At 42.6% G+C, this 288,358-nt stretch overlaps 4 protein-coding genes and 2 long non-coding RNA genes across 6 annotated transcripts; 3 read left to right on the top strand and 3 right to left on the bottom strand.

Annotated features, from left to right (window-relative positions):
• Positions 1 to 85,282: 85,282 nt before the first annotated feature.
• TRIB1 (tribbles pseudokinase 1) lies at positions 85,283 to 90,897 on the bottom strand. Its single transcript, XM_065668945.1, has 3 exons — positions 90,265 to 90,897; positions 89,537 to 89,829; positions 85,283 to 87,524 (listed from the first exon to the last, which is right to left on the bottom strand). The coding sequence occupies exons 1-3, from the start codon at positions 90,880 to 90,882 to the stop codon at positions 87,056 to 87,058; spliced, it is 1,380 nt and encodes a 459-aa protein (XP_065525017.1). The 5' UTR covers positions 90,883 to 90,897; the 3' UTR covers positions 85,283 to 87,055.
• A 9,728-nt stretch (positions 90,898 to 100,625) lies between these two features.
• On the bottom strand, positions 100,626 to 231,709 carry NSMCE2 (NSE2 (MMS21) homolog, SMC5-SMC6 complex SUMO ligase). Its single transcript, XM_065668944.1, has 7 exons — positions 231,591 to 231,709; positions 228,740 to 228,887; positions 203,240 to 203,346; positions 170,453 to 170,606; positions 104,680 to 104,780; positions 104,260 to 104,366; positions 100,626 to 101,009 (listed from the first exon to the last, which is right to left on the bottom strand). Exons 2-7 carry the CDS (start codon positions 228,870 to 228,872, stop codon positions 100,883 to 100,885), a joined length of 729 nt encoding a protein of 242 aa, XP_065525016.1. The 5' UTR covers positions 228,873 to 228,887; positions 231,591 to 231,709; the 3' UTR covers positions 100,626 to 100,882.
• LOC136008957 (uncharacterized) lies at positions 103,253 to 105,741 on the top strand. Its single transcript, XR_010610292.1, has 3 exons — positions 103,253 to 103,441; positions 103,845 to 104,017; positions 105,049 to 105,741. It is a non-coding gene; the product is annotated as an uncharacterized LOC136008957 (long non-coding RNA).
• LOC136008956 (uncharacterized) lies at positions 120,159 to 130,256 on the top strand. Its single transcript, XR_010610291.1, has 3 exons — positions 120,159 to 120,298; positions 127,234 to 127,285; positions 129,051 to 130,256. It is a non-coding gene; the product is annotated as an uncharacterized LOC136008956 (long non-coding RNA).
• Positions 231,708 to 260,200, top strand: WASHC5 (WASH complex subunit 5). The gene is made up of 29 exons (XM_065668943.1): positions 231,708 to 231,849; positions 233,666 to 233,966; positions 236,232 to 236,377; positions 237,432 to 237,516; positions 237,770 to 237,870; positions 238,692 to 238,884; positions 240,104 to 240,256; positions 242,823 to 242,936; positions 244,005 to 244,176; positions 245,003 to 245,130; positions 246,163 to 246,292; positions 247,773 to 247,885; positions 248,463 to 248,629; positions 249,255 to 249,330; positions 250,006 to 250,116; positions 250,284 to 250,424; positions 251,091 to 251,171; positions 251,808 to 251,909; positions 252,528 to 252,707; positions 253,640 to 253,764; positions 254,983 to 255,145; positions 255,756 to 255,858; positions 255,964 to 256,043; positions 256,637 to 256,740; positions 257,181 to 257,310; positions 257,425 to 257,521; positions 258,185 to 258,338; positions 258,625 to 258,712; positions 259,774 to 260,200. The coding sequence occupies exons 2-29, from the start codon at positions 233,781 to 233,783 to the stop codon at positions 259,828 to 259,830; spliced, it is 3,480 nt and encodes a 1,159-aa protein (XP_065525015.1). The 5' UTR covers positions 231,708 to 231,849; positions 233,666 to 233,780; the 3' UTR covers positions 259,831 to 260,200.
• A 6,586-nt stretch (positions 260,201 to 266,786) lies between these two features.
• Positions 266,787 to 283,442, bottom strand: SQLE (squalene epoxidase). Its single transcript, XM_065668942.1, has 11 exons — positions 282,507 to 283,442; positions 280,242 to 280,494; positions 279,802 to 279,982; positions 276,674 to 276,770; positions 272,650 to 272,763; positions 270,974 to 271,145; positions 270,426 to 270,521; positions 269,764 to 269,906; positions 268,543 to 268,639; positions 267,941 to 268,028; positions 266,787 to 267,331 (listed from the first exon to the last, which is right to left on the bottom strand). The coding sequence occupies exons 1-11, from the start codon at positions 282,792 to 282,794 to the stop codon at positions 267,139 to 267,141; spliced, it is 1,722 nt and encodes a 573-aa protein (XP_065525014.1). The 5' UTR covers positions 282,795 to 283,442; the 3' UTR covers positions 266,787 to 267,138.
• Between the last annotated feature and the right edge of the window lie 4,916 nt (positions 283,443 to 288,358).

Here is a 288,358-nt window from a genome sequence, read left to right as displayed (position 1 = left end):
ATACAGCATACAGGCACGCAGCCTTAGCTGGGGCTAAAGGTGTTTCTACAGGGAGCTCGGCCTGCCATCTACTCGCACCACAGCAATAGCCAGTTTCTCATCATTACTGATGTGTGGAGCTGCATTTCCCAGGGTTCTTGGGAACAGGAATCACACTGACATGCAGCAGGATTTGTGCTCCCAGATAGTATTTAAAAATCCAACCCATAAATATTTACATTGAAAATATTGCCTGGAATACACCTCAATAAAGTCACTGTCCCACTTGCACAGAGTAATGACAGAGCAACTCAAACAGTAACAGCAAAAACATGGCACTGCACAAATGAGGCACTAAGGTAGGTCTCACTGAGAAGGAAGGCTGAGCCTGGTCCAGCACGGGATGACACAGTGAATCACCTCATTGTGATCCTGACAGACAAAGGCAAAGCAGAAATACCCAGCAACAACTGGTATTTCAGTGGCATTTCAGCACGACACTTAGCATCCTAATCACCAGCAAATAACACAGCCCTTCCTCCTAAAGCTAAATTGAGGCTATTGCTCTCCAAATAGGCCAAGCCCAAACTCACACTTGATTTGGCATTAAACATGTACCTGGGCATCACTGCTGCAGGCAGGGTTGGCCCCTTGGGGCAGCCCCCATCCCAACCAGGGAGGAGGGCTCCTATGGCTGCAGGGTGCTCTGCTCTGCTGGCTCACGTTTGTACTGTTGCACAGGATTCAGAGAGATGCTAAACCAGAAATACTCAGAGTTCTTTGTCCAGATATGGAGCACAGGGGAAAAAAGAGATTTTGTGAGGTTTCAGGGATGCACCTTCAGTGCTGCATGTTGGGGTGGAGTTTTGAAGATAGGACAGCCGGGAGATGGCAGCAGTGGAGGATGGGGTGAACCCTACTTCAGTATCCCTCCAGATGGCCCTTGAATGTCAAAGCAGAGATTCAGCTGTGGAATAGAAACTACCATAGGAAAGATTCTGTAGTGGAAAAGCAGTCTGGAGGAGATGTAAGCAAATCTATGTCAAATGAGTGCAAAAGCTGTGGAATTAGGGAAGCAGACGCAAGTACTGGAAACAGTAAATCTTTGGGTGAATTAGAATGGAGGTATCATAGTAATCTGGCAATACTTGCTTAAGATTTATATGGCTCCCAAAGTAAAGGGCAAAAGAGGAGAAGTAAATAGTGCAGAAGTATTTCTTACAGCTGGTCAGCATGAAAATTCTTAGGAGAAACCCTGGAGAGACCAAAGAGGTAACCCATAGGCTAAAACTGTGTAGAGCTTCGAAATCCCAACCGAAGACTGTTTATGAATACATAAAGTATCTCCAAAGCAGTGAAACCACTCCACTGGTTTGACTTTCAGTTAGCCACAGTAATGTAGAGCCAAGCAAAGACTTTGATAAGCATCTTTCCCACGTCAGAAAACAGCCATAGACTGCACACACTGCATATATGTATACACAGAAAGTACATGAGTGATGCGCTTATTTCCCTTGGCAAACGAAATTAAGAGAAACGATAATGCTCCGTAAGAACTGTGCACACACTTCTCATCTGGCCATTGCCTGTATCACATGCAACTGCAAATGGGTTTGCTTTATTAAAGTCCCACCTTCAATATCTCCTGCTCTAGGAAGAGCTGCTCTTTGCAAGATGGTTTGAAAAAATTAAACACATTTTTTTTCTATTCTAGTTGGCAGCTCTTCCTAACCTAAGTGACATCCACATTTTACACAACCCTTTCTCTTCCTACTCAAGTGTAAGAGCATTTCTCAGCATTAAAACACCTTTGTTTCACTCCTACCAACTATTATTAAGGGCAAGGTTTGTATGAATTCACCAGGCCAAGATGTCAGGCAGACCAGCTACAATCCCTAGCCGTACTTGAAACAGTGCTTCTAAAAGCGCTGAGAGGAAGACTGGACCAATGCCCGTATCTCAGTGCTATTTCTAGGGTGATGTGAACCATCTAGACTACACGTGATTCAGATACATGCTGCAACCACATCACCCTGTTGCAGTAGAAATAAACTTTCACAACAGCCATTTGATAGGGGAGGGAAAGAGTATGCTGAAAGGGCTGGGTGGGTCAGAGTTAAGATTATAGTAAATGGACTGCAATGCCACATGTGGCAATAGCAGCAATGAGATCAGTTGCATACAGTTCAGAGCAGTAGCTTTTCATTTCCTTGTTTTTTCTGGGTCTGCGACTAGCATGTGGCTGCCTGAACAAATCAACTTAATGGTGTTCCTCCATCTGTTGGGATATAGTGTGATAAGCTTGTATAATTTGTAAGTTAATTATTTACATATGTTCATGAAATTGGAGGAAAAAAGAACTGCATTCAGGGAACAAGCAGGGATGGAGGAGTTAAGGGACGCAATGACTGCGTCCACCCAGACCTCATTGCAGCTCATGGAAAGCTTGGGGGTTCCTACAGGTTTCCAGGAAAATGATATGACAGGGAAAGAAAGGAATCCAAAATGTAATCATCAGGTTTCCAGCTAAGAGAAGTTAACGCAAAAGGATCCTAATTTTGGTTACCGAGTCTGAAGTTAACTTGCTGAAGCACAAGGCTTTCCAGGCAGGCAGGAGGGAAGGAGGAGCCACCGGCATCCTGCATTCCTGCTCCCCTGCCACAGCTCAGCAGACATGGGGGTCCTGCTCAGGTAGACCCCATGAGCCAAAAGCTCCCTCTCCCTTTATGGTGTTTCTGGCAAAGAAGTGTTTCTCACTGGCAGTGGATGTGTTGAAATATCCATCTGTTTCATTTTACAGCATTTCCAAAAGCAGCGCATTCACAAGCCTGGTGGAGCAGACAAAGATTTGGGCCACAGCTGCTGTCCCCTGCAAACACCAAAAGTTTAAGAGCCTCATGTGTTCAAATGGATTTTAGGCATGGAGTTTACCTTTATCAACAACTTATGTCCCAAGATTAGGGAGAGGCAGGAAACTTATATTCTCCAGTTTTCGCCTTGACATCACTTGCCAGTAGACACCAGGGGGGTGACAAAACCGGCTTGTTCACTTCCTCACTCTACAGATTGCATCCAATGTGAAGGAAGATCTAAACAAGTTGTCAAAACTGTTAGAATTTTAGTTTATACCAAGAAAAGTTTTTTGTGAAAGAAATGGATTTCCATTGAAAAAATATTTTTCCCTAAACCTCCTATAATGTGTTATTAGCTGCTTTCCCATTGCCATACTATGCCATAAGTAGCAGCTTTCAAGACCACATTGTGGCCAAGACAAGATGCATCTGAATCAGGCTGCCCTGAGATGATGCTGTCCCTTGCCACAAGAAGGGATGCAGCGTATTATAGAAAACACATTCTCATAAGGGTCCTGGACTGCAGGAAGGAAATGTATATCGAATTAAAATATCCCCTACAATGGCATGTCCTCTTTTGAATTTTATTCCTAATGCAAATTTCCCACCAAAACTCCTAAAACACATCTTTAACCATTCAGCACAGATACATGTCGGTATCTGCTGCAATTCACTTTTCACATCTGGAGGGAATGAGGGTGCTGGCAGTCTTTGACAGACAGACTATGCTGAGGAGACAATGCCATGATACTAGAGAGATTTCCTGCAGTTCCTACTCAGACAAGAAATTCTTAACAAGACAAGTAGCACCATCCTCTGGACGTCAGTGGGAATCGAGCGTAAAACAAACAGGCTTCGTTCCCCAGGTAATGCCGTACACAGACTTCATCAGCCAGAGTTCCCTGCCCCTGCATCACTTGCTGGAGTTCAGCATGAGGTCTCCATCCATGCCATGCTGAACAGACTCATATATTTAATTCAGAATAAAAGAAAAGCCTCTGGAGCTATAGATTAAAGTTGGAAGGAGGAAGAAATCAGCTGAAGAGATAAAGCTAAGAAAAAGCAATATATATCAGGGTGTAGACAGAGCTCTTCTGAGAGCTATTTTCCATGCTGTTTTACAATCTTTAGATCACTATTATACTTTCCAGATTAAAACTGAGTCATTGAGTCAAAGCCTAGAACAGAATCTATTTATTCTGAGATTTACGTTGAAGAAAGTTTTGACTACACATTAATATAAAAGCAAATCTTGGTGTTCTATTCCCACATTCTTCATTCAGGAACTTAAGGACCTGGCAGAGAAAAAGAAATACAACACTTATAGTTGAACTTATGGTTCAAACCAGCTCCTCTGTCAATAGATTTTAAAAGATCAAATTTCTTTCTTATTTTGATGTTTCTGATTATGTCAAATTCATTTTCAAGTTTGCATGCAACTGCGTAAGAACAACGTAAAAAACTAACAGTTTGTTCTAAAAAAAGTGCTAGAAAAGGAAAATTAATTCTCGATCAGAAACAGATGGATTTTTAACTATGATGGAGCAAAAGAAAAGATTCATATCATCATCCTAATTGGAAAAATCAATGGGAAAATACTGGGAGTAGTTCATCAGAGAGTTGATAATTCCTTCTTGTCACAAGATGTCTCTAATGACATCTTTCTTAATTATATAGCCTACTTAAACAACAGACTTTGAGGCCAGACACCATTCATGTAAGGTACAGAAGCAGAATTCGTGGAAGAACATTGACATCAGTGGACACAAAAGATGTTCAGCTGGGTGTAATCAAAGAGAGAGCCCTTGGGTTTTGCCCATAATCAGTTCTCCCTATTGCTGATGAAATCTGCTCTTCCAGCCACAAGCAGATCAGGGTTTGGAGGTGTTTCCTTACAAACTTCCCAGATCTCTGTGTAATGGCAATAATTTCTTATAGTAACAGATACAACTGTTAGCACCAGGCTTGCAGTATCTTTATGCAGAAACACATATTGACTGTAGAAAAAAGCCAGAAGCTCATATTCAGAGACACAAAGGCATTTTGTCCAACTTTGAACTCACTCAAGACATTGCAATCGGGAACAGAGCTGAATGCACCACAATGCTGGCCTCTTGCCATCTCCCTGCCCGGTGCTGATAGCGCAGGCTGCTGCTGACAGAAACTCTGAGCTGGTTCAAGCCTGTGTTTCTTGGCTCAGGAAAGCACTTTTTGCAGCACAGGTTAGGAAAGCTAAAGGATCTGCAGATCTGGTTCTGGTTTTCTTGTTGGATGATTGTGACCTACCAGAAATTAAGCACATGTGCATGAGTATACATACCGTGATGTACTGCACCTTCCTCTCACCAAAGGAAAACACAGATGGCCTTATCAGCCTCCAGACACTCTCCAAGTGATGCTGCCCCTCTCTTGATACTAGATGAATATCTTACTTAACTTGCTGTGCTCCAATCCTATTCCCTGCTTTAGAGGTACACTCCTTATATATCTACCATTACATCAAAACAGAAATGCACGTCTTCCTCCATCTGCCATGTAACCTTCCTATAACAGCCATCCATTCCTTGAAGATAAATTCCTTAAATGGAAACCAACTCAGAGCATGATCATTTCTACATGCGGTGAGCCTAAAAATAGAAATCTAAAGGCAAGGGATTTTAAATGGTAAGTGGTGCAAGGATTGCAGTCATAAGATCTAAAGAATATGAAAACACAAGGACTTGAGCTGAGCAGTAGCTTCAGGAAGGATGAGTGTACTGATCACAAAGCTGAAAAAACAAGCACATACTTCTGTCTTACCCTCTGTGGTCGAGGCGCAGAAAGTGTGACAAGTGCCTTATTAATCATATAATGCTGGTGTGTTCTTGTTATTGATGTTGAGCTCCTGTTTACTGCTGAACTGCTTACAGCTGAATTTGTTTTGATGAAGTTAAAAAAGCAGCCTGCCCACCCTCCCATTTCTTGAATGCTAGTGTTGTTCAGCCTTCCTTTATGACTGTTTCCTAAACCCTCTCTGATGGTTTGGTGCTTGTTCAAAAATCACCATACTTATTTTAATCACATTTTTTTTTTCCTGGAATGCTTCAGCCAAGTGAAGTGGAGTCACAGCCACCAGAGCAGACAGGTTTGAGAGATAACCGTTCTTAGCTAGTGCTGGAAGCTCAAGCTTTATGGCTCATTACATACTGAGATGTGAGAAAATGTAATATTGCCCGAGGGATGAGTAGCTCCCTAGTTTTGCTCTTCAAATGATGCACCTTCCACTTGGGAAGAGGTGCACAGAGTTCTTTGGTGCTCAGTCCATATACAGCTCAAAGACCCAGCAGCTTTCTGATGGGATGCTGTAGGATGAAGACACACAAAATATCTCTCCCACAGCCCAATCAAACCAGACTTCTCCAGGTGATCTGTCACCCTGCTCTGGCCTCCTGTTGTGATGGGAGAATTGCACTGAAACAGAAAACCAGCTGGAAATCCAGTGGTGTCAGACATCCTAAAAATGTTCTCAGTAATTTCTGTTCTTGGCTCTGGCTGAAGTGAGCTGCAAATATTTCTGAGTACTTTTTAAATGCCTAGAATTTCAGTGTGTAGTAGTAAACATTATAGACTAGAGGGATGGTTCTTGAAATATTTGTACTGACTAACAAGAGAACAGAGAATGAAACAGAAGCTCATCTTGGTCCTGGAAAGGATTGCTGAGATAAACCTGCTTCTGCAGCGTCCCAGCATTCAGAATGTGCCATAGGCAAAAGCCATGATTCCCTTTACTTCAAAAAAGCAGTCTGTAGCACCTCTGACTCCACAGGTTCACTCTTGGTCCAGTGCTGACCTGAACGGAGCAGGCAGAAGGAGCCACAGGGTATGTGGTCCTGATGATGGACCATCAGGCTTTTGATCCAGCAGGCATTACCACTTCCCCAAGCAGAGCATTTTATGGTTTCTCTTCTTTCATCATGAACCTTGACTTAACATCTACCTGAGGAATTGTAGCATCTGAATTCCCCAAAGTGATCTCAGTACTCATTTCTTCCACTAGAATTCTGAGCCATTTAGAGTTGATTTCTTTTTCCCTCTTTAGAACAGCAGTTTGAATTTCTCTAGTTTCATTATATGTATTCTATTGTCCATGGGGCAGAAAGTTCAAAATATCATGAATCTTCCCTTGCATTTACTGCACAGTTATATTGACAGGAAGCATTACAGCCACAAAACTCTAGGTGATGCTAACAGAGTTGCTGTGGTTTAAGTAAAGGCTGACTTTTTTTCATCCTACAAAACTCCTGAAGCTTCATATTGTGACTTTCTGCAAATCCTCTGTCTATTGAAATAGATATGTTTCCAAGCTGCACAGCATTTGAAAACCAAGAACTCTACATATGCTATAATTATGCTTTGTCAAGGTCTGTGCTACTCTTTGAAACGCTTGCAGTAAGCCACAGTCTAGCATATCCTGTAAAGCCACAGCACTTTCTAAGGAAACAGGTTAATGTACTAAATATATTTGCTTACTACTCTGCACAGGCACGTTAGTGAAATATTCAGCAATGAACCATCCTAGTTTTTTCCATGAGCTATTCAAAGCAGAGTATTACTCCAGCTCCTACTGGATGTGTTTCAATGCATGCAATACATCAGTCTGACCCACCCAGTAAGGAGAAAGGGAGTCCCAAAGGGGACATTGGCCAAGAAACAGAATCCTTGTAATTTTGGCAGGCTAGTCCAACAAGTATTCTTCGCCCTTTCATAAACAACAAGATGAAAAGGATTTTTCTACCAACTACAGGTTAGAATTCCTTGAAATATTTAGGTCTACTCTAAGGAAGAAGAAAAAGTTAATACTTTCCTCAACTTCTTTGCATTTAACCTTCATGTTAACGTTCTGCTATTTTTTCCCAAGCCCCTTAAGGCTGTTTCTATATGCATCTAAGCACATCGCAGCTTAAACACAAAGGTTTCCGATTTACCCGTAATATTGCTAGTTCTCTTCTTATAAGTACTAGAAATACCGTGTCCTTTGACATTTCAGTGAGGCATTAACCTGTTGTCTGGAATATAAATGTGAGCTGTGAACTGATTTTGCAACAGAGAGTAGATTAATATTTTCTTGAAAAAGTAGTTCAACTTCTTCATGTTCTGTTTCCAGCTTTTTCACTGGGCAGGCAGAATTTGGCACAATTACACATGTTTGAATGAGGGCAGCACTTCAACATGATCATTACCTTACAGAAATGACTACTACAATGGCCAGGAAAGGGCTGTTTAAGTGAAATGGCTTCTATTAGGTACCCAGCCTTAAGGTAACTGTTGCTTCTGTTAAGCAGAAGGTGCTGAGCTAAACTGCACCCACCTCATTAAGCAGCCCCATTAAAACCAAAGACTGCTAGCTAGCGGGGTATATATTGCTTCACTTTGCATGAACACTACATGTTAAAAAGAAGAATGTAAAGAAAGTTGTAGGTTAAAAGCTTATTTACAGAAAAGGTAATGTAGGATTTTCAGACTAACATCAGAGCCCACTGAAGGAGGCTGCTCTCTCTAGGTGCATCCCATGGATGAACCTTTATGCTTCCAAAGAGACCAAATTCACATTCACTGAACTTCCCGCTGGAGGAATTTATTGCTTTCCACTGATTTCCTGGGCCTCCTGTCATAGAGACCCTTTAATTATACGCGGAAAGTTGGGCACTGTTTCCTCCACTGCCCCCTCAAAATCATGCTCCACTTTTTACTTTAAAAAATAACAGAAGAAGAACAAAACCCACAGATGTGGTTAAAGCGCTCGCAGCCCAGAAAGCTGACCGTATCCTGGGCTGCATCAAAAGGAGCGTGACCAGCAGGTCAAAGGAGGTGATCCTGCCCCTCTACTCTGCTCTTGTGAGACCTCACCTGGAGTATTGTGTGCAGTTCTGGTGTCCTCAACATAAAAAGGACATGGAACTGCTGGAACAAGTCCAGAGGAGGGCCACGAGGATGATCAGGGGACTGGAGCACCTCCCATATGAAGACAGGCTGAGGAAGTTGGGGCTTTTCAGCCTGGAGAAGAGAAGGCTGCGTGGGGACCTAATAGCAGCCTTCCAGTACCTGAAGGGGGCCTATAGGGATGCTGGGGAGGGACTCTTCGTCAGGGACTGTAGTGACAGGACAAGGGGTAATGGGTTAAAACTTAAACGGGGGAAGTTTAAATTGGATATAAGGAGGAAATTCTTTCCTGTTAGGGTGGTGAGGCACTGGAATGGGTTGCCCAGGGAGGTTGTGAGTGCTCCATCCCTGGTGGTGTTCAAGGCCAGGTTGGATGAAGCCTTGTGTGGGATGGTTTAGCGTTAGGTGTCCCTGTTCATGGCAGGGGGGTTGGAACTAGATGATCTTGAGGTCCTTTCCAGCCCTAACTATTCTATGATTCTATGATTCTATGTGGTACCTACATCAAACTTTCATCATTTGAACCTTTAACTTAAGCAAATAATAAGCAAGGTCTTCCAACACATCATAAGAAACTGTTCTTATGGATACGTTAAACTCTCCTCTGCTTGAATACTTCAACCCTTTAATAGTTCAGTTTATTAAAAAGTGAAGCATCAGGTTTGCTCTGTGACTGTAGCTATATGCTTTCCCCTAAATTAATGGCAAACCATTCTCCGTACTCACATATTTTCAAAGTGCTATTTCAATGATAGTGAGATGACTTGAGGGGGGTAGTTAATAGACCTGATGTATTTGAAGAAGTTCATGAACAGAAGTACATTACTTCATTTACAGCAGCAGCTCAGTAGCATCATTTGCTCTATAACCCCATATTGTCTGGCACGTGTGAGGCATGTAACTGCAAAGCAGTACTAAAGGAGGAGCGGTTTTGCCCAAATCTCAATTCACCACTACCATAAGCACGTCTCAAAAGCTTTCTAAATTTGGCTCTCAGTTATAAATTAAATAGTGCTATGGAAGGATGACGGGAGTTTGAAGCTTTCCATTTAAATAGCCTTTGCAGGTAAGATAATTCAGGCTCACTTTTCCCCAGCGCAGCTGTATGCAATTTCCAGTCAGTAAGCTGAGCAAAAGGCATCTGCTTGCAATAAAGCAACCAGCAACAGCCACAGCAACTGATAAAGAAGCAGAAACATGTCCTAGCAGGGACTGCCCTTTCCCACAAAAGCCTTCAGGGCCAGGCTTATGTAGGGGAGACCACACACACACAAGGGAGGTACCAAGTTCCCTGTGGCCCGAGGGTTCCTTCTCCTCCAGCAGCCAGCACCCACATGAGGTGCAAGAGGTGGCAGCAGCCTTGGCTCTCAGGGGAGTCAGGCAAGGGTGAAGGCACCAGGCTGCTCTCTCCACTGCTCCCTGGGGCCAACAGCCCTTTGCAGTCCTTTCCCACCCTAGACAAGATACCTTTCTTCAACTCATCAACTTGTCAATGACCACTAGTGTTTTCTTCATTCTTTTATTCAGTTTCTCTTATTTTATGTACTTATTACAGGATTCAACAGGCCTAAAACTCCCTCACCATTCAATGAAAAAAAAGACAACATGACTCTTTTCTCAGCTGGTTCCCACTCCTCCCCATCCTCCTCTGCTCTCTTGGTATGACACTGAAACTTGGCTGTCTCACTGCTTTGGCACAATAAGGGCCCAGATATTTGTCAGCAGCATTATGGAAATGAGCAAGATGCAACACAAGTATAGGGTTTCCCAGGTAAGGTTGCCTATGAGTAAGATGCAAACCAAGAATGGGGTTGCCCAGGTTCTGGTGCCCTGCGTCACTGGGCAATGACACACACAAACCTATGGTGAGACTGGTGTCTTCTTCTTGTGCCAACGCAACATCAGGTGCTGACTCTCCCATCGCGCTTTCTCAGCCACTTGTGCTTGCGGTTATGAGTCTTAATCAGCAGCGAGGATCCAGTCCAGTGCTTGGTTCCCAAGCAAAAGTCACAGCAAAGCTGGAAGAGGCAGGATCAGCCCCCAGGGAGTTTCAAAAACAGCGCCCTTCATTAACTTCTCAGTGGCTGTGGTTTTTAGAGGAGAAAAGTCATCTCTTTCAACATCACAGTGAAAAAAAAGTAGTGAAATATGGACTTTGAAGTGGTGGGGAAGCACCATTACCCCACAGACGGGAGCCTGGCATTCATTATGTTTGATAGGGAGGCTGCGTGCAGCAATGCGTGTAAGGACACATTTCTTACAGGGAGCAGGAAAGGGGCATGCTTCATGCTCGCATGGCATGCACGCGATTTCTCACACAAGCTGGCCAGCTGGCTCTTACTGTCCCCTGCACTGGGGAGCCATGGGGCTCGTCCCTTTTTGGCCTTTCTTCTTTCTGAGGCATCTTGAGGCTGGTCAAAAGTTTATCACGCAGGCATGTGGATTGTCATCCAGCTTTGGCTTGTTTTGTTCAGCCTCTTAGAGCAAAGTTTTGTTTTGGCTAACTTTCATCTCCCACTCAGTTGAAAGGCTGAAGTCCTTGATCCAGCTGCATTTTCTGTATCCCTAATGCCTGACAGCACAATTAATGGCTCTGTTTTTCACAGGGAGTACTGGGTTCATCATCGACATTGCATATCTTTTCTCTGCTTCTACAGCTGTCTTCTGTTCACCCATAGGTTTATTATAAATTCTGTAGTGCAGGTAGGACTCCTTAAAACACCAAGCTGCCCTTCAAAATTAAAAACTGGGCCAGCACTAACAACAAAAATAAAATAGATATTTAGATTACCTAAGAAATTCCAGTTCCTACTAACTTATAACAGAATATTGGTTGAGCAGATCATAGAATCATAGAACAGTTTGGGTTGGAAGGGACCTTCAAAGGTCATCTAGACCAACTGCCCTGCAATGAACAAGGACACCTTCAGCTAGCTCAGGTTGCCCAGAACCACATCCAGCCTGGCCTTCAATGTCTCCAGGGATGGGGCATCCACCAGGTCTCTGGGCATCGTGTGCCAGTGTTTTACCAACCTCATTACAAAGAATTTCTTCCTCACGTCCAGCCTGAATCTCCCTCTTTTAGTTTAAAACCATCTCCCCTCATTCTATTGCCACAGGCCCTGCTAAAAAGTCTTTCTCCATTTTCCTTATAAGCCCCTTTTAAGAACTGAAATCCCACTCAATCACACTGTATATGTTATTGATGAAGATATTATACAGTACTTGTCCCAGTACAGACCCTTGAGGGTGCCATTGACACTGAGTTTCATCCAGACATTGGGCCATGCAACCATCCAGCCAGTTCCTCATCCACCAAATCAAATCCATATTTCTCCAGTTTAGAGAGAAGGATGTTGTAGGGTACTGTGTCAAAGGCTTTACAGGAGTCCAGATAGACAACATCTGTAGGCCGCCCTTTGTCCACTGATGCAGTAATGCCATCATAGAAGATGACGAACAGTAATAGTAAAAGCAAAGGTTTTAGCTCTATCATTGCATTTCCTGGTTAGTCAGAGTTTATTTTCTCCCCTTGGAGACTGCAACAGCATTGTTTGCATTGGCTACCGTAGCTAGCCCGTACAGCCTGTTACCAAAGACATATGTCAATGATGTTGATACAGTCACTTAAAGTAATATCACAAGGATATTTCACAAAGAAATATCACAAAGAAAGATAAGACTATGTCTGGGGCTTGACATCTGGGACTATTCTGTCCTTTTCTTGGCTCTGTGGATTATTGGTTTGCCTGCTACATGCCTGATAGCAAAAACCTTGCCCACAGAGCCCTGAACAGCCATAATCTTGCAGAACTGGGGATCTCCCAGTTCACTTGAAAGTCTCCTAATCAGAAGGCATGCACTAGGTGTACGAGGGAATATCTTCTCTGTTACATCCAGTGGCACTGACAGCAAAATCACCACTTTCCCACAGGGTTCCTCGCTGGAGCAGATCCAGGGAGGAGGATTAACATGCTTCCTATCTTCCCCAAAACTGCACCCATCCAAAACCTGTTCAATCCCCCTGTCATCCTCTGCCAGCCCCCACTAAGCCTCCCCACCTGCCTGTGCAGAGATCTGAAGGACTGTGGGATGTCAGGGGCTTGTGGGGAAGCAATTACAAATGGATTTTGGATCCTGGATGAAAGAGCTTGACAACTGCTCCAGCTTTTCTGAGGGAAGCAGTGAGAAGCCAGATCCTTATCTCCCAGTCCTGTCCTGACAGTGTGATCTTGCGTCAGTCACTGCCATCCATGTGTTCAGATTTCTCAGGCACCAAACAAAGCCTGATAGTGCTCATTTACTTACAGAAGTGTGGGGATGCAGCAGGGATTAATTAGTACTTATGAACAAAGCAGCCTTTTACTACTAAATATGTGCCAGAGTCACCTCTGGACAGGTGTGTTCAAGGATAGATTTGGTCTATCACGCCCAAGTATTAATTGTCATCTAAATAATAGTGATTCCAGCTATTCTAAAATTCAAAACTTGTTGGGGACTGATTCCATGAAAGGGGTATTAAAATAGCTTTTGACCTTCTTCTGTGAAAGTAGAAAGATTAAACACATATTCACCAGTTCACAAGAACCATTCCAGCAATGCTCCTATTACAGAACTGCTCATGTTAGTTACTGTATTATCTGTTTAAATTCTCTAATTATCTCCCTGTGGCATACGGGGGGGTGAGGGGGGGTGAAGAACAGGAATCTTGCCAGAAATCCCCCAGAAGTAGGATTTTTCCCCCTGGTTACAGCAGAAACTCAGCGCACGGCACTGCTTCTGCTTCGCTGGGATTCAGGCAGAATCTGAGCTCCCCCTGCTGTTGGCAAAAGGTTGATGTACGGCTGAGCTAAACTAAGTCTTAATACCGAGTTTTTCAGCCAAGGGCAGGCCCTGGGGATCCCGCTATTCAGACTTTGGCTCAGGCTGCTGCATGGAAAGAAATAAGTGGCTAGATTTCAGTCAAAGCCTGTTCTTGCAGTCCCACCACTGAATACGGAAAGTATTACGCTCAGAAGATAGCTGTATGTAAAAACAGCTATTTGGTGTATGAGTCAGAAGACGAGAACATTTATATGAGCCCAAAAAGGTGTTGGCCTGAAACCATCCTGTAATCTGCAGCCAGAAGTAGATTCAGCCCTTTTATAGTAGGCAGCATTCCCAGCAACAGACCTAGGACCAGAGCCGAGGCTGTGTGATGCTGAAATTACTACGTCTTTCATGCAAACACTAAGTCTGCCCATGGAAAGATGTTTTATATATGTGAAACTATTCTGAGCTGAGGTTGTTGGAAGAAAGCCCAGTCCCCCTGCCAGAACAGGACTAAGTCAAGAGGGCGCAGGTTTACACTAGGGATATCAACCACTTGGGGATGCTCACCTTGACAGAAGTGAACAGAACCCGGTTATCATGAGCCAAGGGTTTCAAATCCCATTATTAAAGTGCCTCTAGCACCTTGGTGTGTGGTAAGAATTCCCCTTAGATTAACCAGTCATTGCCCTCAGTCTTTTAATTCGCTCATCAAAGAGGCAGACACCTCTGAACTGCTCTCCAGGGGAGGCTAAATTAGATGCTCTGAATCACCCTCTACAAGAGCCCCTCTTGCTGCCCAGACGGGGAGAGTGTGGCAGATCCTGAGCCAGATGAGACACACCAGTGCCTGCAACACCAGTCCTTGATCTCCCCACCTCCACTGGTGCGTTTGAAAAGTAATGTGTTTTACTGATGTTAACCCCAAGGGGGGGAAGAAAAAGAGAAAAAGAAAAATAAAGGAGAGTTTGTCTAATAAAGATTCCCCAATGTTAAAATATATTCCTGTTTTTCTGGTTGTATGTCAGGTCTCATTAGGCTGTGTTAATGAACTTGTTCCAGGCAAGTTTTGGCCTAGTTGTTGTTTGTGGTTTTGCCTAACACATGTGAAAGGGCAGGCTAAGCCTGGCTTGTTTTCAAGTTAGTTTAACAATCAGTAGAGTTGGGTGGACAAACAGCTTACAGTTTGAGATTCAACACTTGCTCTATAACAGTAAGAAAAAAACTAAAGCACTACTCTGCACTCCAGTTTGGGCACACAGATGCATGAATCTTAAGGGGGATTTGGTATGGTTTTGTCTACATTTGGGTTCCATTTTAAAGAGCAGCAATTAGAAGCTACCTCACCTAAGTCCTGCTGCTCTGTTGATGCAAAAAGTACTTACCAACACAGCCATCTTGGCAGAGCCCTGTCATTCCTAGAAAGTTTTAGTAGATTAGATAGGTCTTTGTGATACGGGCAGAAAGGTCGCACAGCACTTGTTTTCTTTGGAAGAATTCCCCAGCTTCCAAGTATATGGAGCAAAATAGGAGCTGGATACAAACAGCAAACGGAGATAACCAGACCAATGAGGGCTGCCAAAGCAAGAGTTTGGCACCATCAGTATTCTTGAGATTACCCCAGCTACCCCAGCCACTGCATTCCTGGAATTTCAGCACCAGTTTCTGGAGGGAACAGCTAGTGACACCAAGGGGAAGAAACCTCTAACTCCTATATTTTGTCTATTGCAACAGATACTGAAATCTGTAGTAGCATCTGGATGATAACAGAGGGGATGAGTCAGCCGCACATTACTACTGCTTGCTCTGTTTATGTTTCCCATACCACTTTGAGTCTTTCCATTTTCCATATTTTGCAGCATCGGGGTTGCAAAAACTGAGGGCTGTTACAAAAACAAGGTCAATGCCCCGCTGAGTACAGAGTTTACAAAACTATCTGTACAGCTGAACTCTTTTCTGCAATCCTTGTACTTAAATGAACTGTGAGAGCCCAAAACAACTGCCAGATCACAATATTCATGGGCAAGGTCTGCCAGATCTTCATGTCTTCCTAATGAATCATGCATCTTCTTCATCTTATGTGCACCATCAGAAATCTCAGTCTTTTAGAGATGCAAAGGTTTCCACTTCTCTTTAAGCAAATACACAACATTCACTATGTAGGACACCCTGCTAACACTGAAAAGCTAAACGAGAGCTGTACTACTCACGAGCCGTTTGTGACAAGCCTATACCAGTGTCACTGATAGCTAGCTATCTCTGATCCTAGAGAACCATCTCTGCAGGACAAGTTTCTTTGCCTCACCATTGTCCAGGTTTCAAACTCCTGGTAGAGTAAGAAGAGGTTCATCCCTACCACCCTGTTTCTCTCCACACTCTAACTCCCCTCTTATACACCACTACTGTCTCTTTAGCTCCAAGTGTTTTTCAAATCAGTTTGGAAGTATCACTGCATTAATAGCTATCAAAATCCTTTGGTTTTACCATCAGGCAGAGTATCTTCCCATGCCTATTTCTTCCTCGAGCACCACAGCAAACAGCATCCAGTAGTTCTCTCTTACCACATTTTAATTCTTAACTAATAGGCTCCCTTCACCATCTTTTCTACTCACCAACCTCAGCAGGCACAAGAAGTGCTTGCCCAAGACCTGAGCACTCTGGCTACATTGCAGCATTATCACACACCTTTAACAGACCAATAAACATGGCTACACCACACAGCGTATTGGCAGCACACAGAACCAGGGAAAGCCTGTAGCAGCCTTAACACAGAGTTGTTTAACCTGCCCCAGAGCAACACCAGTGTCTTTCCCTTACACCCTTTAGGCAGTTGCATTCAGGTTTCCTATAAACTGGCAGTATAAACACAGCTGTGGACTTGGGCTCTCCTGAAACCTCATTATTGCAGTTCAATTGTTGCTGGCTTTTTTTCCTTCAAGTTTCCAAATTACCTCCAGCCTCTGTGTTGTTATAAACTAATTAGGCTTTAATAAGTCAGAAAAGGAGGCAGATTAGGATAATTAGGCCCTATGATTGATTACTGAGGCTGTTGTGGAATACACCAGGTGAAAGGCAATGAAGGAGAGAGTGGGCATTTGCAGAGGGTGAACAGTGTTAGGAAAACAGAGAGCCAGGCTAGCCCTGGTAAGGGTTAATCTTGAGCTAAACTCAGTCAATTCACAGTTAAAAACCTCCAGCATAGAGGCATCGTTTTCTGGTTGCAAATGAAAATCCAAAAGCTTAAACATCCAAGGTGTGGGGTCTCAGCATTTCAGCAAACATGCTTGTCTCTCCCCCTTGCTGAGGTGGTTCTATGGGGAGCAGTGATGGCAGTGTTCTGTCCTCTGCATCAACCTGCTGCACAGGCAGCATAGGAACAAGGTAAATCACAAGCCCTCCTCATCTTTCCTTGCCTTGAGAGCTTCCAGCAAGGCTTTGAGTCAGCCAGAAATACCTGCCCCTGTGGCCCATCACACCAAGCGCTTGCAACCACCCAGCCAGAAGGTCTTGAGGCAAACACCCCAGAACAGAGCCAGCTCTGTGCTCGTGTACGGGCGAGCCGTGAGTCATGCCCTCTGAATCTAGGTGTGCGATTTTATTTCCCACATGATAATAAGAGGGTAGTAACGCTCAGGTAGTCGGCTCATCACATCAGCATAGCAAAGGCTTCATTTAATAACCTAATCCAGCTCTGAAATTCATCCAGATTTAAACCAGTTGAAAATAAGAAGTTCTCCAAGCGGTTTTGGGTGAGTCAGTTTATCGTGTAGCTTTAAGTGAATTTTGATAATGTTCAAAGAAAATTGCTGTCCCTGTGTGAGGCAATACTGAGTAATAGGGAAAGGTCTTAACAGAGACAGCCACAGTTTGAAAAACACCCAAAGAGAGCAGATAAAACCAAATAATACCAAACAATTTTTTCCATCCTTGCTTCTTCCTATGTATCCTTAACACACTTTAACACACTTTCTTCTTTCAGATACCTGTAGAAGTTAATCATATCTGGGCAGAAGATAATTATGGTGCACCAATGATGGTTTATCAAACCTTTGGGTGAGCCTGGGTGGCAAAATTAAGAGAGGGAAATTACAGCTCTGTCTGCTGGGACAAAAAGGAAGTTTTGTTCCAGAATTAGAAAGTTCCATTTGGCATCGTTAGGATTATGGTAGCTTAAATATGCCAAGTTATCAATCCTTTGACAAGCACATTAGCAAAAAACTGTTTTAAGATGCCAGCCCTATAAATGCACAGTTTTATTAAGAAGCAGGTGGGCACTGATGAAAAAAAAGCCTCTTATCCAAGAGCTTTCTCTGTAAAGCAGAGCAGTGAGGTGTGGCTGTTCGATAAGATGAACTGAGGACCCAGGATCCAGTCACCGAGCTTACACGTTGCAGTAAGCTACAGGACAAAGGTTTGCAATGGAATATAATTGCAATAGGCTTAGAAAACAGCTCTTAAGTAAAAGTCTCTGGGGTCATAGCACTCAGCTAAGGCACAGGAAAGCTGCTGCCTATCCCTCGCCAGCTGCATGGGTTTGGGCACATCATCAAATGCTACTTTTATTCTGGGTCCAGCACCCACATGAGAAATAATTGTAAGCTCAGTTCAAAGTTGTGAACATGAACATCCCTGCTCAGCTGCCACATGAGTATCTCAGGTCATGACCCAACACCTTCTGACAAAATGATGGCTTTTTGTGAGGCTGAGCAATTTCAGGCCTTGTTCAAACCTAAGCCCAGAATCCAGGTGTTCAGTCCCAGCTCATTCACAGACAGGATCAGGCCCCTCAGGGAAAACTGAGGGAAAACACGATGCTTTTCTTCCAAAGCAACAGACTTCAACACCCTCAGCCAGTAAGTGGGGAGCTGAAAGCTGAATTGTTTCTTCTGCTAGCAGAAATGAAAGCCCCCATTTCTCCCCTGCAGGGTTATACACTTGTTCTGAAACAGAGGTAAAGATGCGGTACTACCCAAACAGCTTGGGAGTTTGCCTGCAAAGAGCAGGCTGGGTTTCAGTCTGGGGTTGGTTTTGCAGAAATCATTGCTGCTTTACACCCTTTCTCAGCCATAAAGTATGATGTGATTTTCTGCACAGTGGCAAGGCTGTAAGAGAAAAGAGGGGTGCTGTGCCCATTCTTAGCAGCCTGTATTGCCATATTTAGGGCATTTTTCAAGGAATTACTATCTGCAGGTTTGAAAGACCTGAGCCTCAGGGGAGAACAGCTGCTCCATAGCTGCTGGACTGGTACAAGAGGATTAAGTGGTACCTTCCAAGTCCTTCAGAAAATGGGAATCCCACTCCCAAGTTAGAAGGGATGTGTATTTCCTAACCTTACTCTTTCCTGTCCCTGCTACTCCCCCCAGCACACTCCTTTGAGCCAAGGGTTTCTAAGAAGCACAGGGCTACAGGCTTAAATTAAGGCTTCTGGGGCTGGGATTTACCACCCACCCTGGTTCTCAGCCGCTCTGACTAATGAGCTGTAGGCAGCTGCATACTGAATACATTGACTCTGGGCAATTCCCTGCTTAATGCACCAGTTTTTGGGGTCATCAACTTTTCATTGCCTCGGTCCTCATCTAGACGGACAGCATAGCCATGAGGGGACTCTGTAAGAGGAAAGTGTCTCCAGGAAGGAGATACTGTGGGATCCCTCAGTAAGCCCCTTTCTACACAGCTTCTCATACACTGGTGACAGTGAGGGCTCTAAATTCTGCTCTAATCTCTCTTGTCACTTGACTTTTAGATGCCTAAAACCTTTCTTGGGTATCTTCTTTTAATCCCTTTCCCACAAGGAGTTATGGAGCGGTGGGGCTGGCTCGTGGCACTCCACGGCTGTTTCTGCAATGCCTGCTACAAAAGGGCCCATGTTTTCTCTGTGGGTTGCTGCGATGCAAGTGGTGTGCTTAGTACCAGGCAGATATGAAAAGGTTGTTTCAAGTTGTGAAGAATCAGGTTTGGCTGAGGTTCTGCTAAGTCAGTTCCCACACTTGAGCTGAAAAGCAAATGCAAATGTTTCACAGTGCCCTGAGCAAATTTCACTAAGTTCAAGCAGGGCCAGCAGGATGGCTCCCCCAGGGAGTCTTCCTCCCCAGCCTCTTCCTTCCCACCTCCTCTTTTGCTCTGGTGCAAGGGAGAGAGGCACCAAGAGCTTCCTTCTCCCAGTGGCCCGATGAAAATGTCTCCCCCCATGTGAGCCATGGAGAGGCAAGCGAAAGTGTGGACAAAAGCTCAAGCTTCTTTTCCGCGTGTGTAGGGATGTTTGTAATTATTAATCTCGCAACAGCAGGGGTAAATACGATAACTGCATGACTCAGGCTGTGCCTCAAAGGTCATTCTCTGTTCCTAGCCCAAGCCAAAGGGGAAGAAGGAAAAAAGCCTGTTATATTAATGCTCTTATTTCTCTCTGAGGTGAGTCACCCTACCAGTTAAACGCTATAAAATGACAAACATTGGTAAATAAGATAATATTAATGATACTGATGACTCAACTGAAATAAACAAACATCAGTCACAGCTCAGCAGCCTGAAAGAACCTTATGAGAAGAAAAAACCTGCTCAAATCAAAGACAAGATGATGATGGCAAATCTGCTATTAATAAATATTTTTCTATGACAAAGCATTCCACGCAGTATTTATATTTCATTATGCACAACACAAACCAAGCGACTGGAAACATTACTCATAGCAATTGTGGAAAAAAATCTGTGAGAACTCTTTTTCGTTTCTGCTGGGGCAATGTAATTGCCCGTTTCGAAAAGCAACAAGCTCGCCTTCATATAAAACCCTTTCGTCCTCTGCCCTGGAAGATTAGGCTGTGTTCCAGGATTTGCACCTTTCCTCTGACACTAAACATGGGATGTAGCCTGAGAGACTGGTCAGCAGACAGTCCCCAGCTCCCTAATCCACCAAGGAACTGCACTGCAGGTCTGATTTGAAGGTATATTCTGAAAGCATGGAGGCAAGCCATGGAGGCAGCTAAAGTTTGAAGCTCCTGGGAGAAGGCCTGGGGGTTTTCAGCTCCAGGAAGTCCCAGGTTTCAGAGCAGAGCAGCCATCACAGGGTTTGATTTCATGGCTCTCATGGTTACAGGTATGACAAACAGTGACACAGCACAGTGGCAGTATTTGATCACCAGTGTATTCTCAGGTTGCACTCACATATGTGCCTGTGACCTCCCCTCTTCCAGCAATGGACTGAATAGACCCTGTTCTTCCTACACTGCCCTTCCTCTTTATTTTGATTTTTCCTATATTAATGACTGTCATTCACCTGATAGTATTTTTGTCCCTCAGTAGTGTCTGCATCTGGGAGAGTCCAAATTAAAAACACTGAGCCAAAATGAAGCCTAGCTATTACAGGAATTGATGTGTGGGCTTTCATGCAGGAGGCAGTCCTTTTTTCTGCTCCTGCAGCAACCTCTCTTCATGATAAATTCTGGAGATATAAATCCTGCCTCCCAATATGTGGCTCCCACTGAAGTCATCAGGAGGTGTTTGCAGACAGAGGGTAGAATTTGCACATAGGGAAGGATCGTTTGCAGTTTGCTTTTCAGAGCAGTTAAGCCTGATCTGTTGGAGATACGTACGTGAGTCATCTCACACTCACTTTCCTCCCCTTCTGAATAGTGAGCAAACTTCAATCTAGTAACCACATATCTGTTCTGCAGCATCTTTCTGACTTCTTCCCTGAATGTCTCCTTCCCTCCAACTTAAAGAAGGAGAAAATTTGCTCCAGAATACTGAACAAGTTTAGGCCTGACCTTGCACACAGAAGTGATGGACTTCCCTTCCTGGTCACATACCCCAGAGTGTTTTCATTTACCAGGATATAAATATCGAGAAACTTTAATGGCTTTGGGTGTAAATTAGAATTAACTCAGAGGAAGGCACTAGAGGATTTTTTGTCATTACTGGCAGTATGTGCCATATATCACATAAACCACAAACTTCAAGGCAAAACTCTGTTCTCATCTAACATGGTATAAATCCAGAGGAACTCAGCTCAGCACACCCGCGTCTCTCCAGTACTAAATTCATCCAGCTGTATTTGTGATTTAGCAGCTATAATGCAAATGTCACAGCTCTGAAAAGGCACTGAGGACAATGAGCAGCTCTACAGTTAACCTTGAGGCCGGGCATGTGCATCAGGCTGCTGGCTCTATCACAGGCTCTGTATTCTAATTTCCTCAATCCCAGATCAGCTTTGCCTCTTGGAAACATAGGTTATTACTTTCCTCTCAAGTTCTCTCATTTATCAACTCTTCATTACAGGGACGGACCCTTAGTGGGTGTTAAAAATCTCTGACTAGGTTGAAAAATGTGCTGTTAAACATGCTTGTACACAGTAAATGCAAGTTAATCTCTGCATGGCATAACTGTGGCATTAAAAAATGTCAGTCTCCTTGCTTTGCTTGGCATTAATCAAGTTCCTCTACAGCGGTTTTTAAAAAGAAGTCTTTTAGGTGTTATTGGCTACGTGACCTTGTGAGAAAACTTTCCTTTGGAACTTCTGACTTCTTCCCCAGGCAATCGAAATCATTTCAATAGCTCTGTGTCCACCCCCCCCCCCCAAGTTCATATGAAAACAATTAGGTTCTGAGAAAGCATCTACACAGCTGAGCTTACAGTCCAGAGCAATGAGGAAATACCTCCTCCAGCAGCTATGAATTTCACATCGAACTATCAGTGAGCACAGTCCCAAATGCAGCAATTCCCCCTTAAAAATAGTTTTTCCATGTTAGGCTTTGGGACCAAACATTTGGCGATCATTTTTTTTAATTTGCCTTGATTAAATGATTCTTAATAAGAAGTCTGGTTTTCTGAATTCTCTGGATTTCCTAGGTAATCATTAACGGATACTGCCTGGAGTTACAGACAATAACCACAGTACAGGAAGATGATTAAGATGCCTGTCTCAGATGAAATATTATTTTTGGGGGGTGGAGGGAAGGAGAGGGCACATGTCTGTTTTTCCTTGTGAACACATAAGAATTTGCAACAAGAACTGAACACAGATAAAATGGGCTAACTTAGGTGTTTGGCATACTGGGCTGGTACAAATGTTACAAGGGACAAAGGCAGTCACCAGGCTAGCCAGGAATGCCATAATGTGAAATAAGTACACTCAAGCAAGGAGCTGCTGCTCCTTCTTCTGCTCCCTGGCCTCACCCACTGGTCTCCATCTCATCTGTGTTGATGTGCCTCTAAGGAGGCCTCTCCATCTCAGTAATCCTTACCCAAGAGGAACTGATCACCTCATTTGCAATAACTCAAAACTAGAATAGCTCCTTGCAATCTCAATCATTAGATTTAAAATACATTCTCTGAAGCTGGAAAAAAGCCTGGCAAAGGGGTGCAGGGGAGCAGATGGCACCATACCTGGGTTCATCCACCACCCTCTTAAACCAGAGCGATTCCTCACTGGCAAATGCTCATCATTCCCTATCCTGCAGTGGATTTATTTTCAAGAAGAGGTGTAGGGAACCACCTGCGCTGTTGAGAAGGGAATCTGAGGCATTACCAAGAGGACAGAGCTGCGCTGAGGAGTGTTGGTATTTTGCCTGGGCAGCTCTTCTCCTTGGAAGGAGTCATGAGGACATCTTAGTGCTGCTTATGTAATCTGTGAAGCAAACCTGGCTGCACACCGGAGCTGGTCAGGACATTTTCCACAAAGTGAGATTTCAAAACCAAAGTGTTCTTGTCAAGACATCGGGTTTTGAGAAAGTTGGGCTGGTTTTTGTCTTGCAAGAGACTCATGTAATTTACATCCTGGTGGTTAGGACAGCGGCCAGGAGATGAAAGAGCCAGGTGAAACTCCTCTCCCTGCACAGTTGAGAAAGAGCTGCAGTGAAATCGTTTGACCAGGAAGACAGATGGGACTTGAACAAGAGACTCTCACACTCCAGACACCCAGTGCCTTCAAGATAGGGAACAAAAAAACCAGTATGAAACCTTGAAAATTACTGCAAAACAGAGTAGTCATCTTCTAAGTCAGCTCTCCTGCATATGCAGCAGGCCTGAGTAAAGTGGTTTCATGCAGGGAACAGTAATTGAAAACAGTCATTGAAGTGGTAAACAAAACCAGAATGCTAAATATTAATGTGCAGTAAGTGAACTTGTAGGTTTTCCTTCAATATTAAGGATTCAAACCCTTGTATTTTATTTGCAATAACCCATTCTTGTTTTTAAAACATTTTGTTCCAGATAACTCAAAACCCTGCTCCCTCCTGGCAATGAGAACAATAGTTTTCTATTGAAAGCAAAGGCTAACTTGTTCTGGGGTGTCAAGTTCTGCAAAGTTCAACTAAGTGGCTACAGGCAAATGGGTTTTGTAGGAAGAATAGTGGGTCAGAACGTTGGGTTTTACTTCTCGTCTGAAAAAGAGCACCTCCAACAACACAGAGCCCCACAGCAACATGCTCAGGCATTGACTCTGCACTGAGTCAGAGGGAAGAATGCCATTTAATGACTCACCAGCACCACTTATGCTACATTGTATGGTGCTAAATAATCTAATCTGTCTATCTACTCGACAGCCTTTAAAGAGTGCTAGTATGCAATGTAAAGAGTTTTCATTGGCATACACAAAAGGCATTAAGGACTGGGTCGCACTCAATGGAAAGTTGCCATCGTTTCCACTGGGAGTTGGACCAGAGCTTATACATGCAATACATAGTGTTTGGGAAAGTTCTTCGGGGGGGGGAAAAAAAAGGAGGCTGTTAGAATCAAAAGGCAATAGCTATCAAAGCCAGTGGTTTCTGGACAAAGCTCTGTTCTCAGGTATTCTGCATTATCTGTGCATGCAGATCTCCCTTTGATGTCAATGGGAAACCTGCTCATCAGGGGAGACCTACACTGGCAGCGAAATCTCCTTTTACAGAGCAGGGAGAGGGCCAGTCAGCCCGGCAGCTCCCTGGACAGTCGCTGAGATTCCCGGCACTTTCCTGTAGGTGGCACTGCTAAATTTTTGAATAAATGAATTCTGTGAACTCCGACAAAGTTCTCAGTCATTCCCTAACCCTACCCGAATGGAAAACCTAAACCGCGCAAGTGGTTTCCCTGTCACAGCAGCATGCCACGCACTGGCGCAAAGGAGTCTATGCCTGATCCTGTACCCAGTGAAAGTCAAGGGGAAAAGGAAACGTAAGGTCAAGACTTGTATTTGTGTCATTCCTGCTAGGAATTCAGCCTAGGTGGAAGAATTCTGGATCTGATTTCCCCTCAGGATTACAATTTTAGGATATTGCTACCCATCACACAGGTTACACAGTGATACATGGATGTGTTGGAGCCGTTCCTTGCTTCCAGTATAAAACGTGCTCTTCTTTCAGTTCATGGCCTGGGTTAAACAGCCATTCAGCCTGCTGTTGGCTAGCAATTTCAGGCCCCCACAAACAGTGCTGTGGGAGTGCCACAGGTATTAAGATGCTCCTTTTCCAGCAGAAGAAACCTTTCACCTTTTCCAACCCTACTGACAAACCCTGGTGTTTGCAGCAAACTAAAACTGTCAATCCTGGGTGGAAAAATCAAAGTGGCAGTGGACAAACAAAGGCCATCTGGAGGGCAGAAGATAAATCTTTCTGAGGACTGCTTACTCCATACAGCCCTGGGCTTCACATCTCAAACCCCTACACAACAGAACCACAGTGCATCTGCACACAGCATGCAGTTAATGAGAATACAAGAATCACCCTTCAGTCACCATGCAAGAGCCAAAACCAAGTTGTCAATTGGCTGCTTAGCAATGGGCTGACACTGAAAGGACGGTCTTGTATAAATCTAAGCATGTATTACAATGTCAGCAATATACGCTGATTTTCTTGCTAACACTACCTAATATCTAATATGTAGCCTGTCCCATGAAAGTCAATACGCTTGTGTCCAAATGGTGCAGTTGAATTCATAAGCTTTCAGAGTGCCGAAAAAGTCTTTGTTTCAGAGCATCATGTGGAAAAAAGTCCCATGCCAGATATTACGTTACAAAAATACATGCAAAAAATTACATACAAAAATACAAAACATACAAAATTACAAAAATTACATGCAAAAATACATACAAAAAATACATACAAAAATTACCTCCTCTTACACCAATTATGGATCTGTTACGCTCAGTTTCACTGGATCCTTTTGTCATCAAATATAAGGAACATTAACTAGCAGGGACACATAAGCTTTTAGCACCCTACCCACAAATCCTTGTTCACGCTATCAGTACCAAGGAGCTTCAGGTTTCCCCCTCATATATGCTGCTTTCCTTACTATGGGAAAGGAAGTCAGGCAGGACTCTAAGCATGCCATAATTAAAGCTTCTCTGGTGGTCACATTCAAGGACACATGGATATAATCATGAGCCAGAGGGAAACTTGCCCTTTTTGTACCTCTTCTTTTGTTAACAGAGGATCTCTCAATCCAGCTTCTTCTGCCAGCACTGAAAGGAGAGAGCAAAAAGAATCCCTCTCTTCCTTTACCTCAATTGTACTCGTTTGACAGGCATTCAACCCAAGGACGCTGCCTGCCTGCCAAGGTGAAAGCTCTTAAAGAACTGATGTTGATGTATCTTGTAAACTCCCAGTTTTTACTATGATCATGGGATTCAAGTATCTGGAGAAGAGATTTGACTTATGAGAGATGGCAGCATTAGCAGCTCAAAAGTTCATTCATCCTCAAGAGCATATATATCAGCTGAAATGAGTTTCAAAGGACCGTTCACTTGAACTGATTTACAGGTACACCAGCAGACATAGAGACACTTGTTTCAATGACATAATTTTAACAGGCCAGGAGTATTTCTGCTACTGCAGCCAAGATCAGAATATTTTTATTTTGCTTCTCAGAAGGGAAGTTTTGCTTTGCATGCATTTATCTTCAGGAACAGAGTTTCCTGACAGCATTGCCAAGAGCACATCATTTTTGCAACAGAGGCAACACTGGGAGAATTATTTGCTTCATTGGTCTTGAATGGAGTTCATAAATGCTTTTGCAGCCATCACACAGAGGACCTGAGCCAAACTGCCCAGTGCAGGTGTGCAGAGAAGGGAGCCCAACACTGCCCTTCTCTGTCCCAAGGCAGGAGGCAGCAGTGTTGGGCTGCCTGTGCCTGCCAGCACCAGGGCAAACCAGCCCAGCTCCACTTCCAACAAGACAAAGGTAACTGCCTGCAAGACTGCATGCACTGTCATCACAGGGGACACTTTGAAACAGGCTCTGGAGAAGGTGGAAAAATGCTTTATTTGGGTATAATGCTTTTTTTCCACAGCCCCAGGGAACCACAAGCCACAGGCAGACCATGTAAGTGCTGCCCAGGCAGCCGGTAATGCAGTGCATCAGCTCAGCAGCAAATCCCAGTCCAAAAGCAGCGCTGTGAGTAATGCCCGTGCAGAGCAAAGCTGATGGTGACGTGATGGGAGAGAGTTTGTTGAGGAAAAGGGTAAATTGCATAATATTTCCCACCCAACACCCCCCCCCCCCCCAGCAAAGCCAGCACTTGATGGGGAAAAATGAGGTGGCATGGTTTTATTTTTCTCACATGACGTTTTTCCCCTCTGTTAGAAAGAGGAACTTTTCAGCCCCAGTATTTTCACCTCCAAACTGAGTCCTTGGAACAAACTGTCAGCTCCTGACTCAGTCAAACACCCAATCTGACTTTCAGTGGGAGTTTTGCCCAACCTATGACTGCAGGATTTGGTCACTGCTCCATATGAAGTCGTTTTAACTCACATGATGCCTTCTCCACTCTTCATGGAAGAGGCTGCCAAAGCCCATGTTACTCTGATGTTTCCTCAGAGTTCTTCCTTTAAATCTATTCAACTGTCTTTCTGTTTCAAGGGGCGAAGAGAGAACTGTGAGCATCTAAGTTAATTCCTCATTTAAATCTCTCAGAGAAGGGGGCTTTAGTACAGGAAACTAAGCACTGGTAGGCAGGGACCATTTTTGTGTGCTGCTTCTGTAACATTGAGCATTTTGCTGAAATTTCATAGACTCATAGAATAGTTAGGGTTGGAAATGACCTGAAGATCATCTAGTGCCAATCCCTCTGCCATGGGCAGGGACACCTCACACTAAACCATCCCACCCAAGGCTCTGTCCAACTTGGCCTTGAACACCACCAGGGATGGAGCACTCACAGCTTCCTTGGGCAACCCATTCCAGTGCCTCACCACCCTTACAGTGAAGAACTTCTTCGTTATATCCAATCTAAACTTCCCCTGTTTAAGTTTTAACCCGTTAGCCCTTGTCCTGTCACTACAGTCGCTAATGAAGAGTCACTCCCCAGCATCCTTATAAGCCCCCCTCAGATACTAGTTTAACTAATTGTAACTGTGGATCAAATCATTGCCCCTGTGGTGGCTCCCATACCGCACTGTCGTGTTAAACTCATGTTAAGCAAAATGCATTCATGCGATAAATATTGTAATAGCAGGCATAGACATAGTCAAACTCACTCCCACCTGCACTGAGCTCAGCCTGACCCAGCTGATCACAGAAATGCTTCACCCTGGAGCAGGGTGGGGGCTTGTGAAGATGAAAGAATATTTTTTACTCCATTTTGCCTCAGATGTTCCAGTGCGAGGGTTGTTGTACAGCAAGACATTGTCAGGTACTTGATGGCAGACAGCCACGGCCCTCATCAGTAGCACTGAGGTGAAAATTATCGTGCTATAATTCAAGTCCTGTCATGCCTCATTGCTTAATTATACAGTTCTGATTACAACGGAATCATTTTTGTATGGTATGTCCCAAGCTGACATCACTTTGATTAACAACTCATTTATCTGATTACATAGTAACTCAATAACATTTTGAATTGGAAGGAAACCAGGAAGTCCTTTCATGCCCATTCAGCTTCCTAGCTAGCGTGCATATAAGTACCCTGTAATTTCATCTCCTTTATTTATAGCTCGAACAATGCTTTAATGACCTGGAGAATGGAACAAGCAATAAGGTACAGAGATTTGAAGATAATAAAAAGCCTAAGAGAAGTGAGAGAAAGAGATAGACCCTACAGGGCCCTGTAGCAGTCCTGCAGTTGGTGCCATCTTCAAGCTTAAGTTCCTAATCATTTATTACAGAAGGGCTATGAGGCCCCAGCTATGTCATAGCCCTATTATGTTCAGCTCTGAGCAGGCCTCTAATTGAGGAGAGTCTGTTTGAAAGAACTCACAGTCTTAGGCTTTGATTCAGCAAAGAACTGAAGCATTATGTCTCTGACTTTAGGCTTCATTATCATACCTCCTCTTGCAACACCGACTCTTTCTTTTATGACTCCCAATGTTTCCCATAATATGGTGTAGTTCACATCTTCAAAGTGCTATAAAATATAAGTAAATTAAGCTTTAAAACTGCCCCAGTGAGATCAGCAGACAGTTGTTTCAGAGGCAGAAACTGAGTCATATAAATATGAAATGACTTACCCAAGGCCCCGTGGTAAATCATTGATAGCAAGTCAAACAGAGAAATGCTGGTTCCTAAATCTCTGTTAGCCCACCACACCTTGCTATTTTTCTTGATTCATCCATTTGTTTTACGTAACTTCCTACATATGACATGGACATAGGAACAGAAGACCACTCTCAAAGACAATATGGCCTTACCAATTATAGGATCCAGGGGAGAGAATTATGAGACACAGCAACTACATTTCAGCCAGAAGTCTGCTCATCAGAAAGGGCTGATTAAGTGAGATCAGTACTGAACAAAAGCGCACTTGTTCCATCAAAATCCCAGTGGCAGTCAGTAAAGGTGCTTGGTGTAGCCACTGCTTGGTTCATTCCTGCTACTCAACTTGAGCAGCACTCCAGGGAACAGGTATGCCCATGGGAGTGGGTGGCATCTACCTGCAACCCTGCAGGTTTTGCCCCATCTCTCCAGCAAACCCCTGGGGAAGCCAAGGCATTGGCACTGTTTTTTAAATAACATTTATTTTGGTTTATGTTGCAAAGCTGATTTTTTTTCAGCTTGTTTAGAACAGTTTTTCTACATTCCTCTCAACAGTTTTAACTGATTAAAATAGCACTCCAGATTGTAACATCCCCAGGAAAGGGATATGTCTGCTGCACGTGTAAGGTGATGTTAACAGCTGCCTCATATATTGTTCATTGTCAGCTCATGATTATTACTTCTATGATCCCTTAAATAACAGTTCTAGTGAATTTCCAAGGTATTTCCAAAGCCAGTGTGTGGCATACATGTTCTTGTCTACACTGCATATAAATGGGGTGTAGGTATTTCATTAGTTGCTATCTGCAGGTTGCTCTGAGTTTCCAAGACTTAGCTGTATAAACTGAACCTCAAATCAAGCCCTTTATCATGTCATGTGCTGCACAAATGCATATGAAATAAGCCACTTGCTGCCAAAGTTCACAGCCTGTGTGACAGATGCAATGCAGCAGGTATGGTTATCATGTCAAAAATTATCTTGGGAGCTCTCCAGTTGTTTCCTGGTCCAGCATCTGTTACTGACCTTGCTGCAGTTAATCTGTGAATACTTCCCATTTCTCTTCTTGACTACAAGGGCATGGTATGCAGCCTCCTGCAGGAGACAGATAAAGTTCATCATGGGGATACTCAGCTTCTCTGGAAATGTTTTGTTAAGTGCCAGTGGAAGCGAAATGCTGTGTATACATACATCTGTGGATGGACTGAACACAAAATGGCAGGCAGCTGGATGAAGCCTACAGCATCCCCTAGTAAATTTATAGAGTCAGCAGAAGGAAAATCATCAGCACTTTCAGAGTGCGTTCTGAAATGCAAAAGCCAGGACTTGAGTCATTTTACTAACAAGCATCAGGAAGAATCCAAAAGAACAATTTCCAACCTGTTTCAAACCTCCAAGAATGGATCCTTACCATACAGCCTATTGCAGTAACAGTTACTTAGCCATCCCTACCACACAAAGACATCTGGCTTTGGTTTTCATCCACAGCCCAGCATTCATTATTTAAAAGGCTGGCAAATGTCTGAGGCCAAGACTGATCCAGCTCTGAGCAACTCTGGGCAAATTAGGAGCATGGGGTGAGAACCATTATTTCAGATTTCTGAGTCCACAGGTCATGGGACAAATCCAAACCAGCCATTCATGAACACCCCCTCCCTCCCCAAATTCAAGCAAATCTTTAGTATCCTGAAGGACTGAAGCCACTGAGTTTGCCCTAGACATGCTCTGCTTTCTGATGGAGAATAAAAGACAAATCATGGCAAAAACATGATTGTAAAAACTTATTGCAGGACCCGTCCTGCTTCACTTCTAGCCCAAGGCATCAATGCCAGGGGAAGACAGCTATAAACAAACTGCACATAATTATTCCATTATTACAGTACATGCCTGCTGCGTGGGTGGGAATTCTTCTCTTCTATCTCTAGCATGTTTCCATGCATAGCTTCCTCCACCCCCTGTCATCTGTTCAATTAGGTAACACAACCAAAGGACATTACCTCAATGTATTAGCAGGGGATACCAAAGCACTAGCAGACAATGTATAAGGAGCTTTTAGACAGGTGTGTATTCCTCTGATTAAAAATAACAATAACAACACCACCACTCCCACAACCTCCAGGTCCTTCAATGCTTTTCTTTGCCTTTCCAGCTTTACCAGGTGCAAGTTATTTGCATTTTATTATTATTTTTAAAAGAGTGACGATTAGAGAGGGTGTGAATATAGGAGCACACTGCATCTGGCTACAACCTTTGCCAAACTTCAAGTGTCCCTTGCATTCCAGGGTTAGGATGAGGGTATTAAGGAGTCTTGCAATGTGGTGGTGTAGAAATACATATTTCTCAACCTGATTCTTTTGCTCACTCATACGGATGTAAATTGAGGGTAACTGCATCAAATCAGCAGAACGCTACAGTATTAGGATTGCAAGGAGCAGAAGATTTCTTGCTTTCTTTTTGTAGAAAAAGGGGAAATAGAATGAGAGCTTTCCTGTGGACAGATTGCATTTGCATATTTATTCTCACAAGTATAGAGGCTTTTTTGTGTGGTTAAGGAAAAGCTGTATTAATTGGACAAAAAGCTATGTATGAAATGATGACCAGCAATCAGCCTAGAATATCCAAGTGCTTCCATTAGCTGAAGGGCTTGGGTTATGAAACACAAGTTTAATAGGTCTTACTTTTTCAGTTAAAAAATGGGCTGGACTAAGACTTTGCAGTGAAAATGTTTCCAGCACCTCCATGACCCCAGCCTCAGTGGGCCAGGCTAGAGCAGATGTTGCAGCTTTTTCCCCCAAGAGTAGCACTATGGGGTACAGTCAATCTTAGTGAATAGTCCTAAATGATACTTAGATCAGTAGTGTTCCTTTATGTTTTGTTGCAGAGGTTGTGTTTTTCTTCCACCATTGTGGCTAGCTTCAGACCTACTGGGATTGGTACTTCACCCCACAGGGTAAGCCTGCAGTATATTTGCCAGCCTCTGGTGTAGCTCAGCAGTTTGACATTTCTTGTGTATTTATTGATCCATTAAAGACCCTGTCCAGTTTCCAAGCTCTTGAATTCACACTCAGCTTTCAGCTACCAGAGGACAACTGATGCTGTCCTACAATAGCAGGTGAGGCAACACCTTGACTGGAACATCACTCCCCTTTTCAGAACTGTTCACCTGTAAGGTAGGTGGGCCACTAACTTCTTCAAAGATTGCATTCTTCTACCAGCTCTCTTCCAATTGCAACCTATGTGTTATTCACACCTCCTTACAGAGTAAGTGTTCATTTCTTCAGCTCATTCCACATGGACTGTCCAGCTTGTCGTCGTCCTGGACATGGTGCTATCCTTTACAGCTGTGCACCACAGAGGTAGGATATCATGCTGTCACAAGTAAATGATTCCACCCTTTCCGCATTGCCCCAAAGGACTGTGAAAAGCAGAGGACAAAGAAAAGACAATTTCCTACTCCCGTGAAGGACAACAGTACACAACATACTTCTATAAGCACAAGTAAGCTTTCTTGCCCAAAAAAGGAAGAAAACAGGGCTCCTGTACTTGTTTTCCTGATCCCTCAAAATTTTTGCAGTCAGGTTTTGCCATAAACATCCATTACACTTCTGAAGTAAACAAAAAATTCAGGGTGCTTCTCACTTATCTGGTCCAGCACATTTCTGTTTTGTGAAAAGAAGTAGATCTCAGCACAGAGAAGACAGTTTTCCTCAACATGCAGAACTACTCTTCTCTATTAAAAGAGCAGCATGTTATAATTAGCCAGTCAGCCTTTGAAATACAGTTTTAGCCTTTAGCTAATGTTGCAGAGAGGAAAACATAATCTACAGCCTTTTAATCTTTAGTGAAGGGAATTATTTATGTCCACATTAGGACATTGACATTTTGTCCGTTGGAGTTTGCTGGTACCAAATGAAACTTGTATTTATTATTCACAAGGTGAACTAAAATACTGGCAAGACTGGACAAGGAGTGTGTGACTCAAAAAAGGACTACTTTCAGCAGGGCCTCAGAAGGCAACTTACTACCACTAGGATCTTCAAAACCCCTGCTCAGCTAACATCTAGAGCTACAGGCAACCAATTTCATGCAAGAAGAAACCACTTGACATGACTATGAATATTTTTGATAGCATCTTAACTAATGCCCAAATCCTGTCTGGGCAGGATTGAACCTAGATATTCTCCTACTTGTCTCCAAGGTCCAAAACCAATAGTTGTATTCTAGATATACTCTATACACAGGCACAACTTCATGGCCTGGTCTCATACAGAAGACCAGTGGTGAGATGATTTTACGATTATGTCCCATCTAAGCCATACCTAAGCAATTACCCTTAGAATGGGAGGTATCGACATTTATTCCCTTTTCCAACCACTCAAGAGGTGGAAGAATTAGAAAACAAGTGTCTTGTCTCCCAGATGGCAGACCTAGCACTGACTATCTCAGTACCAGTAAGAAGACATGTCCTCAATGAGAAAGGATTGTGCTGACAAGTTCTAACAACAGAAGAGGTCTTCATCATATACAGTCTATATCTATGTCCTGAATGAAGGCACCACATTAAGGGCCCGGGTTTTTCTACCAGGCAAATAAGAGTTAAACCCTGTGCTAGAGGTTTGATGCTCCCTCAGCTTTGCATGGAAAAGAAGTCTGAGTGCCTGGGGAATGCCAAGAGGTAGCAGGTTGCTTGCAAGTTAGGTGATACAAGGGCTATAATCACATAAAGAGTTAGGTCAAAGGGCCTTGGAGGTATCTCACAGGGAAATGAAACAGTCTCTGACCATTGCAACACTTGCCATCAGAAACTGCAAAGGCAGCTGATTTTGCGAGAAATTTGCTGTGAACACAAGCATTGACATCTTGTGCTTTATACTTACACATGCTTTGCATGTAACATCCTCAGCACAGGCTAAAAATGATGTAAATGTTTTATTTATCCCTTTTCCACTACTGTTAATGAAACTACTTTGCTTGTTAGAGAAAACCCTCTCCCAAGAACCTGTATTGGTAAAGTCAGTGAAGCAGGTAAATGTTCTTTTCTCCATTTGGTAGCCTCTTTCAAGCTCCTCTTTCCAGCCCACCAGCTGACAGGAGAAGCTTAGAGCAGCCTGATCTGGTATGCTATAAACTTGGTTCTGGTCCTGGCTCTGACATCGACTTACTGCCTGGCATTCATATCCATGGAAATCCACTTCCCTCCACCAGCTCTGTCATCCCTTGCTCTTGTTAGACTGAATTCTTCCAGAGACTGCTTCTTATTAGCATGAACTCTTTTCCTTAGAAGAAGCCTGATATAAACTGGAGAGTTTTAATGCTTAAATGATGCAACTGCCCACCTAGGGGAATTTAAAGAAGCCAACTCCTAATGATAGACTAAAACACGATCCTCAGGCTGAAACTTCTTTTTGGCTTTGGAGCAATATCAAGAGACTGCAAATGATTCCTACCATTTTGTTTGTATGTCCTGATTTTCCAGTTCTGGTACGAATGCAGCCAGCAGTAGCTGGATTTCAAGGAGGCCTGAACACTGCCAAGACAGATATTTTGTGAAGCTCTCATCATTCCATTTACAGAAGATGCCCAGAAAAGTAGAGAAGTTAATAAGCGCCTTTTAACACTCAGTGGCCTGCAAGAGAGGCTTTCTGGGTTCATGTGAAGTCTGCACTGTCTCAACCTTGAATACACTTTCTGTTGGAAGGGAATTGCACAAGCTCAGATTTCCTCAGAAAACAGCAGTTTGTTACTGTGGTCTGCAATAGTTATTACAGCTCTGAGAAACATTCCAGATAAGCAAAATCCTCAGAATGTAATACAGCATCTTTGCTTTCAGCAGATGGGACAGTGCTGACCCTGCTACATCTGTGAGTCAGGTTTGCAGGGCAGGCAGATACTCCCCATGGATGAGACACCTTCACCTTCACTCTCCAAAAGTTAAATACCAATGTCTGCTGTAATCACCTTAGGATTACTATATGGGGAGCCACAAGCATTTTCACTTCAATTTCTCCTTCCTATCCACTTAATACAAAAGATTCAGAGTTGATTAGGTCAGACTTAGATGTCTTCCCTGTGACACGTTTGTGTACCCTGTATCACACACCCATTGATGGCTTAGTCACACATCCTCAAGACTACACCTTGAAGTTGGAATAAAGGCCATCACACTTCTTTTCCCGTGCTGGTCCTTGTGTTCATAGTGCTTAACTCAAGTGCTTTCTCAAAGGGCTGTCAGTCTGAATAAACTGGGGTGCAGATCATCACACCTGCCTTTGTGCAATGTGGCTGATGCTTTCAAGAGTTAAATTTGAACAGGAGAATCTGATTGCCAAGGGACAACGATTTTGAATAACAAAAACCCTAAAGTATCCACACAAAACAAAACCCAAAGTTCTCTTCATTTGACTCCTTCTGAAGTAGCCATACTGCAGTGGAATGAGCATAACTGGAGAAAAAGAATCACATTTTAGGCATAAGTTAGATTTTCATGACCCATAAGCTGGGCAGTGATGAGGCAGATAACTGCAAGGTTAATTTAAAGGTTCAGCATTTAACATGTTTTTTAACACTAATGGAGGTCTCTGTGCTATCAGACCTGCAACACATTTGCTAATAAAATATCATCTTCTTTTACTGGCAAGTCCTGATTTTTAAGCCCACAGGAGAAGATTGGAAACATGCTGTGAATTTCAAGCGTTCAAGAAATATATCCCAGAAAATCCTGGGATATACATCTGCTTGTGATCACTGTTAGTACTGACAGAATTTGGGTGGCATCTAAATCCATGTGCATATTAACATCTTTGTTATGTCAGATTTCTGAGCCATGGGCCAGGTATGCTACATGAGATAACAAAAGTCACCAAAAAGGCATTAATTCTGCAACCAGGAGGAACAGATCTCACAACCCTGGAGGATTATTTTCCTCTGGTCTGCAGTGGACTGTCCTTGCAGTTTCATGGCAATGGTTCTGGTCCCAGTAGATCAGTTAGAAAACTGCAGAGACCCAGAATTTTAATAACAAGAAAGTAATTTTGGAACTATTATATAAGGTACATAGAGGCAACACTAAGAGCAGTAGCAGTCAGATCAACAGAGCTGCTGCTCCTTTGAACACAGGTATGCAAACAAACAGAAAAGGACCTGTGTTTCTGAAGGATTAAGTGTATGTTTTACCAACAAACAGTAGAAAACCCAGCCTATCATTCAACAAGCCTCTGTCCTTCCCCCCAAAAGTAACCTTCTAATCAAATATTGACTGAAGAAACCTTCCCTGTGGGCTTCTACTCCAACTGAACTTTCTAGTCCAATTACATTTGTTTCTCACAGCCATTTCCCAGTATGCTTTGGTCTGGTTTCAGTTAAGGCAAAGTCCAAGGATTGCCAACCTGTTGCGCTGATTTGCTTTACATGAGCTTTACAATAGGGAAAGAACACCAAGACCTGGGCATAGAGGTTGCAGGAAGCAAAGAGGTAAGAAAAGTTTGTATGAAGGACTTTTAGTCTAGAAACTAAAAAAGTATCTATCTTGTTAATAAAAGAGAACACAGTGAAGCTGAGCACTGCCTGTATGCACTGGAGAGGGAAACATCAGACATGATTTCCTTGCTTTTAATCTTACCATCAAGATAATCGCTCCTGTTGACTGTAGGTATCAAGGAACTGAAAGACTAGTATGTATTGTTTTGCTCTGCTGTATTTGCTTACACAAAGGAGAAGAATTCCTTCAGATGAAAGAATTACAAAGTTAAACGGAATGGCCCATCTCAAGTAGCCAGATGCCATCATCTGCCTGACCCCCTGACCTTAAAAATTACAAAACATGCCATATCATCCAGATACAACCGTTAGGATCAGTGTCTCTGAAACACAAGCCACTTACCACATCTTAAAATTCAAGCAGCTACTGTGAAAATATAGTCTTTAGAATCTTTAGGCGAAATATCACTTTCATTATAACACCACTGAAAGAGTACTGAAAGAATATATCTCTAGCGTTCCCACCTGGCTCTTCACCCACACTAATGTCAGGATGTTTCAGGATATAGTGTGGTTTTCTGCTTTTTCATCTTGCAAACTGGCTGAAATATCCAGACCACTGCAAAGTTTGATATTGGTTATTCATGTTTATTGGAAGACTTACTTTCATTTAAAACTATTTTCATTTAAAACTTTTTTCAATACTGGTTTTCTTCACTGAATCCAGAAATCGAAGATTTTTAAATGTGCATGTGGATGTGCTGGTTTTGGCTGAGACATTTTCTCCGTACCAGGTACTATAGGGCTGTGTTTTGGATCTGTGCTAGGAACGGTGTTGACAACACAGGGATGTTTTCTGCTGAGCAGTGCTTACACAGAGCCAAGGCCTTTTCTGCTCCTCACACCACCCCACAGTGAGAAGGCTGGGGGTGCACAAGGAGTTGGAAGCGGACACAGCCAGGACAGCTGACCCCAACTGACCCAAAGGATATCCCACACCATATAGCACCATGATCAGTATATAGAGCTGGAGGTGAAGAAGGAAGGGAGGATAGTCTCAGTGATGGCATTTGTCTTCCCAAGTAACCATTACACATGATGGAGTCCTGCTGGCCTGGATATGGCTGAATACCTGTCTGACTATGGGAACCAGTGAATTAATTCCTTGTGTTGCTTCACTTGTGTGGAGGGCTTATGCTTTACCTATTAAAATATCTTTATCTCAACCCATGATTTTTCTCACTTCTACTCTTCTGATTCCCTCCCCCATCCCACCAGGGCAGAGTGAGCAAGTTGCTGTGTGGGGCTGAGTTGCTGGTTGGGGTGAAACCATGACAGCGGAAGAAGCACCAGAAGCTGCCCAAGACTTGACTCTCAGCTATGTGTGCTGGCAATGACCCTGCAAAGCATTTAAGCACATGCTTAACTCAGTGCACAGGTATGTCTTCATTGACTTTGCTAGGACAGGTATGCCAGGTATGCAACATCTTACAGAGCAAAGCTCTTCACACAGCAGTTCTCAAACACTTCCCTGTTATAACTCAGTTTCTGACACCCTCATGACTAAATATTAATCCAAACACTTTAGTATCTGTTGAGTCAGGACGCCACTTGTAACCCACTTGGGGCATGACCTCTAGTCCCAGAAGAACTGTCCTAGAGCCCTGAGAGCACACAGTAAGTTTCTGTGGTGATTAGAAGTCAGTATGTGACCACTACACAAGTAAGGAAAACCTACCGTCTCTCATTACTGAGGTTGGTTTGGGCACTAGTCCAGTTCTGCCAAGTCCTTTATCTTCCCATGTAGTTAGTAATCAGTTTGTTTCTACCTCACCTATGTTTACTCTGGTAGCTGAGCATCATCTCAATAAAGAAGCAGCTCATTTTGTATTCACTTTCCTAATTAGATCCTTTAGGCATCAGATCATGTTTGTGCAAGACTTTGTAGAATAGCTCAAAGAATTCAGTTGTAGTTGATTCAAGCAGTAGAGAGACTTGATATCATCTGCTGCATCTAAGATGAATTTGTTGCTGCGACCCACCATTTCAGATGAAATTTGGGTACCATTTTAGATCACTGGAATAGAGCATTCCCATATGTGTGAAGTATTCGGTATAGCTCCAGTTTTAACCTATGACTGTAAGCACAGTATAACATTAACTAAGCAAAGAAGCCAGTAATCATTCATCCCATAGTAGGAGGCTAATAGCAGGAAATTAGCGCAACAAAAATGTCATTTTAGATGACCATATAACTGTCAGATAGTGGCAGAGGAAGACTGCTGGAACCAATAAAACACACTCAGTTCCAGCAGAAAAAGATGCTTGTTTGTCCACAAAGGAATTTTTTATCCTGCATTCATGAAGCCAGCAATTAGAAAAAGATATCTTTATGGTTTCAAACACATACCATCTCCTATTTTTACTCTCATTTTCCATGTAAACAAGTATTTCCTTATGAAAACCCGACACCGCGGGATTCATCAGCTGAAGTGCCTACAAGCTGGGCAGTCCTTGCAGCTCCATCATGCTCCTTGATGAGACAGACTCCTGAAATGCAATTTAATCCCATCCTAAGCAAAGAGGGTTTTGTCACCTGATACTTTTTGCTTCCCCTTTAATTGAACATTCCCTTGTTCTTTTATAGTTCAAGAGGGTAAACACGAACACACACCTCCCCCCTGACTTTCTCTCTTCCATTCATTAATTTGTATAGCTCTTAGTCATCTGCTGTCTAACAAAGTAGTCCTATTCTTTTCAGTTTCTTCCTGAGGGAAGTCTGTCCATGCTTAATTATCGCTGTTGCCTGTTCTCAACCCCCCTGTGTTTCTGCTGTCTCCTTTGTCAGGGCACTGCAGTTGGTAGTCCTGATTGTAGGGCTGACAATTCACACTGGCAATTCACACTATGCTGACTAGTTGTGCAAGACATTCAAGTTAGGGGAAGAGAAACTCCACATATCTTGTGTAACTAAACAAAACCATGTAAATTACTACTGAATATGCAACTAGGACTGTTCTGCTTCCTGCAGGGAAAAAAATAATGGGATGGGAACTCCTTGGTAGGCTTTTGTGTGCGTCCTGCTTCGAAGCCAAGAAGAGATGAAGCTGCGGAAGAACCAAAGGTACCCCATGCAAAATTTAAACATAGCCTAAGACAGGGTGCTTTACTTTCTAAGCCCCCTGCTTGACCTTTTCCAGTGTCGTGATTGTCACCTCACAGTCCCCATGATTTAGACCTCTCACTGTAGCCCCTGCATCCCCACCCCACTCTGTCTTTCAGCCTTGACACCAGAGCAGACCCTACCACTCTCAGCAACTAGCCCCAGAAAAGCCTTGATCTCTTATTCTTCAAGGTACCCTCTACTTCGCACATCCCCTCTCAGCCCATTCTATGACGTAAGCATCCCACTCCTGAATGTCCCTCTCCTCTCGCTTCTGATTCGCCCCTCCTCAAAAACAGGGGAGTTTCTGTAAAAGAGAGGTTTCACATCCACAGGAGGATGATGCTCCCCCTCCGACACACTTTGCCCTGGAGAGGGCAGCAACTGAGGCTCACAAGGCTGGTTACTACAGTCGAACATGAGCCTGGCCTGCCCTTCCCACATAAACAATTATCAGTCCTTGCTCTGGACACATTGAGGACATCAGCCACTTCTCAAAAACTCTCCCTCAATGGCACCTCAAAGAGATGAAAAGGACATGTCCAATGAAAAGCAGGAGCTGTTGAAGCCCTGAAAACTGGGATTCATTCCCCCCCTTTTGTTCTCCCTTTTTTCTTAAAGCAGCTGTGGTTATTGTCTGACTGGATGGCAAACATGATGCTCTGTCCTGCTGTTGAGACCAAACGCAGGCAGAAAGCACAAGCTGCTCACAAAGATCACCAGCCCATGAGTGACTTGCAGGGAAAAAATGTGAGTGATTTCCAGCAGCGAGGCAGTCTTGGGTGTTGATTACTGGCACCCACAGCGAGACAGCCACGGGAGGGGGAGGCTTTCCTGTGAACCAGTAACAGGCTGGTATGTCCCACATAAGCTGGTTAAATAACACAGTATTGACTCTGCCCCTTGGCTGGGCATCTTAGGTAAGAGTGAATTGTGAAATCCCCAACCCAATATTACCCTCTGACATCTGCTTTTGAAGAAGTTACCACAGAAACCTCAAAAGCAGGTTTCAGTGAGACACACATAGGGCTTTGGTCCTGCATCAGCCCTGTGCAAGAAAGCGTATTTCATCCTTCCCAAGGCCCCAGCACTCCACAGGGTCTTTGTCCCAAAGACAGAACTGTATCCTCCCCATGGAAACCCCTACGGGATGCAGCAAGACCCCCATGGTCTCTTCAAGGTGGGGAGTCAGTAAGAAAAAAGAGCTGATTGAATATACATAGGAACCACCACACATGTTTACAAATCCCAGCCCCAATCTGCGTATCCAGCTGATGAATAGGGATGGCAGTGGATGGCTCTAGGGGTTCCCATCTTCACCTCCAAGCCCTGCCCTTGCTTCAAGACAGCCCAGCTGCTGGTGTGGCAGTAATTGAACCATTGCAAATTACACCTTGGTGTGTTGAGAAGAGCGGGTGCCAGCTTTTCTGTTCATATTACTGGGTCTGTGAACCGTGCTGGTTCAACAGCTGCCTCCCAAACAGCTGAGCCACCTTCCCAGTGCGAATGAAAACTTCCGAAAGAGAGGTGGGGCAGACAGCCAGCGGCAGGAATCACTGCAGCCATCTCCGGGTAAGTCATCATTGCCCGTGAATCAGAGGCTTTACCAAGTGGATCTGAGGAGGGATGTAAGATATTACACATAGCTCTAATAACTCTGGGGTTTTTGGAGCCTCACGCTGTATGGCATTCCCCCATGGCACAGACTAAATCCATGACTGCATGCTTTCTAAGAAGCTTAGGAAGTGATTGTATAAAATTAGTATTAACTAGTTTCACTATTATTAAATGGAAAATTAAAGCTTTCAACACTAAGCTATTCAAGGTGGTTGCTACACAAATGTTCTGTAATGCCCTCATCAACAATAACCATCATTAAGGCTGCTCCTTAAAAGCTGGGGAAAAATGCATAATCCGTTGTATTATAATCCACTTTCCTAGAGCAGCCATGAATTTAAAAATCTATTAAGAATGGTGTGCACAGGAAGCAATTTCCTGTAAAATCACAGAACGGCTCAGCCACAAATAGAGCAAACCCTATCAGTTCAGCTGCAAAAGATAATCAGATATATCTTGTCCCAGATTCGTAACAACAATTTATCCATTTGGCTGACTTTGCTTCACTCTTCATATTATATTTTGTGGTTCCAATGTATCAGGATACTTAAAGAAACCAAAAACCATGAAGGATGTTTCCTTTGCACCACGTTTTGGTCATCTTAAAAATCATTTGTCTTGTTCTCCCCTTATTTTTTGAAGTCCTCAGCATTTACAGACTTCCATTGCATTACTTTTGGCCAGGCAAAGAAACACAAATTCCCCCTCCTGGGCCTGCTAAGACAAACCAAAGGAAAAAGCTAGTGTCATTGACAGCAGGGCAAGGTACTGCCATCAGAGCAAGGGGCAGCAGCTGCTGCTGTGTCAGAGCCTCAAGGAGTTGTCCACGTACAAGAGGAGAAAAAGAGGGTAGAAGTGTCCTAAGGCTACAATAAGGCAGCAAACTGCCAGCTGGAGCACAGTGCTTTGTCTGAATAGAGCACAGTGGAGAGGGTCATCTTGCATCAGACCTGCAAGGTCAGTAAATAATTAGTTTCCCTATTTTGCAGATGAGAATGTGGAGACCAAATTCTTTAAGGCCATCCAGTGGGTCAGAGGTAGGACCAGGACTGGTTCAGATTCTTGTAATTATTTAGGTGGGCAAAACTTTTGTTGGATAACCCCATGTTCACTCCCTGTAGCAGTAATTTCTGGAAGGCAAGGCAGAAATCAGGGCACCCAGGCAAGTTTTAATGGGTGAAGTTTAGTGTTCGGCAGAAATTAATCAAATGTGAGATGTTTTAAATGAGATGTTTCTGTCTCATCGATGAGACAGATGATTCCATGTCAGAAGGACACACCTATGTGCTCCCAGGATTGTCAGTTAGGAGTTGTTCCAGAGTGAAGATCCCAAAACAGCCTTTTCCTGTTAAAAAAACAAACAAACAAAAAACAATCACCAATAACAACAACAATAAAAATTAAAGAAAATCACTTAATCATACAGTTATTGTTCTTGGATTCAGGTTTCTGAGATTTCTGAGAGCCAGGAGGAATGGGATGGCCTTGAATTTAAAGCTGCCATGTGCTAAAGTAATGCTTCACCAGCATATGTTCAATATTCACCAGCCACCTTTTAGACAACCCCAACAGGCTTTCTCTAAACGTGTTTTACAGGAGGACTCGTCCTAGCTGTCTTTCAAAGATGCTGTGTAGTCAAATATACCCCGTGATGGCATATCTGAGACTCCTGTGAAGTGCCACCATGAGCAGAGGCTGTGACATATCCCATATGCAAGCACTTGGGCACTTCCACCTGCGTTTCTGAAGAAACTGAGGCATCAGGACTTTTCCCAGTCACCTTGGCACAGCCTTTTCCTCTCCCCCTACTCAGTGCAAAGCATTTTCCCCTGAATATCCTGGCCTAGATTTTGCCATCAAATATCTTAGTGCCAACTTACAGTTGATGGAACATGGCCTTTTCTTTCACAAAAAGAGCTTTAAATAAACCTCCTTTGTGAACACACAGGGTTCAGCAAACAGGGAAAATCGGATTTTCAAGAGATCTAGTTGTTGTTTTCATAAAATTAGAAGCAAAACTCCCATTAACGTCAAGGTGAACACCACAGCCAGTCCTAAGCTACTTTAAAAATCCTGTCTGTATTGACTAAAATCTACAGTCTTACTCCAAACAAAAATCAGTTCCATGCAAGAAGCTCAAAAGAACCAGACTATGAAAAATCCACAAGTTAGCTCACAGGCTAATCAGCTCTTCAAAGTCATTCCTATTTGTTTCCTTGGAAATGAAAAACAGCTAGAAGAAAAAGTCTTCAAGCTCATGAAAGTGTTCTCTCTATAGCTACATGAGAAAGATCTGAGGATTTAAGCAAATGCTGAGTGCTCAGTAATAACCTCTTCAAAGTGTGCCCTCTATGCTAATGTCCTTGATTGCAATAGAGGAATATTAAAATCACACAGACTAAAATTCATGCATTTAAGTGGTGCCTGCTTGAAGCTAATTCTCTGCATGGAAGTCAAGTTCGGGCCACTGTAAAACTGATAACCAGGTAGTGCTGTGGCTCGTGGAAAACCCTGCCACTGTGTTTTAAATGTATGGTTGATGCTTTTCTGGTTTTGGTTTTCATAGAGTTCTTTTTTTCCTGATCAGATTGTAAAACAAAGAGGATTAGGGAATTTTTAGGACTGGAGTTTAGTCTGCTAGATTTAATCCAAGCATAAATCCCTGCTTTCCCAAGGAGATCCTAATGGTGGTCAGCGGCTACTCTGAAATAAGTTGGTGGGAGCATTTTGGGGAAGTTTCTTGGGAGACCATTGTCTCCTAGGATTTGAAAAGTTAAACTATGACGGTTTTGTGTGAGGTGTCCCTGCCCATGGCAGGGGGGTTGGAACTAGATCATCTTAAGGTCCTTTCCAACCCTAACTATTCTATGATTCTATGATTCTTCTGCTGTAGACATCCCTAGGATTAATGCACTCTAGTTTAGATCTGTTTTTCCTTTCATATTTCCACATCTTAAAGAATTAACACTATCATGTCTCATCACAGCCATGCTGGCACAGAAACTTTCTATTCTGGTTTGGATTTTTCTACATGACAGGCAGAATTTGGGGCCCTTTAAAAAAAGCAACCCATCTTCCGTTATCTTACTCATGAGCTGTTTTCTCACATTCCCTGGTGGCTACAGAACCTGGTGGTTTTACTGGAGTAAGAGCTGTTTCCACTCAATGAACAAACAAGACTTTAAATATATTTAACTTTTCATATCTTCAGCCCACCGTCTCTATTCCTCCATCACACCAAAGTTCCCAAATAAACCTTCCTTTATACAAGCATTTATAAATGTCTACCTCCTGACATCCCTAACCAAAACCTGACCCCAAAAATGGACCTCACTACCACTCTACCAGACATTATATCAAGACATTCTGAAATTGCTTCTTCAGCAAATGGATCATCTTACTTATCCCCTTTGTCAGACAAAAGAGAGCATGAGTGCCCACTTGGATAACTGCATCTTCCCAGAAAGTCTAGCAGCAGCAAAATGTCCCAGCTTCCCTCTGGCAACTGCGGCTCCCAAGTGTCCCTAGCATGAAAAGGCCCTTAGCAGAAAGCCCTACATCACTTGTTCTCCAAAGGGACATTTACTGCCCACATCACAGAAGTGCTTTCACAGTTCGTCTCTCAGAGAAATTCTCTTTTTAGGACTTCTGATGCCTTTGCTCAGTCAGCTTGGAGGTCCTTGTGGGTAATTAAAACTGCAGGGTGAGCTCCCACCCATAGCAGCTCTAGGAAAGTAAAATTAATCTCCCTGGTCACCTTTGCCATCTTTCAAGAGGCTTTTGGGAATGTGGAGTCACACTTACTTTTCTGTTTGATAGGAATATAATAGCAAGACAACTGATAGTTTTCTGTATGCTTACAGAGAAGAAAATAAGCAAGCCTAATCTATGCATTGGGAATTTGGTCCACCCTCTTATTCAGTCCCTCTTACTAAAGAGTTGTCTTACGGAGCCCTGGCCATCGCCAGGGCGCTGGCACTCTCACTTCGGCTTCCCTCAGAGCCCGTTCTTCCCCGACGGCTCCTCCAGCTCCGAGAGCAGCACGCCAAGGCATCTTCCCGAGGAGCAGCGCTGCGGAACCCACCGCTGGGCGGGGGCTTCCTTTCCCCAGTCTTTCCCCCTGCTCAGAGCGGCACCGGCTCCGCATCGCCACCGTGTGTCGGCCCTGCCGGCAGCGCGTCCCCATCCTCCAGCCCAGCGGGGTTCCGGCCGTGCGGCGGTGCGGGAGCCTCGGCCTCCTTCCAGGCACTGCCCTGAGCGCTGCTGGAAGGGAAGAACTGTCTCTCTGCCCTGTTCTGCAGGGACCGTGCGCCGCCGAAGGATGGAGAATGTCCCACCCGGGGGACATCTTCCAACCTGCCGAATGGGACAGCTACATGTGAGGTGTGTGTTCCGGCCTCCGCTGGCAGAGAAAGAGGCAGAGGTTCTGGATAAATGAATCCACATTCTGGGTAAATGTCTTAACCACAACAATACCTGGATGCAACTTTTAGAGGGAATATCTGATTTTCCATGTGTGCTCACGGATGCCTTTTGGCTCAGGCCCTAGGTGACAAACAAGAGCAGGAGGGATTGTGGATCGTATAGGGGTATTGGCAGTCATCTATTCAAAGCAAAGCAGAAGCAGAAACAAAGCAGACATGCCTAGAAGAGATGTTAGGGACTACCACAACTTTGCTGGTGAAAACCTGATGCCTGCTAGCTTTACATACCTCCTAATTCATAGTTTGTTTAATGTCTAGGCTTGCTGTTCTCTAGAGGTGAGACTTCAATGCTGCAATCTTTCTGTGAATTCATCGTGACTATAATTAAATGGCTGGTGTACTATACCATCATCTGGGACAGTCACATTCCAGTCCCTACTCCAAATAATATTTTGCCCACCATCCAGAGGCATTCATAATAATTCACAGAGTCCCAGCTGACATGGAGTTGCATGCATACCCTGGTTCTCTACCAACAGCCAAAAGCAGATCTGAGCTTTGGCCTCCTACATGCCATAAGTGCTCCCCAGCGCTCTCATCCTCTCTAGACATGAGGGTGTTTGTTTTCATATGCTGTTTTCAGGGTCAGACTGGACCATCACAGCAAGACAGGAAGGGCACCTTCTTTGTGAATCCCATTAACAAAGAATCAAACTTCTTTCTCCACAGAGTTAGCCAGAGAGGTAAATGTAGAAGTAGTGGAGTTAATGGAGACATTCTTGTCAGAAATGACAGTGCCCAGAAACAAAAAATGAAAGAGATGTTTTGAGGGTCTAAGTTGGCAATCAGATATTTAAATCCTTCTTTTAAGCCTACCTCCATCCTTCTAGATCACAAGGACCCTAGGTGTACTTCTACTTACAGCAGCTCAGCACCATTCTGCACTACCTGTGTTTGTGTAGTAGAAGCAATATTGATACTGTTGTCTCCATACATCACCATTGCAAGCAATAGAGCTGACTACAAATGATGTCATTAGAAATGGGTAAATAAACTATTATATCCATTAAATGAGTGGATATAAATGCATGTAATCAGGCAGGACAATTAGGTTCAAGGCACCATTATATTATGTACTTCAGATACAAATGTAAGTGCTGGATCTTGCCTGGAAAAGGGAACAAGATGAAATGGAAAGTGGTTATTGGGTTGAGGGGTACTATTCTTTAACATATTACACAATTACCTTATTTCCTGGGGCATTATAATTAGCACCATAGTCCTGCCCACAGAGGTAAATACCTCCAGGACAAAGCTGAGGGCCATCACCACAGCAGCACAGGGAGCAGAACTTGTGCTATGCTCCCTCATGGACTTAAGGGAATCTTTTTCATGAGCATTAAACCTTGACCCATGTTTCCTGTCAAAATCCAGTCAATTTGGAAAAACAACACTGGGACTTGCCATGTGTTCAGCAGTGCCCAACAACATATTCAGAGCTGTTAATGCACTTCTATTCTTCTTAAAGTGACACAGTGCAGGAGAGAAAGGGGAAGTAGCAAAAAACCCAGTGTCTTCTCCCTGTGCCTGTTTGATCTCTCCTCAGCTCCTGCTTCGCTGTGGCAAATAAACCCTAGAGATAGAATCCCAGCAGAGGGGCAAACCAGCAAGCGAGCATGTGACATCTGGGTGAAAAGTTTCTTGCCCTGTGGGGTGGTAAGGAGCAGGCTATGTTTTGAAAGCAGACTCTTTGACACAGGGTCTTGCATTTCATCTTGCTGTCACGCTGTGTTACCACACCACAGCAACTGTGTGACATAACCAACAAACCCTGTTGTAACCTGCCTTAGTATGTGTCATGGGAAGGCAACCTTTCTGCTTGATGCTTGTACAGGCGCTTCAGGAAAAAGGCAGTCCTCCTACTTCCCCACACCCAGAAGTGTACCTGAAGCAAAGCTGAACATAAAGAGCTGCTGTCCTCCTGCTGTCCATAATCAGCTCCATGCAGTCATCACTTGTCCCCTAGAACATTTCAGAAATTCCAGAGTATGTAGCGATATAAAGCCACTGAAATGGAGTAACATCCCATGAAGAAAGAGGCTGCCTGTTGAAACCTACTATTTCATATTCAAGTAGGAGGTGGTATGAGAGAGCACACCACAGCAGAGTCCTGGCAGCACACGTCAGTAAGGACAAATGAACTTTCCAGGGCTGACTCAAGGCATTTCAGTGTTGTCTTCCACTGAAGTTTGCTCCACTAAACCTCTTTGTGCCTTGCTGCCTTTATGGTAGCTGTATCAGTTGGGAAGTGATACCAAGTAAATACTCAGAATCTGAGAAATTCATACTTTTCTTTTTGCTCTATTCCCCAGGAATTACCATTTACCTCACTTTGTGGATGTCCCCACAGATGACAGTAAAGCAAGCACTATCCTGATTTATCTTGTCCCCAGGGGATTTCTAACCTGTGTGGACTATGTCTGTGGATAATGAAATACATTGTCATACCACAAATTAAACGCATTAAACTAAATTACTGTCTCCTGCGCTCTTTCTCGCTTTGTGAACTTCTAACCATGTATCATTGTCCTTGACATCTTCAGTACCATGGGCTCACCTTAAATTCAGATAAATTAATTCTGTCCCGCAGCTCAATAAGCACTATTTTAGAAAGCTTCTTTTTATATTCCCCAAGCAGGTCATTCACCCCCGGGTGCCAGCTCAGCAAAATGGTGAGATGCTCTTTTGCACCTTGGCATAGAGGTGGATTTCATCTAGCAGGAAAAATTTGCTTCCCCAGCAAACAGGCTTTAACTGCGAGCCTTATAGGCAAAGAGTTATTTCTGTCCTCAGCATCTCCCAAAGCACTCTTCTGTCAACAAGAGGTATTAGAGAGAAAACATCACTCTATGCAATGTAATGTACAGACCCCCCAGTGCCCATCCCTCCTACCAAAGGTATTGTGATGCACAGACAGGAGCATCTGCTCTGTACCACATGCATCACAGAAGAACAAAATATTCACATCTTTAAGCATCTGTAGTTTGGGGTGAAAAAATAGAGCAAGGTACAGGTTGAATTGTCCCACCCAACCTGCATGGCAACGCACTGGGCTCTACCTCGCAAGATTCCATGTCCTTCAGTGCATCAAGGCAGGAGCAGCCCAGCATGACGTCAGTGCGAGTGGTATGGGGAGGAGAGCAGCTCACCCTCTGTGTACAAAGCACCCACTGAGGCGAATGGCTGTGAGCAGTGGGATTAATAAAAGCTGGGATGCGCATCTATCTTGATGAGAGAAGCAGATTGGGTTGCAGTATGGGTTACTGTTTGCAGGTTTTCAAGGGATAAAGGACGGTGCTGAATGTTCACAGGGACAGATGGACACGGGAGCAGCCCCAGCTGTGTGACCCAGCACCTTTGGGAGCCCCAGGACACTGAACCATAGACAGGCAATGCAGGAGAGGGGTACTGGGAGCTAAGGTTTGGAGAAAGCAGGGCTGATAGCACTGCAGGTCCAGAGGCCAGATGGAGGCAGTTGGATCCTATGGCCCCACTCTTCTCAGCTTCGGGGCTGTGATGTGGGCTCCCACATCCGCCACCATGAGCTGCAGACAGGAGGCAAGGGCCAGGATGGCGAACGGCGCTTGGCCCACAACAGACAGGCCTCACAGCCACTGGGGCCGAGCAGCCACTCGCTCTCAGGAGCAGGCCGGGGGCCAGCAGAAGAGCGGCCCGGCTCCTGGCGGGTGGCCTGCCCTCCTTGAGCTGGGATCTTGTCGGATCACCTCAGAGAAAATGGCTCGGTGCCTTGGCCGGCGCCCAGGCGGGACAACAAAGGGTGAGTGCGCGTGATTCACCTCATGCCAGACGCCCTCCCTCCCCACCGGCACCCACACAGCACCCTGCACAGCCCAGGCATGGGCACCGGCAGCCTTCACTCCCCAGTGACCCCCTGGCATCATCTTTAAGGTTTTAATGTTTCGATCCCAGCAAACTGACCCAGCTCCTGAACAAACCCTCCGGACAGGACCCCCTCGCAGCCCACAGGCTCCCACCTCCCTCCCAGTAGTGCCCAGCTTCATCCATGGACCGGCACCTCAGACACCCCCTGACTTGCACAGCCCCACTTTCCTTCCCAGACTAAGCCTTGGATGGGCTGTTTTGGAGGATGAGCAGGAGCAGACGCTTTTACTTACATTGGTTTCCACGGTTTTGTCCTTGTGTAGCTCCTAAAGCAAATCCCCAGTCCCCACAGGGCCCAGGCTGCTATAATTAGTGTTAGGTAGGATTAAGATAGATAAAGGGTAGCTAACTAGCTCATTTATTGGGGATCCAAGAAGAAATACACCCTGAGTGCTGATGCACGTTACAGTTAAGGTCTGTCATTCCTCACATCTTCACCATCTTCAGTATTTTGGGGATTTGCTGGAGCAGCAATTTCAACAAACTTGTTCACTGGGCATTTGAGACACTGATCTCTAAAAGCACTGAAACAACACTCGTTTTTCCATCTTATTTCTCATCATCCTTTATGTAACATATTGCTTTCAGAGGCAGCAAAGCACAGAGGGAAGGCTAAGAGAGGAAGTTTACAACCCTCTTTTTCATGGAATTCAAAATCTTGAGTTTTCTTCGAAATTACAGAAATGAACAATTTAAGCAAATGGTCAGAGGGGAGGCTCACAGCTGGACAAACTGTATTGAATGTACATATCATATCAGACACTACACCAATACATATCAATGACCAGATAGTCCCAGAGCCCCAGCCCTATAATCCAAAAGCCAATGTTTTATTCACTACATGTCCAATCCTTTAAGACTAGTACAGTTACATACTATACTAAACATACATGCACATCCCTATTGCATTGCTGTTATCATATTTCTACCTCATACATAGATAGATAATATTTTATGTCCCCTATGGCTATGCACGTACTTCTTAAAGGCAGAATATTTTACTTCGCTGTACAGTTTTCACAAATAAATGTGTTAGTAATAAAATATCCTCCTCCAATTTACAGCCAAGCATCTTCTGCTCCTGCCTGAGGAAGCCTGCTTGCAGTGACTTCACAACCTCTTAAAATCTATAAATACAGCTATATATCTTATGTAGGGGAAAAAAAACAATCTGTCACGATTTATGGGTAACTCTCTCTGTTAATCCTAATAAGAGGGTTAGGAGGAGCAATTTGCAACCTAGTTTAATGTTTCGATACAAGGTTCTTCAGAGCATGTCCTTCCATTGCTCTTCAGCACAGAGGCAAAGTGTAGCATAAGAGGAGCGGCCCACTTGGCCATCCAGAGCCAGAACTGTCACATTACAAACAGGAAACCGATCCAGTTTAAGAGCAACAGCAAACTGTAAATATACATCTCAATGGACACATGCTTTCAGTCTGCAATGTTCTGAGCATACACCCCGATGCTTCACAAACGCCTGGAGGAGGACAGTGACACTGTAAAACTGACTCCAAGCAATCTCATCTTCTGAGCTACAGCCTGACAGCCATATAAATGGTGCAAGAATAACATTCCTCTATCCCTCACCACTGAGTCACTGGTTCCCACCTTTTAGCTGGGGAATGGACACACAGTCTCTTATGACCCTGTACTTTAGGGTTCCCTGACCCCATTAATGCCTGCACAACCTTTACAGTAATATGGAAGCGACCAAGCATAGGCTTTGCATGAAAGTGAGTCTCTCATCCGTCCCCATAGCTCTCTGTCCCAGATAATGTCATTTCTGCTTTCCAGTCCCCATCATTTACTAGCCTCACACCTGCTTCTTGCTGCATGAGCTAGACTCCCTGGCTGGAATCCATCCCTGTAATGCACTGTAGTCATCAAATTGCCATGCTGCATCCTGTCAGTGTAGACAGCATGGAGACTATAGGACAGTAAGTAAGGGTAATGTAATGCGGCCACGGGGCCAAGAGGCACAAGAGGAGCTGAGACTGGAAGCACAGGAAGCCTTCTCCATGAGGCATTAGAGATACTCATGCAACCACACTGATTAATATTGCCTCTCCCAAAATGAAATATGCCATCTCAAGGTCAGTGGGAATGGAAAAGCACACCAGGGTAAAACTCCCAGTTGGCTCAGATTGAAAGAAGTTAAAAAAGAGTGCAGAGCAGAGGGAAGCAAGCGGTAATAGCAATAAAGATTATAGAGGAACTTAATAAGGATTACTGCTTGTCTTGTAGTAAAGAGGATAGCTTTTTCTCTCCCTTTTCCTCTTTTAATTCTTTCTAAAGGAACAGCCTAGGCTGATAGTTCTACCGACGGGCATTGACCAATGGGCTGATCTCGGTTCAGGAAGAAGTTCCCATTGCAGATGGCAAGGCACGCAGACAGAAGAAAGTTCAAATGCCTCCTCAGGAAAATTGGACAAGTGGTATGTGGAGTACAGAAGTTGCCTCAAATAAGGGCCTCTAAGGGTTCCAGCTGCCCTTGAAGACACTTAAACAATGTACAGACAAAGGAAGGAAAGGAGTAATACAGCATGTGAGGGTTTGGACATGTTTTTACCTCTAGAATTTTGGCAGGGACATTTTTAATGGTCTGTGGGAGTGAGGTCTTTTGCAGGAAGTCCAAGAAAGCTACAGGAATTGGTAATTGCTTGCCTGAGATTTGTTTCAATGAGTGCTGTGGTTTTGCTACACCTCTGCAGATCAGGCCCCATCATGTTTGTGAGGGACACCAGCTCACGGTGCTGTCTAAATGCAGGGGTTATTATTAGCACCCATGCTCTGCGGATGCACAAGCTTTAACCACTCAGACCCAGCCTTGGGAAGAAACAGCCTGTGTTTAGCTGTGTACATTTGCAATGATTCATGAGATTGTCTGCAATCACTGTAAAAATAGTACTTACGCAACTCAGGAGCTACTACTGAAATCCTGACATTATTTGGTCTTCCCCTCTTAGTCACACTCATTTCAATTAATTTCCATGCTAACAAGAGAACTTCATACAGAAAAGGCATAAACCTGAAAGAGGAACTGGGGGAGTTAGGAAATGCAGCGAAAGGGGATGATCATTTCTTTGCAATTGTGATGAGGAAAGATTGCAGCTGTTATTCCCCCTGTAGAAGTGAAATGTGCAAACTCAACGAAAAAGGGGAGACAAATCTGTAAAGCCCCTTTTTTTTTTTTTTTTTCCTTTTTTTTTTTTTTTTTTTATTTTGCCAAGCTGGTGTTTTTCTTGACTTTTAAACCCAGCACTAAGGCATGGCTGGAAGGTCTGAAGGAACACATTTTTCCATCCGTTATCTACCAGTGCTGTCCAATCCTTTCTCCATTACTATTTGGGGCCAGTTCTGTACTTTTTGCTGCATTCACAGTCTAACGTGTGTCAGCTCAGCAGCACCCTGATGAGGGTCGCTTGAAGGATGGCTCAGCGCACACAGAAGCACATGGGGTTTAGCCTTTTCACACATAGCAATCCGCCAGATCTCATCCACTGAGATATGGTTCACATATGCAGCCCTTGTCCTCCATGCCTTGGGGGTTTTCCTGGCCCAGACCTTACGCTTCCATGACACAACTGCCAACACAGATGAAGAAGAGACCTGGGGATCTGGATAAGGACAAGGGCTTCTTTCAGTATTCAAAACCACTGAAGAAGTTAAAAAACTGTATGGCCAAATTATGAGCTGCTTTCCTATACTGGCAAAAAGCCCTACAACTGCTGTGAGACACATTGAACCCATGGGTGCTGTTTGGTGCAAGATCTGCTCCTTAATGTGAGGAACACACAGGGTAGCCCGCAGACCCGGGCCATCAGGACAGGGGCACCTTTGTCACAAAAACTGTGTGGATTCCTATTTACTCCCATATTAAATTGAACCTGTGCTGTGGAGTTACACTGGTCTGAAAGTTCAATCTCAGTACTGCAGATTGGGCTGAATTTGTTCTTGGTTTCTTTTCAAGTCATCTACAATTCAACTGAAATTGGTAGAGCTCTGTGCATTTGACACACTGGAAAACAACGCTTTTGGACTGCACTCTCAAAACTTATTTGTCCATTTGCTGGGACTGGAATATCATTTATGTATGCGGCAGTACTAGAGGAAGGCCATCAGAATGTTCTTGCCATTAAGTTTGCTATGCACAGCAAAGGAAACACAAATGGCAAACTGTTTTATAGAATTCAAGCCTGAAGTAGCACTGCTCAACTTCCCATTTGTAACAAGGCAGTCTTGCAAAACTGAATTGAAAAACCAAAAGAGGTACCTGGGCCAACTTGTACAATAATATATGGTACAAAAGCCAAATTTGGGTCCCTTATTGCAGTAGGTGACAATGATCTAATGTCTGCTTGAATCTCACTGCAGTCCTGTTGAGGCTGCCAGGCCATTTCTTCACTTCATCTCTCTGGGATTCTTCCTAATTCTTCTTCCTGTCATGGAAATGGGATTTCAAAGCTCTAGGTGCTCAACGCAAGCAAAGCCATTGTTGCCTTCCCGGTAGGTTAAATACAACTTACACCTGACTGTGCCAACAGTTTCCTCTTCATGGCCATATGGTAGAGGATGCAAAGAGACACATTGGTTTTGTATTAAAAAAAATGAATGTAGCAGTCAAGTGCATAAACTTAACACACTGGAAGACCTTTTACCTGCAACCCTGAGATACCTGTTGCCCCGCCAGGCGTTATGAAAAGAAGCACTCGGAGAGACACAGTCAGGGCAGAGCATTGAGTTGAAATGCAAACACTGAAAAGAGATTCTTAAGGCCATCAAGTCAGGCTGAGCACCTTTTACATGAGCAGTGTTTCAGAGCAATTTACAAGATTAGATCACAACCTCTCAGCGTGCATGATCAGGCAGTAGTGTAAAAAGCATAGCCCATGGACCTGAGGAACCTCTCTGAAACAGTAAGCAACAGCAGAGAGCATTCAGGCATGAAAGAGGTAGGAAGGACATGAGGGAAAAAGCTTTTTGCCAGTGTTTCCTGTCCTTTCTAGCAATGTGATGTTAGTTAAGGACATGGGTGTAATTTAGCTCCAAAATGTGCATTTGCTTATGCTCCACAGAACAGAAACAAGAGATGTAGCAGGTCAACATTCTTCTTACTCAGCTCTCTGTGTCTCCTGACACAAACCGAGAGATGTCCTTCAGAGACATGTCCCCTGTACCCGTTCAATCTGGTCTCTAATGCCAACAGAAGTGGTGATTTGCATATAGACAGCTTTCTACTGGAAAACTGCCCTTTCTTCTAGAGCAGAAAGCAACCTTCAGGTGGTGATTAATGACCTGCTTTTTCTGTAGTCAGCCAGCGCTCACTGCAATGGTGCCGTACCACCACAACCATTCAACAGTCATGTTTTTCTGTCCCTCAGCTGGACTTCTGCAAGCAGGCCCCTCATCTGAACAAATCTTTTAAAGAAGAATGCCTCAGGATTGCAGAAGGAAAAACAAGAAGACCAAGAAGAACAGGAAGGATGACGGGGAGGGATACAGATTAAGAAACATCTGTACAGCTTAATGTGAAAATACTCCTACATGTGAGACAAAGTGACGGAAAGTATAAATCTCACTTGCTCCCCACCTGATTCTCAGTGTAATAGCCTGGCTGAGCTATCTCTTTTTACAGAATACAGTCATGGGCACTTAGTTCATGGCAATCAAAAAAGCCAAAAATATCCAGAAGTAATCAAAACCTTAAGTAGCTGAAGGAAGTACAAGATACTGTCTTTTCTCTGCAAACCAGGAAGCTTAAGTAAGGAACAGACATTCACTGAGGCATCCATTGCCCCAAATGCAGGGACTCATCTGAGTGTCAGAGTGCTTCCTTTCTAATCTGTTCCTGAGAAGAGTTCCCACTAATTCAACACTCAGAAGCAAGCCTGGAATTTCCATGTGGTTTGGGTCCCTGCTGCATGAGCTTCTTGCTTCAAATCTCACTGTCAGAAATCTTTCTCCCGAAATCCATCTTCATACTCCCTTTCCCTAACTGTCTGCCATCCTCCCATGCTGCACACTTTCTTTTGATCATGGGAACTAAATATTGTATTTGCCGACTAACCATATGGCCTTTCCTTTAAAGCTAGAGTTATCCCTCTCACCAAGCAACACAGGCATGGGGAGCTCAAGAGCAGTGGGAAAGAGCTGAGGTGTTCATGGCACAGCAGTGAGCTGTACCACTGGGAACCACATAGTACTGGAGGGCCCTAATGAAATACATTGGCACCAGTATAAACCATTGTCTCTTTGATTACAAAATGGCTGTGTTGAAATGACTACCAGACCCTGCTAAAACACCAAGTTCTTTCTTATATACCACTTGTCAGCCATTATTTTCAAAGCACTTTCAGAGGGTGGGAAATGATTTATGCAGGGTCACTGAATAGAAGAAAAATTAAACCCCTCTGTGCTTGAGTCCTCTGCCAGCAACCTAACCACTGAGATACTCCAGGAAACCCTGGCTTCTTTGTCATGTTAGCCATCCACAGAGCAGGGTATAGCAACAGCAGCAGCAACAGCTATAGAGCTGGGATTTCATTAGACAGAGTTATCAAGACTATTTTAAGTGGTGCAGCTCTGAAGCGCTACATGTGAGAAATAGATCTTGTTTCGTATGAAACACAGTGATGCAAATCACAGCATATTTTTTCTCTGGTATCTATGGGACAGAGGTGCTCAGGAAGGCCACGCTAATATCACATTCATGCTTAAAGTCGTCAAAGCAGGAAACGAATAATTTGTGAGGTAGGAGAAATACTGCAGACTCTGCAGTTCTGCGTGGTTAATGATCTTTCCATGACCTTTCAGTTTTGCACATCATCTTTTATTTAAACTGCCTATTTAGAGCTGCAGGGCTTTGTATGAAGCATATGTCTGGATGTATTTTTCTCACAGCATTTCAAGATTAAAGTGAGAGGTTTTGGTAAGGAAGCCAGAGGGAGAGGTGCTTAATGTTTGTCTCTAAGCAGTTTTACAGAGCTAAGCAAAGAGTCTACATAGTGAGGCATGGGGGATAATACTCCAGTCTTTGTACCAAGCCAAGTATCATCAGGTTAGCCACTTCATCACTGAGCTTTTGGTACACTGCTAAATTGCGAAAATGGTTACCTCAGCTCCCTGGACTGTCAGGGATAATAACACTGAATTACTACCTAAACTCAGGGGGTATGGAGAGCTTAGGATAATGTCTATATCAGCTGCAGGAACACTCATTGCTAAAGTTGGGTGGCCTGGCTTCATTCTTTCTGTGTCCAAGGTCACCCCCTCAGGTCCCTCCATTTGTTTCACAGACAGATTGGAAACCTTAAAATAGCTCCCAAGATATCAAAAAGTAATTTGTTAGAGGAAATAACAGTGGAGGACTGAATTGGACAGGGTAAAAAATATCAGCCAACTAAACCGAGTCAATCTGCACAGTTTTCAGAAGTGGGGAGCACTGGAAAGCAATCTTGAATCTGCAGGGTATTTGAAAATCATATCACTTAGCAGGATCCAGAAGCCCAGGCTGAGGACATCACTTTAAACATCTTCCTGGGAAACAGCTTGGGCCAGCATCCTAGCATGTTCACTCGCATTGCACATCCTGCACTGAAGTGCTGTGTGTCACTCCCTGGGTTTGCTGGAGCCATAAACTCATCCCATTCAGTCTTCTGGGAACTGTTTCACCATTAAAAAAAAGTAAATAATAGTAGCTAAAAAAGTAACCCATAAAAATCTTTGAAGTTTGCTTACAAACAAAATACCCTTATAAACCCTCCCAATAGTGTTTGTGCTAAAATATTGACTTTTCAGGGAGGTAAATATTTCTCCACTGCTCATTGCATAGAAGCTTGTTCCTGCTGTTTATTCACATGTCAAGGCCAGTAAGTACTGCTGCAGTGTATGTAATCCTAGTTTAGAGGCTGCAGTACAGCTCCCAGCCTTTTGCCAAGAAGTTAGCCAGTGGCAATACTTTCATTAACTCTGGGGAGAGCCAGATTTTATTTGCCTGCCTGTAGTGCTACTCTGTGCCTTAAAGTGTGCTTCAAAGGCTGTTGTGGTCTTTGGGAAGATGTCTTTTGCAAGCAGACTGTTCATCCCTCTTGTGCCCTGTTGCCAGGCTCCGGTGCCTTGCACATGCCCTTCCACAAAGTTTGAATCATTTGTTTTTCTGGGGTAACAATCAATGGCAGATGATATTTGCAGCTGAGTCATTTCTAGCAAGGGCAAAAGGTAACGCCTGTTTGTGCAAGCGTAAGCCATATCCCTTCTTGGGTCTGTGCCATTTGACTTATGGAGGGTGATAATTTTGCCCATCCTCCTCTCCCTTACATCCATTCATGTTTTATTTCTTATGTTTTATTTGCAGAACAAGGGAATTTGGTCTTTTTTTTTTCTTTTTAATTTTCATTCCTGTTACTGCACCTCAGAGCAGCCATCTCAAACACTGGACAAGGTCATGTAAAGTGCAGCTATCAATGCAGAGGAATAACCTCTCCTATCTGCCTCAGGAGAAAAGGAAATATTTCCCTGGAAACAGGAAAAATGAACCAACCTATTGTATATCCCTGACAAAGTCACCTCCATATCCTCCAACTCACCTCATTCATTTCCAGCCTCCCAAACATCCTTCCTCTCTGCTAAGCCAGGAAAAGAAGAGCCACTGCAGCACAGAACATAGGACATTCTCAAGCATAGAGAAGATGGGCCAAACCTGGCCTTTCTGCAGGAAATCCAATACTCAGTGAGAAGAATGCTGGGGCCTAAGGTCACAACCTTATTACAAGAATGAGGAAAAGCTCCTGCAGCAGACACGCTTACACATCTGATTGAGGCAGACAGGGAAGCAAGCTACACAGCCACATAACTGCTCACCTCACGTGATGGGAGACACGTGCCTACAGTGTGCAGGCTTAGATAGATTTCTCTTGCCAAATGTTTCCTCTTCCCTGTCCTGCCCTCAACACTTCTGCAGCTGGAGGGAAGGGACAGAACAACCCAAAGAAATGACAGGACTTAACTAAAGGTATATTGTGGGTCATTGCTGGAGGTACGACTTGAATCAGCCTTCTGAATCCCAGGGTCATATTTTGCAAACAGGGAGGTTTTGTTGTCCTGCTCTTTTCTTTTTACATTCATTCTGCATGTTACCCCTTAATCTTGCTCCTTCCAAACTACATCCTTGCAATTTCTCTAGACACCTTACCTCTTCTCACAGCCGCAGCAGAAGTTTCTGATAATTCCCTTTGCCTAGGCACAGATGAAGGGTTTGGGGAAATTTTGAGTCAGATTGACTGTAGTGGACCAGATTCAAAAGTCTAACACAGATACCTGCCCAACCCTGCCTGCTGAAATATTAATTCAGAGGTGGCTCCTATCCAAATACAGTGGCATATGTGTGGCTAGACAGATGGGCTGAATAAATAAGGAGATCCATACCCTAATTCTCAAATTTTTTCAGACAGCAGCAGGAAATAATCTGATTCCTGAGCTCCTCCACATGACAATTTCCCCCTTCCCCACACACTGACACACCTTTGTATAATAAGATGGTCAAGGGCAGACGACTGCAGTGATGGTGGTATACAGGATCGTGAGAGGAGGGAGCACAGCAAAAAGCAGGATCACAACCTGAACTTCAGGGTTTTTTCAAGTATGTCAGCAACAAAAGGAAGACTGGGGAAAATGCAGTCCTGATGCTGAATGAGGTAGGGGACCTGGTGAAAAGGACATGGAAAAGGCAAAGGTACTTGATGCCCTTTTCACCTAACTCTTTACTGGTTGTCGTGGTTTAAACCCAACCACAAACCTCCTTCACTCACTCCCCACCCCCCACCCCCCCTGGCTTCTTGCCCTCCCCCTGCTCCTGGAGGGATGGAGAGGAGAATCGAAAAGAATGCAACTCCCATGGGTTGAGATAAGAACAGTTTAGTAACTAAGATATAACACAAATCACTACTGCTACCACCAATAATAATAATGACAAAGGAAATAACAAGGGAAGAGAATACAACACCTCAACACCAGCCGACCGATAACTTGCCCCACTCCCCCCAGCCGAGCACCGACCAATACCTCGTCCAACCCTGCAGTCCCCCCAGCCCTTCCGGGTAACTCTCCGTTACATCCTGGGCATGACGTGCTGTGGTATGGAATACCTCTTTGGCTAGCTTGGGTCAGGTGTCCTGTCCCTGCTTCCTCCCAGCTTCCCCTCCTCCCTGGCAGAGCATGAGGCTCAGAAAGTCCTTGGCCAGACCAAACATTTGAGCAGCAACTAAAAACATCAGCTCTGTTCCCAGGCCAGAAAATGAAAACATAGCACTGCACTAGCTACTAAGAAGGAGAAAAATGACTGCTACTGCTGAACCCAGGACACTGGTAAGACCTGCCTTCAGGAATTCTAGGGCCCTGAGGTCAGAGGGAAAGTCTGGAGTTTGGAAGACTCACCATTGGTGGGTGAGGGCCAAGTTAGGGAATCTAAAGCAAACATGTCCCTGGGACCTAATGGCATGTACCTACACGTGCTGAGGGAGCTGGCTAATGTCATTGTGAGGCCACTTTCAGTTAACTTTGAAAAGTCATGACAACTGGGGAAGTTTCTGTGGACTGGAAGTAAGCAAATGTCACTACTGTCTTCAACAAGGGCAAGGAGGAGAAACTGGAGAGCTACAACCCAGTGAGTCTCACTTCAGTCCCTGGGAAGGTGATGGAGCAAATAATCCTGGATACCATATCTGTACATATGAAGGACAAGAAGGTGACTATAAACATTCAGCATCAATTTATGAAGGGGAAAATGTGTTTAACCAACCCAGTAGACTTGTATGATGAGGTTTCTGGCTTGATGGATGAAGGGAGAGCAGTGGATATTGTTCATGTTGACTTTAGTGAGTGTCTTGACACTGTCTCCCATAAAATCATCATAGAAGAAGTCATGAAATACAGACTAGGTAACTGGATGCTGAGGTGCACTGACAACTGGCTAAACTGCCAGGTTTAAAAGGTTGTGGCTACTGGCACAAACCAAGCTGGAGGCCACTCATTCATGGTCTACCCCAAGGGTCGATACTGGGAAAAACACTCCAACATCTTCATTGGTGACCTGGATGCATCATCAGGAACTGACCCTACCCTTCTGCTCTACCCTGGTGAGACACATCTGGAGTATTGTGTCTAGTGCTGGGTGCACTTGGCCACATCCAGAGAAAGATCATGAGGTTTATTAAGTGATTGGAGTATCTGTCATATGAAGAGAGGCTGAGAGAACTGGAACTGCTCAGCCTGGAGATTAGAAGGCTCAGGGGCAACTTATCCATGTGAACTAATACCTGGTGGGAGGAGTTAAGAAGATGAAGCTAAGCTCATCTCAGTGGCAGCCACTGGCAGCACAAGAAGCAATGGGCAAAAATTGAAATGCAGTAAATTTCATTAGATTAAAAAAATAATAATAATATGAGGATGTTTGAACACTAAGGCAGGTTGCACAGAGACACTGTGGAGTCTAAATCCCTGGAGATAGTCAAAACCTGACCGGACATGGAACGGGGCTACCATCTTTAGTTGCCCACACTTTGAGCAGCATGTTGGGCTAAAGTAGCTCTTGAGGCCCCTTCCAACCTCAGCCATGATGTGAGTCTGGGTCACCTAAAATGTGCTGTCCAACACAGGTAAACTGAAGAGGAAGGAACTCTAAGGACGATCCTTCTTGTTTTAAAACATGATCCTTTAAAAACAATAAACTGTACCTATGTAATTCCTGCCATGTTTGCCTCACTTGTCCTTCAAGCTCTACTATTTATTCTAGTGTTTCATTGTCTTTGATCATCAGGGTTTTTATCCCAGTAACTAATCTGAATATTTTCTAATTAAATTTAAGCCACTCCTATAATGCACTATACATCTCTTAAAGATTAAGTACTTTTTTTTTTGTATTTGGGGAGCCCTGTTGTGTTCCCCTTCAGTTTTCACTAAGCTGACCACAATTTCTTCAGTCTCAGCATGACAAAGTAATTCTCTTCAGATCTCTGCTCATTCCTATTTCTCTCTTCTGGGCTCTCCCCAGGTGACCCATATCTTTATTGAAGTGCCCCGAACTCAATATAACACCCCAGCCAATGATAAGTAAAGCAGAAGGATGACTTCATCTGTCTCGCAAGCTGCATTCCTCTCACGAGAACCCAATACAATGTCTGCCTTTTTTGCAATCCCATGACACAACTGATTCATGTTCAGCATGTGATTTACTATAACCCTAGAGTCTTCTCAAAAGGGAATTGCCAGCTAAACAATTGTTCCCTATCCCAAATTGATCTAGTTACTCTATTTCTGCTCACATGTAGCATTTTGCCCCTGCACTACTGAACTTTTCCTTTTTCAGCCCATTTCTGGAACTTGTGCCAAACATTCTGAATTCTGACCATGGCTTCTATAGCATACAAGCTTTGTCATCACCCAGGTTGTTATAGTAGAGGGTGACCCCAGGCAGACCCTTACAGAATTCCACTGTCTAACTTCCCATATCAGTGGTGAATAACTCATGGTTAAATTAATGGTGTGCTTTCCAAACCATTTTGCTAGCTACTGGTAGTGATTCATTCTAGAGAGTATTTACCTGTTGTGTGGGACTACACCAAGATAAAAATCAAGATGGAAGACCTTTAACTTCTTTCTATTCCCTAAACCTTTACCCTGATAAAAAAGGAAAGATCCATTTTACATTACTTGCTTTCAGCAAATCCATGTTGACTGCTGCCCATCTCTTGAGCTTGCAGTTTGTTTGGTGCTTTTTCCAGAGTTTTCCAGGTTTTGAAAAGTGGCCATCCTTCCACCTCTTCCCTCTCCTCTGTTCCATCTTAGACATATAACCAATCTTAATACTGCCAGAGGAATGCCTAATTCATGGAAGAGTCTAGAGGGAAATGATGCAGGAAGATGCGTCAGAGCTTCAAACTGGAACCTCAGGACTGGCCAGGCCTGTGAGACTCTTGACCCACCTCCAAGTCTCCTTGAGCTGGCTCTCCTGTCTGGAATAAGACAGAGGATATTGATGAATTTGAGTAACACTTTCAAAACAACCACCTTTAAATGTCAGCTTTTGGAGAATAATGTCTGACTAGCAGAACTTGATGGCTCCTGTGCCGAAACCTGGAAAGAACAAGATTTTTATTATGCAGAGATCTTAGACTTCCAGTACTGGAGAGAAATTGGTTTCAGAATAAGATATCTGTGTCCTGGCATTTTGTTATGAATCTTTTCCTGATTACTGCTCTGCTTTATGGCTTTCTTGAGATAAACTGGCACATTATATCATGCGTCCTATTTATCAGGTATAGCTTCAAAAGAAAGTAAGTCTTGCATGCTTTTGCAGCACATATGTACTTTCAGGCCAGACTGCCTTGAGCAGTCAAATCAAATCAAACTGCACCAGGCTCTGTGCTGGGAAGGATCTAATCAGTTGCAGAAAAGGGAAAAATTTCCACTAAATCTTTCCTCTCTCTCACCTTTCCCCTGACTGGCAGGTTTTCCTTCCAGTGCTATACTTGCTGGCTCCCTATCAGGCTTTATTTTCCAGCAGCCCACCTGTCACCAGCCCTGTTTTCCCAGAGATAACATTTCTGTATGTCAATGTTCGCTATCTATCCATGTCACATTCAGCTTTAATCCTTTCTTGGACTTTTATGCGAGGCCTTTGCAGTCAGTACCTGTTGCAATGGGGGTCTTGTAACATTTGCTTGCAAACTTCGTTAGGCAACCTGATTGTGTTTGATAGAAGTATCTTGAGTAAACAGCTTGGTATGTACATGGCCACTTGCTCAAGAGGTTGAACGTTGCATTACTCATTTACACATGGGATGTTTTGAAAATAAAACCCAAAACACTGCTTTCTTATCAGATAGTGTTTAACTCATTCATGTTTGCAAAGGATGACTCTGAAATTCCCTTTCTACAGTTCCTTTCCTCTTATGACTGTTTATAAAAGGTGACCAAGCTTATGACTACCTCAGGGAGGTAGCCATAATTAATCAAAGCACAATTGAGGTACTTACTTCCCGCCTATCTGACATCTCCCTCTAGTTTCAATTAAATGAGGCTTTCCTTTCCACTTCCTAGCCTAAATTGTTGCTCTGGAATGTTAAATATTTGCCACAGATCACTCCAAAACAGGCTGTACTTCAGCAAGAGATAAAGTGACCTCTGGAGACTATTTGTGACATTTTTAAGAGGTTCTGAAATCCTACAAGGAAAGAAATAAAAGAATGTATATACAGAATAGGATTTTTTTTCATGATTAATTGATTAGCATTATATTGATTTTGTGAACAGATAAACTGAATCAGAAAACCATCAACCTTACCTTCACATTTAGACTAGAGCCAACTGGAACTGAAGAATTTGACACCAAGACCATGATTCCCAATAAAAGGGCTTAAAAGCCCAACTGGAGGTTCTGCAACTGCAAGCAGGGTCATGAGTCTGAAACTCGCTCTAATCCTAGTCCTCATCTTGTGCTGAATGACCAGCACAGCAGGGAAGAGTCTGAGGAATGCAGTCACCAAGTAACCAGGCTGATCAAACAGAAATATGCTAAAACACACAAAGTTGCAGTTGAAATTTCCTTGTTATTAATCTAACATTAATTAAAGAGCAGTAGGTAATGTAATGTAAAGAAATAAAAAATTCCTATTTTGATAGTAGGAAACATGCCATTGTGATCCTCTGTGGAAAGAAAAGTAAGTTTATTGTTATAGCTCTAGTTAACACTATTTAAATAACCAGTTTAAATCACCTGCTTCCATGATTCTAGTGCTGTGGACCAGGTTTCCAGCAGCCAGAGCTTCACGTGTTCCAATAGCCTCAGGCTTCCATTTTTAACCATTCCTGTTATTTTTCCCTTCTGGACTCTTAAGGATTCCACTTTCTAGCTTAGCGTTTTTCTCTGGAAAATGCTGAGTGCCAATTTTCTTTACTCTCACATCCATCTGGGCAGCCACAATAAGCCACAAATTTCAGAAACTGCAATAAAGATAAAGCAAACAAACAAAAAACGCCAACCCAAACCACCATAGAAATAGCAAAGTCAAATACTATTCAATTCCGCCAGCCTTGCACGGACCCCTGGGGCCAGGTTTTCAAGTGTTTATTATGCAAAATTACGTCTGGTTTTTTGCAAAACAGTGCATATTGGGTGCTGAGCACCCACCCTCCTTTAAAGACCTGGCACACACAGTTAATGCAAGCAGCAATTGTGCAATCCTAATTACCTGTTCACACACACTGAAATAAGTGGTCACAACCAAACACTATGTCTGTAGTGGTAAAATAATGTGCTTGGGACCATTTCTGGCCCTGTGGCCAACTGGCATGGAACAGCGTGTCCATACAGTTAAATTCCCAATTCCCCTGCCCATCAAAACAGGGTAGCCATACCCAACCTGTCCACTGAGAGCTGAGTAGCCTGTACTGACTCCCAAACAACTGTGCCTGGGAATTGCTTGGAATCCTGCTAGTTAACACAGTCCAGCACTGCACAATGGAACATTTTAACTATTCCATTGCATGGATGACTGTGTATCAGGGCCCAGGAATGTGTGCTGCTTAATATACTAATATGGACATGGCCTGATTGTCAAATACAACCTGAAAACTTTTAGTTAGATGGCAATTAATTCTTTTATTCAGGACAAAAATAAACATCCTGCTGTAAAACCAGTGAAGGCTGTCTACGCCTCTCCATGGACTTCAGTCAGTTTTGGCTCAGCTGCTAGAAAATGCATATTTTTAGTGCATATTGTTAGTATTTATAGTGCAGTATTGCCAAGGAATGCCAGTCAAGGACACGGACCCTTGCATGAGCTGAAAGCACAAACCAAGATGTGTCTACTTCAAAGGTTTGGGGACATCATTGTTCCAGCAAATCCAGGATATTTTATCAGCATCCGCAGGACTGACCATGCTGACTGTTACAGAAAGATGGGTGCTTTCTCTGCCCATGATAATCCCGTGGTTGGAAGTGTGGGAAGCACGGTGTTGAGAGATTCATTCAGGCTGGCCAGGAGCCAGCTCAAGTCCAGATGTAGTCTAGACAAATCAGGCTGTAGCTGCCAAGAGCCAGGGTTTGGGAGCTCCTAGGGAATGCCATGTAAATACAGCCTGGCTTCTCCAATCCGGAGGTAGCCAGACCCTTGCTCTGCCCCCTTGGTGTGCCAAATGGGTCTCAGCTGCCTTCGGCAGCTCCACACTACAGTCTGTTTCATGGCATAGGCATTCTCTTACCTTGCACCAATCTTCTGGTGCAGCTCCTGGCCACCACAGTTTGGCCACATCCATGTTAAAGCAACTGGGTCAGTGTGAGACTACCTGCCTTCAGCTAGAGCTCAGCACAGGCTGCAAAACTCACCTGTGGAGCTCCCTCAGCTATTTCCGTGCTATAGGCAGTACCGCAGGACTGACCACAGCATAAAGACATGTGTCACTGTTTGGGGAGAGCCTGTGGTTAATGTATGTGGCTGAGGCAGTGAGTGTCAAGTTTGCAGCTGCACAAACCTAAATTAGTCTTGGCACTTGGGCATAACTGAGGTTGAATTGTGCTTGACCCAAGAATGAATGAGAATGATATTGCCATAAGCATTAGATTTCTTCTAATATTGCAAAATATGTTTCTTATACAAAAAGGAGAGGGTCTTTGACCTTTTCCATGCCCTTTGAAAATCACTGATTTATTTCTCTCTATGGTAAACAAAGAAAGAATCCCAAACAAGCTAAAAAAATTACAGCTTGGTCACAGCAGAAACAGAGCCTCTTGTGGTCAGCATCTCAGCCTTAGCTGCTGCTGGCCTATTCACAGCCTCACAAGGCACTGATTACATCCTCTGTATCGATCCATGGATTTCATTAATGTGCTGCTCCTGAGAAACTGACCTCATAGCTCAGCTGTGGAGGCCACGTCAATGTGAGCCTCTTCCTATGGCTGCAATGTTAGGGCTGCTGTCTGTCCCAGAGCACCCCGCAGCCTCCCTGGGAGCCTCCACTTCCCACTGCTTCACAAGAAAAAGCCTTTTCATCTTAACTCCTCAGCTAAGCTCAGAACTGAGCCTTTTGATGTCCTCCTCTACTGCTGAGGAGTTTTAGGGAGGTCTGAGTCCACATGAGGGCTGCACGGCTGCATTTCATCTTTGGGGCTTTGCAGCACCATGTGATGGACCCAGGCTTGAAGCACCTCAGAGGGCCAGCTTTGCTCATTATTCTCCTAATTCCAGTGCTTCTGAAGGAGCTCAGAGTAATTAGCACTATTTACAAATATGGCAGAAGATGTCTTAGCACGCAGCATGCTGGGGTGTCTGTGCACCAGATGGAGGCAGAAACGCCGCAGCTCCAGGACTTTCCCATGAATCTGGTACTGGAAATTTGCATTAAGCCCTGCCTAGAGGAAAACTATTGAAAACAGAACCCCCTACCCACTCCCGCAGTGAATGATCTCAATCAGGAGCCAGCACTGAGACACATACTGGTTGTGTTTAAGTTTAATCTTAGGTGCCATAACCTGCCAGGAGCTGTAGTGGACTGCTTCCAGGAAAGGGCAATTCCCACTCAGACAGGTAGAGAGGAGGAAGGTTCGCCATCGGTTTGTGAATGACGGTATGTGAGTGCTCATCTGACAGTGACAGAGCTGAACTGCAAGGAGGTGAACAGCGGCCTCATTCAGCCAGGAGCTATCTGCCCATCCCTGAAAAAGGAAGAAATCGGGTAATTTCTGGGAAACTGGGTGAATGCTGCCAGGCTCTCTGAGCAGATGGGCAGGAGCAGGCAGGCTCTGAAATTGCCCCAGTCTGCTAGGAAGGTAGATAGTCTGTCCAGAATGCTGCAGAGGTATAAGAGCCATGGAAGCATGGCAGTGCCTGCACCTTCACATCAGGACAGACAGCGCATGTTAGTGGCTACCAGGGCTACTTCTGCAGCTTCATCCTGGTGTGAGCAGATAAGGAAGGGGGGTCTGACCTCCTCCCTTTAGAACTGAGTCCTGCCTGGTTTTTTCCACTGTGCCCCAGTGCTTTTGTCAGTGTCTCATGTCATGTTGGCTGGCATTGTGGGCGATTTTGAGATAACTGGGGCTGGGAACAATGAGGCTTTCCTCACCCAGGGGTGTGGTGAGTGAACAAATGGGGCTATTTGGACACCCTGGTCCTTGCCAAGTCACCCCACCTTCACAGAGGTGTTGCCGATGACCAGGGAAAGAGCCCCCCAGCCCTGCCACGTCTCTTTTGGTTATTATCCTGACCATGCTCTCAGCATTCACTGACAGAATCTAAATGGGTGCATGCTGGGGTCTCCAGAAAAAGGTAACCATTGATGCAATAAGAAGGTGGCCGGGGGTTCAGCCCTGTGCTGGGACCTCAGGAAGCAGCAGTGGGGTGTGCTAGCTGCATACCTGGGGTTTGTTGCAGTCATACTGCTGGAGGGGTTGGAGTTTCTGCTGATTTTCACAGGTGATTGGCTGTTATTACAGAATGAAGAGTGCTGCTACTGATAAAACAAATGCCAGGTCGTACTGTTAAAGGGCTGCAGCCAGGTAGGGCTTTCCAGTTTCCATCCAAGTTTGGCACCTGAGCTGCTATGCAGGCAAGGGCTGAGTTTCAGCTCCGCTAACCCAGAGGGGATTTCTACCCACACCTTCATTGCCACTGCTGCTGCTGCTGTTCCCAGTGCCACCAGCAGCCACCCAGCCTTGGAGAGACCTGCTTTCCTCAGGGGTGGGAAATGGCCTGTTCACTGGGGCGGGCACAGGAGCCCAGCACTGCATGCTGCTCTTCTGGAGCATCCCCAATATGACGCTTTCTGCCCTGTGTTTGGTTATTAATCATAGTCTTATTTTGCTTTCATGAAAGGCCCAAACGGGTCCAGCTGTCGGTTATTCCTGCTCTCTGGGTTGTTGATCCTAGGGGAGATGTCATAGCTGGCAGCGCTCCTATGTCAAGCAGAGGAAATAAAATTAATCTTGCTGGTTTCCAGCAGATAATAAACTATTTGTAAGCCAGTTATTTTAGCTCATTTCCCACTTCTTTTTAATAAATACTATTTCACCCTCACCTTTAGAACATCTATTGCTTCTCTGCATGCCATGAACAAGCCTGGCAGGGAGCAAGTACTCGGAGGGAGGGTGCAGGACAGCTCTGCTGTAAGTGCCACATCCCAGAGGTGTTCGCATTTCTCCTCCAGCCTTCCCAGGACAGAACAGGGCTCTACATGCAGCCCCACAGCCAGCCCCCAGCATTAAATCAGGTACCAGCTGCTGCTGGTGGGGTAGTGGCAAAGCATGAGACACAAGCTCTTTGGTCTGCCAGCTGCAGCAACAAAAAATGAATGCACGTAGTAAAGTTTACCTTCACCTGGCTTCTTCTTACAACTGTGTTTAAGAGCCACATCAGCCTGTGCGGTATCCTGCAAGCTGACATTTCCTGCGAATAGTCAACTTGTCAGGAGAGGCAACAAAGCAAGTGAAGTGATAAATTAGGAGCAAATACTTGATGAGCACATTAGCATACACGAACTTGTTTCTTTAATCTTCTATCAAATATTTAGTGACAGAGGAGGGTGGTGGGTTTTTAAATGAAGTGCTGCTCCAGTTGTTTGGTGGTGGAAGTTGATGCATGTACTGGGAAGAGAGCAAACAGTCAGTGCTGGCCAGCGGGAGAAGTTCTTTTGGGCTCTGTTGATGTCAATGCCTGCTCCCTGCATGGAAAAGATGCAACATGTGTAAGATAAGTGAGTCATCTCAGGTCAGGCCCGGAGCCAGCCACTGCTGAGCTCTCTTCCCAGCTCTGCTACTGATTTGCTTGATGGCCTTGGTGGGTTTGTCAGGCTAGAAATCTGATATTCCCTGCTCAAACTGCCCCTTAAGAAAGCAGCTGGTTTCTCAGCATCCACCGTTTCGCACAGCTTCCTAAAATAGCAGCCGATCTCTGTTACCTCTTTGCTTTTCTACCTGGCTAATGGAGGTAATTGCTTAGATGAATCCTAGTGCTGTGCAAACAGACAAGGTCTTGCCAACACAAATATGCAATGTTAGGCCCTCTAACCCTTTACCGTAGGGTGGAGATGTTTGAGTTACCCAGAACGAAGCTACAGAAACACTGAGCTCCACATGGCTGACTTTGCCCCCTCAAACATCCCTGGCTCGCTGATTCCCCATTAATTCCCTATTAATAACTACTTTTTTGCATCTGTCACTCAACCAGCTTTTAACCCAGGTGGTGTGTGCCCTATTCATCCTGTGTAAGGCGGGTTCATTAATCAACCTGGCATGTGGTGGAGAAAGCCAAGAGTAGCGTGTCAACCAGATCTCTAATTTTGTCTGATGGAAAAGACAACAGGTTTATTTGACAAGACATATCTTCCACAAACCCTGCTGGTTAGCATCAGTTTTCATTTTAGCCACTAATGCCTTGTTGCTGGAGGGCTGAATTAAGTTTTTGGTGGTTGTGTCAGGGGATACTGTCCCACTAACCAGCCTATTGCTCCCTGGAGTATCCCTTTTTCTGCCTATTAGAGCCCTGGAGCTACCCTGGCAGTCTCCCACGTCTTTGGACTTTCCCCAAATTTGTAAATATAAAACTTCAGTGCACATTTTAGCTGGCTCCTTTAAGAAGCAAAGATAGCCAGGCCAGATGATGTGAAACACATTTAATTTTAGCAGATGCTGCCTCACATCCTCCGTTTTTCCAGATGGTAAATGCTGTGCTCCATCAGTAGCATCATATGGGAGGAATATCCCGCTCCTTTCCAAACGCAGTGCAGAAATAGCTGTTGAACATTTCTGCCTCTTTTTTTCTTGCACCACTGTTTATGATTTTACCATCTGCATTTAGTAATTGATCTATATTGCCATGGCAAGGGTTGGGGAGAGGAGGCAGCATTGATCCAGACACGATTTTTTGAGAGTTTTCTGCATTTCCTTCACTCCACTGGCTATTGATAGTCTATTAATCCTTTGATTTCCATTTATCAATAGCTTATATTGTTTTACCTTGTAATTTACAATCAATCATCACTGTTCTACTTCCGAGGGAGGGTTGCCTGCTTTATACATCATTTCTTTGTTATATTACTCTTTCTAGATCTCTTCTTAAACAGGCTGTTTCTTACCCCATATATCTATTTTCCATCTCTATGATATCATGGATTTTTGAACATCCAGTAGAATAGTCTTGGATAATTTCCAGTTTTCATTAACTCTTCACATTTTACATTTATGTTCCCAGGGAACTGTGCCAGCAACTGCTTTAAATACGTGCACACACGCACGCATGCACACACACATAAACACAGCACAACCTTGAAAACTCAGACGCAAGGGGACCACAGAAAAATGGTCTTGTTAGCGATAATTTGTATGAAGTGGGAACACCAAAGAACATACTTGGCAATGTGTTGTAATGACACTGAAGTGAGAGAGTGCATTTAACCCACACTTGGTATGGTGAGCAGGCCTTCAGTCATGTCATGACTAAAAAAAGTCAGTGATCTTTGTCTCCAGGATGGTGCTCTCTGCTGCTCCACAGAGGTCTCGGTTCCATCAGTCACAGTGAAGTAATGTGATGTACCAGCCTGTGTCTCCAAGAAGTGACAAAGTTTGTCAGCGCGTGCTTGGGTTTCTGACAATGATGCATGTTCTTCAGGTCTGCTGACTTCAGCAAGGGCACCAGCATCACTTGGATTTTCTTCTGAAGAGGCTGCAGCTAGAAATTTGACCACAAGGTCACAAGGGCTTCACTTGCCCCATGGCTACTAATGTTTCATTGGCAGAAACCCAATCTTTTATGCAATCTCTTCCAGCCTTACCAGGCCATACACTTGTCGATGGCTTAACTGTTCTTCCACCACCACCACAAGCTTTGCCAAATTCTCCACCTCCAAGATACCATCTTTATGGACAAGCCCAGATATCTGAAGCATCAAAAGCCATCGATGAAATGGAGATTGTCCAGCACCACAAATGTGGAGATCCTCCTCCCCACACCGGGCAGCAATAATCTCCACTTGGTGTTTGGATTCAACCTTGTGTGTATTTCTGAATATAGAACTGTATGGGTGTTTACATTCACAGACCTCTGTGTGCACACTGCATGCATAGGCTGACAATTAGTGCTCTGATCTACTTGCATGAGATAAATCTAATTTGATTATGGTCTGTGGTACAAAAAAAACAGTCTCTAATTTTCAGATTGAGTGATTAGTCCTTGTATTTCCATCAGAAAAAGGCTCTCTTTTGGGTTAGCCAGAGCTGCTGAAGCTCAAGAAATGAAACCCTCTTTTTTATAGCCCTGGGGAACTGTTGTTGGTTGGATAAAGTGACCCAACTAACAGTGAATTAAAACCCTGGTGGGGTTTCCTCCTCTGAGCTGTGAAGGGGTGACTGGAGGACTGAACACCCTGTTCTCTCGCACAGTGTGGTGGTCTTTCCACAGCCACCCATCAGTATCTCATTTCCAGTTTTATTAAGTAGAACTTCACTCCATAAATCACATCTCATTACTTGCAGTACCAGAAGGAAGACATTTCCTGCTGGTACTGGGCACGAATGCTGCACAGGCATTTAGAGCTTGGCAGCAGTACAGAGCCCAGTCCTGGTGCAGAAGCACAGAGGTCCTGGATTTCCCAGGGCATCAAAAGGGGTCTGACTCTGCACCTCTACAACTGATTTGAATAGAAAGCATGAGTCAGTGTGGACACCGTTCAGACAATTGAAAGTAAGAAGTAGGACAAGCTAATACCAGAGTGAGAGGAGGACAGCAGACAAGCTTCTCTGACATGCCCCAGCTATGCACTTGCCCCAGTGCCCAGAAGATTTATGTATAGTTTGGGGTTGAGTTTCTGTATGCTTTTCAGATTGAACATTAACCTGTGCTTAACAACCATATGACAGTAGCTGCTGCATTCCCAAGTACAGTGTTCCAAAGCAGCTCCCTCAATAGTACAGTAAACAGTTGCTTTGTCTTCTGTCTTTATTAGTCCCACAGGAGACAATATTGCCTTGCTTATGACCCTGTCTTCTTGCTGGTACAGCTGTCTTCCTGCCAGAGCACGTATTAGTTCCTGAGCTCAGGGTGCGTACAATGTGTTTTGTTATGTGTTGACACAGACACACACATGCTGGTTTACCCTCATGACGTGGGTCTCTCTGAAAACTGAGAGCTGAATTCCAGGTGGCCATGGAGGCTACGCAGGATGCAAAATATTACAGGATGTCTCCCTACATGTCAGAGCCGATTTCAGATGGGCGGGGAGAACAGGACGGGGAGGGAAAAAAGAAATAAAGAAGATGCTTTAGAGGCTGAAACACTCATCTGGCATCAGTGGTCATGATTGAGCTTTCTCTTGACAAAGGAGCTAATTGAGCTGCCCACCCTGAGAGCATGAGGGTATGTGAGCTGCCCTCGGGTCCTGCTCCAAATCCCAGGGTCAGGGCGACACAGTCCCTGCACTCCGCTAGCTTCAGTTTCGTCATTCCACGCATCTCCTGGCGCAGGCAGGCACGGGCAAGCAATTCTTGGCAGTCACCTCTGGAACCACATTAGTACTGTACTGTAGGGAGCTACTGCCATGGAGATGTCCTCATCTTCATCCAGCCCCACCAAAGGGCATCACTGCCCTTCCTGCAGGAGGGATTGCGGTAGTCAGCAGCGCAGCAGGTACAGAAAGTGAAGCCTAGCATCCAGAGGGGATATACATCTGCTTCAGCTGGGAAGCCTGGTTGTCTGCAAACCGGTTTAAAAGGTTATCCTAGGTGAAGGAAGGCAAACAAAGCAAACTTGTGGGCTTGTTTCTGTGGATACTGGCCTGGAAGTGGAGGCATCCTTTAGAAGTCTTCATAGCCTCAGTGCCACAGATTGTTATGAATCACTTGGGACAAATACATCCTCAAAGCAACAATGACTTTTTAGTCCATTGTAAGTAGCTCATGTGTTGATATTTTAGAGAATAACATTGCCTAATGTGTTTATACTTTCTGAAGGATGATGCAACAAGGTCTCTTTGTAAGGTAACCGGCTTCTGTGGAAAGACCCATATGGCAGGTAGAGCATCCATGGCGCTATTATCCAGAGCATCCTGTTGTCGTTTTCAAAGAGCTTTTCTTTTGGGTGTTTGGACATATGCTTCTCTCCCTGATGCTTTTCCACTCCAGCAGATACGTGCATGGCACCCGTTTATAGCCCATTCCAATTTTGCTTGCTGCAGGGGCAGAACTTTTTTCAGAACCTCCATAAAAGTTCAGTGAACTCCCTGATGTGTGTTTATGTAGCCTTTCATCAAAGACTATAGAAAGAGGCCATGTGGTCTTGTGGCTAGATCAAAGCTAGAAAGCTCCTGAGATCTAATCTGGGCTGAGCCAATGACTCACTGGGTGGTTTTGGCAAGTCACATGATCTCAGTTTGCTTAAGCCTATCCAGCTGAAAAAAAACAGGCGAGAAATACATGCCGAATCCAATCTGAGCTTTCCAGCACAGATGTATTTACAGGAAGGAATCTGAATTGATGTGCCACACATGCGGGCTACAGTTAATACTCCGCAATAAAGATGTCAGGCTCTACAGTAAAACGTATTGACTTTGGACCTGTGGCTCTTCCCTTCGCAGTTCTCAAACAACCTCGACGTATGCAGGGTTACCAGAACACAAGGGTGTCTATATGCATGAATCCTTGGGATCCTGCTCTGCAGTCACGCTTTTCACTCTATTCTTTAATCCACATCCAATAGCAGATATCATACATTGTCTGGTTCACTGGCAAAGGTTTGTGTTCAGTCCTTTTTGGCCATCATTGTATTATCATTTTGCCACAGTCTCTCAGGACGCGGCATGTGAGCACACAGGCAATTATCCTCATGCATGCATGCAATGGCATTTCTGCTTTGCACGGGCCTGCAGCCCGTAAAGCTGCTCTCAGACTACCTGAGTGGGAAAAGCCCAACTCAGCAGCTGCCTGATCCCAATCTCCGGTTAGTATTTATCCAACGATTCCTCCTGGAAAGAGTCTCCACTGGCAAATAATTTCCCTCTTGTGTTTTCCCCTTCCACCTGCTTTGAGGCTGAGAACATCAGGACGTCAATCCTGATCCTAATCTATATTGTAATCCTTTCAGCTGAACAGGGACAGAGTGAGTGATCTTTGCCTGACAGTTGTAATATCTGGAGGACGATTGTGTGCCCGGAGTTACACTGCTGTGCAGCAATGGTGTTGAGTCACAGGCAAGGGGGAAAGTAAAAAGTTCCTACACGAATCTGAGATTTTCACTATTACTGAAACCCTCCCACTCTCACACTTGCAAGCCCAGCGAGCGAGTCGAAAGGCACTTCTTGGCTTTCAGTAGGCTGGGTGCAACCTTGGAGTCATCCAAACCAGTGCCCCACCACCCCCTTTTCACCCTTCCCCAGTCTGAATAAGCCTGGAGGCTGAGCTACAGTTGCATATTGAGGCAAGGGGCATCAGAGGCAATGTGGCCAGTGGCTTGGTATTACCCCTACAATTAGAAAAGATGAGCAGCATCCCTGGCAACCCCAGAAAAATACCCACCCCAAGCTGCTCCAGTGCTAGAGCCCCCCTCCACATCCACACTCTTCCTCCCTGTAGCACTGGTGCGTTTGAGAGCATCTCTCGTGCCAACTTACACTCCAACACAATGTTTACAGTGCCAAAACACCTCATGGTGCTGATGATGGGTGTCCCCATGCCTCTTAAACCTCTGTGGGATGGTTCTACTTCCAAAAATCACCCTTAGTCTCTTACTTTCACAGTCCTTTGCAAGTGAAGCTGCAGCTGAAGAACCTAGAGGGATGTCTCATAGCTGGAAGTGTTAAAAACCTGAAGCCAAAGTTTGAAGCTGGTTTGGGGGCCAAAAGAAATTCAGGCCCTGAGTCTAAATCCCAGGAACTGTTTTAGAGCACCAAGGACCTACCCAGGTTCATCTGCAGTGAAGGGAAGGGAGTTTTTAACCAAAATTAAACAGAGCACTTAATTAATACCCACTCCTACATAACACCCTGCAACTGGCCATTGTGCTGATTTTATTCTAAACCAGAGAGAAATGATGAATGTATTTGCCCCAGGGAAATAAAACCAGTTTTGCCTGAAAATACATTTGGTTTTGCCTAAAGGGCACAACGGGGCTGCAACTGACTTAGTTCTGGGCTCATCCTTCCCATCACAGCAGCTGCCACTACGGCCGGACACCCATTACTGGCAGCTGCTGCTGGGTCAGATCTGGAGCTGTGGGACTGCTTGCTGCAGGGTTACCAGTCAGGATTGGAGGTGAAATGAAATGTCAGCAAGCTCCAATGGTGCCGGCATCCCCTGTGCTCTGTTAACTGTATTAACAAGTAGTGGCATAGTAAACTCCAAGATGCATCAGAGTAATTAAAACAATAAAATCTTTAAGGTTGAAATGTTGTGGGTGGAAGATGAGTGGAAAGAAAGAGCTTTATATCTTCATCAGCTCTTTGAAAGAGATTCCTGAAAACAGCCTGGGACATGGCACCCTTTCCCTGCGTAGATACAAGAAGGGACAGAGAAGGTGTGAGTCCTAAAGCTCACCCCACTGCATGGGTGTGCTGCACACGGGTCTTCCCATCTTATCCCACTCCTCGGTCCCCCTCAAAGCCTCTCCAATAAACCTTCAACACCGGGACTCATCGGATGTGAGCAAAGAGCAGCCCTTGCATTTTGCACGTGGCTGAATTTCACTCCAGTGAGTAAAAAAGAACCCTGACAGTTGAATTCAGCAAAAGGAACTACCGTGCCTGTGTGTCGAATATGGGAAGAGTCACAGCTTCTGCCCTGGGCTCCTGCAGCTCTGGCCTGGATGGAGAGCCCAGAGCAGCGCTTTGCTTTGCTCAAAGTGCTGATGCCAACAAATACCATAATAGTGGAAGTAGCTTGAACAAAACACTGCTGGCTAGCACAGCACTTCTGAACCCCGGCTGCTGGCTCGTTTTTTTAGAGCTGTTTTGAAAGTTAATTGTTGAGCCTCACAAAAAAGAAAAAAGAAAAAAAAAAAAGTCAAAAAGGAGTTGGGCAACTATTTATGCCAAGGTTAAATTGGGTCAAATCCTGAAATCCTGACTTCAGGCCAGACTCTACAGTTCCCATTGATTTACACAGGAATGCTGCATGCACTGGAGAATTTCTCCTTGGGTTGCTCCTTAGGCTCCACGGGGTGAACGCTGAGTTGGGATCTCTAGGTTTGACCCAGCACGCAGCAGGCTATGCAGTGGGCTGTTTGGCAGGCCAAGCCTGACTTCACTCCAGATTACAGAGGTTGCATTACAATTTGTGCCAGAACAAAATTCCTGCCTATATCCTGATTATGGCTGCGTTTTAGTACGTGCCAGAGCAAAACTTTTGGATATACTCTTATGATCTGGGGATTTTCTGCATGTGGGATCTGTGGGACCAGATACCCCATGCATGGAAACTGGCTCATCCCTGCAGAAGACATGCTGGGGTTGCCAGGGTTTAATTGCAGCTCTGCTTTCTCAGAGGCATCTGGTTTGAGTGAAGCCTTTCTGACTTGCACCATTGGGGTAGGACCCACAAGGGCTCACAGCAGACAACTCAGCGTACCGGTTGTTCCCATTCCTGGCTGTCTTAGCCTCTGTAACTCCCTGGCACTTTCTGATGCTTTGCTAACAAAGGAGGTGCAACTGGGATATGAGATGGCTCCATTGATGTGTCCTTGTCACCAGGAGCATCCTCAGCTGACCCATAAAGGAAAACTCCAGCTCTCTTAGGCTGCCCAGCATAGCAAGCAGATATGGGCTGAGTAACTGCTCTTGTGTGTTTCCAGAGCACGTGTTTTATGTACACACACAGTGATTTATTTCCCCTTACACTGGACTGTTGCAGAAGCCTGGATCATGGCTGCATCATTAGCTGCATACTCTTGTTGGTTTGGATGATTTCTTCCCAGCTTAACTCCTCCCGTTAGGTCTTTAACTAAAGAATTTCTCCCTTTGCTTTTGAGGGCTACACACATCCTTCGTTGGCTGCAAACATACCTAAGGCAAGTGCATTACCCAGCGCATTGGTGCATTATCCTGTTGGGTGTTTTATGTGTTGGTCACTGGAAGAATCTCAGTGCTGAATTGTACTTTGCCTGTGTTGGGCATGTGGTGAGGCTGAATAATCCTGCCTGTTACAAAGTCACTCCTGCTAGTTGTTTCCAAATGAATCAATAACCCTTTTAAAGCCGCAGCTGCAAGACCGTGATCTGTCTACCGCTGCCCTTTGAACTGCCTACAGTCATACCCAGCATTTGTTACTCTATGCAAGTCATCCCATTGACTCTGAGAAGCACTGGGGATGCTCAGGGCTGTGTGTGTAAGTGCCAAACCATGGACACACTTCCACTCACCCGGTGCTGGGAGTCCATTGCAGCTGGAGCGCTTTCCAACATGATTCATCCTGACCTTTGCTTGAGACATGCAACAGCTTCCTAGAAAAGATGAACCCGGTTTCTGGAAGAATCACTCTAAGGCTGTCGTGGAAAATGTCCGGAAATGGTTAAATGCAGCCGTTTGCAGGGACAAGAGATCTGGACACCTGCTTCCAGGCAAGGCGGTGAGGGGGGCGCTGGACCACCCCTCAGCTGTCCCAGTGCCTGAGCGAGATTAGCGCCTGGCAAAGAGCAGCTGATGGGTGCTGAGGGTAGCAAGACCAAGGTCAAACCGATGGGAAGAAGAGAGGTGAAGACTGCGTTGCTTTTCCAGAGGTAGCCACTCATCACAGAATCCCAAAATGGTTTGAGTAGGAAGGGACCTCAAAGCACATCCAGCTCCCTGCCTCAGGCAGGGACACCTTCCACTAGATCAGCTTGCTCCAAGCCCTGTCCAACCTGGCCTTGAGCACTGCCAGGGATGGGGCAGCCACAGCTTCTCTGGGCACCCTGTGCCAGTGCCTCAGCACCCTCACAGCAAAGAATTTCTTACTATTATAGTCTAAATCTATCCTCTTTCATCTTAAAGCCATTCCCCTTGTCCTGTCCCTACAGGCTCTTGTAACAGCTCCCTCTCCAGCTTTCTTGTAGGCCCCCTTTGGGTACTGGAAGTTGCTCTAAGGTTTCCCAGAGCCTTCTCTGTGCTGAACAAGCTCAGCTCTCTCAGCCTGCACCCATAGGAGAGGTGCTCCAACCTCTGATCATCTTCGCGGGCCTTCTCTGGACTTGCTCCAACAGATCCATGCATTTCTTACATTGGGAGCCCCAGAGCTGAATGCAGTACTTCAGGTGGAGTGTCATGAGAGTGGAGTAGGGGGAGATGGACATGGAACTGCTCAGCCTTGCTGGGAGATGCTCACTGCAGGAGATGGGCACCACCTTGGTATGTGTGTGCTGGGAGCTCCCAGCGCCTCCTTCAGCTCTAAGGCATACAGGCGCCAAAAGGCAGGTTCTAGGCTGCCTCTACAAACCCATCCATAACATTTGCATTGAACCTCTGACAACACGGTGGGAGACCTGGTTAGTGCCAAACCCCCTTCCCTGCGCCTCACGTGCGGGGATTTTGTGGAGGGAGGCTGCCAGCAGCTATAAGCAATCTCCTCCATCAGCACAGAGCCCTGCACCACTCTGCCTGCCGCTGGGTGAGGCCTCTTCCTCTCGGGCTCTGACTCATGCCCACATGCATGAGCAGGATGTGCATCACGGGCCAGCCCCCGGTCACCAAGCTCACCCCACGGCGCCCTGCGGGAGCAGCCCTGCCTTTGTCCGGCAGCCAAAGCCCTGCCAGCCACCCTAAGACATTCCAGCACTGGGGAATGAAGATAGGTGCAACTCCAGCATCGTGCCTCCAGCACAGAAAGAGTCCCAGGATGGACCATCTCTTGGCTGTGGCTATTAAAGGCAGCGCTGTCTCCAGCAAGCGTGGCTTGCCCAGTGAGCCTGCAGGAAGGGGGGTCCCTCACGGCTGGAGACCAGGTCTCATCCCAACGTGTTGAAAGCACTCTCCCTGCAAAACCACCATTGCCCCGTGCCAGAGAGAGATTTTTCAGGGCTTTCGCTGTGGTTGGCACATGCACATGAGGTGCCTTGGCCACAGCACAGCACAAAGAGGTGCTCCCCCTCCAGCCAAACCACAAATCCTGCTTTTCCCCACACGCCCAAAGAAAAAGAAGAAGAGGAGATTGAGAAAAATGCTACCAAGTCAGGAAATTGTTCTGGAGGAGGGGAGCAGTTCCTCTAACCCCGCACATGGGGAAAGAAAACGGTCTGCTGATTTTGCCTTATTTTCTAATGTATTGTTTTGCCAGCTGCTCAGATAAAAGGACAAAGCTCTGCCTGCTCTAATGAGGCAGCCAGTCAAGCATGCCTCTGCAGCACGGAGCATCCGGCTGGGACACCGGTGCCGAGCAGGGAATAGTCCAAAGAGTTCACGAGACACATCCTTTCAAACATCTCTTTGCAACAGCTTGAACTGGACACTTGCTCGTTCTTCCTGACATGTAAGGCTGAAATCTCCTGGCGATCATTAACTTCAGCAGACAGCGCTCTTACATATTAAGGATCACAAGACTCATGATGAAAAATCCCATGAGTTCGCTGATTAAGCCTTTCTGTCCACTGAGCTCAAGTCCTCATCACCCCGGGCACCACGGCCGCCTCTGAAGGCTGCTGCCCTGCACAGAGCACATTGCTTTGCATTGCCCCATTGCAAGCGAGAGCAGCACAGAGTCCCCCAAAACTGGACCACTCGGTGCTTTTCAGTGGTTCCAGTCATATCCTTGTGTTTTGGTGCATATCCCCTTTCGAAGCAAGGAACAGCACCAAGCTCCGCTCTGGAAATCATTGCTGCAGGATTTAGAGACCCCATAGGGTCAAAGGCAGCCCAGGAACTGTTTGATAAGAAGATCCTCAGAGAATAGTTAATCACCAGTGGGCATCAGTGGGCCATAATGTCCTAGAATCATAGAATGGTTTGGGTGGGAAGAGAACTTTCAGATCATCTAGGTCCAACCCCCTGCCATAGGCAGGGACACCTTCCACTAGACCAGGTTGCTCCAAGCCCCGTCCAACCTGGCCTTGAACACTGCCAGGGATGGAGCAGCCACAGCTTCTCTGGACAGCTTGTGCCAGTGCCTCACCACCCTCACCGTAAAGAATTTCTTCCTTATACCTAATCTAGATCTATACCCTTTCAGTTTAAAACCATCACCCCTCATCCTATCACTACAGTCCCTAACAAAGGGTCCCTCATCATCTTTTCTGTAGGCCTCTTTTAAGTAATGTCTCTGGGCTGCAGGGGCGACATCACAGGGGGAGCTGGACATGCTCCCACTCACTGCTGTAGGCATCTGCTGCTTCTCCTGGAGCTGGGTAGACCTGTTCGCCCCAAAGCTTCCTGTCGTCCCCCAGATCCAGACAACTTGGGCACAGACATGAAGGCAGGAAGGAGAGGGTTCACCCCCATACTTGTCAGCCAACGATATCACACAAGCACCAGGGTGGGTTTTACCCTTTTTCCTGGTGTTTGGGGAGTTAGAGAAACTACCAGCAGGGTTGCCCCCCTGCTTTGCAATGAAGGCTGCCGGCTGACCTTTATGAGCCTTATTCTGTTGCCTTTACTCACCAGAGGAAACCCTTACTCACATCAGACATCCCATCTGCAAAATCATTGTCACTGGGCATGAAAGTCTTGCAAAGCCTTCTGTACAAGTTATGTTGAGACTTTGCACCCAGTTGCTAGCAGGGCAAGGAAAACTCACACGATTTGAACCTCAGCGAGAATACAACACTGACAAGTCGAGACTTGATGGGGATGTTATCACAAGGCCCAACAACGGCTTTCCACTCAATTACATTGATGGTTTCTGTGATTCATCTCAATGTTTATGACTTTGTCACTACCTGGAAGTCCAGAAAAGAAAAAAATGAAAAGGAAACCAAAAAAGCCCTGCAATGAGCCATTTGCTGGTGCAAGACACTGGGTGACATAGGAGAAACTGAGCAACTACCTCAGGTGGTGGAGAAGAGTCATTCTCTGTGGTGACCAGAGCTATATTTGATTTCTTAGGCAATGTCAGCTTTTGCATGCTGCATTCTTTGGCTAATCGCCAGTGCGATGTGTAATACTTTAGCCACACTGTTGTTACTTAATCCTTTCCTAATCTGCAATTTGCGCAAGAGGAATAAAATCTAAGCAAAGCCACTGAGAACATCTCCACTAATAATTTATCAAACTCGACTTTTGTTGCTGGCAGGAGACGGCAGTCGGTGGAGGTGAATGTTTTTCCCACAACAGCCCTGTATGATAAACACGGGGCAGCTGATTCATGCAGCACTTATTTTCTGTCATCCACCCTTCGTGTCACCCCGATGTTTCTTCGAACGATAAGCCTGCGAGTGTGCTCACAGCGCACCGCCGAGGTCCCGGTTTCATCTCTTTCTGCAAATTACACATTAATTAACCATTAATAACAGTGGGAGTTGCATGCAGAAATCCACACCCGCTGTGATGAGACCGTGCCCTTGGTGAGCAAGTGCCTTATTAATCACCTGCATTTCAGCACCGGAGCTGCCTCCGCAGCCGGGCGAGACAAACATCCCTTGAGAGGAAAGCATACGGGTGCTCACCAGCCCTAATCCTGCCGTAAAGAAAAGCGTTACCTCTTGCTCTATGAATTTTATTTATTTTGGTCCTCTGGGCAGTGCTTGCTGTTGTTAGAAACATGATTGCTTCATACAGTTATGTTAATGTTTGCATTTGACAGAATGTAATTGATACTTCGGCTGCTCCGGCTTCAAAGCCAAATTAGGAAATGAAGTGCTGCACATTAGCTTGTTTAGCTGGTTAAATACTGTAAATAAATACGTGCAGGGCAATGAAAACTAATGAGTTTTCTTGAAGGCATTTTCTAAATAGCTGGCTTCATAAAAAATATATAAAAGAAAATGTTCCTGCTGCGAACTCATATCCTGAAGGATTTGTCATTTTGCTGCAACAAAAATTGATCCTGGCTGAAATCTGAACTCTGGGTTTCACTTGGAGGACAGGATTTTGCAAGTTATGGAGGCATGGTGGTAAGAACTGTTGCAAATTTCACGGTACTTTTACCAACAATAGTTCTGAGAGATGTTGCATTTAGCAAAGCCATTAATTCAGACCGTGGTTACGTGTCAAGCTATTCTTCCCAGCGCTCGCTAGGAAAACGTTATACATGTAAGAAGCATTTGCATAGGAGATTTCTTTGTGCTGCTAAATCTGTGCAGTGCCATAGTGCTAAACGCTGGGGTTTCTCCCTGGCAGAATGCAATAGCATGAAAAAAGTGAGGAAAAAATCTGCTTTTACATAAAGAGATAATCTGCAGAGATTTGCTGACAGAATGCACTCAGCCCTGATTGAATAAAATGTGGTTTTGAAGTTACCCCTCAAGCCTACCCTCGGTGCATTAAAGCAGAGCTAGAGCAGAGCGTTGCTCTGGCTTTGTGATCCAGCCAAGCACAATGAATCTCCGTTCATCTACGTTTGTATAAAATATTGCTCTTTCCCCCCTTTCTTTCATAAATAATGCCTGGGTGCAGAAGTGCCTTTGACTGACTTGAAGGTGCTCTAAAATCAGAGGGGGGGGAGGGTATCACAAGTAGAACTGAACCTTTACCAACCCTTCTTAATTAACTGCAAATAACCTCAGCAGTATCACCTGCTTGGCAAAGAGATGTTGACCTTAAAGCTGAGCTTGCTGAGCTGGCTGTTTTACCTGGCGCTTTAGGAGGAAGCTGGTTTATAAACTCTGCTGTGCTACTTTAAAAGAAAATTATTGAACTGGTGCCTAAAATGCAGCCAAAGTATCAGGAGCTGATAAAAAATACATACTTGGGATGCAGGATCTATCCTGGCTGGGAGCTGGTTTGATGCCAGTTTAGGATGGATCCGAGGATGCAGTGAAAATCGTCAACGTGCATTTTGAGCAGCAAACAAAGGAATGAAGGCTCCCAGCACTACTGAGAGAGGCCAGCAACATCTTGCAAATTCAAGAGGAAAACAGTGACCAGGTCTGAGAAATACATAAGAGATGCCTACACTCCGCATCCAAAAGGGCCATTTAAAAATAGACAAATTATGACTCTCTCAAAAAGAAACGTATGCATTGCATAAATCAAAGTTCTCACACCCACCATCAAAGTTTAATCACTTAATATGCTGGTGCTTTCAACATGCTCTGAAACTTTGTATACAATAATACAAACGATGGGGTAACGAAGCAATAGCAATTTATTCTGCTGTACAAACGGATGTTGCATTATAATCCCTAAAGCAACACAGAGGCTGTTTGCAGATGTTACTACAATTTGGCGTTTATTTTAATTGCTCTGCAGCGTAGCTCATGTGAAATAAAGTCACGGGATGGCCTACACATTCACCTACTAAGGGTGACTTAATGCAAGGGGTGGAAAAAAAGGTGTTTTGAAAGTTCTCAAGGTTCCACCAAAGCACAAGCGTTCTGCAGTTGTTTTAAAAGGGCGCACCGGGGCTTCTTTCCAAGCCCGAAAGCATCACAGGGCAGGGGGTAATTCAATCAGTCAGGCTATGTGGCGCATGTATGTTTACAAGTCGTGCAGGAATAACATCAGTAAAGTAACTTGAGATATTTTGGTGCCTGACATTCACTCAGCAAGTGCTAAGAGAATATGCTTACTGCACAGATCGCTGGTTTCTTGCAGTGGGAGTCAAGGTGCCTGGTTAAAGTCAGCGCACTTCACTTCATCGCCAACCAGGTCCCTATTCCTCCTCTTTCTCTTTCCACTCCCTTTCTAAAAGCAAAATCCTGTCTGAAGTTGCTCCTGCTCAAAGAGCTGCCTGGAAGCAGTTGCTCTGTGAACAGATTTCAAGCAAAAGGACAAAGTTAAACATGAGGCAAAGTATAAATAAAAATCAAGACTCTCTTCCTCCTCCTCTCCACTTGTGAGCGATGATCTCACCGCTCCGGGTGGATTGCAAGGGTGGCTTGATCTCTTTCAGGAAAGCGCATTCTCTAACCTTGATACTGCTGCTATTTATACCGCTCTCTTCTCACCACGAAGAAAAGCAGCTCTAATAGTCTTTCACTCCATTTTTAATGGGAGCACCGGGTGCCCTCAGCTCTGCCTCCCAGCAGCGGGATCAAGACCCTGCCACTGGCTCCAGCTCCCCATTAAAGCCAATGCCCTCGACTGCTGCCTCTGCTTCTGGCTGCTCACTTTTAGTCACCTGAGATCTGATTTTCCACGGGCTTGAGCATCACATTGCCTCTCACACAGGTGCAGGATGACAGCCGTGCAGTGCCACAGCATTTTCTGCTCACGGGGTACAGATGGAAGTGAATGCATGTGCTGAAAGGCAATAGGGTTTCTAAAGTTCCGAGGCAGAGCTGTAACTCCTCTCCCTCTTGTTTATCGGATGAATAGGATACCCCATTTCACACAGCTCTAGGGGCATCTCAAGCCCTTGCCACCCCACAAGAGGCAGAAGCCATCTCCCATCCCCATTCATCGTTGTGGGGACACAACCCCAGGCAGACCCTGGTAGCTCAGGCATGATGGAGAGACCACAGATGAGCAGATCCCCATCTTTTCAGATTGAGCCCGGCATACTCAAGCTGCGTTCCCCTTGAGACACTGCAAGAAATGGTGACAAACCTTATGAAACCAAGTTTATTAAAACTTTCTACAAGTCAGACTTTATCATCCAGGTCTCCACATACATATACATATTTACAAGTCGGACATAGTGTTTTTAGCTTTTCTGGCAGAACTTTCTACCAATATATACAAATGTACTGTTTTTCATAGAAGGGTTAAACTGTATCACAGATACAAATGTCAAGCAATCATGAGAGGTTTAGTGCAACGGAGAGCTGTAGCGCCCTGCTCTTAATGCTCATGATTCTGTCAAGTTAGTATTGCCAACAATAATTCACATTAAATTGCTCTTCGACACCTCTTATTAGGACAAACAAAGTACAACAGAACAAGAAAACAAAACCCCCAAACAGTAAGGTATGTACAAAGTACACAGTCCATGAGGTATACATGGTATTCTCGCAACGCGTGGTGGGACTGCAGCTTGCCAGGGGTTAACCCTAAAAATGACTTCACTCGACCTGTGTCACGCCAGGGACATGCGTTACCCACCTCACGGCCATTCCCGAAGCCGTGCTTTCGCCTAAGGCGAATGGACACCTCTTTGCATAAGCCACTGGACACGAATGTGAAACGAAGCAGAAATCGTCGGCAGGACTAAGCTTTACTGACCCCCAACCCAGGAAGCTAACGATTGAGATATATTCATTATCCACGCACATTGGAAAGACTATGAATAATCATGCAAAACAAATAAAACGAAATTTAAGGGGGAAACCACCCCTGTAGCTGGGGGCAAACAACATACCTGAATAATCAACTAAGGGCATACGGAGATTTTACTCTTAAGACTAACTTTTGGGGGGATGGAGGAGGGAAAGAGGAGAGGGGATGTGATGTTTTTAAGAGTTGAGCCTGTAGGAAAACACGACGTGTTTATAGGTACTGTACAAGATACCCCTCATCGTTTTCCAGGGGAAGGCGCCCCAGCCGATAGTGTTACGGGTAGGTAAACGGATATGTTTTGGCACTCGGAGCTAACGAGACCTGCTACTTGACAAGCTCGCAGAGGGCATAAAGTTGTATAGGCTACACCATGGTAACACAAGGCTTAAGTCTATTTAAAATGCTTTCCCGGTCAGCAAATGGAATCAGAGGGGATCCAGCTGGGAGATCCACTTGTTTCTGCTTCAGAATGAGCCACAGCAGTGGTTTGTCTTACAGCTGGATCTAGGAGCTTCATGCCTCTGAAAGCAAGATGAGCTGGAGGAGCAGCAGCCAGCAGGCAGCTGACTGTGGCAGGCGAAGACCTCGTTCCCTCGCTAAAGTGCTCTTACAGTCAGAAAGCTACTTTGCAACTCGGTGCGGCCGAGCCGATTCCCCTTCCTACCACTTGTGTCAGATTCACTCGGTTAGAGGCGCTCCTCGTGCCTCCCACCCCTACACATCGCGGCCGGGGCTCTGCACCCCCACGGGAAAGCAGAAGGGGGCTGCCTTTCTGTCTCAGCCCTTGCCAGCCGTAAGACTCTGCAGCCAGGATGCGACCAGTTACACCGGCGGAGGATGCGGGAGGCAGGAGAAAAGCCAAGGGGCTCTCACAAAGCTGCATGCGTCCTCCAGGGCTGGCGGGACCGACCCACCAGCAGAGCGAGAGGATGAAACTGAGTGCATTCAGGGAGCGGAGACCTGCGGGTCGGTGTTTGTCTGAAACAAGGTCACTTCTCTGACCATACTGGCACTTTAAGATGCTGTCGCGTTTGCAAACGTGGAAAAATGAAACCCTATGAAGATGCCGGAGGTGAGAACCGCTGAGGTTTGTGAGATTTTGTGGTTAGCAGAAGAAGGAACTAATATCGTCACTGTCTCCGTGGTATTCGGGAACAATCTGATCCGAAGTTCCCGTCTCCTGGTCTGTATATCCAGGCTCCAAGACCGCCTCGAACCAAGGGTGAAGCAGGATCTCCGGAGCAGTGAGTCTTTCTGAGGGCTCCCGCCTCAGCAGGCTGCGGATGAGGCATCGGGCTTTGGGGGAGACGTGGTCAGGAATACAGAACTGTCCGCGCCGGATTTTGGAAAAGAGAGTGCTAGGGTCCGAGTCATGGAAGGGATAGCGTCCCACCAGCAGGGTATAGAGCATCACTCCCAAACTCCACACGTCGGCCGATTTCCCAGAGTAAGTCCCCGTGGTGTTTAGGATCTCGGGGCTGACGTACGCCGGGCAGCCGTGCTTGTCTGAGAGCGCATCGTCTTCGCCTTTGATGATGTGTGTGTCTTCCAGGCTCTCCAGCCGCAGCTGAGTCCTAGGGAGGGCAGGAGAGGAAGCTGAGGGTTAGAAATAGCAGCACCCAGGCACAAGGGAGCCACAGCAACCTGCACACCCCACACCCCCCCTTGCATTGCCATAGTGAAAAGGAGAGGAAACACTGTGTAATGTGCAGCGGAGAAGCTGCCTGGACTCCTGGACCCATGTAATGGAAGCACAGCCGCATGTGCCGAGTAGGTGCACAGCGACGCCTGCTTATTTCATGTACTGGAGGCTTTAACAACACAGAAGGCTCTCGAGGAACACCAGCAAAGTCACCTTGTATCTACTCGGCTTGCACTGCGACTGCAGGGGTTTAATTGGCTACAGTGCTGCTATTTGTGGTTCAGACTTTGAGCAAACAGCATCCAGCTGTGTGACTTTGCAAGCTGCGAACCCCAGCTCCCTTCCCTGCTTGCGGGGTCAGCGCCTCTCCTGAGGGCTCTGCTTTAGCTGTGATTTGGTCCTTTACTCTCTGTGCCTTCCCCCAGGGCACCACGCACCCCCCAGCTCCCAGCTGGAGGTGGCTCTAACCCCGACCTCCCGTTCTGGGGAGGGAAAGGGATGCTCCACATCAGCAAAGCAGCCACCCCTGGCGCTGGCAGGCGCTGGCTGCAGCCTGTCCTCAGCCTGACCTCGCCAAATACCCATTGGTTCTGCGAACGGAAAATATGACTCAACGGGAACCGTGGGCCCGGGATTGGCTGCGGGAAGCCCTGAAACTGCACCTGTGCCCAGCGCCGGGCCCGCCTGCCATTGCTTAACCCTCTTCTTGCCAAACGCCGCGCACATGACAGCCGCCTGTGCAACGCGCTATTTCCACATGGGACCAGCGTGTGCGCAATGTAACATTTCAGCAGATGTTTCACCTCCTCATGGGCGGGAAAAGCTGCAATAGTTTCCTTCAAAGGAATTGCTCTCTGTGCGTGTCAACACGCGGCTGTTTCTGTGCAAGAGGGGCAGCGCTCCTTCGTTTTCCTATCACGTTTATTAACGATGCCCTGAGCAGCCGCAGCCCGGGGAGACAAGGCGAAAACGCATTTTCTTCTGCTTCAGCAGCATCACCTCCAGGCTCACCAGATTAAGCACAACTCCACTACAGCTTTTACTTCTTATTTTAGCTTTCCACGAGATAGTCTTAAGGTCCTTTCCAGCCCTAACTGTTCTATGATAAGCAACTAGTCAGAGTCAGTTTTGATGATTAAAAGAGTATTTCTGGCTCTGCCACATGCGGTGAGGCACTATAAACGCAGCAAGCACTCCAGGGAAATACTGAATTCCTTCCCTAACCTAAATGTAACAGCCAGGTTCTGGGTCTCCTCTGTATAAACCTGGGCTTTAGGCTAAGCTTTACCCAAGCGCAGATTCCCAAACCAATATTGGACGCTGTCACACCTTCCCTCCTGTGCATGCCCACATCCATGGGCACAGGGGCACGGACAGCACTGCCCCCAGTAGCGAGGAGGGATAAAAGCCTCGAAGGACACAGCACGTCTTTGGCGAGCAGCGTGACTCCGATGAGGGGATTCCAGGAAGGAGCCCCCTCCGGAGCACCATGGCTTTCCCAGGGAAGGACCAGAGCTCCATCCAGCTCCTCGCACCTCCTGCTCCCCGAGCCAGGCTGTTCCCCCTCCGCAGCACAGCGCCTCAGCCTCCCTCCTCTCTGCCTTTGATTCACTTCACACTGACCGAGGGGCACACATGACATCTTCTGGCGCTAATGAGCACCCGAACTATGGTCCCTTTGTCTACCAGCGGGTTCCACTGAACTGCTGAATAAGAGGAAGCTCCTGGCGAGCTTCCTTCCTTTCATCAGCTCCGATCTAACCAGGAGTCAGTGCATACCGGCTAGATCCGGGACCTGCTCCACACACGTGATGGGGACCTGCTCGGATTGCCCGCAAGTGATGCCCGGCTGACACGGCAGCCGTTCCCACTGCCTTGTGCGTCTCTGGATGTGACATTCCTCCCTCCCCACTGCCCCCGGGCCGGCTGCTCACAACCACTCACCTTTCTTCGTTGGAGAAGACAAATTTCCTGAGCTTGAGGTCACCGAGTACGATGGCCGACTGGTGGCAGTGAGCTACAGCCGAGACGATCTGCTTGAACAGCCGGGCAGCCTCCTCCTCCCTCAGCCTCTTGCAGCTCCTCACGTAGGAGTGCATGTCCCCAAAGTCCTTTTCAAAGAACACATAGGCCTTGGTGTCCCCGAGGATGACTTCGACGACGCCGGTGATGTTCCTGTGTGACGGCAGCTGGATGTACGGCCGGATCTTGTCCTGGTAGTGTTTGAGGGGGAACACCTGTAAAGAGGAAATTAAAGCAAAATTCGTTCTCAAGGGCGTTGAAAGCAGCCGCTCGCGTAGCAACTCTCCCCAAACAATGACGAGGGAGCTGGAGGGGAGCCAGGGCTCGGCAGGAGCGCCGCTCAGAGCGGTTACCGAGACCCTTCCTGCTCGTTTTGCCTTGAAAAGAGAGTAGAAAATACCCCGGTAAAACAAAGCGCCCTCCCCAGAGCCTCTCGGGGACGGCGCTCCGAGGTAAGCCGGGCTCAGCGCTTACTCCCGGCGCCTGTCAGTGACTCCCCAGGGCGGCGGGCTGGGCACCTCCAGCCGGGGAGCAGCGGGAGGACGTTTTGCGCGGCTCCCCCCGCGGGGAGCGGTCCCGCGGCGCTCAGACGCACCGGGACGGCCCCGACCCCGCCGACCCCCGCGCCCGCGGGGCGCCGCGGAGCTCACCTTGCAGCGCAGCTCCCGTCCGGAGCTGACGCTCAGCGCCCTGGACACCTGCTCCCGCTCGGCCAGCGGCAGCAGCAGGTACGAGGCGATCAGGCTGGGCCCCGGGGCCCCGCCGCCGCCGGGGGACGCGGGGGAGCAGGGCGAGCCGGGCGCGCTCAGGCAGTCGGGGGGGCCGCAGTCGGCGAGACGAGGGCACTTGGCGGCCGGCGCCTCCTCGGCGGGGCCGTCGTGGAGCGGCTGGAGCCGCTTGGCCGGGGCGCTGCGGCAGCGGGCGGCCGGCAGCAGGGACGCGGGGCGGCTCATGGGGGGGCGCGGGCGCGGGCGCGGAGCTAGAGGCGGGCGGTGCGCGCTGCGCGCATCCCTTCGCTGTCGGCGCGGACACGTCGGGCCGTGCCCACCATCGGCCGCCGACTCCGCGCTCCGGCGCTCGGAGGCTTTAAAAAAAAAAGGGGGGAAAAAAGCGCCGCGGTTCCTCCTCCCGGGGCTGACGCACGGGGAAAGGGGAGGAGGGAGCCGAGGGCACGCCCGCGCCGCGCCGCGCCGCTCCGCCCGCCCGGGGCGCGCAGCCAGGCGGGGTCCCCCCGCTGCGGTCCTGCAGCCGGTCCCGAGCGAGCGCATCTCGTGTGCGAGTGAGGCTGCTGAGGGTGGCAGAGCCCGGGGCGCACCTCGCCTTGGGGGCCACCCCGCCCCTCTGGGGGCCACCCCCTGCCTTTGAGGTTTGCCCCTCTCTTCTGGGGGTCACCCCTCACTTTTGGAGCTCGCCCCTCACAAGCCCAGCGTGCTGCCAAACCCCTCAACCCTCCACTGCCCACCTGTAAGCCCAAAGAGAGGCTCCAGGAGCCCAAAGCAGGGAGGGTTTCCTAGCCAAGCTAAGCAGCGATAAAGTCACCGGCATGGAAGGGTGAGCATGTGTTTCTCCTGCAAAGGCAGCCCCGGACATGGCAGCAGCGGGTTTACCCAGGGCCGGTGTGCGCCGCTGGGAAGCGGTGCCAGAAATTCCTAATGCTGCTGTAGCGCTTTCGAGACAGCATCGCCTCGTGCGGGGCGTGAAAACAAAGAGTGAAGCCAGGGCGAACGCGGAGAGAAAGCTCCTCCTGCATGCGCGCACTGTGGCTTCTCCCCAGCCCCAATCCCTGCTTTTCCCTAATCACTAAACAGCCATCATCCATCCCAAGGCTTGCACAGTGAGGCTGATGTGCGTTAACCATGAGCGTCAACTTAACGTGCCCCATCAGAACCACTTGGCATCGGCTGTTTCCCATGTTAAAACTATCTGCTCTCCGAAAAAGGAATAGCGTGGAGAGCAAGCAGCAGCCCGCTGCTGAGGTGACCGGTGAGGAGCAGACAGTCCAGCTCCGAACGTGTGGGTTTAAAGGAATAGTCAATAGATTTGCAGACAGGGCTGTGAGTAAACAGGAGAAAAATGGGAGAAAACCAGAGAACAAATGATCCTGGAAAAGCTGCAGACAGCTCCAGTGTTGACAAGAGTGCTTCAGAAGGCAACTCTCCAGCTTTGCTGTTTACATATATGCAAATCAGTGCTGAGGCTTCCCTAATGACACTGGGAGCCTGCCTCTTGTCACTCTGCAGGATCATTTCCTCTCCCGTTTGGGTTCCCGGGTCCGTTTAAGCAGCAGAAGGGCCCCGTTCGGGTGCCCCAGCTCCGGAGCAGCGATGCTGTGCGTGCAGGTATTTGCTCAGATTCCTGACAGATAACTGCACCGCAAACCCGTGCATGCCTTCAGCTACTTCCAGTGTATTTTAAGAAACACATGAAACTCTTGTTCAGGATGACTCATAGCATAGCAGTCCCATTAATGCATTTAAACATGAAATGCATATGCCATAAAGGGATATCCCAGGGCCGGCATTTTCCTTTCCTTTTTTTTCATTTCCCAGAAATTCAATTCCGTTAATGCCTGCAGATCGCTTCTGAGCCGTTCACCACAGCTCTCACAGCACACTGTTTCCTTCCTCCCTTTGGTAAAACACACTCGAGCATCCATCACACCTTCGTTTTACTTTTCCCTTCCTGGAAGTCTTATGACTGGGATGCTGCTGCTGGGTGAGTTTGGCTGTAGGATGCTGCATGTGTGGGCTGCTTCCCTTGCCTGGGATAGCGCGAGGTGAGGGTGTCAGTGCTTTTGGGGACGGGGAAGGGTGTAGACACATCAAAAGAGTGATGGACCTACATAAAAGTGCTCACAGGCATAATTAGTGTATAACAGCAACTCCTGCGGTGCTCTCTGCCTGAGGTGCAGTGTGAGCAGCAGCGAGGGTGGCAGTGTGAATACCAAGTGGTGCACCTGGGGTAAGTGCGTGCCTTGGGTCCTCACCCTCCCGAAGACCCACCTCTCTCAGCCCCTGTGACACCTCACTGTCCCCATGGAGGAGAAGAGCTGTACTCCGGCTCCATTTGCACACGTTGTTGGAAGCTGTGTCCACCTCGCCAGCCTCCCACCCATATGAAGCCTCTTAGAATCCACAGCTGGCCACCTCATCGAGTCATAGAATAGTTTGGGTTGGAAGAGCATTAGAGATCATTAGAGATCAACCGCTGCCATGGGCAGGGACACCTTCCACTACAGCAGGTTGCTCCAAGCCCCATCCAACCTGGCCTTGAACACTGCCAGGGATGGGGCGGCCACAGCTTCTCTGAGCACCCTGTGCCAGTGCCTCAGCACCCTCACGGGGAAGAGCTTCTTCCAAACATCTGATCTAAATCTGTCCTCTTCCAGTTTAAAGCCATTCCCCTTGTCCTGTCGTTACAGGCCCTTGATGAAAGCCCCTCTCCAGCTTTCTTGTAGGCCCCCTTTAGGTACTGGAAGGCTACAACAAGGTGTTGCACGGAGCCTTCTCCATGCTGAACAAGACCAACTCTGTCAGCCTGTGCTCCAGCCCCTCTGACCATCTTCATGGCCTCCGCTGGACTCCCTTCAACAGGTCCATGTCCTTCTTGTGTTGGGGACCCCAGAGGTGGCCCTATGCCACAAGCACAGGTGCTTGGTTCAGCCGACCAAATGCGGGTAGCACCACTCATCCTTAAGAAGGGCAAAAAGCCATTCTCATCATCCTGTCCCCCCAAACTATCTGGGGTGTGAGAGGAGAGCAGAGCACAGAGCTGCCCACAGCATCACACCCACAGTCCTGCCACAGGCTCCTGGTGTCCCCACTGGTCTGGTGCCCGGTTTTGATGCTCTGTGGGTGTCCTTGCTAACTGGAGCACCAATTGGGAATGCAGTCCCTGAAGGCCAGGAAAAGAGAATCCCTGGTGAACCCTGGTGTACAGACCAAACTTCAGTGTCTGCATGGGGCCAGGATGAACCAAGCTTAAATCTCCCACGTGTTGGGTCTTTGCAAAACGGGGCAGTTCTTGGCAGCAGGAAACCTTCATTGCTTCCTTAAAATGCCCGTTGTTTTCAGGTACTCATAGCATTAATGTCATAAATAAACATATATTAGCAGTTACTAACCAAATCAATACTGCTCACTACCTCATTCCGAGTTTTGCTGTTTGGGGAAAGCTCCAGTCTACATCCAGACTCCTTTCCTTCCCCACAGAATTCATTACAAGATGCAGAGCAGAGAAGTGATTCCCACTTTGGCTTTTCTGTTTTCCCTAATTTGCGCTGATCCCCAACATGTAAACCAAAGGGATGCCAGCCATGATGTCTGTCGACCTGCAGGGCATGGTGCTTCTCAAAGGGTTGAAACTTGTCCTCCTTCCCATCTCCACCAGTGCTTGCATGTAACCAAACCATGGTTTGGTTATGAACCAGCGCAGAGAACAGGAGGAACTCCAGGGACAGGTTTGTGAAGAACAGAAGTGTTGCAGCACTTCAGTATTAGAACATGTTGGCAGAATATGGGGCTGCCACACTTGCCATCTGGTTCATTCTTCTTCATTGAAGGTCATACCACAGGCTTTTAAGCATCCAGGATGTCTCCTGCATTAGTTTCCTCCTGAAATCAAGTTATTTGGGAGTCTTCCTTCTATTCCCTGCACAAGCCTTGATCATTCCATCTCTGCCCCCAGATTCTGGGGGGCCTACTTGCTTAGCATAGATGAGAAGAATACTTGCATGGCAATTCTCAGCTGTGCCTGCAGTGAATTTCAGCCTGAATGGCTTTAGAGCCCTTCCAAATGAACCAAGGCAGTGTTCCTCGTCTCCTATGGATAGCACTGTAAATCACTGTGGAACACAGATTGGTGCACGATTACACTTACAGACCCAATGCCAGGATAAAACATTGACTCTCACGTGGATGAATCTTGCTACACAAGAGATGGAGAAACAAACTGCTGTGAGCCAGCAGGCCACAGGGAAACAAACACCCAGCCTAGGATGCTCCGACGGGCCCAGTAGAAGCAAGGTGGGGAGGGATGGCCTTTGGCAGTACTGGTCAATACTTCGCAAAGGGGAACTGAGTGCAACAGGCACTTCCCTGATGCTCTGGAAGTCTGAGGAGCTCCCAGGCAAAGGACATGACAAAATCACTGCAAAGAGTAGATCCTGCCTGGAAAACGATGGTCACAGCAAGCAGGGCTGCTCACTGGCTCCTGTCTTCCTAAGTCCTAGGTACTACGTGAGGAGCTGGGACTGGAGCTCCTGTGGAATGTGTATCACAGATTGGGCACATCCCTGAACAGATTTGCCAGAGCTGTGGCAAGCTGAATGTTGTTCTTCATACAGGCTTTTTCTATATTAAAACACAGAAGCAACACTATTGCACCTGCTAGATGAGGATTTAAGAATCCAGACTGTCTGCGGGTCAGGCACCGCCATTCCCTTCTCCTGGCATGTTCTTTTACTCAAGGGGATCTTTGTTACGTGGTGTTCAAGTATCTGCCCGTCTCGCCCTCAGCCAGTGCCTACCTCACCTGATCGGCTGCTTTTCCTTGGATGCTCACAAAATTATCTCCGCTGCTCCAGTTCTCTGACCCTTTATCTTTGTAACTAGAGCAGCCAGAGGCAATGAGAATTGTGTAACCATCTCCCCACTTCCCCAGTGCTTGGGACAGGTCTGGTAACTTTGATGGTATGTCTCACGGGATGCACAGCGTAAATCTCTATTAGATTAGGCCACTTATAAATAAACTGGCTGCTTGCTATGGGGAGAAATTAAGAAGTCATTGTTTTAGTTACGGGATGAGAGAGCCACGACACACAAATACTGCAGCTAATGTTAAACCATCAGGCAAATGATGAAAAACAAATGTCTCTAGTTTGCAAGTTGTCTCAAGCCATATAATTAAACCTAAACTACTGCTCGACTGAAAGGCAGCAATCTAAAACCAGGAGGTTGTCCATAATCTACAAGTGTACAGAATTACCCTGCAGAGACAGGGCTCAAAGTAGTTGTGTGGCCAGGTGATAAAGAACTTTCCTGGTTTTTATAGCAGGAATGGCACCTGTGATAAAGCCACAACCATCCTTAGACACTGTGGAACTCAGCAGCAGATTCCCTGTGAAGATATAAAACACATGACAAGCACGTAGTGACATCAAAAGAAATGCAATGTAATGGTGCTCAGATGCCTCTCCTCAAGCCTGCACAGAAGCCGCGCTGAGGGTTGCTGTTGCTAGGAACTCTAAATAATTCCCTTTTGATAAGCCAGTTGTTACCAAATCCAAGGAGTCTCACGAGCAGCACCTCCTGACTTTGTTCCTTTGCGGACTAAAGAGCATGAAGGCTTCTTCTGTTGCTTGAAAGACATGTGAAGGTTCAGGTTTTAAACCTCAAATCCTGTTTTTAGTTCAGAAGCTGATTGCACAAGCGGACAGTGAATGAGTGTCTCTCCATTTCCCTTGCGGTCAGAGAAGATCCTATTCATACTGAGTTTACAAGCAAACACTTCCTTTGGTAAGCTTCCCATGCAATTCAATTCATGTGCGTGCTTTCAAGCTGTCTTCAGGTCTGGGCTAACACCAGAATAAGCGAGCGAGGCAGCTCTCTGCTCAGCCCATTCTGAAATGAAGCACTCTATTTTCTGTACATTGCTGCAGTCCTGTTAAGTCACTGACATTACTCATGCGCACACAGGGGTATCTACTGTACGATGTACACGTACCCCAGAACTGTACTTTGCTTAACAATCAATCTAATGGGTTTACTTCTTACAGGTACTGGCTGGCAGCCTAGAACTGCTGGCACCTCCACACAGGGTTCTCCTCTGTGCATTGCTGGAACCAGATTGTATGGTTGGAATAATCTGCATTAACAGTAAGGACTTCATGACCAGAAAGTAAATCATTGTTTATGGATGACTTGCAATGTGCAGTCAATACGAGTCTGTACTTGTGGTGAGGAGCCATCAGTTTAAGGCTTTGGCTATAGCAAAAGAAAGGAAGACCTGTTCTCGGAATACTCTAACATTGTCCACTCCAGGAAGCCCCTTTCCTAAGTGCATCCTCTTCATTGTATAACAGAGCACTATCCGCTACAGAAATGTTCAGTTAATGGAGCACACAGCACCTCAGGATCCATACATACATGGAGACTTTTAGGGAAGATGGAGATCAACATTACTTGAAGTGGCAGTGGAAGTTACCACATCACACAGTGAATTCTAAGCTAGTCTGGGCCACAACAGTAGAGCTGTTCTCAAGAAGAACGTCATGAGGTACTTGTGACCACAGGCAGGTAAGACCTTTGTCATCAGCCACTCATGAGGAAACATGATGTAAGTCCAAGAGGACACTGTCTAAAATAAGGCAGTGTGTTGGCCTTGGCTGCTGAGTCATCGGTATCACTTCCTGCAGCCCCTGCTTTTGCTCCAGGTATTTCTCAAGGGAGCACTAACTTAGCCTGGTCTTTTTGATTCTTCTGGAATGAATAAGATCACATCTCCGGAGCAGTAGTGATGAATATGTCCTTGATTCAGAGGAATGTGCGCTCCTTTGAGCGCAAGTGTGCTAAATCTTCCGTGAGGTGCCTGCCTGATTAGTTCTGATCTGTACATGTCCTGGCTCCACTGATATGAAAACTGATTCAGAGACTGTTGTAAAATGGAGAATTCTGCTTCATGGGGAGAATCTGCTCCAGTGAGAGAGCTGCCTTAATGGCTCATGCCTCAGGGTACCACTGAAAGCTGCTCACATGGATCCCTCCTGCCTTGTCTCTGCTGTAATGTTTGATTAGGCATTTCTTCAATCTCTCCGTGGAACTGCCTCTCTGGCAGCGGCAGGTTCTCCCCTGTGTCAGTGACAGACCCTCCTCAGCCACACTGAGGTTTGCTGCATTAGGAAAGTTAAACCCACCTCACCTCTGAGTTTCTTTCCTTACATCATGTTGCAAAATTTCTGACGTCAAACAGTGAGACACAAATTACCCTGTGAACTGTTAACATATGCCTGTTTACATATGGTATCTTATAGGCAAAACAGATTAAGATTGGAAGGTTTAACTGCTGTTGAGTTTCCACTTCTGTGAATCATACAGATCAGCTTATTCATCACAAACACTTATTTTTACCCTTTAACTCTTTCAAGCTACTTCTATCCAGAGCAGAGTTCATGGGGGACATGAACAGGGGAACAGAGAGGTCACAGCTGCATCACGAACCCCAGACTTTGCAAATGGAAGAGCAAACTGCTGCCAGGAACCACGGCCATCCCAGTGGGTCAGAAGCGGTTTATAACTTCCATCAGGTGAGCTGACGGGCACACAAGTCTTCCCCAGTTGCCGAGGCTGGTCTGTCCTTCCACCTAGTAAAGTGTCAGCTGCAATTCACGCTGATGACCAAGCCTGTAATCTTTCAGTTTCGGAAGGAAATTACTTGTGAGAATCAACAAAAGAGAGACAGACAAGAAAACCCAACAGGATTGCTCAAATTCCAGGTCCAGAGGAAGAACAATAATCATTTACTGAACCAGCACTCTTTGGGTGTTATGACACAGTTTAAATTCAGAAATGCCAACATTTTGGGGGGAACTTCGTTGATTTTAACAAATGCAGACAGTTTTCTCAGTTGAATCTATGCAGTGCAGCACTGATTTTGAGGGGACTCAAGTACCCTCGTCAGCAACCTTGATGTAAGTGCATGAGTATTCATCTTTTTCTGGATAATATGGCTGTGGCCATACTGGAAAAGAGATGTATCTGATGATTGATAAAAGAAAGAAAACTACCCCTACTTAAATACACTTGCCTCTTCACCTGTGATGTGGTATTAAAGCTAAGCAAGTAAGTGCTGCCAAACATCATTTCTTTCAGCTGAAGACTGGATTTCAGGATGTAGGCACTCGCTGTTCAGTGCTCTGACTCACTGACGCTGCCTGGCTCAGGCTAGCAAAGGAGAGAAGGAAGATCATGTATATTGAGGCAGGAATGTGAACATTCAGAAATACCTTTCCACTTAGAGTGGCAGTAAGTGAGTGATTGACTATTTGTTCTCTTAAAGTGTTGCTTCAGATCTGTTTGTTTTCTCTCTCAGCTGCATCATCCTAAGCAGGCAGTTCACGTTATTACCTGTGCATTAGCTAACACAGAGACACGTTGAGTGCAGCTACAACTAGGGCCACCAGCACTGATATGGGTCAAACCTTTCTCCTTTACGTAGGACAACAAGGTGTAACCAAGACAGCAATCTCCCTCACAGCATTACTCATGGGAACAGGAGGGTCATGACTGTATCAGGAACTGTAGCTATCTAAGGGTACACTGGTACAAACACCACCGGTAGCAAACCAAACCTGCTGCCACCAGTCTGTCAGTACAAATTAATTTGGGTCTAATTTAGCATTTATAATGTTATGTGTTATTGGAAGGCACACTCAAGCATCCAGGCACCTACACAAACTAACTTTGAGTTGCGATGCTGTGGCCATGTAGAATGTACGTACACGTGGAAACCTGGGAGCCTCGTTACCACCAGGGACTGAATCAGATCCATGAGGACATAATGCACCTCTGTCAGAAACTGCAGAAATTCTTTAACCATCACAAGTTTCTGTATTTTGCTTATAAATGGTGCTGGAGTAAATTTAACCACAAACTTAAAGGTGGAACGAAAAGCTATGAACAGTTCAGGACATTCCCCCTTAGTCCTCTTTCTTTTTTGACAAATGCTTTATTTAACATAATCCCTTGTGGTATTTAACTGAAAATAGTGACCCGTCTTAACTACTATGGGTTTGAGACCTGAGCCAGCTCAAAAGGGACCTGATTTTTACACATAAACATGCAAACAAGTACATACTGCTCAAGCACCCCCACTCTCCTTCAGCTATTTCAGACAGAAGCACTCATGATCACTGCTGAGATTTGAAAAGATGGACCTTTGGGGTTAGGCCACATTATGAAAATTACCCAGCTAATTCCCATGAAGTGTTCTGAACACAAAAGCTCAGTGCAAATAATAATGGTTCAGTTCCCTTTTCCAGCTATGAAATCAGCTTGCAGATTAATATTCTTCAATTACAAAATAACCATTTCAGTTTGAAGTGGTTGGCACTCTGATGTGCAATTGGGGTTAATAACGGTCTACGAAAGGAAAGCTGTTAGCACACAGAAACCCAGAGTGAGATGTTTAGCATTTAGGAACCTCAGCTACATTTTACACTCAATGTCAGATTGTAAATGCAGGAATATGACCAAGGAAAACACCATCTAACCCACTCAGGATCCCAAAGCTCAATGAAACCTGTATTTTCTGCTTCACGTATGCCAAGGAATAATTGCCATCTGACCAGCAAGGCAGCTCCTTTTGCCTTTGGCTATTTCTAATTCATAGATGTAGTGCCTTATCTGCTAGATGTGTTCGGATCAATTGAGGTAATAAATATGGAATGTCACCAAGTTTAAATCCTTGTTTGGATCTGTGCCCAAGTACGTATCTGGAGCTTATATAAAATGATATTAACTGCTTTTCCATTCAAGGCATATGGTTACAATATACTTGCATTATCTACAAATTAGCTGTTAGAATACATTCGTAAATGACTGTAGTCTCCTTACCTACAGTATTAAGATAAAGCCTTCTGGGACTTCCAAATGCACAAAGCTTCTGCATCTCAAAAGAAAAGCCTAAGTTAGGGCAGAGTGTTCAATAACTCTAAGAACCAGGCCAAGACCCTCAAAGCTGAGTGGTAATTTTGTGTGTCCACATGCAAGGTACAGATGTGCAGCACTTCCTGCAAATTAACCTCTATTAAGGTTCCCTGAGGTTTGTATTAAAACACAGATGTGCTCCCAAGCAGGGTAAATCCTTGGTCAGAATGCCCTGCTCTGAGTATTCCCAGCAGTTACAGAGGCAGTAACAGAATTATCTGCAATACTCAGCAACGCGCTTGCTATTACACACCAGCAGGATCTGCATCTCTAATATGCTGGAAAAATTAGCACACTGATAAGGCAGGTTACATGCTGCAAAACACGATTTATTTATTGAATGCAAGCTTTCAGAATTTCAGGAAGGTTAAAAATACACCAAACAAGTTGAACTGGAACTTCTCACATTCGGCAGTTTAAAAAATGCTTTCAGTTACAGCTGAGACCTTCAACTTTGCCTATAAATGAAACACTTTCAACAACAGGCAGTTACACAACCTACTTACAATCAGCGGCTTATCTCACAAGACCTCTAATAAGAAATTTTCTTAGTGGCAGCAACATATCAAAGTGTCTTATCCAGCGTTGACCAGCTTTGTTTATTCTGACTGTCGATCGCTCTTTTAAGCGCTTCGTCTGGCATAAGATCTGATTCTTTTACATCAGAATGGCTGCAGCCAATTTTAGGGCATCTGTTACAAGAAAAGAGAGACTTCATTAAACCAGAAGAACTGTATTCATCAGATACAGGGGTTACATAACATCTGCTGGTTTATCGTATTTATCTGGGATTTTCTCTGAGTTCCTCATTACCTCTTTTCCTCTTCACCAGCTTCTCTGCAGGGAAAAATAAATCCATTTATCTAAACCGGTGGGAATCAACAGCTGAAGGAAGGAAAGAACACAGCGAGAGGCAGAGCCTCTCACCTGTGGATCACTCTCTTGCTTTACACATGCTGCCCGCATCAGCAGTGACAGTAGCATTGCATGGATGTCTTTCTGTGTTGCTTTGTCTCTGCCAGGTAACTACCTCATATCATAATAATCTGCAGTGGAAAAGTATAACCTTCGCTGGCATATAAGTAGAATCATCGGATCATAGAATGGTTTGGATTGGAAAGGACCTGAAGATCATCCAGTTCCAATCCCCCTGCCGTGGAAATTAATTTCTAGGAAAACAGATAAAAGAGAATGAGACTTGCAAAGGCAGACTGGTGAAATCAGTGCACTAACCTAGTTGGCATAAAAATTTCCCTGGCCTTTTATGAACTGAGAAAGCACAGAAAAGAGAGCTGGGGCCAAATTAACAGCCTTTAAATGATAATCAAATACAAAATGTCTCACAACTACTTGAAACAGCTACATAAAGACAGCAGGGTGAAAGATACTCAGGGACCAAAGGTCATTTTCCTTTGGCGGTGGCCCAAACATGCACAGATGGTACCTGTAGTCAGAAATAACACTTTTTCTGAGTTTTCCTCTATTAGAAGTATATTTTTTCTGAGGTGCTGAACTTACTTACACTCACTACTCATAGCTTTTACTCCAGATTTGTCCACAACTTACTGTGTTTGTCATGGATAAGTCACTTAATTGCTCTGTGCCTCAGTTTTCCCATTTATCACCTTATAAGAGCAATAGCTTGCCAGATTAATGAATAACAAGTGCTCAGAAAGCTTCCCACATTTCCTGTAAGCATAAAGTATTAGTACGTCCTTCCAGGCAGTGGAAAACAGTGAGCAAACGGAGACACGTAACAGTTGCCTGAAGGAGCCTATGAGCAGTCTATCAGCACAAAACCGGTGCCTGTGCATACGTCAGCCGAAGAGCTGACATTGAGCTACTGCGCTGCCAAGTGCACCGAAGGGATCCCATGGCTTCAAACAGGAAAGTACGTGTGAGGAAATGTAACTGCAGAGTGAGCAGCAGCTTTGATTTCAGAGCCAGGGGAGAGAGGATCCCCCAAACCACGTCTCTGCTCTATCAGGGCACCTGCTTCCAGCTGGATATTGCTGGTGGAGTGTAAAGTAGCAACACCCCAGAATGGGGTACTCAAATGGGGAATTGGTTGCATCAGCTGGCCTCTCTTCCCACCACAGCAGACTATGGTTTATCAAAACTGACTGCATTTTCATGGAAAGGGTAGAATTACAGCAGGCCAGTGAGACTGGGCAGAGCAAACCAAGTAGTCTTTCTTAATTTAGTAACAGAGAAGCCAAGTTACGGCTCTGTGCGTGCTTTTCTACCACACTGGGCTAACTGCTGTAAAGATGGTGAGGTTACAAGGCAAAAGCTTGCAATTAAGAACTGCTAGTATATGGACTGCACAAATAACTTCAGTTTGGGTACAAGGTAGCTTTTAAAGCCAGGTGTTGTACAGCTTACACACTTTTTCTTTTACTCTAGACTTTCTTTAAGTCAAGTCTTTAATTTCCTAAAAGGTAAGATGAAATTCAATCACGTGGCCTATTAGTTTTTCAGCAGTGATGAAACTTTTGATCCACTACAACAATCTCTACTACCATGGCATCTTCCTGATGGATTTAACAACACAGGGAAATAGATATGAACATCCTAAATTCTGTTCTGTATTGCACAAGCTATCTTTGTTGTGTCTTTGGGCTGTTGAGAACATGCTTTCAAGCCTGTCCCTATCCTTCAGAACACTCACTTTCTTTTCTCCAGCTTATGAGCTATTTCCCAACTCCCATTCATTTTTCCAGCCAAGTTTCTGTCCATCCATGTTGCTGGTTTTGTTGTCATTCCCAGCATGTTGCACCCACTTCACTTTTTCTCCCTAGATCTCATAATACAGACAAGGTACTTCCTTCCATCTTGCTCTTCGAGCTGTCTTGACACTAAGATAGTGGTGAAACATCCCAGCTGATGCTTGATTTCATAACTGTGCTTTCCTGTAGCCAGGAAGAAGCATGGAATAAGAAGTTTTGCTCCACCTTTGTATCCCCCATGGCAGAGTATGGAGAGTCTAACAGATATGCAAAGAGCAACAGATGGAGGAAGTGAACCGCCTGTGGCATTATCTTTGGGGAAATCAGGTTGCTGGTCTCTGACAGTCCTTCCTGAGCATGTGTAAACTGCACTCTCATTAAAAAGGCCAGAAGCGGTAAGCTTCCATGAGGTCATCAACCCCAAAGCGTGCGACTCTCGCACATATGGTGTGAAAACAAATGCAAAATTAAGGGTGAAATGCTGTGTCCTCTCAACTTGCTCTAAAAGGCATCTAAAAGGAGTCCCTTTTCTTTTTTCTTAATAAAAACTATCCTAAATTTGAAACTTAACCAGGGAGAATCTCAGAAATTCAACTGTTACATCTTTTCATTCAAAACAATACATCCTGAGTGGAAAGTGGAGGCCTGCTTTGGTGATATAGTTAAGAAATACTTAATTGCATCAGAGCAGGAACTGCAAAATCCTGTCTGATAATTCTTAAGACTCTACTACCTAAAAAGTTGTATTTTTATATTTCTCTCTTGGAACACTCATTTGATTGTTTTAATATTTCTCAGCTTTATTGGAATGTAACTACAAGAGGAGGTGCACAGAGAAGACTTTTAACTTCCATTAACTTCAGGGCTTGCTAAATAAGCAGTGGAAACAGAATGAGCAACTACGCTTTAGGAAGCTGACGTTTCTCTTTGTTGGTCACGGCTCTACAAAGCTCTTTACTTCTGTTGTGCAGGTACTATGAGTGGCTGTAACTTCCTCACACACTTCCTGAATATTTCCTTACACATTGTTTTCATTAAAAAGAAAAGCTTCTTCACGTGTCCAGTGCTAATGAGGAGACTGTGACTTGGGCAGACGCTGAGGTATTACTTCCTGCAGCCTTGCCAATCCAAATACATTTCCTAGAACAAGTGGAATAAAATTCCACTTACACAGCAGAGCAAATAGTTTTTCCACACATTCCTGTTCGCTTACCGGACTTTCTTCTTTTGCTGCTTTCGAGTCTGGATAAACTTTAGAATGGCGTCTTCTTCATAAGTGTGTCCACAGATCTTGTTTCGGACTGGCCTCTTCATTTCCATCTGTAATCGATAAAGGTTCATTTAAAGGAACTGATAATGCCCATGAAAATGCTTCCTATGAGATTTTATGTAAAACAGCAGGAAGCGTGTTTGCCATTCATCCACAGCGTTCCACTCAAATTACAGGGTCAGGTCCTGCGTGGCTGACTGCATTCCTGCCTATGGAGGGCTTTACCCAGGCAACGTTGCTCTTCTCTTCTAGTGCTTGTAATTGATACTGCCTGATTTTAACAAGTATTGCAGACTTGTAATAAACCATCAATGAAGAATATGGAATAGCTATTTCCCAATTGATTATACAGTGACAGCATACCTGTGTAATGGGACAAATGAAGTTCATCTGACTCTGAGTCACAGCTATATCTTCATCGATTTGTTCAATGGCATCTTCACCATTACCTGATTTATGGCAAACTATAATGGGAAACAAGACAGTTTTCACTTAATATTTAATATAGACAGCCAATACTTCAAATAAGCAAACAAAATCCAGCATTTGCCAAGCATAATGTCTATATATATGTGTATATATATATACCTAAGATGCTACAGCATATTTCTGTACCACTCCCTGAACAAGATACTGCAAAAAGTACTGTGCTACAGTCTCTGTTACAAAATGTGGCATTTCAAATGGTAACCACCTTTTTGTGTGTGTGTGTCTGTGTGTATCTATTTATAGCCAATGCTAGAAAGGAGGCCTGGGAAGGAAAGCAGGCTGGCCTGAATATATCAAAACCTTCAGTATTCCCTGTTGAAGTTCACCAAAACCCAGTAACATGCAGATGAGGCCCCAGAATCTAACAACGGGATGAGGTGGAGCTTTTGCAGATTCGGCAGTCCTACCCTCAAGATCAGTTTGTGTTTGAATGTCATAAAGGGGCTTGATATATAGCCGGTATACACAGCACATACCTTAAAAGGAATTTGTACTATTTATCATAATACACCTTTTGTAAAGTGATGCTGCTGTATTTTAACAAGACTATAATTAGTGAAAAAAGAAAGCAAAGAAAGCGTTATTTGAGAAGGACAAAAGAACTGTTATTGAAGTAACCTTAAGGAAGAGTGCAGAATGAAATACTGGAATCTCCCAGAAAACCTGATGGCCCAATGCCAGGGAATGGGGGGCACACAAAGAAGAAGAAATCCACCTTGAGCTAGAGAAGATGCAGCTCCCCACCTTTACCAGAAGAAGACACGGTATAAGCAGGTCTGCATACCCAGGGGCATGCTGGCCAATGCAGAAACTAGCAAGAGTCAAAAGCTAAGATACAGAAGCAGCTGAGTCTAACCTTAATACGTGTTGATTTATCTTTTCCTAACTTTGCCCTGTTATTGTGAATCTAGGCTTTAACTTGAATGCATTTGTTTATCTCCAAATCTTATCTGGTAATAACAGCAAACGTAACACCTGCCACAACTTTCCATTCCTTTGGGGTAGTTCTGCAATGTTTTTGCTGCAGTGCCCTGGGGTGCAGTCCTCAAGGTGTCCCAAGCTGAAGAGAACATTTTTCTCTCCAGTTGCACAAGCTAGTCTGCAATGTAGCGACACAGGGTTCACAGAGGATGAACTCTTCAGTGCCCTGCATTGCCAAGGAGGCAATGAGAAACACAAGTGGAAGCAGAGGGTTTAGAGCTACTTCATGACAGGCTTTCTCAAAGTCTCAGCCTTGGTTGCCTTTGCTGCTGTTGCACCCTATCAGCCTATCTTTGCACCTTTGCATCCCTGGTATTCAGTCTTCCACATCTGTTAAGGACCAGTGTTTCCTAACTTGGGGTCAGTCCTGCATACCTCTATAATACCATCACCTTCCGGATGATAAGAGCAGACATCACTCTTGGAGCAATCACAGCCTCTCACACCCAGTCTAGACTGAGCACATTGCCATGTGAGCCAGCACAGCTATTGTTGAGGTGCTCTTGGCATGGGTATTGCAGCCATCGCTCCACCACAGCACCTCTTGGGATGCTGGTTTTATTTGTATATTTCTCCTTCCTCCTCAACAGAGCTTGTCCTTCTCTCTATTCCAATACACCAACAGTTTTCCCATCATTCAGGAATGTTTCTGACCCCCCAGGTACTCCTACAATATTTAGGCAAGCATCAAGGGTATTTCTGTTTTTGTCACTGAGACCTCATTCAATCAGTGGGGGTGTGGATGAAGGGGGAAAGGAGCTCAAATGTCCAACATCAATAATAATTTTAAGGCTTCAATCTCCATTGAATATTAACATCCCTGTATCAGATACTGACCCCCGAACAAAAGTAAACACTTGCAAATCAGGAGGAAAAAGTGGGCACAATTTAACTGTAAACCAAAACTGCAGTGGGATAGACATTAGAGAGAAACTTGTACCAGTTACCAGTTTTCAGAAAAGAAAACCTACAATGTATTATTCTTAGGCTGCTCCTATATAAGGTTTATTCTATCACAAATACACAGTACTTTGAAGAAAATACAACTTGGGGTGGGGGGGAAGTGTTGGGGGACTTTTTAAATGAAGCTTTTCAAATACAATGGGTGAAATCCCACTGAGACATCAAGGCTTAAACAATATTGCAAATTTGGCATGGGATGCTTTATTTAAATGCCATACTGACTCTTTTTCCAACAAAGACCAAGAGATTCAGAACCCTTAAATTAATGTATCTGCCAATTCTGACAAATCTAGCAGCTCTAATCTTTCCTGATGAAAACATTTGGAAACTCACATTTTTTGATGTACTGTGTTTCAACTCATGAACTTGGTGTGTAGTTCCAGTGTAGCAGGCCACCACATCATGGAATCATAAAATGGTTTGGGTTGGAAAGGACCTTAAGATCATCCAGTTCCAACCTCCCTGCCATGGGCAGGGACACCTCACACTAAACCATGTCACCAAAGGCTCTGTTCAACCTGGCCTTGAACACTGGCAGGGATGGAGCATTCACAACTTCCTTGTGCAACCCATACCAGTGCCTCACCACTCTCACAGTAAATCAGTCAATGAAGTTAGAATGCAGCAGTACAAGCAAGATCCAAGACAGGTGACTGTTTGTAAAGGATGATTTGATTGTTCCCTCAATAGGAGGATGCCAAGAAAGGTGGGTTCAGTTTTAAAATGCACGACTTCTGCCTGTGATTTGGACTTCTGCCTGTGATTTTACTTCTAAAGCACAGGCATGTAAGTGGCCTCTTCTGGAAGTGTTCAAGGCCAGGCTGGATGGGGCTTGGAGCAACCTGGTCTAGTGGAAGGTGTCACTGCCCATGGCAGGGGGTTGGAACTGGATGATCTTTAAGGTCCTTTCCAACCCAAAACCAGTCTGTGATTCTTGGCATGCAATTTTGCCCTAAAGGCTCTGGTTATTTCACATTCATTACACTTAAATGTGCTTTCAAAAAGAATGCCTTTTCCTTAGAAAATATTGGAAGTGTTCAAGGAGTGTTCACCTTGCACAGCACCTTCTGCCTTTGTTAAGGAGTCACCACTTCACTCATCACTTCTGTGTGCGCTTACTTAGGTATCAACACAATAATTTAGGAGACTACATTGAAGCATCCAAGTTTGAAAGCACGAGCCCAAGTTTGGTTACTGCTGCTTGAGTCTCTCCCCTGAAGGCCTCAGGTCTCTAAATTATGTGAGCTAAATCACAGCCTGGGTTTACCTCTTTCTTGTACTGGCTTTGGAGGTGACTTAGATGCCTTATGTTTAATGGCTGAAATTCCATGAGTTGAGATCCTTGTAGGTGGGATATATTAACCATCCTGGATTCAAATCATCCTCTTGCTGCAAGCTTATCTTAAACTCTTCAGGTTGCACTTCATTTGCAATGGTTTTGTATACAGTCTACCAGAGCGGGGCCCTGATTTCAAGAGGTTATCACAGCAAAAATGAGTAATTATTGAAAAGATTTCCTTTTCATAAACAGCTAATATTTTAAATAATAAATATAGAAGAGTGGGATGATGCAAGTGACACCTCAAACATGTCAATAGCAAATCAGCATAAATCAGATAAACCACCCACAGATTTGTTGTTATTGCTTGATGATCCAGATTACAGCAGGAGAGAGGAAAATAACTTTTTTCAATTACAGTAGATTTTGCAGCCATGATGCAAGGCACACATACCTCCTGAGCTGGTCAGTAACATGCTCTGAACTGTAGGTCTATGCCTGTAAGCTCATACTGGAAGCTGGTTTTATTAAGGTCAAAGGGAATATTTTTACCATATTAAATGTATAAAGGTTTGGAGGATCTAAGCTGCAAGTCTCACCATTCTGTTCTATAGAAAGAACAAATAAAACCACCAGGTCATACATATTTCAGCTAAGTCAGGTTGCATTTTTGTAAAATTGAGTTTTCCTTGCAAATTAAATCCAGATGCAGAAAACATTAAGTTTTTGTGCCTGAAATTCAGATGTTGCCTTAAGTAACAGAAGTACATGTATCTATTTTGGTAGTCTGAGAGATTACATTTTAAGAGCCTTAACAGTTTTTAGTTTTCCATTCCAGCCAATTGAAACCTGTTATGAGTATTAGTAACACATTTTCTATCTGGCTATCTCAGCAGTGATGTTTACAGCTGATTAGTACCCACTGTTGTAATAAAACTGCATTCTCATAAAGGTATCTATTTTTGGTAACACATTATAATGAATTTTGCAACTCCCAACTGGTTTTTTACTCATTCGATTTTAATTAAAAGCTGGTAGTACTTTATATCTCTATCACTTTCATCTCTTGATAAAAATGTGACTAATATGCCTTAGCTCGGGTTTTACCTACTCTGCTGAGAGAGACTGAGAACTTTTAAGCCAACTTTCAGAAGTAAGAAAACCATAGCATGGAGACATTAACTGCTATGTCATGACTTATGTTAACCAGGGATAGTATACGTATTAAGAAAGCATCAGAGGAAAGATCCTTTCCGTTGTCGTTGCCGCTTCTATGACAGACAGACTGCTGTCTGCTCACTGCTTCCAGTGCCAACAATGTCCTCTACCCAATTCCTGTTTCTCTAACCTGGCCCAGAGTGAGTATATGTTGCAATGTAAACTTAATTGATTTCTTTTGTGCTGCTGTTCTGCCTTCTTACCTGCCATCACTCAGACACTAATCCCGGAAACCAAAGGGTAACGTTAAGCATGGAGGATTGAGTCTTTGTGAGCCTGAGCCACTAGACAGACAAGGTCTTGGCTCCCAAGAGGGTCTATTGTACTGCTGACTCTATAGAAATAGCAGAAACTCATCCAGGCTGGGAAAAAACCTATCTCTGAGAGCTCCAAGAAAAACATGAATGTTATGAGGGCAAGTCAAATGCCAAGTGTGGCTGCCAGCAGGACACAGACAGTAATGAAAGGTGGGGGAGGTGAAGGACATCATTACATCCAAGAGCTGTATCCTGAGTCAAAAGGAGTAGGACAGTGGGGTGAGGAAGGTTCAAGGATAAGTCTGAAAGAGGGAAGAGCCCAAACACTGCTTTCCACGTAACACATTGCTGAGACCACCATGGGCAATGCTTAAGAGTGGGTCAGCATGCCCATTAGTGCTCTGAGTTTGGGTTAGATTCCAGACCCAGAGAAGCAAACCAGAACAACCATCCAGTGTCCTGCCCCCAGGATGGTTCCACAATAAGTGCTATAGGAGCAATGAAAGAAGAGGAGAAGCACAGAGTAATACCTTGCTGGCAAACTTTCCCAGTCTCTAGCAATTTGTGGCCAAGGACTTCCTGAGTCAGAGGTAATATCTTTGTACTTAATAAGCCCTTGAGTTTTCCTCCAATGAATTTGTCTAAACTTGGAGAGAGGAATTTGGGCCTGGACTTTTCAGCTTGATTAGAGACAGTTATCTTTGCTAGAAAGGTTAGCAACAGTTTAATTTGCCTTGAAACTTACCGCAGAGGCTGCAGGTTACAGTTTAATTTGATTTTTAAGAGGGAAAATAAGGTGTGCAAGCTACAGCTGCAGTCAAACAGTTCAAAGGCTTTCTGCTTTTGCCAGAGGCATGTGATAGTTTAATTTGCCAACCAAGCCAAACTAGGCTTTGCATTAAAGTACATTACAATTTGATTACTTGCTGGTGTTGCAATACACAAGTTGATCTAAGGATGGTGGCCTCTAACATGTTGCTCCAGATTGCAATTGCAAATTTACTTGCTCTTGCTCAGGCCGAGCAATTTGCCAGTAATTTACTGACAAGTCCCTTATATGTACCCTGTTTTACACACACGTGTTTAAGAAGTACATAGGCAAGCATTCGGTCAATCCAACACAAAATGACAATCCTGTAAATATAAGCTATTCTTTTCCCACTTTCCTGGAGTGTGAAAGACAGATGAACAAATTAGCAATTATTAGTTCCTTTACATAGTAAGAGTGGAGAAGGAAAGAAAAGTATCGTGCACTAAGCAACAGTCCTCTAAAACCTCCTTGAATGCCATCAAATTCACTGCATGTTTTACAGTATTCTGTCTCACTAAGCCACAGACCTTTTAAAATACACTATTCCAAATGGAAATACTGTTCCTGTTATACCCTTTCACTACAGGGTAAAGCTGGTTGATGCCAGTTTTCCAGAAAGACCTTAAAATGAGGAGAGGCCATGATCTGATGGAAATGTTACAGGACACTCATTACAGAAATGTTAGTGAAGGAGACGGAAAGATACTTGGAGCTAGATACAATTTGCTGTTTAATGTATTAATGAATAAAATGTGACTACAAATCCCACCTAGAAAATAACCCAAAACCAACTCCAGAGGTGCCCTGTGAAATCTTCAACTCATACACTACTGAAAGTAAGACATCATCTCTGCCGCTATATTGTGGGATGTTCAGACTGTTGTGCAGTGGGAGCTGTGTCCCTAGAAATGGGAACAGAAAGGGTATCTTTGATTATAAACCACACAACTTGAACAGTTTGGTAGGCAAACACACAGAAGAGGCTTTCTTCCTCCCTGCTATTGCAAACAAACATGAGAAAACCACACTTCAAAGCCCGTGGACGACATTTCAAAGAGCAGTTTCCTCATCACTGCAGTCTGGATTCAATCTGAAGAAACTCCTGGGGGAGATGAAGATTACCTAAAAAGATGTCATGAAGGCTCCATCACTAAACTCAGAGGAGTCACTCCTTCTGGAAAACAGAAGGCCATATTCCATCTCGATTATCATCACCCACAATGGTGTGTAAACTTAATAAGCATGTTAAACACCAAAGGTTTGCTGAACATAAACCCAGCTGATAAACAGACTACTTAAGTGACCGGGAAACTGTAGGTCCGTATCCGGGTCTGTATGAAAGAATGCCAGGCATGTGACAAGAGTGCAAAAGTGTTAAGGATGCCACAGTATGAGCAAAGCAAGACAAAAACTGTACTATCTTGTGGGGGAAAAAAACGGACATAAGCTACGAAATAGCAAATATATGTAAAGAACACTCTTATTACTTTGTTTTCCTCCTGCTCTTCAGAAGAAAAAAAGGCTGCACAATCACTGCTTCATACAGTATAGTGTGTAAAGGCAATGTCCAATCTTAGAGAGCATCACTTCATGTATGAGATGAGAAGAGTATCACACACATTTCAAAATGAAGAAATTCACTCCAGGCACATGAAAGAAAAAGTTGCAAAAGATGCAACCAGAAGAGCTGAAAAAAAAGGCTCCCATTTCATTAAAAGATGAACCACTTTCCATTACTAACATTGTGGTCAGAATCTGGAATGTCACTGATGCAATGCTAACCATCAGATGACATGAACATGTAGGGCTTGCCTACACAAGGAAGCTGTTGCAAAATAAGCGAGGGTGTGAATGTAGAATGCATTAGCTACTTGGCATTTACTTGCTGTGTGGACGCTCTTATTCTGCACTAGGAGTGCCTTTTGGCTGTGTAGCCTAATCCACTTCCACAGTGGACTTGAGAAAGGCACTGTTGATGCTAGACAGGAGTAGTGAGAGAAAAGCTGTTGCTATTGACAGCAGTTTGGAGCCATATCCAAATGACATGGACAAGTCCATAGCAGTGCCTGGATGGTCTGTTCCATAAATCTAATTCAGATTTTCTCAGAACAATCCATGCCAAGTATTCTTTATGTATTAGCTCATAAGCAGAACCTATCTCTATGACATCTCTGAAGAAAAAGTAACATCATGTATCTTGCAACCTATATGGCTGGAGGTTGCTTTGCCCGTTTCAGTATCTCATTTGTGCATTGTTGTAGTTCATTTACTTCTGGAAGCTGAAATGGTGACAGATTTTCAGGTGGAAAAAGCTTCTGCTAGAAAACATTGCTGGACAGAACCGTTACAGGGTAACAGAGGGACAGGAAACTAAAAGAACAGTGATGAGGCAAGTGGACCAGGTAGCATAGCTTCCTAGCAGTCCAACTAACAGGCTGCTATGGAAACAGTGAACAGAAAAGCCCCCAGCTAGCCCAAATGATAAGACTACAATTCTGATTATCATTTCAATGTCTCTTCATGTTCTCCTCACAAGACCTTTTGACAAAGACTTCACTGTGTTTCTAGTCTGAACAGCTCTGTTGAAAAACACCTTTTAAAAGTCACCAAAATAATGCTCCCAGCCCTGGCGTCACGAGAGTGGTGAATGCAGACACATGTAGTTTGTCCTGTGTTGGGGCACAGGAATACATATGAGCTATACGGTAAGAGGGCATGAAGCCATAATCCCTGAACATTAACCTATTGATTTTGTGATTGGTGAGGATGGCACCAACCCAGAGCTGTCTGAAACTGCAGAGAGAGCACAGGAAAGAGCAATCTCCCACTGCAAGAATCAGCAGGTTTGTAGTACAGGAAACCAGCTCCACTGTCCCCTTCACCCAAAGGAAGCTGGAGTGACAGACCTGCCACTCTACCACAAAAAGACAGATGTAATATATCACTCTTGAATAAAGACATGAGTACAAATAAGAAAAAGTGAAACTGAAATGGTGGGAACAAAATGCTCTTTTTCTCCACCTCCTCAAACCCAACGTTGAAACACTTGAAAGAAACTTTTAGGTGTGAGATTTTATTTGAAGATTAATATTAATGACGACAGCAACATTTGCAACCCTTCAGAGCGCTTTCTGAAATGCCTGACTACTTCAAAAAGGAATTTACTTAATTTACAAGTATGTAACATCAAGTGATTACAATTCAGTGTGCTTCAAAAGCACTATATATACATCCACACTACTTACTGGAGCTGTATTATTAAGATGTATAAAGAGAGAAAAGTTGTGTTCATTTGCCAGCATCTTTTTTCTACAGAGGTTTATTTCTTGTGTATTTTACACATGAACTTTACCACTCCAGTTATTCTGAATTCTGCAGTTTTGCACTGCCTGAAATGCCTCTGCTGAAATGGCCTCTGGGATAGGCAAGAAGCCTCAGCTCTCTGCATCTCATAGTTGTTACTCCAGCACCAGGGACTGGAGCTTGTCCATGCTGGAGTGGCTCCTCTTGGCACTGGCTGGGTCAGGGCTGCATCTCCCGTTCTGCTCCTGCCTTTGGTCACTAGCCCATGGCTCAACAACCTCCTCAGAAGAGGAATATTCCTAAAGCAATGAATCACTTCTGCAAGCAGTAACACCCGATTCCTTCTTATCTTGAACACAACACGCTATAAAAAGGGTCAGTTTTTCTACCATGACCATTTGACAGGAGGAAAACTGAGGCACAGGACAGGAATACATCCACAGCCACTAGCACATTCTGTGTGCTAGACCACTATCTTTGCCATTAGACTATACTGCCTTCCCCCTGAGTAAATAAAGCTATGAACAGTTTCCAAACACATTCTTAGCAAATGCATCAGTTCCATGCTAAAAGCAAAAAATACTCTACAGAAGCCAGTATCTGCTAGTAACTGCACAATGCCTGATGGTTTATTTTGAGGAAAGAATTACTTGCAGCGATGAACATGAGCAGTTTCTGGTAAGTCATAACATAATGCTTCTTTGCTAAACTACCTGAGACAAGGGGAAAAACTCAATATCATTAAACATTAACTTGTCAAAACAAGTTAAGAAATAAAACTCAGGTTTGTTTATTCTTTGTTAAGAGGAACTTCCAGATCTGCCATTGCTCAATCACAAGGTGCAAGGTTTTCTCTTAGGTTGTATGTGTGCGTATTAAGTCGTTCTGCATAAAGGACGCTGAGCACACTGAGATCTTCACTATCATAATGTTCAGTAAACAGCTCCCTAAAAGAAATAAAACATGTTGCTGATCCCAACTTATACAGCATCCTCCAAAACAATGTCACAGAGGGGTTGTGCAGATAGCGTAACGCTATCATCGGCTAGGAACAGCTGAACAGTTCTTTTTCTCAGCCTGTCCTGTGAGGTAGGATTAGGCTTCTTGAATAGCAGAAAATCTAACGCTAAAGCCCTGAGCTATAAATACTCATGGATTATAACTGCAGCAGCCTGGCAGCTTCTGATGGTAATTAGTAGTTAATTTTAAATCTGATCGATATTTATTTTAAATCTCTCTCTGCAGATTCTCATTTGCCAGGAGCGCATCTTCAGCAATGCTACGTGCATCAGAAAATCATTACCATTCTATAGGTGTCATCTATACAGCAACATATGCATTTTAGACTTCACCTTGACATTTTTCATAGTGCAGATAATAGACAATCTGGAAATGACTATGCTTTATGGCAAATGTGCTGGGAAGATTGAGGGGCTTAACTAAGGTCGAGTACAAGTCTTTTAAACCCTCAAGGTCTTTGTCTACACTTTCCTCTCCAGATCAGGTTTAAAAGGGTAGTAAAGTGGGACAGAAAGAGAAAGGACTTAAATAACCTCAGCACAGATGCACACAGAAACAAGAACGGCTAAGCAGGACAAGCAGAGCAAGGGAAGCTACTGCTGAATTGATGGGACAGCAGTTGCAGTGTCACTTCAGTGCTTCAGAATAAGGATAATGAGCACAAAGCTAAATCACGTGGCATTCTGCACAGTTCATCTTTCTACCAGGATGGAGTAACATTATCGTTGTCTTCTTAAGAACTATTGTCTTCCTTTACACTCTTTGGCTGGCACATCAGCTATTGCAGAAACACATACAACCCCTACATGAGAAAGATGAAGATATTATATGTCGAAATAAACAGCTTAATGTAAGTGAAACAATCAAACTGCACTAATTAAGGAAGGAAAACAACACTAAATACAACAGAGCTACACTAAGGAATCACCATTTCAAAACAACGGAGATAAGGCACAGCCTGGTTTTGTCAATGTTCTGTCACATCAGAAATCAAGCACAGCCCTGCAACCCAGAATTCAGAATTTAGGTTAGGTCAGTGTAACTGAGACTCTTGGGTTTGTACAGGTAATTAAGATTCCTCCTTTGCTACATATTTGGCTACAGCTAGTAAAAATACGTGTGAAATGGGTCCAGTGACTGGAAGGAATGGGAAACCTTTAAGGACAGAATCAGTATATAAAGGGGGATCATTAGAAAGATGGAGAGAGACTTTTTACCAGCATGCAGTGATGGGACAATGGGAAATGACTCTAAACTGAAGGAGGATAGATTCAGATGGGGGGTGAGGAAGGCATTCATTACTATGAGGGGGGTGAGACACTGGAACAGGGAAGCTGTGGATGGTACATCTCTGGAACCGTTCAAAGCCAGGGTCTTTGAGCAACCTGATGTAGTGGAAGATGTCCATGGCCATGGCAGGGGAATTAGACTAGATTACCTCTAAAGGTCCCTTGAACTCAAACCATTCTGTATTTCCATAATTTCAAGCTTTTATTTACAGATACCAGTACTGGCAGTTACAGCTCTTTGGGATCAGCTACTACCTTGATATGGCATGTATGCCAGTACTAGAGCCATGTAACTCAATTTAGGAAATTCTTTCTTAGATTAAGAAGCTGAAATGCACTCTTATTAAAGACCATAAAGGGACTATATCCTTTAAAAACTGCAATGCTAGAACATGCTAGTCATGGCCAAATGACAGAGTCAAGCTCTCCCCATGACAAAACACACTCAGCCTTAACTGAAAAGCCATTGCGGGCATACACTTCATAGGGGTGTCCTGCTAGCTTTTCACTGCAAAGCTGATCATGGTACAGCATCCTATTTCATATAAAGGCAAACATACAGAGTATCAAAGGGGCTCTTCAGAATGCACACAGTTGAATAATAAATAATTCGAGCCAGGGAGTATGGGGGAATCTGGGAAGCAGCACGAGTCACATGCCTATTTTGTAAACATAGGAAATGATCTCTTCCAAACTTTCAGCTGCTTGAGGTGCTGTCCACCCTTATATGACAAACCCAACAGGGAAGAGTCACCGTGTTAGTGACACCCACAGGTATGTGGAAAGGGCAGTCATTTAGCAGTAAGCAGAGTTCCTTGGGAAGTGACAGTCTTTGCAATCATGCATTCCTGGGTTACTACATTTGGCCTCTGGCTTGTACAGCACAGAGCTTGAAACCAGGAGCTCGATTATCACTGACAATGCTGATCTGGAATTTCAGGAATGGGTTGTAGTGGGTCCCGGGAAGCAAACAGCATTTATGAAGCAGAGAAACACTCTATACCTTTGCCAACAGGGAATGTTATGTTGCTCCAAGATGTTGCAAGAGCATGCAAGCAGTGTGGGAAAAGTGCAAGACAGAGCTGGTGCAGTAGGAACTACAAATGGCATCATGTTATTTAGCAGGGGAGCAGGAAGGCATATGGAATTTCACACCCCTCAGTGCCTGAAAATATTCTTCAGCAAATTATTAAACACTTAGACTGTAAGAAGCTAAAGGATAACAAGGCAGTAAGAAGCAGTCAGTATCTTTCTTGCCAGATCAAATCATGCCAAACTGACTTAACCTGCTTCTCTGATAGATTAACTGTCCCTAATGGATGAGAGAAGTCAGCTAACATATATGTTGATTTTAAATAAGAGCTTTTAATGTTCTCCAGGTGACATTCTTGCAAGCAAACTAAAGAAATTAATATAAATCTCCAGCCGGATCCAAGAAACAACATAATAATTATGCTTTCTTCTCATTACAGTTTCTCTTTTTCTAAAACAGATCACGGGTGTAACAATCATTGCAGCACTGCCTAAGAACCATAATAGAGATCAAACAAGATTGTACAAGACACTATACACATTCATGAAAAGCCAATTTCGGGCACTGCAGAGCTACAGTCTAAACAATCAGGACAGACAAGGAAACTGTCTTACCAGCACTGTCAGAGATGGGAAACTGAGGCAGAAAAAAAGATGAAGAGCCCCAATTTCAGATGAGCTCAGCAGATTTGTTGCTGAGCTCGCTTGAAATTCTGGCCACAATCAACATCATGGAAATCACCAGATATTGAGCTCCTTTGAAAATCAAACTTCAGTATGAAAATTTGGCCCAGAGGTCTTTTGAAAATCTACATCAAGAGGCTCACCCAAGGTCACCCAGGAAGTCAGTGGCAGGGCTGGGAACTCAACTTACATCTTCTGCCTCCCACTCTGGTGCATAACTAATGCCGCTCTGCGCTCTGTTTTAATTAGCTACGGGGAGATCTCAAACCAGAGAATGCTTTTGAAATGAAAGGAAAGAAAACCCTCACAAGTGCATTCAGCTTCCTTTCAGAAGCATCAGCAGAACGGGCTACCGGCGACTCACAAGCAGTTGGGATTTCTGGCTTCTTTAACAAGCTTCTGTTTTCTTTTATCCAAAGATAAACTGTTTGTTGTTTGCTTCTCATCTAGAAAGAGCTGCTCATTTTTTCTCTTATAATTTTATGACTTGCACTATGCCTCTGACCCATACAAATATTTTTCCAGTGACAAATGAGGATAGAAAAAGGAAGCCTGCAGAGTGCAAAGGCTCCTGAGGATTAGTAGACAACCTCTGGGGCAAGGAGTGGAGATTTATGCTATTGCTTATTATTACTACATTTTTCCCTAGGTAGAGAGAGTCGTTTGAAGTGGTTTCCTTGCTAATGCAATGGCAGAGCAAACTATTTACTTTGCATGTATATGTGGTTGCTTCAGTACCTCTCTTGCTGTTCCTGTGGAACACCTAAGATGCACTGTTTTCAGCAGTCCACAAGTTCTTTCTGGAACATCTGGGTTCTCCATATTTTTTCTGGCTTTGGCAGCACCCATAGGTCTTTAAGAATCCTCCCTGACAAGTCTTTGTTGGAAAACTACTGCAGCCATCTCAGCAAAATAGAGAAACATAACAAAGGTGGGAAACAAGCCAAAGCTAGAGTAGGTGTCTGTAGAAGCTTCTTTTAGCCCAATGCACTTTGCTAAAACCTAGATGTGGCGTTCTTTTGTCACTGACAAAAATTATAGGTGAGTATTTGTATTCATGTGTTTGCGATCAATAGCTTTAGCCTACTTTCCTGTGAAAGACTACGTAAGTTGATACGTTGGAAGAGCAGGTCATTTCCTCAGCTCTCTGACCCTGAGACGCTGTCTGTGATCACAGGGGACTTCTGAATTCACGCTGTGGTACACTGGGAATCTCACTGATAAAAGCCAATGAGAATCGTGCCCCATCTTCCTCAGACAGAGAGCTACTGGGTGGATAGAAATGGAAATTCTGGCTCATGCTGAGGCTGGAGATCTCATAAAAAAGGAGCTGATGGGTTCATCATTCCCAGGTTTCTGTCAAAAGCGGAAAAACGGCTTTCTTTTCTCTTCCCAACTTTCAGTCTTCTTGTACCTCTTTAGTGCTGTTTTCAAGTCTTCCTCCTCCTTTCAAATCTGCCCCAAATACTTTGGGGTATGCTTGTTTCTCTTGCGCTTACAAAGGAATCTTACATCTCAGTCAAAACCTTCCACTTTTCTTCTTCATAAATGTCACCCCTACAAGTCTGCGTGTCCAGCTGCAAAGCTGTGTAGGTTTAAAAACAACTTTATCTAGAAAAGCCAAAAAACGCCTCACTGAAGACAAAACATAACAGGTTTGTGAAGCAAGCAGATGGCGGGGTGAGAGAGAAGGTGTACAGACAATGTGTTTGTTCTACAGATTAGCTGGGCATACTGCTTCTGCTTACGGAGCCTTTTAAGTTCCTTTTAATCAGTAAAAAGATACAGACATTATTAACTTTGGTTTAGCACTGGTTCAGGGATTACTACTGTTTCTACATGGAAGCCATTGAAGGTGGAGGCTTTGAGAAAAGGCAGATTTATTTTACAGGGCTCCCTTCCTTCTGCAAAGTGTTTCTCATGAAAGGGATGGCACAAGGAAAAGCAAAGGGACACTTAGGGGAAATAAGGGAAGCTGACAGTGAGGTCGGCGGTGCTGCCCAAGCAGAGGGGAAGCGGTTGACTCCATCAAATCACACTGCATGCAGCTGGGTGCGGCAGCAGTCTGAAGGTCCTCACAGGTAAAGCATTCCAGAGGCAACTCCTGCAAGAGTCCTATCTGTCAGGTTCTTTTTTTCCATCTTATCTGTCTCTTGTTTCACTCCACACCCTCCTTTTCTTGTATGGGTTTCTCATTGTCTTGTCTCACTTATCTTGGATCACAAGTATTCTGGGGTAGGGAACACATCTTTATATAGGAAAGAGGCAGGGCTTTTATGGCACTATATGCATAATTAATAATAATTTATTCAGTTTATAAAGTGAAACTTCTCAAATAAGCATTAAAAATTGGTTGTATAGAAAGAGGGATCTCTTCAACTAATGAAAAACATCACTGAAAATCTTGGGGTTAATCTTAAAGTGTGTGCTTAGAAAAACTCACGACCACTATTAAACACACAGGTTGCACATGTTCTGGAATGCTGATTGAGCAGGCTTGTGTGGGATCATCCAAAACCTTTGCAAGCTGATGAACCTGAATAATTAAGCTCTCCCTCATTACAGGTCTCCAAAGCACATTAATCAAGTCTCCACAACAGTAAAGTTCACTCCAGAGACAAGAACACATCTTTGAGTAACTCATCAGCTGGATTTGGTGAGATACAGTATTGACCATATACAATATTATAGGCTGCCATATGAGTCATGCATTCTGCTGTCTGCATACTGACCCAACAATAGACCTTACAGCGTACATTCTTTTACTCTCCCTCTTTTCTGACAAGTCTGAATTTCTAAGGACCTTATGGAATACTTTATCCTCTTCCACTAGAATTAGAAAAGGAGTGGGTCTTGGTTTGGTTTGGTTAGTTTTTAACTAGGGGATCTGACTCTACATTACAATTCTGACCATGAAATGAGCTCCACAAGGGCAGTACCAGAAGTCTTGTAAATTGTGTTAAAGAGTGATCTTGCTCCTTAGCTCACCGAGGGATGGCAATCCCTCTTTACACATGCTGCTGTCATTGCTAACACCCTGAGGAGGATTTTGTCTAGTTTGCTGATAACACCAAAGTCAGAATTTCAGTAACACTTAGACAAAGCATATCCATGCATGAAAATTCAAATAAAATTACAAATACCAAATAATACAGAATTGCTTTTGAGGCTGCAGGGGAAAAATTACTTGGAAGAATGCAATTAGAATCCTCCTCACACTGATCTAAAACCCTGGAAAAGGTACAGAAATCGGGCAGCACTAACACACTGGCATAAAGCTGGCATAAACCAGTAGCATTAGCACCACCCCACTGCACCCTTGCTTTAACACTGCAAACTTGTTTGGCATAGGTAGCCAAAGGCATCTTTTCTAATATGCAATGTCATAAAGATCTAGTTGTTGGATATTCAAACATTTAAAGTGGGTTGAGCATTCTAATATTGTAAAAGCAAGTTTCTAACTCAAAGCTCAGTTAGCAGTACCACACCATGCATTTGTTTCCGAAAGGAATTAACTATCCTAAGATAATACACAGCTCTAACACTAACATGTAACTTTTTTTGGAGATAGAGCACTTAACCAATATCAGCAATTTATACTCAAATATGATTTGAAATGATGAAAACTTCCTTATCGGATGCCAACATCAGATTTGATCCATTGAGCAATACTTGTGATTAGTACACAAATAGATGGGTGGAAATGCAGAGAGTTATTAACATTTGAGAAATTAGGAAACCTTATAATCAAAACATTATTTTACAAATTGATTTAAATACAGAAGAGGAATATGTTCAGGCAGGTCTTCTATTTGAGACATTTTCTTTCCCTTTGAAACTTAAGAAGAAGCAGCAGCAAAAGTAGACGACAGACATGTCAATGGCTGAATGGGTGGGTGGGTCTTCCTGTGAAATGAATCATACTTTTCGCTCAGTTTTATGAAAGCCTTGCTTCAAGCATGCCTGTAATTACTATTTGTTGCAATGGCACATCAGTCTGCCACGCAGTACAGTTTACTGCTAATTTTCTAAGGGTGCAAATCTCTTTTGGGGACACAAATTGCAATGTGGGTCCCTTCCTCAGCATACGTGGGCTGGGAGAGCTCATCAAGAAATTTCATATAGGATGGTGAGGAAGGTTCTTTTTATAATAGTCTGAATGGCTAATTGAAGATGTTTAGTAATCAGGATAGACTGAGATAACTATCCAAATCCTGTGGCCAAAGTTAGCTCCACCTCAGAAGCTGTTATTACAAGGACACACCGACCAACCCACAGTATGACCCGTCTGTGTCAGTCTTGATGCTTTATGTAACTTTCTATTAATGCCTTGCTTGGGTACCTGCTATATAAAATGAGAAGTGATTCTTTTACAGGTGATTCCACCAAAGGTGACCAGCCACTGTGTTGGAAGAAAGAGCACTAAGATAGGTGCTGAAGAGTCCTATGCAGTGCTTCAGGAAAGCCAGCTAAGGGATCTACAACTACTACTGACCTCAAGACTCCTAAAGATATCACTCAGCACATGCTGATGACAGCACTTCAGATCTATCATATTTGGGAGTTTGGTGCTTTATTCTGCAAAAAGCCTCCCACCACCAGAGACTTAGTTCTAAAGCTTTCCTGGAATGCAAAGCTCTTTCTTTCAAAACAATAGGAGACAATATTGTTTCTTTCAAAATATGCCAGGAAGAGAAAGCAATAGCACAACTCTTTCCCTTTCTTTCAATAACTAAGAAAATAGAAAAAATGCTGAGTTATTCTTGGGTAGTTTGCAGCCCTACTAAGGGAAAAGTAGGGGGCCACTCTGATGTCTTGTGCTGAAGCTGGACCACCGTGCAGCTGCAGAAACAGGTTGAAAATGACAGAAAAAAAAACCCCAGAGCATGATTTTGCAGCTCCATGAGCAGGGCATTGAGCTGGGAGGGAGAAAGTATTGAGCTTCTCCCTTAGCTCAAAACTGCACTTGCTTTGGAAAGAAACTAATTGTGGAAAATATCCAAAAGTGAACACTTTTTGCCATGTTGACTGATCCATTCAACTGTCCTTTTTTCCTTTCTGCAACTACAAATACTGGACCGTACTCAGTAAAAAGGAACTGCCTGATATTGAAGAGATTCCAAGGGGGGCTATTCTAGAACCTCATGATGACGACAAGATAGGGATGTTTTTCAGTGATGGCCCCTTAATTCTAAGAAAGTCAAAGAAGCATCTGTTATGCTCTTTTGAACTAGGTGAGTGAATACTGGCTTTACATCACTGGAGAGAGAGCAGCCCTCGTGTTTTGTCTTGAACCCCTACACTTCCTCCACTACTTCCCTCTGGTTGTGTCTACAATAGCATTGTCTTTGATAACCTATTTTTCCATGGGTGAATCAGCCTGAGCTGGGCTAAAAACTCTGTTATCAGTATTTGCACTACACAGTTTAACAAACTGCTTCTGCCTCTTCTGTGATCACAGCATGCGCACACTCAGAAGATAAAGAAAAGTGTATAAATAGAAAACCTGTCAGTAGGAGTAAAGCATCTATAAAAGTGGAAAACCTATAGAAAGACCAACACCTTGAACTGGGTCTAACACACTATTTGCAAACTGATTTTTAGGCACCTGAACAAAAATGTCCTGATTCTCAAGGTGCTCATTATGCGTAATTCCTTTCACTTGGGCCTCAGTGTTTCTAAGAAATCAGGACACCTACTCACATGTCTAAACACTGGGTCAGTTTATGCCAGTAAATGCCATAACAGTGAATCGGCATCTCTTCTAAGAAACAGTATTACTGGTTACCTCATGCACTGAATGAAACCTTATGTTAAAACTGGCCTTCAGATTAGAACATTAGTTATCTGCAAGCTCAAAAGTATCAATCCATACATTATTTTCCTGTCTCCATACAAAATGTTCCAACAAAAGTAATTTTTTATCCACATACAAGTGCTATTATTTACACAGTCTCCTTCTGCAGACTTGTGTTACTGAGAATTTGAGAAAAGGAAAAGCAAACAGTTACAGTTACCTAAGTATTTTTGCAGTACAAGAGCGGATTAGCAGAAACTACTGATCTCGGAGGGCTCAAGGTCATTCCTGAAACCAAGGGAAAACTGCAAAGAAAGTGACGTTTTCCTGCCATATTTCCAAAAGCACAGTTAAAAATGCTTGAACTTCTTCCTAGCTTTTGAACAGTTTTGTTTGCAACACCAATTGGCATTGTTTGCTCTTAATGATTTTCTCTTGGAGGATCTGCACTCCGCATCTTGCCAACAGTTTCTGGCGAAGCTCAGCAAGGCCATCAAGCAATCTTTCTTTGCCATTTGTGGATGCCTGCCAGAAGAGACCAAACAGGAGTTAAGGCTTGATTTAAACAAGTCTCGGTTTCCGTACATCTCCCTGATTAGCTCCTTTAGCTAGTCACCACCATAAATTATCTCAGAGAATTATACTCTGCAGTGGGCAAAGTGAGAGAATGGGAGCAGGGGAGGTTCACTATGCATTTTACGTGATAGACACATGAAGAAGGATTTTAAGTGCAGAACTAAAACTGAACTAATTTTTCCTGTGCAGATTGTGAAAGGCCACTTTTCTATAATTCCAGCAAATACAAAGACCTTTAAACCTCTCTGCCCTTCTAAAACTATCCAAGTAATATATGACTTCTAATGATCTCCCTTAGACCAGAATCATTTGCAAGAATGATGCTTCATCTGAACTAATTAAGCCTCACACTATCACTGTAAATTAGCCACCTTTCTTCCCAATTCCACACCTCTAATCCCTTGCATCACTTCCCAGCAGACTCATAATGTGAATTTACTAACAGAAGTTATGGGCAGAATGAGAGCAATTTTTAGCAGATATAATATTGTTAAATTGTAAGGATTCAGACAGAAATCTTCTGAGCCAGCTGCCTGACTCTTGCTGATATGTGTGTTTTGATACAAAATCCAGCAAATGTGGTACAAGTCCGTTTTGAGATTAAATTAGGTCAAAACACATGGGAAGAATTACAAAGATTAGCAAAATGATGTTATGAATCATGATTTTAAGAACTTCCAGTATCGGGTACTTGGCAATGAAAGGGACACTACCATGTCATGGATTTGACATTTGGTGTCCACACACACAACTGAGCAGACTAAAAGTTTAGCAAAAAAAAAAAAAAACAAACAACAGAAATTGTGCCTATCTTACTAAACTATTACTAGTTAGGAAGCTGAAATTTCTAAGGATTTCCTCACAAACAGGAGCTCAGGTGTAGAAAGTTCCACATCAAAGGGTATTAAAGGAATTATGTTTCCGCAGGACTAAGCAACGATGCTGTCACGTACTGAAAGTTGAAGAAGGGCCAGCAGTAGGATCAGTGATCCCTTCTATGGATCCCTGCTGGAGCCAATTTTATCACCATTTTCACTGATGAGCCACAGAAAAGGAAGGTGGTGAAATCTCCAAGTGTGCGGATGCTACCAACTCCTTCATGTAGTCAAGTGCGGCCCTGATAATGAGGAACTACATTGAGACTGTACAGAAGTCTTCAAACGGGTGATAGAAGAGCTTCAATGTAGACAAATGTAAAGTGATTAATCTAGAGACAAATAATCTAAACTATGCCAGCACAGTGTTGTATTCAGACCTTGTAGTTACGAACCCGGAAAGAGATACTGGAGTTGCCACTACCAGTCCTGAAGCATCTCAATGCACAGGACAAGTCAAAGAAGCCAAGAAGGTTCTGGGCATCACCAGGAATGGAGTAAGAACATGACACTGAGTGCCCGCCCGCCTGCACAGAAAACAGTGCTACACCCACACTTAGGGTGCAGTGCTGGTTCTTGACATTCAGGGCCAAAACGGAGTGATAAAAGGTACAGAAAAGGGTAACTTGAATGATCAAGCACAGGGATAAACTTCTTCACATGGAGAGACTAATGACACTGAAACTCCTCCGTAGCCTGGAATCTGAGTCTGCAGAGCGTATGAGTGAATAACAACAGCAAACTAGGAACAGGAAGGGAGGCAGATCTGGGTAAAAAGTAACGTTAAGTGGTAGGAACGCACAAGGCATATTGCACTGGGCAATAATGGTAAAATGAAAAATACACTTGGGCTGCAGAAGAGGGGGGAGTGTCAGGCACAAGCAGTGGCTCGGTTGAAGAATGTCAGGAAAATCTGGAAAGGGTAGCAGGGAAAAATATCCAAGGCTGCAATAGGAAAGTTTCTACAAATACATTTTCCCCCAGAACCTCAGCACTGGGGAAACCTCTCACTAGGGGCTGGTCAGCAAACAGAACCACAAACTGTTGTTTCTGCTGGTATTTCTTTGCCTTAGTGGCAGCAGACATCATACACCCAGACGTTCCAGATCAGCTGGTAACATGTAAGCTCAAGACAATCTTATCTTTTCAACCATTTCTGTGTAGTTCCATGTCAATTAAATTGCCTGTAGTTACACATTGAAAGAGAAATTCCTTAACACTCCCAGCAGGTTACAGGGCGTCTTCTCAAGAGGTGAGGATGAGCCAGCTGCACCATTCTGCTCTACTGGTTATAGAATCATAGAATCAACTAGGTTGGAAAAGACCTGTAAGATCATCAAGTCCAACCATTTTACCCCAGCACTGCCAAGGCCACCACTAAACCATGTCACTGAGGGCCTTGTCTACATGGTTTCTGAACACTTCCAGGGACGGTGATCACTGCCCTGGGCAGCCTGTTCCAATGCCTGAGCACCCTTTTGGTAAAGGAATTTTTCCTAATATCCAATCTAAACCTCCCCTGGCACAGCCTGAGGCCATTACCTCTTGTCCTGTCACTTGTTACTTGGGAGAAGAGACCAGCCACTTCCTTGCTCCATCTTCTTATAACGTAGTTGTGGAGTTACAACGAAACACAATGGTTCAAACATTTCTGACTTTCCTTTTCTCTCCCCCCACCCCCCGAAAAAAATAAATCAGAAAGTCTTGTGAGAGTTTTGTCATGTTCTGGCATGACAATCCATATGAAGTGGGGTATTGGGCTAGCAGAAGGTTGGTAGGTGGAAAAGAAGGGAGGAGTAAGGCATAACAATGAGACATAATTCTGCAGTTTTATAAGGCTGTTTCTGTGACATTTGAATGAATCATTTTCCAACATCAATAAAACTTACAAAATACTCATGTCTTTTTATAAGCTGTTGCAATAATGGATAATAAACTAACAAGGGATTCCTTACATCCCTAAGAGGGAGTTGTCTAACTCCACATATGTTGCTCAGTATACTGCCTTCATGGCAATACAATAGCTTTTGTTCCATAAAAAAATACTCAAGTATTAAGACTTAAAAAAACCACCCCAACTCTTTCTGAAAGTATCTCCTTTTCCCAGTTGAAATACTAGCACCATTTGTGGTAAGCACTCCTTAACCCCTGTAGAAAAGAGGGAAGGTCTGTATAATTCTGATAAGATCAGTTTTACAAAGGAGTATGTCTAAACACTGCTTACATGAAAGATTTCAGTTTACAGGAAAGAAAGGGAAATCCCCACTGAAGGAACTGCACAAGATGTGCCAATTACTAGGTATAACGTTATGACATAAGGGTTTGCTTTTATTTTGGTTGCAGATGACCATATGAACCACATAGACGAGACTTCAGCAGGCTGCATTCTGCACAGGTAATTAATGTCAGGAGACCATAAACTCACTTCAGCCACCTTACGCAGACAGATATTTTTAATGTTGGTACGAAACTAGCATTGAAAAAGAGAAGGAACACTTGTAAATGTAAAATACAAACCACCAGGCACAGCACTGCGGAACTGATCACTTTCTTTTTTAACATCAGAAAAACAGAAAACAGATTTACTCTGATGAAAACTGCGACAAATCTAGCTCTATGAGCTGCTTACATATTCTTTAATGAAAAATACTTCCAAATAGAAAATAACACTTTTACTATAACATACACGGCTGAGGATTTTACTGAAAGCAAAATTAAAAAAGCATGGAAATTTAAAATGCTGACCCAGTAAATCTATTTGTGGTTTCTCTATGCATTTAGAATTTACCCTTTTGACCTTATGTCTGAGTAAATAAATGCCTTTATTCAAGACATTATCAAACTGAAAATCTTCGAATTTGATTAGCCACATCCAAATGTAATTCCATTCATATTTATTCATATCTATAGTTTTGACTTGAATAATATAATATTTCATAACAGCAAGTGTGATTAAATACTTCCACTTTGAAGTGCTGGAATTGTGCAATATTCTTCTGAAACATCTCACTAGAATACTCTTTGATGCCGTTTTTGTCTTGTCCATCATTTAAAAACCATGCAATTAAAAAAGTATTCATATAGATCTTCTTGCAGTTTTCAGTGCCCCTGTATGTTCACTTACAAAGACATTATTCACCCAAGTAGCCAATAAAATCTACCTTCTGTATATGTTTCTTCACAAAATATGATTCAATACACCCCTATCTTTATATTTTGTGTCACGTTTTCATAAGTCTTGGAATCCAAAGAAGACAGAAGGAGATACCACATCAAGAATAACAGGATAACTGTCTAAAGTACTTTATTTCTTTGTTAACAGTATTTCCACATATCATAAAACACTCAGGCAGCAAGAGAAATCTATTCTGTTGCTACAGAGACTACAAACTCAATTAACTTCTTCTTCCTGTGATTTTAATGACTACTTATTTAAAATTCAGTGATGTAAAACATCAAATAAATCTTAATAGCTGCACTGTGTTCACTACGAGAGTCCTCCAGCCCTCTGTTCCCATCACCGTCCAAATATTTCACAATCATTTTGAATAGATGAATGGGAAGAGCTATTTAACTCTGACACGGCTATCATCTCCCACAAGGACAGCTTAAGATCTCTTTAATAGTCTTCATGTTCTAAATGCCTTAGATGTAACTTCATGCATCAGTTGTTTCACAACTACCCTCTCAGGTTTGGTTTTGGTTTGGCTTTTTCATATTCGAAGCCTCTATGTAAGCTCATAGTTTGGCTTTTTTATTAAGTCAATACTTTAACTTTTAGCCTTATTTTCTACTTTATTTTAGCTTATTCCACTTATTTTAGAATTATTTTATATTTCTTACATATCCTTTTTTTTAAAAAGAAAATTGTTTGTTCTTCTTGTAACCATATTTTTGCCTCTCTCTCTTTCCTGCATTGAGATACTGTTTTAAAAGCACAGCGATAATAAGAGTACTTTAACATGACGAAAAGATTGCATTTGTAGAATCTAAATTTGGGAGATCAGTTCTTGTCCTCTCTTGTCCTCAAATTCTCCAGGAAGTTATGAAAGGAGAGAAAGCTAAAGAATCTCCAATATGCATCATTTATGGTTTTGCTCTGAAAAACCAAGTGCATTTGACCTTTGCAGCTAAATGAATGTTTCATATTTGTTTTACAGATTTTGAATTGGTTAACTTGTATCTTCTGATGAATCACAATGGAGCAGATCAAGAGTTACATTTCCACATTTAAAGAACAGTTTAAATCCGTCACTCTTTCCTGAAGATAAGCTGTGCCGTGCATTACAAAACCGTCCTTTAGTTATACAGTTACATTAGAAAAAACATCCCAACATGAGGTCTGTGTTGCTGAGGACACGAGATAGCTGCAGAGCAATAAATAGATCAGTCTTGAACATTTCATTTTATCATCATGACTCAGTGTTTGGTTCAATGTCTCATTCACTAGTGCCATCAACCCCAGAATTACAGAAAGCTCAATTTCCTCCTAGGCTTTTCCACGTCAGTGGACGGCCTGTATTCCTGTCTGTATTCCTGATGCTGAACTGACTGGGGGGGGTCACCTTCAGAAAATCACTTTCCCTGTCAGTGTCTTAATTTCTACATTCAAGATGCCTTTGTTGGTAAAACACATCAAGACCTAGTGATTAAAAACAAGGTACATATGCAGTAGTAATTAAGTAAAAACCAGTTAGCTATCTTGGACTTATGGTGCACAGGCCTGTAAAGTCATCAGCACACCCATTAGACCTTACACCATGGTATCCATGATAATGACTATTGCTCTTGCTAGGACATGACTATAAAAGAAGCTCTTTTCTGTGTATAGATGCTGACAAATACTACATTCAAGTAAGGAAATTCAATATGAGGTAAAGCAGGATACTAAAAGTAATGGACCTCTGCAAGTTCATTCATCATCTCTTATGTGCTCTGAGTGTACCTGCTGACAAAGAACTTTTACTGGAGTTTTCTCCAGTTTCAAGCTTTTTAAAGAAACTCCAAAATATATTCAATATATTTAATGGAGTTGTCTGTACAATCAAAAGAAAAAGATACAAGAAGTAGCAGTGAAAGAAAAGAAAAACAGTATTGGGGCTTATGGCTGGTTCTCATCCTAAAAAGGCCATCAGTGCATGGAACCTCACAGTGACAAGATGGAGAAAGGTGCAAGAGAGAACAGAAGAGCAGTAACCTGTCCTGTTGCCACCCAGGGAAGGTTTTACAGGTGCCCTCCATTACACCCCTACAGAAGATGATCTTTTTGCATTAAAATATTCTGTGCTGCTAATATTTTCCGTACAGTAAAGTGGCCAAATCATGGCTAGAAAAAGGGACAGCTGGATATTTAAGCATATCAAAGAGAACACGTATTACAAAAGACTCAGAAAGGATGTGAAACCTCACGTCCAAGTACTTATGAAATAAAGCATGCTTAATGAAACTTCTGCTGAAAATGAGTAAATAGCACATGATTACGCTTTGCTTCTCTATTTTAATGTAAACTCTTCAATCTAACAAGCTGACTCCAATTGAGAAATTATTTCTGTGACCCCTGTTCTACTTTACAATTTCTTACAGGATATTTTTGCTTGGCAAATTTCGATTTGGCCCTTCCATTCACCATTTCCCATCCTGTTTTCAGACCATTACTTCAAAATAGGGCTCCAAGCGTGTAACACTGATTACTTATGAAACCACACAAACCCCCTTTTCATCACCTCTCCTCCTCTGACCATTCCAAAATAATAATAGTGAAAAATCAAACAAGCAAAAAATTAGCAGAGGTAATCAATATTTCACCTAAGGAGCACCCCAAAGCAGGCATCAGTCTCGATGCAAAGGAATAGCTCAGAAGACCTGGGCATTAACACATGTAATCTTTGGGATTTTACTTTATAGAACTTAGAAACAGTACTGAATTTCTCACTGCCTGTTCCGCATCTAGACTATAATCTGCTCTAAGCAGGGATTACTTCTTATTATGCATATGTGTAGCACCCAGTCTGATGGGACACGCATCTTAATTGAGATGAATAGAATTTATTCCTGTGAAAATCATGAATGCATACATAAATATGAACAGTACAGCCATGGGAACAGATTGGTGGGTGGGGAGGAACTTGAAAATAGACTCAATAGGACCAACAGAGCAACCACTTGAGAAAACCCCCCGAACAACACTGAAGATTTGCCTAATAACTATGAAGACTACAAAATACAGGTAGGTGGCCTTAGCTTCTATGAAGTGTTAATACAAATACACACATGAACAGTGCAGTACACAGTGCTGCTGACACTGCTCACATTATTTCTACAGCACAAACATACGCCGTATTTGCAGATTTCACAATAGAAATCAAGATATTGTTTTCCCTGGGTTTTAGTTTACAAATTACATCCAGTTTTTTAGAAGTACAAAGTCATTTTTGTCTTTGTAACCCTCCAACAGTTCCCTTATTGCAGCAAACACCTACAAATGTCAGTTAAAGGTTCATTTATTTCCTCGGTGATTTCCTGTAAAACTTGTGACTCAGCATGTCATCTCAACCTGTTACTCTGTGTACTGCGAGGACATCGAACGCTTTTGCAACCATGCCCCAGCTGCACACTTTCTACCTCCTATTCTGTGAGCAATGCAGAAGTCATCACTGAACCTGGGGTGATCATTACCCTGTTACTAAATTCAGCCCTGAATACATGAACACATGCACACACACCTTGCTAACTGTGCCAGAACTATTGGTCATCGTTATTCACGAGAGATGAAAATACTTCTCTATTCACTATAGAAGAATGCTTTTCTTTCTCTCAATAGTTCTGATGTTAACTACAGTCTTGAGTAATTCCCTTTGCATCACTGTCCTCCGATAATTCTTCTTGCATGAGATCTACTTTTAAAAATGCAGCTATCTTTTCAAATGCAAGCCGGAATCACTCATGTGCTAGAGTATCTACTAGAAATAGTTGCCAGACTCTTCCGTTCTCATATCTGCAATGAACTCTTTCAGTCTGAATAGCTGGCTATTTAGCATCACAGACTTCACACTAAAATCATAACGGCTTTTAAAAAAAACCCTTCTCATATGACTTCTTTGTATTTGGTCTTTGAATTTATATCAAGGTTTGGCTTCTGCGCTTTCAGCATACCTTTTGTTTCCCAACGTAACTACATGGGTTTCTGGAAGCTACTTAGAAACTTTCTTTTTTGTTTTATTTATTCAAAATACACATTTTAATTTACGTTTTTAATACTGAATTACTCTAAGCATTAAAAATGGAGTGTTTCACTCTGCAGGTTTAAACAGAACCCACTTGAATACTGTAGGACATATCTTGATCTGCAATATTGAGTAAATTGTACTCTCTAATTTGTTTTCTTGGCAGGATTCATCATTTTACGGGCCTCTCTTCTGTCATTTCATTTCCAGTCTAGATTTCTTCATACAATAAAGTTTTTTTGTTCCTTTAATAGTTTTTCCTGCCTTTCTCTGAACTTTACTTTAACTGCCTTCTCTTTGAAGATAAGATCCCTGCAGATGAATACAGCATTCATGGTGAAGATACACAATTTGTGTATAATCTCTCAGCTTTCTCTATTCATTTTCAGTAGGATCCTTTTCCTCTTGCTGTATGTATGATGATGGGCCCGATCTGGGGGACTCAGAAAAGAAAGAACTCATTGTTTTAGTAACAAAAGAAGGCAACATCTAGCTGCAGAGATTTAGGCTGAAATTATTTCTGCTTCTAAAGAGCTTGGGAGGAAAAGCCTGCGATGAAGACAGCTTTACACAAGGAAGCTAGTGTGTTGCTGGGATCCGTTCTTGGGAAAGTCAGAGCCCTCCTCCACAGAGTTATTCTAAAGAACACAAGTGCAGAACAACAAAGCCATCTGCCTGTGACATCTGCCTGACCTCAGGAACTGAATCTGTGTTTTGAAGTGTATTTTGTACTGACTTAAGTAAGAAAATCTTTTATGGAAAATAACTTAATTTCTCCTCCTGAAATGCCTTGATTTTCTGTACCAAGTCCTTTGGAAGAGGAGACTGCTGGCTGCCAACAGAGGTACCTTGTTCCACCTCTGGTGCTGGTGCCAGGCTGTGTGACCCAGGCCAACACTTCCCAGCTGCCCTTCAGGCAGACAGAGAGTTTTGACTCTAATCACACATACGCAGACTTGAAGTTCTCTTTTCTGCAGCATTACCCCTAAAGTGATCTGTGCTACCTTGAATCAACCTCAGGTAATGCTCACTACAGTTCACAGGTTTTCTACTCTGGTCTAAGTTGCTAATTCTTAATAAAACTTACTCAATAAAAGAAGTTACTGTGTTATGATCTTGCTTCTGAATGGATCCCTAAGTCACCTCAAACTGACTCTCCCCCATGACAAAATGTGTTAATTATTCCTGTTCTTTATTTTACCCTCTCCTGGTTCATATTTAATTGCTTTTTGAAATAAACGGCTTCTCATGTGCCACAGAAAGGGACTTTATTTTTCCAAATCTGATAAAGACTTTATTATCCACAACGATTTCAGATTTTGTGCTATGGGTCAGGAGACCAGCTAATTCCATAGTTCAGTAATACTCTACTGAAATTACTCTCATGCTTAGAAAATTCAACAACGTTAACTTGTTCACCACCTGAACAGAAATACTTTAAAGGCTTTCTGAAAGCTTTATGGTTTCTGGCCTTCTAAGTCTGGAAGTTATGTCTCTGTTCTTTAGGGATAAGTTTCAGTTGCACAGCTTTACTCCTGGCCAGCAGGCATTTTACTAGGGCTCCTTGTGGCCAAAGACACCATGCAGCAAGCACCCTCCAGGTACACATGCTGCTTTAAGGTGTGTATAGAGACAGACTGACAGGGAAAATAAGGATAGATATAGTCGAGAAAGGATGATTTGGAAGAAGTATGAACCTGTGACAGAAGATAAGTGGATTCAATTCTGTGTTCTGACACACCTTCTCTAAGCTCCTGCACAAATCGCTTCAACCCAGATCCACAAACAGAATGATACGCCTACCTTCCAGTGAAACCCCTGAGAGTTAAGGCCCCAAAAACATTCTTGTGTAAGGAAATCTTGTTTTTCTAGGTCTCCAATATCCATCTGTGAAATCAGTGTTACTGCAAAGCAGCATTTCTCCCAAAGCAGCTCACATATTCCCCATTCGTATCCACAGTACGGAAGATTTTAAAGGCCGTACTGGCTGCGTGGGGTATTATACAAACACACATCTCAGTCCCAAAGCTGTACTTGTCTTCCAAATAAACAGTCCCAGTGTCTCAGCAGTCACAGTTTCTCTGACACACGTTACTGCACTAGGAAGATTCCAGAAGAGCAAAAACATCTGTGGCTCTACTAGCATGAGAAAAGAAAGATAACCAGCAAGGGTATAGCAACCTACCCTTCCTTTCAAAACTTAATAGAAAGAGGAAACATTTCTATATTTGAAATGGAATCAAAGATTTTCTGCCAAAATATTGTTGTCATTAAGTTTCATGCATTTGATTTATTGTCATTTCCTGCTGTTCCTATTTAAACTCTCCTTTCCAGCAGGCATGCAATCAAAATCATATTAAGTGTTCCAACAGCTTGCTTGTCGTGGCTATTTATAGTAAATAATTACTGATAGTTACTTTAAGAGAAAAATTAAGTCCTACACATGGCAATTATTTGGAAAATACTGATCAAATTCAGTTGGATCAACACTTGTATAGGATCTGAGGAGAATCAAATTGAGTCACATTTGGCTTATTTTTAGCACCTATTTCAATTGCTTCATGATGAATCTACAGTGCAGTTGTATCCTAGCATGTCACGGAGATGTGAAGCTGAGAGACATTTTTGCTGCACTAAGTTAACTCATTAGGTATGAAAAAGTTCTCTCTATATGAACTCTCACGTTGGTGACAGCAGTTGGCATTTGCTCAACTCACTTACAATCTATTTTCATAGACAGTGTAAAAGGGGTCTTAGGTTTGATGACAGCAAAAGTTTTTAAACAGCCGTATTTTGGAGTTTGGAGAGTTTGGAAATTCCATGTCCTGCTAGAAAATAAAGTGTGTGTCTTCAGTTACAATGGAAACCACCATGGATGTTATTCAATAGTCTGCTGAACAGCTGTAATTCTACGACTGCAAGACTGCAAATTAAAGAGCACCCAAGCAATTTTTCAGAGAATCACATTAATACAGCAAGCCTGTGACAGCGCCAAAGCCCCTTATTTTAGGGCTTTTCAGGATTTAGGACTCTCGCTTCATGATTAAATTGTCAACTGATTTTATATCATGTTAACTGTCTCAACACACTAAAACTGTGATCAAGCTGATGATTCAAGAACACATCACAACCAAGTGCCGAAGTGGCAGGCAGCAGGAGTACGTATGCCTCCACGGATACAACTATCAAAAGTTTCATGTATTAGATGCGCTAATGTGAGGGTAATGGATACCAAAAGAAACACATGATACACTGGCAGAATCCACTTCATTAAAAAGAAATGGTGTAACTACAGTTAACCTGTTACTCTGGTATAAAGAATATAGAATCTAAAAACTAGTCACATATGTAAAGGTGTATGTAAACTGGTGAGCAGCTGCACTGGTGAATCAATGAATCACAGGCAACAGCAAAGCCCATCTGTGAGTACTGATGCATGAAGCAAATGCTGCTATTCTGACACAATTACAAGCAAAATAAACCACAAACAGCACAAACTGAGCAGTGAGAAAAAGATACATCTTAACAATCCAACACAGAAGGTATATGTGAAAGGGGCATGGTCCTAAGAGATTCTGAGCTCTTCAGCTTGGCTTTGTTACTTGTGAACACGCAGCCTGAATAAACAGGCAAAGGCAGACTAAACCTCCTTGTATTAATGACCTTTACTCAGAAGCAGCACTTCAGTTTTTCCAAGGTCGAAAATAAGGTAGCTTTAACACAGCCAGCTGGCAATATCATCCAAGCATTACTTCACGGGAGATGCTGAACTTTCAGGTTCTCCTGAGTAAAGAGAGACATGTCTGTATTTCACCAGCATACTGATGAGGCTCCTTTCTAAATTCTGAAGTGGTGGCTCTACAAGGCATCATATTAAACTACCTGGGAGGGAGAATATGGCCTTAAGGGCTGCTGCATTTCAAAACAGTTGATGATGACATAGTTGTCTGCCAGTACCTGTTAAGCCCTTTCTTAGAAGTGCAGTGAAGAGCTAGAATAGCCTCCAACGTATCAGCAATGTCCCTCATTCACCAAAGGAAGAAACCACAATCAAACGTTCTTTTAGACATTCAGCAGAAATGTGATGATGAGGCAACCTGATCTGACAGTGAAGAAATTCATGCAATAACCAACACACCTAGTACAAAACACAGAGGAAAGCCAAACGTGGCCCAGAACCTTTCCAAACAACACTGACAGGCAAATCTAAACTATTCTCTCCTCTTTTTTTTCCAAATGGATGAAATCTTGGTATTACTGAAGTCAAGAGCAAAACTCTCCATTTAACAGTGCCTGTAATTCATCTGCAGGAAATTAACTGTCAGGCTTCCAAGCATTTTCCCTCTTGGGTAATACTTGAAACATTCATCAACTGTGTAGCAGGATCCCATCATCCCTGTTTTAATTCTCCTCTTGGTAGACAAAGATTGCAGCAGCTTCCATGGTGCTGCATTTAGCTACATTTTTAATAACACAATAATAATGTCTCTACTTCCCCTATCAGGATGGCCTTTTGCAGTCTGAGCTCTTCAGGTTTCCTCATCTGCAGTTGTTAGTAAGTGAGAAGCTGCTCCTTTGGATCATTTGAGTATTCTACCACTTTCTGCTTAAGAAACATAATTCTAGGAACAGACAAGTCGGCTGTCAAGAGATTATTTCACAGATGCACTTGGCATCATATGAAGCCATTTTCAGCTGGCAGTGGCTTGAATAAACATGTAATTCCACTACAGAAAAAAAGCAGGCTTGGAAAAAGCAGTGATGAAATCAAGAGTAAGTAACGTGCACTGCTGAACTGTTTTCTGATGTTCCATATTCCCTTACAGAACCCAATGCGTACCTCACTTCTGTTTAGCCCAGCAAGTCTGCCTCCTTTCATGAGGCACCAAGCACAGAGGCAAAAGGAGATTTAACTTATCGAGGCAGGACATTACGTATCAATAACCCAAGCAATTGGCACAGTGAGATATATAGGTTTAGTGCCTTGATTCACCTTTCAAACTCCAGATTTAATAGGGCAATAAAAATATTTCCTTGATTACACAGTAGATGGACATTCAGTTTCACTGCTTACGTTAGGAATATGCTTATACCCCGATTTCTGTTGTGTTAACAACTATGGGACTCACAGGTCTAGTAAGCGTAGAGAACACAGAGTATTTGATGTTGAACAGTCTATTCCAACCACAGTCTACACTACAGATCGAGTTTGATTACAGGCAGATAACATTTCTCACAGGATGTTTTATGAGCTGAAGTATTTTCTGATCACTCTCTGTAGCTGGAAGGAAGTAAGTGAGTTCATTATTTTTACTTTCCAGGTTTATCTGTATTCAAGCAGCACGCAAACTGTGCATGGTGAGTTTACCTGGAATTTTTGCTCATGTTCTCCCAGAGTTCCCAATCAAAGGAGACACAACAGAAGAAAGATCCAGCTTATCTAAAATTCAGTTAAGCACTTTTGCTCCAAGTAAGAGGCTTATTCACAGTGCTGTAAGAAGAGACTGAAAATGCACACTGTGTACAGCTAATCCTATGTAAATGCACCAAAATGTATATTCTAGAATTAATGAACAATGTGCATTTTCTCTTGCACATCACATTCCATAAAGTATTTGCACTGTAAGCTGCTTGGAGCAGAGACCTGTCACCGTTAATTAGTCCTCAAGAACTATGTACATTAGGGACCGCTTTTAAGACTTTTTCTTCGCTTTAAAATTCCAAAGAGCAGATTTGATTTTACAGTTCTCCTATGAATTAGAGGTTAAGGAAAAGAAAGCAAAAATCCCATTTTCCATAAAGTAACTGATTATTTGGGTTTTCTTTTTATTCTTTATTTATTTGTAATTTTAATGTGAACGTAAATGATAAAAACAGCAGGTTTTGGTGTTTGGCTTTAATTTTTAAACAGGTGTTGGCACCTGTTTAAATGTCCAGTCTTCTCCAGCTGCACTATCTGGGATATACCTGGAACAAATTTCAGAATCACATGTTCAGGACTCATCTGAGCTATACCTTACATTCAAAATGTGTACAGTCAGTAAGGAGTAAAACCATCCCTCAGATAAAAAGATTTTGTTGAATCAAATACTTGGTTGGGGACTACAGAAACAGGAATTACTGGGAGGCCACATTTTGGTGAACTTCTGGCTATATATTTTTATTTTTCTTAGAAAGAGAAGACAACACACGTGTCTTCCTTAAAACTCAAGAAGAGGAAGTTAAAATCTTCCAGATGCCCAAATTCAGAACTAGCTGGAAAACTGATTTTTGAGACCAAATAACAGAAGTCATTAAAACATCAACCAAATCTTTTATGCCCTTATTGTTCCTCCCATCGTGCTGACCACACTGACTCTTTGAATAGATAAATCTGAAGGAGCCAATCCGAAAGGGAAATATTTCTGAAATGCAATTTAAAGAAAAGAGGAACCAAATTGGGCACACACGTTTCAAACAATCTGACCTTGCATGTAAGGTTTTAAATCAAAATCTGTTGTTAACACCTTTCACATGTGTAACTTCCGTATCCAGAGCAGAAAACCTGACTGAAATGATCAAACTGAGATGTTCCTTTGCTTAGATATATTGCTGTGAGATTGCTAAGTGAATAAAACAGCAAGTACCAAATGCAATGTTCTTTGCCGAACAGGTAAATCCATGATTGCTTATCTTGTGAAATCAGCCTCTCGTGTACATACGAGTCTCCGTATGGACTTACAGTTGCAGAAAATCAGACTCTGTTCTAATTTATTCCAGGAAAGGGTTCCCGCTCCTGCAGCTTTAACCACACTCCCTTTGCACTTTCCAATCCATTCTTCTCAAGCAATGAGAGCATTCATCTCTCCTCTAATACCAACTGTTTGCCAGAATTGCAGCATTTAAGATTCCAACTCAAACACTCCCCAAGGGAGCTGAATACCCTTAATTCCTACATATATATACAGTTGTGATTCATTGACCTTACAGTATTTGGGCCAATACTATCATGAACAAAAGCATTTTTAAAGAAAGAGCTCAACCGTAAGTGTATTTTGCTACAGGTAGAGCTATTGCAAAAGCAAATACTTTGAACAATAGGTTTCTGCACACCTGGGAAGGTGGCAGCCAAACCCCAGCAAGTACAGAATGTAACTTTCCTTTAAGAATCTCAAAGTACTGATTTGGACAATTAAAAACAAAGGTCATTTTATATATATTTATATGTTTGGTTATGTCTTGTAAAGCACTTGTGAACTTTTACATCCTGAAAGTTCCCCCTGCTGTTTAGTACCATTTATAATACAAGTCCTGAAATTCTATTTAATATTGTGATATTTAATATTTAATATTCACGAATCCATGCTATTTAAAAATATTTTAAATTTAGCATTTCTGTCTTTGAGGCTTTCCAAGGTAATTCATTAATGGGCTGTAGGACAATGGGTTTCAGTCTGTGGTCTCTGAGACCACAGACCACAATGGGTTTAAGAGAAGAAAACTAATCTTCATGAGACTTGGGCTTGTTTTCTAAAGGCCAACACCCTCATTGCGTGAAGACTGCATTTGACCTCAGTAACTGCTGCATTAGCAGTAGACAAATCACACTGGTATTAGTAAGACCAGGATCTATGGAGCACCTCTCCTGTGAGGAAAGGCTGAGAGAGTTGAGGTTGTTCAGCCTTGAGAAGACTCTGGGGAGACCTTATTGTGGTCCTTTCACTTCTTAAAGGGGTTTATGAGAAAGATGGGGACAGACTTTTTAGCAGGGCCTGTTCTAACAGGACAAGGGGTGATGGTTCTAAACTAAGAGAGGGGAGATTCAGGCTGGATGTGAGTAAGATTTTTTTCAGTGAGGGTGCCTTGCTGGCACAGGTTGCCCAGAGAGGTGGTGGCTGCACCATCCCTGGAGACATTCAAGACCAGGCTGGATGTGGTTCTGGGCAACCTGATCTAGCTGAAGATGTCCCTGTTCATTGCAAGGGGGTTGGACTCAATGACCTTGGAAGGTCCCTTCCAACCCAAACTATTCTATGATTCTACGGACCATCCCTCCTGCAAACAGGAAGTTTTTTATGAGATTCAAAGTGCCCTGGGTTTCCCCTAATACTCTCTTCACTATTTAGCCCATACAGTCTACTGGGTTTACTAGTCTATCAAGGCTGTGTTTGTGAACAGGTCTAGACTTCTGTTTGTTCAAAAGAATTCACTACCTTCTCTTTTTCAGCTCCCAAAACCAGGAAGGGTCTCTGTTCTTCCAGCTATCAGTCACTGCTCTGAATTTGCCTTAAACCTGCATGTGCACCTCTTTTCAGTTTGCTTTCAATTAGGAAAGTGGAAAACCATTTTTCTAGTAAACCCTGTCAGTCTCAGTATCCTTCTCATCTAGCACAAACAAAATGTGTGATAGCAATTCAGCCCACAAATTCAGAAGCTCTGAATTGCTCACAATGAGATTTCTGTTCACAGTACGTTCAGATAAACAAGCCATTTGCTACAGCTGAAACTTGCCTTCTCCTTCTAGCCTCACCAGACCTGATGACCAAGAAGTATGCAATTTCTGCTGTCTAGAATATATTTTGTTAAGGTACGAGGGCATCATACAGAATTCACCAGTTTTTCTGCTGTCCTTCCAATACCGTCAGTATTGCTGTGCTTGGAAGTGCTACAAGAGGATCAACCCCAGAACGTCCCATCACAGAGGATAACTGTATTCTGTACCAGCCCCAAGACTTTGCCTCTCCTGCAGATACTCAGGTTTCTCTGCCACTTTTCTGCTGCATCTGTGAAGAAATTAAACCACTCTATTGTATATAGTGCAACAATACAATAGTGCAATTTAATCAAACATTAGTTACCAAAGAAAAAGAGAAGTAGAAATTGCTTTCATGACCCAATGTAAACCCATCTGAGAGAGATAGTATCAAATAAGTTAAATTAATGATATTTTGCTATCACACATATTCACAAACAGATCACATTCAGCAGTTTTATTACAAATAGCAGTATAAGTAATGCACCAATACAGGGATTGTAACTTTGCTAAACGGTACTCAACTTGGACTGAAACCAACTGAATTTCAGACCAAAAAGTGCATCCAGAGCACCAAAATCACAAAGCTAAGGAAAATTATACAGTTTTACCACTGTCACTCTCACAGTCTGTTCTTTGGACAGCTCCAACGTTCCTTTGTGCTGAAGCAGGGACCTGAAGTTGAGCTCAAGTCATCACTGTGTTGGGAATAAATTTGTCTTTCCTGTAAGCATCTGTCCATTTCACCCAACAACAACCCAACAACCAACAACCAAAGCTGAAATCTGCACATTCTCTCCTAGGCTTCTGGGCTCAGTAACACTGAGATTTCACCTAGACGGGGCATGAGTCCAGAAGGACGAAAGGAAGATGATGGCTCCTCTGCCTTAAACTAAGTGGACTAAGTGGAGTAAGAGGCTTTCTGACTGAAATGGGGTGAGACACAAGCTTTGGGGAGGTAAGAGGAAGATTGGGAAGGGCAGCCTGAGGGGGATGAATGAATGAAAAACTGGTAGGGAAAAGGGAAGTTAGGAAGGGAGTTTCCTTATTTCAAATATAGAAAAAGAGCGATATGAGATGACCTATGAAACCTGACGTAAGCCTGCAGTCTGCTTTGCACAAATGCTTAAGTCACTGGGAACTGTTATGCTATGATAAACAAAACTCTGATAAACCAAGTCCTAGACTTCTCAAAAGCTACCCAAAACATTTACGATAATCTCTGTGAATTTCACTTTCCCATCTGTCAAGTGGGAATAATAATAAACCTCTCATATGGGTAATGTAAAAACAAATTCATTAATGCTTCCAGATACCATAGTAATGAGTATCATTAAAAGAGCACAACAGAAGTATTAACTGCATTAAGAACAGGGTTTGATTAGTCTGCAGTAAACAACGAATGGGCCTTTTGTTCTCTGTGTTTATATCTTAACAGCATGAAGCCTTGATATTTAATAACTCTTAAGACTGTAAGCAAAACCTGTAACAGCAGTAAGAAAAAGGCACTGACCATTTAGCCAACAGAGTAGAGAATACAAATCACTGAATCAGAATTGAGGGGAAAAAGTAAACTGTGACTATGTAAACTGAGACTGTCTGAAAGAAGGAGGAGGGGATAAAGTAATAATTGCAATTCAGACAGTTTGTAAGGTTGCCTTTGCAGCCTCCAGCATTACCTTTCAAATCCACATTATGTGTGTGCACACTGATAGCCATGCAGGCACTCACAAGTCTTCCACACTGACACTGTATGTACACCTGTATCTCTATATTAAGTAAATTTCAGTTAAACCAATAAAATACACCTAGGACTAATACACTCAGTGTTACTGCATAATGACGTTAACAAATTCACTTATAGCATAAATTATTCATGCACAATAGCAGCTTGAAAACATATTTTTCAATTGTTTGGAACTTAGATTAATCTTAAAACAACAAATGATGAAAGTTCAAACAAAAACTAATTTTGTTTAATGAATTAACCAAGGAGGTATTGTGAAAGTATTGTGCAACCAAATGCTAAGCTAATTATTGTGAGATCTAATAACTGTTGCCGTAGTTACTGGACACTGTTTTCCATAACCACTTTTATCTCTTCAATAAATCTTTGTGATGCAACAAATACATAAAGTTGACTGTAAAGTGACTATTACGTTTTGAACAGCATTTTACTACTACTGACCTGTCATTGTGCTTGTGTTCCCGTGTTTGTCAGAGGGTAATAAAAGACAAGTATCTGCTCATGTTAACAGAGAAACAGTTACAGCTTTAGGTTGGCCTGGCGACTGCAGTTCAGGTTGTTGATTTTAGCATAAGATACTTTCTTGTGTATATCAAACACATGTGTGTTGACTTCTCTTTAGACTGTAAAGTATCAAGACCAGCTTGTCTTTTTCCCCCATGCCCTGGGTTTAGCAGTAGCAGTCAGTTTTTCTCCTTAGTAGCTGGTCCAGCACTGTGTTTTGACTTCCAGCCTGGGGACAGAGCTGACAACACCGATTGTTCTTAATTGTTGCTAAGTAATGTTTATCCTGACTAAGGACTTTGTGAGCCTCATGCTCTGCCAGGGATGAGGGGAGGCCAGGAGGAAGCAGAGACAGGACACCTGACCCAAGCTAGCCAAAGAGGTATTCCATACCACAGCACATCATGCCCAGGGAGGCAACTGGGAGTTATCCGGAAGGGCACAGTCTCTCTTCGGGGGGGTCGAACTCGTTCGGCAGTGGTATTGTATTCTCTTCCCTTGTTATTTTCTCTTATCATTATTATCATTGGTGGTAGCAGCAATGATTTGTGTTACACCTTGGTTACTGGGCTGTTCTTATCTCAACCCGTGGGAGTTACATTCTCTCGATTCTCCTCCGCATCCCTTCAGGAGCTGGGGGGGGGGGAGTGAGTGGACGAGCTGTGTGGCTCGGTTTGAACCACGACACCCCACTAGTGTATTATTACTTTGTGTTAGTTCACATCAGATGATGCAGTGAACTCTACAGTAACTGAAAGCTAACTCAAAATTTGGGTTATAAGCAATGGAAAGAGGGCAGATTTAGATTAGACACAAGGAAGAAATTCTTCACTGTGAGGGTGGCAAGACACTAGAACAGGCTGCCCAGAGAAGTTGTTGGATATCCCATTCCTGGAAGTGCTCAAGGCCAGGTTGGACTGGGCTTGGAGCAACCTTATCTAGTGGAAGGTGTCCCTGCCCATGGCATTGGGGTTGGAACTGGATGATCTTAAAGGTCTCTTTCAACCCAAACCATTCTATGATTCTATGATCCACAACGCTTGACAAGCTTAAGCAGCAGACTACTTAGAACTTAAGATCTAGATCTTAAGTTAGATTAAGTGTCTCTACTGCAAGAAGTGTCTCTCCTTCAGACACAGGTACTTTTTTCAGGGATGCAGATAGTATATTGTGACATACACTGCTCCTTTAAGAGACACTTCCATGTCTCCAGTAAGCAATCCAAAAGCCTGAACTGAGACATTGCCTTTGTTTATTTGGGTGCAGACCCCTGTCTTCCCCTGTGTTGCTCAGAGAAGCTGTGACTGCCCCATCCCTGGCAGTGTTCAAGGCCAGGTTGGATGGGGCTTGGAGCAACCTGGTCTAGTGGAAAGTGTTCCTGCTCATGGCAGGGGGCTTTATGCCTTTCCCAAGCTATACCATTCTATGATTCTATGATTATGAAAGTAAACATCAAAAGCATATACCACTGCATAATGAAACAAATCCTGCTGCATTGATTGAACACCCCTGTATCATGTCATAGATTCAACATCTGGCTTCTGCAGAAATTGTCCTGAGCAAATGAATATTTTAGATTATCTACATTTTGATGTACAAAGTTATACCAGGGGATTAGTGACTAAATCTAATGCTTGGAATTAATCTAAATTTGAAAGTTCTTGAGAAAACATACTGATTTTGACTGCTGAACTCCAGAAAATAAAGACAAAGATGGATACTCGAGAATAGGCTCTCAGCCTCTCAGTGGAATTCTCTAAAGTCAGCATTTGAGTATCGATGTTGAAATGAAATCCCCAATAGCAAAAACTGAATGTCTTCTAGACATTTGTATTAAATGACAGTTCTCTGCTTCTCTGATACCCTTCAATTTCATGTAACTCCTGCCAGCTTACACAGGATGCTGCAGAAAGTCCCACAAACCAGATATAGCTCCAAATATGCTTCTGTCTTAAATTCATGAGCAACTGATTATCAACTAAAGTTAACCAGAAATTCTACAATGACAAACATGAAGTTCACCAATTTCATATGTTTCAAGAAAACACTGTGGATTTATACACCCTTCTTCATGTCACCCACAGGTTTCTGATTTTCTGATGAGTTTCTGGGAAAAAAGGAACTTCTCCAAACACAAAACAGTCTCGTTGTACCAGATGTTCCAAGTTTCCTGGTTCAGACTCAGGAAATCAGGCCACTGCAAGGCCCACAACATCCTATTCTTGCCAGACTTTGTGGCAGTAAAGAAGCTCAAAGGTCTAATTCAAAGTCATGTTGGATGGGAAAGGCTCCATTGCCGTCAGTTTCTCTGACTGCACATTAAGGGACTGCTGGTGTTCTAGACTTAGAATACAGCAGGCCAGAGAAGCAGGAGGGAGGTCTTGCAAGGAGAGATTGTGTTAGAGCAGTCAGGGTTCTTGAAGTGCCATTGATACCAGGTTCACAGCAGTTACACAAACAAGAACAGCACAGTTCAAGTCAACACTGGGACATTGTGTATCATTTCAGAGCAACAACTTGTCCATTTCTTCGGAGCAAGTATTTTCACAATTTTCAATACATAGGAAATTTTCTATTTTAATCAGTTCGGCTAACAAAAAATCAACACCTATTTTTGGCTATTTTCACCGTATCGGTCAAGTACAAGGACAAAGGAAATGAGATGGAATTTACAACTCAGAGGCATTCCACTTCTAAAACAGGCTCTAAATAAAAAAGTTGCCAGGGTTTCTATGAAGATTAAATCTCTGCAGACTGCATAACGCCAGCTTTGCATTCCACTGATTTTTGGTGCTCCTGTGGCACTCCAACAGCTTCACAGCATCTGGGCAGTTCATACCTGAGCCTAGAATTGGGAATCGAAAGCCAGTGCCATCTGTCTCTGTCTTCCTGCTTCCCAGCTCAATCAGAATCTAATGTATCACGTTAAATAAGACAATATGTCTTTTTGCATACAAAAGCGTCTGATCAGGTGGTTAACAGAGGAACCAGGTAATTGAGAAGGCACAGCATAGAAAGTAATAGCTTATAAAATTAGATCTGAAAACAGCAAAAACCAAAGAGGAAATCAGTTCTACAGGAATGCAGTAGAGAAGATTTTGTAGTGCTACAAGGGACTCTAACGCTGAATTTTGGATCACAAGTCAATGACTCATGCACTGCTGGGTATATTTTTCCTCCCTTCACATTTTCCCAGCCTAGTAAGAAGCTTCATTATTAATTTACCTAAGTTTGAGCGCTCAACTTAAGCTAACCTTTAGCAAGCTTTTCAGCGTTTCTGCCATTTCAGTATCACATGCCTGAAATATAAACTGTTGCTTATTAAAACTCCTTTTCAGGTAGAAAATAAAACACTCTATGCATTCCAAGGGTAAGTGTTTAAAGAAAGAGAGACAGATTGGTTAGTTACATTTGATGAAATTCTAGAAAGCTAAAAAACCTTGAACAAATAAACAACAATACACCCTGTCAGGAGCCTAAATCCCCACAGTCCTTACTCAGGGCAAATGTGTGTTTCATTAGAGAAAGGATAAGGTTGCAAGAATTGTATTTATAGGAATTAGAATATTGGCTAATTTTACAGTAATTCTATACAGCAGTTGAGAACAATCACTTTTTTTAATCCAGGCTATTTTGGAGATGGAGACCTTTACTGTCGCCAACAAAAGTTTTTCTTTTGAAAGTTCTTCAACTGTTCATTTGACTAGAAGTCTGTGCACATCTAGTGCTGTGATGGATTTGAGCTTTGCTGATGTTACATTGCAAATTATTCAGTGTATTATACAGGTATTTTATGAGGTGAAAACACTGAGTCTGCAATCCCTGCTCATGGGAGCACATTTTGCACTGAGTCGTGCCACAGTTTTGAAGACAGTTTTGTGCTTTTGCCTCTTACAACGCTCAAAAGCACAAAGATGCATAGACTTAGCCTGTGCATCTCAGATGAATCTCTCTCTATGCATCACAAAGACCCTGATTAAACTTTGAGCACCAACTTGTACGGCATTTTGGATCTTACCTTGACAGAACAAAACCCTTATGAAGCCAGATGGTAAAGGCTCTATAACCTCTGACAATACAAGTCATTCCATGATGCCAGACAGCCCTAGAAAGCTGACAGCCTGTTTCAGAGAGCAAAAGAGGTGAAGTGAGGAAAGCAAGCTAACTAGTAGTTGAAAGAAGAAATTCAGACTTCAGTGGTTGGGGAGATTATTAGATTTAGGTCAGCAGCCCCACTGCAGTAATTCCTGATTTTTTCTTTCATAACCCAACTTCTAGAATTACAACCCTATTTTCACTGCAACTTTTGATAGTGCCATACTTGTAAATCACTGCTCTTAATAGTAATTTTGAAGTTTTTATTAAATTATATGAAGTTATTCCAAAGCATTGGACACAAGAAGGAAAATACACAACTCCTAACTCTGCACACACTTACATCGGTTGTTTAGTGGAATTTCCCTTGAGCTCTAGCAGTGTAATCAAAGGGGGGATGAAACTTTGCATCTCTTACATAAATAGAAGACATTCTTTGTACCATTACAGAAAACTCATTTTGCAAAAGACTTTCTCTAAAGCTTTTATACTATTTCACTTATTTCCTCGCCTGATTAGCTTTTAACTAAATGTAGATGTTTTCCCTGACCTATTTTTCAAAGTTAACTAATCCCTAAATCCCCCAGTTATGCAATCTTGAAGGATTAAATGTTTGTCATGAAAAAGTCTGGATTTATTTAGACTGAATAAATTTCAGTGGTTTGACTACAGTTCATTGATTAAATTACATTCATAGAATGCTGGCTCTTGTCACAGGGAGCCTGCCAAAGGTGCTGTATTTAGATGTATACGATATAAGCTTCTGCTCATAGTTAAGCCCACAAAATATTTGCATGTTGTGCATCTTGGAAGAGAATGAGGCTCTTTTTATTGAAAACACTTGTTCCATCTCTGCAGAAGTATTACAGTAATATAATATCTATACTGCAATAGCACCTGAACGCCAGCCTGCTCAGAGCAGCATTATGCTAAGGTGAAATGACAATCTCTGCTCCAAAGCATGCAACCTAAAAGGCAAGACAAACCAGGTGGAGGAGACAAACAAGTGGGTTGGTCTGGGGGTGGTAGCAAAGACGGGGCAACAAATAATAGGATGCAAAGGATTTGCAGCCAATGAGGAAGAACAATCACAACATGCCATCTGCCCACCCGTAATTAGATTAGTTCTCTCCACACAGTATGCAAGAGCAGTTTTGAAGAGCCACCTGGAGGAGGACAGGACTTTGTCTTGGAGCTTCTCCTATGCTTAGTAAGGTGTCATGAGGGAAAGGATGAAGATACCCAAGGAGAAGTGGACAATTGAGAAAGACTGAGACAAGCAACAAAGGCAGGTGTCAAGCATGTTGTAGTGAGACAACAGGTCACAGACAGAATGGGCTAAATGGTGGGGAAGTCAGAACATTCTTTAAAAGTCACCTTCATGGTGGTTTAAGCTAACTGATTTTACTTCTTACTTACAATGCACTGGGAACTGGTATTTGCAGTTACACTTAGCTGAAAGGGTATAACCTCAGTTTGTTGGCATTGAACAGTTGCTTTGTACTTAGAATGCACTGAGATCATCTGCAGCAAAATGAAGATGTCTCTACTGGAAGTGTATTTACAGAGTGATTTAAAAGAACTGAAAAATATTTCTCCAGGGTTACACATGAACCTCTCCAAATGAGAAATTCAAGATTTATTTTGTTTTCCTTAGGGTTAGGGTTAGGGTTAGGGATCCCTGCTTGTGCTTCTATCCTTTCTTCCAAAATAGTGCGCCTCAGAACAGCAAACCAGAATATAGGAAGTGCTTTGTTGAACTGCTGTTTTCACCTACTCTAGCAATTGCTGGTTTAAATAGTTGAAAAACAATGGTCATACACAATGCAACTTCAAACCTTCTAAATCTGTAGATCCAGAACTTATTCCATGTATCTAGATTTGTGCCTCTCAATTCTGAAGTGAAAAACTTGGGATTTCATTTTCAATTCATTCATCGATAAATCACTCCATTATGTGAACAGGGACTGTGGATTACATAGTCATGAAATTCAGGTTTAGCAGAACGGTTATTACAGCATTGCAACATATCTACTGAATATAAGATGCAAAAATAGCACTTTCCACGTTCCATGACATTTTCTGTAAATAGTCTTTTACACCAATTACACGGTCCCTCCTTTCTGTAAATGTAAGTCATTTTCAGTTTCTGCAGGGACAGGAAAAACAGCTCACTGAACTTGAGGCCTCACTATTGCAAAATTCTGCACGGATAAGCTAGCTCTTAAAAAGAAAGAGCTACTTGCTCACATCACGGGTGAATACCCTCAGCAGCTGCAAAACACGACTGCAACGATTACTCCGTAGCAAGCAATAGATACCCACAGCTTCACAACAGGTACTGACAGCAGCAGATTTGTTGTATTCAAGGCAAAATCTGGGGCAAATTCACAGCTGTCACAGCTGTGTGTCTGCATCTGTAGCATCCCAAACCAAAAATACTGATCAAGGATGAAAAACAACTGAATAAAACCAAAACCAGAAAAATAAGACTATTCTTGAAAATAATGGAAATGAAGGAAATGAAGGGAAACTGGGCTGTAGTGAAGCCCTGGCGAGGACTTTCAAGGCCTTGAGAACTAAAGGAACTAAGTATATGTGTGTCGTGCTGGTCAGCCTCACCATGCAATCTCTGAAGAGCCAGTACTCATCAGAATATGGCTTATCGAAACAAGTGGCTGTGAGCAAGAAGATTTAAGACAAAATCTATTTCCAGGAATATTAGGTCAGAGAAGTAAAGCAGGGATACAAGATTAATAAGAAAACCAGTAAAAGTGGGGGGTTTTGTGTTTTACCTTCCTGACTTTTAAAGCAGGTATTTTGAATCGAGTGTGGGATTTTTTCCTAAACCAATGCAGTCCCAGTACATAACACAGTTTGCTTTATTTACTGTTACACAAGCTAGACTGTACATTAAACAGCTTTTACTATAGGCTTCATAAAGAAGAGTTAAAAAGTCTTGCTGGATCATGAGCTGAATTATCAGAAATGAGTTGAAGCAAAGCTCCTGTTGTTACTTCAACAGCAGGTAGGATTTAAGAGCAAGGTTACAGGACTTGTTATTAGAGATCTGTCACTGTAAGTCAGCACTGATGCATGACCATCTATGCATGTGGTGACGCACCACAAGGGCAGTGGGTATTTACATCCTTAGCAAGGACAAAACAGATTTAACATCTAAAGAGGCCTCTGCTTCTCACAGAAACGGCCTTTTACAACATCTTCTCAAGCTGGGATCTGGCTAGACAGCACTACCACTGTAAGAGCAAAACTTCAGCACACATCCATCAGACATTGGCCAGAAAAGGAAAGACTGTAAGGCTGCAAAGCAAAGATGAGAGATACGGGCACCACAGGTAAGGGTGTGAGACAGGGCTTGATGAGTGAATCCCCCACTGCTGGCACAACACTTGACAGGAGCAGGCAGCAAGCATAGTTACAGAAGTGAATGCACACACAGCGTGTAACACATAGTACCTTAAAAACATTAGTTAGAGGGTGAAATTCCTGCTGAAATTGACCACACTGATAACTACAAAAGACCATAAACACAAGTTTTAATAATAAAGGTGCTGGGTCAAGTCTCACAGTGGCCATGCTCGTTTATTTTGTATTCCTCAGTGTTTCTGGACAGATTTTAATGTAGTTGATAGTACGTGTTTCTAACAGCAGTTCCTTTGATGTGTGCTTAAACTACTTATCTCTGAATATAAAATTATACATCTCATCCAGGAAAAACAAGCCATTTTTATATTTACTCTCAAACCTCAGCAGAAAACTGTACTTTGGAGAAAGAGTACTCAAGTAGCTTCCAGTGCAGCTCTTGAAGAAAAGCTAACTGAGAAGTAAAAAAACTGTTAATGTCAATGGCTGCAACAGGGTCTGAGGAAATGGGTACAAAAGGGTCCAGCATGCAACGCCTAAACAGTCAGAAGGTGCAATTTCTCCAAAAAGACAGTGCACTAACATCTCTCTGCCATGGTCACGGTCATCAGGTTTCACTTAAATACTAATTTTCACCCGAAATAATGTTGAAACCAAACATTAAACCAAATATGTATGGAGCTTTTGAGAGTTCGCTACAGGGCAGGGATGATATTTGCCTCCATGCTGATGACCTGCATAAAATCTAGGCATATTTTATGACGGTGTGAAGTGCTTGCAGTGGCACATACTTCCTGTAGTGTCTCATCAGAGTTAGTCCATGCAATATGCAAAGTTTCCCAGATTAAACTCTAGTGCTACATAGGTGAAACATCCCTTCTTATTTAATTATTGTTTATGAATTAATTTCTATAAGAGAATTACATTTTAGTGTTACAACACTACCCTCAGTTTAAAGAGAACTGCCTAGAACAAGAGCAGAACAGAAAGCATTATTTCAAGTTACATCTTTTGCTCAAGTCTGGCTGTTTATTTTAAAGACCGTATCTTAAAACAACTTTTTGTCTAAGACTGCTTTTGTATTTTAAGCTTTAAACAACCTGTTCCATGAACCACCTGGAAAAAATGTGTTGAAAAATAGCTGAAAATATCCTTCCATTGTAATTCCTGGAAAAGATGTGACAGTCATTATCTATTGTGAGACTTTTATATTTACAAATACTTAATTTAAATACCGTGTTGATCTTTCCTTCCCCTTCTAAGCAGTACTGAACAACCAGAATTCATTACATTGCCTATTATAGATCAAATGCTGTTATTTCTTCTTACAATGAAGAAAGCATAAAATCCACACCGAAGCAGAAAACATCACCTGGTAAAACTGATACCACATTTTACATAAAAACCTCTTTTTCACTCTTTAGAGTTGGAGCAGGCCTGCTCTACAGAGCCAGCAGTGCTGGCTAAATACCGCACCACAGTTTTCATGATCCACTCTCAAAGGTTGACTGACCCAAAGAGATAGTATCAGGGGTTCTATTACTCAGCCACACATCCTAATGAGAAACTTTCCCATTCCTGTACCCGCAACCACTGGCAGGCTGGCTCACAGACACACCTTTCTATGCATCATCCAGGCAGGTCAATGGGTTGCACAGACAGTCTGAGAATACCAATGCAGAGAAGCCAGGGAATGCTGCAGTGCCTTACGTTTCAACATGGAGATGTTGTTCTGTGCTTTTATGCAACTGCTTCTAAGGAGGTTAAGGAGCTGTAATTAGCATACATCACCTCTGCCAGTGGAGCTAATCAGGCTGAAAAATCCCAAGCGTCTCCACTCCTGAGCAGTCCTGCTTCTTGCAATGGAATTTTCAAGCTCTTCTTGCTAATTGCTTACACTGCTTTCAGACTTGCTGGCACCACGGAAAGCTTCCTTCTGGTGTGGAAATCGGGCGGGGGGAGACTTTTGCTGTGGACATGACCTTTTCTTTCTGCTAGGAATGTCATTAGAGCCATGGACTCTTCTGAAGACATCTCCTGATACTAACAATACAGACCACTCCGAAGTCAGTGTTACACATTCAGTCTAATTCTCACTGAATTTCAGGGGCAATTCCTGGCCTCTGTCTAGCCTGTAAGGTCAGCAGCTGTTTGACAGCGAAGTATTTGAGGCATCACAGCTGGCACCATGCTGCCAGATGCCAGCACAGCTGTAGCTCAGGCTCAAAGCATCCAAATTATGATTACAGACAGCAGAGGTTATGTGATCTGCTGGTGAGTTGCGGTTGTTAGGAGCTCAAATCTACTTGCACCTGATCAAATCAGACCACATGACTGACAGCCTGGGGTCAGGCTAGCAGCCTCAAGCTTTCCTCATTGAGAGCATCTCAAGTCTGCACCTGAGCACACTCCCAACATAAACAATGTGGACGATGGGCAAGTCTGGACCTGAGTATGGGCTTAATAGTTACTATTCAGTTATCTTGATTAGGCATTTACTCAAACTTCAGAATCTATATACTATTCACCCAATGCCTGCTCAGGCCTAAATGTGATGTTCACACATCTCAGATGCAGATGATCTAAGACCCAACTGTTTAAGAAGCTAACTAACCGATTACTCTTTCCCGGTTATGGCTAGTGTCTGCTGGACTTCTCCCTACCTTGCTTTGCCAAGAGTAACAGTAAAGTATTAAATAGTAAAGGTATTTGGATATTGTCTTCATTTATCAGCTCCAGAGTAATTTTTCACTGAAGTTATTCTGAAGATCACATAGCTGTTTCACACTCCGCAGTAAGAGTGTGCTTGTAGCAAAATGCTTCATGTTATTAAAGTGCAAACTCCAAAATAAGCCACCATGTAGGGAATGTCATGAGCACAAAATAAGATTATAACAGCCAAGAACTAAATAATATTTACACGACTTTTTATATCCTTCTTATATCACATTAACATGATTTTGGTTTTGCTTTGTAGCTATTTTTTCCTAATAATAATTCCTAGAAATTGGGGCTTCATGAGCTCACCATGGAAAAAAGAACCACGCAGAAACTAAACAATAAGTAATTCTGTTGATACATGACAGAAGGATGATATATAAGTTGCTACCCCAGGAAAACATATTTTAATGTCAGTCTCTCAGTATCAGAAATTACTTTTTTACAGTTAACTGTATTGCCAACATAAATGCAAACCTTAAGTAGATCCACAAATTGTAAGATTAATAAAAAGGTAGAAAACAGGAAAGCTTCTGATCATTTTACTAGAGGACATAGTTTAAAAATGTCAAGGACAAAATTTGCTTCATAGAAGTAGGGCACTGCACTATATCCTCATCCATATTTTAAGCTAAAAAACAAGAAAACAAACCAGCAATCTCCCTGCTTTATTGAAAGGTCATTGTAATGCAATAGGACACAGTAAGCAGTTGTGAAACTAAGCCCTCCAGAACCTGGTTGCAGCTTTGGAATGTGACCATTGTTGTGCAATGGAGTTTGTCACCATCATATGAAAAACCCATTGGGAAATAAATCTTTTGTTTACCTGCTCATCAGAGATAGCCATCTACTGATTCACATTCTGGATTATTTTACTAAGGTCTAAAACAATACCTTAACTGAAAACATGATCTTTTTCTTTAAATAGCTCTATTTGAGCATTTCTGGAATAAGCTTCATACATTCTACATACAGAATGTTTTCTTTTGTGCTGCTCTTTAAAGAGAAGGTTTGTGAACAGGTCCACAGCCCATTAGAAGCTTCTCAGTTCTTGCCACCTATTTTTACCTGCTTAAAAAAAGTACAGTAATGATGCTGTGCTAGATATCCAGTGTAAAATTAATCACGCTGATGTCTCAAGCAGAGGCTTGACCTCTGCTCAGGAGGAACAAGCAGTAAAAGCAAATTAACCCACATGTAGAGACATCTATGTAAGCAGAAGTAGGAGCACATTGTTGTAATTAGACTCTTCATTCTCTGGAATTTTTAAGAATCTGAGAGCACATCTACATGGGTAGGCGTAAACAGAACTCCTTCGCCCATCCCCTTGGGTGAACTGATGGAGACTAGTGCTGATTCAGAATTCGTACAGCCACATTTGCATGGTACTGAACTGGCTAGATGTAGAGACAACGCAGGCAGAGGAACTCAATATGTCTGCACATGTCTGTAGACACTCATCCTGAGCTGCAGACTTTCCCCAATATAGAGAGGGCAACATAATAAAGATGATAATCAAATTTCTCAATCAGGGACCTAAAGAGATACTCCAAGTTTACACATAAACTAAATATACAGCATGAGATTTAGATACCTAAATGTGAATTTAGGAAATTAACTTTGTAATGTGCAACGCTGATGCAGAAAGTTAACTTTCTGTAGGAGTTTCTAACATGCTTAGTGAAAAGCACGACTTTTCACTCCCATTGTCTTTAGTGATTTGACTCCTCTGAGACTAAGGACTCTAGTGATTTGGAAGTTCTTTCCACTTGCTAACATCTGTTTGCAGTTTCTGGTCTGTAGTTAATCTCAGGGCAAATACATCCACTAATACTTCACAAAAACACCTGCCACCATCAGTATAAAAGGAATAAAAACCCACAAAAAAAACAGAAGCAGTGAAATCTGCCAGACTAATGGCTTTTGAAAAAGAGAAGAATTTGGCAGCTGTTTAGAAGTGAGCAATTTAACATTCAGTCTCTTGTTCGCAAAAGGTGACAGTGATTAACAATCAGTCCAATGATGCTACTGGATCTTGAATGAATCAACCTCAGACAAACTGCAGCAAAAAGGGCTATTTTTAAGTTTAAGAGCTCATGGGACAACCTTAGTCAGTAAGCTTGGTTCTATAACGGCACAGTCCCATAAGAAATAGTGCAACAGACACTGGCCATCTGGAGCTGATGCTATGCAAGTACTACATTTAATGACAAATATGTTTAGTAATAACTATATATTCACAGCTCATGGGGAATAAGGATCCTAAAGCATCCTGTCCACTATATATGAAAAAAGTTCCTGTCCACTATATATGAAAAAAGTTCCTCCAGTTAGATGCACCTGATAAAATCAATTTGAAGAGTGAGAAAAAAAGCCTCCATTCTGCTGTTCAAAGCAGTGCTGAAATGGGATATACCCACAGAACACAATTTTAGTCCAAAATTCCCATCACTTCTCTGTTGACAACTCACAGATACATTGGTTCCTATACTGTACCTCAAACACACTTCAGGACCCAGGGAAGAATGCAACAAGGTAGACATTCTTACAGCCTGCATGGTTAGGTGGATATGATTTTTTTTCAGCACTGTGCATGATTTCCAGCTTTGCATAATGTGTCTTGTTTGTTCTGTCATACAAAAATATTAAAGAAAACCATCTTGGATTCAAAGCTGAAAACAGAAAGTGATGTGAGAACTGAGCTTTCATCTGTCGCTTTAGGATGCACATTTAACAGGATGCTGGTTTCAGTTCAACAGTGTATTTCTCATGAATTTATGGAAAACTGTTAATGCTTTGTACTGCAGTTGACATTCAGTGCTAGACTATTGTGCTTCTGTGTGCTTTACCTAGAGCTCAGCACATGGTCTTCTGATATGCTCTAAAGAGAAAGACTCCATGTCACCACCCTGCCCATACTCTCTGAGTAAGTGTGAATGTGTACATAAAAAAACAGGCTTATGTGAGGGGAATTAATTTGCTATACCTTAATAGAGGTATTACTTACACAACGTGTATAGAGATGCCCAAGAGATACCATGCCTTAGGCAGTTCCAATCTTTCTGATGATCCTTAGAGCACAAAAACCTCCTACACAGAGCTGTCTTTTAAAAGGTACAGTCTTACTCCTAACATAAATTCTCATGTCTATATTCTGCATAACATGTCTGGAGGTGTGGCTGAGGTACTGCCTATTCAGTAGCTATGAAGAGATTGCTAAAGAGCATATACCATGAGTAACTACCAAAACCATTTAAACAACAGTGATTTGGGGGTCACCGTCAAAGCGGTAATACAGACAAAAAAACAACCCCCTGTCCCACTTCACATTGTTTGATATGACACAATAATTTTTTATTCTAGGTTTAGGAAAATAATGTGGTATTATTTTTAGCATGATTTTTAGACATGAAAACTTAAGAGAAAATTTACTTTAGCCTTATTTTATTTAAGTACTGAACAAATTTAAGTTTTAAACAGAAGAAGTCTCTTCAGTGCAGTTATGTCTCTACTTCTATTCACAAATTCATGTTGAAATAAGGTAAGATGGTGCACATCAGGACAATCTGTAGGATGCCACTGTTAAGCTCAATTAATCATTCTCATTTCTCTCTTGAGTCATCATAATGAATTTTTTTTTATAGGGAAACCAAGAGAAATTTCTGAAGTTGGTGTTCTAAATGCTTAGATAGAGAAAATGCTTCAGCTTGTACAGATCCTGTGAGAGTATGTATTATATAATGTACAGATGAATGCACTGTACAGTCTCTATTTCCACCATCTGTAGTTAAAGGAAGAGATACACAGCAAGATTTTTAACCATACCCAGGTATGTGGGATTCTGCTTTTGTAGATGAACTGACATTATTGTTATTTTAATTAGAACTTACACTATTAGCATTTTAATTTGATTCACAGTACCCTCTTTGAACACATGCAGAAGGCTGTATGCTGGTAGCATGAGGTTTTTCTTCAATCATTCCTAATATTTTTTAAAGTAGAAAAAAACCTGGAAAATGTTAAAGGATTTCGATACCTATTGTTCTAAGAAGTGGCTTTCAGTTAGAAATGACATTTAGGTGGAACCAACATTTTAGCAGAGCAAAGAGTAATATTTGCCCCTGCCAGTGTATTTCAGGATATCATCACATGGTTGCCTCAGCACGCTGCTTCTGGTTTCAACCCTCTCTCATTACCCCCTCCCATCTGACTGAAATCAGCTGATCTTTTATAGGGATTCCCACCTCCTGCCAACAAGCTCCTCACTGTCAGATACCAAGCACCATATTTAGGGTGTGCCTTTTAAATACAGAGGCCAATAGGAACACAGTTGCCTCGTTTTGTCTGCCCTGTAAGAGCCAACTGCCTTCCCATCATTAAGCCTTTGCCAGCCAAAGGGAATACGTTCTCAGCCTGTAGGCTCAGCTTTCTGATTCCACATATGCCTTTGCTGAACATGCAAATAAATAATAACAAAAAAGGTATTTTAAAATACATTTAAAGTATATCTTACATAACCTGGATAAAATGCAATTAACTTTTAACATTCATGCAATCATTTTGTTATTGCAGCTAAAAAATAGTTCTCAGAATCCAGCTCTTCCAGAATCTCCAAGAAAAATACTCTTTGTTTCACCATTTTCTGATTCATTCGACTTTGGAAGCAAAATAAACACATTGCTGTGTTTAATATCGTTGCACAAGAGAATTCACAAGAATGAAATGTGTTCAAAGTTCCTAGAAAAAAATGTAGCAACGCAGGCTGCCAACTTGTTCAATGTCAAGCTCTAGGCAGTATAGCAGGACTAGCAGTAAATGACTCAGAGTGAGTCACGCTTTAGCTATTTTTGCTTTTAAAGTAATGCCAGGCGCTGTGTTAATATTCAACCCAGAGTAAATTTAGCAATGCAAGAAAACAAGTGTTTCCATGGTTGCTCCTTCACAATGTTTATGGTATATACACAGCCATTAGGCACAGGAATTAAGCCAAATTAAGAATATGGAAATGTTCCTCTTTCATTTACAACCGAATTTTGCTACACTGGGTTTCATGACTCACTCGGCTACTCATTTTTCCAACTCTAACAAAAAACGTAAAGCCATAGCTAGCACACCACCAACCACACTGTTAGTGGTCAATAGCCACTGCTTTCCTCTAAATGACGGCTTGTGCTGTGTGCACAGCTGAGCTGGAAGCATGCTGGTGTATCAGTAACTGCAGTCAAAAGCAAGTGTAATCCTGATAATGAAGTTACACATATCCTTTTCAGGACAAAACAAGACTGACACAAAGGCCTCACTAATGAAACTAAGGACATCAATCATGGGTTACATGTTCTGTGACATTTCTAAGAAGGAGGCACCAGGTAGGAAAGCTGAAGAGGAGCATTTAAGGGAGGAAGGATGTTATGGTGTCCTATGAAAAGGGAAAGCAGCTGTAGAAAAACAAGGAAGGATGCTGATTCAGGCTGGGGAGCAGCTGGGTAAAATGAGAGAAGTGGTAAAGGGGGTACGACAGAGCTGGAAAATATCCTCCCACAACATAGCTGTGATGTGACAAAACCCATATGCAGGCATGCTTTCAACGGAGCTATCTGCGCAGCTATGCTTTCTTAGGTGAGCAGGTATTTGTGGAATATGAGCCCAATTAATGCAGGCATCTGTCATGGCATAGCAAAACTCTGCTGGAGAAAGGAAGGGAAAATTCAGTCTGGGTTGCAGGAAAAATAAACCCCAAAACAACTACAAAACCCCCACAACCCCAAAGCAGTGGATGCTGCAACAAAGGTTAGGTGAACAGCTTACTTTGCCCACACTAATAGCAGAGCTGCCAAATGATTACACACGATGCTTCTTACACTTTTTTGTTCACATTTTAATATAGCGTTTTATTCATTAGTCTTAAATTGCAGTAATTACTATTTTTACTGTAGAGGTTGATAAAGCAATCAGGAAGCTTTTACATTTTTCCTCTCAGAGAAAACTCTTCAGCTTTTCTGTGTGAAGTCTTCCACGCTGCGATAAGGAGGGCTTTTTTCCCCCTGTTTTCCTATCTGATTATAAACTAGCCACTTAGTTTATACTGGAAGTTTATAGACAGATCCTGATAAAGAGTCTTTCTGGAAAGACTTCTGATTTCAGTAAGTCTCGGAATGACACATAAACTTTCAAATAGGGAGTGAGAGAGAATACTCAAGTCTGGGCCAGATCCAAAGAACTGAAGCAAACTAAAGACACTGAAGTCCAAAATGATGAAAAATCCTCTATAGTGTCCTCCTAATCCTGAAGGCATCTAACCCTGGAAAGCCTCTCCCAGATTCTCCAGGGATCTGAAGTTCTGATTTCAGCACTTGCCCAGAGCTGCCCCATCCCGAGTACCAAGGAATATGTTGGTTGTTCTGCAACCTCTTTGGCTCTTGAAAGTAAGTACAGCTCCATCCAAGTGGAAGAAGAGAAGGCGGTGATGCAGATGTAGAGAACCCAGTTTCCCGATCCTTGCTGGGTAAGTTAACTACTGGAGTACGTAGTCACGCACCCTCTTTGCATCGTCCCTTGCCCCCTTTCATTTCCAGCTGCACAGGGCGCACTTTTGCTTCCACAGAAGGGCTGAAGAGTGCCCTCTACAGACCAGCCTGCGGCCGACGGGTTGCTTAAAAGCCTGTGAGCAATCACATGATGTCAGACGTACGGTCCAGCCCAGCCAACAGTCTTACTCTGATGTTGAATAACAGCAAATCCCTCCAGAGGACACGAGGCAGGGAAAGCCTACAGTGATGTCCTCCTGGTATTCTTGTCCAGCCTCCAGTAATCTGGTCAGTGGCGTTTGGAGGATCCAGAAAGGTGCCAAAAGTGACATCTTCCCCTTAAGGGATTTTTCTTAGCTGCTTATTTGTGAATTTATTTTCCTCACTTCCTGGGCAACTGCTGTAGACACAACGCTATCATATGAAACATATCACCATTGCCCCACTCACTGCTTCTCTGCCTCATGAGATATTTTTGGTGCCTGCTGGAACACCTGTTAAGCAACTTGCCTTTAATCCTGAGATCATTCACTGCAAGCCTGGTAACACAACAGATCTACATCCATGTTTCAGATGGTAAGACATGATAAACCTATCCACACTTGTAAAGTCAGATCCTGTGTCACAAATGAGAGCTAGTAACAGCTGAAAGTTGACAACTTAAACCACTCTTCAATTGTGACAGAACATCCAATGCTCCAAGCCTGGTTTATAGTGCAAATGCCTATGAAAAGTGTTTGACTTCTTTGACTTTGCACTAACGGTGACTGAAAGCAACGTATCTTAGGTTACCCCTGAGACGCAGTACACACAACTATCAGTTCAGCTCCCTGATAACATCAGCAATCATTTGAGTGCCTAAAATTCCCAAATCCACAGATCACAGCCATGGTCCATTTCCTCTTCAGCTATATAATACAAGCATGTGTACTCAGTCTCACAGTACAAGCCCTGATTCATTCCCTTCACGTTACTTTATAGTTGGCACACTTTTAGTCATCTTTTGCAATACTGTGATTGACGTACAGATGTAAAGCACACTATGCTGACAGAATAGATTCATCACAGAACAAAGCTGTGCATGCAGATGTGCCATAACCCTCCTTGGGGGAGCCAAGGCACTTAACTCTGGGCTCTGGGATCTAGCCTGAGGTCCACAAACCTAAAAGATGGGTGCTGCAGTCCTTTAGTGCTTCTTTAGCTTTCTTCCTCCATTTCAGCTCAACTTATTTAACAGGTCTAGGGTAGTGTGAGGAAGATCTCCAGTACATTTAATGGCATAAAATTAAAGTCGGAAAGAAAACATGCTTTGCTGTGAGGTTATTGGTGTCTACAGCTTTCAAGAGAAAAATGAAACAGTATGGATATCAAAAACTATGGTAAGTAGCCAATGCACGTGAACTTCTGATAAGGAATTACAGGATGTCTGTTACATCGTGCTGTACATTGCTAGTTTGCATGTTACTGTATATTGCAAGTATTGATCAAAGAAATTCTATTGATTTCAGAAGCTACACTAACACTTACCAAGGCAAGACGTAGCTCAATCTGCATCTCTTCTGAAGGCCATACCAGAGAGCTACATGACAAATAGTGTCAGGACCCATAAAATCACCAAATGTTTTCTCTTAACTGGAGAACTCTGAAGTTACCATGCAGTGTGATATTCACTGATGGATTATTATTTAGTCAGCATTATCTCAGATCTATATCCCTGTTCTTCCTCAAATGCTTTATGTGCTGGCACTCAATCCAAATTCATTACTTGGAGCAGAGTTCTACTTGAAGTAGTATTTCCCTTGGTACTTGTGCACACTGGTGGCACAAAGTCCCACATAAAAAGGATTAAAATGAACATATAGGAAGGGTAAAAAAACCCTACTGTCTATCCAGGAATAAGATAAATCCAGGAAAAAAATAAATAAGAATCACAGAATTGTAGAATCATAGAATAGTTTGGGTTGGAAGGGACCTTCAAAGCTCCTCTAGTCCAACCCTCCTGCAATGAGCAGAGACATCTTCAGCTAGATCAGGTTGCCCAGAACCACCACATCCAGCCTTGGCCTTGAATGTCTCCAGGGATGGTGCATCCACCACCTCTCTGGGGAACCTGTACCAGTATTTTACCACCCTCATTGTACAGAATTTTCTCTTCACACAGCCTGAATCTCCCCCTCTTTTGATTTAAAACCATCACCTGTCATCCTATCCCAACAGGTCCTGCTAAAAAGTCTCTCCCCATCTTTCTTATAGGCCCCTTTTAAGAACTAATTACTCAAGAACTGAAATAACTCAAGTAACAGAAATAATGAGGAAACAAAACAAAGTTCCCTAAGTTTAAAGCTTTGCTTTATTTTCCTCCTCAATATCCTAACTTCAAAATGAGAACATTTCAACTGTAACAAATTGTAACACTTAGATGCTTTTCCTTTCCTCTTTCTTTGTTTTCTTCTCCTTGGACCATTCTTTGCCTGTTTTCCTGTGGTCGCACTTGAAGTTTAAGCCATAAGCTCATGGCGTAAGAATGGAATTCCTCCATCCTCTATCTTTTAAATTTGTCTGAATAGCAGACAAAAGACATAATGGCAAGTAAAATTGTACTAAGCTGGCAGAGGGAGTCCCTGTGTTTTTATGTATGTACAGTACACACATAGTATGCATATACTATACATATGTATTTTACATCACTATAGTAAGTATTATTACACCATAAAAGAAGTGAATGAAAACTCTTGGTGAAATTTTGGGGGTTGGAACTTGATGATCTTAAGGTCCTTTCCAACCCTAGCTATTCTAAGATTCTATAATTCTAAATTGCTCACGTTTTGTTACCAGAAAGCAAACTTTCCATAGGGTATAATCCATCTATTGTAGTTTTCAGAATTTCAGATACAGGCAAGCTTTAGCTCTATGCTTCTTACTCATCTGAAATGTATAAAACATTTCTAATGAGTTCAAATATGGCGACAAGACATGAGATTCTAGAAGTTCCTGTGTTGCACAACTGGATTACCAAAGAAACCGACTATACTGAACTCCACCACTCGAGGAGAACACCTCTGTAAGCAAGGGTGCAGGGCTGGCACACAAACAAACGAGCGAAAACTTGGTCACACACTTGATTTGCCTGAAAATTTCTCATGAGCTGAGCAAGGTTCTAAGGTTTTTCATCACTCTCCCAATAGAAACAAAGGGGAAAAAATAATACATTTTAAGATGGCATTTTGTTAAACAATGTGATTGAATGCAACATCAAGGGAATGGAATCGGCATCTAGAATCTCCCTTCCTGACTAGTATGCTCTTACACACAGTAAAAAAGCCATGCAGGCTGCCATCAATGTGCTCACTTAAGAGAGAATTATCCCATGACAGTAGCAATAAATTACCCAAAGTATTATCCCTAAGTGTATAATAATAATAAAAAATTATTTCTATGCAACACTTCATTTCCTTTCTAGATTTTATATACCCACTGCTGATCTGAAAGCCAGGCTGATATATAAGCACGAACTGCATCTTGCAAAGACTTTTGCAATGGGATTAAATATAGATCTTTTTAAAATACACGTATAGATCAGATGAGAGATACAGAAAGAGATAAGAGGTGTTTACCCTCAAGTAGTCACTGATTGGAAGGGCAGATATTTGAAGGGGAGATATTTATAACAGAAGAAACCTACATCTGATGATCTTTCTGATTTAGATACCTCCCTCCCTCAGCTGAGTGCCTTTACCACAAGGTTAAAGCCTCAGTATTTCCTTCTGCAGTTGTTTCCATTTTTATATATAGTTAAATACACCCTGAACTGAGAAAGAGGAAGACTGATTCCAGAGCTACAGCTCAATCTCCTAAAGGCCAAGAGTCAGTCAAATTCTGATTTTAAATCAATGAGATTGAAACCCAGGTTACTCACAGTGGAAAGGGGCTGTTTGAGGGGGTGGGTTGATTCCTCTTTCATTTTAATTACGAATTTCATGTCAGAGCTCTAAATGCCAATGCAAGAAACTTCTTATTTTGGTCAATCATGTTAGAAAGGCAGTAATTTCATCAAAGAAACCCTCACCAGATCCATCTGCAACTGATGTTCTTCATTAATCTACTAACAGAAATATTGTTGATGCAAGCTTTTGCCTGTGAATCCTATCAACATAGCTAAATTTTGGCATGGAAAAATCGTCTCAGATCACAAAAAAAAAAAGTTCTGATGGTTTCATTTGTTCTAGAGTTGGTCCTTCTTTGCAAATTATCAAGAACACAAGCTGTGATGGTAATTTTGCAACTTGGATATTCATCTTGTTCGCACTGCTGTAGTATTTGAGCATCCCATTTATCTAGTTTGTTTTTCTAGCTCGTTTCTCCTTCCAATAATTCTGTGAAATAGAGGGATTGTATGTCAGACTTCATCAGCATCACTTTAACTCATACTATTTCATTCCCAGGCCTTGATCTTCTAATCCTTCAAAATTACAAGTAAGCAAGCCAACTAGTTCCTTCCAGAAAATATCCAGACAGGACAGTCCCAGAAGGACAAAACGATGCCAAGTTTCTCTCTCAGGGTAGTCCTTTAACCCTACCCAAAAGTCAGATCTCATTCATACAAATGCCTCTAAACATATTCATGTCACTCCTCAGGGGCTGCAATCTGCTCCCTCAGCATCACGCCATGAAAACATTACTCTGGCAGACTAGACTAAAGCACAGTTATGTTATTATTTCCAGTTCTTTGAACTGACAAAACCACAAAAAATTATACTCATGTTTCAGTGCCACAAGAGAAGCAGGGCAATTGAGCGTTTTGCAGTGGACGTGGCTACTTTGCTCCAAAGGGTATCAGCCTGGAGCAGATAGATATGAGCCAGTCCATGTTCATTAGTCTCTCCTTGAAAAGCCCACAAACACAATATACACATAGCTGAATGTGAGATATAGGTATAAGGTTCAGACCCACAAGGATTTTAGGCACCTAACTCCCAGTGATCTGTTCTGAACCTAAAATGACTTGATCTAATACAAGACTAACAAAGCAAAGAACTAAACCAAAGTATCCTAAACTCCAAGTGACCTTCCTAAGTGCTAGATCATCTTTCATTTCTTTACTATTCAAAGGGCTGTCTAATAAGGGATTTTACGTAAATGAAAAGTGCATATCCCACACGCGCCACTGAACTGTCGTTAACATCAATTCCACTTTCGGTTAGAATTTCCAACTTTTCTGCTGAAGTTGCTTTCCCATAATTAGTCAGTAATTTAAGAGATCTTAAATTACTATTTTATATTAAAAAAGACAAAGAAAAACACAAAGAAAAACACACTAATGTTATTTTCCAACTGAGCCTCCGTCAACACAGCTTAAGCATAAAGATGAAAACAGACCAACTAAGAAGCTATGTAGAACCGAATAGGATGCCAGGTCTGCAAATCAGTTATGTGACTCCGCACATGTAACTTTAACTACTTACTGAAGTTTCACTTCTGTTATATGTTGAAGAATAAGATTAACTTGGCTCCACCAGTGTGATGCTGTGAGGATTAATTGGATGAAACTTTTCAAGCACTATACTACACAGGTTGCAGCTTGCTTTCTTATCCTCCTAAAAGCAAATCAAAGACTTCAGTCCTTCCTGGACCTCCAAATAGATTGTTATATAAATTTAAAGAGAATTCCTTTCACAGTGTCATTTTTTCAACCAGTGCAGTTTTCTACATAAACTGCATCTAAAATAACATATTTTTATATCACTATTTCTGAGCATATGCATGACTTAAACTACACCTATCATCAATAGGGCATAATGGTGTGTATTTGAACACTAAATATTAAATCTTACAATCTTCTCCTTTCAAAATAATTCTTTTTGATAATGAACATGAATCTGTCCTAGCAAAATGTTAAAACGTGATACATACATTTTCCAATTTTCTTTCAAAACCTCTGTAACATTTTTTCTTCAGTGGGCAGGACAAGGAAGACCTTTACAACTGCACTGCTTTCCAAATTACACTGCAATGACTGGTCTCCTATGACAAAAAACCTGCTTAAACTACTACTGTGTCTCAAAATTATTTGTTCCCTATAAAAAAAAAAACCTTTCTACATTTGCCAAATTCACTTCTTCAATTGTTTGGCAAAGCCAGCAATATTGTCATTCACTCAAACCTTAACACTTCCTACAACATGACTACTGAACATGCATCTGCTGGGTGTTCGTACAGCCCGTAGTTATCAAAGATTCCAAAGTGCATGTTATCAGCTGCTATAAAAGGGCTATGCAACCTGCATCCTTTGTGCATCGAATGTGAAACTAAATAACCTTCAGCAAACAGCAGCGGCAGCTAGGGTCACAGGAGGAGAGATTATACCTGCTGATTAGCTCTTTGCACAAAGTATCAGAAATTTAAACTGATACACAGAGATTAAAGGCAGATCTTACTTTCATTTTATGAAGGCAAAATTCTCATACTCTGTGCCAGAAGATGCCTTTGAGATATATATATATAGAGATATATATATATTCTATATATATTGGCATGGAATAAAAAGACTTGGTAATACAACTTTAAACAGAAGGTGGGATTTTAAATTTACAGAAGATACAAAATGCGAAGTTACAATTCCTGCAGTAATCATGACTTGGTTCCTATAGGCTTAGTCCTGCATGGTTCTGTACTGTGGTTACACTCCAATAAGGAAGTGAAACATGCCAGCAATCTCACCCATTTCAAAGAACCTACTCAGGCACTTTAAGCAATTTGCTCAAGCATTTCACTTAATCAAAAGAAGATCACTAAAGCACTTTGCAGATGCAGGACCCTTATGTGTTAAACAGCGCATCAGTCATGCAGGGTCACAAAAATGTTTTCTTACAAACCACACATGTAACCATTTAGAACTTGCTGCTATTACCAGACTTAGCGAATATCCCTCCAAGTGCTCCACTATTTGGAAAAGATAATGTAGTCATTTTGGGGTATAAAACATGGCTGAAAATACTACAAAAACATATTAATCACCACTTCTTTTCCACTGCTTACGTTCTAAGCAGGTTTGAGTCAAAAAATGAAAATGTTTTCCATTAAAAATAAGAAGTGAGAATTTAGGAATTTGAGATCGTTCTGAAAACAGACTTCAGGAAAAAATCACTTGCTCTTCACATAAAGCCCGTCTGACAGTGTTTTGACACATATCATCAGAGGTGGAGATTTCGCATCATTTTGCACAAATTCCAGCTAAAGGAGCTGCATAATAAAGGCTCACAGACTGCGGGAAAATGCCTGCAAACTGTCTGAAAGCTGAGCAGAACAGAAACTGCTCTGAGGCATGATATCATCTTTACTGTCACACAGATGCACTTTCCCAATTTCATTTCTTCACTTTAGCTGCTGCTAAAGCTCAAAGAGAAGAAGGTCTCCTGCCCGCAGAGCTGCCTGGAGAAGAGGACAACCTGAAGGTGATACAGTGCTGATCTCCTCCTTGAGAGTATCAGAGGTACCTACTATGCTTCATGTCATCTCTTAGGTGGCAGGGAACAACCACACAGCTCCTTTTCATCACTGGGGCACCAAATATCCAGAGACAAAACGTATTAGCCTTCTGAATCTTCTGTTGAAATAAGGTTATATTTAACTGCTTCACACTCTGCACCATACCCCAAAACAAAGTTTTTCTCCTTCAAACGCTAGTTAATTTCTAAGTAGCAAGACAATATGAGACTACAACGCTTCCTTGTTCAGCTATTCTACAACAAAAATGTCAAACTCTGCATAAAAACTATGTCATGATTAATGGTAACCTATCATGAAAGGCAAATCGTTTTAGCATCTACCCCATCTGCTCTTTAGATAGAAAAGGCCAGGACAAGAGAAAACTCCAGGAAAGCTCCTCTGAGAAAACATGGCTGGAGTTTTTATATCTTATCTGATTTAGCAATAAAACCAAACCCCCAAAGAGCTAAAAACTAGATCACACTGTATATGTGTGCTTGAAACGGGCCAGGACTCAGGCACTAAGTTGTGCCCAAAGACTAATACCTGAAAACAAAGTAGCAGCCAGGTAGCTGTAGATGAAGTTATTGATACATGTAACTCACATCAAGCAGCTTTACACCTAACTCACACCAGTAGTGTCCCAAAAACTGAAGACACATTATAATATGCTGTATTATGGGACCAGTATTGTAGGATTCATGCTTTCAAAACCACAATGCATAAAGGAGAAGCTAAAGAATACACAGGTGACTTGACTCAAGCACGCTGCTGACTATTTAACAGGATGACCTTAATGTTCTGTATCTGAGCTCAGCTAGTACTGCAACCCAAACGTCCCTGCTTTTGAGCCTACTCTTTACAGTAACACTACTTTCCGCACGGTGTATGTGATATTTTAGATAGTGCTCAATTACACATCTCAGCATAGTAATTTACTACATAGAGCCCAACAACAAGAACAGACTTTCTGTACCAGAGTACACGTCAGCTTAGCTTCTCACAAAGATGTTAAGACCAGAGACCCTGATCCTATGAGAATGTATCTGTCATTTTTAAGCTTGTGAATGAATTTGTGACATTCAGTTGTTGAGGTCTTTTTAAAGATTATATGTGAGTGCCCAAAACACAGAAAAGGAGAGAGAGAGGATAAGGGCAATGGCAAGAAGTTCACACAGCTACAACAGAGAAACTGAACAATCTTACTGGTTCCAGGTCACTGGAAATTTACATCTGTGAATACAAACAGACTCCACTGATCTAAAGTCATCCATTATCACTCAAGAATTTCTGAGAGCCTTCCCTGTAAAAAAGCCTTTTGAAGAGGAAAGTAAAGCAGGAAAGTGACTTTGTGGTGGATCAACAGACTATTTAGGCAGAAGACACAATATTAATGCAACCTTAAGGCAGCACTATTGTGCTTGCTTTGAAAAGTTTAACTTTGAATTTTCCACCTATTTCTATCTGCAGATCTGAGGTGGCATTTACTTATCCATTTCAAAAGAAGGGGGGACGTACCAGGCTCTTTATTTGAATGCATGCTCATTATACTGCAGCCAAGCCTGTGAAAGCTAACTAATAACTTTCCATTCAGCTTTTTAAATTGCATAAAATGCTGCAATAGGAGCAAATGTGATGGATTTACCTCATCCAAAACATCATGTGTTCTACAAAACCCAACCTGACCCATCTGACTGAAACAGTCTGAACACAGCAGCCCATCCAACATCACCATGCATTTCATACTGGACACAGTCTGACCTCTGTGCACAACTAAAACAGAAGTCCAAGTGGCTAATAGGACATATCTGGATTTCAGGCAGTATTAGCAGAATGATGTCCTTGCATATTTTTTTTTCCCAAGAATAACATTTCCTGTGCTTATTTAATCTTATTTAATCTTATTTAATACCTTTTTTTTCAACAGGTATTCCAGTTAGAACTCAGTCCCACAGCCTGAGCTGAATGTAGTACTAGGGCATACACCCCTTCCTCAGGCAATTACAGGGTGGAAAGTAAATCCAAAGTCAGTTATCAAGATTTTATCTTCTCAGTTACAAACACCTGGAAATTAGGAATTACAACATAATGGTGGGGCAGTAATAATTTTATGGTTATGCAGGGAGCGAAAATTACACTGTTTTGTGGTCTGCAACTTGGTATGTTCATTCTTAAGAATAGTGCCAAGAGCTCACTTGAACTCAGAGATCAATGCTAATACTCAAATCCAAAATCTCAGAAACCATAAAGAAGGGGAAATGCATATATTAAGCCCTCAAGCTCTAATCCGAGGGAGTTTTCAGATATCAGATCTAAAATTCACCTTGTCAAACATGTCTTCACACTTCATAAATCTCTACAGAGAACAAGGAAGTAATCCAAAGTCCAGTGAACTCAGCAGGAAAATTCTTTCCGCTAGTTTCAGTGGGTTTTGGATAGGGCTCCACAAAAACAAAACTCAAGGAGAGCTACAGGAAAGCATCCAGAGTATCGTTTTCTAATGGTATAAATCATTAATCTATAACTCCTGAGGTTCCTGAGATACCAGTTTATGTTGAAATCAAAATGCAGGGTGGGAGGGAATAGGTTCAGGGGTCAAGGGACAGCAAGCAGAATAATATGAGTTCAAAACACGATCACGATTGGGGAAGAGCAGCACAAATAGTGTTAGAGCCTATGAACTTTCCCAGCAGCAGTAATCAGAGATATTTTAATGGCTGCTATAATCTGCAGGGCAATAAAAGCGTACAGTTTTGTTGTGTTGCATAAATACTGGACCCGTTCACTCTCCAACTTTTCTGGTAATTCAAGCACAAATAACTTCATCATTTAACACTTGATAAATCACATGAATTAAGAAAACCAGATTTTTATAAATTGCAGTGTTACATGGTGCGTGCATAGGAGCTGTAAACCTGAGAACACACACAGTAAGCATTTTCCAACAATATAGTTCTACCATTAAAGCAAAGGTCTTCTTAGAGTTGCAACACATGCTAAGTTGTGAAACAAGAGCAATTTGTTTAAGTGACAAATGAAAACAGCTTACCTAATCTTTTTAGAAGATCCTATCAACTAAGAATAAAACTAATGAGAAAGGCTTCTAATGAAAAGCCCACCTTCCACAGAAAAAGATGTGAAGCAACATTTTCAGGGTATTTGTATTCAGACATAGCAGGAGCTGTGGGAGTCTAAATAAAACTACCAAGGTAATTACACCGGCTTCCTTCTGCACAGATAGCAATTTAAGTAAGTTTTTAAATACAAACACCCACCTCAGTTTGAGCCATAACCGGCAGCTCTATAGGGCAGTTAGTCACATCTTGCCATTTAGCATTCAAAGAATCTATAGTTAAAAGATAAGACTTACATTGTTTTCTCATCTGTTTAAGTTGATCCTTAAAATATACATATTTTTCATTCTTTTGCAAATCTGAGTCACTGTTCTCGCTCTCCATTGCAGTAAATTTTTCGTGTACTAAAGACTTTAAATCTGGTATGTTTTCTGGTTTTTCTCGTTTGATCTGTAAGGAATAAGAAGTACAATGTTATTCATTATGACCTATTTTAATACAAAGCAGAAGATATCAAGCAAAAAGTCATGAAGATAATCTCAGTTTCTTTTGACTACAGTTAAATTTCCTGCTCTGAAACCATAACCTCCAGGTAAATATTTGTTTCAGCAGAAGTAACTATGATATGTAGAGATTAACTTCTCAGTGCATTTTACTCAGTTACTGTTGTACAGGTTACTTCTCACACTAACAACAGGCAAAACTGAACCCTGCAGTCAAATTTACATCCATGAGTGGTAAAGGTCAACATGTTAACATGAGCCAGCATAACACTGAATGTGAATGAAACCACAGAGTACAACTCTGTCCATAAAGTAAGAAGGTGATTGAAAGACAAATAATTTTAAAGAGTTTTCAAAAAACTTCCATTCTCTCCCCATTTTTGAATCAGCTTTCTGGAAGTTTAAAATCTACTTGCATGACTACCATGATAACTAAAACAGGGAAAGTTCAGGTTAGATATAAGGAAGAAGTTCTTTACTGTGAGGGTGGTGAGGCACAGGAACAGCTTGGCCAAAGAAGTTGTGAATGCTCCATCCCTGGCAGTGTTTCAAGGCCAGGCTGGACAGAGCCTTGGGCAACATGGTTTAGTGTGAGGTGTCCCTGCCCATGCCAGGGATTCAGAACTAGATGATCTTTCCAGCCCAAACCATTCTATGACTCTCTGATAACAGCAGCAAAAGCAGCACAAATAGCTAATGCAAAAGGAAACCACCTCTATTTGTGCTGTGTGAACAAGAAGCATTATGCCATACAGGCAGGCAAAAACAGTTTCCTGAAAATCATTTGCTTATAATAATTGCATCTGAAATAATCTGGAGAACGAATGACTAGAAACAAAAGGGAAGTCAATCATGTAGGCGATACTAAGACATTCCAAGAATGCAAAAACCACTTTGTGAACCCCCAGAAAACAATGATTAGAGTCTTTGCTTCCCGACATGAAATTCTAGGGAATTGTACCTTTGACAGGTCTTCATCAGAGCTAGCTTACAGGTGGTGGGGACTGTGCTATGCAATGACAATCAGCAACAGCACAGACTCTGAAAGAAGGTGGACATCTGTCAAATTCTTAATGCTAAGCATTTCCTGAATCAGACAAAAGCTATTTCTATCCCAAACATATGGCGAAACATGTCATTCTGAAATAAAGGAGGGAAGCAGCATTTCTGCTGAGCCACTCTTCCCCTGCAGCACGTATGAAATTCTGCCCCTCACCATACCATTGTACTGGGCATTGTGAAAGACAGGAAAAGAGCCTACTGAGACAAAAATAGTTCACTTCATCAAATCATTTACAGGTTTCAGAGTTTACAGAGACCTTGGAAATCCTATGGAATACATCTTATTTCAGTAGCCAATGAAATAATAAATATTTGTGCAAAAATGGACTTTGCAGATATGTGAAATGCTACATAGCCATGAAAACTAAACCTTCCTTTTAATCCAAGCAAAGCAATCCATAGAACTATTATTTCTTGCAAGCGTAAAGCAGTTTGGCACATTTACTTTAGGCAGACACAAGTTGTGGCAAGAATTAAAATAAGAGAAAAGCATGCACTGCCAGGTGATAGCGTGTAGTTTTCAAAGGCACCTGGAGATGAAAGATCACCTACCACAACATCCAGCTGTCAATGGGAGAGACTCAGGAATGACCTGGTACCAAAGGAGTACAGTGACTCTGAAGACCAACAGCACAGATGCTCAGAGTGCTACATAAAGCCAAGCAGTAGCGTACAGTCCTTAGCCCATGAAACTTGACAAAAGGAGCTAAGGAAATAGGAGCATTCTGTGCTTTGGGCAATGAGGGCAATCACACGTACTCACATGTTGCCTCTGTGTGTTGGTTTTGGCTGGGGTAGCTACTTTTCTCCATATTAGCTGGTATGGGGCTGCGTTTTGGATTTGTGCTGGAAACAGTGCTGATACCAGAGAGGTGTTTTAGTCACGGCTGAGCAGCACTTACACAGAGCCAAGGCCTTTTCTGCTCCTCACCACCCCACAGCGAGCAGGCTGGGGGTGCACAAGGAGTTGGAGGGGACACAGCAGGGACAGCTGACCCCAGCTGACTCGAGGGTTATTCCACACCATATGGCGTCATGATCAACGTACAGAGCTGAGGGAAGAAAAGGAAGGAAGGGACATTCACAGTGATGGTGTTTGTGCTCCCAAGTAACCATTACAACTGATGGAGCCCTGCTAGCCTGGAAATGGGCTGAACTGGGATGGGAAGCAGTGATTAATTCCTGTGCTGCTCTGCTTGTGTGCATCTCTTCTGCTTTACCTACTGAACTGCCTTCATCTCAACCCACGAGTTTACTCGCTTTTACTTTTTTTGATTCTCTCCTCCATCCCGTTGCAGAGGATTGAGGAAGTGGCTGTGTGGGACTTAGTTGCTGTCTGCGGCTAAACCATGACAAACTGCTGCAAAAGAAGGCCTATCAGAACCAAAATCAACTTGTTCTGTATTCAGCTGGAGAAGAAAACTGGCCACCAAGTGTACACAAGCACAAGAAAGCAGTTACTAAATCTAAATACACTGAAAATCCAATACGTTATAAAATAATTATTTGATCTGGACAACACGTAGTGCAAACATACTCCTTCCTGCAACAACTCCATCAGGCTGCTTTTACAGACATTCTCTCTTTAACATAAAAATAATGTATAAACAGAGAACCACACTCACAAGCATAGCCCAAATCACCACCCGTCACTAGGACCTGCCCTCAACATGAATGAGAGCACTATGGCCAGATACCATATAGAAGATCCAGTTGTGTATGTTAAAAAACCCCAACAAACCAAAGTGCTTCTAAGTTGCTGGTATGCGCACAAAAAGAAATGCTATGGACATTCATCACAGACATCTATCTGTAGCAAAGACAATGTCAACAGTCTTTTCCTCTCCATAGGGACTAAGTTACACATTGGTACAGTTACATCAGGCTCTTTTAATCTTTTTCTTGACTCATGAAAGATTTGAGTATCAAAATCCAGCAACACAGCATCTTCAATCATACCCTCAGAGTGAGAGGTGAAGAGAAAGGCGCAGTCAATGTTAGTTCAGTTTCTCAACTCCAACTTCCAGAATTAAAGGACTTTACACATAGGAGCAGAAAGAGAGAAGGGACTGCAACTTATACTGTCATGTTGGCAAAAAGGCCAGATCATAGAATCATAGAATAGTTAGCGTTGGAAAGTACCTTAAGATCATTCAGTTCCAACCCCCCTGCCATGAGATGTTTGAGAAGCTGCCTTGTATACACACAAACAAGCTTTTCCCCTGCCACTGTGCAACTGCAGAAATTCACGTCAGTATCTGTACTAACCTCAAAGAACAGTTACATAAACCCCTTCCTTGGCTACAGAACTATCACACAGCTTACTGCCATGTATCTAACCAAGTAAGAGATATCATCCTATTTGCTAAAGGCAACATGAGCAATTCCACCAGTTATCAAGAAAAAATGAAGTCTTTCACATCAGCTATATTCCCAAGAGCAATATATTGCATTGTGAGGACAGTCAGGCAGTGCGGTGTTACCGTATGACATAAGCTCAGACAACCTTCTAGTATAGAAATCTAAAGAGTCAGACAAGAGATGCTCAAAGGATGCTCTTTCCTGTAGTTTAACATCTTTCATGTTTCCAATTTAAATTCAGTTTCTGTTCACCTCCAGACAATTGCTTTTATTAAAATGATTAGTAGAGACACCATTCCTGACCACACTCAATACTCTACCATCATGAATGCTATTATAAGCACTACTATGCCAGGCAGACCTTCTGGAAGGTCAACGTGTCACAGGTGAATAATAAGGCATGTCCACCCACACTAATAACAAGTAAATATGTTTGCTGTGCACAAGCAATTTCTCTTTGGTTTCTGCATATCCTATTGCATATCCATATTCTCAAGAGAACTGAGAATGCTCTAACCCAACAGCATAAATGGAAACAAATGAAAGAAAATGTGACATCAGTCCTAGTTCCTCATGGTGAGACAGAATATCATACACACTCTTCCAGGTATAGCACAGTTTTCTTTAGTTCTCACCACCCATTCCTACTCTATAGATTCATGATGGATGTAGTGATGATGAGCATACCAAAATGCATGAAGACAATACAAATTTAGGATATGGCTAAGGGACACAAGAAAATTGCCAGTCATCAGGGCAACATATTGGGGTTGTACTTCTTTTCAGTCTCAGCATGTCAGATAAATGTTTAGTAGCAAATCTGAAGCATGTTCAATCTCTCAGTAGAAGTTACTTCACGAAGGAACCATGAAAGACACATTAAGCAAACAACTGTTCATTTAGAAGCAGTGTCAGCCAAAACCAGCATGCCAAGTAACACCTTACAGTCATTAGTCAATCCATTGAGACTTACATTGATTTTGAAATGGGGTGGAGGCATACACACCCTACAAAGCATCCTGAAATGACATATAACTATGAACTGGGAGTGTTCAGGACATATGGTGAAAAGAAGTATCAGTCACAACAGCTTGTTTACAGCGATAGAAAAAAGCAGAAGCATCTGCTGTGACAGTCCCGTAGCAGCAAGGAACCATGTGGGTATTTACATGGGAGCTCGGCAATAAGAGGGAGAACAGACATGTTATACATGACAATTAATGGTACTCCATACATCTCTACCAGCAGTGCTGACAGGAAAACACATTTAGAAAACGCTAAAAAAGTAATTGTGTTGGAAAACGTATCTGTGGTTTACCTATCAAAAGACATTTGCTTATAGCCACACACCACACCACCTGGTCTCAGCTCATTTGTGCTAAGAGGTTATTGTGTTTGATGGGCAACACTTATGAAATGAGCCAGGTCTTTGACTTCTGCCAGTATCTATCTCTAAAGCTGAGCATTCCTTTTGTAGATTCTTCAACTGGTAGTGTGCCTATTCCATGCATAAACTGTTAAACTATGCCTCAAAAATCAGGCTTTTTGAAAGGCCAGCCTAAGATAATGGTAAACCTTTAGGGTATTCGAAGAGGCAGTATGGGGAATTACCATAACCACCAAACAGGAAATAAATTATTCTGTGCTAGACCAATCCAAGAACCAGTGACGTTACATGTACCATAGACTAAATTGCACCAGCTTGCAGTATTAGTCTACATACAGTGAGGGATCAGTGTCTAACTGATTAGCATAACTCTGCATGCAGCGCTGCAGCATTCAGCAATTTGTCCTTCCCCGTATTATGTCCCAAAACACTTTACAAACATTAAGGAATTTAGCCTCAAATGCCTGTTGTGACATCGGTACCATCAACTGTACTTTACAAATGGGGACACTGTGGCATGAAGAGACGAATAACTTGGCCTAAGGTTGCACAAGGAGACTGTGGCAGTACCAAGAATAAATAAACCCCGGTTCTGTGCTTTGAGCACAAAGCCATCCTTTCACCTTCTTCTTTAGCTGAGGGAAAGTTCAAATTAACATGTGCATTTGGTTCACTCCCTACAAAGAGGCCTGAAACTGCTTGTGGCTGCTTGGCAAACTTTGTGATAGAAGAGCGGCATTCTGCGTACCACAAAAATGCTGCTTTGGACTTTGCGTTGCAGTGGTTCACCATGTGACGCGCCACGGTTATTTTTTAGCCTTTTCTTTCTTCTCTAGCACAGAAGTCCTTTAGTTGTATACTTTAAATCCTGTCGCTATTCACAGGTACCCCTTCTCACAGCCATCACTTTTGCCCCTTAGCTTTGGAGAGTTTGCCAGGGCCATCCGTTTTATTCCTCCGATATTTCCTGCTATATCTGAACCACGCTGAGGTTTCCTCAAACCCGCAACACAACCTGCAAAGGAACTATCTTTCCAAAGAATTCAGAATTCTCACCTTAATCTTTCAAACTACACATTATTTGCTCCCTGTAATTTAATCCCTACCAAATATGGACTTTTGAAGTTTAATTGATGGATATTACTGACATTTGGTAGTTGTGAGGTAAAGAACCATTCCTGCTTGCTAATGACCTTCTTAATGACAGAGTCAGCTGAGATGGCAGAGTGTCTTCATTTTCCAGATTCTTTGTTGTTTCATTTATGAAAGGGAGGGTGATTAGTCACCCAGTGCTAAGAAGCTCAGAGGTATGCAGTTACCTAGACATCTATATTCTTCTGGAACAACCCAAAAAAGGATACGCTGATGTCTCCATCTAACTCTAAACTCATAGTAATTTAGACTGCATTTACACTACAGTCATGTGCCTGTACATATGCTTATGGAACACTGATAGCAGTTGCATCTTTTGAGCGAAAATATAGTATCTTATAGCTGCTGTTGGAACGGAATTTCTTATCTCTGTGAATTCAGTATTATTAAAGGAACTCAGTCAAGAGTTTTCAGACAGACTTCAGGTACTTCAGGGCTTGGGGTGCCTAGATTAAGACATCCTGTAAAGACCCAGTTTTCAGAACCTAGGCATCTCACACTTTCTGAATGGCCATCACTTTAAAATGTCTGATGCAGACATGGGTGTATCTAAAACTACTTATTTCAGAGAACAAATGCCAAGAATTGGCCGGCTACAACCATAACTACAGACACTGTCAAAACAGCCTCTCTGAGCATCTCCATCAGATAAAAATAACTATTTTCCCTTTATTTACCTCTGCTATGCAACAAAATCAACCAAAAATGCACATCACATTTCTTTCTTGTTTAACGATACTTATGTCCTATTATTTCATCCTTACCTCACTAAGTAATTTATTATTACAAATATGCAGCCTTTCAACACGCATATTATTTTACCTTGGGGTAAGTCAAAGTTTGCTGTGATTATTTATTATAACCGATTTTTTTTTCACTGAGAGGGAAAATAACATGGGAGCTAAGTAAATTTGTGGGTTGAGTCACCCATACACTTTGTGAATCATGTGAGAACCAACTCTAAGTGAGTCACCACTGTAACTGAATCAGGCTGCAAAATTTCAGCTCAACCTAAACAGTCATTTATTATTCTTCAATGGCTGGATTCAAACCCTTAGCAAATATCAGATCATTTGTTGATGCACAAATAAAACACAGCTCTTGGAAACATCTGCAAGGGCAGTCAAAAAGGATATCATCACTCAGCAGCAGGAGCTGCACTCATTGGAACACAGCTCTGCTGCAGTCAGAACTGCCTAAGGGCCCACTTCTGATTGAGGAGATTCAACACCTCTATACATCATGACTGCAGGGCTGGGACTCTGGTTGAGCAACAGACAATTGTGAAATGCCAAGAGAGGCATATTTATAAGGGCTGACCCATACTTATGACACATACTGCCTATTAAACCGGGCCAGCATAACAGAAAATGACTGTCAGCACGTTTCAAATATCCCAAGACTTTGCCAGAGTCACAGCCTGGAGGTGAGGCAGGGTTGCCATGGTGCAAAAAGCAGCATGTCAATGCAGTGGTTGTAGCTAAGGTGTCCGCTCCAATGACATTGCCAGTATCTTCCACTGTTTTCCCTACTTTGAAGGCAGCTGGAGGTGTTTAACCTTTATGAAGAAAGTAAGTACAGAGGGGCACACACTGCTTCCATGAACACTGGGGTATATCCAAAGGAACTGCTCACAAGTCGTAGCATGTAAAGAGTTATTTTGGTAAGGCTAGAAATGGACTTGGGCGCACCCTGCTTCCATGAACATTGGGGTATATCCAAAGGAACTCCTCACAAGTCGCAGCATGTAAAGAGTTATTTTGGTAAGGCTAGAAATGGACTCGGGCCCACCCTGCTTTGCTTTCTTTCTCCCATTTAGAAAGGAACCATACATACAGAGTGGGATTAAAGTACATGAGCACCAGATGAAGAAGCAAAACTGCCTGGGCACAAATGCAAAGTTTATGGCCTGAACAGCAGCTCTTGGGGTTCCCATCTGTTAGAAGGTTCACCTCAAGCAAAATGCTTTACTAGGCACATGTTTATAACAGAAAAGAAAATACCTTTATATTTTCCCCAGTTACCCACTATGGTGAAGACAAGACTGTGAGCAACTTTTTGTTTCTCTCCAAGACCATTATGAGCTGCACTGCAAAGCGCAAAGGGGTAAAAAGAAGCAATGAAAGGGGATCTCATGGAAATACCAGTATTGAAACTACTTGCTACCCATAGTGTAAACCTGGCTCATAAAGACAGCAACAAATGTGAGCATTAGAGGTGAGGTTTTCCCAAGGTACCAAAGTGAAGAAAGTTAATGGATATTTAGCACCTTAATCCCTTCAGCACTTCTGAAAGCCCAACTGCCTGCGGTTTGCCATGAGGGTTGGACTGAATTTTCTTAATGATTTCAATCAAATAGAAGCCTGCATCTTGTTCCTTTGTAGTTTTTCAATATATGAAAACAACAAAGCAAAAAAAAAATCCACAGTATTTTGGAGACATTTATGAAAACACCTAAAAAATATGGTTCAAGACACAGTGGAGAAGCAAGTACATAAATTCATTAATCCCTTCTCCTTTTATATTAAAGTTCTGCCACAAACATAGTTTTGCAAGGTAATTTTGGGGCACTAGAGATATACCACATCTGGATCTAAGCAATTTTGCCTGAGCACAGATTAAGGCCTGTAACAGCAAAAACCAGCTATTCTTATAAAATGTTGCTTTATTTTAACAGCATGCTAGAAACTGCGAGGCAGATGGTGCATCTGTTTTAGCAAGGTTGATTCAGCAAATGCATCAGGCTGTTGAACCAGTTTACCAAGCTGCTGATTAATTCACATATTTAGAAAATACATTAACATGGATATTAGAGCTTTTTTATTATTATTTTAATATCCCGCTCAAACTGAGGGGAATTTAGACATTGATTTCAATGGGAGCAGAAGAAGGCCCTAAGGTGATTTCAGATTACGACCTGTTTACTCTTGTATGGCTCTGCTTGGTTGACTGAGATCTCTAAACCCCATGTTTTCCAGAGTGTGGAAATAGAGGGCCAAATCCTAAAACAAGTACAATTCAGTGTTACCTTCACCAGCTCCTACAAAACACTGCTGATTTATGGCAGCTGTTTAAATACAAAGTATGACTTACCCTTTGGAGACCTGCATACAGCATGTACTGTTAAAATCAGCTGATTTTCCAGAGGGAGGTTTTCCATCTTCCTTGGATACAACTCCCTTGAAAGAGTCAAGCAGGCTTTTTCAGCTTTTACTCCTCTGGTTTTTTTTCATTCATCTGATGAAATTCTGGTCCCCAAAAAGTTCTTCAGCACTGACAGCATTTCTGCTTCATAATCTCCAAAACAGCAATGTGAGTCACTTTGTCATTTTTCATTAAGACTAAACGTAACCTTTACACTTTGGGGAAACAGCAGTAAGAATTCTTAAGTACAGACTCATGCTTTATTTGAATTGACTGTAGTGAAAAACATATATCCTGGCTGACAGAGCCTCCACTCTCCAAACTAAAGTATCTATTTTAATATATGGATGAGGATGGCAATACTTCCCTCAGGATTAGCTCCACCTTTAACACAGAACAGTGAATACACCGATGGTGCAGAGGTGCACTAAGCAGGAAAAAAACAAGTGCAATGTGGCCCCCCAGTTTCCTTATAAACTGAAAGTACCTACCTCGCACTGCAGTGGGTACTGGACACATCACTTGTATGACAGTCCCAGTATGTGCTCTGTGGCAAAATTGCCTTTTATTTTGCACTTTACTGAGCATGTCTTAGAGACAAGTCTCTCCCTTGAGCCTTTCCACATATCACATTCTTCAATCATTATTAGTGTTATATTCTTTTCCAGCTTCCTCTTAGGAAAGCCCTCAATAGAGTTAATAGCCACTAAATCCCAGGCCTTGCTTCCATTGTTATCCTTCTTAACTTACCAGTTCTAGCTGACAGCTTGCACCTCTTTCCTTGTCTTGGCAAACACTCTGTGCTTTCCTGGTACATGTACAAGTTAACTCTTTTCTGTTGCACAGGACACTCTGGAATGCTAACATACCCTTTTTGCTAGATAGGAGTCACAGGATATCTCAGTTCCCTGGTTTTTGCAGGCTCCCTGTAGGCATAAGAGCATCTGACAGAAGGATATTTTCCACTGCAATTTTTTTCCTCCTCTTTGCCTATGGGTCCCAGCTTTGTTATTAATGAAGCTTGAGGAAAGCCTCAGAAACAGAAAACTGTAGCAAAAAATTAGCATTCAAAGGGCCTTTGCTCCTAGTGTGCTAGATTAAGTTGCTTCTATGTTCCTCCGCACTCACCAGGTTTTTTGCAAAGACAACATGTGCTGTGTAACAGCCTGGATTAATCTTCTCTACCTTACCACCCTACACATCCTTCCCATCGACTTTCCAAAATCCCTGAAGCCTATACACACCTTTCCTGCCACCTATCAGAGCAGCAAGAGGCTGGCTCTTGCAAGTGGGTAACTGCTGATGTCAGTGCCTGTCATTCTACTTGCTTGATTCTCAAAACAAATGTATTCAATACTTTCCCTATCCTGGTCCTCCTGCTGTGGGAAAGCTCCTCATAAACCTTTGGGAATATCTCTTTAAATCCTTCTTCAAAATCCTTGTTTAAAAACATAAAATGATGCCCACAAACCCCTTCGCAACTGTCTGACTGTTTCTGTGCTATGACTGTCAGCTGTGCCCCCTGCACAACTAAGCCCAACATCCTGATTCCAGAGCATCTTTTTCCATAGAGAACCTCACAAAACTGGGTGCTGAGATGAAACCTGAACAGCTTTTTCGTTACAGTTATTACACTAAATTCCTCATTTTAGCTAAAAACCAGCTTGCTTCATACTCTCCACATTAAAGGAAACCCAAAAAACTGTGTGCAACATAATAAGCTGTAATTAAACGCAATACTAGCAATGGTAATACCTAACTGTAAGGTGGATACCGGATGCAATCTGATAGCTGACTGCAGAAAACAAAGCACACAAGAAGAGGTTTTAAAAAATCAGAAACATTTGGTTTGCAATTCTCTTGCAATTTATATGCAATGCCTTTCTTTAAGTCTAAATGTAAAGTGTTAATCCAGGCTTAAAACTGTGACTAAAAATGAAATCATATTCCAACTCTCCAGCCGGTATCGACTCCCCTATTACACATAAGCCCTTGATTGTTACATGTTGTTGGAAGCCATTAAAATCCAACTTTAATTTAAAACAGCTTAAAACAACTATTTCTGTAAACGAGACTGGTGTGTGACAGCTGTATCAGTTTACTCATGCCTGCAAAATGTGACAGCAGGGTGAGAAAACCAGGGAAAAAAGGAGAGTCCTCAACTGCAGTTATAAGGCTGAAGAATATGGTTCTGCTTGAGAGTCCCATCTTGGCTAACAAAACAAGGTTGCGGAGTAGAAATCTTGTTTGTTTCCATAAGAACTTACACAGTAAGTCAAACCAGCAAGAATTTGGCTGTAATACTCAAAAAACTCAGTATTTTTTTACTATTAAACCCATTCCTATTATGCTGTCTGACAATCCCTGGAATTTGATGTGTCCATGACTAGAAACTGTCACTTTCGGTGAGATTTAAAAACATTAAAAGAAAAGTAATTTTCTTCTAAACTGTGCATGCAAGTACTTCCTTTCTGATATTTGCAAACTCAACAAATACATTTGTTCCTTGTCCCGCAGTTTCTACAATGCTATCAAATTTGTCTCCTCCAGTTCTTTTGGCCTATGCCAGCTCTGATCACACCTCCCCTGCCATTTGAACTCCTCCCTACATCTTCCTGAATTTACAGTCCTAACTCTTATACGTAGTACTGGTTTTAAACTCATCCTGCATCTTTCTTATATTACTTTGCTTTCTCTTTTTTAGCTTCTTTTGAAGCTCATCTCATCACAACTTTTCAGTAACGCACTTTCTTTCCTGTATCTCCATCAAGCACGATTTTCCTTCTTTTCTCTGACTCACTTGCTGTATATCACATGCTAGACTGATTTCTCTCTTATTACTTAGCCCTAATTATGGGATGCCTCCATTCTTCCTTTCATATATTACATTCTCACTGAACACCAGCTCCTGAGTCACTGGCAAAGGATTTAGGAAGCAGAAGGAGCGAGTGTTTACCTCACTGCCTCCCCTCCACGCACGGCTCAGCAGTCTCACAGGAATGGCAGGTTGTGCCGACCTCTTCACGGGGTGTTGTACTACATGTTCTCCCAGGTGCACCCACTGGTACCTAGGAATATTTTGTCCTGAGAGTGCTACCACTGTGCACCTTCCCTAACTGTCAGTGACCTTTCCAAGTCACCTCATTATAAAGTGAAAATGCACCATCCCAGTGGAACAGTGTAGCTCACCCTCAGCAACTATACCTTATAATTGCATCTCACCCTTCAACACGGGTCTTCTCCATACGTTGCAGTAAAAGATTTTAATTTGACTTGACACTATTCTGTAGCTACTCACAATCAGATGAAATTTCAGCTGTTCCTCAGCCAATCACTTGCTATTTTGGCCAGTTCCTGTAAATGAACCATTATCAATCGCCATCATGATTGTTTCCCTTTGGTTTTGTCTCCTGCCATGCAACATACAGACACATGATAATATTTCTTGCTTCGTGACTTTCGGTTCTCCACCAGCCTCACAAGCACGTTCTCTTTGCCCAAAGGATTTAGGTTTTGACAGCAGACACAGCTCATCTCTACAAAATACAGGGCACTTGATATCTGCCCTCGTTTCTCAAGTTCAAGACAGACTCCTGTGACGGGCCATGAGGAATCTCACCTTTGTTATATAAAATACTACATGCAAAAGAACCCAAGAACAGGACCAGCAACTCCCTGAGGAAGTTACGGATTACTATCAGTAAACAGATGGATCATTAACTGGTCAACTTGTTTCACTGTTGGCATGACAGAACGAGACATACCTCCTGCAAAGTTGGGTAACAAAACTGAACAAAAAAGAACACCCAACTCATTGGCAGAAGAAAAAAACCCTCTTTTGCAGAGTCACTAACTCAAAATGGAATAATTAAACCTCCCACTTCAGAAGCTGCCGCTTTGAAGTGGAACTGCAGATCTCTATTTGCATATTAGGAACGCTTGTGTCGATTTCCATGCTCCATCTGGGCAAGAGATTGCAGATGAGGATGACTCTGAATTAGGACAAATCAAATGGATGCGGATCCTGCAGAGATAATTATGAGTCTCTCAAGCTGATTTAATTAGTGTATTAGCATGGTTTCCTCCTTCAGCAGTAAATACATTTTAACAATGTCTTTATGTCTGCTATTTAATGTCAGCCCTGCTAGAAGTCCTTTGCACCCTTCTGTTTAGTGTGTCGGCACCATTCTAAGTCCCTACTTTGTGACAGGTGACTAGATGAACTCAAAGATTCAAGTTGTAGCAAAGATGCAAACTGTATCATGTAAACTTCAGAAATCCTGCTACCTAACGCAACCCCCTCCCTACATCAGTCAGACTTTTCATAAAATGCATGGAAAAAGCAAAAGTAAAAAAAAAAAAACAGACTCACCCAAGCCAGCTGTCTAAGCAAAGATTGTCTAAGAGACAGGGAGTCCTATTTCTCTAATGGCAACGGATGCCTCCACCACAAACCCTTTCCTTGAGTCAGTTGTTTAAGCCAGGCAAATCCTTCCTCATAAACAACGATGAGAGAAATCCACATACTATCAGATTTAATATCTTAGTGGTTAAAAGAGTCATCAGTAAGGTGAGTGACCCGTTTTCAAATCTCTGCTCATCCCATATTAGCTGTCCTAGCCCATAGGCTATTGGGTATTCAGGGGCAAGACATCTCCATCTCTCCTGTTTGAAGTTATTCCACTTTGTATAACTAATTAAAAGATAATTGAGGCAAGTACTTGAACCTGGCTCTCCCACATCCCAGGTTATTGCCTAACCATTCAGCTGTGGCTTCAGCCTCTCATTTTCTTTCTGCAGGGTTCTTACATCATGTAGGCACTTCTGAAAATCCCAGTCTCTGTATTTTACATATAAATATTCACAGAGGAGAAAGGCACAATCATTTCAGAATTACCACCACAAATATCCACCATTCTTCTCATATATACTACCAGCTCTCTTGCACAATGGTGAGAGCTAGGTGTTTTATTTGTTTGCTTGTTGGGGTGGAGTTTCTTTTTCAAACCCTTTGTCACAATGCAACCCATTTGTGCAAGTACAAAACCAACTTTTTTTCTGTGGTAGTTCTGATTCCTTGCTTAGAGAAGGCAAGAAGAAGCCTCAAACAGCATTCATAGCTAGAAGAATAAAGGGATATTGGTCTTTCAAGATGATTGATGATCATTCTTTGGAGTCTAAAAATATGGTATGGGCTTCAAAAAGCACATGATGAGAACAGCTCTCTGCCCTAAAGAGCTCGCAGAATAAATGATGGACCTGGCACAGAAGCAAAGACGCAATATAAACCACACATCAGGAGAAACAGAGATTACAAATGCAGGATAATGAAGCACAAGTGAAAGCTTGTAAGGTATTTCAAAATAAGGACAGCCTGGTATAACAGGCATTTGCTCAAGGACTCTAAGGGCATTGTGAGCTGATAAAAGAAAGATAGCAGTCTAGGAAAGAAGTAGTTCAAGAAGTAGTACACATGATGAAGTAATTCAAGGAAGGTTGTTAAACTGGTCTACCCAAGCAATAAATGTTTATCTTTATTTTACAGTTATCCTGGTATAAAACTTGCAGATCCTTTCCTTTCATTTCAGCTTCCATGTCCTACATGAGAGTTCAACAAAATAAAACAATACAAAAGAAAACCCTACCAAAAGAAAGCACATGAAAAGCAAGAATGCAGGGAATAGGGACTACCGATACAGCTGCTTTAGTTTTGTCACTGGCAGAACCTTCTCCATAAACACAGCCTTAATTTCCAAAGGTGAAGTGAATACAGTCTGTGAAGAGAGGAGGGAAAATGTTAGCAATGTTGAGGGAATGGTGCTTGGGAAAAATAAAGAGTCCAGCAACTATATTGTGAAATGTTAAATGCAACAACATTACACAGCGAGCAGGGGAAGATCTGATTCAAAAAACTCTGAAATTCTGGCTGTGCAAAACCACGCTGGCTCATTTATGATTTCCAGAAATGTTTTTCTGGTACAGCATTCTGTTAGTCTTCAGCTTACAGGAGTAAGCAGAAGGCTCATCGCATAGCAGAGCCTTGTGGTGATATAATACAGGCACAAACCAAACCCCAGGACAAAAGGTTAAAGTCTTTTACAATATTTAATTTCTGTAGAGATTTAAACATTTAAATATGTCATTACAAAACAAAATGACTCACTATAGATCTAATTCAGATGTACCAAAATGCATTAGTCATTCAACAAAACAGGCACTGAGGATTTACTAAAAATACCTCACCAAAAAAAAATAACAACATATATTTACTTTACTGAATGGTCATTGTGGAAGCACACAGAACCAATCCCTGTATAAATCACCCTAAGTTGCCTATCCCAAAACTAGGATTGCTACTCCTAGTCCTAAAGCACATGGCTAACCCATGTCTACCTTCCAACCATTGTTTTGAACAGCAGTGCAAGAAGAAGTCATGTGTGATGTGATCACAAGGCAAGCAAACAGGGCAGGGAGCTAACTAACCGGCAGCATGAGGAGCTCCCAGCCAGGTGGGAGTCTCACTAGTGGCAGTTAACCTGCATCACCTTCCTACTCATCTAGAGATGAGATGGTGCACCCTCGGGAACACCAGCAACAATAAGCCCTACCATCAGGACACAAAAGCAGTTAATATGGCAGGTGGATTTCAGGGAGTGTAAAGAAATCCCAGAGATGTCACCAACTGAAGCCGCTCACAAATGGTGATAACGGAGCACAGGTCACCAGCGCAGCTTTGCTGGTACTCTTGGCAACCTCAGCCTCTGTGGATGTGCTCAGGGTACATTCTGGACTGCTCAGACACACAGTGCTCCTCCCTGGGGCAGAGAGACGGGGAGGTGTGTTCTCACTACATCAGTGCTATGCTCAGTTAGGAGCTGCCAAGAGAGGTCAGGGGCCTTCCCTGCATAAGGGCTGCCGCACAAGACACCAGCAGGACCTCCGAAGAAATTTCTCCAAAACATAACCCCCTTAAGAAAGGCATGAAATGAAGAAAGGAATGACTGAAGGACCACAGGATACAAACTTGCAGAGGATGGAAGCTAGAAGCCTGTGACTTCAGGTAACAAGAGTAAAGCCCTGATTCCTCCTCCAGATGCCAATTTTCAGTAACAGTGGAGGATGTCTGAGGAGAAAATTCTAAGTGGGTATCTCAAGTCTTTGGATACTATACTATAGAAAGCACTGGTGGTAGTGGCTAATGATACTCCCCTGTATGAAACAGAAGAATCCATACCTGTTTTCCAGGTGAGTCTGTTGCTTGCCCAGAACCTAGATCACTCATATGGCACAGGAATTGCCAACACTCACCCAGCCTTCCAAATTCTGCTTCTTGCTGCTAACCCCTGCAGAAAAGCAGCAACAAGGAAAACTCTGAGCAGCTCAAATAGAACAGAGAGCTCAGAGCAGTATGAGAAGGCAGAAATCCCAGTAGAGCTCTCTTTAATCCTTCTAGTCAATGGAGAGGCCTTGCTAGCAGATGTCTACTGATGTCAGTCTACTGATACCTGGTTTACAGTTGCTGTCACCAGCAAGACTTTGGCTTCTTTGATTACAATGCCCCATCCAGTGAAGATGCACTGCTACAAGGATCTGGAAGCCACCTGACAAAGAGAAAAACATCTCTATGAAGAGACCTCCTATTCTAGTGAGGATAGCTTTAAAATAAAATTCACTGAGGAATGGGTGCTTGGCCCAGACAGAAAGGAACGGAGAAGAAAGTGTGAGAAAAGGCCACAAGGAAAGTTACACATTTCCACTTGGAGGGAGGGTGTGCAGAGAGGCTTACCTCAGGTGTCTGGGAACTAACACAGAGCTTGGCCAACAAACAAGAAGGACTGGAAGTCTGGCACAGTCAAAGAGTTCTGATGTGATCAGGATCACAAAGATGAAATGGGACTGCATCCATGACTGGAAGAGTGCCATGGCGGGGCTTCAAGGAGAACAGGCAGCGCAGAAGGGCAGTTGCACTTACTTACAAGGCATCTCTCTGCCTGTGCAGAGGTCCAGTGTGAAACCAGGGATGTATCTGACAAAGATCTTCCAGTCAAAAGCAAAGACAAAAGCAACCTTGGCCACACAGCACAGGGGCCAGGTACTACCTGCTCAAGGGGCCAAAGTAGACAGGGCTGTCTACAAACTACTACCAAAAGCAACCCAGTTACCAGCCCTGGTCTTCACTGGGGATTTTAACCACACGGGTACCATGGCATTGTGCAAACAATCCAGGGTACTTCTAGACTGCATTATTGATAGCTTTTTAATGTAAATGCTACAGAGCCCAAACAAAGGTAATACTTTACATGACCTCTGTGTACAAACACGGAAGAACAAGTGGCAAATGTGGTCACAGAGAGTAGCCTGGGAGCAGTGATCAGATGACTGCATTCAGGATCCAGAAGACTGGGAAGGTAAGAAGATTTTATGCAAGCGGACTTTGGGTTATTCAGGAGATGGCTCTGCAGAAATCTCCTGGGAAGTTGATGCAAAAGGTGCCTAGGACAGCTAGTAAGTGTTTATAGAAAACTTACTGAGAGTTCAGGAACAGATAATCCTGCTGCACAAAATGACTGGAAATTTCAGTACAAGAGCCACTTGACTAAGCAAGGAGCTTCTTAATGAACTGCAATGCAAATAGACGGCATACAGCAAACAAGAACAGGCAACAAAAAAAGGATTAGAAAAGCACTACTTTGGTACTTAGGAACAAAATGTGGAAAACCAAAACACATTAAGAATTAAAATAAGTGAGGGATATAAACAGCAGCAGGAGGGAATTGTGTAAGTTCAGAAGAAACACGGGGATGTTACTGAATGGCAGAAACAACCTAGTGGCTGTGCAGATAGCAAAGGCTGAAGTACTCAATGCATTTTTGACTCAGTCTTCACAAAGATTACTCCTAGATTTCCAGATGTACTAGGCTGGTTTGGGAAGGAACACATTAGGAACAACAAGTTAGGAGTAAGTCAGAGCTGGCCATATTGAAAGCTATGAGGACAGACAAGATTCATCTGAAAGAGTTGGCTGATGTGACTTGAAGAAGCCTGCCTGCCGCTTCCAAAAGAAGCACAATCATAGGGGCAGACCCCTGCAAACTGGAAAAAGCACTCTGCCTGTCTTTAGAAAGGCATGAGAAAAAGAACTTGGGAAACTCCAAGTCAATCTCACCTCATCCCCTGGGAAGATTATATACCACATCCTTTTGGAATCCACCTCCAAACACGCAGAGAACAAAAAGGTAATCAGTAACAATCAACACGGACATACAAAGGGCAGTTCATGCTTGATCAAACTGATTGCCTTATGTGATGAACTGACCTGAAATGCAGATGTAGGGAGAGCAGTGGATGTAATCAAATGGTCTCGTAGGCAGACTGGAAATTACTGGGACAACTGGGCTCAGAGGGTAACATTCACAGTAAATGTTAGTTTGATATCCAGTTGGTAGCCAGTACCAAGCAGAGTATTATAGTGGCGAACAGTAGGGCTAAAAATGTTTCATATCTTCACCAGTGATGTGGGTGATGAAATACAATGCACTCCCAGCAACCTTCTAGCCAATACCTGAGGACCTCAAGGAAATACAGGACTGGAAATGTTGAGTTGAAGAAGAAAAGTTCTGCAGCTTTTCTAGGGGCAGGTAACCCCATGCATCAATGCATGCTAGGAACAGGCTGGCTTTGTACCAGCTCTGCTGAAAAGGACAGGGAAGTTATGGAAGATGCCAAGGGAAATGTGAGGAAACGTTCCCACTGCTAATAAGGCAAATTGGCTACTGGCTACATTATCTGCAGTGTGGCCAGCACAACAAAGGACGTTACTTTACCTCTATAGGAAGCACTGACTTGGTGATAGCTAAAACACGGCACACAATATCAGACTCCCCAGTTCAAGAGGCATGTGGAGAAACTGGAGTCTGGGAAGGGGCCATGGGCTCATGACTATAGAAGCTGAAGCAGCTGGTTTTTTTTTAGTCTGAGAAACAGGAGGCTGAGAGAGGCAAAACATGCTTAGAGAGGAGTTACGAAATGGTGGAGCCACAATGTCCTCAAGTGGGGAAAGTGCACGTAAAATAATGATCTTCTTTTTTTCTGACAGTGCTATTAACTTCAGCTTAGCTGACCATACATTTAAGCTCAGCTGGACCATGTTTCTAGTTTATAACACTGTTGATGGGGATATAAAAGGTATTTTTATGTTCACTGATCCAGGTCTTAAAACTTTTAGATTCTCATCTATTAAAATGAGTAAAAAACCTACACTGTATGGTACCTAAACATCTAGGGAAACATTTCATCATAGAATCATAGAATGGTTTGGATTGGAATTGACCTTAAAGCTCGCTTAGTTCTAAGCCCCCTACCATGGGCAGAGACACCTTCCACTAGACCAGGCTTTTCAAAGCCCTGTCCAACCCGGCCTTGAACACTGCCAGGTACTTAAGTTGGAATTTACAGAATCATAGAATAGTTAGGGGTGGAAAGGACCTCAAGATCATCCAGTTCCAATCCCCCTGCCATGGGCAGGGACACCTCACACTAAACCATCCCACACAAGGCTTCATCCAACCTGGCCTTGAACGCACCCAGGGATGGAGCACTCACAACCTCCCTGGGCAACCCATTCCAGTGCCTCACCACCCTAACAGGAAAGAATTTCCTCCTTATATCCAATCTAAAATTCCCCTGTTGAAGCTTGAACCTGTTACCCCTTGTCCTGTCACTACAGTCCCTGATGAAGAGTCCCTCCCAGCATCCCTATAGGCCCCCTTCAGGTACTGGAAGGCTGCTATGAGGTCTCCACGCAGTCTTCTCTTCTCCAGGCTGAACAGCCCCAACTTCCTCAGCCTGTCTTCATACGGGAGGTGCTCCAGTCCCCTGATCATCCTCGTGGCCCTCCTCTGGACTTGTTCCAACAGTTCCATGTCCTTTTTATGTTGAGGACACCAGAACTGCACACAATACTTCAGGTGAGGTCTCACAAGAGCAGAGTAGAGGGGCAGGATCACCTCCTTCGACCTGCTGGTCACGCTCCTTTTGATGCAGCCCAGGATACGGTTGGCTTTCTGGGCTGCAAGCGCACACTGAAGCCGGCTCATGTTCATTTTCTCATCGACCAGCACCCCCAAGTCCTTCTCCGCAGGGCCACTCTGAATCTCTTCTTTGCCCAGTCTGTAGCTGTGCCTGGGATTGCTCTGTCCCAGGTGTAGGACCTTGCACTTGTCGTGGTTGAACTTCATAAGGCTGGCATCAGCCCACCTTACAAGCGTGTCAAGGTCCCTCTGGATGGCATCCCTTCCCTCCAGTGTATCAACTGAACCACACAGCTTGGTGTCATTGGCAAACTTGCTGAGGGCGCACTCAATCCCACTGTCCATGTCACAGACAAAGATATTGAACAAGACCAGTCCCAACACCGATTCCTGAGGGACACCACTCGTTACTGATCTCCAGCCGGACATTGAGCCACTGATCACAACTCTTGTGTGTGGCCACCCAGCCAGTTCTTTATCCACCAAAAATTTCATCAAACTTATAAGGAGTTCCAGCAGCTACTAACCCAGAGCTGTAGTTCACCTCCTCCTGCCAATACTACAAGTGAGATTTGCTATTCAGAACAAGTTATAAAGTTTTTCTTGGGCATTAAGAGAGAAAACTGGCTGCTAGACAAGGATCTAGCTGAAGATTCAACCCTTCCCTAGTCCAAGTGGGTGCAGCTCTGCTAACTTCAAGCTGGAATTTATCTGCTAGTACCTAATTATTAAACGGTTTGTGTGGTTTTATATGATAGAGATTTGAAGTGAGCTTTGAGATTAACAATTTTTCAATTATGTAACCATGCCCAGAGCAGGAGCTGTTCATTTACTTAGTTTTTAAATCATCCACTATATGAGTAAGAACAGTGAGATAAATTATTAGATATCCTGAAGACGTTCCAAATATTAAAAATGATGGAGGCAAAAGATAGTTTTAAGATAGAATTACATTCCAAAATAGGTTTGAAATTAAGTATAAAATTTACTCATCTAAAGCTATGCAGCCAGTCAACATAAATTACAGGATGCAGTAGTGCTTGTGGACTCTCTATTTTCTGTTGCATAAAGATGTGCATACTGCATCAGACCAAAGATCCACAAAGTGTATGCTCTTGTCTTTGACAGCAGCAGAAGCAAAAAGCTGGAATAGGAGTATAACAAGAGCACCAAACAGAAAGATCTTCCCCTGTTTCCCACCACATACTTTTCCTACTTCCAGCAACTTGCAGTTTAGGGATTTCCCAAGACAGTGACTGTATTTGAATCTTTACATTTAATAGCTCTCAATGAGTTTTTCTTCCATTAATTTGTCTATTAGCTTTTTGAACCCATTAATGCTTCTGGTCTCCATAACATCCTGTGGCAATTAATTCCACAATGTAATTATTCACTTTGTAAAAAGTTACTTCCTTTTGTTGGTTTAAAACCTGCTGCTGGATAATTTCATTAAATGGCTCTTTGTTTTTATGTGACACAAGCACTTCTGTTCCATCCATGACTGTACACGCTACTATTAAAGTCACCTCTTATCTGAATTAACTGGCAGTTTCGCCTTGAAGAGAAGTAAAGCCACACCTGTGATCCTCTATTGGAGCTTTTTGCTTCAACTGGATTTTCTCCTTAACATAAAACACTGTCCTTCTATGAAAAATTTTAACAGACAAATAACCATTGAAAAGAACTATTACAAGGAGGGACTAATATAAGGAGTTGGGGTTTGAGTTTTGTGGGGTTTTGAAATGGCTGAGTATAAAATCATGTCGAGCTGTAATACATGTTACAACTCTAGTTATCTATGCTGTGCATATAAGCCTGGTTGATGGGATTTGTCTGATAGATGTTTATAAGCCTGACTGATGAAGGAGGCCAGTCATATACAAACCTGTGGTAGATTAAGGAAGAGGGCTAGCTCTACAATCAGGTCTAATTAGCTCATTGAGTGTTAGCAGGGACACACATCGTTGTAACTGATGGAGCAGCTCTATGCAAATCTGACTCATGGACGTATCTTCTCTTAAGACACTGTTCACAGATCTCCACTGCTCTGTCAGATTTTGTCTGCCAAGAGATATTATGCACTGTGTCAATGGGAGAAACAGCAATGCTTCTGTAAATCTTCTCCAAGCGCCAGCAACTAACAACAGCCAACTCTAGCTTTGGTCAAAATAAGATGAGAAAGGGATTCTAAAGCCTAAGCAGCCTGTAAGAAGGGAAGAAGCAAGAGGAGAGGAAGAAGAGCTTCCCACCAAACTGAACATAATTAACATGACTCTGTGGAAAAGAGGTGGTGATGAGGGCTGTGGCTCCAGCAGGCAGTGAAACTGAACAGACAGCAGTGGGAAGGTGGGATAGTCCTGCAGGGAGTAAGAGCATACAGTGGTGGTGTTCATAGCTAAGTCCAGGAACGCCCTGTTTCAACAGACAGTTTTACTAAACTGACTCGAGTGCAGCCCAGCCTTTACCTGTATCCCTTGATCAGCTCCAACTAAGCATAAAAACATCCATAGAGAAACATTTCATCTTCAGCCCACACTTCATCATTAAAACAATTAGCACAGACCACAAAACCACACCCTGTAAGGTTTCCCTACTCGAGTTGCCATCTCCCAACATCCCTTGTAAACTCACCATTGCATCCAAGCCTTTACTGTCCTCTCCTCTCCTCAGGTAACAAACTGCTGAGGAAAAACAGCATCACAACAGCTTTGACCAGAGGATGAGCATCTAGCTGAATAAACACTGTGAATTGTTCACAATGCAGCACAGCATAAACATTTCAAAAGAGACAGAAGAGTTAAGAGAAGGAACAATACCGAGCTTTTCCTTTCTCTGGTTTTGTGGAATTTATTAGGTGTAGTATGTGTGACTACGTGACAACGTGGGAACTTTACGCTTTAAAAGGAAGTGTGGAGGGTATCTGATGTATACACTTATTTTCTTCCTTCGTTTTAAATATTTTTCATTCACTGTCAGTGTTAACACACAAGTCTAGGGATAAAAGAAATACTTCAGCTGGTTAAATCAGCTTACACAGGCAATGCACTTAGTTAAGTAAGATGAGAGCCCAGAAATGAGCCCAAATTGCCAACCCTTATTATCAAGCAGTGTTTATAACCCACAGTAGGTTATCACCAATGGGGCCACATTTGGGAGATACCGTGACATCTGGTATTGATTTCTGGCAGGATTTCGGTCCTTCCTGAAACCTCTACTCAAGTTGGAAAGATAATAAAATGCATACATACTATTAAGCAGACTTTTTAATTATTATTTTAGTGAGCACTAAAATAGGCAGTTATATACTACAGCAAATCACAGACACAAAGAAGGCATGCTGCTCCCTTGAAATCAAAGCACTACCTCCCATCAACAGGAGCAATATGAAAGGTGAGGAAGACAATTCAACATTTGCAAAGTAGGTGGAGCACATGTGCTAAAAATCATGAGAAATCCATTATATATTTTAATGAAATAAACATCAAAAAGCTGCTCTTAATTCCCAGCATCAAAAACTAAAACAAAGAAATGCTCCACAAACCTTCAGTTCTTCCCGTTTAAACAAAGGCCCTAAATATGCAGGTCTGTGAAAGTTAAAACATTCAGAACAACCCCTGTTATGAAGACTCAAGAATCTGGTACATTCTAAACTACATGTCACTTGTTGCATGCACACTCCTGCTTACACCCAGTATTGGACAGCTCAGCGAAGTCCCACATAATCCATGACGAAGTTAGGAATGAGAGTAGCAACTTCTACTAACTCCTTATCAGCTGAAATTGTTTAACATAAACAAATTCAGGGTAGTAGCAGCCACAAAAAAGTGTGATCTAGTTAATGCTGTAAGCAACATTTTATCTGTGATTCATTAGGATGCTGCCAAGAATTTTGCAGAGGGAAAATCTGTGTAACTGAGTATTTTTATTGATAAGGTCAGCTAAAAAACATACTAGAAGAAAGAGTAAATGCTTCTAAACGAATGACCAAACATTTAAACTTTCGGGGGAGGAATATTAAAATACCCAACATATACTTTCTGGAAGCAATTACACTAATTAAAACAACACTGAACATTTGGAGCGAGACATTCGAGGGAAGGCATTCCAGGACTGCCTCCCCAAAGACACAGATCCACTTGGGTGTGTTCAATTAACAGGAGAAACTAATTCCAAGTCTAAACCCCTGCTGCTGAGAATCATCCCATCTTCAGCGCCCACCCCCCGCCCCTTGGCCCAGCATTTAAATCCCTGGACTGTCAGCAGGAGCTTTCTAGATGAGATGGTTTATTTGACAGACTGTTTACACTACTGATGGACTGAAACTACAACTCCAGCATTGCCAGTTATAAGCTTCATCGACAAAACAAATAATACTCCATGGTCTGAGATGCAGATGGCCTTTTAATTTATACTTTCATTCCATTTCATAATTTTATCTTCTTCCTCTTGGCTAAACGAAGCCAGACAGTGTTAACTCCTGATGACTCCGACAAGCAGACATTGCCTAGAAAAGCAGGGATCCAAACCACGAAAACTTTCAGTTGCTCTCTGTTGTGACCTTCTGGAATTCCAGAAACAGTACAGACTGCCAAGTACAATCCCTAGTATTAAAATAAAATCATTAAAAAACCTGATTTCAAATTGCTTCAGATAGGAAAAAACAATCTCTTCCCAGACAGAGATAGGGGATGCTGTCCACATGACTGAGCTGGTGGTTGAACTGGTCAGTAAATTCAGTTTCAGTATGTCTAGTGCAAGATCAAAACCACCACAGCCGCATGACACACTGAATAAGTGCAACCCACCCTGCCAATTCTGATTTTACACTGAGTTCTGCTCCATCAGGTAGCGTCTGCCCTTCTGCAACCAGCACGCAGCCAGCACAAACATGATATCATGTGATCTGGCTTATGTGATGAGAGTGTGCTACCAGGTGATTTGGTACTGCACAAAAGTGGTATTAATGAACATGGGACCATAGCCCAGGGCACAGAGTAAAACAATTTGTCAAGGTCAACCACACAGGCTGCTATTAGAGCTGAATACAGTATCCAGTCCTCCTTAAGGCCAAGCTAGTTTTGTTACCTTCTGGGCAGCACTGCTGCCCAGCATAACAAACACAGCTTTCCAATTACTCTAGGGTTCTGAGGATTTCTTTGGCATTGTGGTTCTAAATACTATCCCTGCTTCCAGTCTGTCTATGGAGCTCCCAGTTCCATGTAATGGCCCTCAGTCCAGAACATTTCTTCTCCCCCAAATCCCCACTCTGTTAACCAGCAGAGTGCTGCCCCACTCCTCCTCACACAGGCCACCGGCCATTTCAGCAACTGCAGTGTTGACACTGCAAATATTTAGGAGAATGTTTAGCTTGACAAATGTAAGTAACCACAGTGAAGACAAACAAACCTATGTTCTTGTGCAAGGGTTGCCAGGGTTTAGTCTCCAAAAAGCAGGACGTGTTTTCATGCGTGCTATGAGACACTCAGACACACTGAGGATTGTGCTATATAAACCACATGAAATAAAACACTACTCCTACTTCTTTATATACTGCCCACTAAAACAATATTTTTATTGCAGCTCATCAATTGTGGACTCTGACATATTATTGCAATGAACGATACACACAGCTTACTAATTCTGGGAAAATAAAGAAGCGGCTTCCATCAAATGCTGAGCCCAACACATACAGAGACAGACACAAAAAAGCAAAGTAAATATTATAAAGTAAATATTAGAAATGTGTTGAAATGCATCCTTGTCCCAGTTTCTGCAGGAAATGGAGAACATGCCTACAACAGGGCAATATTGTTTGAATTACTGTTTGGAGATGGCAGTAGGACAGAGCATTCTGAATTACATCAAAGAACTCGCACTGAAGAAACTTTAAAATGTTAAAGAACTTCATAGCTATGCCTGTAAAAGTTTTAGTCAGCCCTATGGCATTACATATATGCAGAGGCATAACTATAGAGTGACATACTATTTTCCCCTATTATCCTGTCTGAGCCCTGACACAGATTTGACACAATGCCCATACTTTACTCAGAAGTGGTAAATGCCCCATCCCTGGCAGTGCTCAAGGCCAGGCTGGACACTCTTGGGTGACATGGTCTAGTGTAAGGCACCTCGGCCCATGGCAGGGAGTTGGAACTGGATGATCTTAAGGTCCTTTCCAGCCCAAACCATTCTATGATTCTACAGTTCTGTAAGATGAATTATCAGTCTGCAGTGGCTTCATTAGTAGCTAGCAAGTAAAAAAGCAGTAGAGAGCAATTCTGGTTATTCAAGGTACCAAAATAATGGCCAAGGAAACATGCATTGTTAACAAAAACTTTAAGCAATTTCTCCAGAAATCTATATACTGTTCCATGGGAGAGAAGACATTGCACAGGTATAATGCCTTTCACCAGAGGATTGACTTGCTCCCGTTGATGGTGCACTTCAGTATGTTGTAAGTGAACTTTAAGATAGATTCATTTGCTTCTACAATTATAGACTCAGGATAAATGCAGTGAAAGACTAAAACAGCTCTTTCATCTTTCCTACCAGTCCAAGAAAAGATATATCTGTTTCACTGAACTCCTTTTCATGGCAGCAGACTCCACAAACATCTTCCTGAGCTATTTCTGTGCACCAGAGGGTCTCAAAATATTCATGGCTAGCACACAAGACTTCAGAGTCAAGCAGCACTGATGCCCTGCACGTATGGGAGCAAACGCTCTGAACTCAGCTGGAACAGTAAAGGTCATAGTTGCAGATATGGGTATTGTCAGCAGATTTTGTCCTAAAACATGTTGTCATGACAGTGCAGCAAGAAGAAAAAGAAGAGCAAAGTGCTCATTAGGAAAACATCAGCACCAAACAAGGCTGTTTGCTACGAAACTCACAAGCTCCATGTCAAAAATTGTTTCACTGACAGTGCTGTAATGGGTATCACAGTGCCAGTCACTGGCTGAGTCCTGAACCAACTAAAGCAAATGAATCCCATGGGACTCGTAGTCTGCCTGTTACTTAGCCCTACAGAAAACTAAGTGTCAAAGTGATTTTGAAGCACAGCCCTATTTCTACAGGCAGCGGAGGTCACTGATGACACTGTCAGTACCTGCCACACAGACTGGACTGGGTCACCACGTAAGTTCTACCACCACCAAGGAGAATGGGGGCTGGGTGAAATCATATGCCCTGGCTGACCTCGCTATTCCTTCAAAACCCGCACTGCAGGTGGAGCTACCACTATATAAAGTGTTTTGTTGCCTTAGTTTGCTTTGTCAAAAGAGATGACCTGGCTACATTGGCAGAACCTTCTCCACTAGGACCTGTGGCCAACACAGTTATGCTGGCAGAGGCCACGTAATAAAGATACTATCTTTATTCCCTTTCATTTCTCTGAGACCAAGGAAGACTGCCCAAGCCACTACAGCGTTACGTAATGAGGTTTAAGTGACGAAACTGGAATTCTTCTAAATACCTGCAAGTCAAACACAGCCCATGGACTTTGCTGTACAGCAGTTTCAAACGGGATTCTTTCCTTTTCTGCAGATGCTACTTAGATCACACGCAAGCTGCACGCTTGGAATGAGTATGACCGACATCACTGAAGGGAACTGTTCCTCTGCAGGGTTAGATCCCACACACTTGGGCATGAAGATAGTAAGTAATCTGCTCTAAACTACTGACAAAGTGAACAAGCGCCCACTCCTATTCCCTGCCCAGTGAACTCATCTAAAGGGAACTATTATCAAAAATACAAAACAAATGTAAAAGTAATTCCTGTATAATCTGTAGAGACAAAACTGCTCTCATACAAGGAACATGGTGCAAGGAACTCCTCCTCTTTGCCAAAGGAAGACTGATCACTTGACAAGGTGTGAAGTCACGCAGGCATGAATGACTAACACATCTATATATCAAACTCTATCAAGACATACACCTACATCAGTTGTATGTAGTTTTACAGATAAAACCCAACAAAGAACATGTTTAATCTCACTTCCTGTATTCAAACTATAATTACCTTTGATCTAATTTAGTTATAATTGTCCAAATCGGTTTCCATGCAGGACAATCAGAAAACAAAGATGTCAGCAGCCACTGACATGTTGACAGAAATGACTCACCTAGAACAACATGGGAATGCTGTTCTGAGCAGAACAGTGATCAAACATAGCACCAACACGCTTTTAATATTTCCATCTTTTTGTTCCAGCAAAACACCACCTCTTTCCCAGCACTCTTTCAACCAGCCTCTTTCTCATTTCTCTATATGACCTCATGACTTCCTAAATCCATGTCCTTTACCCTTCCCCCTGCCTTTTCCCACTCTGTGCATCCTTAAACTGGTTCTTCAAATTCTTCTTAAACACATCTATGTTTTTCTTCCACCTTACTCAGCTTTAGATTTTACCCTCCCTCACAGAGCCCAGGCTTAGCAAAAGGCAGACACAATTCAAGCAAGATAAACTGATGTTTGGCAAAGCAGAAACCTGCAAGAGGAAATACGAAGCAATCTCTGCCGGAGATGCCACTGCCACTCTGAGCACTTTGCTGTCACCTCCAAATGAAACAAAATAGCCTAGCTTCTCTTTCCCTGCAGAAGAGAGGCGGGAATAACGCAACATTGCAAAGTTTGCTATGTCTTCCTTGTTCTCTAGCCCAGTCTGCAGTAAATACATTGTGATGCCTTTCTTTTAGAGAAGTCCATGACTTCAGAAAATTTACGCCAGATTTTACAGTCCCAAACAAGCCAAATGCTTGAAGAGCTGATACAGTGATCAGAGTCCACCACCAACACTCCTGCTAATCCAGAGAGCACAGTGGGAGTGAGAAAGCAGGCACAACATGCTAGCACACTGGCCACTTGAGAGCTCTCCCAGAGCTGGGGACACTTGAGCTGGCTAAGTCCGCCTGGGTCCCGATCACTTGGGTCCTCTGCAAGAGTACAAAGAAGTCTCCAAGAGATAACTCCACCTCCATCAGTCTTTTGTTGTTACACTAAACATAAAAGTGCTGTCCAGACTGCATGGAAAGGACCCAAATATTGGGTAATTTATTTAAACATAACCGTTAAAAGCGAAAAAAAGAAGCAGCAGTAGGAGTCCAGTCATTACACAGGTACAAGAAAATCCAGTGGCAAAGGGAGTTTCCACAAACAAAGGATTTCCCACAGTCTATTGTTGGAAACAGGGTGATTCAACTGCTCATTTCTTGCTCAACAGGCTGCTGATTCTACCAGAAGAGGATGCTGGTGCATTCCACCTTCTGCTTTCCACCTACTGCAGCCTCAATCAGCAAAAACCCTGGCTTTTAAAAACATGTGACTACTTCATGCTAGTTAATAGTTGTACTTTTGTTGTACAGTATCATCTTTTTGTCAATGGCATTTAAAGGCACACATAATAAAATAATAAACTAGGAATTTTACTGCCTCTGTAGCCTTATCTTGCTAACATCCAGTTGGACATTTCACCACAAGCGAGCGATCAGAAGGCGAAACACAGAATACAACGTACTTTCAGACTCACTGCTGCAGGAAGAAACTAAAGACCAGAAAAAATGACAACATACAAACTCACAAAATAATTATATAAAATAGGTTTTGCAGCTTCAGATAAATACTGTTAATGCTGCATACGAAAAACACTGCTTGTGACAGCTGCAGCTCCCCAGAGAAAGCCCTCAGGTAAGGAATTCAGATGGAAGCAGGGAGCAAGCCAGTGGAGGCTATTTTAAACCAGAGCCTTTAAACAGCTACCTCCAGGTGCAGCCCTAAATTCAGCAACTGTTTTTGTTTCCCAGAAACGGATTTTAAACTGTCTCTGACAGGTAGCTGGAGATACCCTGTGCAGTTCTAGAGGCATGGGACGTACCTATCCTCCCAAAACAATGCACTAGCTGTTATTTTTCAGAGAACAGAATGTATCTGTTCTACTGCACAAGTTTATTTCTCTTACTCATAAAGGTTTGCTCAGGATCCTGGCACTGGAAAGTACAGAGAATTCCCTAAAGCAAGGTACAAAGCAGAGATAGGAGAAGTGTGGCTAGAGGCTAATAGATTAGCCATTACTGACTTTATAATCCACGTAGACTCTTAAATGTGTTAAATGTCTGGGAGCTGCACTTTTAAAACGTTAGAAATGAAAGAACTGGGAAGAAGCTTGTTTTAGCAAAACAAGGAGGAGTGTCTGACACTTAAATATCACACATAAATGAGCTACATTAGGGAAAAAGGGAGGAAAAATAAAAACCAACCCTTCCAGGACTTCATATTTTTTGCACTATGCACACAGCAGATACTGTTGAATCCAGTCCTAAAAGTCATGAATGTATCATTGCCCTACTTACACCCACAAAAATACCTTCAGTTAAAGCTGTGCTCAATTTAAAAGATCCTGCGTGAATGCATCTGAAGTAAACAGGATTTGAGTGCTTTGATGGTGAAAGCATGGGTTTGATCTTTATATTCCTGAGGATAAAGAAAGTGTCTTGCTTATACACAGGAACAATAAAAGAAGTCACACTGTTGAAAATCACTTGAAACAATAACACATCACCTAGTTAATAGCTTGCAATCAAAATATGAACCTACTAGGTTTCACTCGCGTCTGGATACACCTCATTAATCTCTAATGATGTGAGGACTACGTTATGTTTTACTAGGAACGCTTTAAAAACCATGGATAGTCCAAATAAAAGGAAAAAGTTCTGATTCATCCGGTTTCTGACAAATATAAACTTGGAAGTCTGCAATTATGGTGACATCTGAGTTGAAATGTGCATTTAAAGACTGCATGGGGAACACTGTACTTAATGCTGTCCAACATCTGCTGATGCAGACACAGGTTTTGACTCCTTTTAAACATGCAATATTTAATTATTTGAATGAAGATTTTTCAGTAAAGTGTCTGACTCAGGGTGATTTAAAAGATTTATTAAAGGAAAACCTTTCCATGAAATAAATCCCACGTAGGCATTTCTCAGAGTAGAATTAGTGGAAAATGAATTGCTTTACTCTCCCGATTTTAAAAATAGCAAAAAAGCAATAGCAAGACATTTAATTGAAAAGCTCAACATACTTCAGAACATCGATTTAACATCTTAAAGGGAAATCAGGCTTTTGCCTTTTTGACATAAATCCACACAAAACTGACACCTGAAAGTCTATTTCAGACACTAAAAACAGCCATTTTGAAAGCTGCATTTTCCAAGCACGATGTGGCCCAAAAAAGCGAAGTTATCAAGTGCAGACTGCACCGAAACCGACTTTTTCAGCACCTGGATCTGCCGTGGAGCCTACACTTCCAATACCTGCCTGCCAATGGCCAGGCCGCGACCGTCAGAAAGGAGCAAACTCCGTTTCCAGAGTGGTCAGGGAAGGAGGGAACCAGCGGCCGCGCACTGGAATCGTGGTAACGGGGTTACAGAGCCGAGTCCGACAGCCCGGGACCGATACCGAAGGGGCTGACAGGAGAGCCGTGAGGCACCATGAGGGGCGGCGGTGGGGGAACGGCCGCCATGGTGCTGATGGGGGGATGCGTGCGGGCACCGCAGAGTCGAGCACGCGGCACAGCATCAGGCAGCCCCGCGCCGCGCCGGACACCGCACAGCGCGGCCCTCGGGGAGCGCAACCGCGGCGCCCCCTAGTGGCCAGTGCTGCGGCAAGCCCCGCTGCGCCCCGCCTGGCCCCGGCCCTCGGGGTTTTGTTCGACGTCGCGTTCTGGCCGCGAACGGCAGAACGGGAGAAACGCTCCGAACGCTGGGCTCCGCTGCCTGACCCACGGCGTCCTCCGGCAGCCCGGTCTGCTGATGGAAAGGCGCTTACCCAGCGCGTGTTCCCCACGCTCCACGCACATTGCCCCGGCACCTGCTGGACAACTGCCATCACGCTCAATGAGTCAGCAGTCCCCAAACGTGCCGGAATGAGACAATTCTTGCACACAAGGGGGGTCAGGGAGCAAACGAGACCCTTGATGACTGAGCAAACGACTAACAAGCTCCCCCTTTATGAAGCACCAGGACATTCATACAGCAGGTAGGCTTCGGAAACCAGGCTCCGGAAACCAGGCTCCCACTGCCACAACCACTTTATTCCTGAAAATCAGCTGCCTCATTCATTATGCAGCTTCCATCCTCCGCAGTACACGAAGCAGGTACCAGCTGAGACTATGGTGTCTTAACTACACATCCTCAGTCATCCCCAAAGCACTGCTCATCCCATATCCCAACAGGTACAGGAGTTTTGTGGGGAGCAATTAGAAACTGCATCACACAGCATGCGAGATGGTTAGAAAAATGAATAGTTGTACTGCTAACTTCAGTACTTTATGACTGTCAAAGATCTCTCATCCTGACTACGTATTATTTTAATGTAACATTTGCATCTATTGAAAGATAATGTTTAAATAAGGACATGCTTTCATAACTTCAGCATAAGTGGCAGTTTACCTGATTCACCGTTTCTTCAATTGCCCTCATATAATGATTAAGTTCTCTGTCCATTGCAGCATATTCTATCATGACTTTTTCCATGCTGTTAACATCCTCTACATCATCTGCAAAACAAAATATATTGTACATGGATGATCAGTTATATTGTTTTCAGGCAGCATTTTTTCTTTGCAGATATAGAGACAAGTATTAACGCCGTGAATATCTAAAGCATCTGTAAGGCATGGCAGGTGCTTTCAAACTCTTCGGCATATACTTTTTGCCTATTTTGCAGCTGTGGACTTGACATTTCTTGGGTAACTCGAACAAACAGCTTACTCAGAAAGACACTTCCCTGGTTTCATGTGAACAAGAGAGAGTGTGTGTGATTTCATCTACCAACACCTAGTCATTAGGCAATCGGGATATTTTCTGCAAAAGTTATATTTCATGACTCATCACACTGCCTCAGAAATAGTCAGAAGAGACTTAAATGCCCTCTCAGTATAGTTCAGAGCTATAATTAGACCCCTTATCCCCAATAAACATAGTTACTGCAAAATCCAAACAGAGCCAGCATTTTATAACACAGGAAATAATGGGATACTGAATAGCATTGGTGAATCAAGCACTAAAATTTTAATTGCCAGTGAAAATCAATGAATACCGGAGATGTGCTTAGTAATTCACATCCACTTTTATTCTCTTCTGCATTCCTCCTGATCTCACTCCTTTCCTCTCTAACTACACCTCTGCTTTCTCTTTCTAATGTTGCTGTGCATCTACTTAGCTGGATAAGGACCCTTCACAGATGCTACAGGGCTGAACAGCCACAGCTGTATCTCCTGACACATGCATGTACCACACCGAACACTGCCAGCTGCGGGAGGACTGCCAGCCGTGAGCCCCTCACGCTTAGAAATTAGAAGCACAAGTTTCTGCTCCTCCTCCTCCCATTATTCCTACCCTGCAGTTTGCAGGTAAAGAAAAAACAGCAGAAAGCAGCTGGAAGCTGTGAAAGAGCCCCAAAATCTGCCATGCAGCATTAGAGGTTGCCATTTCATGGAGTATTCTTCTTTAAAACGAGTTTAAGTAGCCAATCTGTGCTGTTAATTTGAGGCAGAAAATCATAGTACAGCTTTTTAAATTACTTTTGTTTGTGAACAAAATGTCTTCTGATCTGGCAAGCTAGTGCGCTTCCTAAGCTGCTAACTACATTAATATGCTAAAGCATAGAAATCTCTCTCTGCAGAAAGCTGACATAAAGCATTGTATACGGCCGTCTCAGCTTGAGAGCAAAATCTGATGTGTTGCTGAAACACATCACCGAGGGACAGGCACTTCTTACCATATGAAAAAAAAAAGATGGATCCAGGAGACAGAAGGAAAAGCGCTAAGATGTATTTACACAAAAAAGTTACATAATAAGCCATACTATTTTGTGAACATGGCAATTAGAGTCATGATGTTTCCCTTAATTAGGTACAGGCTTGGTATGTATCCATTTTTCATTAAGCAGATGAATGGATGTTGCAGACACAATCTTGGCATTCCTGCAATTTTCTTCTGAATAATCAGCATTTCTCTCTCCCTTTTCCCTTCCCTCCCACCCAATTTCCATATCCTATCTGGTAACTATGATCATGCTCTTTTTCCTTCCTGCTAGGAAGCATATGAAGTGCCTCCTTCAAGGCTGACACAAATGGCACTCCATGAATCACAGGAAAGGTTTGTGTAACAAGTAACTGTCATTCTCCTCCCATGGCCAAAATGAATCATATCCACGACATAAGGAAAGTACTGTGGCCTAAATCTTTTCTTTTTCAGGGGAAGAGAAGTGCATTGTTAAACACCAAGAGAGCTGTATTAACGCCCTCTTTCCTAAAAGTTACAAAAAGCTTTGGGTAAAGAATAATAATGTTACAACTTGAGAGATGCATTAAAATAAAGCTCAAAGGGGTGGAACAGAGCTCAGGTATGAGGGATATTAGCTGTAAATACATCCTGCCCTACATTCTTCATGTACTGACCATTCCACCTATCCACTGGCTTGTTTTAATCCTGCGATGTTCAGTGCTGTTTCCCAGTTGCTATTTTTTCATGCACATGAAGTATGTCATATATACTGGAAAACTGCTGAATGTGTCACTAACACATGATCATAGCCTGCCCTTGAAGGTGTTATGGACATAAAGATAGATCTGAAGGACTGTACACAGATCAGTTGTTCTCCATCCCCTATTTCTGCTCTTTGACAGATACTAGAGTCCATTTTCTATCTGCAGTTCAATCCATAGTCCAAAGTGCTGAAAGCTAAGAGAAAATCTCTCATGTTGTTCCCAGCCACTCACCTCCCCATGTCCTGAACAAGATTTAAGACAAAACTTATATTACAGGCTATTCCACTTGTCTTTAAAAATCTCGTCTCACATTACACACTGCAATAACCTGCTGAGCATGGCTGCTCTGCTCCCACCACGCTCTCCCTTCCCCTGATGAGCTCAGAGCACTTCTGCCCCTCCCTGGTAAGGAGCAGACGCAGAGCAGAGCTAGGGTGCACATGATGACAAGCTGTGGGTGACTGTGTGGGTATATAAAGTTTTACAGCTCATCAAGGCAGGGATCCCAGCACCTTCAACGTTTCCTTACAACAGACTCCACCACAGACTTATCAGAACACACCTGCTGACCTGATCTTACCGGGGAGCAAGAAATGAAGGAAAAGAAAAAGTATTTAGATGAGATACAAGGAAAAAGTTCTTCCCTGTGAGAGTGCTGAGGCGCCGGCACAGGGCACTCAGAGAAGCTGTGGCTGCCCCATCCCTGGAAGTGTTCAAGGCCAGGTTGGACAGGGCTTGGAGCAGCCTGCTCTAGTGGAAGGTGTCCCTGCCCACGGCAGCAGGTTGGAACTCTATGAGCTTTAATGTCCCTTCCAACTCAAAACCATTCTACGATTCTAAAGATGTATAGCTCCTCTCCACCATCCTACAACTCACTCTCCCAAATCCCACCAACCCATTAGTTCAACAGCACTACAATATCAAGAGACATCAAAATATAATAATCATATCAAGCTTTTGAAAGATTCAACAGGCACTGTCCATTATGCACTCTGCAAGCCCTGCTGCTACTTTTATTTCAGTTGCAGGGAGGGCAGTAGAGATTGATGGTAAAGAGATTCAAAGCACTGTCTTCCAGCAGACTACAACCACATTATCTGCTGAATAGCCTCCAGCCAGACTCCAGCTACAAAGCCAGCTAACTCTCCAAAGTACTCAAACCTTGCACTCTGCAGGCCAACAACGTAGCTCAACACCAAAATCAAAGGCTGGATCAGTGCCTTTCTGTTATCTGATCAAAATTTATCCTAATCTTGTTTCTAATTCATATCTAAGGAATGCATTCCAAACCATCTGCATATGCTTTTAGCTACTGCCACAAAATACCATCGAAGTTGCATACTATAGTTAAGTCTCCTTGTTATCTAGGCTAAATATGTTGAGTTTAGTAAGCATTTCTCCACAAGTCCTTACCCTCACCACCCACAGATTATACATTTTGCAATATTACATCTTTTACTCACAGAAAGCCCAGTTCAAGGCCATAATTTTCATTTTCAAAGGCCCATGTGCATCATCATAGAATTAGCTGGCTGAATATGCACGCTTCATGAATTCCAGCTTGCAGGACTTTATGATCCCTTTTCATCTTGGAAACAAGGATACGATTCTGAAAAGTCTCCCCAGATATTAAATAACAAAATTACATAAAGAGACTAGCAAGAGTTCAATTTCTCATTTCCAGTGAGACCAAACTGATCATGCTCAGGTGCTCTGTTGCTGATTCAAACTGAAATCAGTCAGGGCTGGGTTACATATTATGAACCCCACAGTGTTAAAACAGAAATCGCAATAACAGAATAGAGTCAAGTCAGTGCTGGTTTCATACTCCCTATATTAACACTCTCCTAAAATGCCAACCGCTTTTCCAGAACTTGCATTTCCTTCTAATGTGTGAGTTCTTATTGACTTGAGTTCCCTGTATACATCCACAACTTAACACAACTTCTCAGGATTTATCAGAAGTACCTCTTTTTCTCTGCAAAAGTTACAACATCGGTATTTGCTTATTCAGGGTATTATAGCTGTCCTGCAGCCAATACACAGTAATTCAAGGAAGCAGTCTGTGGTGGAAGTGAGTATCTCAAACACAAAATAGTCTGAAATACCATAAAATTACAGGAAAGATCTAAGCCTACAAATATAACAGTCCTAAAAGTGAATGCTTAAGCACAGACAACACAGATTAACATAAATACATCTATATACACTCTCATATCTTTATAGTATTGGCTAACAAAAGTTAAACTTTCAATGTAAAGAAAACAGGACAGTCAGTTATGCCACTTGCACTACATATTAGATCAATTTGACTTTCAAAGCTGCACGCTGTTTTTTCTATCAGGCTCTCCCAGCACTCAAGGCAGAGGAGGAATGGTGTACCATTGCCCATAAATTTTGACAGTAGTTTTCAGACTTTTAAAACACATGTAACACAAACATCTGTCACTTGAGCCAATAGCAACAGCAGTAGTAGGCAGTTGCCTTCATACGCACCAGGAGCAGATAAAATACACACTTTGCCAGCAGGTTTCACGTTACTGCTGACAGCAGAGGAACACAAGCTCCCCAACTCTTTGATTTAGTTCCATGCTCTGGAGGAGAACGTACATTCTTAATTCAGGATACAGCTAAGCATTTTTGTTGTTGTTTTTAGCAAGTACTTAATTTTCAATACCAAAAGTGCAAAGACACCCTCTGTGCCCCCAATTTTGGTCTATTCAAAACTGTCGGTAATCCAAGTTGGACAGTACACCTTGAGAAAAACCATCGACCAACCCACTCTCTTTAAGAATAGATTCACAAAACACTTCGAAAAGACAGTAGCAAGATATCCCTCTACTGTCTAGATGCTCAGTAAGTGAGAAGATACAGACCTATGTAGGAAATCACTGCATGTTTCCCTCCTCTGTCTAGATATACTTAAACCCTATCACGGTACTTCAGACTACACAGACCAAGAGAAACTTAAGGAGGAGGCTGACTGCTTCTGCAGCACCCAGGGTGCATTTTCACTTCTCCTTCAGATCTATGGACAGCTCCTCAGAAAACTCACACCAAAGGACGTTTCTTAGGAAATCTCATCTCCCTGACCTGTAACATATTTTATCTATTAGGCTGCAAAAAAGAGCAGAATGCTACAACATAAAATTCTAAACTAAAAGAAATGAGAATTGATACAAAGGAACATAAATAGACCAGAGAAAACAAATTTCACCTTTTGAATGCAGGTGTCCCCTTAAAACCAAAGAAATGTCTGAAGGTAGAGTGCCCCAAAATCTCCATGGAGCCCTTTGGATAGGGAGCTAATCATCTGCTGATCGACTGCCACTCATAAGAAAAGAAAAATTATAGCTGATTGGAGGGCCAACAACCATATATAATGTGCTGTCATATACCCAGAGCCAGGAGACCGAGCACGCACAAGTGATTTTTCAGACCAATACCTCCACGTAGATGCCCACGAAAAGTAGGTATGTCTTCCAAATGAAATTACATCAATGAGAGAAAGAGAAACCTAATCTATGTGGCCCTGCTTGAGCAGGGAGAGGTCCTGTCCAACCTCAACCAGCCTGTGATTCTGTGATATTCCTCAATATCCAACAGCCTTATCTCTAAACCATTCTTCTGGAAGATGGTTAAAAGTTAGTCCAAGTTCAAGTCCTCTCAAGCAAACAAGGAAATTGAATCAGAGCTTCCTATATTCTATCAATGAAAAAAATCTGAGTTGAAAGAATAAAAGTGAGAGGAATGTGGGACTTGTAAAGGAAAGACCAGCACAGAACACCACCATTGCCTGACTGTGCCCACACTTGCACCAGAACTATCGCTTGTAACTGATTTCTAAAGTTCCATCTTATTTTTCCATTTGGCTTCCATTAAGAAATTACAGATCAAACCACAACACTTGGATTCAGGTCAAGCATTTTGCTGTACCTGAGTTAAGTCTTCTGAGATTTTAGTTCGGAAAGCAAAAGGCCACGCTCTTCAGTCTGGCTTTGTTTTATTCAGCAAACGACTGAAAAATATGTTCAATTATACATTTCTCCCTGTTCTGGTTTATTTTTTTTTAAGTGAGATGAGCCAAGAGTGTGTGTTAGATTACAGACTCCTCATGACAAAAAACACCCTCATCTTGTGTTACAAACAATTTCCCTGTAGGCTATGACAGTCTGAAATGGGAAGAGATAAGATTCAGTGACCCAGGAGGCTCCTGCCAATCCCATGGAAATGAGACCCAAGAACATTATATTGTAGAGTCATAAATTCAACAGAAACGGACCATGCAGGGTCTGAGTGCCCACCCATCTTGGTTGCTGAATGCCCAGTTTCAAACATCTCAAGGGCCCAGCATTTCCAATGAGTGGGTGCCACACACATTCTGAAAACAGAGTCATCTCAGAGTGGGCACAGACAAGCTGAAGCACCCAGTATTACTAAGCCCTTGTGAAAAATACCTTACTATATTATTCTGTAATAATCATGAAACTTTTGCTCAACATGAAACTCTTTTAAACCCCATCACCAGCCAAACTAGGCCAACAGTGCTTTTGAAAGCAACTTACTTACTGTACTTTTTATTTTGAGACTACCAGGGGAAGGCTAGACAGTCATAATAATCCCACTTTAGACTTGAGAGCAGTAACAAAGATCTATTTTACCAGATATTTCTGCCACAACATCCAGACTGCAATATACAGAAGGGCAATACCTTCAAACACCTATTGACACTGTGGTAATTCCTAATGAAATAAACAGGGTTCTCACAGAGAGTTTGATTTAGCAAAACACTCCAACATGCGCTGACGTGCTTTGCTGTGTAAAATTCAAAGTAAAATACTATTTAACACCAACAGAGATGGTTTAATTTAGGCTAAGGCACACAAATAATAAAGTCATCAACTAATCCTTCATAAGTAAACAGTTTGTTATAGAAGAAAAGTAGAAAAAGGTCTTTGTATCACAGCTACATATTTTTTGCTACTGTAACCTCCGTATTTGATGCCACACATTCAGCACCAAGACATGAATACAGGTAATGGCTACACACTTCCCCAAACAAAAATGGATGGATGATTGACTAAATATTGAAGAAATTCTTTACCGTGAGGATACTGACGGACTGGAACAGGGTGCCCAGAGAAGCTGTGGGTGCCCCTTTCCTGGCAGTGTTCAAGGCCAGGCTGGGCAGGGCCTTGAGCAACCTGGTCTAGTGGAAGGTAGGGCTGGACCCCCATGGCAGGGGGTTGGAACTAAATGATCTGGAAGGTCACTTCCAACCCAAACCATCCTATGATTCTGTGATCAAGGCCCATACAATTCCCACACTATTTCCCTTCCTTCAAACAGAAGAGACCAGCACCTGACCAGCACCTCTTCTGCACTTACTGAATTCCAAGGTGACAGTGAGGTTAATCTTAATTTTACCAATTAGCACCTGCTTAATTTTGCAGAAAGACCAACTTGAAGTTAATAAAGACAGTGTGATAGTAAGCAGAAGCACTGACAGGAGGATAAAGCACTTACAAGATGCAACAGTTTTGAGAAGCAACCCAAGCTCTCCTTCTCCAGGCATTAGCCCTTGGTGTTCCTCTGTTTCTGCTCTGCTGCCCCTTAGCTAGTATAATACAACTTTTCATGGGGTGGTATTATAGACTGGATTAATGACACAATCCAAGCTAAAAATAGCATTCTGTCCTCCAAAACCAAATCAAACCCTAAACACATGTAACTGAATCTGAGGTGTACATATACAAAGTTGTACCAGGACAATTGAGGGGGTGGCAAACTGTAGCAGTGCAGAGTTGGGGAGCGGAATAACTTCTTGGTCCAACTTGTTTGCCAAGAAAAAGGTAGCGAAACCACACCTGTATTTTCTAAGCAAGTAAAAGGCACATGTTATCTTCACAGAGAAATCTGACAAATCTCTAATAAAATTAAGAACAAAACCCCCTCTATTTTACTAACTATATATATCTATATATATATATGTCTGCCTCTCAGTGGATTTCAATGTATGATGAAATTAAGGCTGAAAACAACATTCACTAATAATTTTAATGGGAAAGGATTTTCCTATGACTAAGAAGCTTCTCGCCTGTGGAGGCGTGGGCATGTCTACACCACACAGTGGAGCACAGTTCTGAGCCCTGAGCTGCTGCTGACCTTCCCTTCCTCAGAACCAGGGGTGGGAGGGATGGGAGTATTTAAAAACAAGGGTCTGGTGCTGTCCTCCTCGTCCACACATCCTCCTCTCAGAACCTGACATGGTAATATTAGAATCTGGGCAAAAATGTTCTTGATGTATTTTCCCTCCCAAGGAACAGTGAAATATTTGTTAAGGTGTTGTAATTGTAACTCTCTGATCCCTCAGAATGCTTTGTAAAACTCCTATTTCAGATTAAGTGTTTTATTTCAAGATGTTTAATGGGCATTTACAATTTCCACAAAAGATTCACAGGCTGCTTTAGCACTTATTTCCACTGGAGAGGAATGCAGCAAAATCACTTTTTTTATTATTTTGCACATTATTAATTCTACAGAGGTAACACACTCCTTTTTTGTTTACAAGTCAACTCTGTTAATGTTTTCTGTTGCCAACAGCCAACAATTTTAAACTGCATTGACAGGTGGATGATAAATATTTTAATGTGAATTGCAAGTCTGTCTCTAATAAAAGGCACAGTTGTTATTATCCAGCAGTGAACAATACCATTAGGTTTTTCACAAAAAAACCCAGTGCTTGAGTTAATGAACCTATTACATTTCTCATCTCAGGGAAGCCCATTCAAAGTGCACCTTCATTACACTAAATGCAGTAGTTGCTTGGAATTTCTACCATTTGAAGGAAAAAGGAAATGGGCTGGAAAGACATTTCAGTAAAAAAAAAAGTCATTAAAGAAAGGAAAATAAACCCTTTTCATCCAAGACCTTCAGATTTCTCATAAACACTACTTCTCTGTCCACAATTAGAAGCAGTCTAGCTCAGAGAGCAAGCTAACAAGCCCTCATCAGAGCTTATTTAATCAGATATAATGTTTCAGTAAATACAACTATCTCAGGTCTGGGCTCAAGCTACCATAATATCCGAGTCTAGTGCAGATAGATCCAATACAAAATCTAATTGCATAGACTAGACACGCTGCATGTGGCACCACAAACAGGAGGTACATGCTGCATCATCAATGGCCCGGCCAGAAAACAGGGCCATGACGTAGGACTGTGGGTGCAGTTTCAGTACAGAGGCAGTCTCACTCTCGGTCCCTCATTGCATACTCTCTTCATACCTCAGGTGTCAGTACTAGTGCTTGTGCATGAACTACTCAACAAACTGGTCCCACTAAAAGAGAGCGAGCTGTTCTTTCTAATGCAAGCAAAGCCTGATGAGCAGCCTGCAGCGTGAATGGGCTCTAGGGACAAGTTTAAGCAGTAGGACACGTATCAAACAGGAAGGTTAAGACTAAGATAATCCTTCACTTCAAGACAACCCAGGACTGAGTTATTTCAGCTCAGTTCGGTGGTCAGTTATTTCTATCTCCACACCAAAAATACCCACAGAACCCAAGCTAAATTTCCACAACCAACAGCAACAGCTTCATGCAAACACAAACGAGCACTCTTCCAGCACTCAAAATCTAACATTATTGACCTAATATGAAACAGCTGAGGGAGGAAAAATGCCAAAATATGCCCGTTTTTTAAATGTCAAATATTTTGATCAGATACTTCCAAACATAACTTCTTTTTTTTATTCTGAACCCACACAGTCTTCCATTCTACATTTTTATATTTCTCCTTCTACAACCCTTGGCACTACTGACTTCAGAATTTAGAGAAGCTAATGAGCAGCCACAGACAGAGCAAGGCTGGACTTCAGCTAATAGCTGGGGCACTCACTGTATTGCAGCTGCAGCAGCAAGCTGCTCAGGGTGGAAAACCAACCCAGTTTTAGAGTCAGCTTTTAGACAAGTCTGGCTAGCAGGGAACTCCACGTTCTATATCACTGTGGGCTGAGCAGTGATGTGTCTTACAACAGAGCTGACACTGGCCCCCATACATAAAGGAATAAACAGAAGATAAATCAGATTCAAAACATACAGCTAACAATGGAAAGTTTTGGTTTTTTAGCTCAGAAGCACTGATCTGTTAGGTTATTAGAAATGGGGAAGGTTAGTAGAAAGAGAAGTAAATATCATCTCCAAATTTTGTTGTAAAGATAAATACTTGCATATGCTTTGGACATTTTCCAGTTTCTGTTGAAGAGAGCTAACAGACAGAACACAAGGTTAAACTAAAGGAGTCTAGAAAATCAGTGTCTCATGCAAGCAAAGGTCAAGTGATGTTCCCACAAAACATCCAGTTCAGCATTAATCACCTATTGCTATGTACCTGAAGTGCTAACCAAGTAGCAGTACCAAAGCTAGAACTTACAGAGCCCATAATTCCTCAATATGAAAAAACAAACAAACAAAACCTAACACAAGAAAACCAACCCACAACCTAATCCTCTTAACACAGACAAGGCAAAGACTGTACACAAACTGCAAGCATAATGAAAACCAGCAATTCATTCTGCCTCTAGCAGGCCTCCTTTGCATAAAACCTCTCTGTGAATTGGCAGATCTCCTCTTTTTGGCATGGATTAGTGCTATGTGGCATTCATTCTGTTGCTTGCATACTGGTAAGTGACAGAGCTAAATCTTTCCATTGCTGGAATTTCATTTCCAACATACTTCATACAAAAATTTCTCCTGCTATGAGGAGCAGGAAGAAGCATCATGTGGAAAATGCACATCTCGATGCAAAAAAGGGCATCCCATTCCCTGGGTCTCTCACATATGCACAAATACTTGCGATTTTGAGAGGAAGCAGGAATTTGTTTGATGGCTTACAGTACACCACCGATGATGGTCTCTCAGCATGTTTTTAGACAATGCGGTTATCTTTGTCTGTAGTAGGAAATAAGCAGCTTTGTGGGGGCCTCATGGCATTTAAAGGGGTAGTTTTGAAAGAAAAAGGAATATAAATTGAAACAAGAGGGGGGAAAATGTTCTGTAACTAGATAGGAAAAAGTAGAAGGCTCCCTCTGTTCAGTGCTTAAACAGAACTGGTGAAGTATCACACAGCTATCAGACATTGTGTTATTAAAAGAAGTTAAATTCAGAACCATATGACTATGCTTGAGACTTGTGTAGCTGACATACACTAGTTGAGAGAATTGTCTCCCCTTGATACCAATATGCTTCTGAATTCTGTTCAGTCTAAAATCTGGTTTTCTATAAAAGTGAATGGGCCAAATCTGTGCACTAAAATAAGTATGTTCAGTGAAGAAGTCTTGATTACCTTGAGAAACCAAGGCACACTACGTATCTCCAACAAAGCATGGGTAAGAGATTCTATGATACTGAATGGTATCTATGATTAGAGAATCTAAAGATACTGAAGAAATACGGTGAGCTATGGCATACATTATTCACTCAAAAAACAGCTGTGAATTACATCCACACCCACAGGTAATAAACTTAAAAAAATAAGTCTTACGAAAATGTCACATTAATCTACCCATACAGTAAGAAGCCTCCTCACCCACTGCTTACTAAGAAGATTAGTAAGGAAATCACAAGTTAAACTTTATTCATTTGCTTAAGAAAAATAGGAAAGAGGTTGCAAGGTTGATTTAACTCAGAAGATATTATTGTCAGTTGACATTTACATGCAATGTATAATTCCATTCCCACTTACAGTCTGGGGAAAGCCTGTTAAAATACTTCCTTAATGTGTGAACACTTCTTTGAATTGTGTTCTTTTCATCTGCCACTTTCTCCTTAAGCCAGCTGGCTTCTTTTGTTAAGTACTTAGCAGTTTGAGATTGTCACCTTCTATTAAGTGCTACTGCACACATGTATTTCAGAGCACTCTATGGCATTTGTTGATAATGCCAAATAGTAAGAAGGTTCATAAACCCTTATATCTTGAACAACTCTAGTGTGAGATTAATCAGAAAGACCACCTCTTTCTTCTCATTTTCAGCCCATGAACCAGTCTTCCTTCTATTTATATGCCAGACTACTCTTCCCATTTGCAAAAGCTAACACCTTTGTGGAAACTACAGAAGTTGCTTAAATGGGAAACATCATTAAGAAAGCACTTAAAACTTTTTCGTCATCTAGCACATGATCAGCATACTGTCCTGATTAATCCTTTTGCTGTGGCTTTCTTATTCCTTACCTCTCCTCCTCTATTACACACATTTCTTTACCACTTGCTCCTCTCCCCTTCTCTTCCACCTCAACCAGCTCCCCATTCCTGCTCCTTTTTTCCCCTGACCACTTGCTAGTCTGGTTTTTGATTCTTTATCAGTGATATCTTCCTGATAATCATGGTCTTTGGGCACCACCTTCTACTTTATCCCATCCTTTTATATAATAGCAGTTCTAACAGATTCATGATTGCTGATCTTCTTTTATTGCCATAAAGGTCCATTAACACACATAAAACTCCCCAAACTGAAACAACAATAACAAAAATGACATAAGCTCATTAACAGTAACTGCTATGTAGTGCACTTTGGGAACTAGCCTAATGCAAACAACCTGAAAGAGTGACTGGGGAAGCAATGTGATTGATGGCAGGTTACCTGGCTATTACTGCATGCCCTAAACAGACGGTTGTGCTGTATGATGCTCAATGATGACAGCCAGACCCTTGTTCAACATCTAAAGAGGGGTATGGGGATGGTTCTAATTTTGCTTTTTTAAAGGGGCTGATTGTACGCTGACAATTTTGAGGATGAATCCCTATCTTCATCTAGCACATAGTGTATGATTCAGACAAAGGCTCTTTCTAGACCAACAAGCATGAGACTAAATCCTGCTAATTGCATTCTCCATCAATAAGCTCTTTTACTATTTCAAAGAAAGAGCAACACAAATTACTCAATGCCTGGAAAGTGTGACTTGCATCGAGACTGACTAAAACAGCTCAACTTGCAAATTTTAAGTTAAGAGATGCTAAAGGTGACTTGCTCACGACCTGCAAGTACCATCCTAAAGATTTCTGAACATATTGGGCCCCCTGATTATCAGACAGAAACCTAAGAGCCACTGCTTGAAAACTGAAACAAAGCCAATGAAGAAAGAAAGTACAAGGTTGAAGTGTTTATTCAGAGGTGGGATGGAGTCTCTGTCACTTTCGCTGGACTGGGGCTTTCACTGTAAATTTTCTTTCCATGAGCAGTTTTAGTAGTACATTTTTTGAATCCATGTAATATTTTCTCTTTTCACAGAGTATTATTTATTGACGCACAAATAGACGTCAGACTATCCTGCCATAGACATGGCTGCAGGATCCACTCATAAATTTCATCTAAGTAAGTGCACATCTTCACTTAGTCCCCTGTGTATATTTTAATAGTTCAAACCATTTCATATCACCTGGTTCCTGGAGACGTGATATTTCCTATTTGTTAATTTACAAAAGGTAAAGATGTCATCTTTGCAAGGCTGTTGTTTTCTGCTGCTTCTTATTTCTCCTGCACACATATTTTTCCTGGCTACCTGTATCTCACCTTTTCTATCTCCTACCTTTTCTTCTTTTTTTTATTACCTACCACCATAACAGAAGACTCATATTATTTCTAGACTCTTGCAACATAATTTCCACAAGCACAGAAGACACAAGCAACAACAGAAGTTAATATCTATGGAGGAGTTTGATATATTCAGACGTTCCTACATCCTCTCAAAGCACTTCTGACACCTCTTTTTATAGAAGAGAAACTGACGCCTAGTGAACTTCAACGACTTGCCCGAGGCCACAGTGCAATGCCAGCTTGAAAGCACAATTATTCCTAGCCTGAAGCAAAATCAGACTTGGAGCATCTCAGTTCTTTATCTCTTTCCTGTAATGTTATTACGAGTTCCTCCTTCTTGAGAGAAAATGGTGGGGGAGGGAGGGGACGAGGAATGAGAAAAGAAGAAAAAAAAAATCAATGAAAAGTATAATAAAAAATATTCTAACTCTACAATCTGGACAACCAACCTCTGTCTGTCTTCCAAAGGATGGAATTTCATAGGTCTCAGTATCAGCAGTCATAAGGAACACACAAGTCTTCCATGTGATTCTGACTGATAAAGCAAACATTCCCATTTAAATTCGTGGAATTTAATCAGTACATATTGTAATCTTCATTCTTCACTAGAGTGTCAGCGGACTGGATAATACTGGTGTAAATGCAAACATGTCATAAAACTTGGATTTCAGTCAAAGTGCATTTTTAAGGGTTTTTTTAATTATTTTCATCTGGCAGTATTTCAAACCTTGCAAAATTAATTCTGTGGGCACTAACAAAAAAGTTATTTGAGTATTAAAAAAAGAAAGGTAAAAAACCAGTTACAAGTTCTTGAAATCTTGAAAAGAACAACCAAGAAGAGCAAGGAAAAGAAGGGGAGGGAAAAGTGTCCTGTGTTTATTGATAAACACAGGGGATCAGGATGAAGGTTTCAGAATCATTGAATCACAGCATAGTTTGGGTTGCAAGGGACCTTCAAGGGTCATCTAGTCCAACACCCTGGCAATAAGAAGGGACATCTTCAACTAGATGAGGTTGCCCAGAATGATCAAGTCTACGTGAGGGCTTCTTTCATGTTTTGTCCAAACACTAAGAACATGTCAGCACAGTGCTTACTTTCAACACAAATAACTCTTTCCTTAATGGAAATAATCAAGAAAAGAAATACAACTGCTTTATATTCTTGATCATTCTGAATGCTGCCAACCCCAGCGCTTTTTCTACTTTTGTGGATTCCTCCTCCCTCCCCAGTTATTTCAGCACACAATTAGATCACTGAAAGCTAAATACTCATCTACTTAAATCAATAAAAATTAAAGCCTTCAGAGTGGGTTTTTCAAAGCCCACACTACTTTCTATATATACTGTATGCCTCTACATTTAAACAGGATTTAGCAGTATTTTCTTATTGCCACATTTCTGTGGCAGAAATATGGCGATAAGAAAATGACAGATTAATATACTACAGAGAATATTTTCATAGGATAAATTACTCAGATAAAATATTCCTCTCTGGCTTATGTTCAAAGAGGTTGATTTATCTTTGTGCTAAAGAGCCCACACAAGACCTCTGCAGTACTTCATAGTATTTTGAAGCTGGAACAGACCATTAGGATCATCTATTCTGATCTCATGCATAGTAGAGGCCAAAGAACCTCACCCAGCAATTTCAAGCCTATAACTTACAGCTGTAAGCTCACTCATACTCTCAAGGTTAACATCACTAGCTTGCAGAGGGTCTGCAAAAAGGTCTGTACAGCATTTAAATCCCACTTACAATCTATTTTGAAGACTGCTGAGAATTTATGAGGTCTACGACACAGAGAAATTTATAGTGACTATGGGTACGTGAGGTAACCCACCAGGTGACTGCAAACCTCCCTAACTCATAGTGACCTTTGGGGGAGAAAACTACCCAATTCCTTAGGAAAATACGTAAGAAAAAAAGCATAAATATGCACATATACATATGTATGAATGTATTTGAAACAGACACTATGTGAATACCACCTACCAAAACTCAAGAAAGAAATTGTGCAGTGTTCATCTGAGCACTCAACAAGAGCTCTGGCAAAAACTGAGACTGTCCAGAGCACAACCTCCTGTTCAGGTGTGAGCTGTCAGTACGTTTCCATGAGAGTGCACCAAGGACAGTGATTCAGCAAGCTAGCTTGAAATCAAGACTGGATTTCACTCTGAATGATATTCTCTAGTTCAATCACAACATAACAGCTTCATGCAAGGGTAATTGTACAGAATGCAATGGTCTGTATTATGCAGGAAGTCAAACCAGTACAGCCTTGAAAAAAATCTATGACCTAATGATATGAATTCTCTTTCTCCACTATTAATCCTCCATTCACATTTTAGTGTTACTGAATGCAAGAGGACAGTGACAGGGCACCAACACCTCCAAATCCATTCTTGGAGCGAGTCAGGGTAGTACCAGCACAGCTGAGCACAGCAGGTGATGGAGTAAGGGCACAGGATGCAGGAAAAGGCTTTGCTGCCACCTCATGGGTCCTTTCTCCTTTCAGAACTGCAGTAGCGGAGTAACAAGGATGCTTGGATGCACTCGGCTTACTGAGTACCCACAACTAGAAAGAGCCAGCAGAACAAAAGCATGCTGCTTAAGGTAGCTACCTTCCCCTCACTGCTCTCTGTTCTTTTTGCAGTAAAAATTCCAGCTAGGAAATAAGAACAATCCCACATATTTGTTTCTTCCCACTTTGTAACATTACAGACTACGGTCTGGGAGGTTTCTGGATAAATATAAAAGAACACAAATCTTTCATTACAAGTCAATTTTTCCAGATTTTGAAACAAGGAACATTTCCAAATTCGCATTTTTTTCAGACAGCTTCTTTGAAGAACAGAGCCTTCAGAATTCCAGCAATGGGCTCATCCACGCTGGCTGTAAATGTTTTAAGTCATTTTTACACCATAAATACTGAAGCTCTGAGATAGGACAAGAAAAAAAACCAAATCCAACCCTCTCTTCTCAAAATGTTGGTATTAACTGAAGAGCATAATTCACAAAATGTAATCTTCTTCTCTTCAGAAAAGCTTTTCACAAGAACCCAACCAGTCCTTTCTGTTTCAAGAAATAAACCTACCTGAAGCAGAAACACTTAAAAGTGTGACACCATTTACCTACTTCAAGAAAACACAGGTATCTCCCTCACTGTTAGTTGAAAGGTTAAATACCTATAAAACAATCCAGGAAGCACAACGCAATCAGAGGATAAGCATAAGTAACAATAAAAAAGAACATCTCCCCTAAAAGGATGAAATGTCAAGCAAGCGATTGGAAGGAAAGAAAAGTTAGTATTCCTGACAAAGGGAACCTGATATATATATACAAGTTTGCTTTAAAAAACAGGAAAAGAACCTTCTCAAGAAGAAATATGTCATTTTGGTGCCTACACAGAGCTTGCGCATGCCACCAATGAGTACCACAGATGCTGGTGTAGCAACAAACCAGACCAGTTAACAAACAGCTTCTGACAGATTAATGTCTGGGGTTAGAAAGAAACTTCCTCTGTGAGCAGCTTGGTTTGGTGACGGAATTTTTGCAGCTTCCCAGGAAGCATCTGGTAGAGGCTAACACAGAAGGGTTACTGAACTTCATGGATCACTGGTTTCTCTTCGTTTTCTATAGTACCCTCTCTCATAGCTAGGAAACCTTTTTGTATAGCAACCATCAGTGAAAAGCGATTTATCTCCAGGATGGACTCTGACATCCTACACTAACATGCTCTAACAAGAAAAAAGGAAAAGAAAAAATCCTGCAACCCTTACTTGGAATTTACTCAAACCTAAAGTCAAAGTAAATTCTGACACTGAGACACACTCTTGGGGATTTCAAATCCAGGTAAGATTGTTCCCTCATGTCCATATAGAAGAAAGCGATTGCTTAATTCTAATGCTATTCCTATACTGCATTTAAAACTGCTTGCTCTTTGTTTTCCATGAGCAGCTTCACAGACATGTGGGATCACATGGGAAAAACAAGATCGGATTCTTCATGCAGGGTCCCTACAACACAAGCCGCAGCATAATTGTGCATTATGAGGCTACTGTGAGGTGGTGAGCAACCGAACAAAATCACAGCTCATACACAGAGAAAAGTAGGATGCACAAGCAAACATCTTGACTTCTTATCTGGACAAGAACAAGATAGCAAGTCACAATTTAGTCCTGATCATTTCCTCAGAAAGCAGATCTTCATACTGCCTCTTACTCCAGCAGGCTGCAAAGCGTCATTCCAGCCTCCATACCATAACCTGTCTACAGGGCAAGTACCTTATGGTTTGATTAAGTTTTATGAAGCACGATGATCTCTAACACCATACAAACTAACAAGAGTATGAGAATATCACAAGCATAGGTGTCAGCAGGTTTATTTCTGGATCCCAAAACAATCACATCATGGTCATCTCATGCACAAGAACTTTGCCAGTATTAAGGTTCATATTATGCTACCGCACTGCAGGAATCCTGCATTTGAATTTTCAATGAAGAATATACTAGGGAAAAAAAGGGACAAAGGAAACATATTAACCAAGCCATTTTCTATTCAAACACAGTTCCATCCTTATAATGGAGTTTGCACTATCCAAGTAGGAAAAATTTCAGGTCAATGACAGAGAAACTTTCACCAAAATGTCTCTTCCTCTCAGTGATAAATGAACTTACGATGTTCAAGTCTGACTGTTACAGGTTGTTGCAACATGTCTAGAAAGGCACTGCTTGTAAGAATAATGGATATTCCACAGAAATTCATGAACCAACAGTGTATTAAAAGGCTGCCAATAATTTCACAAAACTAGGCTAACCACCTTGTCTGGATTGTCTGCACTCCTTCCTATGTCAACAAGGGTCAGCAATGTTCAGAGTGATTTCTGTTTAACACCATTTTAAGAGAGCAATGAGAGAAATTAAAGTGTGGAGCTAAATCCACATGGAAAGAAGAACCTATGTTACCAACTACAGTTTAGCTGGTATTTAACAAGCATCATGATACAAGGGGATCCAAAGCAATCTGGAGAAAAGAAAGCAGTCATTAAGGAGAGGACACTGCACACGTGAGATGCAGAGCAGCACACATGAGGAAAAGCACAGACAGCTCTGGGGCAAGGGGAACAGACAAATGGGATAAGCAGCCGGAATTGAGGTAAGCTCTGCTGGCAGAGACTGCAGGTTATGCAAGAGGAAACGAGCCGACAAGCAGGAAAAGCCAGAGCTGTAAAGGACTAACTTATGCTGGGGAATATGCCAAAGAATGGTATCACTAACACTCTGTAAGACACATGGGCCTGCCCTGTTCATCCTGGTGAGCAGAAGAATCCTTCAAAGTGTGGAGAAAGAGAGGAGGAATTGTCAAGCAGCCTCTGATACTGCTACAGGAAGATCACTGCTATGTAAAACGGATGGCAAGCAGCCACAAGCAGCAGCTGGCCATGACATTTTAGGGCAAGGTTTTGAAGAAAAAGCAAAGCAGCTCATTTTTTCCCCCAATATAAAAATAGAGGTCAGGTGTAATAACTGCTTCCCACCCACCTATCCTACACTCCAAGCCCTCTTACACTTCACAGTGGGAATGGGATATGTGGTTGGAATAAAGTCAAAGACATCAAGGAAGCATCCTGCTCTCTACTGGGAAACCTGACCAGTTAAATCTGTTAATGCTTAAAATGATTTTTGGAAGTTTTACATTAAGAGGTTCTTATCTCCTTATCTGTAGCTAGCATAGTCTCCAGATCTCCCAGTTATTTCCTATTTGGACATTCCCCCCAGTCCCACACAGCTTTGGCTCCAGCCCATACAAAAGGAACAGCCCCTCTGAAGAGCCAGCTGCTGGCCTGGGAGCCTGGAGGTGACCAGGAGTTAGTCTTCTTCATCCCCAGCATTACAATTAAGAGACATTGCCAAACAAGTACTGACTTAGTCAATTCTTTTTTCAATCACACTACTAAAGCTCAAGAACAGACTGAGGCTAAATTTAGGAAGATGCAAATTACAGTCAAACTTAGACGATTTTACTTGCATTATAACTGATTTTGAACAATGTCACCTTCAAATTCACATCTCTATTAGAACTCAAATCCAGCAAAGGATAGAAGCATGTGCTGAAGCTTTAAAATATACAGACAACTCTGAAAGTTGGTGTACTGCTCTGGAATTTCAATGCATCCTTTCCTTCAGTATTCTGCTAGGTTGGACAACAAAATATCCAAGAATGCTTTCTGTGCAGGGAGGGCATACTGAAATCAACTGTGTACAGTCTGGTTTTCTGGTTACGTGGGTTTTTTTTTAATGTTTCCACACCATGGATGCTCTTGAAAGAAGATAAAAATACAACCTTTAGACAATGCCAGTATTTAAAGATAATCAGTAGAAAGACTGAGATGGACATATAAGTTATCTTTTTTAACTCATTAAATAAAGTGAGCTTTTAAATTGGCTGTTTCCCTTTGACATTCAGTTTGGTGAAACTAATTTTCACCTCTAGGCACAGATCCTTAACCCCTTACAGGATCTCTTTAAATTTTATCCCTTTGCCAGCACATGCTCACACCACCATGAACATGCTCAGTGATAAAAGTCTGCAGGTTCTCAATAGATAGGGAGGTCTTCATCAACAATTCAACTTCATGGACACCAACAGAGTTACTTGAAAAACAAAAGGTTTTCAGGATCAGACACATTAAAATTATTCTTCACCTAAATTAACAGCAGTTAACACAAACTGCTTTATTTTGCTCAAGAGTGTACATGTTCATAAATGAGCAATGCCTGACCTGAATACTTAACACTAGTAATTTCATAAATCCATACAGGACTAGAACAAAAAAGACATAAACATGTTAGTGGACTAAGCAATAGGACCACTGATGAAATTGAAACTTGGTTAATTGCAATTGGCAATGAACCTTACAGTAGTCTCTCATCCTTATGGCACACTGAACAGTGCATTCCTTACACAAAGAGACTTGGAAATCACTGCGGTTAGAGCTAACTTAAGATTTATCTCCCGAGTGCAGCAGCAGCGAAGAACATGCTAGAATGCACAAAAGAAAGGGAGGAAGTACAAAGCTGGGAACAGATTCTGAGTGTTTGTATCATTAGAGGCCTCACAGACATTTCAGGCTGTTTTAATTCTACTGCAAAGTACTTTCCTTTTGACTTCTTCATGTGAGGTCTGACGTTATTTACAATTCCAAGTAAAAATCCATATTTCCATATTATCCCTCACTAGGATTCTCAAAACATCTGACATCATTAAATAAAGCTTAAATGGATAGGAATAACTTTAAATTTACTATTGTGTACTGTAAACTTATGTCAAGAGAACTATCTGCATAAGTAGAGATTAATGTGAATCTGCCTAGAAATATTATTAAATCTTTCCATTATTTATATTAAATAGGAAAGCGTTTTTTATTAGTAGTAGTATTTTGTAGACAGTAGTAAACAAACTCATTCAAGGTCATGGAGAATTAGATTAACTGGTACATTATGTCCTACGTTTCAAAATGTGGGACCATGTGATGAGAGGCTATATATCTTTAGAGATCTTCAGTCATCTCAGTTGCAATTCATGGTCATGAAACTTATTCCCTTGCTTTTCTGGATTTCTTTGACCACTATTTATTGCAATGCTACAATGTTTAACATTTAATTGAACCCCTCTCCCCCCATCAGTTTCTCTAACTGTTGTTTATACTCCTCAGAATAGCTGTGTCCAGTGAGATTACTTTATCTTTCCAAAACAGAAAGTCAAAAGCTATCGGGAAAAATACCAAATTAATAGGAATTGAGCACAATTAATGTGTAGGGGAAGAAAAGGCAAAGAGCCCCAAACCTGATAACTGCATCCAAACTAAAACCTCTGTTGTTATTGACAGAAAGGAATGGCCTCAAGTAAGTTAACAACGAGCAAAGTGTTCATTTTTCAGAATATAATGAATATATATACGTAGGGCCCTTAAGCCAGAATAAATTTAACTGAAGCAGCACAGTAGTGATCAGCAGGCACAGTAATCAATGGTAGCATCAGTACATGCACTGGCTTGCAGCCATGCTACCTTTACCCAGAAACAGATTAATTCATTTAAGCAGGACTCAAGTGAGTCAGCAGGTAGACAGCAGCTTCCTAAAAAGAATTATGGTGTGGAGGGATAGTCTCAAGTCAACAGGAGGCATTCTCCATTTGAAATGACTGTTGAAATGAAAACCCAGTTTGCTTTAGTTCTGAAACTTCCAAACATTACGTCAAAATAGAGTGTGGAAGGTCTATTGTGGTATTTACTCATGCGTAAGCAATCTAATCCGATGTCCCTGATGTCCAACCTCTATCTGTCTTCTCCAATAAAGTTTTTACGGTTGTTTCAGTAAGTTGGAGGAAATTTTCTTTTTCTCTCTTGGATTATGATACAGTTATAATGTTTCCATATAGAAAACATTATTCACCCAAAAGAGTTTTATTTCAGTGGTGGCGAAGTAAGTAATCCCTGTAGCCATTATTTACATCTCAGAGACCTGAGAGGCTTAGCCAGTGTTTGCAGAGCATCCAAAATGTCTGAAGAAAGGCTACTATAGATTATCAAAACCCAAGGAATATCCCAAGCCCATTCCTGCCCACAAGTCTGCTACCTCTTCCTATCGGCAGCCCTCTGGTTTCATGACCAAACAAGTAGTTTCATTCCCTCTTTATTCTATGTAACACCACCACCATCTGCTTACAAAAATTCAAAATCATTCTACGAGGATTTTATAGATTCCATAACCAGTATAAAAGTCCTTTGTTCTCTGGATAGTTTTCCTGGAGAGAACTTTAAGCTACACAGAGAGCACGGTCAAGGGACAGGTAACAAGGCCAATTCTTTTCAATGTTTTTTGTAACTTAAATGGAAGTACTGCTTACTTCCTATCTTCTTCTGCCCCCTAGTGAGCGCTGATTTTCACTCAGTCTGAACAATTATATGGCTGCTTTATAATTTACATGCATATAGAAGTGCTGAAACACCAATCTGTTTTCTTTATACAACCTTCAGAAGCATCTTCCTACTGTACTCCACTTAAACAAGTCAGAAAGCAAAGAGCCTTTTCTAGGCCTGCAGTACTAATATGCAGGGAGTGATTTTTACTGAACAGGAATATCATAAAATCCCTTTACACATCGTCAAAGAAAACTTAAATTTGTTAATTCCTATTCCTCTATTTTACTAGAGCTCTGAAGTTAGAAAAATCACACACACGTTCTTTCACAAATCACTGCTTAATTGTGCAAAAAATATAAAGAAAATAAAGAACGATGGTGTTTACTGCCTAGAAAGCATTTCAAATACAGCACAAGAGCAACCCCACTACCCTAAGAAAGGAAGGAAAAGTGATCCAGTTAGATCTTTTGATCTAACTTAGCATTAGGTACATTTATAGGAAGCCCCTCCATGATAATGCATTAAACAGTAGCCAGTCCACCAAACACTATTATGCTAGTTAACAAATATGCTTACCAGTATTGTTTTCAGGATTGGGCTTATGGAGAACAGCAATGAAGAGAGGAAACAGACATCACTTATTGCACTAACTTTGCCTGCCTTTTCAGTTATGTATCTTCAGATGTAAATTCAATTTCTCTCTACTTGCTATGAAAATTTTTGGTACTATTCCCAAAAACCAGCATTGTCCAATATGAAAGACCAAGGGAACAAAATACCTTCATAGGAATAATGCTTGTAAAATAAAATAACAGTCAAAATAGAATCCTTTGCTTCTATAAAGCCTGGCAATGAAACCTGTCAGAAGCTGTACAGTTAAATTTTGTAAAGGAAATGAAAGCAAACTGCAAATGGGACAAGAACAAGAATACAGAAACATATTACCTAATGCTGGCTCAAATTTACATTAGTATTTCGCCTCAGAACATGAAGGCAAAGTAGGATAGATGAGTAACGATTCTAGAAATAGAAATCACCACATATGAGTTCGAGGTAAAAGCTGAACAGTCAAGCCTGGCAGATGAGATAATGCCAATTCTAAAACATGGAAAGTATCTGTTTAGTGAAAGTATGTTATGCCACAGAAATCCTGTATCTTTCCTAATGGCACTGTGGAAGGAGCATAAGAACTTCAAGTCCCAGTAGTCAGGGGAGTGAAACAAAGGAAGGAGCTTTCACTCATTTGTTCCTTGTACACACGTACCTACACCTGCAAGGGAAAGCATAGGAGTGAAGACAACTATTGTAAATAAAAAAATCACCGTGAACACCAGATCAAAGAGGTACAAACTACAAACCCAGGTCTGGAATACCTTTTCTGTAGAGCAATGGGATGGACTATGTTAAAAGGTCATGCTTGGTAATGCTGTAACTATGATTCTACAGGAAAGTTGCCCCTGCTAAAGTAAAATCAGCCTTTTGGTCTAGGAGCTGTTTTGCAGCCACATAATATAACTTAACTGTAACAATGACCATAGGTATTTCATCAAGAGGAATCTCTTCCTCTCAGGACATGGTCCTTTTGGTTACTAAATAAAATGGAAAATACAATTTCGAGATAGCAGTTAAAGATTAATGTGTCAGAAGTAGGTGAGGAAGGTAACAACATTTCCTGGGAGTATAATGCACAGACATCCCAGCAGCAGAACTGCACAATGGAGCTTTACCTGCTTTTCATCCCTCCAAAAGGGAATGCAACAGAGGCTTCTACTGAAAGGTGGAATTTTATCAAAGCTTTGGACTTTTGTACAAATAGCTCATTTCTGAGGATCATTCTGCAGTCTTGGGACTGAAAGAATTCAGTACATTCAGTGTATTTCCACGTATTTCCATGGCAAAGTAGAAGAGATGGTGACTGCAAAAGCAGAGGAAACAGAACTGGTTATACCAGTTCTACCTCAAAGGGAATCCCCAGCTGACTATTCAGACAAGTTTTCCATTCTTCTACCCCACTAGAAATGACATGTCATTTGTCTCTAACAGCAGTATGGATAAAAAGGTCAAAGGAGAGAGAACTATCACACTAGACAGGGAAAAAAGCTTTCATTGTACATAAACCTGGGCTTAGTTGAGTGCAAGAGTCATAACAAACAGCAAACATTCTGTTTCTCATTCTCTCCTCATAATAAGCAGTTTGGGAGCTTTAAAGTTTTTATTGTTTTATTAGTGAAAACATTAGCACAGATCTAAGAACACAGAGAAATGGGATACCTAATGTTTGCCTTTGAAAAGTAGCTTTGCAGAGTACCTGTTATTGTGAAATAGCAATGATAAGTGTTAGCAGTGATTACAAGCTTAAGGTACCCTACTTTGCAATGTCCAAACTGAAGCACCCTAAAAGGGTCTGATTTTCAGCAGTGAAACAAGACAGCATTTAAAAAGTTCTATACCCTAACAGCTTTCTCATGCTCTGTACTCAAAACTAGTAGCATGACTTTAATATATGCTGCCCTAAACATCAAATAAAACACACACAAAGCAGCAGTATTAGAATGAAAAGTCGTTCTGTTCACCCACTTAAGAGGCCTTCTCCATCTCTTCCACCAATGTTGAAAGATTTTACAAAGCTGTAAGGGCAACAAACACTGGAACACCATTAGTCCCGGGTGCTATAAAGCTGGGACAGTGTTTGCCTAGTATTTACATTTTCACTGAATTTATCATTTAAGACAATAAAGCGATTGGAATGAAAACACCCTGGTCTAGCCAGAAGAGCTACAGTTCCTATAATAAACACAAATATTGACAGTAACTAAGTCGAAATACATAGGCCTAGGAGTCATCTGTCAGATTTAGGATGCAATACAAGAGATAATATACTTACTGAAACTTTCCACAAGATCAAGGGCAACATGTGTAGCAATATCCATTCCAGTATTTATGTACGACTGGCAGTTTTTCAAAGATGAAAGAGAGGAATCCACATTGTTGAATGAGATTCTCGCACCTCCTGGCATCTTGAAATCGTTACTCTAGAAATAACAGATACATTTTGAATGCAGCTTACACCCAAAGAATTTGGGAGAGAAAATGGAAGTAGAGATAGCTAACCATAACACGTCAACAGAACCACTGAAACATCAGAGAGCAGGGATGAAACCTTAGCTCCCAAGATGTGAGTAATTTCAGTGGAACTGCAATTCACCAGAGGTTTTCAAATCACCTCCTATTCAATATTAAGCAGAGCTACACCACAAAAAACAACTTGCAGTTTTCATCTGTTCTATTTCATCTATTACTAAACCACAATGAGGTTCAAACGCAGTGATTACGTTCACTTGAAAATTACTGCTCTATTTCAGATCCAAAAAAGCCCACATGACTAAAAATTTGCCTGTGTTTTCTAGGCATATTATCAATTAGGTAAGAAAGAAATACGACTTCTCACATCCAACTCAGCCTCACTAACTAAACAGGCCTGTTTCAACAGTTGGCCCTTAGAACGAATAATCTAACAAAGGGCCACTCTTATAAGAATGTACTTAACAGTAAGACATCTAGGACAACAACATTTAAGTAAAAGCCCCCATTACAAATGTTGCCTTCTTCCTCCAAAGATGCTACAAACTGTAAGTACCAATGTTCCATTAGTACAGAATAGAGTCGCACAGGAATCATCTTTATCTTCTTTACCACCATCTTCAACACAGACCCACAACCTACAGCAAGGGTTAACTGCTTCTCCTCTGTCACTAATACAGCCTTCAAGTGGGTTTGCTTATGCTGTATCTATCTACTGTTCACATTAGTTGGCTTGTTCTCAAAATTCCAACTTTTGTCTGCTCCTCCTTCTTCATGTTTTGCCATAACTTGCTCAGACAGCTTGCAGCTAATCTAAGAACCATGAACCTGGTGTGCAGAATAACAAAAGAAAACCAACCCAGAAGTCTTGGGTAGACAGAAATACTGCATTAGTCCATGCAGAGAATAACTGTTATGTTCAAGGACTATACTGAGATCATATGGTGGAGGTAGAGAATGGAATCCACAGCCAAATTTGGGGTATATCAAAAGTTTTATCTGAATCGTACAAAAACAAGGGAGTTGGTCTATCAACAGTAGCCTTTGACAGGCTGTACTCCAACAGAAAACTGGAAAATATCTAAATAGAAAGAACAGGACAAAGCTTTGTCCAAGTTTTGCATGTCTAAGGCTGTATCTCCCTCTGTTACTTTCCCTGGGACTTCAGAACTGCATCTTACACTCACCCTAATTTGAACAACGTCGCCACATTCCTCAGGAATATTGTGCAGACTGAGACCTGAATACCTGTTGTCATGCTCTCTCCTCTCACACAATTACGGAATACCAGGCTGGAAGGGACCTCAAGGATCATCTGGTCCAACCTTTCCAGGATGAAAGGCATGATGTAGACTAGATGTCCCAGCACCCTGTCCAGATGATCTTGGAAGTGTCCATTGTTGGGGAATCCACCACTTTCAGCTGTTACATTATTTAACTCTTTTTAACTTTAAAGCATTCGCTTGCCATCTTAGCAAGACTATTTGTATAGAACATCTGAGATCCAAAATTACACGATTAAATAGCCACATAAAATCATCTTAGGAGCTTTATTTTTCTGAGCTCATCTAATGTATCAAAGTTAACAGTGAGAACCTAATTCCCCTGGTGAACTTGGTAAATCTCACTGAGAAAGCCTGCCTTCTTTTCCTTTTGGAAATTTCTTTTTGGAATTTCTTTTGGAAATTTCACAGATACACACTGTGAAAGGTAGGAATCTGAAAGAAAAAAAAAAAACAAAAAACAGTGAAAAGATAAAAAGGCTTTTTCACTGTCTTGGCGTTTGTGGAAGCACAGAGCAAACTACACAGGAACAGGAATTAATGTTTACAATATTAAATCACACCATTGCACGGGGAGTGTCATCTTTTGGATGTCTTTTGAAGAATAATTTAAGTACTTTTGGACACATTTTCCTTTTTCTTTTAATAAAAGATCATTTTTTCTTAGAAACTGTTCATGTTCCCAAGCAGAGATTTCACTCCTGAATTTTCTAAGTGAACTCTTCAGCTTGCAACTGCCTATTCTGCCTTCAGAGGCACAGCCACACTCCTCATTGATTTGGTCGCACAGCAGCGTTTTTAAGGCACTCTGTTTTGCCTAGAAGGGCTTCAATGGGTGCATCAACGAAGCACTTAGACTTTGTAACTGCCGAGGCAGGCTTCTTTCTTTCAACAAGCGATCCGATGGTGCAGGCAGGATTACAAAGCGGCAAACTTAAACTACAGTTCCTGTTCTCCCACTTGAGTATTTGTGCAAACGTCCTGATTCCTCTACACTTCAACATCCCAAACTATAGCGCAGAGATAAGGAACTATTACTTCTATAACACAAGGTCTGTAGGTGACAAGTGCTCACTGACCACCAGGATTAACGTCTACCCCTAGACACACTCGGTGACCATCCATTATACGGAGACGCTACCAAGCGGGAGAGGAGCCCCCCAAGCAGGAAGCCCCGCTCCGCCTCACCGTCCTGCGCCATCCACGGCAAACCAGGGCAGCGAACCCAGCCCACCCTGCCCTTTGCCAGCCGTGCACGGAGGACCCCGGCCCCGCTTCCCCTCCCCGCCAGCCTCAGCCCCCTCCCTCGGCCGGGACAGGGGCCGGGGAGGGCGCAGGCAGCCCGGCGCACCAGCAGCGGCTGCTGCTCACCTAATCCCAGCCGCCGCGGCCCGCAGGCAGCCCCGCACCGACCCTCTCGGCGGCGAGAGCAGTGCCCGGGGAGGCGGGCCCGGCGGCAGCGGAACCGCCTCATCACCCGGCGCCTCTCCGCATGACGGCGCCGTCATGTGATGGGCGGGCTCGGCCGTGCGGCGCCGACAGCCGCGGGTGCCGTCTCCCTGCCCGGTTCCGCAGCTCCCCGCTGAGCCCCCCTCGATGCCGCTGCTTACCGCACCACCGGCAGGGCAGGGTGAGCCGAGAGGCCGCTGCGTCGGCGGGAGCGACGGGGGGGGGAGCGGTTGCTGGTGGTTGCCGGCGGTTGGCGGTTGCCCGAGACGGGGTTCAAACCGTGAGGGAGGGCGCCGGAGGGGGCAGGCGGGAGCGTTCCAACGGCCTGGGGACACGGAGGGAGTACCTCAGAGCCGCGTCCGAGTGCTGCGGGGTCAGGGCCTGCCGAGACAGCGGGTGGCAGCACCGATGCCCCTCACCCGGCCCCCGGTTCCCGTTTGGGGGTGGGAGAAGCGCTGTCCTCTCGGCTGTTTGGTGAAAAACCAAGCCAACTCGTAACTGCCAATAAATGTTCTCACTTGAGTACTGTGTGTAGTCCTGGCGTCCCCAGCATAAGGACATGCAACCCCGTGCAGTGCTACAGGCCTGGGGAAGAGTGGCTGGAAAGCTCTCGGTGGAAAAGGACCTGGGGATGCTGACTGAGGGAGCTGAACATGAGCCGGCGTGTGCTCAGGCAGCCAAGAAGCCAGCAGCATCCTGGCCTGTATCAGCAATAGTGTGGCCAGTAGGGCCAGGGCAGTGATCATCCCCTGTACTGGGCACTGGTGAGGCTGCACCTCAAATCCTGTGTTCAGTTCTGGGCCCCTCACTGCAAGAGAGACATTGAGGTGCTGGGGCAGGTCTAGAGGAGGGCAATGGAGCTGGTGAAGGGTCTGGAGCACAAGTGTGATGGGGAACGGCTGAGGGACCTGGGGGTGTTTAGTCTAGAGAAGGCTCAGAGGGGAACTTAACGCTCTTTACAGCTGCCTGAGAGGAGGTCGTAGTGCAGTGGGGGTTGATCTTTTCTCCCAGTACCAAGTGATAGGAGAGGAAGAGATGGCCTTAAGCTGCACCAGGGGAGGTTTAGATTGGATATTAGGAACAATTTCTTCCCGGAGGGGGTGCTCAGGCATTCGAACAGGCTGCCCAGGGCAGTGGCAGAATCACTGTCCCTGGAAGTGTTCACAAACTGTGTAGATGAGACCCTCAGTGACATGGGTTAGTGGTGGTCTTGGCAGTCCTGGGGTAATGGTTAGACTTGATCTTAAAGGCCTTTTCCAACCTAGTTGATCCTATGGAGCTGCTGGAGCAAATCCAGAGGAGGCCACAAGGATGATCAGGGACTGGAGCACCTCCTATATGAAGATAAGCTGAGAAAGTCGGGACTGTTCAGCCCCAAGAAGAGAAGACTGCGTGGAGACCTCATAGCAGCCTTCCAGTATCTGAAGGGGGCCTGTAGAGATGCTGGGGAGGGACTCTTCGTCAGGGACTGTAGTGACAGGACAAGGGGTAACGGGTTAAAACTTAAACAGGGTAAGTTTAGATTGGATATACGGAGGAAGTTCTTTACTGTAAGGGTGGTGGGGCACTGGAATGGGTTGCCCAGGGAAGTTGTGAGTGCTTCATCCCTGGTGGTGTTCAAAGGCCAGGTTGAACAGAGCCTTGGGTGACATGGTTTAGTGTGAGGTGTCCCTGTTCATGGCAGGGGGGGTAGAACTGGATTGTTTTTAAAACCTTTTCCAATCATTTATGATAAACACAAAAGCTTATTTTTAGCAATGTGGTGCTCTCTGTCTTGCAGGAAACATGTCAATAAATAAAACTGATAAAGAAATGCAACCGCAGCATGGAAGCTGACTAGCAATATTATTCAGCAATAAATAAAGGACTGGAGCTGTATGGTTGCCACTTGCTATAGAAGTTTTCTTTGTTGCTAAAGCCAGTTACAATCACTTTTGGTTGTAGCCATAAAGTGGCTACTATAGGCACTCTGAATGTGTGTGGGTTTGTTTTCACAGGTTATTAATGGCGCAGCTAGTGTTGTCATCAGACTTTCTTCTTCAAATAACCTAAAGGCTAACGATCAGACTCCGACTGCAGGACTCCTGCTGCTCTGTCACGTCCAGCTCCACAATGGTTGATTTCCTAGCTGAAAACAATCTCTGTGGTCAGGCAATTCTTCGGATTGTCTCCTGTGGAAATGCCATCATTGCAGAACTTCTGAGACTTTCCGAATTTATTCCTGGTGTTTTCAGGCTAAAGGACAAAGCCGATCAACAGAAGTATGGGGATATCATATTTGATTTCAGTTATTTTAAGGTAAATCCTTTTACTGTTAAACTTGACCTTAAAGTGTTGGTGTCCTGCATGAGGATGCTTCAGGTTATGAAACAACCATTCCTGACTATTTTGTTTATTAGAAGCATTCTTCAGAACTGACTGTTACAGCTTCTTACTTCCTCAGATTTACCAATAATTCACCAAAGCAAGATAGCAATTGGGATTCGCTTGCATCTTAACATTCTGCTTCTGGGCTGTCTTGTATTTTATATCCTTCTGATCCTAGTCAGCTTCATCTTGCTCATTTCAGTAAGCAGAACATTTTAGGGAAGATTCTGTGTGTGGAGCCCTAGGCAGAATAAAAGTATAACTGGTACCTACACTGAGGTTATCAGGGCAAGAAGGGGGTGGCAGTTGTAAGTGCATTCAAGAGTGGTCCCAGCTGCACCTTTCAAGATGTTTAGTTAGTCATCCAGCCTGTGAACTTAAGTCGATACTGACTGTATAAAACTTGAGTATTGGATTCTGGGGGGTGGCATTATTATTTTATTATTGGTGTTTCCTGCAGAGATATTAAATTATACTTTCACCAGCAAGTTCTGAGCCTGTACAGTTAGTTGTTTTCTTTTGGAGCAGTACCATGGGCAAGATGCCATCTTCATTTGGTTATCTGTAGCTTATTCTTTGCAGCCATGAAAACTGCTTTCCTGTTTGACAGTGCTCTGATTGTTCCTTCACTGGACTTCTCACTTGTGCTGAATAAAGAAATAAATCAAAGACTAGTGTCCATGAGAAACTCTTATTTCCCATACAAAATTAAGCTTCTTGCAGTACCTATTTCCTTCTGTCATTCTCCAGCATGAATACTAAGGAAGTATGTAGGCTGACTTTATCTGGATTGTACAATATAAGAAGTGTCAATAGTGAAGTGTGTGATGGGGGAAGGTTGTGGGATATTTTGTAAGAGTTGTAAATTTCAAGCACTGACTGTGAGCCTTGGACACTGAAAACTCTGAGCACAAAAGATTTCCCAGATAACATTAGATTGAAGTGCTTGATGGAAGTCTTTTTTCTTACACAAATTACTTGAAAGCTTAAAAGCAGATAGGTATAACTGGTGAGAAATACAGTTATCCCTAAAATAGCAGGATTTTTAGATGTTAAGGAAGCACAACAGTGCTGCTGCTTTTCAGGGTAAGCACCCAAAAAGCCATAAATGGCATACTTCTAAAGCAGAGATTAGTGAATTTACATCTATTTTCATTGCAAATGATTCATTTTGGTATTCATGATTCTAATGAAGAGAGTTTTGAGATTTTGAATATTCAGGCTGCTTACTTTGTCATTTGAACTTAATAGGCAGTGTGGGGCCTGGTTTTATCCTTTGTTCAATGTAGGTATTTTGCACAAGAAAAGAAGCAGAAGAGCATTTTTCAAACCACACGAAAATTTTCAGCTGGTTGTTAAAATTGATATTTTAACTCTTTTTAGCTATTTTTACGGAGTTTTTGTTGACTAAATCCCTTTAAGCCATGATCTCACACTGTCGTAAGTGGTCTGTGGAATGACGTTAACAGTATTTTCAATGAAATGTTACCAGTGTTTTCAATGAAATGTTAACAGTATTTCCAATTAAACGTTAACAGTGTTTTCATTTCAGTGGCAATGATAAGACCAAATGGTGGGTAGGGGAAATGTTGACAGTGGTAAGTAGTTAGAAAAGTTTGTGCCATTGCCTTGAGGAAGTCAGGCTCTTCATCCAACCTTTTTCCCCCACATTATTAATGATGTTAACATGTTTCTGCATTAAAAGAATTAAAAAAATTGGAAGACTAGCACTAAGCTAGATCCAGAGTCTGTTAAAAACAGGTCTAATACTTTTAAGCAGTTAAATGTATGGAAAGATACTAAGCTTTGTGGGCCTCAATGTGGGCCAAAATTTCTATCTGAGAAATCAATCAGATCAAATGTGTAAAGGGAAAAAATCCAGCAGGGAGATTGTTCCCACTGCAAAAAGCACACAGTGGCTTCAGATATATTGGGACTTTCCTAACAACATTAACTGTTCTTTCCCGTTTGGTTACATGGGATAAATCTCATTTAAAATCTTCGCAGGTTGTAAAAAAGCAGAATTGATGTTCAGTCATAAAGTAGCTTGGAAAACTACAGATCCTTGTTTTAGTAAGAAATGCTCATTCTGGTGTTGGGTGCCCAGTGGTTGTATATGTTCTCTATTCTGCTGAAGAGAAATCAAATAGAGGTCAAAATCAAAGATTGTGTCTAAAGATGGATTTCTTTTCTTAGGGGCCTGAGACATGTGAAGGCAAACTGGAAGCCAAACCTGAGTTACTGGATTTAGATGAAGAATTTCGTGAAAACAACATTGAAATTTTGACAAGATTTTATCTAGCTTTCCAGAGTATACATAAATACATCGTAGATTTAAACAGGTACAGTATCTTAAATAAATGTGGCTTTTCTTAGACTAGATTACTATTTAGTCTTAATAATAAGAAGCTTTTTCTTTAGAGACTCAATACACTTGCAGCTGAAAAAACCTGGATTGCTGGAGTGAACACTAATTTTTACTCCTGCTGTTGCTTACCAGCTTAAAATATGACTTGTAAACATTCAACCTCACTACCTCATTTCCTCAGCTGTAAGCAAGAGCTACTTTTTCTTCTCTATTGGAGATTGTCTTGAAGATTCCTTAATAAAAGGAGACTCCATATTATTCAACTAAGTTTTTTTTGTGGTCTTGCAAAACAGACTATCAAGTAGGGGTTTTTTTCTTTAATTTTCATTGGCCTTATTTTCCTGAGCCTAATTTTGCATTGGAGTTGCCATATTTTCAAATTTGCTACTCTTACTTGTAAAAAACAATGTGAAAGGTATGTTAAATACTCTAAGAAGAATTTCCAAATAATTTTAAGCATAAGAATTGGCTTTGTTAATGATCTTATATGATAAGGTTAATTTTAAAAATTAAATATTTAACAATACTTATTAATAAGTAGTGATACTGGAATGTCCTTTAGTAGGAAAAAATCTTCTGTTAATCACAATGAACATACTCTGTTTCTAGCTCTACTTTCAGAATTGCATGGTATGTCCAGGAAGCATTTTTGAGGTAACTTAAAATTAGACAGTTTTACTAAATTTTGGAGTAGAAGCCTTTTCAGTACTCTCTTCTCAGGCTGTTATTCAGCCATAAGAAGATTAAGAAGATATTAGCTGTAAGTTACAAAGTATACTCTAGTGTCTTACACATACATGGTAAGGTTATGGAAGGAGGTTTTTGCCAACTGGTTGACTCTAGCTGTGAGTTCCAGCCTCTCATTTTATACTAGAGTATCTGTTTATCTGAAAAACTCCATGGTGCTTGTACTAGGGAAATGGTCTGATGTTCTGTTGACTTTCAGAGAAAATTGACCAACTGAGCTGTGAGGACACATGAGTTGAGAGCAAAATAGTCAATGACCAACTGTTTGTTATAATTCCTAGATATTTAGATGACCTCAATGAAGGAATTTACATCCAGCAAACATTAGAAACAGTCCTCCTTAATGAAGATGGCAAACAGCTTCTAGTAAGTATTGAACCCTTTTGTAATAGTAGAAAATGAACCAACTAGTTTAATGCCAAATCATACAAAGATTTCAGCTTACCAAATGCATGGATATGCTATGACTCACTGTAAGGAGGCCAAAGACTAAAAATCTACAACCATTTTTCATATTGTGTTGCCGTATGTAGTTCACTGTGGGTTAGTTTGCCAATACATGTTTGTCTTTACTGCAGAATTGTGTTTCTGTGGTATCCTCCCTTCTTTCTTCTTCCAGTGTGAAGCACTCTATTTATATGGAGTCATGCTACTGGTCATTGACCAGAAGATTGAAGGAGAAGTCAGAGAAAGGATGCTGGTTTCCTACTACAGATACAGGTAACGTATATTGGTATGCAGAAGCCCTTAAGGCTGAAAGAATGTAACATGCAATATGGTCAGTTTCCTGAGTTATAGAATTGAGGTAGATGGAAATATCGGCACATTTCGATTGACTGGGTATATACAGATAGACTGAGAACTGAGCAGAGCTCTCTGAATATCAATAGAACTGCTTGCTTTAGCTCTGCTTGCAGGTCTGGCTGCAAAACTGGAGCAACAGATTTTTCCTTCTGTCACAATAGAAGTTTGAAGGCCAGTGGCAAATAAACATTCAGCTAAACCTTTAATGTTTTGCTTTAAAGCATTATCTATGAAAGTATCTTAGGTTTCTAAACGTGCAAGCAAATTTTGGTGAGAAGTCCTATCTAGATGATAAATGTGTCATAGGTCAGACTTGTTGTAGTTACACAGCTTGATTAGTCAAATCAAAGGTAGGTTGTCAGCCTCATTGCATGACAGGTATCAGTGCAAATCCTTTCACACGTATAAAAAAGGGGATATACTGTTCCTACACTACTTTGCCTGTTTATGCCTCTTGGTATATAAACTCCTCTGAATATAAAGCTACTTGTTTCTGTTCCTGAGTAAAGTTCATTTTTCTGTTTGTGTTTTCTGTGCTTATCTGGGATTCTAGTATGGACATCTATTAGTGTCCTCTTATAATACAATGAGCATCATATTCATGGAGTAAACAACCACAAATCACCCACACCTTAGTGTCTCATTATTTTCTTGGAAGAACAACATGGTTACAAGGAGAGGGAGAGGAGGAAATGGTTAGGTCCTACAGCTCAATTTTTGTTCCTTTTGTGAAACAGTGCAGCCCGTTCCTCTGCTGATTCCAATTTAGATGATATCTGTAAATTGCTCCGAAGCACTGGATACTCGAGCCAACCTGGAGCTAAAAGACCTCCAAACTACCCCGAGAGTTACTTCAGCAGGGTACCCATAAGTGAAACATTCATTAGCATGGTTATTGGCCGCTTACGGTCAGACGACATTTATAACCAGGTAAGTTACTGTGAGATAAATGAAGGATCTAAAGGTGAATGAAAAATGGTTTCTCAGGTTAGTTATTCAACTATAACATCCAAAAAAGAATAAAAATCAGAGAATTACGGTGTGAGACAAGGGGGGCACAAAATCACAAAATGGAATATATAAACCATTAAAATCAGTTTTAAGTAATGTTAAGTTTGATGGCTTTGTAACAGTAGGACTGGAAAATTACTGAGGTGCATGATACATAGAAAAAAAATAGAGTGCAGCTAGAGAACATACTGAGAATTCTTGTACAAGATAAATCATTATAGTTGACACAGTTTTAAGAAAAACAGGCTAGAAGAACAGGACACAGGGATAAGGAGTATCTGGGAATGGCAGGTGTCCAGGATGGGCTACAGTTAAACCAACTGATAAGTAGGAGGACAGGAGGATTATTATGTCTCTGGTGCTAACGAGCCAATTAAGCTGGTATAAGCATCTACTGCGTGTGCTCCAAAGGCTGCCAGAAGTGGTGAAGATTGTTGGAAGAAGTAAACGACCCTCAGAGACCACCATCACAATTCTGTAGGCATGTGGGGAACTTTCTGGAAAATGATGTATGTATGCCCAGGGACTATATAAGGATGGCTTGTGTAGCAATACAGAGACACACGTTAGGAGGAGCTATCCCCCGTGTCTCCCGGCACCACAATAAAGAATACCTGCTTGTCAGCTTGAAAACTTTGTTGGCAAGTTTGTTCCTGGAGTTTTCTCCAAATCAGTGGTTGGAAGGGACTTTTTGAGATCACTTCATCCAAACCCCTGCCTTAAGCAGGGTCAACTAGAGCTGACTGCATCCAGTTGGGTTTTGAGCACCTCCAGAGGTGCAGACTGCATGACCTCTCTGGTCAGCCTGCTCCAGTGTTTGGCCAACCTTGCAGTAAAAAAACCCTTTTTTGTTTAATGTCTTTAAATCATAAATGATTGGCTGCTCTTAATAACTGATTCCTTCTGAGTTTCCGATTCTTTTTGTTACAGCAAAGAAATTTATCACCCCTCAGTAGACAATGTTTAAAAAGGAGCACTAATATCGCTGTTGTTAACTATGACAATTGTTAAGCTTACATAGTATCCTCCTTGCCTCCTAGTATCTATATACTATACTTTATAATGCACCCCATAGTATTTCCAAGTGGTTTATGTTGCGTTCTAATATGTTCTGTTTTGTTTTGTTCCCTTTTTCTAGGTTTCGGCATACCCATTACCAGAACACCGCAGCACTGCTCTGGCAACTCAGGCTGCAATGCTCTATGTGATACTATATTTTGACCCTTCTATTCTTCACACTCAGCAAGCAAAAATGAGAGAGATAGTGGATAAATACTTTCCAGATAATTGGGTAAATATTAATTCTCTTTTAAATCTGCCCTCTGGATTTAATTTTATAGGAACAATTTACCTTATTTTTACCGTATACATTATAGAAAATAATCATGTCCTGGAACTAGAATAGATTCTTCAGTGTGGAAATTGTACTTTGTGCAGAGTGAAGTGATCTGAGCCAAACCTTCTGGATAAGCATGGAAGGCTATCTTTTGAAAGTACTGATTATCCTCTCAAATGCTTAAATAAACTACATTCTGACACCATCATGATAAAATGGATCATAGAAAAATGAAGGCTGGAAAGTATTATAGGCATCTTCTAGTCCAGCTTTGTCCTCCAAGCAGGACTAACTTCAAAGTTAAATCAGGTTGCTCAGGCCTTGCTCAGTTAGTTTTGAAAATATCTAAATGAAGAAACTACAGCTTCTGTGGGCACCTGTGGCTGTGTTTAATCACTGCCGTGGTGAAGAATTTCTTCCTTCTTTACGACTGGAATTTCCCATGCTGTAGATTGTGTCTGTTCCCTCCTGTCTTTTCACTCTGCACCTCTGAGATGATAGGTCTGGCTCTGTCTTGTTCATAACTTCCCTGTAGGTAGTAGAAGACCAGAGTCAGGTCCCATAGTCATCTTTCTTCCAGCTTAAGCAAACCGATCTCCTGTGCCTCTACTTACACAGTGGGTCCCATTGTCTTAGTGGACTTCTGTTTGATTCATTCCAGTTTGTCCTTGTCTGTCTCATACTGAGGAGCCCAAATGTGGACACATGACTCTAAATGGGACCTTATGAGGGCTGACTAGATGGAAATAATCACTTCTGTCAATTTGCTGAGTACAGTCTGGCTGACATAGCCTAATGTCTGATTGCTTTTTGTGATGATGAGGACTGCATGTCTGATTCATGTTTGTCCACCAGGGTGCCTAGGTTCTCTCCTGCAGGATCCTTACACAGTCAGTTCCCAGACTGTGCTGTCACAAGGGTTTGGTTTTGTCCCAGGTGCAGGACTTTGTATTTATTATTCTTGGATTTCATGGGGTTTCTGCTGGTGAATTCTACTGGCTTATCAGAGGACACTCTGGATGAGTCTTTTCCTCCAACAAATCCCCCCAGATTGATGTTATTGAAAACTTGTGTAAGGATTCGTTTTGTGCTATTCTCCAAATAACTTTAGAAGCAAAACCAGTCAGTCTGTGCAATTCTATAGACCTTTTCAGATGCAGTGTTCAAAATAGAATTACTGTGTGTCTCAGTATTGAGATGTAGGATTTCCAGAGCAAAAATTTCCAGAGCAAAAACTGCTACTGAAATAGGCTGGCATGTAACAATAGAGTCCCTATGTATCTGTCTGTGATGAGCCTGTATCACAGGGAACCAGACTTACACAGATCAATTTATAGTTTCTTTAATCTCTGTTGGTTTCAAATTACATTCTTCTGGACCATAAGTGGAACAGTGAAGACAGGGGGGAAGACACTGTAAGAGCTGGCTGTATTAATAGACAGTAGAACCCCTTAGTTTCTGAAATAGTGCAGGCTTATTATAGAAAGGAGAACTTGACATTGTGAGTTTTTTATTATGCCAGCATTTTTACTCACTTGACTTCATAGTACAAACTGTTATTTAATACAGCATTTATTTTCTTGTGATTGGGTGTGGATGAGCTGGCTGTATTGTACAGAATACTTGACTCTTATGCTGGTTTCAAATGATTGTTAGCAGTTGAAGTGTAGCCTTTTGAGGAACTGTCATCTACAGGAAATAATGAGCTTCACTTCAACAATACGAGAGGGAACCTCCTGTCAGCAGACCAGTGTCCCATTTGCCTTTACTGGCTTCCTTTTTGACACTGTCAGAAGAGCTCAAAAGCTGACATTGTTTTCCTAGATGTGAGCATTCCTGAATGGACGAATATTGGAGCAATAGCGTGACAAAGCTCATAATGCCACAGATCTGTATATCCTTCGTCTTTCAGAAACCCAAATCTTCAATTTTTAATCAAGTATCTTACAAACACATGTGAATCAATCACAATTCTTTATTTTTAATCACATTCATACTTGGGCTCGTGGTCTGAAATCAGTTCCTTTTTGCTCATGAAACATCAGCATGGAATCATAATTTCCCTTCTCTTTGTGTTCACCAGAGAAGAGGCATTAAATTACATCTCAATTTGGACCTCTGGGCATTTTCAGAGTAGGATTCTTTCAGATGATTTCCCCCCCATCGTAGTCGTTTCCCCAGTTGCTTTCACCCCATCTTCTGCATAGCATCATAAAAATGAAAAAGGAGTCATAAGCTCAGGGGGAGGAAAAATAGAGGCCAAGGATCATGAATAGTGGCTGAAAGAACTATCAGTTTGTTTTCAGAGCCAAGCCTCTAATTAACTTTGTGCCTTTTACTTCAAAGCCTTTTTACTCCTTGATTTCCAAAGGTGGTGGAGCAGAAAGTACAGCTACCCAAAAAGTTTAGCTACCTCATATTTATAGCCAGAGCATACTGCTTTCTGCTTCTATTGCTAAATGAAAAGTATGTCTTTTCCTTAATATAAATGCAACTTCTTGTTTCCTGCTTCCAATCTTAGGTGATAAGCATTTACATGGGAATCACTGTAAATCTAGCAGAAGCATGGGAACCCTACAAAGCTGCTAAAACTGCCCTCAACTACACGCTGGATCTTTCAAATGTCAAAGAGCAGGTATATAAACCAGAGTTAAGTACTTTTAGCAAGATTCAAGCCGTGTAGTCATCTCAAGTATATTAATATGACACTGATAATGCATGGCTCTTTGTTCCTTGCCTACAATTATTTGCATTACGTTCACGTACAATGCTTTGAGTATGTAATTTTTAACTTTGAGTAAAAGATACTTCAGTGTTTCAAAATCTAGTTTTTGCAGCACTGCTTGTTTCATTTCCTCTTGCAGTGTTTGTTTCTCGTAAACGTTTCTGGGTTCTGACTTGCCTAAATAGATGTTAGCACTCATCAGCATGTTGTTCAGTACTGGGATGTCTTAAGCTGACTGTAGTGTTTGGTGTTTCATAGATAACAGGTTTTAGAAGTGACACATTTCTGCTGACCAAGCATGGCACTCATCAGTTTTAAATGGGGCATCCCAAATGAAACAGTAATCTGGAAAAAGGATCTGATTTAAAAGAGTAACACCACAATGTTGTCTGGTGCAATGCAGTCAGTTCTTTTACGGGAAATAATTATTTCCGTGCCTAAAAATCTGAATAATATTGTATACCCAATCAACAGATTGGTTGACTGATGAGAGCTAAATGCCTCCTTATAATCTGACCCCAGTGCTCAGGAAAGAACACACAGAAGTGTCTAACTAGGAGAACTGTACCATGTATTGTGTAGCAAACTTAGGGAATAGAAGTGGAAATATTTCCTTCATCATTAGGAGAGAAATTCACTAAGTAGAACTGACATTTAATTCATAACAAGTATTTCCGTTCTGGAACAGATTGTTGTTCTTTCTGATTAGGCAATAAAATACTAGTATCATTTTTTAGGAATAATTTCTAGAGAATACGTAAGGGAATACAGGAAGTTTACAAGTTGCTTTTTTGAAACATGCTTCTTGCCTAGGCTCTTTGTTTTAAAATTTAGCTTGCATCCTATTACTACTAGTAGTAATGATAATTTTTATAGCACTTTCTGGATCTGTGTGCCCTTTAAGTTCTCTGGGAAGCCACAGTCACATTGCACAATTAAGGCAAGGATTATATTGATGCGAGCTTTATTTATTTGAAGGCAAGCAGATATGCTGCAGTCACTGAGCGAGTGCACACCCAGGTGCAGCAGTTTCTCAAAGAGGGCTGTCTAAGAGAAGAGCTGGTGCTTGACAATATTCCCAAGCTGCTGAACTGCCTGCGAGACTGCAATGTCACCATCCGCTGGCTTATGCTTCACACTGCAGACACAGGTAAAGCTTCATGCACACCTTTCATTACAGAGCTGTCAATCCTGCTCTAGAGATGCTTCATGTTGATCCCAGGGAAGTTCAGTGTGTGGTGCCATAGAAGTCAGCAGAGTTTCATCTAGTGTTTTCAGGGAATTATTGAGCTGTTCCCTTGCTTTGCTTACAGTTTTCTAAAGCCTTTGGCTAAACCACTACACCTTCATCCCCTGAATTCTTGTGAGCCAGACACAGGTGTAAAAAGTCATGATCCTGTCGAATAATACTCCACAGGAAAAATCTGGAAACTTTATCAGATATTCCTCTACCTTATCACTTAAAGCATCATTCTGAAAGTTTTACATAGCACCAAAAGGAAAGCAATAGCCAATTTCTTAATATCTTAATAGTTTAAAGCCAAGAGTTTTATTCTGTTAAACTGAAATTCAACTGAAACTGAATAACATCTCTCAGATGAGTTTGGGTCTGTAAACTTACCTATTTAAACATTGTTGGTTGAATGCCTGTGCTGTCTTTGAGGCTTCTTGGTATGTGAGAGGGCTTCTGTTACACCTCCATGTGTCAGGTGGAACAAATTCACATTTAGTTTGCAGAAGCCTGAAGAAGAGTTTTAAGAAGGCTGAAGCACCACAGAAACCTTAACCCTTTCCTCTTCTAAGGAAGGGTCATACAAGGAAAGGTCATAAGATCCATGTAAATGAAGAACAAGTGGGGACTTAACATATCAGGGCAAAACGCTTTCAAGTTCTGGTAAAAAGAGTCGTATTTACAAAGATTGAAAAGCTTGGCCAAATTCCGTAACAGTAGAGAAATGCTGTCTTTCCATTTTCAGCTTGTGATCCAAATAACAAACGTCTCCGCCAGATAAAGGATCAAATTCTAACAGACTCCAAGTACAATCCCAGGATCCTTTTCCAGCTTCTTCTGGATACGGCTCAGTTTGAATTCATTTTGAAAGAGGTAATATGCTGCTGCCTTCTTCAGCGTTTTCCCCCGGATAGCAGAACAGAGCTGAAGACTTCAACAGTAGTTGTACATTTACCAAGCAGTCCACTTGCAAATCACAATAATAATTCTTTATGTTAATTGTGAGTTTTCTATAGAAGATTACAAATGACTACTGCTTGGAATTGACTTTTGCAGTCTCCTCAGTAATTGGCAGTTTTCATTCTTGCCCAGCATGTTTATGTTTACCCAGGATTCTGTATGAACATCCTGGTAACAGACATAATAAAATCTGTAGAGGACTCTGCAGAGGTTTTTATCCTGCCATACCTCTCTTTTTCAGGCAGAAGCCTGAAGACAGACACCTCTGTATGTTAAGGATAATAACATTCTTAGATCTATGTATGAAGTTCTGCCATTTCTGAAGATTCCACATTGATGCTCTGGTGCTAGCCTGGTAGAATTAAGGGTGTGATTAAGTTCACGTTTCTCTGCATAGGCTGAGATGACTATGTGAAGTATAAGTCAGCCTTAGACCTAAGTTTTCTAGGATCTCTAAGCTAAAAACATTAATGGATATTTTTGTAAGTGGCTAAAAATCACCAGTATCTGCATCATACTGTTTTTTAAAATTCAGATAATTTCCATCACTATATGTCATCTTAGAATCATAGAAAAGTTTGGGTTGGAAGGGAGCTTAAAGATCATTCACTTCCAACCCCCCTGCCACAGGCAGACACCTTTCACTAGACCAGGTTACTCCAAGCCCCATCCAACCTGGCCTTGAGCACTGCCAGAGATGGGGCAGCCACAGCTTCTCTGGGCAACCTGTGCCAGCATCTCACCATCCTCATAGTAAAAAGCATGTCCGTCACACTGGCTGCATTTCTTCATAGTTTTAATTTGGTATTTAATATTCTGGCAAGATCTTGGAAGTTACGTAGTAATCGTCATAAGTCTGTTCCACCTGTTTTCAGAACTTATATTTCATGTATGTAGTATGCCTGCTTTCCAGTTCTGTAAACCAAATGCTTCCTTTTGCAATAGATGTTCAAGCAGATGCTGTCAGAAAAACAAACAAAATGGGAGAACTATAAAAAAGAGGGATCTGAAAGGATGACTGAGCTTGCTGATGTCTTCTCGGGAGTTAAACCTCTTACTAGAGTGGAGAAAAATGGTAACTATTGAAAACTAAACTTGGGGGGCGGTGGGAAATAACTTTGTTTATTTCTAAGCTGATACCAAAAGAAGAGAATGTGAGGCTAATACTGATAATAAAAAAATTTCATGTTCCTCAGCTGCTCCAGAAGAGTCTTACATGTCATCTTGTTTAGGTTTTCTGCATACATTCCATATGTACACCATATTTAGGTACCTAATCTTTAGATGGCCTTATTTTTAAAAATGGTTTTCTTACTTTTTTTAGATAGACCATCTGAGACTATGAGATGCCAGTTCCCTGTGTTTAATGGAGTTCACGTTACTCTCTACTATGTACAAAGAATTATGAATCATAGACTCATAGAATAGTTAGGGTTGGAAAGGACCTCAAGATCATCCAGTTCCAACCCCCCTGACATGGGCAGGGACACCTAACGCTAAACCATCCCACATAAGGCTTCATCCAACCTGGCCTTGAACACTGCCAGGGATGGAGCACTCACAACCTCCCTGGGCAACCCATTCCAGTGCCTCACCACCCTAACAGGAAAGAATTTCCTCCTTATATCCAATTTAAACTTCCCCTGTTTAAGTTTTAACCCGTTACCCCTTGTCCTGTCACTACAGTCCCTGACGAAGAGTCCCTCCCCAGCATCTCTATAGGCCCCCTTCAGATACTGGAAGGCTGCTATGAGGTCTCCACGCAGCCTTCTCTTCTCCAGGCTGAACAGCCCCAACTTCCTCAGCCTGTCTTCATACAGGAGGTGCTCCAGTCCCCTGATCATCCTCGTGGCCTCCTCTGGACTTGTTCCAGCAGTTCCATGTCCTTTATGAAGATCATATGCATTATATATAGGGATGGTTTGATCTCTCCTCTCATTCTTTTACTTCTTGACTTCACTGAGTGGTATTCTCCAGTGACTTAAAAGTGTTGAATCTGTATTTCTTTCCAAATTTCTTGCTTTGTTTTTTGAACTTTTTTTTATTTTCCTTGACCTGGTTTAAGAATCAGAATTGTACATAACTCTTATTTGACCAGGAATACTGCTGAAGGTGTCCACGTTAGGGCAACGTTTGTGATCAATCCCAAACAACAGAACTTAGAATACAGGCAATTTTCTCACTTGCTGCCACATAAAACCAGAATTACCTACTGAAATATTTCCCTTTACCTTTTTATGTTAGCAAACTTATAGCTAAAACATGGAAATTATACCTGCCAAGGCAATTAACATTATAATACAGTTCATAAAGCACAAATTTGTGATTTAAAGGGCTTTTTCTCTGTATAGATTTTATAATGCACATTTGTATTGGTACTTGTTTCTTTTTAATGCTGTATGTGAAACTTCCCTGAGTGTTTGCCGCTTTACAAGTCTGGATGTTGAAAGACTAGAAATGTAAAAGTAAGATGAAAACTTTTAAAATAATCTTTGTGTCTTTGTGGTTTATCGCACATGCAGAGATTTGATCCAGTTTTATTTGTTCTCACACAGAAAATCTTCAGGCGTGGTTCAGAGAAATCTCCAAGCAAATAATGTCTCTAAACTACGATGATTCAACTGCAGCAGGCAGAAAAACTGTGCAGCTAATACAGGCATTGGAGGAGGTATGGCAATTCCTTTTTGGCATAAATGACTTCAGCCTTTTGAAAAATAGCATTTGGTACCTGTGCATTGACTTGCAGTAGATGAATTACAGATCTGCAGTTTAACAGTTGTGTAAGTCATTAGACCATTGCAGCACTTGCTTATAAATCCTTGTGATTGTAAAATAAGAGATACCATGAAAATCATTCCACCTGGAGCTGCGGCTTGGGGGGGGGGAGGGGGTGTTGTTCAAATAAATGAGTTCAGTATTGAACATTCAGCAGCATTACTCATTTTGTTAGAAATTCTGAAAAGAAATACATTTGAAGCCAGAGAGGGTAATTTGAAAGGCAAAATAAAAATATCCATATTTGTTTTGTGTTCAGATCTGCTTCCAGGGTATAAAAGAATACTCAAGATGGTGTTACACAGTACACCTCCTCGAGTAGCTTTGCAACGTTTCTTATTCAACACACTCTAAAGTAGGTCAGGATTTGTTAAGTGTCTTTCTGTAATAATGTCATGAAGAAACATGTCAGTTTACTGACTGTATTTGTATTCCTGCCCTTAAAGATGGGGTTTGTTTTTTAAATACAGGTCCAAGAGTTTCACCAGCTGGAAGCTAACCTGCAGGTTTGCCAGTTTCTGGCTGACACCCGTAGGTTTCTCCATCAGATGATCCGAACTATCAACATTAAAGAAGAGGTCTTGATCACCATGCAGATTGTTGGTGATCTTTCATATGCTTGGCAATTAATTGACAGGTATCTTAGCAGGAGCTTCTTCCTCCAAGTCAGTCATCATGTGTGAAACTTGTGGGAAATAACCTTTATAAATAGTATTAACACTATAAACTCTCCAGTTTAGTAATGGTCTTGAAGCCTTGTTCTATGAGTTGTTGAGTATAACTCTCATTGAGCTGAGAGAGAACATGCCAACAGCCATCTTTGGCATGTTGTTAGCTGCAGGTTAAGTGATACTGTAACTTTTTACTGTCTATCCTGTTCTAACTACAACAATTTTCTAAGCTTCTATCTCCAGCTTTTAGTCTAGTTAAGTGTTCTCCAAAATGCTGGAATTCCCCTTTCAACCGAAAATGAACAAGGAAAGTAAAATGTTAGAGAATACCTTTTCCATGGTGTGATTTTGCTGAGCTGCTTGGCTATTAATGCTTCCAGATGCCCTCTCCTTTTGCCCCACCTACTCCTTTATCATATAGGTTTTTCTAACCAAGATCTCTAAAGACCAAAATCCCTCACTAGTGAAGTTCTTCAGTGATCTTCTGTGCCATTTCTAGATTACACTGGTGCTGATGATATATGATTTAACAGCTGAAAATAAGAGTTTCAAGGGAAGAAACTGATTTGTTTTGTTTGTTTCCTATCCCAGCTTTACATCTATTATGCAGGAAAGCATAAGAGTCAGTCCATCTATGGTAACTAAACTCAGAGCCACTTTCCTAAAGGTAAGTGTGAACAACAGTTAATGTACTTGAACACTGCAGGTCAACCAAAGTATTTGTTAAATACGCCTTAAGTCTGTGAAGTCATAAAAGAGTCAAAACTTCCTTTTGCCAACATTGTCTACGTCCATATTTTTTAGACTGTAGAAAATTAACTCAAAGTTAGTTTTAAAAAAACTTAATCCAAGTTACACATGTTTTTTTAATGCAACCAGTTATATTGCTGTTGTTGGACAAGTAAGTCTCAACATCCAGCTTCTACCTATTACAGTTATTTGCTGGAGACATTGGATGGGATACTCTGCATATGTATCAGAGGAGGCTGAAGGAATTACAGAAGTTATGTTGGCTATGCCCTTTGTCTGTCATGATGAAGATCTGGAAATGTTTTCTGTAGAAAAAAGAACGGGAAACAGCATGAGAGAAGGTGTAAAATTGCAACAACAAAATAATAATAAGAGGAATTTAGCCTTATAGACCATTGGACCTTTTGACTTTTACCTTTTTTAATTCTACTTTTGGTTTTTTTATGTATTGGCAAACCTGACATAACATTGCTCTGTAGGAAGAATCCAGTGCTTTGAGTTGTCAGTTAAGAGCCTGAGGAAGAGAATTCAAGCATGTAATTTACATTTGAAAAACAGACACATGCAATTAAAACGTTACCTTTACTTCTAGCTTGCTTCTGCTCTTGACTTGCCACTTCTCCGCATCAATCAAGCAAACAGCCCTGATCTTCTCAGTGTATCACAGTATTACTCTGGCGAGTTGGTTTCCTATGTAAGAAAGGTACGTGTTGGAAGAGGCAGAATTCTCTTGCTCTCTAATTACTTTTTCTTAATTGAAGGTTACTGGGTGATCTTTAAGGTCCGTTCCAACCCAAAACCCATTCTATCATTTTTAATTATTTTTTTAAAGAGAATGTGCTGACTCTGTTTCTTCTCTCATTTACAAAGGTTCTCCAGATAATTCCAGAAAGCATGTTTACATCTCTTCTCAAAATTATAAAGCTTCAAACTCATGATATTATTGAAGTGCCTACTCGCCTGGATAAGGACAAGCTGCGAGATTATGCTCAACTTGGACCACGATACGAGGTGCAGTTAAAACAGGGAATTCCAATAAAGCATACCTTATAGGTGGCCAGCTTCAGCGTAAGTTTAAATAGGTACAGCTCCACAGACATGTACTCCAACAGTGAACTTGGGTTTGTTGACTAAGAATTAAAAATGACTAGTGTTACTGTAAGTATACCTGAGGTGTCATGAGGACAGATGAGTCACTTTTGCTCTTTTATTTGTGAAAGTTTAAAATGTTGGTCCTGCAGAGAAGGGAAAGAAAACCAAATGCAATTATAAATAAGCATAAAGATATTGGGACTTATTTGCAGGAGAGAGAACCCTAAAAGCCCAAGTCTGAAATGAAGCCCTCCACTTCTGGAATGCTTGTTCCAGGAGAAGGTCTAAGACTGAATAAGCCAGCAGGGTTAAGCTCTTTGCTGCCTTCAGATGTGAAGACAGGATGGAGGCACGTTGATTTGATCAGTTAAAGCTGTATTGCTCATCAGCTTTTTGGCTGTGCATTTTTTCCTGTGCGGTCAATTATACTATAACAAAGTATAGAACAAGATGTAAAATTGAAATTATATGAGTGTAAATTTAATCTAAAATAGGAAGCTACCACTTGAAAGGAACTCTTTTTAGACTAAATATTTGAATCTATTGCTTCACTTCAATAACTTGTATTTGCTTTTTCTCTTAAAGGTTGCCAAGCTAACCCATGCCATTTCCATCTTCACTGAAGGTATCCTCATGATGAAAACTACTTTAGTTGGTATCATCAAGGTAATGTTCCATTATTTTAAGTAGGAAAAAGTCATTTGGTGGCAGTTAGCACTTTAGCACACCTATTTCAGCACATTAAGACCTTGAGGGAAGCTAAAAAGACAAGAAAAAGTCAGTATGCATATGAATTTTCAGCGATGCCAAACTTGGCATCTGGGTAAGAACCATATTAAGGTAGTTAAGAACCCACAGTCCTCATTGGAAATAGATTCATCAACTTTAATGGATGATCTTTGCTTTTTTTCCCTTCTGGAAGGCTTTTCTGAAGAACTGTTTCATCCATTGGCAAAGACTGCTCTTCCTACATTAAGATACCTTTTTCAGGACCATGACCAAGGATTCTTGAAAAAATACGCACTTCTTAATGCATACTGGCTTCTTATAATTGTACAGCATTCCCAGTAGATTATGAGCCAAGGGCGAATATGGGAACTACAAACATTTGCTGCTCAACTTCAAAATTTACTATCCATTAGAAGTATTTAAATATTTATTCTTTGGACAGGTGCTATTGGGAAAGTACTTCTGTTTGCAGTACTTTCCAGTTCACTGTAAGCACTTAATATCTTAGTACAAACTAAACCCTTTGTGTGTGTTTTTATACCTTTCTGACTTTAAAACGTTTCTTCTACTTAGGTGGACCCAAAACAGTTACTAGAGGATGGAATAAGGAAGGAGCTGGTAAAACGGGTAGCCCTAGCTCTTCACAGGGGACTTATCTTTAATCCCAGAGCCAAGGTGGGTAAAAGCTTGATTTGATTTTATATTTTATGTATCTTGGGTTTGGTGGGACCTCTTCTATTCTAGTAGTTTCTAGAAAATAATTCATACTTGAAAAAACCCTGCAACTTTTTAACTGTTTAAAGGTTACGTGTAACGACTTATTTAATGTTGAAATGAGGTTTTAAACAGCTAAGAATAGACAGAATTCAAGACACTTACTTTTTTCCATTGCCAAGTGTCCTATCAATTCTGAGTTCACAGGTCTGTCTTTGTAAAGACTGATGATAAAACGTGATATGTATAAGCCAGGTAAATGCAGAAAGGCAATGGTAGAATAAGGAGTGTGAGTCCTTGCTTTGATCCTGTCCAAATCCTTGAGTCTCATAGATGAATCAATAGTACCACTGACGCCTAAAATAAACGTTAAAAGCAGGAAAGAAAAATACTAAGAATTATTTCAGATATCAAACAACCTTTGATAAAATTCTGCGTGCTTTTCAGGTCTGGCTGGAGCATAGTGAAATCCTCCAGAGGTGGCTGTGTAAAGGCATTTAGAAGGCTTTTATGTTTTCTTTGTATTCTGCCTGTTCACAGTTTTCGTTTTACTTTTTTTGGTGCTTTTCCCATCTGTAGCCAAGTGAACTGATGCCCAAGCTGAAAGAAATGGCAGCTACAATGGACGGGTTCCATCGCTCGTTTGAATATATCCAGGATTACGTCAACATATATGGTTTGAAAATTTGGCAAGAGGAGGTGTCTCGTATTATTAACTACAATGTGGAACAGGAGTGCAATAACTTCTTAAGAACAAAGGTGCTAGTCAAAAACAAGAGCAAGTAAAAAGCTGATAAATGTCTTTATATTTGGATGTTAAAGTTTGTGACTGATGGAGCTTATATACCCAATTGTGCACAGTTTATACTGGTGTGATTTCAACTAAATGTGCTAACTACTGTGTAAAACATCTGCCCCCAGCTTTTTTCTGAATGATTTCAGCATCCCCACTGCATCAGTCATACGTAAGAACAACAAAGTACCCTAAACAGGGTATTTTAGTATCTCTTGCCAGTGAATAGTACCTTGGAATTATTGGACACCAGGTTGGAAGGAACCTCAGGGATCATCTGATCCAACCTTTCTAGGCAAAGCATGACCTAGACTGGGTGTCCCAGCACCCTGCCCAGCTGAATCCTAACCGGTTTTGGGAAATCCACCACTTGCCTGTGGAGATTATTCCAATGGCTAGTTGCTCACGTTGTGAAAAATGTTCCTTTTGTGTCGAGCCAGAATCTCCCCAGGAGTAACTTGTGCCCATTACTCCTCCTCTTTTCCATGTGACTCCTTGTAAAAAGAAGTAAAAAATAATTACTGAATCACAGCAGTCATCTCTGAATCTGTTGTTAGCCATGAGAGTGCAGGTGAGAGGGACTGCAATAGTTACTGGCTCTACTTCACAAGTGGTGGAGTGAACAGATCTTAAATTTGGCCAACAAAATGTTGGCTAGTCTTACTGCAGAAGGGAAGAGATGCAGTTCTCACCAGGCGTGTAGGTAGTTCTCTCAAACTCTACACTTACTTTCTGCTTGCTCTTTGTCATAAGGCTCATTCCCTTTGATTTCTTTTTTATAGTGTTTTGCTGTCTATAATTTGAGATGCTGTTTTACAGTGTAAACAAATGGAATAATGTTTCTAAGCAAATTAAAACCATGCAATGGTAACACTGCAAATTAAAACTTGTTTTGCAGATTCAAGACTGGCAAAGCATATACCAGTCTACTCATATTCCAATACCAAAATTCACACCTGTGGATGAATCTGTAACATTTATTGGTCGGCTTTGTAGAGAAATCCTGAGGATCACTGACCCAAAGTAAGTACTGTGTGTCCACAAGCTTGTATTACAGCACCATGCATTGATTGCTCCAATTCCACCATATACAAACAAGAAGATATACAACAAATAGTTTTTAATTAGCTATCATATCACCACTTTTACCTAAAACCAAATCTGCCCAGTCCTGTACATTTTCATATTAGTCTAGAAAAGTTGTGATTTTAGCCCAAGAAGGAAAACAGTGTGTTACATGAAGAGAAGGACTTGGGGGTGCTGGTCGATGAGAAAATGAACATGAGCCGGCTTCAGTGTGCGCTCACAGCCCAGGAAGCCAACCGTATCCTGGGCTGCAGCAAAAGGAGCGTGACCAGCAGGTCGAAGGAGGTGATCCTGCCCCTCTGCTCTGCTCTTGTGAGACCTCACCTGGAGTATTGTGTGCAGTTCTGGTGTCCTCAACATAAAAAGGACATGGAACTGCTGGAACAAGTCCAGAGGAGGGCCACGAGGATGATCAGGGGACTGGAGCACCTCCCGTATGAAGACAGGCTGTGAAAGTTGGGGCTGTTCAGCCTGGAGAAGAGAAGGCTGCGTGGAGACCTCATAGCAGCCTTCCAGTATCTGAAGGGGGCCTCTAGGGATGCTGGGGAGGGTCTCTTCATCAGGGACTGTAGTGACAGGACAAGGGGTAACGGGTTAAAACTTAAACAGGGGAAGTTTAAATTGGATATAAGGAGGAAATTCTTTCCTGTAAGGGTGGTGAGGCACTGGAATGGGTTGCCCAGGGAGGTTGTGAGTGCTCCATCCCTGGCAGTGTTCAAGGCCAGGTTGGATGAAGCCTTATGTGGGATGGTTTAGCGTTAGGTGTCCCTGCCCATGGCAGGGGGGTTGGAATTAGATGATCTTGAGGTCCTTTCCAACCCTAACTATTCTATGATTCTATGACAGAATCCCTGTGGAGAGAGGAGTAACTAAACATCGCCTGAGATGCTTAGAGCCATGGGCAGGGACACCTAACCCTAGACCATGTTACCCAAGGCTCTGTCCAGCCTGGCCTTGAACACTGCCAGGGATTCACCACTTCTTTGGGCAAGCTGTGCCAGTGCCTCACCACCCTCACAGTAAAGAACTTTTTCCTTATATCTAACCTGAAAAGAGTCTTTCTAAGCTCTGCCTGAATAACACATTATTCAGAGTAGCACAGGAACTATCTGCAGGATATTCTTCTAAGTAGTTGTTTGTTTATTTTTCCCTCAGAATCACGTGTTACATTGACCAAATGAATACTTGGTATGATATCAAAACTCATCAGGAAGTAACCAGTAGTCGTCTTTTCTCTGAGATCCAAGATACTTTAGGTACCTTTGGTCTCAATGGCTTGGACAGGCTGCTGTGTTTCATGATTGTGAAGGAGCTGCAGGTAATTTCTGAACTTCGGTTTCTCAAAGTCATGATGCTTTTATTGTTGAATAGCTTCTAGGGAAATAAAAATATCTGTTCATTTTTGAGATGCCAAGCTGAAATCAAATGCATTTTAAAAATGTGTGTTCAAGCATGAAGGTAAGAATATACTTGAAGGTAAGAATTCAGTTTCAGATAAAGTCATGAAAGTCAGTCCTCTTGAATAAATGCTGCTGTGTAACAGCAGGTTGTGTGTTACGTCAAGCACTGGATTGCAAGGAGTGACTTTTGGAGGTGTACACTTTGACCCGAGGTCAACTTTTAAGTATGCACAACTTCTATTTTTCTGCCTAGATATCAAAAAAAGAATTAGATCATTTGGGTGATATAAATATTTATATAAATATTTATATGATCTAAATAGGGTGTCAATTCTATGTGATGATTTTTCCCCTAATGCCTTTATGTGAACATATTGACGAAGGGGATCCATGAATGCTCCAAACAGTGATTAGCATAATTCAGAAAAGCACAGAGTCTAACTATGGAATTCCTCAACTCGTTGTGCATGGAGATACTTACAGTATCTCCATGTGTGAGGATTTTATTTCTATCTTTCTTTTATTTAGAATTTCCTCAGTATGTTTCAGAGAAATATATTGCGTGACAGGACAGTACAGGATACCTTAAAAGCACTTATGAATGCTGTGAGTCCTCTCAAAGGAATTATAGGTAAGTGCTTGCTGGTTAAGACAGAAGAAAGCCATTGCCTTTATACACTTGTGTTTATTTCTCTCGTTGTTCTTTTTAATGCCTCACCCTTTTCTCTTTTCTCAGCAAATTCAAACAAGGTTTATTCCACAGCAATTGCAAAAACTCAGAAGATCTGGACAGCATATTTAGACTCCATAATGAAGGTAGGTTTTACCTGATCCCATCATCTCTCTATAATGATATTTTGTGACTAGTTTTTTCAGAGCACTGTGAATGTTTGTGTATGTTACTGAAGACAAGAGGAAAGGTAAGGGAAAGAAGGGAAAAGTTGACTGCAACAAGCCTCTCTGATGGTTTTTATCCCTGCCATTGCTGACCCTAAGGTCTAGGGAGAGATGGGGAAAAGAGTACAAGGGTTTTCACTTACCAATGGAAAACAAGCAAGTAACTGGGGTTTTGTACCTGTTACCTTTTTAGTGCTTTCACAGTGTCTCTATTTGCTACCATGAACTCAGTGTAAATCTTGAGCACTGTGACTACTCTTCTCCTTTGACTACACTCTGCAACTGGAGTCTGTCAGCTCTGACTGCTGGCTCTGTGACCAAAGGGAAGTTACTCCTACCACTATGTATGTCCCTCCTTTGGGCAGCCCTACAAAGAGTGTTAGCTGCAGAGAGTACTTTGTGTAATCTACTTAACTGTGAACTGTTACTAAGCTTTTCCTTAGTTTGACTTTACTTTTCCTTCATTGCATTCAGTCTAACACCTCAGCCTTTTTGTTTGTTTGATTCAACAGGTTGGTCAGATGCAGATTTTGAGACGCCAGATTACCAATGAATTAAACTATTCCTGCAGGTTTGACTCCAAGCATTTGGCTGCTGCTTTGGAGAATCTCAATAAGTAAGAAGCCAAATGTGCTGAAGAGCTGCATGTATCACTGTGGTGTAATTGTTATCAATTTAGCAATCCTTAAAATCTAGATTATGGCAAAATGTGGAGTCTGAATGCATTCAGGTTCTTGTTGATGAGTATTTGAATATGAACCCAACAAAATTGGTAAAGATAAGTAACTTTGCAAGTAATCTGTTTGGTTCTACCTGGATTTGAGGTCACATTTGGGTGAGAAGTATGAACAGTGAGGATGTGTGGTGCTGATCTTGAATCAAATCTCACGTTTGTAAAAAGATGCTCCAAAAATGGTGGTTTACTCCTGCTTGTAACCATGTACAGGTTTTGTGTCTTTGAGGGTTTTACATTACTATGACATGTGGCCTTATGTAAGGTTTATTGTTGATCATTTAAATAAATATTTAATATTAATCAGTTGGCTTTCCTTTTAGAGCAATACTGGCTGACATTGAAGCACATTATCAGAACCCATCACTACCTTATCCTAAAGAAGACAACACTCTTCTGTATGAAATCACAGCCTATCTGGAAGCAGCTGGCATTCACAATCCATTAAATAAGGTCAGGCTTACATTCCAGTGCTCAGTACAGTTTGCTTTTTCTGTTTTATTAATAATTGAGGAAAAAAACCCATACCTGGAAGAACTGTGTTCCTCTTTTGTCTTTTTCCCTCAGATCTACATAACAACAAAACGTCTGCCATATTTTCCCACTGTCAACTTCCTCTTTCTAATTTCCCAGTTCCCGAAACTTCAGTACAACAGAAACTTAGGTATTGTATAAGTTGTTGTTCGTCTAAATCTAGTGAAAACTGACGTGAAACCATCTGTAGAGAAGATAGTAAAATTATCTGCATAGAAATTCTAGCGATAGGATAAGGGGTAATGGGTTCAAACTAAAACAAGGGAAGTTCAGGTTAGATACACGGAAGAAGTTCTTTCCTGTGAAGGTTACTGTGAGGGTGGTGAGGCACTGGAATGGGTTGCCCAAAGAAGTGGCAAATGCCCCATCCCTGGCAGTGTTCAAGGCCAGGTTGGACAGAGCCTTGGGTGATATGGTCAATGTGAGGTGTCCTTGTCCATGTCAGGGGGGTCGGAACTGAATGACCTTCAGGCCCTTTCCAACCCAAACCATTCTATGATTCTATGTCCAGGCAGATTTGTTACAATATTGCAGCCAAATACAATGGAGTAGGAAGTGGACTCCAAACTCCTTTTTTCATCGCATCCTATGCCTTAGTTAATGTCATTAAGCCATTTGATATGGAAGAAATGCAGTCATTACATTAGTTTTCAAGTTTTCTGTGTGGGCAAGCAGAAGGGGAGGTACAGCAAAAAAAACTTCAGGGGAGGATATTAGCTAGTTTAGCCTCTGCTAGAAAGAAGATGTTCTGTTTTATAAACATGTGCTGTTTCGGGGTGGGTTTTGGGTGCAGGAGTGGTATGCAAGCGGCCGGCTGACCAGATTGACTGGCTGCCTCTAGTTCTGGGACTCCTTACCCTGTTGAAACAGTTTCACTCAAGATACACAGAACAATTTCTGGCTCTCATCGGTCAGTTTATTCGTTCAACGATGGAGCAGTGTACAAGGTATCCATGTTTTACTCTTTCCCTAAGGATCACCTCTGTGAAGAGGACTTCAGTAGTATTATCACTGCCTTTTTAGCATGTGTACACTTCTAGCAGAGTGTATTTATTTGACATAACAATAACATATTTGACTAAATACAAGATTAAAATGCTATTTCTTTCTGTAATGGAATCACATGGTCCCTAGTGGAGATGGTGTTGTTTGAAGGCTGGCATATGCATGCAATTTTATCTAAACAACTGGTCAGCTAGTAAGTGTTTGCTCTTCACTGTGGTTGAATTTTAGCCAGAAGATACCAGAGATGCCTGCTGATGTAGTGGGTGCCCTCATGTTCCTGGAGGATTATATTCGCTACACAAAGCTACCAAGGAAGGTAAGAAACCCATGTCTCTTGTATGCAGCAGTGAGCAGGAGACCTGTTCAGGTGAGCTAGATCTTGGTTTATGCTGTGGTTATGTACTGGCAGTTTGATCACACATATCTCCTCTGGAACCTGCATCATCTGTAAGCACATACCCAAAATAATGGACTTGCTGACTTTGCCCAAGCAGTACTGACCCTTTTCAGGTGTTCTGTAAAAGATTGCCAAAAGTAAATAGAGGTGAAAAATCCGTTGCCTGATAGGAATGGCTCATAACAGATTCCTTTGCCTTCTAGGAACTACAGTTGTGTTACTTATGTACTTTGTGTAACTATTCCTATATTACATCATTATGGAAAAACTAGTTTCTAGTGGGATACAAAATATACAAAGAATTTCTATTTTGTGCACATTTGAGGCTGTTCCATTCAGGCCTCAGAGAGCCTTTACATTGCTGGGGGCTTTTGGGAAAGGAAGAAGTAAAACAGAAGTTCAGAGATGTTGCAGCATTAATAATAAACAGCAGTATTATAAATGCAGAGCAAAAAAGCTAAATAGCAGCTTGAATTTTGGTGAAACACCATCTCCAGCCCTTGATCCCCTTCCCTTCCTGCCAATGGCTTCCCAGGCACCTTCTTTATTTCACGTGCAAGGGAAGTTCTGAAAGTCTGGTCTTGTAGAGAGACTTTGTTTTAGGGTTCAATGCAACTTGACTGCATTTGAAGATCACAGAATCAACCAGTTTGGAAAAGACCTTTGAGATCACCAAGTCCAACCTTTACTCCAGCACTGCCAAGGCCACCCCTAAGCCATGTCACTGAGGGCCTCATCCACACAGTTTGTGAACACTTCCAGGGACGGTGATTGTTTGTGAACACTTCCCTGGGCAGCCTACTGCTGTGACTTATTTTTAATGCCCCATATGAATAATCCATTGGCTATAGTCTGTACCTCGATGATTCAGGTCAGAACTGGTGCTTGGTTCATGGATCAGATGTGCTTGTTGATGGGTGACTTGAGCATACAATGAATAATGAAGAAAACACCTAACCGTGCCTTCCTGTTTACTCCAGGTTGTTGAAGCCCACGTGCCTAGCTTCATTTTTGATGAGTTCAGAACTGTTCTATGAATATGGAGAAGGACCAGGTCTTTCCCCCAGACCTGAACAAGGAGCAAGGGATGGGGGATGAGACAAGAGCAGCTTTTCAGAACTGTGTCTTTTCTGTGCTTTAAGGCAGTTCCTACAACTGTCCCTATGGACCTTAACCATCAGCCCTACTCTATGTAACTAACACTTGTTTAAATCGTGACATGAGACACAGTTTGTATCTCATCCACACAGTGTACATTTTGTACTGTGCATTATAAATGCTGTATGGAACTGTTTGTGTATAAATCATGTAGGTTTTTGTTCTGAAGAGCTATCTGTGAAAGTTTGACTTTTATATCGCAAAGGAACAATGAAATTGGAAATAAAGATGTTGGATAATTTGCCAGGACTGATGATTCCCAAGTGTCAATTTTCCTCCTAAAAGAGCAATTAGTGAGAATGTGCGTACAGTGAAAAGAGGTTTGATGCCTGCCTCTGCACTACACAATGTTGATTTTCCTCTGTAGAGGACAGAAAGAACTAAACATCCATGGCTGAAACACCCTGTTATGCTATTGTCCTGGGTTTACCAGGAGCCATTTTGCTCCTTCTTAGTAACTGGTGCAGCGCTGTGTTTTGACTTCCAGCCTGGGCAGAGAGCTGATAACACCGATTGGTTTTAATTGTTGTTAAGTAATGTTTATTCTGGCCAAGGACTTTCTGAGCCTCATGCTCTGCTGGGGACGAGGGGAGGCCGGGAGGAAGCAGAGACAGGACACCTGACCCAAACTAGCCAAAGAGGTATTCCATACCACAGCACGTCATGCCCAGGGAGGTAACTGGGAGTTACCCGGAAGGGCACGGGCTCTCTTCGGGGGGGTCGAACTCTTTCGGTGGTGGTATCGTATTCTCTTGTTATTTTCTCTTATCAATATTGTCATTGGTGGTAGCAGCAGTGGTTTGTGTTATACCTTAGCTACTGGGCTGTTCTTATCTCAACCTGTGGGAGTTACATTCTCCTGATTCTCCTTCCCATCCCTCCGGGAGCGGGGAGGGTCGGGTGGGGGGGGGGGTGAGTGGACGAGCTGTGTGGATTGGTTTGGAAAAGCACACATATTTCTTCTAGTGCAACTGTAACATAACTAATGTTGGGGTGAGTATACAGGAAAGTCTTGGTATCGGATGTTTTACACCTGGTGTAATCTTGCTCAGGGCTGCTGTGGGAAGGCCAGTGGGCTGTTACTCTGTCATTGGGACAGCGTGGTGGTTACCAGACTGGAAAGGAGGATGCAAATGCAAGAGCTGAAGGGAAGGGTTTCTTGCGAAGAGGTGTTCATGGTGCTAAGACAGGCTGGAGGGGCTAGGTGGCAAATCACTCCTTGTTGAAGAAAGGGAGAACAAAGAAGGGGCAGAGCAAGGTGCAAAGCCCCAGGACACTGGTCATGTCTGTGTCACACTCTGGCTGCAGTGAAGATGTGTTGTCTTCACCTACACAAGTACCCCAACCTCCCCCCTGGAAACAAGAGCAGGGACCATGCTCCCCTCCAGTACACCTGATGCAGGGATCTGGCCCCCCACCTTCCATCCCTGCTACAGTGGAGCCAGTCTAGTAAATAACAGGTTTGGGCTCTACTGGCTGCTGCTGCAGGAGCAGCCCTAATTCATAGAAATCACTCATTGCCACAAGAATAAATAGAACAAGATTAATGAATGTGAGAGGGAAAGCAGTGGATCAAGGAGACTTTGTAATCTTGCAGCTAGCAGGGTACCCACAGCATCTGGATCAAGCGAGGATCATGAGAGCTCACGAACATATCACAGGGCATGATTTGTCAAACATGGAAAACAGGCAGGAAATGCATCCAGTCATAAGGGAGGTGGAGCTTCACCTTCTAAACCTTAGCAGGAGGTTTTTCTGCATGTTGAAATACAGGTGAGGGCTATGTCTGTGCTGTGCGTCCCACATAAACAGTGCATGAAGCAGTTGTTGCTGTGCTCAGCACAGTGCTCAGGAAGCCCCGCATGGACACGTCCAGGATCTCAGTATTCACTCCAAACCCCATGAAACACGTCAGGATCCATCCTGCGATGTAGGAACCGCCTGGCCCGGCTCACACCTAAACCAGGGCAGCCTGGTCCACCCGTGCTGGAAATGGGCCCTGTTCGGTGCTAATCCCCTTCCCTTCCACACCACACCCAGGAGGTGCCTATGGTCCTGCTATGTTTCCCACTATAGATGAAGCCTTTGTGCTTGAGCCACTGCCCGACTATAGACCCTCACCCTGCTGCAAGCTTCCCCTTCTTGTCCTGCACCAAGAGAACCCACTCCTGCATCCTGGAAGAACCCATGAAGTCAAACCCTCACCAATGGTACTGCCAAGGGTAAGTAAGGTCTAAGGCCAGGTTCTAGATCACACTAACCGGGTCTAGTGCAAGGCGTCCCTGCCTGTGGCAGGGAGGGTGGAACCAGAAGATCTTTGAGATCCCTTCCAACCCAGACCATTCTGTGAGTCTATGAAGCATACAGACAGCAGGCAGAGGAAGTTGATATTTGTGCATTCAATTCTATATGCTTTTACAACCTGCTATATATTTTCAGGCCCATATATCTATCTATCAGCCCCTATGTTGGAGCTACCAAAAACCACACCTGGGAAGACGGTGTTAAGATGCTGTAGCCTGGAAAACGAGAATCTGCAGCCAAAGCAAACGCTGCACTGCAGAAACCTGACAAAGCAGCAGCTGTGCAAGAGCAGCCCGCAGGAAACAAGGTGCTGAGCTGAGGAAAACCCAGTGTTCCCATGCAAAACCAAATTACCCACTGTAATAGCAGAGGCGGAACCAGTTACAATCATACGCGAGAATGCAACACACCCCACCAAGTCACCAAGTGCTTCTCCAGGATTGCGCACTACAGATGCAAGGCACTGTGGATGCATGTCTTCACATGACCAAGAGCTTCAGTGTTTGACCTACGGTCCCTATGGTGGTGGTTGCCTGGCTGCACGTGTGGACCAGCTCTGAAACCCGGCTGCGATGGCACAAGCTGCTTCTTCCCTGGCTCTCCACTACCTCTGCCATCTGAGAACCAGCAAAGGCCCAACACTTCACAGCTCCTCCTGACCCTGCCTGAATCATTCCCAGCTTCTGCTCTGCCGGACATCATTCAAAGGCTCACTTCATGTGGAGCTGTAGTTTTCTGCTCTACCCCTTCCCTAACAGTTCCCAACAGCCTGTTCACCTTTCCGACTGCTGCTGCGAGGACCAGTCACAGCGAGTCCAGGACCATGTGTTCCACCATCAGGCTTGTATTTCCCATTTATGTTACTTTGCTCATGCTGGCGGTGGATTCCAGTCGCTACCCGGAATACCCGGAATACCCCCCAGCCAGCTTTTGTTTTCAGTGCCTTGAATAACTTCATCTCAGCAAACTGTCACGCTGCTGTTCAGTGCACAGCACAGGAGCTTGCACAGCTCTTTGGAGCTCCACAGGGAACGATTCAGGACCTGCTGACACTAGTGTCCATGTAGGAATGTCACGCTGAGCAAGCCAGAGTTGCTCGATGGATAGGTTATCAACTGCCCATAGTTGTTCTGGAGTTTGATCTGGTCCAGAACACACAAGCTGGTTCCAGGAGCGGTGTGAGCACCGTGAGCCAGCCATGGATTCCTGCCCCGCTGACACAGCGCAGGCAGCGTACAGCCGCAGTGAACACCAGGCCCGGGGACACAGGAGCAGCCCGTGAAGTAGCGCAGGTCACAGCTTCCACATGGGAACCCCGCGCAGGAAACACGCCCCATGCACCGTTCCCGTCCATAACCCGAGTCCCACACTGCGGCACATTCAGGCTGCAAACGTGAAGCAAGGACCAGAAAACAGAGTGGGAGGAGGCAGAGGTCAAGTGTACGGCAAGAGGGAGACGGACAAGACAGAACCTGTAATTATGAGTGAGCGATGTGTTTTAATCACCCCCTTTTTTCCTATTTCCACAGACGTTTGGAAACCCCAGTGACAGCGCCGGTGCCGCACGTACTCTGGAACAGCTCGATGACAGCTCAAGTGTGGCTCCTCAAAACCAGACCGCTGCGCAGCTGGAACAGAACTTGGGCTACACCGATGAGGGCCAGCGCAGGGCCGCTGTTGCTGGCTGGGGGCTGCTTTTCCCCTGCAGTGTACTGCAGATCCAGTGTGAAGTCTTCCAAGTGCTGTTCAGACTCATTAACAAACCATTTACAGCTACAGAGAACAACAGGCTTCTCCTTCCTTCCCCTGCAGAGCCGGCTGTGTAAGCCCCTGTTCACACTGGTTCCCGGAGAGGGCACCATAACCGTGCCCAAGACTCCCCACACCACATTGCACTGCCGCTGCCCCAGAAGCACAATCGCGTCCTAAGTGACAAAATCCAGCAGCTGATCCAGGACTGACCAAGTGCTTCCTCTTCGTTCCAGGTGGTTAAAGGGAAGGTGGGAGGAAAAACACCACCGCTCTGCCTTGTGCTTGCGCTGGAGCTGAGGGAACACGCAGAGCCCCCGCGGGCATTGCTCCTCACACAGAGCCCAGCACCGCAGGCCTCCTCTAGCACAGGTTTTATAGCCGTGATGGAAGAACCAAACCTCTCATTGCCCCATAGATTTCCAGTAAAGAGCTTATTCAAACCAAACCAAACCCCGAAACCCAGAGGACCAAGAGCACTCAACCTACAAACGGTACAAATCTCTCCAAGGCCTGCAATGCTTTCACACATAAACCAACACCCCAGTGATGAACAAGCCTCTTCTCCACACACCAGTGCAGAGGGCATCCAGGAAAAGGCCCCAGAGAGAGCTTGGAGCAGCTTCCAGTACCTAAAGGGAGCTGCAAGAAAGCTGGAGAGAGGCTTTTTACAAGGCTGTGTAGCAATAGGACAACAAGAATGGCTTAAACAGATTTAGGTATCAGGAAGTAGTCGTTTACTGTGAGGGTGGAGAGGCACTGGCACAGGGTGCTCAGAGAAGCTGTGGCTGCCCCATCCCTGGCAGTGTTCAAGGCCAGGTTAGACAGGGCTTGGAGCAACCTGCTCTAGTGGAAGGTGTGCCTGCCCGAGGCAGGGGGTTGGAACTGGATGAGCTTTAAGGTCCCTTCCAGCCTAACCCAGTCTGTGATTCTCTTATTTGGCTCAAGAGCTGCTTCTTTCACGACTTCTCCCCACCCCACAACCTCTGACAAAACCACTGCAGCCAGGAGCTCTGCCCTGTGCCTTTTCTCCACTGCTGCTCCTGGCACTGACCAGCCAGTGCCGCCAACACCACCGAACACCGACTCATCATAACTCCCGTGTGAAGCCCACCCCCTGCACTGCCCTGTGTCCAAACACTCCCAGTGTGTTTGGTAGCTCAAAGCCAGTCCCCCCATCCTGGCTTGAGGACAAGGCCCGTAACTATTCCAGGAGCTGTATTTTCAGGTTGCTCTTCCTTACACACACACACACACACACACACACACACAAGGTGTTTATCTCCCCCCCCAGTGATTTTCAACATCAAAACACTTAAGCAGGTACTTTAAGGAAACTGAGTTTAGGAAAATAGAAGAAGAAAAGCACTTAAGCATACATATACATTTAAGCAGAGGTATTTCCCGATCAATCAGATCCTAAAACCTTTCATTAACCAGTGATACACAGCAAAAAAATCTACAGATATCATAACCTTTTATTACAGTGAGCTGAGGATGGGTATTTGGCTCAGGACTTTCTGTGCTTGACTTTAAGGAGGCTGACTGCAAATGAGATAGAAAAACCCAGAAAGTGTAAAATTAATCAGTATTTTCACAATTGTCGCCGATTTTGAACACACTCGTATGAACCCTGCAAACTCTGTGCTACCCTCCAAGGGGCAGCTCTTAGTTCCCATACAGAATGGTATCAGAAAATCTTAGCACTTTACCCTGAAGTTAAAGCACAGACATACTCATGGTGTGTGTGATTTCAAGAGGGTACCGACAGTGTTAATGGTGAGTAAAATTCCAACACTTTTGCTTCTGGAAAAGGAGATTTGGAATTATGTGCCACATGAAACACTAAAGAAGCCTCTCCCCAGACTTTTCCCCACAGTGCCACACAAACTGGATGTTTCAATGCGGTTGGTGCAATCTGTGGTTTCCAAGATGTTTCACCAGTACAGAAGCATGTTACTGCTCTCAGCACTGCTGCATGACTGCTCAGGCCAGCCAAAACAGCAGAGCCACACAGGGATACACAAAGCAACCATAAGAAAAATGCATAAGAAAGGTACAGAAAAATGACAACACACAAGAACAAAGGGAAGCACGCTGATAGTGGTAACATTGAGAGGAAGAGTGACCAACAGTACAACACATAAGCTCTCCAGTAGCATGCAGTTATTTCTATAGTAAAAAATCCCCAGATCATACTATTAAAAGGACACTTTGTGCTACTTCTTCTAAGTTTTTTATAAGTAATATTAAAGGTTACTGTCTCTGGGAACATCCTGGCCTGAATTTGTTTCAGTGGATGCAGTCTGTTGCTGTGCTTCGGTCTGTGGCAGTGTTAAGCTTCAGCTGCCCACCCACCCCAGCAAAACCAACCCAAACCCCTCAGGTTTTACAAGGGAGGGACAGAGGAAGGAATTTTCCAGGACGTTTCCAGTACCCGAGTGCAATGCAGTAGCCACATGACTATGGTTTGATTATTACTTGCTTAAATGAATTCTGGTGTAACGAATGATTTCAGAAGAGCAACATGGCACTTGCAACAGGGACTGAAGTTAAAGGTATGATGACACTTCAAGACCTGAAATCCTTTCCAATGTCCTTTTAAGTGTCTGTAGACCAGTACCTCAGCTGCAACTGGTACGGAAGAGAAGTGAATCCTAACGAAACAACCCACATCAAGAATGTTACACTGTCTCACAGTAAAGAAACTGTCTATAGCACTACTGAAGAGAAGCAAGCATGGATAAAGCATGGAAGAAAGAAGGATAATAGCAGCATATGGTTTACCATTTTCACTTCTCAGTTTATTAATAATATTAGTGGTGCACTCAGCAATGGCAAAAGCAAGGGATGAAATTCTGACAAAACTGGCAATTCTCTACCACATGTCATCACATAATCATGGTCCTTGTAAACAGCTACCTCCTCTCTGGACTGAAATTGCAAAGAAAAGAATATTTACATATAATATATATTTATATACCCACAAAACCAAAATTAAGTCAGGTCCTTATCAAGGAAATCACGTTTTGCAGAGAAGAAAACATAATGCACTATTAAATAGTAGAGCTCCAAAGATTTTGAAGGCATCGTGATTTTCATGTTTTCTTCCTCCAGTCATTTCCCCCTGGATTTTAGTAGACTAAATACTTCATTTCAGAGTAAATAAGTGGAAATATTATCGAGCAACTCCGGTAAAGAATGGCTCCACTATTGACAAATGCTCGAGGCTTCATGATCCAGGACTCTGACTTGAAGCAAAAATAAACAGCATATAATGCTACAGCAAAGAAATGGCCGATCAGCACCATTGGCTTAGGAGATAACCTGTATTGAGAATAAAGAGATAGAACATGTCAATAAACAGTACTGGAAAGCGCTGACAGATATTAAGCCTGTGCCTGCCTCCATCAGCCCCCAGGGGATTACTCTCAACAGGCTCCTATCACTGTTAGCTCCCGTTCCAAAAAGGGAGAAATACAAATGCACACATTCTCACATGCTTGAAGCAGTACGAGTTATTGCACAGTCACTGGTTTCTGAGGGGTCAATCAAAACACCTTGACAGTTCCACCATTCCTTATGCTCTTTTATGGGAGACCTCACCCTTTGCTATTCCCAGCTCGTCAAGCACGAAACACCTCCAACAGGTCCTCTGCCAGTCTGGACCTCTCTATCCCATTCAAACTCCCATGCCACACACATTAGCCTCTCTGCAGCTTTTAGTGGCATTTTTCACAAAGAAAAAACCAAAACAGAGTCAGCTTTTAAAGACACCTTCTAATAAAGCTCCAACCTTTAGTATAATCCTAAAAACACAGGCTCCTGTGGACTTGGACTACTGTCCCTGTGCAGAGCTGACTGACTGGGAGCAGAGTACAGAGGCGCACCACACTCTCCTGTTCACATTAGCCATTTCCAGCAGCCTGAACTTACACAGACAGCAATCCAACAGGGCCTGAGACACATTCTCCACCAAGCCTGAAGTAATGGAAACAGGCTTTCTTCAGCTGATGCAAGGAATCTACAAAATGAATTACAATGACTCAACAAATATATTCAACACATGCTCAAAACTAACTCAGCATACACCACGGTGATATCAAATCCAGGACTTTTCGTACTTTGGTAGCTGTTGTTCTGTTAAATTCAACTGGATTTTGAGCTAATTTTATTGAAGTAAAGGATAGTCGTATAGAATATCTATAGAATATTCATGAATTAACTGACACAAGATCAAGTGTTTTCTGATTGTTTCTTTGTGGGGTTTTAATTTGGTTTTGTTTTTTTAATGCCAACTCCAGGCTTGCCTTCACATTGCCAAAACTCAGTTTACGTACCACTAAAACTAAACCATTAGGCAGAGAATGCAAGCTAACTCATTAAATTCCTTCCATGGAATATTTAGTATCTATCAATATACACATACACATGCAAGAACACATGGACATATGTTCATACACACACACCCCCATTCCCCAGGCATGTTTATTTACCAAGCTGTAACTACTCAGGAGCTATCTTTAGGATATATTTACCATCTGTGGCAGCAAAGAGTTCATACAAGGCCTGGGCAAGGACGTTCACTACAAAAGAATGAGACTTTTTTCTTGACCAGTAAAATGTCTTTTTGGCCTGAAAAAGGAAAAACAAAAGATGTAAGTACTTCTGTCAGTAGATACAGAAGCATATTCAAAACATTCCCAAGCAGGCAGTAAGAGTCATACTCATGAAAATGTGGCGTGGATCACTGTGGAACCTATGTCAGTAAGGAACTGTAGGAACTTGTTGAACCAGGCTTCTCTTACTAAGTATAGAAAAGGCAGCACAGAAGGGTGTGCTTCATCTCAGCCTGTAGTGGCTGGTGCACGTCAGAAACTTGAAGTGTTACCTACTTCTTGCTGTCGACTGAGTGGAAGTAGGAAATAACTGGGAGTCTGAGGTGACGCTGAGATCTAGGTATCTGCGTGTGGTCAGGTAAGTCCTGTACTGTCCTAACATGCAGGGGCCCTCTTAAGGGCTTTTCAATTCTCAAATACACTTTCAAAATCCTTTACTTGTCATCTATAGCTATTCTAGCTGTAATTTAGCCAAGACAACATAAAATCATAGAATGGTTTGGGTTGGAAAGACCTTAAGATCATCCGGTTCCAACCCCCCTGCCTAACCTGATTAAAAGCAGTGAAGAAATAAATAAGAAATCTTATTATATACTTAGCAGAATTCTGGGTCAAAATCTCACTGTAAAAACAAACCTGGCATCAACACTGATGGTGCTGATTGCTGGGAAAGAAGGATGTTTCTTAACTTCCTACTGTAAGATTAATGCAGCAGGCAAAAGGCCAGCGGAGCACGGAGATGTGCCTGGAAAAACTTGGTCCACATGCTCATTATTCCCTACTCCTACAACAGTAATGGCCCAACACCACTCCATTTACCATCAACCTATGTTACAAGCACATTATTAACAGAGGCAGATAAGGTCATACTAGCAAAGTGTGCCGACTAGACACAGCATGCCTGTCCCTTTCAGCACAACATGACAGATCAGCAAGCAGTGTTGATTCTGCCTTTTGCCACACAGCCACAGCACTCCCAGACAACAACTCCGTTGCCGGTGAATGCCTCATGTAGGATTTACTACCCAAGTCTTTGGAGACTGCTTGTGCCTTGCTAAAAACTTACACATGTCCCCAAGCTGCACAGAACTTAGAAAAGAGCCATCAAACTGCAGTAAAAGCTGCAAAGTAAAGCTTCACCTGAAGGATCTCAGAGTCTTCATAAAGGTCTGGAATATCCTGGAGCAAACTCTTCCATATTTTAATATCGTTTAAAATAACACTCATTCCTCCACCAGTTAGAGGGTGTCTTATATTATATGCATCTCCTAGAAGCAGAACACCTACGTGGAAGAGAAAAGTTCATGGGATACTGCATGACCAAACCCTCTATTTTTTTCTAATCAAACTTACTAAGAATTCATTCCCATATATAAGATGGGAGGAAGGGGAGGAAGGGAAGGAAGGAAGGATTTAATTTAAACAGCCTTAAAAAGGCTTACAGATGAACAAGCTCAGTATTTCTCCCCTACAGGTTCTTATGCGTGCGTTTCAAAGAACACACACACTTTTTAAGGTAATTTCTTTCCATTTTTCATCAAGTTTTCCTTAAAAAGACCAAGCTTGTATCAGCTTGAGCAACTGATTTAAACTTAAAAATCAAGCAAGCCCCGATTTGAAGTCATGGCAATATAAACATCCCAGTTGCACTCTGCCCAGGGTACACTGTTTCAAACTGTTATTCCTCACAGAAGAATTGACAGTTGTATCGAACACCGAATATACATCTATGGCAACGAAGCCCGCCGTCCCCAGAGAAGTCCATAATGCCTTTTTCCCTCCTTCTATTCCATAACACACACCTTTTTTGTTCACAGCTGACGGGGGCAGGAAGCTGGCAGGCATGGTCCTTAAGCGATCGGTCTGAACTGCTACTAAGAATGGCTCCTTCAAGTGATCTGCAACAACCAACTATTTCAGTTACACAACTTAAGAGTCTAAAATCATGTTCACACAGCCCATTTTAACCTCTTCTTAGAGAGATAATCACAGAATCACAGAATCCCAAGGGTTGGAAGGGACCTCAAAAGATCATCTAGTCCAACCCCCCTGCAAGAGCAGGGTAACCTACACAGGAACTTGTCCAGGCGGGCCTTGAATATCTCCAGCGTAGGAGACTCCACAACCCCCCTGGGCAACCTGTTCCAGTGCTCTGTCACTGAATTGCTAATCTCACAGGTGTGAGCTAAACAAACTGCTGTGGGATGTGGAATCAAAGAAGGATGAATGGGAACAGAATCGGTAACTGTGCACATGGAAAAAGGCCACACGGTTCAATGGATTCAGTGAGGTGGGCCTTTCTGGCACACGTAGCAGTGACAGTTACGGATGGAAATCTTCCTGCACTTACCAGGTAGCTGTGGATGAATGTTCTCAATCATGTATTCTTTTAAATTCTTTGGCATTTCCCCTCGAATATCAACAAGGACCCGAGTCTCAGTTGAAGAAATCTGATAGATAAGCACTGGACTGGTTTTAGCTAAAACAAGTTCAGCATAATTGGCTTTAAACTGTGGTGCATCCTTGAAGAGAAAACAAGGGGGAGAAAGCTTGAGACTGATTAATGAAAGGATATTCAACTTTAGAAATTCAAAATCATTTTCTGAAGTACTCTGAAATAAAATCCCCTATCAGAGTGTGTTATTTACCTCTATGAACAAGTGTTTCCAAAAAGGAAGTTCTTAACTTCAGTGTAGTTACAATTCTTTTCACATTATAGCTTTTACTAGAAAATAGGTTGTCATACATTCCACTTGAACACCTCACTAATATTTAAGACATGCCATTGAAAGCCTGTAATGTAATCACTGTAGTGCGTTTTGGTAAGAGGATGTTCTCTTTTAATAAAGAAAGTGCTGGGAGGGAAAGAAATGCACTGTATTTCTTTCTGCATGTATTGTCTCTGTATGCAACGATATGGAGATACCAACTGAGGAAGAATCACAGGATCTTGTCTAACCAGGTCTTACATAGGTTTTCAGAAGTAGAGAAACGGGAAGTCCTAGGGCAGTGGTAACTGGGTGCGGGACCCCAAAAGTGCTAAAGTTCCTCCAAGTCAGTGTTCCCAGTCCAATGAAAATGCTGTGGTTTGCTTTCTTCTCCCTTCATTCTTTTTGCTGTTAATACTATAGTCAATGCAGCAGCCACAGAAGGCAAGACCCAGCCTGCATTTCTACCTGGGCTCTCCAACCACTCAGCTACCAACCTAGATTCCCACTTTCTCTCGAGGTATATAGATGCTGAAGGTACGTATGTACCTGTTTACAAGGCACCCCACCTTCAGGCAAAAGCACAGTTTGGGGATTCTTCTAGAGTATAAAACATGAGTGGTTTGACCCACAGCTGCCTGGATGATCCAAAACTCCAGATCTCAGCTCCTTGAACAAGTGTCATGAGTACTGTGAGAAAAAAGTGTCACCAGCTCAGCTACCAATCCCTCAACACAAAAACCAGTCAAAGTGCTTACAGCCACTGAAATTATCTTATAAATTGGGTTCCAGCTTTAAAATGGTGTCCTCTTCTAATCCAGAAATTATATGCTAATAGCACATGGAGCACTACCTTACACAAGATGCTGAAACTATTCTTCAAGGAAAAGGACTATCTGTGAACAGGTTTAGAATGCCCAGTGCTCAGTTAAAACTTCCTGTGTTGAATCCTAATCCAGTTTCTTTTAAACATTCTCTTGTTCAGCTATATGCTTAACACTCTACTCCACCCTTTAAACCAGAAATCTAACTTTTAAAGTTGCTCAGAAGTGTTTCAAGAGTCAAAAATCTGATCTGCAACTGTACTAGTTAACTGAGTATGCATCAATAATGTGAAAGTTAAGACATGGGCTAAAATATCCAAGCAGTCCTCAAAGGGACACAGAAACTGATAGAAGACCTGGTTAAGCATCTAAAAGCATAGTTCTAATCGATTCTTTCGGAAAAGATGCTGAACAACAATATATTCAGTGAAATTCAGACCCACATTAAGAAGCAGTAGTATACTGGATTCCATAATAGTATATATAAATGTTACCTTTAAAATGCAGCCAACGAAATGGGATGAAACAGTAACCTTGTTGGAGACCAAGTTTCTCCTAAACTTGGAGAAAAGTCCATCAGCAACAACAGTGAGAGGTGCATGAAGTTCCTGCAGCATGAGGTAAGAAAAGATAGGACATTTTCAATTATGCTTCAGAACAGTGGGAAACAAATCCCAAGCTCCCACTTGCAATTGTGCATTACGTGTTCTACAAACAATAAACAGGTAAGAGGATCACAGAAGGTATTCATACTTTATGCATTTTTGCCTTCCTCATATTCATACTTACCATAGAATCATTGCATAGTTAGGGTTGGAAAAGACCTTAAGATCATCTAGTTCAAACCCCCTGCCATGGGCAGGGACACCTCACACTAAACCATCCCACACAAGGCTTTGTCCAGCCTGGCCTTGAACACTGCCAGGAATGGAGCACTCACAACCTCCCTGGGCAACCAGTGCCTCACCACCCTTACAGGAAAGAATTTCCTCCTTATATCCAATCTAAACTTCCTCTGTTTAAGTTTCAACCCATTACCCCTTGTCCTGTCACTACAGTCCCTAATGAAGAGTCCCTCCCCAGCATCCCTAGAGGCTCCATCCAGACATTGGAAGGCTGCTATTAGGTCCCCACGCAGCCTTCTCTTCTCCAGGCTGAACAGCCCCAACTTCCTCAGCCTGTCTTCATACGGGAGGTGCTCCAGTCCCCTGATCATCCTCGTGGCCCTCCTCTGGACTTGTTCCAGCAGTTCCATGTCCTTTTTATGTTGAGGACACCAGAACTGCACACAATACTCCAGGTGAGGTCTCATGAGAGAGATACTTAACCCTATTTCCTCAAAAAGTTGGTCTAAGAATATACTTTGGCCTTTTTAGACATCTTCAGATCCCATAGTTATGGCACTGTGTAGGAGCTTGGATCAAAAATAGACAAGGAAGCAGAGTTATTGCTGCCTTCAGCATATAGAAGAAAAAAGAAAACCAAGACAAGCTTTTAAATTAAGGAGCTATGTGTAAGCAACTAAACGAAACCAAAGCGCTACAAACTGAGAGGCAGTAAGTACGCCAAGATCTTTACAAGAGCAAGCAGTGAACCCTGAGCAGTTCCTGGCATACTTGGGAACTATAGGAACAAACAGCGCACATAGACAAAATACAAAATAGAACCTGAGTAAACTGATGAGGTTCAGCCTGAGTGTAGGCACATTCCTAATATTTACCACACACCCTTCTCTAATATATACAAATTATTCCAATTACTCCCATACCTTTTTAAGCAATCTATTGTATGGTAGTATAACAATGCCATTATACTATCATTATACTAGAAACAATTTAGAGGCAGATATTTCCCTCTACCTACAGCTTTCTCAGTGTCAGTATATTCAGTGATGTAACTGCAAATGATGGTAGATTCATACTGAGCATTGGTCCTTGGCCTTCAACAGTCTCACACATTTGGCATGAGCAGGAAAGTTTTCAGAAAGTAACAAGGCAAAAAAGCCTCAGTAGTCCCAGAAAACATTTTACTATTGGATGGAAGCATCTGGTGGGCCAGTATGTGAGTGGGTTCCTCTATGAGCAGTTCTCTCCCGCTTAGGAATGGATCAGCCACTTGTGTCACACGATCCTTACATCTTTTACTGTGTTACGAGACATTGGACAAAAATCAGATGAGAGCAGAGATGAGGAAAATAATACAGGTTTATGGTTTCTGAGCTTATCAAAGTGAGCTCCTGAGCAGAGCTAACAAATCCTCTTTCCTATAGATTCCTGTCTCAGAATACTGCAAGCTCTAATTATTCCTGAAGTTAAAGCAAAGTCACCTCCACATAAGGCTTCCCTGGTGTCTCATTGTCTGAACATTCATGCTAGTTTTTCCACAGTCAACACACTAAAACCTTATTCAGTTGCCTGTTTTTGATAAAGTTGACTTGGAGCATACTGGCTAATTTGAACCTCACTGAAGAGAGTAAAGGTCTCGCAGGTAATGTGGTAGACAACAGAGACGAAGAGAACAGAAAAACACAGTAACACAGTATAGACCAGACTGCTTTCCTTATGAAAGGGGCTAAGGAACGCAAACAGGCTTTGGGGTTTGGTTTGGGTTCCCTAAGTTGTTTCCCAGCTGTAAAAAGTCACAAGTAGAGAAACACAGTTAACAATAAATGTTAAGTGGAAATTTCTTTCTCTAAAGTCAAAGGAGATCTAGGCCACTGAACATAACAGCTCTTTCCAGTCATAAACATGAATTTGTTTATCCCCACTATACACACAGGAAACTCAGAGCCTTAACAATATCCATGCTCTCAGGACAGATGTGGGCTAAATCACTGGTCACAGAATCACAGAATCACAGAATCACAGAATCCCAAGGGTTGGAAGGGACCTAAAAAGATCATCTAGTCCAACCCCCCTGCAAGAGCAGGGTAACCTACAGTACATCACACAGGAACTTGTCCAGGCGGGCCTTGAATATCTCCAGTGTAGGAGACTCCACAACCCCCCTGGGCAGCCTGTTCCAGTGCTCTGTCACTCTTACAGTAAAGAAGTTCTTCCTGATGTTAACGTGGAACTTCCTATGCTCCAGTTTACACCCATTGCCCCTTGTCCTATCACTGGATATCACTGAAAAAAGCCTAGCTCCATCATCCTGACACCTACCCTTCACATATTTGTAAACATTGATGAGGTCACCCTGCTGCTGGTCAAGTAAGTCACACTTAAAATTACAATAACAACATCTGTACATGTGTAAAGCTTAAGAATCAATCTCAAAACAAAATATGCACTATCTCCCTTTTTACCCCCAAACCAAACCAAACCTAACCCGCTTCTACACTGCTGGATGATGAAGTCAATTGGATTTGGGAAAAATAACCCAAACAAACAACAAACCACTCAATCCTCCAAAATCTTCTCCTCTCAAAGTCCCTCTTTCTAGTACCCATGTGATTCAATGCCTTATTCTACTAGAGAGGACGTCTTTATATGTTTTACTCATTTTACATAACACGTAGGACAGACCAAGGAACAGGACTTGGAACTCCTCCATTCTCCAGCTACATCAAACGGGTCACGGATATTGCTTCCACTCAGCTGTCTTACAACTTACTTCTTACAGCACTTTGCCATCAAGTGGGCTGAAATGCCATTTGCCTGAGGAGGCTCTAAAACCAACCAGCTTTCTTACATCCTGGGCAAGTACTTTTAAAAGGCTCTCTTACATACTGTTTTATACCAGTGTTTCCATTTCTAAATGGCCTAAAGATGACAGATTTCATTAGCAATGCTCAGAGCAGGAACTTCCAACTCCTCAGGAACTTTCTCAGTCTTGTATGGAGGGCAACACCCTGGCTACATGACTTTAGGCAGCAAAGGAATTTTGAAGTCAACAAAGGAGATTACAAACTTGGCTCTTCTAGAGAACAGGCAGTGTACCCAGCACTTCAGCACATTGGGTCTACCCAGACTGGCCTTTCCTAAACTTTTAATTACTAGTGCACACAATTTGATGGCAGTTTAGCACTGGTTGAGGCAAAGAATATTCATCAAATCAGTGATGCAATTAAAATAGGCCAGAACTCTGTGATCCAAGAAATTACTGGACAAAGCTCTCTCTCTGAATAGGCACCTATCTTATTTTCAGATACTTCAGCTGATGGTGGAAGTGTATGTGGAAGTGTAAATCATTACACACAGGCAAAGTACAAATCTTAATATATTGCGTTTTCCACCAGTGACTCTCAAAAGATTTTAAACTCCAGATATATGAATACTGAAATAATGAACTGAATTCTCCAGACACACTAAATGTAGGAGCTGCACAAGAAGTTATAACAAGAATCCCCATATGCTGAGACTGTATCTCTCTTTATTAAAGCTTTCACTTGCTTGATAATGCCATTATTTCTGTGCCAGTGCTCCAAAATAAAGATTTTTTAAATAATTATATGTATGAACCAACCCTTGATTTTCTCAACAGTTTAACAAAGATTGTAACAGAGAACTGTCCTACCTTGGTGTCTCCAGTTTCTTTGTCCTTGTACTGAACACCCACGACACAGTCATCTTCCTCAAGTAATTCTACCACAGTCCCCTCAATGAATTTTGCACTGAAACAAAACAGAGGGTTTAAAACAGAATGGAAAACTACTGCTGCCAGCATTTCAAGGCACTAGACAAAGAAGGAAAACCAGATTTTCACTAATCCTGTCTTTGCCGAAACAAACAGTTTGCTTCAATTTTACAAAGACGTGTTCTTGACCGCTTTCAGAAGCCACATTAAACATCAAAAAGTACATGGCATTAACTTCAATTCAATGCTACCATTTGGTTTGACAGTTGAGAATAGTCTAAAATTGTTGTGCTTATCTTAGCAGAATCCCCAGTTGTGCTTCAGGTACTCCATGGCCTTGTAAGAGCTGCAGAGAGGAGTTTGACACCTACTAATGGTCAGAAACCAGGCTGACCAGCTAAAGATGAGAAATGCTGACAGTGCAGGTGAGACCTGACTGCAAGCACAATTCACGAGCAAGATCTGAAGCAGCAATTCTACACTAACATGTACACTAAGATAGAGACAATGGTACCTAATTACCAGAGTAGTCCAAAATAACCTAACCTGTTTAGGACAGGGTCATCTAGTTTTTTCACTTCAGGAACTCAGGATACTCCTGTATATTCCCCCCCCCCCCCCCCCCATTTTCTTGCTATTTATGCTTTTCCAGTTCTGCTAATGTTTGAACTGAGCATCCCTTATTTCCACCTCCCAAACAGAGCTATTTGGGGTAAACAAATTAAATCCCTGTACACTTATATCCCCTGTTGGGTCCAAGCTGTTAGACCTGATCCCAGAAGTTCAGGCTTAGCAGCTCAACACAGACACTCTCTCCCTCACAAATATTTGCATACCCAGATGGAATTCCACAACTTGGAGAAGTTAGCTACATGAGAATTCAACAGCTTGGTATTTTGGGCTCTTGGAGGTAAAATGAGCAATTGAATTCAAGTCTTTTCTACATGTCAGCCACTACAGGCATTTCTGAGCTTAATTTGCCAGGCAACAGGCAGGTTGGCTGGATCAAAACATGAATGGTTATGTATTAGCACACTGACCGAAACTTCAACAGCAAGGGAGGGCAGCAACATGTCACGTTAATAGCACATGAATCAGAGTTCAGCGAATCCCATCAGCTTTAAATTCCTTTTATAGTTGTCAATTCAGATATCCAAGTGAGTACTCACTTCATTTTCTGGTTCTCACCCACTATAAAAGTGATTAACTGATGAGGCCCTTCCTCTTTCCTCTGCAAAATTCATTTTACTCATCTGAAATAAATTCATATTGCCTATTACTTATAAAGAGGATATATTGATAAGTAATAATAAATAATTATCAACTACATTTTCACAGGCTTTGAGATGAAAAACAAAGCTTTGTGGAACTACTAAAGAGTTCTTGATCTCTCCCACACCTTAATCGAGAAGTAGTTTGCTACCATTAAACTGAAAGCAGGCATACACAAAGCGAACATTACAGATGGTGTGGGAAAAGGGGACAGAACTGAATTCAAGTCACAAACATTAGCTTTTCTGAGTTTCTGCTTCAGAGACTGTGTAGAGCCACAGGAGTTCTCCCTCCCTGCAGGCTGAGCACAAAAGCGCCTAAATTTCACCGAACTTGAAGCCTCAAGAAGCTTTGATAGCTCCAGGGCCCCCAACAAAAGAAGGACGTGGACCTGTTCAAGTCCAGAAGAAGCCATGAAGATGATCAGAACAGCTGAAGCACCTCTCCTATGGAGACAGGCTGAGAGAACTGGGGTTGTTCAGCCTGGAGAAGGGAAGGCTTGGAGCAGCCTTCCTGTACCTGAAAGGGCCTAAAAGAAATCTGGAAAAAGGCTTTTTACAAGGCATGTAGTGACAGGACAACAAGTATGGCTTTAAACTGAAAGAGATTTAGATTAGATACTATGAATAAGTTCTTCCCTGTGAAGGTGCTGAGGAGCTGGCACAAGATGCCCAGAGAAGCTGTGGCTGCCCCATCCCTGGCAGTGCTCAAGGCCAGGCTGGACAGGCCTCTGAGCAACCTGGTCTAGCAGAAGGTGTGCCTGCCCGCGGCAGGGGGTTGGAACCAGATGACTTTTAAGGTCCCTTCCAACCCAAAGCATTCTATGAAACGTGGTTGTGGCTGCTATCTTTTAGTACTACTTTTAATAATTCATACGATACAATAGATATGACAGGAGAAAGCGATTTCCTATTCAGAAGAGACACGTACAGTAAAAAGATGATAATGCCACGTTTCCCTTGTAACTGTTATTCAGGGAAATAAAGACAACACAAAAAACCACCCCACAGAAAACAGCACTTAGAATCTATTGTTTCAATAAAAGATTTCTTATTATCTCCTGTATAAAAGACAAATCAGTAAAAGAGTAAATACCAAACACTATCTTTTATTTCCTTAGGAAGAGAAGGTGTCTTCAAGATTCTCAAAACCAGAAGTTAATAACTAGAATGAGCTACTTTCATTTAGTGCTCCTGCCTAGTTAGTAGCTCGACTTCCTGTTATCGGTAAAAGCAGAACAACATGCAAATGTCTAAGAAGTTCAATTTCTGGCATCATAGATAACACCAGCGGAAGAAATATATGTCCCTGCTCATTGCAGGAGAGTTGGACTGGACACCCTTTAAAGGTCTTTTCTAACCCAAACCATTCCATAATTGTAAGAATACCACAGATTTGCCACTTGTTTCTTGACCAAGGAAGCTCTACACATGGCTTACTGACAAGAGGTCTCTACTCCTGGTAAAGTACCAAACCCAAGAATCAGTAGAAGTAGAATCAGCCCTTTAGCTTTGAAATGTTCTCTCACACAGTCGGGCCAGTATCTTGCCTAATACTTAAAACCTATACTCCTGTAGATTAACTTGTCCCAAAAGGTAATGTATGATGTATAAGTAACATACGAACCTATCTACAGAAAACAGAACATGCAACTATAGCTGTTCCATTCTTTCAGTCTTGTTCATTGTAGCCCTCTGTGTTGGGACAGAGGAAAGTGGTTAAGGAATCTCACAGATGCTGGGAACAGTGGTTCTGAATCTCTAGATCCCAAATGAGCTGTTCAGAAGGCGACTCACTTGGGTTCTGCCATAGCTGCCCTTCGGAGACCCATGATAAACTGGCCATGATGAAAAGCTCTTCCACTGGCCACGTGCCCATCCTCAGATGTTGGATAAGGAATTTCAACCTCTGACTTGCTCTCTAGGTCATGAATTATGTAACCATTTACAGTTTGTGCGTCAATACCTTCTACTGCGTCTGCAAAATAGAAACCAACAGGTGAGTTAAAACAAGCCTTTAAGAAAGCTTAATTATGTATTAAAAGTATTTATCTACAGTGCAATTTTCTTAATCAAAACACACACTGAAGAATTAATATTTTCGACATGGCACATTAGAAATACGTAAGCAATTTTAATTCAAATATTAGGCGCAGATCACGTTCATTCTCCCAGTAGGCATGCTTCCTCTAAAATTATTGCATTACAGATATACTTAGAGTCTTAAATGCACTCACCTTCAAGACCCAGGTCTCTAAGTGCTTTAAAACCTCCAGGTTGCAACAATTCTCCAACTATCCTGTCGGGTTCTTTCAGATCCCTCTCTATAACAGTCACCTTTCTTCCATCCCGCGAGAGCACCGTGGCCAAGGAAGAACCCAGGACGCCTGATCCCACAATGATAATTTCTGGGTTGTATTGGGGTGGTAACGTTGTATTTGGAGTTGTCTCTGTCAGATACACATCTGAGAAGTTTATGTCTCTTTTACCCTTTAGAAAACAAAGCCAACAAAGTTACATATACCACAACCTTGCCAGAGAGCTGACTTTGGTCTAGTTTTACTTTGACCTGGGGGACTGAGAGCACAGTGGTAGTTGGAGAGCATCTGCCAGTTCAGTTGTACTCGACATTGCAACAAAACCACAACAAGCAGAGAGAAGAAAAAACAACACCCTTGCTACCCCCCAAACAAAAATCAAGGTACTTGCTTAAACTTGCCTTGCTGCTCAAAGACACTAACTCTCAGAGCGACTGAAAGTCAAGTTCCCATGAAAAGCAGTAAGCCAAAGCTGTCCTGTATTCTTGGTCTATAAAGTAACATACACCAATGCGTTCATACCAGTGAGCCACTACCACATGGGGTGTGCCTCAGGACTTTGGAAGGAAACAGATTCCCTGGAAAATGCATTTCTCTTTAATTTTACTGTAAGTGAACCTATCTTTAACAGTTTATAATAATACTCAGCATGGAAAACTGTTAGCAGAAGTATCTACCTGGGAAATGGTACGAAGAAGTGGTCCTGAAGTGAAAATTCATCAGTCAAAAGTACAGGGAAAATTACCATCCTCCTACATTTAAAGCTGTTAAGAATTCACACAGATAAGATCAGGTATCAGTTAACATATAAACTGGTACCTAAAGACCAACTGTGTTATAAGAACTTCCAACAGCATCTAATAATACACTTTGATGTGAAAAAAAAAAGTCGTAAGGGCAATTCCAGTGCAAACCAGCAAGTCATTTCTCCAGCTGTGGGCATAAAGAATAGAGTCCAATTGACTCTTTCACAAATGCCTCAGCACTGCAGGGCTGACAGTGGTAAAATATGATTGCATCAGTGAAACAGATGCCCAGAACAACAGAATTAATAGTGACACAGCATCATGTTTGTATCTGCAAAGCAACAAGGGAGTGAAAAACTGAATTCGGATAATACAAGAAACTGGGGTAAAGTCAGGCTTTAACAGAAAAACAACATAAAAATCCAGAACCTCTGACTTGCAGCCAAAAATGGTTTCAAGCTCTTTTGTGCAAGGGGTCAGTGCTCAGCTGGAAATGCCTGAAGTGCACAGGGAAAGTGCTGAGCCACAGATGTACTGAACATGTGTATCTAGTCGGTAGTCCTCGATGGCAGGACTCCAGCTAAGCTTCACTGACTCACAGCAAGTCTCATGCTGAGCTCCGTGGAACAGACCAACTACCTGAGCTCAGGTCGTGCAGCTATTGCACATGCAATAGCTTAGATACAATTTCCAAATAACTCTACCTACAGTTGTCTGGACAAATGTGTTCATCTGTAAGTATTAGGAAGCTGATCAGAGAGCCACAGAACAGCTGATGTTGGAAAGGCCCTCCGGAGGTTATCTGGTCCAAAGTAGGATCAGAGCAGATGGGCCTGGCCCATTTGTAGCTGGGTTTTGAATCCCTCTACAGATGGAGACTTCAAAACTCCTCTGGGCAATCTGCTCATGCGCTCAGCCACCCTCACAGGAAAAAAAGTGCTCCCCGATGTTCAGAGCAAACCTGTGTTTCACTCTGGGCCCATTGCTTCTTGTCCCATCACCGAGCATTGCTGAAGAGATCCCAGTTCCATTTTCGTCGCACCCACTCTCCAGGTATTTATACACTTTGATGAGACCCCCCCTGAGCCTTTTCTTCTCCAGGCTGAACAGCTGCAGCTCTGAGCCTTTCCTTTTCCTCCTTTCCTTCACCTCTACAACAGATTGGCAGCTGAAGATATTCTTTTGCTAGCGTATTAACTCTTCACTACAAATCTTTCTTCAAACACATTTGGTTCGACTCTATAACTCTATACCACTTAAATAATTTCACTCTTCTGCCATCCAAAATGAACACAAAATATAAAAAATCAAGACATCCAGCATCTAAAGACAAACCCTCTCCAATCATTTCTTAGCTCCTTTTCCTCACTAGGTCAGAGACCAGAGGGAATAGCAAGAAGATACTGCACCCCACATACCCCATCTGCATTGATCTTACCTTCCTGGATTTGGGCTGTTCAACCTGCTGAGATCCTGGGGTGGGTTTCGCCCAGAAGAAGCCAACAAGTGGTAAAGTTGCAAGAACATCAGAGAGCATCCCCAGGTGGGTCTTTTGTTGCTGCTGCTGCTGCTTGGGCCCCCTGAAGCGGTACCTGTACGACAGCAGCAAGCCCAGGGAGAAAAACACTAACATGGAGAGCAGCACCTCCTTGTTAGCATAAGTCATGAGGTCTCCACACTTTTTATACACGTAGATGAAGGAGGCAATACCCAGAAAGGTCCACATCGTGAGGGCACTGCTCGCTGCTCCTGGACGCTTCTTCCAAAGCTTTCCTGTTGAAGGATACTGTCCAAAACGGGGTTTTGTGCAAAGAACCGAAAAAAATATGCATACAAATGCAAAGACTTCCTTTGCGATGGAAGGGAGGGAGGGAGATCCCAACGAGGAAGCAAGTAACAAGCTGCACCTCGCTGCGCTGTCACAGGAGCCCCTCTGGGGCTTCCGAAACCGCAATAAAGGAATCAATTTAACCCGTCTTCTCAGGAACCACCGAGCTCCGCTCCGCGCCTTAAGGACACGCTCGACACGGCTCGCGATGCTCCCGGATCCGGAGCTCGGCCCGCACCGCCTCCCCGCTCACCCCTCCGCCGTGCCGTGCCGTGCCGTGCCCTGCCCGCCGGGACGGATACTCCCCCGCTGGCGGCGGCGCAGCCGGAGCCTCTCAGTCTGCGGAGCGGAGAGGAGCGGCGGCGTTGAGGGAAGGAGGAGCAGCCCCGGCCCGTGACACGCCCAGGCGGGCGGCTCAGGCTCACACCCCGCAGGGGGCGCGGCTGCGGCTCCACCTGCTCGCCTCAGAGCACCCCGCACGGCCGCCGCACGGGGCAAGGGTGCTGCGCCGCGGCGCTCCTGCTGCTGCTGCCGTCTCCTCTCGCCCGCCTGCCCGCCCGGCCGGCCGCGGTACGGCGCCCCGAGCCCCGGCGGCGCCCCACAGCCAGCAGCCTCCCGGCGCAGGGGGGGGTGGTGGTGCGAGTGAGGGGGGGCCTTGTCAGGGGTGGGGCTATGCTAATGAGGAGCAGCTCCACCTCCTTGTACGTACCGCGCGCCCCGTGCCTCAGCGGCGTGTGGCCAATCAGCGCTGCTATGCCGAGATGGCGCCATGGGCAGGCGCCCAATCAGGGCGGGGGGTAGGCGGGGCTTGCGCACGCCGGGCTCCTAGGGCGATGTGACGATGGGGAGGGCGGGGCTCTTACCTCAGGAGGGGCGTCCCGGGGTGCCCCGTGCGCGGTCCGCCGGCGGCGGGAGGCTGAGGGTGAACGGCTCAGATGGCCACGGGGCGGCTGAGTGGGTGCCTGCGCTGGTCAGTCCTGAGGGACGGCACCGTCCTGCTGCAGCCTGAGGGGGTTTTAGGCCGCTTTCCGAGAGAAAGGCGTGAGGGTGCGGCTGCAGGACAGGCAGAGGGGCAGGATGGGCCCGGGAATGCAAAAGCTGTGGAAGAAATAAGAGGTGAAAGAAAGATCTTACGGGTGGGAAGGAGAATTCGGAGGTTTGCTCCTGCAGTGATTCATACGGCTGGACAAAATGAACAGAGCAGTCTTTTCAGCTTTGAGCTCCTCAGGGACACACACCTACAAGAGAGGGACCTTCCTCGGGCTATGGGTTTGTCACAGCACAGAAACAGGTCTCTAGTGCAGTATTATAATGCTTAAAAGTGATGAAGCTATGAAACAAGTCAGGACCTCACTCGAGGCAGAACTGGTAAAAGAATTAGCAAAACCTATTGTGCCAATGGAGCAAAAGGAGATGAGACCTTGCAGTGTTAAAATGGACTCGATTTCAAATAGGGGGAAAAGCATTCGGTGGTTTCTCATGCAGTAAAAAGGAGTCTGAAAACAATTTGGTAGACTGGAATGAGTGTGAGGTCAGAATGGGAGGCAGCGGGAGAAGGGGCTTTGGTTTATTCATCAGATCATAGAATCACAGAAAAACTAGTTTGGAAAAGACCTTTAAGATCATCAAGTCCAATTGTTAACCCAGGACTGCCAAGACCACCACTGAACCATGTCACTGAGGGCCTCAGCTACATGGTGCGTGAATGCTTACAGGGATGGTGATTCCACCACTGCCCTGGGCAGCCTGTTCCAATGCCTGAGCACCCTCTCTGTGAAGACATTTTTCCTTATATCCAATCTGAACCTCCCCTGGTGCAGCTTGAGGCCATTTCCTCCTCTCCTATCAGTTGTCACTGGGAGAAGACACTGACCCCCTCCTCACTCCATCCTCCTTTCAGCCAGTTGTAGAGAGCGATAAGGTCCCCCTCTGAGCCTTCTCTTCTCCAGTCTAAACAACCTCAGGTCCTTCAGCCATTCTTCATCAGACTTGTGTTCCAGACGCTTCACCAGCGTTGTTGCCCTTCTCTGGACCTGCTCCAGCAACTCAGTGTATCTCTTGTAGTGAGTCAGTTCAGGCTAGAAGTAAAGATCCTGTGATGTAAAAGAGATTAAGCCCAGGTTTTTCTATATGGTAAAGACATGGGTCTCTTCCAAGAACGATGGTTATTCTTTCAATGATGAAATTAATTCAGGTGTAGCAGAAGCATCCATAATTATAGGCATCTACCTGTAATAACATGCTTACAGCAGGAGCTGCTTTTCTCCCGTTTGCACTAGGGTTATTACAGCTGCCAGCAACTTTTATATTCAAACCATTTGAGACTGAATATCTTAAATACATCTGCATTTGATTTCTTCAAGGAACTAATGTTCCTTGTACCTACTAAAAATGCCTTTTTTATGGACTGAGCTCCACAGTCCATATAGACACAGTCCACAGTCAGTATGTTGTACCACCAAATTAAACCATGTGTAACCTTTATGGGCGTTTCATGCTAGAGACCAAGCACAAGAAGAACTATAGTCTTTAAGTTACTGAAACCAGCATTAAACTTCTAAAGACTAAGAAATGTCAGTTGACAGGTATGAATCAACAGCTAATACCAGAGCAAGGCAAGTGCAAAGTCGGAACTGTACCAAGGACCAGAACAAGCTTAAGTGGCTAGCAGAAAGAAGAATGTATTTTAAAAAAACAGACTGAAGCAGAATTATGTGAATGAAGATAATAGTATGGTGATTGTAAGATTAGAGTAAAATTTCATCTTCCACTTTACTGCAAACTACCCAAACCCTATCTTCACCCCCTGTGGATCCTGCTTTATGCAGCTGTAAGGTTTGTGGACTTGGAGACAACACAGAAGTGTAACTCACTACAGAACATCAACTTTCTGTCTTGTGCAGGTCACCCTGAGCCAGAGCAGAAGGCAGTAATACATGGCTGCTACAGGAAGGACTGAGTGTTGGTGATTCTAATTACAGCCGCAGGCTGTAATTAGATCTTATTAGATGACTGATAAAACTGCACACTTGTTCTCCTTCCACCCCAAGAAATCACCTTCTGTTGATGAACTACTCATGCAAAATGTCTGTCAGGATTATGTGATTTGTGAGTCATTTTTCTTGGTAGTTCTATTCAGAGTGGTTAGTACTGGGAACTGAAGCAATTACAGAATTCTGGGTTTGAGAGCAGCACTCACAGATGCATCTGTTCAAGCTCAGATGTTACCAGAACATTTCTGTATTTCCAGCCAAGACAACAAAAGTGGCTCTCCACTACCTCTTCATTTACTCTCACTGTCCTGGCAACAGTGAAGCGCTCAACATATTTGCATTTCTCTGTTCTGCATAAGAGCTATCTTTTGTTGCTTGCATTGATGTAAATAAGAAGGGATTGCTGTGGAGAGTTAGATAGAAGTGATTTTTTGCTGTGGCCTTACTTTCCAGCTTTACAAAACAACCTGGTTTTGTCTGGTTTGCATTGAACTTTGTTAATAATTTTGTTTGTAGAATAAGAAACATCTTGCTTCACTTGTAAAGCACAGTCAAGATGACTACTATGAAACATCTTTTCATAGAATCATAGGGTGGTTTGGATTGGAAGGGACCTTCAAGATTGTTTAGTTCCAACCCCTCTGCTGCAGGCAGGGACACCTTCCACTAGACCACATTTATGTTGCTTAAAGCCCCATCCAGCCTGGCCTTGGACTATGCCAGGGATGGGGCATCCTCACCTTCCTTTGGCCGCCTGTTCCAACGTCTCACCACTGTCGCAGTAAAGAATTCCTAGTATCTAATCTGAATCTCTCTTCTTTCAGTTTAAAGCTGTTCCCCTTGACCTGTCCCTACAGGCCCTTGCTAAAAGTCTGTCTCCAGCTTTCTTGCAGTTCCTCTTCAGGCACTGGAAGCTACTCTGAGGTCTCCCTGGAGCCTTCTCTTCTCCAGGCTGAACAACCCCAACGCTTTTAATGACTTAAATCTGACAGTAGCAGATATGAACAGGCTGAAGCAAGAATTTCTAAAATTCCATCACAACTGCACAACGAGGAAAGGCACCAGAGAAGAGGTTGGAGTTGAGCGGGCTTTGATCCTAGCCCTTCTCCAAAAGCAGCTTCACTCAGCAAAATGCTGAGAAGCAGCATCTGGCAGGGCAGTGATGTGATGATGGAATAACCAGAAATGGTTGGCTGAACTCCAGGGTATACAAAATAAATCACCTGGTGTTGCTGATTGTGCAGAAGCAGGTGTCACATGTGTGCCACCATAAGATGCAGACCCATAAAACATAAGAGATGCCTCTAGTTCATAGTCACAACTGGCCTGGCAGCATGTGCATCAGGACCAGTATCTGAGGTATCAGACCTATTGGTTAAATACCACATAACTGACCAGCATGTACTGCATGAGTGACCCTTCCTGTCCATGGACAGCACCAACTGAAACATCAGTGTGTTATCAGCATTGTCCTCAGACTAAGGCCAAAACACAGCACTGCACCAGCTACCAGGAAGAAAACTAGCTGTACCCCAGCCAAAACCAGGGCAATTGAGAAGGATGATTATATGAAACTGCAATTATTCAGAATTAGAGCTTTAAAGCAAGAGGCCACTTGCATGAAAAGCTGTAATTGTTGTGCGTATGTCAGTGGGGGTGTGAGGGAATGCAACTGTTCTTCGTGTGGGGATTTCATTATATTGAGAAGTTGGGTAGTTAATTCATTTTTCTGACAAAGTAGTGCAGTGCAGCCGGATGTTTTCAAGACTGATCACAATGAAGAACTCTGCAGATGTTTTCCCTGTGTTTTTAATAAATGTTGAAATAAAAAATAGCCTAATTTCAGAGCAACAGAAAAATATATCAAATATATACGTAATCCATGAATTGGAATTTCTCTAAGGATCAAGGACCAAGGACAAGCTTAAGAACTTTAAAATATTATGCAGCACATCATGAAAGTTCATCCTGATGACACCCTGTATTTATAGAGCATTCAAAGAGATGTTTAGCAATATTTTCTATCTCAGCAGGAAGATGGTAAAATAATTTGTTTCATTAATACATAATTAGGAAATGATAGGCAGTAGCTATTATGTTCTTTGCAGTCTGATAGCACAGAGTGTTTAAGAGGGCACCTCTCTTAAAAAGCTGTAATGCCTGAGTCCAGTCTGTAAAGTTATTTGGTCTTGAGGAATACAGGCAACATACAGGATTACATACAGGAATACAGTGCATACAGGGGACACAGTCTGCCCCAACAGCTACATCTGTAAGCACTTGTCCACTTCTTGGTTCTGTTTTCCCCGTAAGGTTGGAATTATGTTGTCTGTTTTCCTACCATTTTATTTCTTAGATAGAACACTGATTTTTTTAATACATTATCAATGAGTTTGCCTTTTTTTCTTACTAGAGTGGGCAAGTGTTCAGTCCGTGATACCAGCAATCACAAGTCAGCTGATTGTGACA

This window comes from Lathamus discolor, chromosome 2, assembly GCF_037157495.1.
Source record: "Lathamus discolor isolate bLatDis1 chromosome 2, bLatDis1.hap1, whole genome shotgun sequence".
NCBI classification, from domain to species: Eukaryota; Metazoa; Chordata; class Aves; order Psittaciformes; family Psittacidae; genus Lathamus; species Lathamus discolor.
This window is presented reverse-complemented; position numbering and strand designations above follow the sequence as displayed.

What these genes read in the sequence shown, in the direction of transcription:
- NSMCE2 (XM_065668944.1), bottom strand. Translation starts at nt 228,872, where the DNA reads ATGCCAGGAGGTGCGAGAATCTCATTCAACAATGTGGATTCCTCTCTT. An exon ending in TTGAAGAAACGGTGAATCAG is followed by an intron (nt 170,607 to 203,239) that starts GTAAACTGCCAC and finishes TATTCCTTACAG; the next exon opens with ATCAAACGAGAAAAACCAGA. An exon ending in TAAACAGATGAGAAAACAAT is followed by an intron (nt 104,781 to 170,452) that starts GTAAGTCTTATC and finishes TTCCCATTATAG; the next exon opens with TTTGCCATAAATCAGGTAAT.
- WASHC5 (XM_065668943.1), top strand. Translation starts at nt 233,781, where the DNA reads ATGGTTGATTTCCTAGCTGAAAACAATCTCTGTGGTCAGGCAATTCTT. An exon ending in TTGATTTCAGTTATTTTAAG is followed by an intron (nt 233,967 to 236,231) that starts GTAAATCCTTTT and finishes TTCTTTTCTTAG; the next exon opens with GGGCCTGAGACATGTGAAGG. An exon ending in TAATACAGGCATTGGAGGAG is followed by an intron (nt 247,886 to 248,462) that starts GTATGGCAATTC and finishes TTTTAAATACAG; the next exon opens with GTCCAAGAGTTTCACCAGCT.
- TRIB1 (XM_065668945.1), bottom strand. Translation starts at nt 90,882, where the DNA reads ATGCGCTCGCTCGGGACCGGCTGCAGGACCGCAGCGGGGGGACCCCGC. An exon ending in GACGGGAGCTGCGCTGCAAG is followed by an intron (nt 89,830 to 90,264) that starts GTGAGCTCCGCG and finishes TCCTCTTTACAG; the next exon opens with GTGTTCCCCCTCAAACACTA. An exon ending in GTCTTCTCCAACGAAGAAAG is followed by an intron (nt 87,525 to 89,536) that starts GTGAGTGGTTGT and finishes TGCCCTCCCTAG; the next exon opens with GACTCAGCTGCGGCTGGAGA.
- SQLE (XM_065668942.1), bottom strand. Translation starts at nt 282,794, where the DNA reads ATGTGGACCTTTCTGGGTATTGCCTCCTTCATCTACGTGTATAAAAAG. An exon ending in GTCAGCTGTGAACAAAAAAG is followed by an intron (nt 269,907 to 270,425) that starts GTGTGTGTTATG and finishes TCTTCCACGTAG; the next exon opens with GTGTTCTGCTTCTAGGAGAT. An exon ending in CCTGTTGGATTGCTGTCTGT is followed by an intron (nt 267,332 to 267,940) that starts GTAAGTTCAGGC and finishes TTCTCAATACAG; the next exon opens with GTTATCTCCTAAGCCAATGG.